Consider the following 288,358-nt stretch of genomic DNA (forward strand, 5'->3'; position numbering starts at 1 on the left):
AGGTTGCTATGCTGTTCTAGCACACGTCGAGAAAGTACAAACTGAAGAAAAGAGGATCAATGATGTTCCCGTCACAAAAGAATTTCCCGATGTATTTCCGAAAGAATTACCGGGATTACCCCCACATCGATCCGTTGAATTTCAAATAGATCTTGTACCAGGAGCTGCACCAATAGCTCGTGCTCCTTACAGACTCGCACCCAGCGAGATGAAAGAACTGCAAATCAAATTACAAGAACTTTTAGAGCGTGGTTTCATTCGACCAAGCACATCACCGTGGGGAGCTCCTGTTTTGTTTGTCAAGAAGAAAGATGGTACATTCAGGTTGTGTATCGACTACCGAGAGTTGAACAAACTTACCATCAAGAACCGCTACCCACTACCGAGAATCGACGACTTATTTGATCAACTACAAGGCTCGTCTGTTTATTCAAAGATTGACTTACGTTGAGGGTATCATCAAATGCGGGTGAAAGAAGATGATATTCCAAAGACTGCTTTCAGAACACGTTACGATCATTACGAGTTTATGGTCATGCCGTTTGGTTTAACTAATGCACCAGCTGTGTTCATAGACCTTATGAACCGAGTGTGTGGACCATACCTTGACAAGTTTGTCATTGTTTTCATTGATGACATACTTATTTACTCAAAGAATGACCAAGAACACGGTGAACATTTGAGAAAGGTGTTAGAAGTATTGAGGAAGGAAGAATTGTACGCTAAGTTTTCAAAGTGTGCATTTTGGTTGGAAGAAGTTCAATTCCTCGGTCACATAGTGAACAAAGAAGGTATTAAGGTGGATCCGGCAAAGATAGAAACTGTTGAAAAGTGGGAAACCCCGAAAACTCCCAAACACATACGCCAGTTTTTAGGACTAGCTGGTTACTACAGAAGGTTCATCCAAGACTTTTCCAGAATATCAAAACCCTTGACTGCATTAATGCATAAAGGGAAGAAATTTGAATGGAAGGATGAACAAGAGAAAGCGTTCCAGTTATTGAAGAAAAAGCTAACTACGGCACCTATATTGTCATTGCCGGAAGGGAATGATGATTTTGTGATTTATTGTGACATATCAAAGCAAGGTCTCGGTTGTGTATTAATGCAACGAACGAAGGTGATTGCTTATGCGTCTAGACAATTGAAGATTCACGAGCAAAATTATACGACGCATGATTTGGAATTAGGCGCGGTTGTTTTTGCATTAAAGACTTGGAGGCACTACTTATATGGGTCAAAAGTATTATATATACCGACCACAAAAGTCTTCAACACATATTTAATCAGAAACAACTGAATATGAGGCAGCGTAGGTGGATTGAATTGTTGAATGATTATGACTTTGAGATTCGTTATCACCCGGGGAAGGCAAATGTGGTAGCCGACGCCTTGAGCAGGAAGGACAGAGAACCCATTCGAGTAAAATCTATGAATATAATGATTCACAATAACCTTACTACTCAAATAAAGGAGGCACAACAAGGAGTTTTAAAAGAGGGAAATTTAAAGGATGAAATACCCAAAGGATCGGAGAAGCATCTTAATATTCGGGAAGACGGAACCCGGTATGGGGCTGAAAGGATTTGGGTACCAAAATTTGGAGATATGAAAGAAATGGTACTTAGAGAAGCTCATAAAACCAGATACTCAATACATCCTGGAACGGGGAAGATGTACAAGGATCTCAAGAAACATTTTTGGTGGCCGGGTATGAAAGCCGATGTTGCTAAATACGTAGGAGAATGTTTGACGTGTTCTAAGGTCAAAGCTGAGCATTAGAAACCATCAGGTCTACTTCAACAACCCGAAATCCCAGAATGGAAATGGGAAAACATTACCATGGATTTCATCACTAAATTGCCAAGGACTGCAAGTGGTTTTGGTACTATTTGGGTAATAGTTGATCGTCTCACCAAATCAGCACACTTCCTGCCAATAAGAGAAGATGACAAGATGGAGAAGTTAGCACGACTGTATTTGAAGGAAGTCGTCTCCAGACATGGAATACCAATCTCTATTATCTCTGATAGGGATGGCAGATTTATTTCAAGATTCTGGCAGACATTACAGCAAGCATTAGGAACTCGTTTAGACATGAGTACTGCCTATCATCCACAAACTGATGGACAGAGTGAAAGGACGATACAAACGCTTGAAGACATGCTACGAGCATGTGTTATTGTTTTCGGAAATAGTTGGGATCGACATCTACCGTTAGCAGAATTTTCCTACAACAACAGCTACCATTCAAGCATTGAGATGGCGCCGTTTGAAGCACTTTATGGTAGAAAGTGCACGTCTCTGATTTGTTGGAGTGAAGTGGGGGATAGACAGATTACGGGTCTGGAGATAATACAAGAAACTACCGAGAAAATTATCCAAATTCAACAAAGATTGAAAACCGCCCAGAGTCGACAAAAGAGCTACGCGGACAGTAAAAGAAAAGATATAGAGTTTGAAATTAGAGAAATGGTCATGCTTAAGGTTTCACCTTGAAAAGGCGTTGTTCGATTTGGTAAACGGGGGAAACTAAATCTAAGGTACATTGGACCATTCATGATTATAGATCGTGTCGGACCAGTAGCTTACCGAATGGAGCTACCTCAACAACTCGCGGCTGTACATAACACTTTCCACGTCTCGAATTTGAAGAAATGTTTTGCTAAAGAATATCTCACTATTCCGTTGGACGAAATCCAAATCAATGAAAAACTTCAATTCATTGAAGAACCCGTCGAAATAATGGATCGTGAGGTTAAGAGACTTAAACAAAACAAGATACCGATTGTTAAGGTTCGATGGAATGCCCGTAGAGGACCCGAGTTCACCTGGGAGTGTGAAGATCAGATGAAGAAGAAATACCCGCATTTATTTCCAGAAGATACGTCAACACCTCCAACTGCTTAAAATTTCGGGACGAAATTTATTAAACGGGTAGGTACTGTAGTGACCCGAAATTTTCCATGTTTATATATATATATTAAATGAAATTGTTATTTACATGATTAAGTGTTTCCAACATGTTAATCAATCAAACTTGTTAAGACTTGATTAATTGAAATAGGTTTCATATAGACAATTGACCACCCAAGTTGACCGGTGATTTACGAACGTTAAAACTTGTAAAAACTATACGATGACATATATATGGTTATATATATAGTTAACATGATTTTATTATAAGTATGTATCTCATTAGGTATTTTAACAATGAGTTATATACATAAAAATGAGACTATTAATTTAAGAAACTCGAAAACGATATATATAACGATTATCGTTATAACAACGTCTTACTAGGTACATATGAATCATATTAAGATATTGATACACTTGGTTAATTATGTTAAATGATAAGTAAATATATTATTAAGTGTATTAACAATGAAATACATATGTAAAAATAAGACTACTAACTTAATGATTTCGAAACGAGACATATATGTAACGATTATCGTTGTAACGACATTTAACTGTATATACATCATACTAAGATATATTATATATCATAATATCATGATAATATAACAATTTAACATCTCATTTGTTATAATAAACAATGGGTTAACAACATTCAACAAGATCGTTAACCTAAAGGTTTCAAAACAACATTTACATGTAACGACTAACGATGACTTAACGACTCAGTTAAAATGTATATACATGTATTGTTTTAATATGTATTCATACACTTTTGAAAGACTTCAATACACTTATCAAAATAATTCTACTTAACAAAAATACTTACAATTACATCCTCGTTCAGTTTCATCAACAATTCTACTCGTATGCACCCTTATTCGTACTCGTACAATACACAGCTTTTAGATGTATGTACTATTGGTATATACACTTCAATGATCAGCTCTTAGTAGCCCATGTGAGTCACCTAACACATGTAGGAGCCATCATTTGGCAACTAGCATGAAATATCTCATAAAATTACAAAAAATATGAGTAATCATTCATGACTTATTTACATGAAAACAAAATTACATATCCTTTATATCTAATCCATACACCAACAACCAAAAACACCTACAAACACTTTCATTCTTCAATTTTCTTCATCTAATTGATCTCTCTCAAGTTCTATCTTCAAGTTCTAAGTGTTCTTCATAAATTCTAAAAGTTCTAGTTTCATAAAATCAAGAATACTTCCAAGATTGCAAGTTTACTTCCAAGTTTTCTAAATACATTCCAAGTAATCATCCAAGATCAAGAAACCTTTGTTACTTACAGTAGGTTATCTTTCTAATACAAGGTAATAATCATATTCAAACTTTAATTCAATTTCTATAACTATAACAATCTTATTTCGAGTGGAAATCTTACTTGAAATTGTTTTCGTGTCATGATTCTGCTTCAAGAACTTTCAAGCCATCCAAGAATCCTTTGAAGCTAGATCTATTTTTATAATTTCCAGTAGGTTTATCCAAGGAACTTGAGGTAGTAATGATGTTCATAACATCATTCTATTCATACATATAAAGCTATCTTATTCGAAGGTTTAAACTTGTAATCACTAGAACATAGTTTAGTTAATTCTAAACTTGTTCGCAAATAAAAGTTAATCCTTCTAACTTGACTTTTAAAATCAACTAAACACATGTTCTATATCTATATGATATGCTAACTTAATGATTTAAAACCTGGAAACACGAAAAACACCGTAAAACCGGATTTACGCCGTCGTAGTAACACCGCGGGCTGTTTTGGGTTAGTTAATTAAAAACTATGATAAACTTTGATTTAAAAGTTGTTATTCTGGGAAAATAATTTTTATTATGAACATGAAACTATATCCAAAAATTATGGTTAAACTCAAAGTGGAAGTACGTTTTCTAAAATGGTCATCTAGACGTCGTTCTTTCGACTGAAATGACTACCTTTACAAAAATGACTTGTAACTTATTTTTCTGACTATAAACCTATACTTTTTATGTTTAGATTCATAAAATAGAGTTCAATATGAAACCATAGCAATTTTATTAACTCAAAACGGATTTAAAATGAAGAAGTTATGGGTAAAACAAGATTGGATAATTTTTCTCATTTTAGCTACGTGAAAATTGGTAACAAATCTATTCCAACCATAACTTAATCAACTTGTATTGTATAATCTTGAGATACCATAGACACCTATACAATATTTCGACCTATCATGTCAACACATCTATATATATTTCGGAACAACCATAGACACTCTATATGTGAATGTTAGAGTTAGCTATACAGGGTTGAGGTTGATTCCAAAATATATATAGTTTGAGTTGTGATCAATACTGAGATACGTATACACTGGGTCGTGGATTGATTCAAGATAATATTTATCGATTTATTTCTGTACATCTAACTGTGGACAACTAGTTGTAGGTTACTAACGAGGACAGCTTACTTAATAAACTTAAAACATCAAAATGTATTAAAAGTTTTGTAAATATATTTTGAACATACTTTGATATATATGTATATATTGTTATAGGTTTGTGAATCAACCAGTGGCCAAGTTTTACTTCCCAACGAAGTAAAAATCTTTGAAAGTGAGTTATAGTCCCACTTTTAAAATCTAATATTTTTGGGATGAGAATACATGCAGGTTTTATAAATGATTTACAAAATAGACACAAGTACGTGAAACTACATTCTATGGTTGAATTATCGAAATCGAATATGCCCCTTTTTATTAAGTCTGGTAATCTAAGAATTAGGGAACAGACACCCTAATTGACGCGAATCCTAAAGATAGATCTATTGGGCCTAACAAACCTCATCCAAAGTACCGGATGCTTTAGTACTTCGAAATTTATATCATATCCGAAGGGTGTCCCGGAATGATGGGGATATTCTTATATATGCATCTTGTTAATGTCGGTTACCAGGTGTTCACCATATGAATGATTTTTATCTCTATGTATGGGATGTGTATTGAAATATGAAATCTTGTGGTCTATTGTTACGATTTGATATATATAGGTTAAACCTATAACTCACCAACATTTTTGTTGACGTTTAAAGCATGTTTATTCTCAGGTGAATACTAAGAGCTTCCGCTGTTGCATACTAAAATAAGGACAAGATTTGGAGTCCATGTTTGTATGATATTGTGTAAAAACTACATTCAAGAAACTGATTTTGATGTAACATATTTGTATTGTAAACAATTGTGTAATGGTCGTGTGTAAACAGGATATTCTAGATTATCATTATTTGATAATCTACGTAAAGCTTTTTAAACCTTTATTTATGAAATAAAGGTTATGGTTTGTTTTAAAAATGAATGCAGTCTTTGAAAAAACGTCTCATATAGAGGTCAAACCTCGCAACGAAATCAATTAATATGGAACGTTTTTAATCAATAAGAACGGGACATTTCAACCTATGCGGGTAAAAGATATGAATATAATTATTCTTACTAACCTTACTACTCAAATAAAGGAGGCGCAACAAGGAGTTTTAAAAGAGGGAAATTTGAAGAATGAAATACCCAAAGGTTCGGAGAAACATCTTAATATTAGGGAAGACGGAACCCGGTATAAGGCTAAAAGAATTTGGGTACCAAAGTTTTGAGATGTGAGAGAAATGGTATTTAAGGAAGCACATAAAACTAGATACTCAATACATCCCGAAGCGGGAAAGATGTACAAAGATCTCAAGAAACACTTTTGGTGGTCGGGTATGAAAGCCGATATTGCTAGATATGTAGGAGAATGTTTAACGTGTTCTAAGGTCAAAGCTAAACATCAGAAACCATCAGGTCTACTTCAACAACCCAAAATCCCAGAATGGAAATGGGAAAACATTACCATGGATTTCATTACTAAATTTCCAAGGACCGCAAGTGGTTATGATACTATTTGGGTAATAGTCGATCGTCTCACCAAATCAGCACACTTTTTGCCAATGAGAGAAGATGATAAAATGGAAAAGTTGGCAAGTTTATATTTGAAGGAATTCATCTCCAGACATGGAATACCAGTCTCTATTATCTCTGATAGGGATGGCAGATTTGTTTCAAGATTCTAGCAGACGTTACAACAAGCGTTGGGGACTCGTCTAGACATGAGTACTGCTTATCACCCACAAACTAATGGGCAAAGTGAAAGGATGATACAGACCCTTGAAGACATGCTACGATCATGTGTTATCGATTTCAGGAACAGTTGGGATCGACATCTACCGTTAGCAGAATTTTCCTACAACAATAGTTATCATTCGAGTATTGAGATGGCACCATTCGAGTCACTTTATGGTAGAAAGTGCAGATCTCCGATTTTTTGGAGTGAAGTTGGGGATAGACAGATTACGGGTCCAGAAATTATCCAAGAAATCACAGAGAAAATCATTCAAATTCAACAACGGTTGAAAATCGCCCAAAGTCGACAAAAGAGCTACGCGGACATTAAGAGAAAAGATATAGAATTTGAGATTGGAGAGATGGTCATGCTTAAGGATTCACCTTGGAAGGGTGTTCTTCGATTTGGTAAATGAGGGAAGCTAAATCCAAGGTACATTGGGCCATTCAAGATTATAGATCGTGTCGGACCGGTAGCTTACCGACTTGACTTACCTCAACAACTCACCGGGGGTACATAATACTTTTCATGTCTCGAATCTGAAGAAATGTTTTACTAAAGAAGATCTCACTAATCCGTTAGACGAAATACAAATCAATGAAAAACTTCAATTCATCGAAGAACCCGTCGAAATAATGGATCGTGTGGTTAAAAGACTTAAGAAAAATAAAATACCAAATGTTAAGGTTCGATGGAATGCTCGTAGAGGACCCGAGTTCACCTGAGAGCATGAAGATTAAATGAAACTGAAATACCCGCACCTATTTTCAGAAGATGCGTCAACACCTCCAACTGCTTATAAATTTCGGGACGAAATTTATTTAACGGGTAGGTACTGTAGTGACCCGAACTTTTCCATATTTACATATATTAAATGAAAACTATATTTACATGATTAAATTTTTCCAACATGTTACGTAATCAAACTTGTTAAGACTTGATTATTTGAAATGAGTTTCATGTAGACAATTGACCACCCGAGTTGACCGGCGATTCACGAACGTTCAAACTTGTAAAAACTATATTATGATATGTATGGATATATATATATATATATATATATATATATATATATATATATATATATATATATATATATATATATATATATATAGTTAACATGATATTATGATAAGTAAGTATCTCACTAGGTATATTAACAATGAGTTATATACAAAAAAATGAGATTACTAAGTTAAGAAACTCGAAACGATATATATAACGATTATCGTTATAACAACGCCTTACTAAATACATATGTATCATATTAAGGTATTGTTACACTATATTTAACATGATAAAATGATAATTATATATATCATTATGTATGTTAACAATGAACTACATATGTAAAACAAGACTACTAACTTAAGAATTTCGAAACGAGGCATATATGTAACGATTATCGTTGTAACGACATTTTAATGTATATATATCATATTAAGATATATTCATACATCATAATATTATGATAATATAATAATTTAACATCTCATTAAATGTAATAAACAATGGGTTAACTACATTAAATGAGATCGTTAACTTAAAGGTTTCAAAACAACACTTACATGTAACGACTAACGATGACTTAACGACTCAGTTAAAATGTATATACATGTAGTATTTTAAGATGTATTCATACACTTTTGAAAGACTTCAAGACACATATCAAAGTATTCTACTTATCAAAAATGCTTACAATTACATTCTCGTTCATTTTCATCAACAATTCTACTCGTATGCACCCGTATTCGTACTCATACAATACCCAGCTTCTAAATGTATTTACTATTAATATATACACTTCAATGATCAACTCTTAGCAGCCCTTGTGAGTCAACTAACCATGTGGGAACCATAATTTAACATCTAGCATGAAATATCTCACAAAATAACAAACAAATGTGACCTTATATTGACTAGCAATATCACATTTTTGGTACTCATCACAAACACATTCATTTTCAATTATTTTTGCATCAAACAACTGTCTCTCAAGTGTTCTTCCATTGTTCTAAGTGTTCTTCATCATTTCCTTCATAATCTACATCAATCTAGCTCATAAATCCTAACCTAGATCAACATACAAAACAGCTACTCAAGAAAACTTCAAGAACACTTTCAAGTTTGCAAGTCTACTTCCAAGCTTTCTAATCCATTCCAAGCAATCATCTAGGATCAAGAAACCTTTGTTATTTACAGTAGGTTATCTCTCTAATTGAAGGTAATACTCATATTCAAACTTTGGTTCAATTTCTATAACTATAACAATCTTATTTCGAGTGGAAATCTTACTTGAACTTGTTTTCGTGTCATGATTATACTTCAAGAACTTTCAAGCCATCCAAGAATCCTTTGAAGCTAGATCAATTTTTATCACTTCCAGTAGGTTTACCTACTATAGTTGAGGTAGTAATGATGTTCATAACATCATTCGATTCATATATATATATACATATATATATATATATATATATATATATATATATATATATATATATATATATATATATATATAACTATCTTATTCGAAGATTTAAACTTGTAATCACTAGAACATAGTTTAGTTAATTCTAAACTTGTTCGTAAAAAAAGTTAATCCCTCTAACTTAACTTTTAAAATCAACTAAACACATGATCTATAGCTATATGATATGCTAACTTAATGATTTAAAACCAGGAAACACGATGAACACTGTAAAACCGGACATACGCCGTCGTAGTAACACCGCGGGCTGTTTTGGGTTAGATAATTAAAAACTACGATAAACTTTGATTTAAAAGTTTCTCTTCTGGGAAAATGATTTTTCTTATGAACATGAAACTTTATCCAAAAATCATGGTTAAACTCAAAGTGGAAGTATGTTTTTCAAAATGGTCATCAAGACGTCGTTCTTTCGACTGAAATGACTACCTCTTACAATATTGACTTGTAACCTGTATTTTGACTATAAACTTATACTTTTTCTGTTTAGTTTCATAAAATTCAGTTCATTATGAAACCATTGCAACTTGAATCACTCAAAACGGATTTAAAACGAAGAAGTTATGGGTAAAACAAGATTGAATAATTTTGCTTGTTGTAGCTACGTGAAATTTGTAACAAATCTATACAAATCATAACTTAACTAACTTATATTGTATTATACATATATTCTAACATATATTATGTAATCTTGGGATACCATAGACACGTATACAATGTTTTGACATATCATATCGACCCATCTATATATATTATTTGGGAACAACCAAAGACACTCAATATGCAGTAATGCTTGAGTTAGCTGTACAGGGTTGAGGTTGATTCCAAAATAATATATATACTTTGAGTTGTGATCTAGCCTGAGTCTTGTATACACTGGGTCGTGGATTGATTCAAGATAATATATATTGATTTATTTCTGTACATCTAACTGTGGACAACTAGTTGTAGATTACTAACATTGGACTGCTAACTTAACAAACTTAAATCGTTAAAACGTAATAAAAAATGTTGTGAATATATTTCGATCATACTTTGATATATATATGTATACATTTATTATAGGTTCGTGAATCAACCCGTGGCCAAGTCTTACTTCTCGACGAAGTAAAAATCTGTGAAAGTGAGTTATAGTCCCACTTTTAAAATCTAATATTTTTGAGATGAGAATACATGCAGTTTTAAAAATGTTTTACGAAATAGACACAAGTAATCGAAACTACATTCTATGGGTGAATGATCGAAGCCGAATATGCCCCTTTTTGCTTGGTAGCCTAAGAATTAGGGAACTGGCCCCTAATTGACGCGAATCCTAAAGATAGATCTATTGGGCCTAACAAACCCCATACATGGTTGCGGATGCTTTAGTACTTCGAGTTTTTTTTTATCATGTTCGAAGGATGTCTCGGAATGATGGGGATATTATTATATGCATCTTGTTAATGTCGGTTACCAGGTGTTCACCATATGAATGATTTTTATGCATGCATGTTGTTTACAAGAAATGGAAATATGAAATCTTGTGGTCTATTATTACGAATTGATAAATATATAGGTTAAACCTATAACTCACCAACATTTTTGTTGACATTTAAAGCATGTTTATTCTCAGGTGATTATTAAGAGCTTCCGCTGTTGCATCCTAATTTATGGACAAGAGTTGGAGTAAGCATGCTTGTATTATATGGTTTAAAAACTGCATTCGAAGATTTAAATTGATGTGTAATATTATTGTAAACCATTGTGTAATAATCGTGCGAAAACGCTATATTTTAGATTATCATTATTTGATAATCGTCGTAATATTTTTAAACTTTTATCGATAAAATAAAGGTTATGGTTTGTTTTAAAATCGAATGCAGTCTTTGAAAAACGTCTCATATAGAGGTCAAAACCTCACAACGAAATCAATTAATATGGAACGTTTATAATCGATATGAACGGGACATTTCATAAGTTAGGAGATACAGGAAGATTTACGGTACCTTGCTACCTGCAAGATGTCCAAATTAGCAATGCGTTAGCAGACTTAGGAGCCAGTGTAAACCTAATGCCGTATTCATTATTCAAAAAGCTAGGTTTAAATGACTTAAGGCCTACCAGAATGACTATCCAACTCGCGGACAGATCAGTAAAGATTCCTCGGGGAATAGCTAAAGATGTCCTAGTTAGAGTGGATAAGTTCGCGTTTCCCGTTGATTTCGTCATTATGGATATTGAGGAAGACACGAATGTCCCACTCATTCTTGGCAGGCCATTCCTGAATACTGCCAAGGCCGTAATTGATGTTCACGAGAAATCATTAAAGTTAAGGGTTGGAGGAGAAGAAATCACATTCAATGTTGATCGCCTCATGAACCATCCTAAGGAAGAAGATGTGAATCTCTCTGATTCTTTTCAAGAACTCTTTAACGAATACCTGGAAGAGACTATGGCTATATGTAGTCAAGATCAAATTTCTAAGGATCTGTTCTTTACACCTCCTGAAGGAAATCTCGACGACCATTCAGCCGTAAACCTTAGTCAACCCATATCTCCCCTCTCTGAAAGTAACTTTCTTGGCAAGACTATTTAAATAGCACCGCTAGGGCAAGGCATTCATTTACCTCTACTAAGGAGAAGACCGAATGAAGAAACAGATTTCATTCCGGTATATCAGGAACCCCAGTCAAGGGAGGACTGTGAGGAGTTTCCCGAACCAACCTTCAAAACTAAAGAAGACGTTTCTGAAGAGGAAGCATTAAGAAGGACGATTTCCAGAAATGAAGAACAGATAGCATCAGTGACCGCTACTGAAGAATCAAAATTCTAGGAGAAGTATGACTCGTTAGACTGAAAAGAAATAGCTAGGATGAAGCAATCTATCGCGGAACCTCCAGAATTGGAATTGAAGAAGTTACCCGATAATCTGGAGTATGCATTCTTAGAAGGAGAATCGCAACTCCCTGTAATCATCTCGAAAGACCTCAGGCCACAAGAAAAGGAAAAATTGATTCAAGTTTTGAAATCACATAAGAAGGCAATTGCTTGAAAGATCTCCGACATCAAAGGGATCAGCCCCAACTATTGCACCCACAAGATCTTCATGGAAGACGATTTCAAACCTTCAGTTCAGAGGCAAAGAAGGGTCAACCCTATGATTCAAGAAGTCGTCAAGAAAGAAGTAATCTATAACACCCCGCCAAATTACCATCTGATGGCGTGTTAATTCCGGTCCCACAGTTAACAGTTACGCCCTCTATATGAGACGTTTAAAGCAATCGCATTTAATTTTATTTAAAAATATTAACTTTCAAAAACATAAGTCAATAATCCCAAAATAGAAACACTGTTGTGATCGTAACCACAAGCCAACAGTATTTAAACAGTATAAAAGTTTTAAATGCGAAAGTAAATAATGTTCTTTAAAATCAAATGCTGACTCCACGGCCAGTCATTCAGCAAACACAGTGGAAGCATACCTCTTAAGGACCTGAGAATAACAACACGCAAAAACAGGTCTATAAATAATGTTGGTGAATCTACAGGTTTAAAATAATGTAACAGTATCTAAAAATAGTTATCAGAAAAATAGTTTGATTTCCTTGACCACGAGATTCTATCGCTTGCATAAACCGAGCACCTGAATACTAGCATTAACCCGAGTATAGAAACTACTACACCCGACCTTACCTCGTAAAATGTTATAAACTTGTTCAAATGTATTTAATGTTCAAAGTAAATGCACCACTGCTTTTATAGTGGGTGAGGTTGTCAACCTAACGGACTCATCCATCTAAATTGTGCTTACACCGATGGTATTAAAAGTATTCAAGCTAGAGGCTTTTTGAACAAACTCATTATGCATATGTGTAGTACTCATGTCAGTATAAAAGTAATTGAAAATATAAATATAACAGCGTGTATTCTCATCCCTGAAAACATGTAAAAAGCCGGACTGTAGACTCACCTTTGAATAAGCTCGGAATGAAAGACAAATGACTTGTACGGTTTAGACCCGAGTAATGTAACCTAAGTATACGTATGTAGGTTGGTCAATATATGTATCTTATATAAGTGTGGTTTCATAGTGTACATTGTCTTATTGCTCAACTCGACGCGTTTCAAAGTAAAAGTCAACTATATCATGCAAGTCAAACAAAGTCAACCGAAGTCAAACCGAAAGTCAAACTTGGTCAATGTGGTCAACTAAAGTCAACATCAGTAGGTTCATGCCAAATATTGGTCAACATGTCAAACTTAAGTCAATCCATACGTTTTAGATCATGAATAATCATTTTCACAATTTCAGTTTATCGTCATGCACAAAGTTTATGAACACGTAGCATACTTAGCATATTATCTCATAGTACAAAATTCAGATAAACATGACAAACTCCAAATAATAATTACACTTAAAATCGATTCCAAAAAGTCCGGCCAGGGACTCATACGATAATTAAAAGTCAGGAATCGGAAGGGATACATTTGGGGTTTGCCAGGTCAGTGCACTGATTTCATTTTGGATATAACCGGAGTTAGGAACATGAAATTGATACAAGACCAGTGGCCATAGTTCAAGGACAAATCAAAGTAACACATATCAAAAATCTTAAAACTTTTGTTAAGCCAATTGGTACAGTTTATTCGTGCAATTCGATCATTCAGTTTTCAGCTCAAATCAGAGTTCACATAAAGTATGGCTCTATTGTGCCCAATGCATAAGGTTTCAGAGATTAACATAAACTAACAATAAGTCATATATCATGTTAAGTTTCATTTTCCAGAAGCATACATGCCCAAACAATACAAAAAATTAACAAAGTACAAAACCGTGTGCAATTTACAGATTCGATTCTCATTTAGTTAGTCACATTCGCATACAATTATCCGAAGATCTAGACACAATTAGCATATGAAAGATGAATTAATTTTTGTCTACTTTTCAAATATGCAAAGCTTTAATCACAGAAGTTAACACATTTTATCATACAAGGTTATTTTCATGCAAGTGTTGTATAAAACTACATTTACACTAATTCTAGCATATCTTGGGCTATACATAAGCAAACGACATGATATCCTAGTCTAACTTGAGTGTTTTTAAATTATATTTCCAATGGTATAAGTCTCACATGCCAATTAGTTTCAATCAATACCAGATTTCTAATCAAGCAAACAAAACACAACGATAATTCAAATCGACATAACTTAATCATACGGAAACGAAATCAAGCGAATCCAAAGCCTAAACTCAATAGTTTTTCGCAAGGAATCTGATTATAACATAATAATTAACATTTGAAAAACTTAATTTTTCTGATCAAACAAATACAAATTCGGTTTTAAACCCTAGCGCATCAAACAATCAAAATAACGATTACAATTAACACGTACGCGTATAGACTTGAGCAATTGACAACATAACTATGAAATTTTATAAAAATCAGATTTTTAAGAATTAGGGTTCATGCAATTATACCTTTGATCGCGAAAAGAATTATATCAACGAGTAGAGGAGATCGGGAATTACAATCTTTGTGTTGAAAGCTTAATCTAAAAATTAATTTTGATGTTATGGTGGTGGATTGAAGGTCGACAGCCAAAGGGAGGGAGGGAGCCAAAAAAAATCGACTGGAATAATAGGGTAGGGATTATGGCAGTGTTTAATCCTCACAAATTAATTTATATTAAACCCTAGTTTTACAAATTAGCACATAAGTCCCTAAAGTTATCAAAAATTAAAATATAAGGGGGTGAGGGGGAGGGGTCGGCCGAATGGGGCCTACATGGGGTTCCCGGGCTCTCGTGTTGCAATCCCGTGTAATCGTGGTCCATTTTAAGTGCCGTTTAGTCGTACCGAAGGCCCGGAACGCTAACCCGATCGTTAAACGCAACCAATTGTCTAATTTATTAAAAACCCAATAAATTAAATATTTTAAAAAGTTAATAATTAATAAAATTAATTATCAAAATAAACCCGAGCATTTCGTTGCTCAAAAAGCTTTTATCAAAATCATATCGTTTTTATCGTATTTCATTATCCGAAATATTTATTGGAATTAATATCAGCCCATATTTTAAAACCCTCCGAAGATCAAGTACGCATTTAATACACGTAAACGCATAAAAGTTAAATAATCGCCGTTAAATAAACTAACGGAAGGTTAACGGAAGTAACGGAAAAATCAGGGTTGTTACATTAGCCACCTGTTATTGAAAATTTCGTCCCGAAATTTTAGTGATCGTCCACTGAAGTGGTTTCCTCAGGAAACAATTGCGGATACTTTAGCCTCATCTGGTCTTCACGCTCCCACGTGAACTCTGGTCCTCTTCTCGTGTTCCACCTAACTTTAACGATAGGAATTCTGCTTTGCTTCAACTACTTGACCTCACGTCCCAAGATTTCAACAGGTTCCTCAATGAAATGAAGTTTGTCATCGATACGTAGTTCCTCTATAGGAATAATCAAATTATCATTGGCTAGGCACTTCTTTAGATTGGATAAATGGAAAACGTCATGAATACCGCTGAGTGCTTGTGGCAGTTCCAATCTGTAAGCTAATGGTCCAACTCTTTTAGTTATCTCAAACGGTCCAACATAGCGAGGACTCAATTTACCTCATTTCCCAAATCGTAAAACACCCTTCCAAGGTGATACCTTAAGCATAACCTTGTCACCAACTTGGAACTCTATGTCCTTCCATCTAACATCAACGTAACTCTTTTGACGACTTTGAGCCGTTCTCAATCGTTCCTGAATCTGTAGAACTTTCTCGGTTGTCTCCTGAAGAATTTCAGGACCTGTCAACTGACTATCACCCAACTCGCTCCAACAAACAGGAGATCTACACTTCCTTCCATACAATGCCTTGAAAGGTGCAGCTTTAATACTCACATGGTAGCTGTTATTGTATGAGAACTCACCTAGTGGTAAATACTTATCCCATCCGTTTCCGAAATCAATGACACACGCTCTCAACATGTCCTCAAAAGTCTGAATAGTTCGTTCGCTCTGGCCATCCATCTGGGGGTGATATGCTGTACTCATATCTAAACGGGTCCCCATTGCTTTCTATAACGATTTCCAAAACCTAGAAGTAAATCTGCTATCGCGGTCGGATATAATGCATATAGGTACTCCATGCCTAGAGACGACTTCCTTAATGTAGATCTGAGCCAACTTCTCCATTTTATCAGTTTCCCTTATCGGTAAGAAGTGTGCGGGCTTAGTGAGACGATCCACGATAACCCAAATGGTATCGTGACCTCCCGCCGTTCTCGGCAGTTACGGAATGAAATCCATGGAAATACCTTCCCACTTCCACTGGGGAATCTCTGGTTGAGTTAATAATCCTGATGGCTTCTGATGCTCAGCCTTGAATTTAGCGCAAGTCAAGCACTTCCTGACATAAGTGGTAATGTCAGCTTTCAAGTTCGGCCACCAATAAAATGCCTTCAAATCTTGGTACATCTTATCTAATCCTGGATGAATTGAGTATCTCGACTTGTGTGCTTCCTCCAACACTAGTTCTCTCAATCCACCAAACTTTGGTACCTAAATTCGGTTAGCAAAGTACCGTGTTCCGTCCTCCTTGATGTCAAACTTCTTATCCATCCCTTTGAGAGATTCAACGTCAACATTCTCCTGTTTCATGGCTTCTTGTTGTGCTTCGCGGATTTGTGTGAGATTCGTACGGATAACTATGTTAAGCACTTTAACCCTAAGAGGTTTCTCTCGCTCCTTTCTGCTCAAGGCATCTGCCACAACATTCGCCTTGCCCGGATGGTATTGAAGTTCGCAGTTATAATCATTAAGTAGTTCCATCCAACGTCATTGTCTCATGTTGAGTTGCTTCTGATCAAATATGTGCTGTAAACTCTTATGGTCAGTGAAGATAGTGAACTTGGTTCCAAACAGGCAGTATCTCCACATTTTAAGTGCAAAGACAACAGCTCCTAACTCAAGGTCATGCGTAGTGTAGTTCTGCTCGTGAATCTTTAACTGACGCGATCCATAAGCAATAACCTTGTTTCGTTGCATAAGCACGCAACCCATTCCTTGACGTGAGGCATCGCAATAAACAACAAAATCTTCACTTCCCTCGGGTAGAGACAATACTGGTGCAGTTGTTAACTTCTCCTTCAACAACTGAAATGCAGTCTCTTGCGGTTCTGACCACTCAAACTTCTTGCCCTTATGAGTCAATGCGGTTAATGGTCGGGTGATCTTAGAGAATCCTTCAATGAATCTCCGGTAGTAACCAGCTAGACCCAAAAATTGCCTAATCTGCGTTGGCGTCTTTGGAGTTTCCCAATTCTTAACCGACTAAATCTTTGATGGATCGACCTGTATTCCATTGACCCCTACAACATGGCCAAGAAATTGTACCTCTGGTAACCAAAAGTCACACTTAGAGAATTTTGCATACAACTGCTCTTCTCTAAGCATAGTCAATATCGAGCGTAGATGCTGTTCGTGCTCTTCTCTGTTCTTGGAGTACACCAATATATCATCAATGAACACAATGACGAATTTATCTAGGTATGGCTTACACACACGGTTCATGAGGTCCATGAACACTACTGGTGCGTTCGTCAAACCAAACGACATCACTGTAAACTCATAATGTCCATAACGTGTTCTAAACGCTGTCTTCGGGACATCAGCTTCTTTGACTCTCAATTGATGATACCCGGATCTCAAATCAATCTTCGAATAACAACTGGATCCCTGCAACTGCTCAAATAAGTCATCAATCCTCAGCAACGGATACCGATTCTTGATTGTTAGCTTGTTCAATTCTCTGTAGTCGATACACAATCTCATCGTCCCATCCTTCTTCTTAACAAACAAGATCGGAGCTCCCCAAGGCGAAGAACTCGGTCGAATAAATCCCTTGTCTAACAACTCTTGCAATTGACTAGACAACTCTTGATGTTCTGGGGGTGCAAGTCTGTACGGTGCGCGAGCCACTGGTGCAGCTCCTGGCACTAAGTCTACCTGAAACTCAATTTCTCGATGCGGTGGGAGACCAGGTAATTCCTCCAAAAAAACTTCAAGAAATTCCTTAACTATAGGAACGTCTTCGGGTCTCCTTTCTTCCGGTACAATTTGGCTTACATGAGCCAAGAACGCGATACATCCTTTTCTCACATACTTTTGGACTTTCAAGCAGTTAATGAGATGTAATTGTGAGCCATTCTTTTCACCATAAATCATCATAGGTTCACCATCAGCAATAGGAATACGAATAACCTTTAGGTCACAGACCACCTCGGCTTTGTTATCAGCTAACCAGTCCATTCCAATCACAAGGTCAAAACTTCCCAGTTTAATAGGTATCACATTAATGCTAAAGGGCTTACCCTCTAACATCAAGATACAATTACGATGATTCTTATCAGATCTCATCAAGTTACCATTCTCTAGTTATATGGAATACACGTTATCTAGGGGAGAAATAGGTTTCTTAACATTGTGACAAATATCCTTAGATATAAAACTTCTATCGGCGCCAGTATCAAACAAAACATAAACAAGTTGATCATCAAGTGAAAACGTACCCGTGACCAGCTTTGGATCATCACGAGCTTCTGCAGAATTGATGTTGAACGCCCTTCCTCGAGTATTTCCATTGTTGTTCTTAGGACAGTTCTTCTTGAAATGACCCGGCTGTCCACAACCATAATAGTTCTTGCCACCATTAGCATTGTTCGCGTTGCTTGCAGTGCTGTTGTTGTTGGTGTTGCCGTTGAGATTAACCTTGCAATCTTTTGACAAATGACCAAACTTCTTACACTTGGTGCAAACCAGCGCTTTGCATTCCCCACGATGGTGCTTTCCGCATCTTCCACACAATGGTAGTTTTCCCTTGTAATTCGTGTTGGATGAAGATCCCTTCTCAAAGTTACGGGGCATCTCTTGCCTCTCACCTCGGTTCTGTGCGAGACTCCCAACAATGTTCTCACTTCGTTTTCTTTTTCCATTAACTTCATTCCCTGTAACAGGCACCGCTTTTCCTTCCGATCAGCTAACTTGCTTCATCCTGTTTATCGCCACGTTGATGACTCCGAGTATTGTCTTTGGTTGATAGGAAAGGACAAAACCAAACACTTCCATCATCAATCCCAACATGTACCTCTCGATTGCTCTTTCTGTTGATGAGACCAAATGTGGGCAAAACAATGATAGCTCATGGAATCGATTAGTGTAACTAGCAATGTTAGTTCCAATGACCCTTAAGTTCAAAAGTTCATTTTCCCACCTTATCCGCTCTCGTCTGGGACAGTATTTCTCAATCATGCAATCAAAACCTGCAGCTAATAGAGCTTCCGTCACACGCTGGTTAACGAGTTCTTCCGCTTGAGCCTCGAGCATTTTCGTAGTAAACATGGTCTCCTTCTACACAAATGATACATCGAGGTAAGATCAATGAAAAATAGAGTTATTAAAAATATACTAGCAACGAGTGTTGAAGACTAGTAAATAATAGTACGAAAAGATTCGCTAGTAGTGAAAAGTAGTGTAAGTAGTAATAGTAGTGATAGTAATGTTAGTAGTAACACTAGTGGTAGTAGTAGTGGTACTAGTGTTATGTAGTGATAGTAACACTAAGTAGTAACATTAATGGCAATAGTAGTAGTATACTATAACATAAGTATTATGATCATACAAAGTTACTAAATATAGAATATTACCGCATGCAATAAAAGATAATAGTTACTAATAGCATAATCCACCATTAATAATAAGTAAAATCCAAGAGTGATAAACCAAATTCCAAAGTAGTAAACCAAACAATAAACATAATGTGCTAATAGCCCGGTTTATAACACCCGGTAAGTCTTATATAAAGAAAGTATGGCGGATGGAAAAGGAAAAGAAGCTCATGGTCAACGACCCTTCACTTCCTCTTCTGTCGGGTACGGAAGGCAGGTCCATCATTCCTCAGCCTATTACGTTCTGCCTCTTACGCAGCAACCCTGGCAGTTAAGGCTACTATCGATCTCACCATCTCAACGAACCTCGCTTCAGCCTCATACGTATAAGTATTTATACCCGTGACTCTCTCCTCCATTCTCTCAGGATCATCGAGGTGCGGATATGTCCTAGAAATATCGCTCAAGGCGTTAACACGATCAACAATATCCCTGTTACGGTTAGTATGAACGAAATCCAATGCATAAAGGTTCACGGGATGGTTAGATATCTGATGCGGAGCAGGTGCTGGTGCTGGGGCTGGAGCATTCACCTCAGCCACACTGGAGTCGCTGTCACTGCTTCCTGAATCCTGTGACATCTAACTCATAGTACAAGAACACAAACAAAATAGATTAGTCAAGTAAATAACGTTAGTCACAAAGTACTCATGTAATGACTAAGTCCTGGTCGTAGTCTAGACTCATCAAGGCATCCTAATGACCAAATCAGACACACTAATGCAAGTCCTATTTTCCCTACAAACCGTTAGTTCTGATACCAACTATAACACCCCACCAAATTACCATCTAACGGTGTGTTAATTTCGGTCCCACAGTTAACAGTTACGCCCTCTATATGAGACGTTTAAAGCAATCGCATTTAATTTTATTTAAAAATATTAACTTTCAAAAACATAAGTCAATAATCCCAAAATAGAAACACTGTTGTGATCGTAACCACTAGCCAACAGTATTCAAACAGTATAAAAGTTTTAAATGCAAAAGTAAATAATGTTCTTTAAAATCAAATGCTGACTCCACGGCCAGTCATGCAGCAAACACAGCGGAAGCATACCTCTTAAGGACCTGAGAATAACAACACGCAAAAACAGGTCAACAAATAATGTTGGTGAATCTACAGGTTTAAAATAATGTAACAGTATCTGAAAAACAGTTATCAGAAAAATAGTTTGATTTCCTTGACCACGAGATTCTATCGCTTGCATAAACCGAACACCTGAATACTAGCATTAACCCGAGTATAGAAACTACTACACCCAACCTTACCTCGTAAAATGTTATACACTTGTTCAAATGTATTTAATGTTCAAAGTAAATGCACCACTGCTTTTATAGTGGGTGAGGTTGTCAACCTAATGGATCCGTCCAACTAAATTGTGCTTACACCGATGGTATTAAAAGTATTCAAGCTAGAGGCTTTTTGAACAAACTCATTATGCATATGTGTAGTACTCATGTCAATATAAAAGTAATTGAAAATGTAAATATAACAGCGTGTATTCTCATCCCTGAAAACATGTAAAAAGCGGGACTGTAGACTCACCTTTGAATAAGCTCGGAATGAAAGACAAATGACTTGTACGGTTTAGACCTGAGTAATGTAACCTAAGTATACGTATGTAGGTTGGTCAATATATGTATCTTATATAAGTGTGGTTTCATAGTGTACGTTGTCTTATTGCTCGACTCGACGCGTTTCAAAGTAAAAGTCAACTATATCATGCAAGTCAAAAAGTCAACCGAAGTCAAACCAAAAGTCAAACTTGGTCAATGTGGTCAACTAAAGTCAACATCATAAGGTTCATGCCAAATATTGGTCAACATGTCAAACCTAAGTCAAACAATACGTTTTAGGTCATGAATAATCATTTTCACAATTTCAGTTTACCGTCATGCACAAAGTTTATGAACACGTAGCATACTTAGCATATTATCTCATAGTAAAAAATTGACATAAACATGACAAACTCCAGATCATAATTACACTTAAAATAGATTCCAAAAAGTCTGGCCAGGGACTCATACGACAAATAAAAGTCAGGAATTAGAAGGGATACATTTGGGGTTTGCCAAGTCAGTTTCTGACCACGCACTGATTTCATTTTGGCTATAATCGGAGTTAGGAACATGCAATTGATACAAGACCAGTGGCCATAGTTCAAGGACAAATCAAAGTAACACATATCAAAAATATAGAAACTTTTGTTTAGCCAATTGGTAAAGTTTATTCGTGCAAATTGATCATTCGGTTTTCAGCTCAAATCAGAGTTCACATACAGTATGGCTCTATTTTTCCCAATGCATAAGGTTTCAGAGATTAACATAAACTAACAATAAGTCATATATCATGTTAAGTTTCATTTTACAGAAGAATACATGCCCAAAAAATACACAAAATTCACAAAGTACAAAACCGTGTGCAATTTGTAGATTTGATTCTCATTTAGTTAGTCACATTCGCATACGATTATCCAAAGATCTAGACACAATTAGAATATGATATCTACATGAATAATGAAGTACTTTTTGTCTACTTTTCAAATATGCAAAGCTTTAATCACAGACGTTAACACATTTTATCATACAAGGTTATTTGCATGCAAGTGCTGTATAAAATTACATTTACACTAATTCTAGCATATCTCGGGCTATACATAAGCAAACGACATGATATCCTAGTCTAAATTGAGTGTTTTTAAATTATATTTCCAGTGGTATAAGTCTCACATGCCAATTTGTTTTCTATCGATACCAGATTTCTGATCAAGCAAACAAAACACAACGATAATTCAAATCGACATAACTTAATCATACGGAAACGAAATCAAGAGAATCCAAAGCCTAAACTCAATAGTTTTTCGCAAGGAATCTGATTATAAAATAATAATTAACATTTGAAAAACTTAATTTTTCTGATCAAACAAATACAAATTCGTTTTTAAACCCTAGCGCATCAAACAATCAAAATAACGATTACAATTAACACGTATGCGTATAGACTTGAGCAATTGATAACATAACTATGAAACTTTATAAAAATCAGATTTTTAAGAATTAGGGTTCATGCAATTATACCTTTGATCGCGAAAAGAATTATATCAACGTGTAGAGGAGATCGGGAATTACAATCTTTGTGTTGAAAGCTTAATCTAAAAATTAATTTTTGATGTGATGGTGGTTGGTTGAAGGTCGACGGCCAAAGGGAGGGAGGGAGCAAAAAAAAAAATCGACTGGAATAATAGGGTAGGGATTATGGCAGTGTTTAATCCTCACAAATTAATTTATATTAAACCCTAGTTTTACAAATTAGCACATAAGTCCCTAAAGTTATCAAAAATTAAAATATAAGGGGGTGAGGGGGAGGGGTCGGCCGAATGGGGCCTACATGGGGTTCCCGGGCTCTCGTGTTGCAATCCCGTATAATCGTGGTCCGTTTTAAGTGCCGTTTAGTCGTACCGAAGGCCCGGAATGCTAACCCGATCGTTAAACGCAACCAATTGTCTAATTTATTAAAAACCCAATAAATTAAATATTTTAAAAAGTTAATAATTAATAAAATTAATTATCAAAATAAACCCGAGCGTTTCGTTGCTCAAAAAGCTTTTATCAAAATCGTATCATTTTTATCGTATTTCATTATCCGAAATATTATTGGAATTAATATCAACCTGAAATGTCCCGTTCTTATTGATTAAAAACGTTCCATATTAATTGATTTCGTTGCGAGGTTTTGACCTCTATATGAGACGTTTTTCAAAGACTGCATTCATTTTAAAACAAACCATAACCTTTATTTCATCAATAAAGGTTTAAAAAGCTTTACGTAGATTATCAAATAATGATAATCTAAAATATCCTGTTTACACACGACCATTACATAATGGTTTACAATACAAATATGTTACAACAAAATAAGTTTCTTGAATGCAGTTTTTACACAATATCATACAAGCATGGACTCCAAATCTCGTCCTTATTTAAGTATGCGATAGCGGAAGCTCTTAATAATCACCTGAGAATAAACATGCTTAAAACGTCAACAAAAATGTTGGTGAGTTATAGGTTTAACCTATATATATCAAATCATAAAAATAGACCACAAGATTTCATATTTCAATACACATCCCATACATAGAGATAAAAATCATTCATATGGTGAACACCTGGTAACCGACATTAACAAGATGCATATATAAGAATATCCCCATCATTCCGGGACACCCTTCGGATATGATATAAATTTCGAAGTACTAAAGCATCCGGTTCTTTGGATGGGGTTTGTTAGGCCCAATAGATCTATCTTTAGAGTTCGCGTCAATTAGGGTGTCTGTTCCCTAATTCTTAGATTACCAGACTTAATAAAAAGGGGCATATTCGATTTCGATAATTCAACCATAGAATGTAGTTTCACGTACTTGTGTCTACTTTGTAAATCATTTATAAAACCTGCATGTATTCTCATCCCAAAAATATTAGATTTTAAAAGTGGGACTATAACTCACTTTCACAGATTTTTACTTCGTCGGAAAGTAAGACTTGACCACCGGTTGATTCACGAACCTATAACAATATATACATATATATCAAAGTATGTTTAAAATATATTTACAACACTTTTAATATATTTTGATGTTTTAAGTTTATTAAGTCAGCTGTCCTCGTTAGTAACCTACAACTAGTTGTCCACAGTTAGATGTACAGAAATAAATCGATAAATATTATCTTGAATCAATCCACGAGCCAGTGTATACGTATCTCAGTATTGATCACAACTCAAACTATATATATTTTGGAATCAACCTCAACCCTGTATAGCTAACTCCAACATTCACATATAGAGTGTCTATGGTTGTTCCGAAATATATATAGATGTGTCGACATGATAGGTCGAAACATTGTATACGTGTCTATGGTATCTCAAGATTACATAATATACAATACAAGTTGATTAAGTTATGGTTGGAATAGATTTGTTACCAATTTTCACGTAGCTAAAATGAGAAAAATTATCCAATCTTGTTTTACCCATAACTTCTTCATTTTAAATCCGTTTTGAGTGAATCAAATTGCTATGGTTTCATATTGAACTCTATTTTATGAATCTAAACAGAAAAGTATAGGTTTATAGTCGGAGAAATAAGTTACAAGTCATTTTTGTAAAGGTAGTCATTTCAGTCGAAAGAACGACGTCTAGATGACCATTTTAGAAAACATACTTCCACTTTGAGTTTAACCATAATTTTTGGATATAGTTTCATGTTCATAATAAAAATCATTTTCTCAGAATAACAACTTTTAAATCAAAGTTTATCATAGTTTTTAATTAACTAACCCAAAACAGCCCGCGGTGTTACTACGACGGCGTAAATCCGGTTTTACGGTGTTTTTCGTGTTTTCAGGTTTTAAATCATTAAGTTAGCATATCATATAGATATAGAACATGTGTTTAGTTGATTTTAAAAGTCAAGTTAGAAGGATTAACTTTTGTTTGCGAACAAGTTTAGAATTAACTAAACTATGTTCTAGTGATTACAAGTTTAAACCTTCGAATAAGATAGCTTTATATGTATGAATCGAATGATGTTATGAACATCATTACTACCTTAAGTTCCTTGGATAAACCTACTGAAAAAGAGAAAAATGGATCTAGCTTCAACAGATCCTTGGATGGCTCGAAGTTCTTGAAGCAGAATCATGACACGAAAACAAGTTCAAGTAAGATCATCACTTGAAATAAGATTGTTATAGTTATAGAAATTGAACCAAAGTTTGAATATGATTATTACCTTGTATTAGAATGATAACCTACTGTAAGAAACAAAGATTTCTTGAGGTTGGATGATCACCTTACAAGATTGGAAGTGAGCTAGCAAACTTGAAAGTATTCTTGATTTTATGAAACTAGAACTTTTGGAATTTATGAAGGACACTTAGAACTTGAAGATAGAACTTGAGAGAGATCAATTAGATGAAGAAAATTGAAGAATGAAAGTGTTTGTAGGTGTTTTTGGTCGTTGGTGTATGGATTAGATATAAAGGATATGTAATTTTGTTTTCATGTAAATAAGTCATGAATGATTACTCATATTTTTGTAATTTTATGAGATATTTCATGCTAGTTGCCAAATGATGGTTTCCACATGTGTTAGGTGACTCACATGGGCTGCTAAGAGCTGATCATTGGAGTGTATATACCAATAGTACATACATCTAAAAGCTGTGTATTGTACGAGTACGAATACGGGTGCATACGAGTAGAATTGTTGATGAAACTGAACGAGGATGTAATTGTAAGCATTTTTGTTAAGTAGAAGTATTTTGATAAGTGTATTGAAGTCTTTCAAAAGTGTATAAATACATATTAAAACACTACATGTATATACATTTTAACTGAGTCGTTAAGTCATCGTTAGTCGTTACATGTAAGTGTTGTTTTGAAACCTTTAGGTTAACGATCTTGTTAAATGTTGTTAACCCAATGTTTATAATATCAAATGAGATTTTAAATTATTATATTATCATGATATTATCATGTATGAATATCTCTTAATATGATATATATACATTAAATGTCTTTACAACGATAATCGTTACATATATGTCTCGTTTAAAAATCATTAAGTTAGTAGTCTTGTTTTTACATATGTAGTTCATTGTTAATATACTTTATGATATGTTTTCTTATCATAGTATCATGTTAACTATATATATATATATCCATATATATGTCATCATATAGTTTTTACAAGTTTTAACGTTCGTGAATTACCGATCAACTTGGGTGGTCAATTGTCTATATGAAACATATTTCAATTAATCAAGTCTTAACAAGTTTGATTGCTTAACATGTTGGAAACATTTAATCATGTAAATATCAATCTCAATTAATATATATAAACATGGAAAAGTTCGGGTCACTACAGTACCTACCCGTTAAATAAATTTCGTCCCGAAATTTTAAGCTGTTGAAGGTGTTGACGAATCTTCTGGAAATAGATGCGGGTATTTCTTCATCTGATCTTCACGCTCCCAGGTGAACTCGGGTCCTCTACGAGCATTCCATCGAACCTTAACAATTGGTATCTTATTTTGATTAAGTCTTTTAACCTCACGATCCATTATTTCGACGGGTTCTTCGATGAATTGAAGTTTTTCGTTGATTTGGATTTCATCTAACGGAATAGTGAGATCTTCTTTAGCAAAACATTTCTTTAAATTCGAGACGTGGAAAGTGTTATGTACAGCCGCGAGTTGTTGAGGTAACTCAAGTCGGTAAGCTACTGGTCCGACACGATCAATAATCTTGAATGGTCCAATATACCTTGGATTTAATTTCCCTCGTTTACCAAATCGAACAACGCCTTTCCAAGGTGCAACTTTAAGCATGACCATCTCTCCAATTTCAAATTCTATATCTTTTCTTTTAATGTCAGCGTAGCTCTTTTGTCGACTTTGGGCAGTTTTCAACCGTTGTTGAATTTGGATGATCTTCTCGGTAGTTTCTTGTATAATCTCCGGACCCGTAATCTGTCTATCCCCCACTTCACTCCAACAAATTGGAGACCTGCACCTTCTACCATAAAGTGCTTCAAACGGCGCCATCTCAATGCTTGAATGGTAGTTGTTGTTGTAGGAAAATTCTGCTAACGGTAGATGTCGATCCCAACTGTTTCCGAAATCAATAACACATGCTCGTAGCATGTCTTCAAGCGTTTGTATCGTCCTTTCGCTCTGCCCATCAGTTTGTGAATGATAGGCAGTACTCATGTCTAGACGAGTTCCTAATGCTTGCTGTAATGTCTGCCAGAATCTTGAAATAAATTTGCCATCCCTATCAGAGATAATAGAGATTGGTATTCCATGTCTGGAGACGACTTCCTTCAAATACAGTCGTGCTAACTTCTCCATCTTGTCATCTTCTCTTATTGGTAGGAAGTGTGCTGATTTGGTGAGACGATCAACTATTACCCAAATAGTATCAAAACCACTTGCAGTCCTTGGCAATTTAGTGATGAAATCCATGGTAATGTTTTCCCATTTCCATTCCGGGATTTCGGGTTGTTGAAGTAGACCTGATGGTTTCTGATGCTCAGCTTTGACCTTAGAACACGTCAAACATTCTCCTACATATTTAGCAACATCGGCTTTCATACCCGGCCACCAAAAATGTTTCTTGAGATCCTTGTACATCTTCCCCGTTCCAGGATGTATTGAGTATCTGGTTTTATGAGCTTCTCTAAGTACCATTTCTCTCATATCTCCAAATTTTGGTACCCAAATCCTTTCAGCCCTATACCGGGTTCCGTCTTCCCGAATATTAAGATGCTTCTCCGATCCTTTGGGTATTTCATCCTTTAAATTTCCCTCTTTTAAAACTCCTTGTTGCGCCTCCTTTATTTGAGTAGTAATGTTATTATGAATCATTATATTCATAGATTTTACTCGAATGGGTTCTCTGTCCTTCCTGCTCAAGGCATCGGCTACCACATTTGCCTTCCCCGGGTGGTAACGAATCTCAAAGTCGTAATCATTCAATAATTCAATCCACCTACGCTGCCTCATATTCAGTTGTTTCTGATTAAATATGTGTTGAAGACTTTTGTGGTCGGTATATATAATACTTTTGACCCCATATAAGTAGTGCCTCCAAGTCTTCAATGAAAAAACAACCGCGCCTAATTCCAAATCATGCGTCGTATAATTTTGTTCGTGAATCTTCAATTGTCTAGACGCATAAGCAATCACCTTCGTTCGTTGCATTAATACACAACCGAGACCTTGCTTTGATGCATCACAATAAATCACAAAATCATCATTTCCTTCAGGCAATGACAATATAGGTGCCGTAGTTAGCTTTTTCTTCAATAACTGAAACGCTTTCTCTTGTTCATCATTCCATTCAAATTTCTTCCCTTTATGCGTTAATGCAGTCAAGGGTTTTGCTATTCTGGAAAAGTCTTGGATGAACCTTCTGTAGTAACCAGCTAGTCCTAAAAACTGGCGTACGTGTTTCGGAGTTTTCGGGGTTTCCCACTTTTCAACAGTTTCTATCTTTGCCGGATCCACCTTAATACCTTCTTTGTTCACTATGTGACCGAGGAATTGAACTTCTTCCAACCAAAATGCACACTTTGAAAACTTAGCGTACAATTCTTCCTTCCTCAATACTTCTAACACCTTTCTCAAATGTTCACCGTGTTCTTGGTCATTCTTTGAGTAAATAAGTATGTCATCAATGAAAACAATGACAAACTTGTCAAGGTATGGTCCACACACTCGGTTCATAAGGTCTATGAACACAGCTGGTGCATTAGTTAAACCAAACGGCATGACCATAAACTCGTAATGACCGTAACGCGTTCTGAAAGCAGTCTTTGGAATATCATCTTCTTTCACCCGCATTTGATGATACCCGGAACGTAAGTCAATCTTTGAATAAACAGACGAGCCTTGTAGTTGATCAAATAAGTCGTCGATTCTCGGTAGTGGGTAGCGGTTCTTGATGGTAAGTTTGTTCAACTCTCGGTAGTCGATACACAACCTGAATGTACCATCTTTCTTCTTGACAAACAAAACAGGAGCTCCCCACGGTGATGTGCTTGGTCGAATGAAACCACGCTCTAAAAGTTCTTGTAATTGGCTTTGCAGTTCTTTCATCTCGCTGGGTGCAAGTCTGTAAGGAGCACGAGCTATTGGTGCAGCTCCTGGTACAAGATCTATTTGAAATTCAACGGATCGATGTGGGGGTAATCCCGGTAATTCTTTCGGAAATACATCGGGAAATTCTTTTGCAATGGGAACATCATTGATGCTCTTTTCTTCAGTTTGTACTTTCTCGACGTGTGCTAGAACAGCATAGCAACCTTTTCTTATTAGTTTTTGTGCCTTCAAATTACTAATAAGATGTAGCTTCGTGTTGCCCTTTTCTCCGTACACCATTAAGGGTTTTCCTTTTTCTCGTATAATACGAATTGCATTTTTGTAACAAACGATCTCCGCTTTCACTTCTTTCAACCAGTCCATACCGATTATCACATCAAAACTCCCTAACTCTACTGGTATCAAATCAATCTTAAATGTTTCGCTAACCAGTTTAATTTCTCTATTCCGACATATATTATCTGCTGAAATTAATTTACCATTTGCTAATTCGAGTAAAAATTTACTATCCAAAGGCGTCAATGGACAACTTAATTTAGCACAAAAATCTCTACTCATATAGCTTCTATCCGCACCCGAATCAAATAAAACATAAGCAGATTTATTGTCAATAAGAAACGTACCCGTAACAAGCTCCGGGTCTTCCTGTGCCTCTACCGCATTAATATTGAAAACTCGTCCACGGCCTTGTCCATTCGTGTTCTCCTGGTTCGGGCAATTTCTAATAATGTGGCCTGGTTTTCCACATTTATAACAAACTACATTGGCATAACTTGCTCCGACACTACTTGCTCCGCCATTACTCGTTCCGACACCATTTGTTCCTTTCGTTCTATTAACCCCTGGTCCGTAGACCTCACACTTCGCCGCGCTATGACCATTTCTTTTACACTTGTTGCAAAATTTGGTGCAGAACCCCGAGTGATTCTTTTCACACCTTTGGCATAGCTGCTTCTGATTGTTGTTATTGTTGCGGTTATTATTGTTGTTGGGATGATTGTTGTAGTTGCTGTTGTTGTTGTTGTTGTTGTTGGGCCGTTTGTTGTAGTTGCGATTGATGTTGCGATTGTTGGGATAATTGTTGCGATTATTGTTGTAATTGCTGTTGTTGTTGTATTGGTGATTCTTATCACCGTTTTCCTCCCACTTTCTTTTGACTTGCTTCACATTGGCCTCTTCAGCAGTCTGTTCTTTAATTCTTTCTTCAATCTGGTTCACTAGTTTGTGAGCCATTCTACATGCCTGTTGTATGGAGGCGGGCTCGTGTGAACTTATATCTTCTTGGATTCTTTCCGGTAATCCTTTCACAAACGCGTCGATCTTCTCTTCCTCATCTTCGAATGCTCCCGGACACAATAGGCGCAATTCTGTGAATCGTCTTTCGTACGTGGTAATATCAAATCCTTGGGTTCGTAACCCTCTAAGTTCTGTCTTGAGCTTATTGACCTCGGTTCTGGGACGGTACTTCTCGTTCATCAAGTGCTTGAATGCTGACCACGGTAGTGCGTACGCATCATCTTGTCCCACTTGCTCTAGATAGGTATTCCACCATGTTAACGCAGAACCTGTGAAGGCATGCGTAGCGTACTTCACTTTGTCCTCTTCAGTACACTTACTTATGGCAAACACCGATTCAACCTTCTCGGTCCACCGTTTCAATCCGATCGGTCCTTCGGTTCCATCAAATTCCAAAGGTTTGCAGGCAGTGAATTCTTTGTAGGTGCATCCTACACGATTTCCTGTACTGCTAGATCCAAGGTTATTGTTGGTATGTAGCGCAGCCTGTACTGCGGCTATGTTTGAAGCTAGAAAAGTACGGAATTCCTCTTCATTCATATTCACGGTGTGTCGAGTAGTCGGTGCCATTTCCTTCGAAATAGTTAAATGGAACAAGTTAATCATACAGAATATTAAGAGTAGTTAATAGTATTTCGTAGCATAATATGAACTCATTTATAAAAGCTTTTTCTTCATATTAGCGTTTTATAAGTTTAAATTCGGGTAGTACCTACCCGTTAAGTTCATACTTAGTAGCTAATATACAATTCAACTACTACAATTCTATATGAAAAACTGATTATAATAATATTTTGCGTTCAAACTTTTATACAATATTTTACAAACTTACAATACCGCTTATTTTACATAAAGCATGAAATATAGCACACAATAACTTTGATACAAGATAGTTGTGAAGACAATTCTAGCTAGTACACAAGTCGTTCAGCAAAGGCAATAAAGACACGTAATTCATACGTCCAGAAACAAGTCATGCATTCTGGTTTTACTAGGACTACTTCCCATCCTTGGTCTTGTGCAACATAACCGTTAAGGCCGTTGATAAGATAGCGTGTTGTAACGTCATCAAAGGGACGAGGGTTACGTAATGTCCAACAGTCCCGTAATAATCTAAAAACCTCATTTCTTACCCCAATTACCGACTCCGTCACTTGTGGAAACGTTTTGTTTAATAGTTGTAGCCCGATGTTCTTGTTCTCACTTTAGTGAGAAGCGAACATTACTAATCCGTAAGCATAACATGCTTCTTTATGTTGCATGTTAGCCGCTTTTTCTAAATCACGAAGTCCAATATTCGGATATATTGAGTCAAAATAATTTCTTAACCCGTTGCGTAAAATAGCATTTGGGTTCCCCGCAATATATGCGTCAAAGTAAACACATCGTAACTTATGGGTTTCCCAATGTGATATCCCCCATCTTTCAAACGAAAGTCTCTTATAAACCAAGACATTCTTGGAACGTTCTTCGAATGTCTTACAAACTGATCTCGCCTTAAATAGTTGTGCCGAAGAATTCTGGCCGACTCTAGACAAGATTTCATCAATCATGTCTCCGGGTAGGTCTCTTAAAATATTGGGTTGTCTATCCATTTTGTGTTTTTAAACTGGAAAATAGACAAGAGTTAGATTCATAAAAAAAATACTTATTAATACAAGCAATTTTTACATATATCATAAAGTATAAGAACACTATATTACATATATTACACCACACGAATACAACTATCTTATTCCGACTCGCTCGTTTCTTCTTCTTCTTCGGTTTTGGTTCGTTTTGCCAAGTTTCTAGGGATATATGATGTTCCCCTAATACGAGCCGTCGTTGTCCACATTGGTTTAGAAAAACCTGGTGGTTTAGAGGTTCCCGGGTCATTGTTACAACTTAAGGACTTCGGGGGTTGACGATACATATAAAGTTCATCGGGGTTGGAATTAGATTTCTCTATTTTTATGCCCTTTCCCTTATTATTTTCTTTTGCCTTTTTAAATTCAGTTGGGGTAATTTCTATAACATCATTGGAATTCTCGTCGGAATCCGATTCATCGGAGAATTGGTAATCCTCCCAATATTTTGCTTCCTTGGCGGAAACACCATTGACCATAATTAACCTTGGTCGGTTGGTTGAGGATTCTCTTTTAATTAACCGTTTTATTATTTCCCCCACCGGTTCCGATTCTTCTTCCGGTTCCGATTCTTCTTCCGGTTCCGATTCTTCTTCCGGTTCCGACTCTTCTTCCGGTTCCTCTTCGGGAACTTGTGAATCAGTCCACGAATCATTCCAATTTACATTTGACTCTTCATTATTATTAGGTGAGTCAATGGGACTTGTTCTAGAGGTAGACATCTATCACATAATATCAAACACGTTAAGAGATTAATATATCACATAATATTCATATGTTAAAAATATATAGTTTCCAACAAAAATGTTAAGCAATCATTTTTAAAGAAAACACGGTCGAAGTCCAGAATCACTAATGCATCCTAACAAACTCGATAAGACACACTAATGCAAATTTTCTGGTTCTCTAAGACCAACGCTCTGATACCAACTGAAATGTCCCGTTCTTATTGATTAAAAACGTTCCATATTAATTGATTTCGTTGCGAGGTTTTGACCTCTATATGAGACGTTTTTCAAAGACTGCATTCATTTTAAAACAAACCATAACCTTTATTTCATCAATAAAGGTTTAAAAAGCTTTACGTAGATTATCAAATAATGATAATCTAAAATATCCTGTTTACACACGACCATTACATAATGGTTTACAATACAAATATGTTACAACAAAATAAGTTTCTTGAATGCAGTTTTTACACAATATCATACAAGCATGGACTCCAAATCTCGTCCTTATTTAAGTATGCGACAGCGGAAGCTCTTAATAATCACCTGAGAATAAACATGCTTAAAACGTCAACAAAAATGTTGGTGAGTTATAGGTTTAACCTGTATATATCAAATCATAATAATAGACCACAAGATTTCATATTTCAATACACATCCCATACATAGAGATAAAAATCATTCATATGGTGAACACCTGGTAACCGACATTAACAAGATGCATATATAAGAATATCCCCATCATTCCGGGACACCCTTCGGATATGATATAAATTTCGAAGTACTAAAGCATCCGGTTCTTTGGATGGGGTTTGTTAGGCCCAATAGATCTATCTTTAGAGTTCGCGTCAATTAGGGTGTCTGTTCCGTAATTCTTAGATTACCAGACTTAATAAAAAGGGGCATATTCGATTTCGATAATTCAACCATAGAATGTAGTTTCACGTACTTGTGTCTACTTTGTAAATCATTTATAAAACCTGCATGTATTCTCATCCCAAAAATATTAGATTTTAAAAGTGGGACTATAACTCACTTTCACAGATTTTTACTTCGTCGGAAAGTAAGACTTGACCACCGGTTGATTCACGAACCTATAACAATATATACATATATATCAAAGTATGTTTAAAATATATTTACAACACTTTTAATATATTTTGATGTTTTAAGTTTATTAAGTCAGCTGTCCTCGTTAGTAACCTACAACTAGTTGTCCACAGTTAGATGTACAGAAATATATCGATAAATATTATCTTGAATCAATCCACAACCCAGTGTATACGTATCTCAGTATTGATCACAACTCAAACTATATATATTTTGGAATCAACCTCAACCCTGTATAGCTAACTCCAACATTCACATATAGAGTGTCTATGGTTGTTCCGAAATATATATAGATGTGTCGACATGATAGGTCGAAACATTGTATACGTGTCTATGGTATCTCAAGATTACATAATATACAATACAAGTTGATTAAGTTATGGTTGGAATAGATTTGTTACCAATTTTCACGTAGCTAAAATGAGAAAAATTATCCAATCTTGTTTTACCCATAACTTCTTCATTTTAAATCCGTTTTGAGTGAATCAAATTGCTATGGTTTAATATTGAACTCTATTTTATGAATCTAAACAGAAAAGTATAGGTTTATAGTCGGAGAAATAAGTTACAAGTCGTTTTTGTAAAGGTAGTCATTTCAGTCGAAAGAACGACGTCTAGATGACCATTTTAGAAAACATACTTCCACTTTGAGTTTAATCATAATTTTTGGATATAGTTTCATGTTCATAATAAAAATCATTTTCTCAGAATAACAACTTTAAAATCAAAGTTTATCATAATTTTTAATTAACTAACCCAAAACAGCCCGCGGTGTTACTACGACGGCGTAAATCCGGTTTTACGGTGTTTTTCGTGTTTCCAGGTTTTAAATCATTAAGTTAGCATATCATATAGATATAGAACATGTGTTTAGTTGATTTAAAAAGTCAAGTTAGAAGGATTAACTTTTGTTTGCGAACAAGTTTAGAATTAACTAAACTATGTTCTAGTGATTACAAGTTTAAACCTTCGAATAAGATAGCTTTATATGTATGAATCGAATGATGTTATGAACATCATTACTACCTTAAGTTCCTTGGATAAACCTACTGGAAAAGAGAAAAATGGATCTAGCTTCAATGGATCCTTGGATGGCTCGAAGTTCTTGAAGCGGAATCATGACACGAAAACAAGTTCAAGTAAGATCATCACTTGAAATAAGATTGTTATAGTTATAGAAATTGAACCAAAGTTTGAATATGATTATTACCTTGTATTAGAATGATAACCTACTGTAAGAAACAAAGATTTCTTGAGGTTGGATGATCACCTTACAAGATTGGAAGTGAGCTAGCAAACTTGAAAGTATTCTTGATTTTATGAAACTAGAACTTTTGGAATTTATGAAGAACACTTAGAACTTGAAGATAGAACTTGAGAGAGATCAATTAGATGAAGAAAATTGAAGAATGAAAGTGTTTGTAGGTGTTTTTGGTCGTTGGTGTATGGATTAGATATAAAGGATATGTAATTTTGTTTTCATGTAAATAAGTCATGAATGATTACTCATATTTTTGTAATTTTATGAGATATTTCATGCTAGTTGCCAAATGATGGTTCCCACATGTGTTAGGTGACTCACATGGGCTGCTAATAGCTGATCATTGGAGTGTATATACCAATAGTACATACATCTAAAAGCTGTGTATTGTACGAGTACGAATACGGGTGCATACTAGTAGAATTGTTGATGAAACTGAACGAGGATGTAATTGTAAGCATTTTTGTTAAGTAGAAGTATTTTGATAAGTGTATTGAAGTCTTTCAAAAGTGTATAAATACATATTAAAACACTACATGTATATACATTTTAACTGAGTCGTTAAGTCATCGTTAGTCGTTACATGTAAGTGTTGTTTTGAAACCTTTAGGTTAACGATCTTGTTAAATGTTGTTAACCCAATGTTTATAATATCAAATGAGATTTTAAATTATTATATTATCATGATATTATCATGTATGAATATCTCTTAATATGATATATATACATTAAATGTCTTTACAACGATAATCGTTACATATATGTCTCGTTTAAAAATCATTAAGTTAGTAGTCTTGTTTTTACATATGTAGTTCATTGTTAATATACTTTATGATATGTTTTCTTATCATAGTATCATGTTAACTATATATATATATATATATATATATCCATATATATGTCATCATATAGTTTTTACAAGTTTTAACGTTCGTGAATCACCGATCAACTTGGGTGGTCAATTGTCTATATGAAACATATTTCAATTAATCAAGTCTTAACAAGTTTGATTGCTTAACATGTTGGAAACATTTAATCATGTAAATATCAATCTCAATTAATATATATAAACATGGAAAAGTTCGGGTCACTACACAACCCATATCAATTATTAAAACCCTCCGAAGATCAAGTACACATTTAATACACGTAAACGCATAAAAGTTAAATAATCGCCGTTAAATAAACTAACGGAAGGTTAACGGAAGTAACGGAAAAATCAGGGTTGTTACATAATCAAACTTCTGGATGCCGGTCTGATCTATCCTATCTCTGATTCGCCATGGGTTAGTCCTGTTCAAGTGGTACCAAAAAAGGGAGGAACAACCGTAATTCAAAATGAGAATAATGAACTTATTCCAACTCGGGAAGTCACCGGTTGGAGGGTTTGCATAGATTATCGTAAACTAAATTATGCAACCCGGAAGGATCATTTTCCATTACCTTTCATCGATCAAATGTTGGAACGTCTATCAGGAAATGAATACTACTATTTCCTTAACGGTTTTTTCGGCTACTTTCAAATCCCCATCGATCCAAAGGACCAAGAGAAAACAACCTTTACCTGTCCTTATGGAACATTTTCTTATCGACGTATGCCCTTTGGGTTATGCAATGCACCAGCTGCATTCCAGCGATGCATGGTAGCAATATTCCACGACATGATTGAACGTTGTATGGAAGTCTTCATGGACGACTTCTCAGTCTATGGTAGTACCTTTGATTCATGCCTATAAAACCTTGACAAGATTCTCACCCGGTGTGAAGAGTCAAATTTAGTTCTGAATTGGGAAAAATGTCACTTCATGGTAAAAGAAGGGATAGTTTTAGGACAAAAGATTTCAAAAGCAGGAATAGAAGTTGATAAGGCTAAGATTGAGACCATTACTAAGCTTCCAGAACCTACCACAGTAAGAGCGGTAAGGAGTTTCCTAGTGAAATGTCCCGTTCTTATTGATTAAAAACGTTCCATATTAATTGATTTCGTTGCGAGGTTTTGACCTCTATATGAGACGTTTTTCAAAGACTGCATTCATTTTTAAAACAAACCATAACCTTTATTTCATAAATAAAGGTTTAAAAAGCTTTACGTAGATTATCAAATAATGATAATCTAAAATATCCTGTTTACACACGACCATTACATAATGGTTTACAATACAAATATGTTACATCGAAATCAGTTTCTTGAATGCAGTTTTTACACAATATCATACAAACATGGACTCCAAATCTTGTCCTTATTTTAGTATGCAACAGCGGAAGCTCTTAATATTCACCTGAGAATAAACATGCTTTAAACGTCAACAAAAATGTTGGTGAGTTATAGGTTTAACCTATATATATCAAATCGTAACAATAGACCACAAGATTTCATATTTCAATACACATCCCATACATAGAGATAAAAATCATTCATATGGTGAACACCTGGTAACCGACAATAACAAGATGCATATATAAGAATATCCCCATCATTCCGGGACACCCTTCGGATATGATATAAATTTCGAAGTACTAAAGCATCCGGTACTTTGGATGGGGTTTGTTAGGCCCAATAGATCTATCTTTAGGATTCGCGTCAATTAGGGTGTCTGTTCCCTAATTCTTAGATTACCAGACTTAATAAAAAGGGGCATATTCGATTTCGATAATTCAACCATAGAATGTAGTTTCACGTACTTGTGTCTATTTTGTAAATCATTTATAAAACCTGCATGTATTCTCATCCCAAAAATATTAGATTTTAAAAGTGGGACTATAACTCACTTTCACAGATTTTTACTTCGTCGGGAAGTAAGACTTGGCCACTGTTGATTCACGAACCTATAACAATATATACATATATATTAAAGTATGTTCAAAATATATTTACAACACTTTTAATATATTTTGATGTTTTAAGTTTATTAAGTCAGCTGTCCTCGTTAGTAACCTATAACTAGTTGTCCACAGTTAGATGTACAAAAAATAAATCGATAAATATTATCTTGAATCAATCCACGACCCAGTGTATACGTATCTCAGTATTGATCACAACTCAAACTATATATATTTTGGAATCAACCTCAACCCTGTATAGCTAACTCCAACATTCACATATAGAGTGTCTATGGTTGTTCCTAAATATATATAGATGTGTCGACATGATAGGTCGAAACATTGTATACGTGTCTATGGTATCTCAAGATTACATAATATACAATACAAGTTGATTAAGTTATGGTTGGAATAGATTTGTTACCAATTTTCACGTAGCTAAAATGAGAAAAATTATCCAATCTTGTTTTACCCATAACTTCTTCATTTTAAATCCGTTTTGAGTGAATCAAATTGCTATGGTTTCATATTGAACTCTATTTTATGAATCTAAACAGAAAAAGTATAGGTTTATAGTCGGAAAAATAAGTTACAAGTCGTTTTTGTAAAGGTAGTCATTTCAGTCGAAAGAACGACGTCTAGATGACCATTTTAGAAAACATACTTCCACTTTGAGTTTAACCATAATTTTTAGATATAGTTTCATGTTCATAATAAAAAATCATTTTCTCAGAATAACAACTTTTAAATCAAAGTTTATCATAGTTTTTAATTAACTAACCCAAAACAGCCCGCGGTGTTACTACGACGGCGTAAATCCGGTTTTACGGTGTTTTTCGTGTTTCCAGGTTTTAAATCATTAAGTTAGCATATCATATAGATATAGAACATGTGTTTAGTTGATTTTAAAAGTCAAGTTAGAAGGATTAACTTTTGTTTGCGAACAAGTTTAGAATTAACTAAACTATGTTCTAGTGATTACAAGTTTAAACCTTCGAATAAGATAGCTTTATATGTATGAATCGAATGATGTTATGAACATCATTACTACCTTAATTTCCTTGGATAAACCTACTGGAAAAGAGAAAAATGGATCTAGCTTCAATGGATCCTTGGATGGCTCGAAGTTCTTGAAGCAGAATCATGACACGAAAACAAGTTCAAGTAAGATCATCACTTGAAATAAGATTGTTATAGTTATAGAAATTGAACCAAAGTTTTAATATGATTATTACCTTGTATTAGAATGATAACCTACTGTAAGAAACAAAGATTTCTTGAGGTTGGATGATCACCTTACAAGATTGGAAGTGAGCTAGCAAACTTGAAAGTATTCTTGATTTTATGAAACTAGAACTTTTGGAATTTATGAAGAACACTTAGAACTTGAAGATAGAACTTGAGAGAGATCAATTAGATGAAGAAAATTGAAGAATGAAAGTGTTTGTAGGTGTTTTTGGTCGTTGGTGTATGGATTAGATATAAAGGATATGTTATTTTGTTTTCATGTAAATAAGTCATGAATGATTACTCATATTTTTGTAATTTTATGAGATATTTCATGCTAGTTGCCAAATGATGGTTCCCACATGTGTTAGGTGACTCACATGGGCTGCTAAGAGCTGATCATTGGAGTGTATATACCAATAGTACATACATCTAAAAGCTGTGTATTGTACGAGTACGAATACGGGTGCATACGAGTAGAATTGTTGATGAAACTGAACGAGGATGTAATTGTAAGCATTTTTGTTAAGTAGAAGTATTTTGATAAGTGTCTTGAAGTCTTTCAAAAGTGTATGAATACATATTAAAACACTACATGTATATACATTTTAACTGAGTCGTTAAGTCATCGTTAGTCGTTACATGTAAATGTTGTTTTGAAACCTTTAGGTTAACGATCTTGTTAAATGTTGTTAACCCAATGTTTATAATATCAAAAGAGATTTTAAATTATTATATTATCATGATATTATGATGTACGAATATCTCTTAATATGATATATATACATTAAATGTCGTTACAACGATAATCGTTACATATATGTCTCGTTTCAAAATCATTAAGTTAGTAGTCTTGTTTTTACATTTGTAGTTCATTGTTAATATACTTAATGATATGTTTACTTATCATAATATCATGTTAACTATATATATAACCATATATATGTCATCATGTAGTTTTTACAAGTTTTAACGTTCGTGAATCACCGGTCAACTTGGGTGGTCAATTGTCTATATGAAACCTATTTCAATTAATCAAGTCTTAACAAGTTTGATTGCTTAACATGTTGGAAACATTTAATCATGTAAATATCAATCTCAATTAATATATATAAACATGGAAAAGTTCAGGTCACTACAGTACCTACCCGTTAAATAAATTTCATCCCGAAATTTTAAGCTGTTGAAGGTGTTGACGAATCTTCTGGAAATAGATGCGGATATTTCTACTTCATCTGATCTTCACGCTCCCAGGTGAACTCGGGTCCTCTACGAGCATTCCATCGAACCTTAACAATTGGTATCTTGTTTTGCTTAAGTCTTTTAACCTCACGATCCATTATTTCGACGGGTTCTTCGATGAATTGAAGTTTTTCGTTGATTTGGATTTCATCTAACAGAATAGTGAGATCTTATTTAGCAAAACATTTCTTTAAATTCGAGACGTGGAAAGTGTTATGTACAGCCGCGAGTTGTTGAGGTAACTCTAGTCGGTAAGCTACTGGTCCGACACGATCAATAATCTTGAATGGTCCAATATACCTTGGATTTAATTTCCCTCGTTTACCAAATCGAACAACGCCTTTCTAAGGTGCAACTTTAAGCATGACCATCTCTCCAATTTCAAATTCTATATCTTTTCTTTTAATGTCAGCGTAGCTCTTTTGTCGACTTTGGGCGGTTTTCAATCGTTGTTGAATTTGGATGATCTTCTCGGTAGTTTCTTGTATAATCTCTGGACCCGTAATATGTCTATCCCCCACTTCACTCCAATAAATCGGAGACCTGCACTTTCTACCATAAAGTGCTTCAAACGGCGCCATCTCAATGCTTGAATGGTAGCTGTTGTTGTAGGAAAATTCTGCTAATGGTAGATGTCGATCCCAACTGTTTCCGAAATCAATAACACATGCTCGTAGCATGTCTTCAAGCGTTTGTATCGTCCTTTCGCTCTGCCCATCAGTTTGTGGATGATAGGCAGTACTCATGTCTAGACGAGTTCCTAATGCTTGCTGTAATGTCTGCCAGAATCTTGAAATAAATCTGCCATCCCTATCAGAGATAATAGAGATTGGTATTCCATGTCTGGAGACGACTTCCTTCAAATACAGTCGTGCTAACTTCTCCATCTTGTCATCTTCTCTTATTGGTAGGAAGTGTGCTGATTTGGTGAGACGATCAACTATTACCCAAATAGTATCAAAACCACTTGCAGTCCTTGGCAATTTAGTGATGAAATCCATTGTAATGTTTTCCCATTTCCATTCCGGGATTTCGGGTTGTTGAAGTAGACCTGATGGTTTTTGATGCTCAGCTTTGACCTTAGAACACGTCAAACATTCTCCTACGTATTTAGCAACATCGGCTTTCATACCCGGCCACCAAAAATGTTTCTTGAGATCCTTGTACATCTTTCCCGTTCCAGGATGTATTGAGTATCTGGTTTTATGAGCTTCTCTAAGTACCATTTCTCTCATATCTCCAAATTTTGGTACCCAAATCCTTTCAGCCCTATACCGGGTTCCGTCTTCCCGAATATTAAGATGCTTCTCCGATCCTTTGGGTATTTCATCCTTTAAATTTCCCTCTTTTAAAACTCCTTGTTGCGCCTCCTTTATTTGAGTAGTAAGGTTATTATGAATCATTATATTCATAGATTTTACTCGAATGGGTTCTCTGTCCTTCCTGCTCAAGGCATCGGCTACCACATTTGCCTTCCCCGGGTGGTAACGAATCTCAAAGTCGTAATCATTCAATAATTCAATCCACCTACGCTGCCTCATATTCAGTTGTTTCTGATTAAATATGTGTTGAAGACTTTTGTGGTCGGTATATATAATACTTTTGACCCCATATAAGTAGTGCCTCCAAGTCTTTAATGCAAAAACAACCGCGCCTAATTCCAAATCATGCGTCGTATAATTTTGTTCGTGAATCTTCAATTGTCTAGACGCATAAGCAATCACCTTCGTTCGTTGCATTAATACACAACCGAGACCTTGCTTTGATGCATCACAATAAATCACAAAATCATCATTCCCTTCAGGCAATGACAATATAGGTGCCGTAGTTAGCTTTTTCTTCAATAACTGAAACGCTTTCTCTTGTTCATCATTCCATTCAAATTTCTTCCCTTTATGCGTTAATGCAGTCAAGGGTTTTGCTATTCTGGAAAAGTCTTGGATGAACCTTCTGTAGTAACCAGCTAGTCCTAAAAACTGGCGTACGTGTTTCGGAGTTTTCGGGGTTTCCCACTTTTCAACAGTTTCTATCTTTGCTGGATCCACCTTAATACCTTCTTTGTTCACTATGTGACCGAGGAATTGAACTTCTTCCAACCAAAATGCACACTTTGAAAACTTAGCGTACAATTCTTCCTTCCTCAATACTTCTAACACCTTTCTCAAATGTTCACCGTGTTCTTGGTCATTCTTTGAGTAAATAAGTATGTCATCAATGAAAACAATGACAAACTTGTCAAGGTATGGTCCACACACTCGGTTCATAAGGTCCATGAACACAGCTGGTGCATTAGTTAAACCAAATGGCATGACCATAAACTCGTAATGACCGTAACGTGTTCTGAAAGCAGTCTTTGGAATATCATCTTCTTTCACCCGCATTTGATGATACCCGGAACGTAAGTCAATCTTTGAATAAACAGACGAGCCTTGTAGTTGATCAAATAAGTGGTCAATTCTCGGTAGTGGGTAGCGGTTCTTGATGGTAAGTTTGTTCAACTCTCGGTAGTCGATACACAACCTGAATGTACCATCTTTCTTCTTGACAAACAAAACAGGAGCTCCCCACGGTGATGTGCTTGGTCGAATGAAACCACGCTCTAAAAGTTCTTGTAATTGGCTTTGCAGTTCTTTCATCTCGCTGGGTGCAAGTCTGTAAGGAGCACGAGCTATTGGTGCAGCACCTGGTACAAGATCTATTTGAAATTCAACGGATCGATGTGGGGGTAATCCCAGTAATTCTTTCGGAAATACATCGGGAAATTCTTTTGCAATGGGAACATCATTGATGCTCTTTTCTTCAGTTTGTACTTTCTCGACGTGTGCTAGAACAGCATAGCAACCTTTTCTTATTAGTTTTTGTGCCTTCAAATTACTAATAAGATGTAGCTTCGTGTTGCCCTTTTCTCCGTACACCATTAAGGGTTTTCCTTTTTCTCGTATAATGCGAATTGCATTTTTGTAACAAACGATCTCCGCTTTCACTTCTTTCAACCAGTCCATACCGATTATCACATCAAAACTCCCTAACTCTACTGGTATCAAATCAATCTTAAATGTTTCGCTAACCAGTTTAATTTCTCGATTCCGACATATATTATCTGCTGAAATTAATTTACCATTTGCTAATTCGAGTAAAAATTTACTATCCAAAGGCGTCAATGGACAACTTAATTTAGCACAAAAATCTCTACTCATATAGCTTCTATCCGCACCCGAATCAAATAAAACGTAAGCAGATTTATTGTCAATAAGAAACGTACCCGTAACAAGCTCCGGGTCTTCCTGTGCCTCTACCGCATTAATATTGAAAACTCTTCCACGGCCTTGTCCATTCGTGTTCTCCTGGTTCGGGCAATTTCTAATAATGTGGCCTGGTTTTCCACATTTATAACAAACTACATTGGCATAACTTGCTCCGACACTACTTGCTCCGCCATTACTCGTTCCGACACCATTTGTTCCTTTCGTTCTATTAACCCCTGGTCCGTAGACCTCACACTTCGCCGCGCTATGACCATTTCTTTTACACTTGTTTCAAAATTTGGTGCAGAACCCCGAGTGATTCTTTTCACACCTTTGGCATAGCTGCTTCTGATTGTTGTTGTTGTTGCGGTTATTATTGTTGTTGGGATGATTGTTGTAGTTGCTGTTGTTGTTGTTGTTGTTGTTGGGCCGTTTGTTGTAGTTGCGATTGATGTTGCGATTGTTGGGATAATTGTTGCGATTATTGTTGTAATTGCTGTTGTTGTTGTATTGGTGATTCTTATCACCGTTTTCCTCCCACTTTCTTTTGACTTGCTTCACATTGGCCTCTTCAGCAGTCTGTTCTTTAATTCTTTCTTCAATCTGGTTCACTAGTTTGTGAGCCATTCTACATGCCTGTTGTATGGAGGCGGGCTCGTGTGAACTTATATCTTCTTGGATTCTTTCCGGTAATCCTTTCACAAACGCGTCGATCTTCTCTTCCTCATCTTCGAATGCTCCCGGACACAATAGGCACAATTCTGTGAATCGTCTTTCGTACGTGGTAATATCAAATCCTTGGGTTCGTAACCCTCTAAGTTCTGTCTTGAGCTTATTGACCTCGGTTATGGGACGGTACTTCTCGTTCATCAAGTGCTTGAATGCTGACCATGGTAGTGCGTACGCATCATCTTGTCCCACTTGCTCTAGATAGGTATTCCACCATGTTAACGCAGAACCTGTGAAGGTATGCGTAGCGTACTTCACTTTGTCCTCTTCAGTACACTTACTTATGGCAAACACCGATTCAACCTTCTCGGTCCACCGTTTCAATCCGATCGGTCCTTCGGTTCCATCAAATTCCAAAGGTTTGCAGGCAGTGAATTCTTTGTAGGTGCATCCTACACGATTTCCTGTACTGCTAGATCCAAGGTTATTGTTGGTATGTAGCGCAGCCTGTACTGCGGCTATGTTTGAAGCTAGAAAAGTACGGAATTCCTCTTCATTCATATTCACGGTGTGTCGAGTAGTCGGTGCCATTTCCTTCAAAATAGTTAAATGGAACAAGTTAATCATACAGAATATTAAGAGTAGTTAATAGTATTTCGTAGCATAATATGAACTCATTTATAAAAGCTTTTTCTTCATATTAGCGTTTTATAAGTTTAAATTCGGGTAGTACCTACCCGTTAAGTTCATACTTAGTAGCTAATATACAATTCAACTACTACAATTCTATATGAAAAACTGATTATAATAATATTTCTCGTTCAAACTTTTATACAATATTTTACAAACTTACAATACCGCTTATTTTACATAAAGCATGAAATATAGCACACAATAACTTTGATACAATATAGTTGTGAAGACAATTCTAGCTAGTACACAAGTCGTTCAGCAAAGGCAATAAAGACACGTAATTCATACGTCCAGAAACAAGTCATGCATTCTGGTTTTACTAGGACTACTTCCCATCCTTGGTCTTGTGCAACATAACCGTTATGGCCGTTGATAAGACAGCGTGTTGTAACGTCATTAAAGGGACGAGGGTTACGTAATGTCCAACAGTCCCGTAATAATCTAAAAACCTCATTTCTTACCCCAATTACCGACTCCGTCACTTGTGGAAACGTTTTGTTTAATAGTTGTAGCCCGATGTTCTTGTTCTCACTTTGGTGAGAAGCGAACATTACTAATCCGTAAGCATAACATGCTTCTTTATGTTGCATGTTAGCCGCTTTTTCTAAATCACGAAGTCCAATATTCGGATATATTGAGTCAAAATAATTTCTTAACCCGTTGCGTAAAATAGCATTTGGGTTCCCCGCAATATATGCGTCAAAGTAAACACATCGTAACTTATGGGTTTCCCAATGTGATATCCCCCATCTTTCAAACGAAAGTCTCTTATAAACCAAGACATTCTTGGAACGTTCTTCGAATGTCTTACAAACTGATCTCGCCTTAAATAGTTGTGCCGAAGAATTCTGGCCGACTCTAGACCAGATTTCATCAATCATGTCTCCGGGTAGGTCTCTTAAAATATTGGGTTGTCTATCCATTTTGTGTTTTTAAACTGTAAAATAGACAAGAGTTAGATTCATAAAAAAAATACTTATTAATACAAGCAATTTTTACATATATCATAAAGCATAAGAACACTATATTACATATATTACACCACACGAATACAACTATCTTATTCTGACTCGCTCGTTTCTTCTTCTTCGGTTTTGGTTCGTTTTGCCAAGTCTCTAGGGATATATGATGTTCCCCTAATACGAGCCGTCGTTGTCCACATTGGTTTAGAAAAACCTGGTGGTTTAGAGGTTCCCGGGTCATTGTTACAACTTAAGGACTTCGGGGGTTGACGATACATATAAAGTTCATCGGGGTTGGAATTAGATTTCTCTATTTTTATGCCCTTTCCCTTATTATTTTCTTTTGCCTTTTTAAATTCAGTTGGGGTAATTTCTATAACATCATCAGAATTCTCGTCGGAATCCGATTCATCGGAGAATTGGTAATCCTCCCAATATTTTGCTTCCTTGGCGGAAACACCATTGACCATAATTAACTTTGGTCGGTTGGTTGAGGATTTTCTTTTACTTAACCGTTTTATTATTTCCCCCACCGGTTCTATTTCTTCATCCGGTTCCGATTCTTCTTCCGGTTCCGATTCTTCTTCCGGTTCCGACTCTTCTTCCGGTTCCTCTTCGGGAACTTGTGAATCAGTCCACAAATCATTCCAATTTACATTTGACTCTTCATTATTATTAGGTGAGTCAATGGGACTTGTTCTAGAGGTAGACATCTATCACATAATATCAAACACGTTAAGAGATTAATATATCACATAATATTCATATGTTAAAAATATATAGTTTCCAACAAAAATGTTAAGCAATCATTTTTAAAGAAAACACGGTCGAAGTCCAGACTCACTAATGCATCCTAACAAACTCGATAAGACACACTAATGCAAATTTTCTGGTTCTCTAAGACCAACGCTCGGATACCAACTGAAATGTCCCGTTCTTATTGATTAAAAACGTTCCATATTAATTGATTTCGTTGCGAGGTTTTGACCTCTATATGAGACGTTTTTCAAAGACTGCATTCATTTTTAAAACAAACCATAACCTTTATTTCATAAATAAAGGTTTAAAAAGCTTTACGTAGATTATCAAATAATGATAATCTAAAATATCCTGTTTACACACGACCATTACATAATGGTTTACAATACAAATATGTTACATCGAAATCAGTTTCTTGAATGCAGTTTTTACACAATATCATACAAACATGGACTCTAAATCTTGTCCTTATTTTAGTATGCAACAGCGGAAGCTCTTAATATTCACCTGAGAATAAACATGCTTTAAACGTCAACAAAAATGTTGGTGAGTTATAGGTTTAACCTATATATATCAAATCGTAACAATAGACCACAAGATTTCATATTTCAATACACATCCCATACATAGAGATAAAAATCATTCATATGGTGAACACCTGGTAACCGACAATAACAAGATGCATATATAAGAATATCCCCATCATTCCGGGACACCCTTCGGATATGATATAAATTTCGAAGTACTAAAGCATCCGGTACTTTGGATGGGGTTTGTTAGGCCCAATAGATCTATCTTTAGGATTCGCGTCAATTAGGGTGTCTGTTCCCTAATTCTTAGATTACCAGACTTAATAAAAAGGGGCATATTCGATTTCGATAATTCAACCATAGAATGTAGTTTCACGTACTTGTGTCTATTTTGTAAATCATTTATAAAACCTGCATGTATTCTCATCCCAAAAATATTAGATTTTAAAAGTGGGACTATAACTCACTTTCACAGATTTTTACTTCGTCGGGAAGTAAGACTTGGCCACTGTTGATTCACGAACCTATAACAATATATACATATATATTAAAGTATGTTCAAAATATATTTACAACACTTTTAATATATTTTGATGTTTTAAGTTTATTAAGTCAGCTGTCCTCGTTAGTAACCTATAACTAGTTGTCCACAGTTAGATGTACAAAAAATAAATCGATAAATATTATCTTGAATCAATCCACGACCCAGTGTATACGTATCTCAGTATTGATCACAACTCAAACTATATATATTTTGGAATCAACCTCAACCCTGTATAGCTAACTCCAACATTCACATATAGAGTGTCTATGGTTGTTCCTAAATATATATAGATGTGTCGACATGATAGGTCGAAACATTGTATACGTGTCTATGGTATCTCAAGATTACATAATATACAATACAAGTTGATTAAGTTATGGTTGGAATAGATTTGTTACCAATTTTCACGTAGCTAAAATGAGAAAAATTATCCAATCTTGTTTTACCCATAACTTCTTCATTTTAAATCCGTTTTGAGTGAATCAAATTGCTATGGTTTCATATTGAACTCTATTTTATGAATCTAAACAGAAAAAGTATAGGTTTATAGTCGGAAAAATAAGTTACAAGTCATTTTTGTAAAGGTAGTCATTTCAGTCGAAAGAACGACGTCTAGATGACCATTTTAGAAAACATACTTCCACTTTGAGTTTAACCATAATTTTTGGATATAGTTTCATGTTCATAATAAAAAATCATTTTCTCAGAATAACAACTTTTAAATCAAAGTTTATCATAGTTTTTAATTAACTAACCCAAAACAGCCCGCGGTGTTACTACGACGGCGTAAATCCGGTTTTACGGTGTTTTTCGTGTTTCCAGGTTTTAAATCATTAAGTTAGCATATCATATAGATATAGAACATGTGTTTAGTTGATTTTAAAAGTCAAGTTAGAAGGATTAACTTTTGTTTGCGAACAAGTTTAGAATTAACTAAACTATGTTCTAGTGATTACAAGTTTAAACCTTCGAATAAGATAGCTTTATATGTATGAATCGAATGATGTTATGAACATCATTACTACCTTAATTTCCTTGGATAAACCTACTGGAAAAGAGAAAAATGGATCTAGCTTCAATGGATCCTTGGATGGCTCGAAGTTCTTGAAGCAGAATCATGACACGAAAACAAGTTCAAGTAAGATCATCACTTGAAATAAGATTGTTATAGTTATAGAAATTGAACCAAATTTTGAATATGATTATTACCTTGTATTAGAATGATAACCTACTGTAAGAAACAAAGATTTCTTGAGGTTGGATGATCACCTTACAAGATTGGAAGTGAGCTAGCAAACTTGAAAGTATTCTTGATTTTATGAAACTAGAACTTTTGGAATTTATGAAGAACACTTAGAACTTGAAGATAGAACTTGAGAGAGATCAATTAGATGAAGAAAATTGAAGAATGAAAGTGTTTGTAGGTGTTTTTGGTCGTTGGTGTATGGATTAGATATAAAGGATATGTTATTTTGTTTTCATGTAAATAAGTCATGAATGATTACTCATATTTTTGTAATTTTATGAGATATTTCATGCTAGTTGCCAAATGATGGTTCCCACATGTGTTAGGTGACTCACATGGGCTGATAAGAGCTGATCATTGGAGTGTATATACCAATAGTACATACATCTAAAAGCTGTGTATTGTACGAGTACGAATACGGGTGCATACGAGTAGAATTGTTGATGAAACTGAACGAGGATGTAATTGTAAGCATTTTTGTTAAGTAGAAGTATTTTGATAAGTGTCTTGAAGTCTTTCAAAAGTGTATGAATACATATTAAAACACTACATGTATATACATTTTAACTGAGTCGTTAAGTCATCGTTAGTCGTTACATGTAAATGTTGTTTTGAAACCTTTAGGTTAACGATCTTGTTAAATGTTGTTAACCCAATGTTTATAATATCAAAAGAGATTTTAAATTATTATATTATCATGATATTATGATGTACGAATATCTCTTAATATGATATATATACATTAAATGTCGTTACAACGATAATCGTTACATATATGTCTCGTTTCAAAATCATTAAGTTAGTAGTCTTGTTTTTACATATGTAGTTCATTGTTAATATACTTAATGATATGTTTACTTATCATAATATCATGTTAACTATATATATAACCATATATATGTCATCATATAGTTTTTACAAGTTTTGACGTTCGTGAATCACCGGTCAACTTGGGTGGTCAATTGTCTATATGAAACCTATTTCAATTAATCAAGTCTTAACAAGTTTGATTGCTTAACATGTTGGAAACATTTAATCATGTAAATATCAATCTCAATTAATATATATAAACATGGAAAAGTTCAGGTCACTACACCTAGGACATGCTGGTTTCTACCGACGCTTCATTAAGGATTTTTCAAAGGTCACACGACCTCTCACTCATCTCCTAGGAAAGGAAGTCCCGTTTGTCTTCGATGAAGAATGTCAAAAAGCGTTCAACTATCTGAAAGAATAGCTAACACATGTGCCCATCATGATAGCTCCTGATTAGAGTCTACCCTTTGAAATCATGTGTGATGCGAGTGATTTCGCAGTTGGATCTGTGCTTGGACAACGGGTAGATAAATACTTTCATCCAATCTATTACGCAAGCAAAACCTTAACCGGAGCTCAAGAGAATTACACTACCACGGAGAAGGAGCTACTAACCGTAGTATTCACCTTCGACAAATTCCGTTCCTATCTCATCCTGTCCAAAACTACAGTCTATACAGATCATTCAGCCCTTAAATATCTATTCACTAAGCAAGACGCGAAACCAAGACTCCTACGATGGATCTTACTCCTTCAAGAATTCGATATTGAGATTAAAGATAAGAAAGGAGTAGAGAACGTCGCAGCTGATCATCTTAATCATTTGGAGAACCCAACGATGGAAAAACTTGCTGAACAAGATATCAGAGATAAATTTCCGGAAGAACAGCTTATGAGTTTAGGAAAAACTCACATAGGATCACAATTTACTGACACTCCTTGGTATGCTGACATGGCCAACTACCTAGTTTCCGGAGTAGTACAAAAGAGAATGAGCACCTCCCGAAGAAGGAAGTTCTTCAGGGATGCCAAGTACTACTACTGGGAAGATCCTTACCTGTTTAGAATTTACCCTGATCAGATAATCAGGAGGTGCGTAGATGAAAAGCAAGCAGCAGGGATTCTTCACCAATGTCACCATGGACCAACTGGAAGTCATCATGGAGCAAATTTAACCGCGAGAAAAGTCTACGAATCAGGATTCTATTGGCCGTCTATATTCCGAGATGCGCAAGAGCTTGTAAAGCGTTGCGACGCATGCCAAACGCAAGGTATTATCTCTATGAAGAATGAGATGCCTCGGACTAATATCCAAGCTTGCGAGATCTTCGATATATGGGGATTAGACTTCATGGGCCCATTCCCAAAGTCTAATGGAAAAGAATATGTCCTCGTAGCAGTAGATTACGTCTCCAGATGGGTCGAAGCCCGAGCATTTCCAACTAATGATGCCAAAGTCATCACCAACTTCCTGAAGAGACTCTTCTGCAGATTTGGAGCTCCCCGTGCTATAATAAGTGATAGAGGCACACACTTCTGTAATACTCAATTTATGAAGGTGATGCAACAATATGGAGTTACCCACAAAATGTCCACTGCCTATCATCCGCAGTCCAACGGACAAGCAGAGGTCACGAACAGAGCACTCAAAAGAATCTTAGAATGAACTCTCAGCCATCATGGAAATAAATGGGCTGAGAAGCTAGATGATGCTCTGTGGGCATTCCAGACTGCTTACAAGAATCCTCTAGGAACCACACTCTACCGCATGATCTATGGAAAAGCCTGTCACCTTCCACTGGAACTTGAATATAAAGCTCTCTGGGTGCTGAAGACCTGCAACCTCGATCCCCCAGTTACCGGAAAACATCGGAAAATGCAAATGAACGAACTCGCCGAATTGAGAGACCAAGCATATGAAACGTCATACATCTACAAGGAATGAACAAAGCTTACACATGACGCAAAATTAATTCCTACAAAGTTCTCACCTGGAGATAAAGTTCTTCTCTTCAATTCTCGGTTCAAGAAGTTCGCAGGAAAATTTAGATCAAGATGGAGTGGCCAATACAAAGTTGTACATGCTTTTTCACACAGAGCCGTGGAATTGGAAGGACCTACTGGTAACTTCAAGGTCAACGGCCATCAATTGAAAGCTTATCTAGAAGACCACGATAAGGAGGAGCACCTCTTCTCCTTTGATCCATTCTGAAGATCTGACAAGGAAAAGTCGAGCTGTAACGACTAGATAAACAAAGCGCTCTTGGGAGGCACCCCTTGCTTATCCTTTTTATTATTATTTATTTTTATTTCAATTATTTTCAGTCTTAAGATATTATCTCTGTAAACTAACAACTAAGCGCCATACTTGCGCTTAGTACTTACAAGTTTGTTGAATGTGTTCAGGCAAAAATGCCAAGTTCAGGAGCTTCAGTTTACATCCCAGTTCACAGGAGGAGGACTCCTAGAGTTTACTCATCTGGAAGCAGTACTGATCAGAACAGGCCATCAACAGGGCAATTAGGCCCAAGGCGATTGATATTGGATAGTGTTGAGGAGGATATTGGCACAGCACCACCAGCTCCTCCCGTTCGATGATCTAGACGTTTAGCCAGGAGACCAGCCGAGCACACTCTAATGACCCATCCTAATCTATCCGGACGAATACATTACATTTGGTTACATTGCGAGGTACTTGACCTCTATATGATACATTTTACAAACATTGCATTCGTTTTTAAAAGACAAACTTTCATTACATCGATAGTTGACGGCATGCATACCATTTCTTAATATATCCAACTATAATTGACTTAGTAATAATCTTGATGAACTCAACGACTCGAATGCAACGTCTTTTGAAATATGTCATGAATGACTCCAAGTAATATCTCTAAAATGAGCAAATGCATAGCGGAATATTTCTTTCATACCTGAGAATAAACATAATTTAAAGTGTCAACCAAAAGGTTAATGAGTTCATTAGTTTAACATAAATAATCATTTCCATCATTTTAATAGACCACAAGATACTCATAATTAGAAAACAATCTGTGCAGGTCTATTCCTGCTGTAAAATCATTCATATGAAGAACACCGGAACCTTTCAAACAACTCACCAAAGGTAGCTAATGCGTAGTACAATGACAAAATCCTCTCACCATGGTAGTTAATATAATATAATTCTTACAACGGGGGCTAATGCGTACGCAATGCAAAATCATCCCTCCGAGGGTAGCTGAAATGGGGGCTAATACGTACGCAATGCAAAATCATCCCTCCGTTACCAACTACAAAGTCGACTATAATACAATACAATACATCGGGGGATAGTGCGTGCGTGCAATGCAAAATCATCCCGCCGATGGTAGTTAAAACGGGAGCTAATGCGTACGCAATACAAAATCATCTCTCCGTTAACTACTAAATCGAACCTCTGAATCCAAATAATTCTATCATAGAATGTAGTTTTGAATATTTGTGTCTATTTCATCAATCATTTATAAAAGCAGTTCATGTATTCTCAGTTCAAAAATATATCTCAAAAGCATTTAGGAAACAGTTATAAAAATAGCGCATGTATTCTCAGTCCCAAAAATATATATTGCAAAAGTATTTAAAAAGGGAGCAAATGAAACTCACGATACTGTATTTTGTAGTAAAAATACATATAACGACTTTGAACAACTGAACAATGCAGGGTTGGCCTCGGATTCACGAACCTATATCATTTGTATATATATTAAAACATATACTTTTTAATTGAATAAATATATATATTATTATTTATGATATAGTTTTTATATATTCCATTACTTTATTAAATATATTCATTTTATAAATAAAATTTTAATTTTGTTATGTTATATGTAATAAATATATTTATATAAACATATATATATTTTTTTTTTGGTAAATCAGTACTTTAGTAATACTAAGATAATATTTGAAATATTAATAGTGATAATACTAATATTAATAAAAATGATGATATTATTTATAATTTTATTAATAAATATATTAATGATAGTGTTCAATAATCAATCTCTTAATAATGATATTAGTAGTAGTTTTTAATAAATTGAATAATTTAATAATAATGATCATGAAAATATTTTTTTTTATAATGATACTTAATTCTTAATAATAATAATAATAATAATTATAAAGATATCCATTTTGTCAATTATGGTAATAATTTTAATTATAACCATACTAATAATCATATTAATAATAATAATAATTATATTATTACTAATACTTTTGTTGATAATACAATAATAATACTAACAATTTGTAAAATGATACTAATAATAATATTTATAATATTAATTTGTATTATGTTCGTAGTAATGATAAGGGGGATGATTCTCACACACTGTTTTTTGATCCTCACACACCAATTTACTTGAACTCCTCCCTAATAATAGGGTAAAAGGGTGTGTGAGGATCAAAAAACAGTGTGTGAGAATCATCCCCCTAATGATAATAATAATAATGATGATCATAATTATAATAATAATACTTATACTAATAATAATGATAATAATAATAATAATACTAATAATAATAATAATAATAATAATAATAATAATAATAATAATAATAATAATAATAATAGAAATCTTATTGATAATGATATTAATATTAATAATAACAATAATCATAATATTCATAACAATTAATAATAATTATAGTAACAATAATAATAATATAAATAATAATTTGATATAGGAAACTACCTTTAGAAAGTTCTATAAAAAAAATGCCGCAAGCAAGGCTCGAACCCAAGACCTCTCGCTAACACACAAACATCCATGACCACTCGAGCATCTTTGTTTTTCTGATGTAAATCCCTGGCTATTTTCATTTAACTATGAAATCTGTATCTTATATCTTCTCCTTCCTCACCATAATTAAAATCGAACAGGGACTAACTCATATCGACAATTTACAGTTTTTAACTAGTATATGGATTCGAATTAGAGGTACTCAGTGTGATTCCTTGATTTATAAAACAAAAAAAAATTAAAAAAATATACAGCAGTTGCTGTTATTGCGTAACACAAAAAAAAAAAATAATGACTTAAATCATGATTTTGAAATTTAGAGGTTTTGAGACTTTGATATCTTCATAAAATATCTTCCAATTGATCATTAGAATACCTTAGCATTATCGATTAAACTTGAAACCTCCTAAAATTTTCGAATTTGATCAATTAAAATTCGGTTGACTTTTTCTTCATATACTTTGACTTCGAAATTCACAATCAATTGGAAGAATCTGAGTACGAAATTTTGCAGATAGTTCAACTATAAGTATCCTAACACATCTGCACTTTTGGATTTTGATAATTGATTCAGTTTTTTTTATTTTGGCCAAAAATAAAAATACAGGGAACCGTCGATAAAAAAAATATAACTCTCCCTCCTTTTCAATTGCAGACAAGGTTTTACAGAGTATAAATGAGTTTACAACTGTCACAGATTCGTTTCAATTTGTTTTGTAGTCTTGATTGGTACGAACGAATTAGGAGAAGGGACAGCAAACGAAGAAAAATAGATAAAGTGATATTGAGATTCAACAGAATTCGTTTTTATCTGTAATAATATATTTAATATCATTAAATAATAAATATAAATATATTATTAATAATAAAAGAATAATAATAAAAATTAATAATAATAATAATAATAATAATAATAATAATAATAATAATAATAATACGAATTAATAATAATTTTATTAATGATATAATTTTTTTTAGTAATAATATTAATAACATTGTTAAGGATATACATAATAAAAGTGGTAATTTTATCATAATAATACTAGTAACATTAATAACAATATTAATAATTACATTAATGATAATAATAATAATATTAGTCATAATAATAATGATATAACAAATTAATTGTGTTAAAGTTCATATCCATATTATTTATAATAAAGCATCTAATACTTAACATTTATCTTAACATTAGTATTAATAATAATAATGAAGATAATAATAATATTACTATAATATATTAACTTTATATGTTATTACTTATATGTTACTTATTCTATATAATAATATATTTGGATAGTTAACATTTATATATTATATATAATTTATAATATAATAATTATTAATGACAATCATATATATGTATTTATATCTATACAAATTCACTTTAAATTATTTATTTATTTTGTATCTTATTATTTTAATTTATTATATGTGCCTATATTTATATTATATACCTATTTATTTACAAATATTTGTTCGTGAATCGTCGGGAATAGTCAAAGGGTTAATTGAATATATGAACACGGTTAAAAATATTTGAGACTTCAACATTACAGACTTTTCTTATCGTGTCGGAAACATATAAAGATTAAGTTTAAATTTGGTCAGAAATTTACGGGTCGTCACACACACAGTTGCCATAGACACATGAGCCACAGACAGTGATACATTACGGAGCCACCTTAAGTGACCCTGATGTTGCATGGGCACTACTCAGAGATCAACAGAGACTCTACAGATCTCTGAGAGCATACCTCCAGTGCGAGGGGATGCCGCGCAATACTCTGGGCCCGTCTTCATTTAGGCTAGCTCGCCGTGTTCAGCCAACATGACAAGCTACGCCCAGGCGTTCCACACCGGCCTCAGTTCAATCAGTTGCCTCAGCTGCCATGCCTGAACATTCTACTCCTATTCCCATCACTGATGTTGCATGCCAGTTCCAGTCACTGAGTTACCTGAGGGTTGTCACCTAGTCACTATTCCCATTTCAGTTGAGCCGCCAACAGCCCATGCATTTGAGATCATTCGGAGCATACCTGATGAGGAGCCTTTCTCGAGCTTATCCTACCTAGAGTTACCGTCAGACTTATGTCTGGATTCACTACTAGGCCCCGAGTTGGATAGAGGGCAACCTCTCGAGTACTTTCCGAGCTTAGAGGATGATGATGAGATCTTTGGATACTTCGCAGAGCCGACCCAGCACATTGACCATGATAGTATCCCATAGACTACTTTATTTTTACTTTATTTTACTTTTAGTTTTATCTTTTTGAAGCATTGTACTGAAAAAGTTATATATATAGTGGAAATGCTACCTTTATCTTTGTGTTCTTCGTGCAGAAATATTATCAAAAGAGACTGGTACCTAGGAGATTGACCGTAGGAAGGCCCAGCACTAGGCAAGTAACACAATCATAGGGAAGTAATCCTTCCTCAAAACTATTTCGATTATAACGCACTAAAATTTCTAAGTGTGGGGTAACCCCCGCAACTAACTTAGAATTTTAGAAGTCAATGTCCTTAATTTATAAAGTATTAAAATATTCTTTCTAGAGAACATTAGAGACAATGTTCTTCTAAGTGTGGGGTAATGGGTAGAAGTTTTAAAGGTCGAATTTTTAAAAGTCGAGTAACCATAAAACGCCAAGTTTTGAAAAATTCTTTTGTCCAAAAGTAATTAAGCAATGGATATTGGGTAATTTTGAAAAAATTTTACCTTGTTTTTGCCCAAAAGATCTAATAAAATTTACTAGAAATCGGTTTTCGGAACATTTATTAGAACGGAACGATTAAGCTGAAACTTATGTTTTGTGTCAAGAGATTTCTTTTAAGAAAATATGTAAAATCTACAGTACTTTGTTATTTCAATTGATAAGCGTGCCGGTGTACGGTTCAAGTTAGAACTTGGTTCAGACATACGTTTCAAGACCAATGGTTAGTGAGCGCCATACGTGGTGTAGGTGCGATACTCCTTTCGAAATCATTCTGAATAGAGAAGACAAAAAGCCATCCGTTTTCGTTTCCACTCCACGCAATTTAAACCGACCAACTCACATAAAGAGTTGATGAATCAGAAATATTTACCCCAAATTCACTCCCAAAATACACCATTTACCATTCACTCCCCTTTCCATTCATCAAAAGATCCAGAGATTAATAAAGAGATAGGTCGATCAAATTTGCTTCAAAAGCACTTGTTAAAAGATTCCGAACCCCTGATTGTTTTTGATAGGTCAAAGACCTATTTTCAGTGGATTATCACGTCCTCTCTGGGCACCTGGAATGAAAGACAAAAGTTATAAAGAAAGGGTATGCCAAAAAAAAAAAAATGATTACGAAAGAGCAAAGTCTCTATAAATAAGGCAAAAAGAAACCCGAGAAGATGCCCTGAAGAAGAATGCTGGAAGTGCAAAAGAAAATTCTAGACAAAGTCTTAGCAAAATCTGCCTCTTTCGAAGAAAACTTTTACGGAATTCTAAGCCATTCTCTATCCAAAAATGGATACTCTGAAGAATCAAAGTCTATCAATTCTCTCAAAAATCAAAAGATCTGGATACCTTTCACCGATCCATAAATTTCCAACCAAACCTTATAACCCATCTTCCTCTTGAAAGAATGCTTAAGAAGAAGATCGGTACCATCCTTACTTAACCGGTGGAGATATCGATGCTTTACCAAGCCTATGATGAGAACTGTTACACGACTGGCTTCTGAGTGACAATACACTTAGAATAGGACATCCTAAACACTTGAGTGATATGAGTGATCCGCTAGTGAGGAGCCTGATCATGTATACTCTACATCTGAGAGTTGGAAATTATGCCTTTTTCACTATAGACGCAATTGAAATCTAGCGACCAAATCATCGAAGCTCGAAACTTTTTCTAATACTTTCGAAAGATGTGCCGACTTCTGATGAAGGCATAATAAAAAGATCTACGGGTGGGGCAAGAGAGAGTCTATTAGGAAATCCTGATATTCTCGCTTTTTGCTTGAGGACAAGCAAAGTCAAGTGTGGGGTATTTGATATCGGGCAAAAAGTCACATTTTTATACCTAAATTAAGCCCTAGAACAATAAAGATTTAAACTTTGTTGGCAAAATTATCGCTTTATCGATTGATTTTGTAGATTAAGTAATTACGAAGGCGATGCAAAAAGAATCAAGTAAAACAGAGCTAAAACGAAGATTCTAGAGCGAAAACGGTGAAAGACAAGAAATTAAGTTACGATCCAGTGAATCAAGGCTGACCAGGCCCAAAAACGGCCTGCCATACGGCTTGCCAAATGGCCTGCCAGTATGGCAAACGGCCTGCCAAACGTTCAGGCAAACGGGCTCGATAAACGGCTTGCCTTGCAAGCGGCTTGCCAAATACGGCCTACCAAACGGCTTGCCAAATAACTTGCCAGCCGTTTGCAGGAAAAAAAGGAGTCTATTTAAAAGGCTCTCTCCATCCATTCCAACACACACTCAATTTGTAATTCATTTCATATTTTCAAGCTTTTAGTTAGTTTTTAGTAGTAGTTAGCTTAGCTTTTATTTTCCGAAGGATATCCCGGCGAGTCCTTGCGATCTCGGGCAGATTTCTTCGGCCTTTTCAGGTTTTTATCAGAAACGTTTGTTTTTTATATTAAACATGTGTTCTTACTTTTTATGTTTAATAATGCGTTCCGATATTGCCATGATAGCTTAATTAATCTGTATGTTGCCATGATAGAAGTTTGGGTTAGCGTAATTATGTTAATTTAGTACGATTACTGTTATAATGCTGAACTAGGAAGTCTGATAGATTTGTATGCTAGCATCTTAAGGATTGACCAACCTAGGTTATGATCAGGACTTGTCTACTTATATGAAATTAGCTACTTCATAGGATTAAGACCTCTGGTTATACTGTATTTGAAGATTCTATGAACTCGGTATGGCCGGAGTTCACGAGAGGCATCTAATGCACTTTTAGGACACGAAACTTAGGACTTGAGACATGAATGACCTAGTATGCATATTGACTGTTCTGAAGAGACCTCTTAGGAGCTGTTAAGATCTAGTTAGTGCCTTTACTGTATGACCCAAGCCTATTGCATGTTCTTTTCTGATTGTTGCCCTAGGTCTTAGTCATATCAACTGTTTAGGTATCCATTAGGTTTCTATCTGCTTTACTATCAGTATATTAACTGTGATGCTGTATAATGTTTGAATTGTTGTGATATCATTAGTATGATGGAATGGTTGTTAGTTTTCATTTAAGGTTTTGCCAACTTAAACCGACGGATTCCTTCCATTTGTGATTGAACACGGCACGTTGTTATTCAGTTACCTAAACTGATAACGAGGGTTAGGATTAGAGCTTAACTCACTAAACAACCTAGTACTTTACTGAGGATAACCTCCGAGGTATTGTTACCTTTCAATTATATGACCAAGTGACATACTTCTCGCTGGTCAAAGAGAATTCCGAGAGTTCAAAGACAAGTAGGTCTGTGTAATTAGCTCATCCAACCAGATCTACATCATGCCAAGCATAGTCTTAACATAAGCATAATTACCTTTCCCTAACCCAATATTGATATCTTGATCAACATTTCCCTGATCTGCATACTCCGGATATCCTTCCACTTTATTTACTTTTCTGCATTTAGGACCTTTAGCAAAAATTAACTACTATCTTTTATCCAGGTAATTTAACTAAAACACAATTATCCACTTGATCTTCAATTCGTTAATCAGCATAAAAATACGACACTAGGTTAATTTACACCTTCTACACCTTAGAAAGTAAAAGTAAATTTAGGCTCCACAAAATATAAATAACAAAGACACTGTGTGCTACCAAATTGGACATCCTACGTCCTAACGACACCACACAAATAAAACCGTCCGTTAGTGGCATATCAATAAACCACAACTCGTGAACACTTACGTCCCTTTGAAGACTTCACAATCACCTATAGCTCTTACCACAAGATCCTAATGAACTATCCTAGTGAAAACACAACTATCCTCTAGATCCCTTTAAGAAGATAGTTTACAAGTAAACTTACAACTTTAAGCTTACAAATGCTCTTGCTTGAATCACTCCAAAAGATTACAATTTAATTATAAGAATGAATTAGTAAGTATGAGAAAATATGAGTGCAAGATGTGAGTCTTCAAATGCTTCAAGGCTTGGCTTTTATAGGAAAGAGAAATCTGCCTGGAAGCTATACGGATCGCTGCACAGTCGATCGTGGTTCGACCGTATACCTCTGACATCTGATTCTTATGGACGTTTTTGTCCTTTGAAAATTGTCATTTTCCCTTGTTGAAAAGCTGCAACTAAAGGCCAATTACTTCTGAAATTATCCTCATTACCCTTTATGTTTTGGACATATGCTTGGAAGTTGACATGTCCATTAAAGAAGAAAGTCTTCAATCTTTGACCATTTGTCATTGATTACCAAAAGAGGTAATTGCAGATTTTTGTCTCTTGACAAACCATTATCTTCTAAAATTTTCATCAACCTTTCTTAATTACTTGTCATTTTTCTTATGGGAGTATCTTGCCCTTTAGAACATTGTTACAACTTAAATGAACTAGTTTGAATCTAGTTTGAACATAATGATTATTGTTACAACTTGATTAGACTTGAACTAATTACATTCTCATACAAATAATGATACATAGAACTAATGGGAGAGCAACTCTTTAATTGGAACTTTAATGACCATTATTAGTATGTTTAAATGACACTATGCATTAGGATAAAGAGATATGACACTTGAGTATGACACTATGCATTAGGATAAAGAGATATGACACTTGAGTGTTTTAGCCTAAATCAAGCTTAAAATGTCATTAAGATGTCATTAGGTGTGATTAGTAAAAATTAACATCTTTTGGTTCAAAACTCTTTTGAGATCAAGGAGGGCAACTATTATAAGCATGTTTAAAAAGGTTTTGTAAATTATAGATGTCGAGAACTATCCAAACTTTATTTGGTCAAAATTGGTAACAGAGAAAACTCCTGTCGGGCTGCGGTCGTCCGTGAAGTCAGCCGTAGATTTACAGTTTTAGAAAAACTTGAAATCGTTGGTACAGGACACACACAGTTGGTTTCACGGTCGTGAAATGTCCCGTTCATATTAATTATAAACGTTTCATATTAATTGATTTCGTTGCGAGGTTTTGACCTCTATATGAGACGTTTTTCAAAGACTGCATTCGTTTTTAAAGCAAACCATAACCTTTATTTTATCGACAAGGTTAAAAAGACACCACCTAGATTATCCAAAAATGATAATCTAAAAATATCACACTTAAATACTACCAATACATATTGGTTTACAATATTAATATGTTACAACAAAATAAATCCCGAATGCAGTTTTAAACAATATTATACAAGCATACTGACACCAAATCTTGTCCATATATAAGCATGCAATAGCGGAAGCTCTTAATAATCACCTGAGAATAAACATGCTTTAAACATCAACAAAAAATGTTGGTGAGTCATAGGTTTAACCTATATATTTATCAAATCGTAATAATAGACCACAAGATTTCATATTTCAATATACATCCCATACATAGAGATAAAAATCATTCATATGGTGAACACCTGGTAACCGACATTAACAAGATACACATAGAATATCCCCATCATTCTGGGACACCCATCGGACATGATAATTTCGAAGTACTAAAGTATTCCAAATTCTAGAATGGGGCTTGTTGGGCCCGATAGATCTACCTTTAGGATTCGCGTCAATTTAGGGGTCTGTTCCAAAATTCTTAGGCTACCAAGCTAAAAAGGGGCATATTCAGCTTCGATCATTCACCCATATAATGCAGTTTCATTTACTTGTGTCTATTTCGTAAAACATTTATAAAATTGCATGTATTCTCATCCCAAAATATTAGATTTTAAAAGTGGGACTATAACTCACTTTCACAGATTTTTTACTTCGTCGGGAAGTAAGACTTGGCCACTGGTCGATTCACGAACCTATAACAAATATATACATATATATCAAAGTATGTTCAAAATATATTTACAACATTTTTAATACGTTTATATTTTAAGTTTATTAAGTCAGCTGTCCTCGTTAGTAACCTACAACTAGTTGTCCACAGTTAGATGTACAGAAATAAATCGATATATATTATCTTGAATCAATCCACGACCCAGTGTATACATGTATCAGGCTAGATCACAACTCAAAGTATATATATTTTTGGAATCAACCTCAACCCTGTATAGCTAACTCAAACATTACTGCATATAGAGTGTCTATGGTTGTTCCAAATAATATATATACATGGGTCGATATGATATGTCAAAACATTTGCATACGTGTCTATGGTATCCCAAGATTAAATAATATATTAGAATATATGTATTATATAATATAAGTTAGCTAGGATATGATTAATATAGATTTGTTACCAATTTTCATGTAGCTAAAACAAACAAAATTATCCAATCTTGTTTTACCCATAACTTCTTCGTTTTAAATCTGTTTTGAGTGATTCAAGTTGCTATGGTTTCATATTGAACTTAAGTTTATGAATATAAACAGAAAAATTATATGTTTATAGTCGGAAATACAGGTTACAAGCCGTTTTGTAAAGGTAGTCATTTTAGTCGAAAGAACGACGTCTAGATGACCATTTTGGAAAACATACTTCCACTTTGAGTTTAACCATGATTTTTGGATATAGTTTCATGTTCATAAGAAAAATCATTTTCCCAGAAGAACAACTTTTAAATCAAAGTCTAACATAGTTTTTAATTAACTAACTCAAAACAGCCCGCGGTGTTACTACGACGGCGTATATCCGGTTTTACGGTGTTTTTCATGTTTCCAGGTTTTAAATCATTAAGTTAGCATATCATATAGATATAGGACATGTGTCTAGTTGATTTTAAAAGTCAAGTTAGAAGGATTAACTTTTGTTTGCGAACAAGTTTAAAATTAACTAAACTATGTTCTAGTGATTACAAGTTTAAACCTTCGAATAAGATAGTTTCATATATATGAATCAAATGATGTTATGAACATCATTACTACCTCAAGTTTTGTGGATAAACCTACTAGAAATGAGAAAAATAGATCTAGCTTCAAAGGATCCTTGGATGGCTTGAAAGTTCTTGAAGTAGAATCATGACACGAAAACAAGTTCAAGTAAGATTTCCACTCGAAATAAGATTGTTAAAGTTATCGAAATTGAATCAAAGTTTAAATATGAGTATTACCTTGTATTAGAAAGATATATTACTGTAAATAAGAAAGATTTTTTGAGGTTGGATGATCACTCAAAGTGGATTTGCAAGATTGGAAGTAAGCTAGCAAACTTGGAAGTGTTGTTGGTGTGTTCTTGAGTAGTTGTTTTGTATCTTGGTTTATATATGGATTTATGAACTAGATTGAGCTAGATTTTTTGAAGATGATGAAGAACACTTATAAAAAAGGAAGAACACTTGAGAGAGAGTAGTTTGATGCATGTAAGTTGCAAAATGAAAGTGTTTATGTACACTAAGATTCACGTGAATATGGATCAATCATATATGCTCCATTAGTTTGTTATTTTGTGAGATATTTCATGCTAGATGTTAAATGATGGTTCCTATATGGTTAGGTGACTCACATGGGCTGCTAAGAGCAGATCATTAGAGTGTATATTGAAATGTCCCGTTCTTATTGATTAAAAACGTTCCCTCTTAATTGATTTCGTTGCGAGGTTTTGACCTCTATATGAGACGTTTTTCAAAGACTGCATTCATTTTTAAAACAAACCATAACCTTTATTTCATAGATAAAGGTTTTAAAAAGCTTTACGTAGATTATCAAATAATGATAATCTAAAATATCCTGTTTACACACGACCATTACATAATGGTTTACAATACAAATATGTTACAACAAAATAAGTTTCTTGAATGCAGTTTTTACACAATATCATACAAGCATGGACTCCAAATCTCGTCCTTATTTAAGTATACGACAGCGGAAGCTCTTAATAATCACCTGAGAATAAACATGCTTAAAACGTCAACAAAAATGTTCGTGAGTTATAGGTTTAACCTATATATATCAAATCATAATAATAGACCACAAGATTTCATATTTCAATACACATCCCATACATAGAGATAAAAATTATTCATATGGTGAACACCTGGTAACCGACATTAACAAGATGCATATATAAGAATATCCCCATCATTCCGGGACACCCTTCGGATATGATATAAATTTCGAAGTACTAAAGCATCCGGTACTTTGGATGGGGTTTGTTAGGCCCAATAGATCTATCTTTAGGATTCGCGTCAATTAGGGTGTCTGTTCCCTAATTCTTAGATTACCAGACTTAATAAAAAGGGGCATATTCGATTTTGATAATTCAACCATAGAATGTAGTTTCACGTACTTGTGTCTATTTTGTAAATCATTTATAAAACCTGCATGTATTCTCATCCCAAAAATATTAGATTTTAAAAGTGGGACTATAACTCACTTTCACAGATTTTTACTTCGTCGGGAAGTAAGACTTGGCCACTGGTTGATTCATGAACCTATAACAATATATACATATATATCAAAGTATGTTCAAAATATATTTACAACACTTTTAATATATTTTGATGTTTAAGTTTATTAAGCCAGCTGTCCTCGTTAGTAACCTACAACTAGTTGTCCACAGTTAGATGTACAGAAATAAATCGATAAATATTATCTTGAATCAATCCACGACCCAGTGTATACGTATCTCAGTATTGATCACAACTCAAACTATATATATTTTGGAATCAACCTCAACCCTGTATAGCTAACTCCAACATTCACATATAGAGTGTCTATGGTTGTTCCGAAATATATATAGATGTGTCGACATGATAGGTCGAAACATTGTATACATGTCTATGGTATCTCAAGATTATATAATATACAATACAAGTTGATTAAGTTATGGTTGGAATAGATTTGTTACCAATTTTCACGTAGCTAAAATGAGAAAAATTATCCAATCTTGTTTTACCCATAACTTCTTCATTTTAAATCCGTTTTGAGTGAATCAAATTGCTATGGTTTCATATTGAACTCTATTTTATGAATCTAAACAGAAAAAGTATTGGTTTATAGTCGGAAAAATAAGTTACAAGTCGTTTTTGTAAAGGTAGTCATTTCAGTCGAAAGATTGAGTTTAACCATAATTTTTGGATATTGTTTCATGTTCATAATAAAAATCATTTTCCCAGAATAACAACTTTTAAATCAAAGTTTATCATAGTTTTTAATTAACTAACCCAAAACAGCCCGCGGTGTTACTACGACGGCGTAAATCCGATTTTACGGTGTTTTTCGTGTTTCCAGGTTTTAAATCATTAAGTTAGAATATCATATAGATATAGAACATGTGTTTAGTTGATTTTAAAAGTCTAGTTAAAAGGATTAACTTTTATTTGCGAACAAGTTTAGAATTAACTAAACTATGTTCTAGTGATTACAAGTTTAAACCTTCGAATAAGATAGCTTTATATGTATGAATCGAATGATGTTATGAACATCATTACTACCTCAAGTTCCTTGGATAAACCTACTGGAAATGAGAAAAATAGATCTAGCTTCAAAGGATCCTTGGATGGCTTGAAAGTTCTTGAAGCAGAATCATGACACGAAAACAATTTCAAGTAAGATTTCCACTCGAAATAAGATTGTTATAGTTATAGAAATTGAATTAAAGTTTGAATATGATTATTACCTTGTATTAGAAAGATAACCTACTGTAATTAACAAAGGTTTCTTGATCTTGTATGATTACTTGGAATGGATTTAGAAAACTTGGAAGTAAACTTGCAATCTTGGAAGTATTCTTGATTTTATGAAACTAGAACTTTTGGAATTTATGAAGAACACTTAGAACTTTAAGATAGAACTTGAGAGAGATCAATTAGATGAAGAAAATTAAAGAATGAAAGTGTTTGTAGGTGTTTTTGGTCGTTGGTGTATGGATTAGATATAAAGGATATGTAATTTTGTTTTCATGTAAATAAGTCATGAATGATTACTCATATTTTTGTAATTTTATGAGATATTTCATGCTAGTTGCCAAATGATGGTTCCCACATGTGTTAGGGGACTCACATGGGCTGGTAAGAGCTAATCATTGGAGTGTATATACCAATAGTACATACATCTAAAAGCTGTGTATTTTACGAGTACGAATACGGGTGCATACGAGTAGAATTGTTGATGAAACTGAACGAGGATGTAATTGTAAGCATTTTTGTTAAGTATAAGTATTTTAATAAGTGTCTTGAAGTCTTTCAAAAGTGTATGAATACATATTAAAACACTACATGTATATACATTTTAACTGAGTCGTTAAGTCATCGTTAGTCGTTACATGTAAATGTTGTTTTGAAACCTTTAGGTTAACGATCTTGTTAAATGTTGTTAACCCATTGTTTATTATAACAAATGAGATGTTAAATTTTTATATTATCATGATATTATGATATATAATATATCTTAGTATGATATATATACAGTTAAATGTCGTTACAACGATAATCGTTACATATATGTCTCGTTTCGAAATCATTAAGTTAGTAGTCTTATTTTTACATATGTATTTCATTGTTAATACACTTAATAATATATTTACTTATCATTTAACATAATTAACCAAGTGTATCAATATCTTAATATGATTCATATGTACCTAGTAAGACGTTGTTATAACGATAATCGTTATATATATCGTTTTCGAGTTTCTTAAATTAATAGTCTCATTTTTATGTATATAACTCATTGTTAAAATACCTAATGAGATACATACTTATAATAAAATCATGTTAACTATACATATAACCATATATATATGTCATCGTATAGTTTTTACAAGTTTTAACGTTCGTGAATCACCGGTCAACTTGGGTGGTCAATTGTCTATATGAAACCTATTTCAATTAATCAAGTCTTAACAAGTTTGATTGCTTAACATGTTGGAAACACTTAACCATGTAAATAACAATTTCATTTAATATATATATAAACATGGAAAAGTTCGGGTCACTACAGTACCTACCCGTTAAATAAATTTCGTCCCGAAATTTTAAGAAGTTGGAGGTGTTGACGTATCTTCTGGAAATAAATGCGGGTATTTCTTCTTCATCTGATCTTCACGCTCCCAGGTGAACTCGGGTCCTCTACAAGCATTCCATCGAACCTTAACAATCGGTATCTTGTTTTGTTTAAATCTCTTAACCTCACGATCCATTATTTCGACGGGTTCTTCAATGAATTGAAGTTTTTCATTGATTTGGATTTCGTCCAATGGAATAGTGAGATCTTCTTTAGCAAAACATTTCTTCAAATTTGAGACGTGGAAAGTGTTATGTACAGCCGCGAGTTGTTGAGGTTGCTCCAGTTGGTAAGCTACTGGTCCGACACGATCTATAATCTTGAATGGTCCAATGTACCTTGGATTTAGTTTCCCCCGTTTACCAAATCGAACAACGCCTTTCCAAGGTGAAACCTTAAGCATGACCATTTCTCCAATTTCAAACTCTATATCTTTTCTTTTACTGTCCGCGTAGCTCTTTTGTCGACTCTGGGCAGTTTTCAATCTTTGTTGAATTTGGATGATTTTCTCGGTAGTTTCTTGTATTATCTCCGGACCCATAATCTGTCTATCCCCCACTTCACTCCAACAAATCGGAGACCTGCACTTTCTACCATAAAGTGCTTCAAACGGTGCCATCTCAATGCTTGAATGGTAGCTGTTGTTGTAGGAAAATTCTGCTAACGGTAGATATCGATCCCAACTGTTTTCGAAATCAATAACACAAGCTCGTAGCATGTCTTCAAGCATTTGTATCGTCCTTTCGCTCTGCCCATCAATTTATGGATGATAGGCAGTACTCATGTCTAGACAAGTTCCCAATGCTTGCTGTAATGTTTTCCAGAATCTTGAAATAAATCTGCCATCCCTATCAGAGATAATAGATATTGGTATTCAATGTCTGGAGACGACTTCCTTCAAATACAGTCGTGCTAACTTCTCCATCTTGTCATCTTCTCTTATTGGCAGGAAGTGTGATGACTTGGTGAGACGATCAACTATTACCCAAATAGTATCATAACCACTTGCAGTCCTTGGCAATTTAGTAATGAAATCCATGGTAATGTTTTCCCATTTCCATTCTGGGATTTTAGGTTGTTGTAGTAGACCTGATGGTTTCTGATGTTCAGCTTTGACCTTAGAACACGTCAAACATTCTCCTACATATTTAGCAATATCGGCTTTCATACCTGGCCACCAAAAATGTTTCTTAAGATCCTTGTACATCTTCCCCATTCCAGGATGTATTGAGTATCTGGTTTTATGAGCTTCTCTAAGTACCATTTCTCTCATATCTCCAAATTTTGGTACCCAAATTCTTTCAGCCCTATACCGGGTTCTGTCTTCCCGAATATTAAGATGCTTCTCCGATCCTTTGGGTATTTCATCCTTTAAATTTCCCTCTTTTAAAACTCCTTGTTGCGCCTCCTTTATTTGAGTAGTAAGGTTAGTGTGAATCATTATATTCATAGATTTTACTCGAATGGGTTCTCTGTCCTTTCTGCTCAAGGCGTCGGCTACCACATTTTCCTTCCCCGGGTGGTAACGAATCTAAAAGTCGTAATCATTCAACAATTCAATCCACCTACGCTGCCTCATATTCAGTTGTTTCTGATTAAATATGTGTTGAAGACTTTTGTGGTCGGTATATATAATACTTTAGACCCCATATAAGTAGTGCCTCCAAGTCTTTAATGCAAAAACAACCGCGCCTAATTTCAAATCATGCGTCATATAATTTTGCTCGTGAATCTTCAATTATCTAGACGCATAAGCAATCACCTTCATTCGTTGCATTAATACACAACCGAGACCTTGCTTTGATGCGTCACAATAAATCACAAAATCATCATTCCCTTCAGGCAATGATAATATAGGTGCCGTAGTTAGCTTTTTCTTCAATAATTGAAATGCCTCCTCTTGTTCATCCTTCCATTCAAATTTCTTTCCTTTATGCGTTAATGTAGTCAAGGGTTTTGCTATTTTGGAGAAATCTTGGATGAATCTTCTGTAGTAACCAGCCAATCCTAAAAATTGACGTATATGCTTCGGAGTTATTGGGGTTTCCCACTTTTCAACGGTTTCGATCTTTGCCAGGTCCACCTGGATACCTTCTTTGTTCACTATGTGACCGAGGAATTGAACTTCTTCCAACCAAAATGCACACTTTGAAAACTTAGCGTACAGTTTTTCTTTCCTCAATACTTCTAACACTTTTCTCAAATGTTCTTCGTGTTCTTGATCATTCTTTGAGTAAATAAGTATGTCATCGATGAAAACAATGACAAACTTGTCAAGATATGGCCCATACACTCGGTTCATAAGGTCCATGAACACAGCTGGTGCGTTAGTCAATCCAAACGGCATAACCATAAACTTGTAATGACCATAACGCGTCCTAAAAGCAGTTTTTGGAATATCATCCTCCTTTACTCGCATTTGATGATATCCAGAACGTAAATCGATCTTCGAATAAACCGACGAGCCTTGTAGTTGATCAAATAAGTCGTCAATTCTCGGCAGTAGATAACGGTTTTTGATGGTAAGTTTGTTCAACTCTCTGTAGTCAATACACAACCTAAATGTACCATCCTTCTTCTTGAAAAACAAAACAGGAGCTCCCCATGGTGATGTGCTTGGTCGAATGAAACCACGTTCTAATAGTTCTTGCAGTTGGCTTTGCAGTTCTTTCATCTCGCTGGGTGCGAGTCTATAAGGAGCACAAGCTATTTGAAACTGAAATGACTACCTTTACAAAAATGACTTGTAACTTATTTTTCTGACTATAAACCTATACTTTTTCTGTTTAGATTCATAAAATAGAGTTCAATATGAAACCATAGCAATTTGATTCACTCAAAACGGATTTAAAATGAAGAAGTTATGGGTAAAACAAGATTGGATAATTTTTCTCATTTTAGCTACGTGAAAATTGGTAACAAATCTATTCCAACCATAACTTAATCAACTTGTATTGTATATTATGTAATCTTGAGATACCATAGACACGTATACAATGTTTCGACCTATCATGTCGACACATCTATATATATTTCGGAACAACCATAGACACTCTATATGTGAATGTTGGAGTTAGCTATACAGGGTTGAGGTTGATTCCAAAATATATATAGTTTGAGTTGAGATCAATACTGAGATACGTATACACTGGGTCGTGGATTGATTCAAGATAATATTTATCGATTTATTTCTGTACATCTAACTGTGGACAAATAGTTGTAGGTTACTAACGAGGACAGCTGACTTAATAAACTTAAAACATCAAAATATATTAAAAGTGTTGTAAATATATTTTGAACATACTTTGATATATATGTATATATTGTTATAGGTTCGTGAATCAACCAGTGGCCAAGTCTTACTTCCCGACGAAGTAAAAATCTGTGAAAGTGAGTTATAGTTCCACTTTTAAAATCTAATATTTTTGGGATAAGAATACATGCAGGTTTTATAAATGATTTACAAAATAGACACAAGTACGTGAAACTACATTCTATGGTTGAATTATCGAAATCGAATATGCCCCTTTTTATTAAGTCTGGTAATCTAAGAATTAGGGAACAGACACCCTAATTGACGCGAATCCTAAAGATAGATCTATTGGGCCTAACAAACCCCATCCAAAGTACCGGATGCTTTAGTACTTCGAAATTTATATCATATCTGAAGGGTGTCCCGGAATGATGGGGATATTCTTATATATGCATCTTGTTAATGTCGGTTACCAGGTGTTCACCATATGAATGATTTTTATCTCTATGTATGGGATGTGTATTGAAATATGAAATCTTGTGGTCTATTATTATGATTTGATTTATATAGGTTAAACCTATAACTCACCAACATTTTTGTTGACATTTTAAGCATGTTTATTCTCAGGTGATTATTAAGAGCTTCCGCTGTTGCATACTTAAATAAGGACGAGATTTGGAGTCCATGCTTGTATGATATTGTGTAAAAACTGCATTCAAGAAACTTATTTTGTTGTAACATATTTGTATTGTAAACCATTATGTAATGGTCGTGTGTAAACATATTTGTTGTAACATATTTGTATAAGAGTATAACAATATATACATATATATCAAAGTATGTTCAAAATATATTTACAACACTTTTAATATATTTTGATGTTTTAAGTTTATTAAGTCAGCTGTCCTCGTTAGTAACCTACAACTAGTTGTCCACAGTTAGATGTACATAAATAAATCGATAAATATTATCTTGAATCAATCCACGACCCAGTGTATACGTATCTCAGTATTGATCACAACTCAAACTATATATATTTTGGAATCAACCTCAACCCTGTATAGCTAACTCCAATATTCACATATAGAGTGTCTATGGTTGTTCCGAAATATATATAGATGTGTCGACATGATAGGTCGAAACATTGTATACGTGTCTATGGTATCTCAAGATTACATAATATACAATACAAGTTGATTAAGTTATGGTTGGAATAGATTTGTTACCAATTTTCACGTAGCTAAAATGAGAAAAATTATCCAATCTTGTTTTACCCATAACTTCTTCATTTTAAATCCGTTTTGAGTGAATCAAATTGCTATGGTTTCATATTGAACTCTATGTTATGAATATAAACAGAAAATGTATAGGTTTATAGACAGAAAAATAAGTTACAAGTTGTTTTTGTAAAGGTAGTCATTTCAGTCGAAAGAACGACGTCTAGATGACCATTTTAGAAAACATACTTCCACTTTGAGTTTAACCATAATTTTTGGATATAGTTTCATGTTCATAATAAAAATCATTTTCTCAGAATAACAACTTTTAAATAAATGTTTATCATAGCTTTTAATTTACTAACCCAAAACAGCCCGCGGTGTTACTACGACGGCGTAAATCCGGTTTTACGGTGTTTTTCGTGTTTCCAGGTTTTAAATCATTAAGTTAGCATATAATATAGATATAGAACATGTGTTTAGCTGATTTTAAAAGTCAAGTTAGAAGGGTTAACTTTTTTTTGCGAACAAGTTCAGAATTAACTAAACTATGTTCTAGTGATTACAAGTTTAAACCTTCGAATAAGATAGCTTTATATGTATGAATCGAATGATGTTATGATCATCATTACTACCTTAAGTTCCTTGGATAAACCTACTGGAAAAGAGAAAAATGGATCTAGCTTCAACGGATCCTTGGATGGCTCGAAGTTCTTGAAGCAGAATCATGACACGAAAACGAGTTCAAGTAAGATCATCACTTAAAATAAGATTGTTATAGTTATAGAAATTGAACCAAAGTTTGAATATGATTATTACCTTGTATTAGAATGATAACCTACTGTTAAAAACAAAGATTTCTTGAGGTTGGATGATCACCTTACAAGATTGGAAGTGAGCTAGCAAACTTGAAAGTATTCTTGATTTTATGAAACTAGAACTTTTGGAATTTATGAAGAACACTTAGAACTAGAAGATAGAACTTGAGAGAGATCAATTAGATGAAGAAAATTGAAGAATGAAAGTGTTTGTAGGTGTTTTTGGTCGTTGGTGTATGGATTAGATATAAAGGATATGTAATTTTGTTTTCATGTAAATAAGTCATGAATGATTACTCATATTTTTGTAATTTTATGAGATATTTCATGCTAGTTGCCAAATGATGGTTCCCAGATGTGTTAGGTGACTCACATGGGCTGCTAAGACCTGATCATTGGAGTGTATATACCAATAGTACATACATCTAAAAGCTGTGTATTGTACGAGTACGAATACGGGTGCGTACGAGTAGAATTGTTGATGAAACTGAATGAGGATGTAATTGTAAGCATTTTTGTTAAGTAGAAGTATTTTGATAAGTGTCTTGAAGTCTTTCAAAAGTGTATGAATACATGTTAAAACACTACATGTATATTCATTTTAACTGAGTCATTAAGTCATCGTTAGTCGTTACATGTAAATGTTGTTTTGAAACCTTTAGGTTAACGATCTTGTTGAATGTTGTTAACCCATTATTTATTATAACAAATGAGATATTAAATTGTTATATTATCATGATATTATGATATATAATATATCTTAGTATGATATATATACAGTTAAATGTCGTTACAACGATAATCGTTACATATATGTCTCGTTTCGAAATCATTAAGTTAGTAGTCTTATTTTTACATATGTATTTCATTGTTAATACACTTAATAATATATTTACTTATCATTTAACATAATTAACCAAGTGTATCAATATCTTAATATGATTCATATTTACCTAGTAAGACGTTGTTATAACGATAATCGTTATATATATCGTTTTCGAGTTTCTTAAATTAATAGTCTCATTTTTATGTATATAACTCATTGTTAAAATACCTAATGAGATACATACTTATAATAAAATCATGTTAACTATATATATAACCATATATATGTCATCGTATAGTTTTTACAAGTTTTAACGTTCGTGAATCACCGGTCAACTTGGGTGGTCAATTGTCTATATGAAACCTATTTCAATTAATCAAGTCTTAACAAGTTTGATTGCTTAACATGTTGGAAACATTTAATCATGTAAATATCATTCTCAATTAATATATATAAACATGGAAAAGTTTGGGTCACTACAGTACCTACCCGTTAAATAAATTTCGTCCCGAAATTTTAAGCTGTTGAAGGTGTTGACGAATCTTCTGGAAATAGATGCGGGTATTTCTTCTTCATCTGATCTTCACGCTCCTAGGTGAACTCAGGTCCTCTACGAGCATTCCATCGAACCTTAACAATTGGTATCTTGTTTTGCTTAAGTCTTTTAACCTCACGATCCATTATTTCGACGGGTTCTTCGATGAATTGAAGTTTTTCGTTGATTTGGATTTCATCTAACGGAATAGTGAGATCTTCTTTAGCAAAACATTTCTTCAAATTCGAGATGTGGAAAGTGTTATGTACAGCCGCGAGTTGTTGAGGTAACTCAAGTCGGTAAGCTACTGGTCCGACACGATCAATAATCTTGACTGGTCCAATATACCTTGGATTTAATTTCCCTCATTTACCAAATCGAACAACGCCTTTCCAAGGTGCAACTTTAAGCATGACCATCTCTCCAATTTCAAATTCTATATCTTTTCTTTTAATGTCAGCATAGCTCTTTTGTCGACTTTGGGCGGTTTTCAACCGTTGTTGAATTTGGATGATCTTCTCGGTAGTTTCTTGTATAATCTCCGGACCCGTAATCTGTCTATCCCCCACTTCACTCCAACAAATCGGAGACCTGCACTTTCTACCATAAAGTGCTTCAAACGGCGCCATCTCAATGCTTGAATGGTAGCTGTTGTTGTAGGAAAATTCTGCTAACGGTAGATGTCAATCCCAACTGTTTCCGAAATCAATAACACATGCTCGTAGCATGTCTTCAAGCATTTGTATCATCCTTTCGCTCTGCCCATCAGTTTGTGGATGATAGGCAGTACTCATGTCTAGACGAGTTCCTAATGCTTGCTGTAATGTCTGCCAGAATCTTGAAATAAATCTGCCATCCCTATCAGAGATAATAGAGATTTGTATTCCATGTCTGGAGACGACTACCTTCAAATACAGTCGTGCTAACTTTTCCATCTTGTCATCTTCTCTTATTGGCAGGAAGTGTGCTGATTTGGTGAGACGATCAACTATTACCCAAATAGTATCAAAACCACTTGCAGTCCTTGGCAATTTAGTGATGAAATCCATGGTAATGTTTTCCCATTTCCATTCTGGGATTTCGGGTTGTTGAAGTAGACCTGATGGTTTCTGATGCTCAGCTTTGACCTTAGAACACGTCAAACATTCTCCTACGTATTTAGCAACATCGGCTTTCATACCCGGCCACCAAAAATGTTTCTTGAGATCCTTGTACATATTCCCCGTTCCAGGATGTATTGAGTATCTGGTTTTATGAGCTTCTCTAAGTACCATTTCTCTCATATCTCCAAATTTTGGTACCCAAATCCTTTCAGCCCTATACCGGGTTCCATCTTCCCGAATATTAAGATGCTTCTCCGATCCTTTGGGTATTTCATCCTTTAAATTTCCCTCTTTTAAAACTCCTTGTTGAGCCTCCTTTATTTGAGTAGTAACGTTATTATGAATCATTATATTCATAGATTTTACTCGAATGGGTTCTCTGTCCTTCCTGCTCAAGGCATCGGCTACCACATTTGCCTTCCCCGGGTGGTAATGAATCTCAAAGTCGTAATCATTCAACAATTCAATCCACCTACGCTGCCTCATATTCAGTTGTTTCTGATTAAATATGTGTTGAAGACTTTTGTGGTCGGTATATATAATACTTTTGACCCCATATAAGTAGTGCCTCCAAGTCTTTAATGCAAAAACAACCGTGCCTAATTCCAAATCATGCGTCGTATAATTTTGCTCGTGAATCTTCAATTGTCTAGACGCATAAGCAATCACCTTCGTTCGTTGCATTAATACACAACCGAGACCTTGCTTTGATGCGTCATAATAAATCACAAAATCATCATTCCCTTCAGGCAATGACAATATAGGTGCCGTAGTTAGCTTTTTCTTCAATAACTGAAACGCTTTCTCTTGTTCATCATTCCATTCAAATTTCTTCCCTTTATGCGTTAATGCAGTCAAGGGTTTTGCTATTCTGCAAAAGTCTTGGATGAACCTTCTGTAGTAACCAGCTAGTCCTAAAAACTGGCGTATGTGTTTCGGAGTTTTCGGGGTTTCCCACTTTTCAACAGTTTCTATCTTTGCCGGATCCACCTTAATACCTTCTTTGTTCACTATGTGACCGAGGAATTGAACTTCTTCCAACCAAAATGCACACTTTGAAAATTTGGCGTACAATTATTCCTTCCTCAATACTTCTAACACCTTTCTCAAATGTTCACCGTGTTCTTGGTCATTCTTTAAGTAAATAAGTATGTCATCAATGAAAACAATGACAAACTTGTCAAGGTATGGTCCACACACTCGGTTCATAAGGTCCATGAACACAGCTGGTGCATTAGTTAAACCAAACGGCATGACCATAAACTTGTAATGACCTTAACGTGTTCTGAAAGCAGTCTTTGGAATATCATCTTCTTTCACCCGCATTTGATGATACCCGGAACGTAAGTCAATCTTTGAATAAACAGACGAGCCTTGTAGTTGATCAAATAAGTCGTCGATTCTCGGTAGTGGGTAGCGGTTCTTGATGGTAAGTTTGTTCAACTATCGGTAGTCGATACACAACCTGAATGTACCATCTTTCTTCTTGACAAACAAAACAGGAGCTCCCCACGGTGATGTGCTTGGTTGAATGAAACCACGCTCTAAAAGTTCTTGTAATTGGCTTTGCAGTTCTTTCATCTCGCTGGGTGCGAGTCTGTAAGGAGCACGAGCTATTGGTGCAGCTCTTGGTACAAGATCTATTTGAAATTCAATGGATCGATGTGGGGGTAATCCCGGTAATTCTTTCAGAAATACATCGGGAAATTCTTTTGCAATGGGAACATCATTGATGCTCTTTTCTTCAGTTTGTACTTTCTCGACGTGTGCTAGAACAGCATAGCAACCTTTTCTTATTAGTTTTTGTGCCTTTAAATTACTAATAAGATGTAGCTTCGTGTTGCCCTTTTCTCCGTACACCATTAGGGGTTCTCCTTCTTCTCGTACAATGCGAATTACATTTTTATAACATACGATCTCTGCTTTCACCTTCTTCAGCCAGTCCATGCCAACTATTACATCAAAACTCCCTAACTCTACTGGTATCAAATCAATCTTAAATATTTCGCTACCCAGTTTAATTTCTCGATTCCGGCATATATTATCTACTGAAATTAATTTACCGTTTGCTAATTCGAGTAAAAATTTACTATCCAACGGCGTCAATGGACAACTTAATTAAGCACAAAAATCTCTACTCATATAGCTTCTATCCGCACCTGAATCAAATAAAACGTAAGCAGATTTATTGTCAATAAGAAACGTACCAGTAACAAGCTCCGGGTCTTCCTGTGCCTCTGCCGCATTAATATTGAAAACTCTTCCGCGGCCTTGTCCATTCGTGTTCTCCTAGTTCGGGCAATTTCTAATAATGTGGCCCGGTTTTCCACATTTATAACAAACTACATTGGCATAACTTGCTCCGACACTACTTGCTCCGCCATTTCTCGTTCCGACACCATTTGTTCCTTTCGTTCTGTTAACCCATGATCCGTAGACCTCACACTTCGTCGCGCTATGACCATTTCTTTTACACTTGTTGCAAAATTTGGTGCAGAACCCCGAGTGATACTTTTCACACCTTTGGCATAGCTGCTTTTGATTGTTGTTGTTGTTGCGGTTGTTATTGTTGTTGGGATGATTGTTGTAGTTGCTGTTGTTGTTGTTGTTGTTGTTGTTGGGCCATTTGTTGTAGTTGCGATTGATGCTGCGATTGTTGGGATAATTGTTGCGATTATTGTTGTAATTGCTGTTGTTGTTGTATTGGTGATTCTTATCACCGTTTTCCTCCCACTTTCTTTTGACTTGCTTCACATTGGCCTCTTTAGTAGTATGTTCTTTAATTCTTTCTTCAATCTGGTTCACTAGTTTGTGAGCCATTCTACATGCCTGTTGTATGGAGGCGGGCTCGTGTGAACTTATATCTTCTTGGATTCTTTCCGTTAATCCTTTCACAAACGCGTCGATCTTCTCTTCCTCATCTTCGAACGCTCCCGGACACAATAGGCACAATTCTGTGAATCGTCTTTCGTACGTGGTAATATCAAATCCTTGGGTTTGTAACCCTCTAAGTTCTGTCTTGAGCTTATTGACCTTGGTTCTGGGACGGTACTTCTCGTCCATAACATCATCCGTGAATTCTAAGATCCCACCACACGCTAATGATCACTAGCGTGCACTACCGCAATAAACGATATCTCATACACTCAACGTCCAGAATTTCCATTTAGGAAATACGAAAAATACCACATTTTCCTTCAAGTTCTCATGGCTGCAACACGTAACAAGCGTCATCCATAACTATATCGCCCTATGCGATCTTCTAAATTCACTACGCCGCGAACCAAGTGATCAAATGAAACTCACCTAATGTATTTTGTAGTAAAAATACATATGACGACATTGAACAAGTATAGGGTTGTCGGATTCACGAACCTATATCAGTTTTATATATATTAAAACATATAATGGTATTCAAACCAGTTTATATATAATAATAATGATAATAATGATGATAATAATAAAAATAATAATAATAATAATAATAATAATAATAATAATAATAATAATAATAATAATAATATAATAATAATAATAATAATAATAATAATAATAATAATAATATACACATAAACGTATGAGTGACATGATTGCAAGGAATCTTTCATAGCTAAATAAATTGCATAAACCTACAATTTCGACTTTTCAAGTCAAAACTTGCGACTTATTTTGACAAACGGATATAGAAGTGTCGTCTTGCAACATGGTAGGGTATATAATTTTAATATTATCTTCACAATTTGTTTGAAAACCTATTTTTTTTTATCGAAAGCTAAGGCTAAAACATTGACATTATCTAATGTTTGATCATGTTAATAGCACCAATGATTTCACATAAATTAATAAATGAAAATCGCCTAAAAGCATAAAATAATTGTACAAACAATACTTCATTAGTATAATAAATATGTAAATACATAAATAAATATCATTCATACGTGGTTACTAATTATTTGTTTTTTTTTAACCTGGTATTCAACTTTTATTTTTAACTAATAATCCTAGGGCGACTACTCGCTTTGCGAGGAATCGAAGTCATTGCAGGCGAACCCATTATTTATTGAGATCGTCAATCATATATCTTTTAATGTGAGTTCCAACATGGTAAAAGATCATGATAATAATTCAATATATTATGCAAAAAAAAAATGGTTCCTTTTGTTATCTTTATTAATCCCTTGTATAGTTCAATTCTTTAATCCAATCATAGACAAAGCTATGTTTGTAAAGCTCACTATCACAATATATGTTTTACTTAATTCGTCTCAATTCAAATGTACTTTGAAAAAAAAATACAATCATTATATTGCTAACTAGTAAGATTTATTTATTTATTTATTTTTATTATTATTTTTTTTTACTTAAAACATTATGTTATTGGCAAAAAGTGAAAAAGAACACTTATCTCGGAAGAAAAAAAATGTGAAAAATTAAACTTGAATTGATTGAAGTGGAAAAATATATATGAATAATAGTGACATATATAAAAATCAAAATATATATTTTACCTTGTACGTATCCACATATTCATATCCAAGAACCACATCTGCAACTTTCCCATATTTATTAGGAAGAAAAATAGAGATAATGGTGGCACCCCAATTGGTGAATTTAACTGAAAAATGGTCATTGTTGAGGACATAAGTCCCTATATCCTCATGTTTCGAAGCTCTCACACCTCCCCATAGCAACACAACACTGATGATGATGATGGTGGTTATGGAATAGTACAAAACAGTTGAAGTTTTGTAAGTCATTTATTTGGGCTAGAAACAGATAAGTTTAGACAAAGCGAGTTGGGTTTGATTATTCACTCGAAATAGAAACCATAACAGTAGCCGTAAAACCTCATGATTTGGTGTTGTAATCAACAAGTAATAAACCACGATGGTTCTTGATGGTGATCGTGGGTGATGGAGATTAAACAGAAAAAGAAAGAAAAACTTGAGCATAAGATGATCATATAGTAGAAAAGAAAGAGAAGAGAGTTTGACAAGTGGGTTTAGTTCTAGTTAAGATGATGAAGAATTAAATCTCAGTTTCTTTGTGAATTCATATATGCAAGTAACAAAACTATACTATATATACTATAATAAAGTAACAATATATTATATAAAATGATAAAATTCAAGGAATATGAAAACGTGTGAATTAAGAAAACAATAGTAAGCCGCCTTAAATTATTAGTTCACTATTTCTTTCAGGGACTAGATGTTGTACTCCGTTGTTAATCCATGGCAGATAAAAGTATTCCGAAAAAATCCCAAATTTTTAGATTAATTATATTTATTTATTTCAGTCATTATGGTATAAAATTCGATCATTAATTACTAAATTAACTCAACTGTCCGCGCTCAATCCTGAGTAAAATGTAAAAAGTGTTAAAATTTAATATTTAACTTCTAAATATATTTTTAATATGCCTATGATTCATATAACACGTTTTCGAATCACCGTTTATTTTAAATCTATATAAGTTTGGTTAAATGACCATTTGAATGATAAACAAGTGTTATTATTGTTTCCTAAATGAATTCAAAACCATCTATTTTTGAATTACATTATATTTACATAAATATATATTAACTAACAATTTCATTATTAATTCAAATCATCAAATCATATGATACTTTATTTAATATCTCTAATTATTATTTATATACATATATATATATATATATATATATATATATGTATATATATATATATATATATATATATATATATATATATACATATTTATTTACAAATAATTGTTCGTGAATCGTCGAAAACATTCGAAGGGTAATTGAATATATGAACATCGTTTCAAAATTTTCTAGACTCAACATTACATACTTTGCTTATCGTATCGAAATCATATAAAGATTAAGTTTAAATTTAGTCGTAAATTCCCGGGTCGTCACAGTAACACCCTAGGCAAATCCCACATCGCCCACAGACATGAGTGATCATGGGATTATAAGGTAATACTCACGCTTAAATGACACAACGCGTTTTGGGATCACAGGCAGAGCAGATGTGCGAGTACGTTGCAGTTAAGCGTGCTCGGGCAAGAGCACTACCAGGATGGTGACCTCCTGGGAAAGTGCTTCTCGTGTGTGATCGCCAAGAAAAAGCCGTGCGCCTGCGGGCAAAGCGGACAATATTGTGGTCATGGTAAGCTGGGGTGTTACAGAATGGTATCAGAGCCACTCATGTGCCGTTGGGGGTGATGGGGCAAACCTCATCGAGGACGATGAGTCCCTGAGGGGGGGTGAATGTAACACCCTAGGCAAATCCCACATCGCCCACAGACATGAGTGATCATGGTATTATAAGGTAATACTCACGCTTAAATGACACAACGCGTTTTGGGATCACAGGCAGAGCAGATGTGCGAGTACGTTTCAGTTAAGCGTGCTCGGGCAAGAGCACTACCAGGATGGGTGACCTCCTGGGAAAGTGCTTCTCGTGTGTGATCGCCAAGAAAAAGCCGTGCGCCTGCGGGCAAAGCGGACAATATTGTGGTCATGTTAAGCTGGGGTGTTACCAAACTTTCTTTACATCGAAAATTGACAGGCATGCATACCATTTCATAATGTCCACTATCCAACTATAAATTGATTTAATAATAATCTTTGATGAACTCAATGACTCGAATGCAACGTTCTTCGAAATATGCTATGAAAGACTCCAAGTAATATCTTTAAAATGAGCAAATGCACAGCGGAAGATTTCTTTAACACCTGAGAATAAACATGCTTTAAAGTGTCAACCAAAAGGTTGGTGAGTTCATTAGTTTATCATAATCATTTATTTCCATCATTTTAATAGACCACAAGAATTTCATTTCCAGTTCTCATAAATATACGTCCCATGCATAGAGACAAAAATAATCATTCATATGGTGAACACCTGGTAACCGACATTAAATAAATACATATAAGAATATCCCCTATCATTCCGGGATCCTCCTTCAGACATGATATAAATTTCGAAGTACTAAAGCATCCGGTACTTTGGATGGGGTTTGTTGGGCCCAATAGATCTATCTTTAGGATTCGCGTCAATTAGGGTGTCTGTTCCCTAATTCTTAGATTACCAGACTTAATAAAAAGGGGCATATTCGATTTCGATAATTCAACCATAGAATGTAGTTTCACGTACTTGTGTCTATTTTGTAAATCATTTATAAAACCTGCATGTATTCTCATCCCAAAAATATTAGATTTTAAAAGTGGGACTATAACTCACTTTCACAGATTTTTACTTCGTTGGGAAGTAAGACTTGGCCATTGGTTGATTCATGAACCTATAACAATATATACATATATATCAAAGTATGTTCAAAATATATTTACAACACTTTTAATATATTTTGATGTTTTAAGTTTATTAAGTCAGCTGTCCTCGTTAGTAACCTACAACTAGTTGTCCACAGTTAGATGTACAGAAATAAATCGATAAATATTATCTTGAATCAATCCACGACCCAGTGTATACGTATCTCAGTATTGATCACAACTCAAACTATATATATTTTGGAATCAACCTCAACCCTGTATAGCTAACTCCAACATTCACATATAGAGTGTCTATGGTTGTTCCGAAATATATATAGATGTGTCGACATGATAGGTCGAAACATTGTATACGTGTCTATGGTATCCCAAGATTACATAATATACAATACAAGTTTATTAAGTTATGGTTGGAATATATTTATTACCAATTTTCACGTAGCTAAAATGAGAAAAATTATCCAATCTTGTTTTACCCATAACTTCTTCATTTTAAATCCGTTTTGAGTGAATCAAATTGCTATGGTTTCATATTGAACTATATTTTATGAATATAAACAGAAAAAGTAATAGGTTTATAGTCGGAAAAATAAGTTACAAGTAGTTTTTGTAAAGGTAGTCATTTCAGTCGAAAGAACGACGTCTAGATGACCATTTTAGAAAACATACTTCCACTTTGAGTTTAACCATAGTTTTTGGATATAGTTTCATGTTCATAATAAAAATTATTTTTTCAGAATAACAACTTTTCAATCAAAGTTTATCATAGTTTTTAATTAACTAACCCAAAACAGCCCGCGGTGTTACTACGACGGCGTAAATCCGGTTTTACGGTGTTTTTCGTGTTTCCAGGTTTTAAATCATTAAGTTAGCATATCATATAGATATAGAACATGTGTTTAGTTGATTTTAAAAGTCAAGTTAGAAGGATTAACTTTTGTTTGCGAACAAGTTTAGAATAAACTAAACTATGTTCTAGTGATTACAAGTTTAAACCTTCGAATAAGATAGCTTTATATGTATGAATCGAATGATGTTATGAACATCATTACTACCTTAAGTTCCTTGGATAAACCTACTGGAAAATAGAAAAATGGATCTAGCTTCAACGGATCCTTGGATGGCTCGAAGTTCTTGAAGCAGAATCATGACACGAAAACAAGTTCAAGTAAGATCATCACTTGAAATAAGATTGTTATAGTTATAGAAATTGAACCAAAGTTTGAATATGATTATTACCTTGTATTAGAATGATAACCTACTGTAAGAAACAAAGATTTCTTGAGGTTGGATGATCACCTTACAAGATTGGAAGTGAGCTAGCAAACTAGAAAGTATTCTTGATTTTATGTAACTAGAACTTGTAGAATTTATGAAGAACACTTAGAACTTGAAGATAGATCTTGAGAGAGATCAATTAGATGAAGAAAATTGAAGAATGAAAGTGTTTTTAGGTGTTTTTGGTCGTTGATGTATGGATTAGATATAAAGGATATGTAATTTTGTTTTCATGTAAATAAGTCATGAATGATTACTCATATTTTTGTAATTTTATGAGATATTTCATGCTAGTTGCCAAATGATGGTTCCCACATGTGTTAGGTGACTCACATGGGCTGCTAAGAGCTGATCATTGGAGTGTATATACCAATAGTACATACATCTAAAAGCTGTGTATTGTACGAGTACGAATACGGGTGCATACGAGTAGAATTGTTGATGAAACTGAACGAGGATGTAATTGTAAGCATTTTTGTTAAGTAGAAGTATTTTGATAAGTGTCTTGAAGTCTTTCAAAAGTGTATAAATACATATTAAAATACTACATGTATATACATTTTAACTGAGTCGTTAAGTCATCGTTAGTCGTTACATGTAAGTGTTGTTTTGAAACCTTTAGGTTAACGATCTTGTTAAATGTTGTTTACCCAATGTTTAAAATATCAAATGAGATTTTAAATTATTATATTATCATGATATTATGATATATAATATATCTTAGTATGATATATATACAGTTAAATGTCGTTACAACGATAATCGTTACATATATGTCTCGTTTCGAAATCATTAAGTTAGTAGTCTTATTTTTACATATGTATTTCAATGTTAATACACTTAATAATATATTTACTTATCATTTAACATAATTAACCAAGTGTATCAATATTTTAATATGATTCATATGTACCTAGTAAAACGTTGTTATAACGATAATCGTTATATATATCGTTTTCGAGTTTCTTAAATTAATAGTCTCATTTTTATGTATATAACTCATTGTTAAAATACCTAATGAGATACATACTTATAATAAAATCATGTTAACTATATATATAACCATATATATGTCATCGTATAGTTTTTACAAGTTTTAACGTTCGTGAATCACCAGTCAACTTGGGTGGTCAATTGTCTATATGAAACCTATTTTAATTAATCAAGTCTTAACAAGTTTGATTGCTTAACATGTTGGAAACATTTAATCATGTAAATATCATTCTCAATTAATATATATAAACATGGAAAAGTTCGGGTCACTGCATAATTTTAGAAAACATGTAGATGACCATTTTAGAAAACATACTTCCACTTTGAGTTTAACCATAATTTTTGGATATAGTTTCATGTTCATAATAAAAATCATTTTCTCAGAATAACAACTTTTAAATCAAAGTTTATCATAGTTTTTAATTAACTAACCCAAAACAGCCCGCGGTGTTACAACGACGGCGTAAATCCGGTTTTACGGTGTTTTTCGTGTTTCCAGGTTTTAAATCATTAAGTTAGCATATCATATAGATATAGAACATGTGTTTAGTTGATTTTAAAAGTCAAGTTAGAAGGATTAACTTTTGTTTGCGAACAAGTTTAGATTTAACTAAACTATGTTCTAGTGATTACAAGTTTAAACCTTCGAATAAGATAGCTTTATATGTATGAATCGAATGATGTTATGAACATCATTACTACCTTAAGTTCCTTGGATAAACCTACTGGAAAAGAGAAAAATGGATCTAGCTTCAACGGATCCTTGGATGGCTCGAAGTTCTTGAAGCAGAATCATGACACGAAAACAAGTTCAAGTAAGATCATCACTTGAAATAAGATTGTTATAGTTATAGAAATTGAACCAAAGTTTGAATATGATTATTACCTTATATTAGAATGATAACCTACTGTAAGAAACAAAGATTTCTTGAGGTTGGATGATCACCTTACAAGATTGGAAGTGAGCTAGCAAACTTGAAAGTATTCTTGATTTTATGAAACTAGAACTTTTGGAATTTATGAAAAACACTTAGAACTTGAAGATAGAACTTGAGAGAGATCAATTAGATGAAGAAAATTGAAGAATGAAAGTGTTTGTAGGTGTTTTTGGTCGTTGGTGTATGGATTAGATATAAAGGATATGTAATTTTGTTTTCATGTAAATAAGTCATGAATGATTACTCATATTTTTGTAATTTTATGAGATATTTCATGCTAGTTACCAAATGATGGTTCCCACATGTGTTAGGTGACTCACATGGGCTGCTAAGAGCTGATCATTGGAGTGTATATTTCAATAGTACATACATCTAAAAGCTGTGTATTGTACGAGTACGAATACGGGTGCATACGAGTAGAATTGTTGATGAAACTGAACGAGGATGTAATTGTAAGCATTTTTGTTAAGTAGAAGTATTTTGATAAGTGTCTTGAAGTCTTTCAAAAGTATATACACTTAATATATGAATATGATTAGAGTACACATATATACTTACACTTGATCAAATCATTCAACCCATAACCGCCACCACATATGATCAACCACCCTTCTACCTTATTTTCTTCTTTTATTTTCTAAACCATCTTCGAAGACCAACGACCTACAAACACCACCCAAACAGTGACCATGGCTGCTGTTTTTGCAGCTCACGAACAGCCTGTAACTTTTATGTTATTTTCTTCCTTTCGTTCGAAACAAAATACTAGATATCAGCGTTATTAATATTGTTTACTACTGCTACTGTACGCCTACCCTTGCTCCAAAAACTATCGATCAACTACTTTTGTATCTGTTTCCTGTACACTTGAACAACAACCCAAGTAACCACTTTTATTATCGTGTTTGTTACTGCTTCTATTACAGCCGACTGTTACTTCTTATTTGATCAAAACCCACTCGTTTTCCTGTTGTAATTGCCGTAAACCATCACCACTTAAACACCTTCACATAAAATCACAAAAATCGCTGTTATTGCTACAGCACTTCTGCTGTATTTCAAGCCGTGAACCACCAAGGATATATCATCTTCATCATCGCTCTCTCTTCCTCTCTCTCTCATATATGTGACTGATTTAACCACTGAAAAACAAATTCAAAACCCACCCAACAGCCCTATTCTCGATACCAGGTTGACTACATTGTAGTTGGAAAGGCGTTGTTCGATTTGGTAAACGAGGGAAATTAAATCCAAGGTATATTGGACCATTTAAGATTATTGATCGTGTCGGACCAGTAGCTTACCGACTTGAGTTACCTCAACAACTCGCGGCTGTACATAACACTTTCCACGTCTCGAATTTGAAGAAATGTTTTGCTAAAGAAGATCTCAGTATACCATTAGATGAAATCCAAATCAACGAAAAACTTCAATTCATCGAAGAACCCGTCGAAATAATGGATCGTGAGGTTAAAAGACTTAAGCAAAACAAGATACCAATTGTTAAGGTTCGATGGAATGCTCGTAGAGGACCCGAGTTCACCTGGGAGCGTGAAGATTAGATGAAGAAGAAATACCCGCATTTATTTCCAGAAGATACGTCAACATCTCCAACTGCTTAAAATTTCGGGACGAAATTTATTTAACGGGTAGGTACTGTAGTGACCCGAACTTTTCCATGTTTATATATATATTAAATGAAATTGATATTTACATGATTAAGTGTTTCCAACATGTTAAGCAATCAAACTTGTTTAGACTTGATTAATTGAAATAGGTTTCATATAGACAATTGACCACCCAAGTTGACCGGTGATTCACGAACGTTAAAACTTGTAAAAACTATATGATGACATATATATGGATATATATATAGTTAACATGATACTATGATAAGTAAACATATCATTAAGTATATTAACAATGAACTACATATGTAAAAACAAGACTACTAACTTAATGATTTTGAAACGAGACATATATGTAACGATTATCGTTGTAACGACATTTAATGTATATATATCATATTAAGAGATATTTATACATCATAATATCATGATAATATAATAATTTAAAATCTCATTTGATATTATAAATATTGGGTTAACAACACTTAACAAGATCGTTAACCTAAAGGTTTCAAAACAACACTTACATGTAACGACTAACGATGACTTAGCGACTCAGTTAAAATGTATATACATGTAGTGTTTTAATATGTATTTATACACTTTTGAAAGACTTCAATACACTTATCAAAATACTTCTACTTAACAAAAATGCTTACAATTACATCCTCGTTCAGTTTCATCAACAATTCTACTCGTATGCACCCGTATTCGTACTCGTACAATACACAGCTTTTAGATGTATGTACTATTGGTATATATGTAGTGACCCGAACTTTTCCATGTTTATATATATATTAATTGAGATTGATATTTATATGATTAAATGTTTCCAACATGTTAAGCAATCAAACTTGTTAAGACTTGATTAATTGAAATATGTTTCATATAGACAATTGACCACCCAAGTTGACCGGCGATTCACGAACGTTAAAACTTGTAAAAATGACATGACGATATATATATGGATATACATATGGTTAACATGAGATTATGATAAGTAAGTATCTCCATAAGTATATTAACAATGAGTTATATACATATAAACAAGACTACTAACTTAAGGATTTCGAAACGAGACATATATGTAACGATTATCGTTGTAACGATATTTAAATGTATATATATCATATTAAGATATATTAATATATCATAATATCATGATAATATAATAATTTAACATCTCATTAGATATAATAAACAATGGGTTAACAACATTAATTGAGATCGTTAACTTCAAGGTTTCAAAACAACACTTACATGTAACGACTAACGATGACTTAACGACTCAGTTAAAATGTATATACATGTAGTGTATTTAGATGTATTAAAATACTTTTGGAAGACTTCAAAACATATATCAAAACACTCATACTTAACGAAAATGGTTACAGTTACTTTCCCATTCTTTTCTTTAATCAAGAATTCTAGTCGTATTCTTACCCGTATTATACACAGCTTTAAAACGTACTTACTATGGGTATATACCAATAGGAACTATCATGAGATTCCAATATTGATTATGTCATGTATGACTAATCAATACTAACTTCTACCATGAGCTAGTCAACTAACTAGAACTCCTTTTAACCCCACTCACCACTCACCAATTACCACTCATCATTCACTCCATTTCACTTCCAATTCTCTTTCTAATTCTCTCTCAACACACACACACACTATTATGAACGTATTTTTCCAGTAGTTAATCATCATCTTCATCAAAAATCACTTCAAGAATCAAGCTATAATCATCATAGGAAGAACACTTCAAGAACACTTCAAAAATCCCTTCAAGTTTACTAATTTACTTCCAAGCTTTCTAATCCATTCCAAGTAATCATCTAAGATCAAGAAACCTTTGTTATATACAGTAGGTTATCTTTCTTATTCAAAGTAATATTCATATTCAAACTTTGATTCAATTTCTATAACTATAAACTATCTTAATTCGAGTAAAAAATCTTACTTGAACTTGTTTTTGTGTCATGATCCTACTTCAAGAACTTTCAAGCCATCCAAGATCCTTTGAAGCTAGATCATTTCTTGCCACTTCCAGTAGATTTATCTACTAAACTTGAGGTAGTAATGATGTTCATAACATCATTCGATTCATATATATAAAACTATCTTATTCGAAGGTTTAAACTCATAATCACTAGAACATAGTTTAGTTAATTCTAAACTTGTTCGCAAACAAAAGTTAATCCTTCTAACTTGACTTTTAAAATTAACTAAACACATGTTATATATCTATATGATATGCTAACTTAATGATTTAAAACCTGAAAACACGAAAAACACCGTAAAACCGGATTTACGTCGTCGTAGTAACACCGCGGGCTGTTTTGGGTTAGTTAATTAAAAACTATGATAAACTTTGATTTAAAAGTTGTTATTGTGAGAAAATGATTTTTATTATGAACATGAAACTATATCCAAAAATTATGGTTAAACTCAAAGTGGAAGTATGTTTTCTAAAATGGTCATCTAGACGTCGTTCTTTCGACTGAAATGACTACCTTTACAAAAAAGACTTGTAACTTATTTTTCTGACTATAAACCTTTACTTTTTCTGTTTAGATTCATAAAATAGAGTTCAATATGAAACCATAGAAATTTGATTCACTCAAAACGGATTTAAAATGAAGAAGTTATGGGTAAAACAAGATTGGATAATTTTTCTCATTTTAGCTACGTGAAAATTGGTAACAAATCTATTCCAACCATAACTTAATCAACTTGTATTAGATATTATGTAATCTTGAGATACCATAGACACGTATACAATATTTCGACCTATCATGTCGACACATCTATATATATTTCGGAACAACCATAGACACTCTATATGTGAATGTTGGAGTTAGCTATACAGGGTTAAGGTTGATTCCAAAATATATATAGTTTGAGTTGTGATCAATACTGAGATACGTATACACTAGGTCGTGGATTGATTCAAGATAATATTTATCAATTTATTTCTGTACATCTAACTGTGGACAACTAGTTGTAGGTTACTAACGAGGACAGCTGACTTAATAAACTTAAAACATCAAAATATATTAAAAGTGTTGTAAATATATTTTGAACATACTTTAATATATATGTATATATTGTTATAGGTTCGTGAATCAACAGTGGCCAAGTCTTACTTCTCGAAAAAGTAAAAATATGTGAAAGTGAGTTATAGTCCCACTTTTAAAATCTAATATTTTTGGGATAAGAATACATGCAGGTTTTATAAATGATTTACAAAATAGACACAATTACGTGAAACTACATTCTATGGTTGTATTATCGAAATCGAATATGCCCCTTTTTATTAAGTCTGGTAATCTAGGAATTAGGGAACAGACACCCTAATTGACGCGAATCCTAAAGATAGATCTATTGGGCCTAACAAACCCCATCCAAAGTACCAGATGCTTTAGTACTTCGAAATTTATATCATATCCGAAGGGTGTCCCGGAATGATGGGGATATTCTTATATATGCATCTTGTTAATGTCGGTTACCAGGTGTTCACCATATGAATGATTTTTATCTCTATGTATGGGATGTGTATTGAAATATGAAATCTTGTGGTCTATTGTTACGATTTGATATATATAGGTTAAACCTATAACTCACCAACATTTTTGTTGACGTTTAAAGCATGTTTATTCTCAGGTGAATATTAAGAGCTTCCGCTGTTGCATACTAAAATAAGGACAAGATTTGGAGTCCATGTTTGTATGATATTGTGTAAAAACTGCATTCAAGAAACTGATTTCGATGTAACATATTTGTATTGTAAACCATTATGTAATGGTCGTGTGTAAACAGGATATTTTAGATTATCATTATTTGATAATCTACGTAAAGCTTTTTAAACCTTTATTTATGAAATAAAGGTTATGGTTTGTTTTAAAAATGAATGGAGTCTTTGAAAAACGTCTCATATAGAGGTCAAAACCTCGCAACGAAATCAATTAATATGGAACGTTTTTAATCAATAAGAACGGGACATTTCAGTTGGTATCCGAGCGTTGGTCTTAGAGAACCAGAATTTTGCATTAGTGTGTCTTATCGAGTTTGTTAGGATGCATTAGTGAGTCTGGACTTCGACCGTGTTTACTTGAAAAATGATTGCTTAACAAATTTTGTTGGAAACTATGTATTTTTAACATGTGAATATTATGTGATATATTAATCTCTTAACGCGTTTGATATTATGTGATAGATGTCTACCTCTAGAATAAGTCCCATTGACTCACCTAATAATAATGAAGAGTCAAATGTAGATTGGAATGATTCGTGGACTGATTCACAAGTTCCCGAAGAGGAACCGGAAGAAGAGTCGGAACCAGAAGAAGAATCGGAACCGGAAGAAGAATCGGAATCGGATGAAGAAATAGAACCGGTCGGGGAAATAATAAAACGGTTAAGTAAAAGAAAATCCTCAACCAACCGACCAAGGTTAATTATGGTCAATGGTGTTTCCGCTAAGGAAGCAAAATATTGGGAGGATTACCAATTCTCCGATGAATCGGATTCTGACGAGAATTCCGATGATGTTATAGAAATTACCCCAACTGAATTTAAAAAGGCAAAAGAAAATAATAAGGGAAAGGGCATAACAATAGAGAAATCTAATTCCAACCCCGATGAACTTTATATGTATCGTCAACCCCCGAAGTCCTTAAGTTGTAACAATGACCCGGGAACCTCTAAACTACCAGGTTTTTCTAAACCAATGTGGAAAACGACGGCTCGTATTAGGGGAACATCATATATCCCTAGAAACTTGGCAAAACGAACCAAAACCGAAGAAGAAGAAACAAGCGAGTCGGAATAAGATAGTTGTATTCGTGTGGTGTAATATATGTAATATAGTGTGCTTATGCTTTATGATATATGTAAAAATTGCTTGTATTAATAAGTATTTTTTTTATGAATCTAACTCTTGTCTATTTTACAGTATAAAAACACAAAATGGATAGACAACCCAATATTTTAAGAGACCTACCCGGAGACATGATTGATGAAATCTTGTCTAGAGTCGGTCAGAATTCTTCGGCACAACTATTTAAGGCGAGATCAGTTTTTAAGACATTCGAAGAACGTTCCAAGAATGCCTTGGTTTATAAAAGGCTTTCGTTCGAAAGATGGGGGATATCACATTGGGAAATCCATAAGTTACGATGTGTTTACTTTGATGCATATATTGCGGGGAACCCAAATGCTATTTTACGCAATGGGTTAAGAAATTATTTTGACTCAATATATCCGAATATTGGACTTCGTGATTTAGAAAAAGCAGCTAACATGCAACATAAAGAAGCATGTTATGCTTATGGATTAGTAATGTTCGCTTCTCACCAAAGTGAAAACAAGAACATCGGTCTACAACTATTAAACAAAATGTTCCCACAAGTGACAGAGTTGGTAATTGGGGTAAGAAATGAGGGTTTTAGATTGTTACGGGACTGTTGGACATTACGTAACCCTCGTCCCTTTGACAACGTTACAACACGTTGTCTTATCAACGGCCATAACGGTTATGTTCCACAAGACCAAGGATGGGAAGTAGTCCTAGTAAAACCAGAATGCATGACTTGTTTCTGGACGTATGAATTACGTGTCTTTATTGCCTTTGCTGAACGACTTGTGTACTAGCTAGAATTATCTTCACAACTATCTTGTATCAAAGTTATTGTGTGCTATATTTCACGCTTTATGTAAAATAAGCGGTATTGTAAGTTTGTAAAATATTGTATAAAAGTTTGAACGCGAAATATTATTATAATCAGTTTTTCATATAGAATTGTAGTAGTTGAATTGTATATTAGCTACTAAGTATGAACTTAACGGGTAGGAACTACCCGAATTTAAACTTATAAAACGCTAATATGAAGAAAAAGCTTTTATAAATGAGTTCATATTATGCTACGAAATACTATTAACTACTCTTAATATTCTGTATGATTAACTTGTTCCATTTGACTATTTTGAAGGATATGGCACCGACTACTCGACACACCGTGAATATGAATGAAGAGGAATTCCGTACTTTTCTAGCTTCAAACATAGCCGCAGTACAGGCTGCACTACATACCAACAATAACCTTGGATCTATCAGTACAGGAAATCGTGTAGGATGCACCTACAAAGAATTCACTGCCTGCAAACCTTTGGAATTTGATGGAACTGAAGGACCGATCAGATTGAAACGGTGGACCGAGAAGGTCGAATCGGTGTTTGCCATAAGTAAGTGTACTGAAGAGGACAAAGTAAAGTACGCTACGCATACCTTCACAGGTTCTGCATTAACATGGTGGAATACCTATCTAGAGCAAGTGGGACAAGACGATGCGTACGCACTACCGTGGTCAGCATTCAAGCACTTGATGAACGAGAAGTACCGTCCCAGAACCGAGGTCAATAAGCTCAAGACAGAACTTAGAGGGTTACGAACCCAAGGATTTGATATTACCACGTACGAAAGATGATTCACAGAATTGTGCCTATTGTGTCCGGGAGCATTCGAAGATGAGGAAGAGAAGATCGACGCGTTTGTGAAAGGATTACCGGAAAGAATCCAAGAAGATATAAGTTCACACGAGCCCACCTCCATACAACAGGCATGTAGAATGGCTCACAAACTAGTGAACCAGATTGAAGAAAGAATTAAAGAACAGACTGCTGAAGAGGCCAATGTGAAGCAAGTCAAAAGAAAGTGGGAGAAAAACGGTGATAAGAATCACCAATACAACAACAACAGCAATTACAACAATAATCGCAACAATTATCCCAACAATCGCAACATCAATCTCAACTACAACAAACGGCCCAACAACAACAACAACAACAACAACAACAACAACAACAACAACAACAGCAACTACAACAATCATCCCAACAACAATAATAACCGCAACAACAACAACAATCAGAAGCAGCTATGCCAAAGGTGTGAAAAGTATCACTCGGGGTTCTGCACCAAATTTTGCAACAAGTGTAAAAGAAATGGTCATAGCGCGGTGAAGTGTGAGGTCTACGGACCAGGGGTTAATAGAACAAAAGGAACAAATGGTGTTGGAACGAGTAATGGCGGAGCAAGTAGTGTCGGAGCAAGTTATACCAATGTAGTTTGTTATAAATGTGGAAAACCGGGCCACATTATTAGAAATTGCCCGAACCAGGAGAACACGAATGGACAAGGCCGCGGAAGAGTTTTCAATATTAATGCGGCAGAGGCATAGGAAGACCCGGAGCTTGTTACGGGTACGTTTCTTATTGATAATAAATCTGCTTACATTTTATTTGATTCGGGTGCGGATAGAAGCTATATGAGTAGAGATTTTTTTGCTAAATTAAGTTGTCCATTGACGCCTTTGGATATTAAATTTTTACTCGAATTAGCAAATGGTAAATTAATTTCAGCAGATAATATATGTCGGAATCGAGAAATTAAACTGGTTAACGAAACATTTAAGATTGAATTGATACCAGTAGAGTTAGGGAGTTTGGATGTGATAATCGGTATGGACTGGTTGAAATAAGTGAAAGCAGAGATCGTTTGTTACAAAAATGCAATTCGCATTATACGAGAAAAAGGAAAACCCTTAATGGTGTACGGAGAAATGGGCAACACGAAGCTACATCTTATTAGTAATTTGAAGGCACAAAAACTAATAAGAAAAGGTTGCTATGCTGTTCTAGCACACGTCGAGAAAGTATAAACTGAAGAAAAGAGCATCAATGATGTTCCCGTCGCAAAAGAATTTCCCGATGTATTTCCGAAAGAATTACCGGGATTACCCCCACATCGATCCGTTGAATTTCAAATAGATCTTGTACCAGGAGCTGCACCAATAGCTCGTGCTCCTTACAGACTCGCACCCAGCGAGATGAAAGAACTGCAAAGCCAATTACAAGAACTTTTAGAGCATGGTTTCATTCGACCAAGCACATCACCGTGGGGAGCTCCTGTTTTCTTTGTCAAGAAGAAAGATGGTACATTCAGGTTGTGTATCGACTACCGAGAGTTGAACAAACTTACCATCAAGAACCGCTACCCACTACCGAGAATCGATGACTTATTTGATCAACTACAAGGCTCGTCTGTTTATTCAAAGATTGACTTATGTTCCGGGTATCATCAAATGCGGGTGAAAGAAGATGATATTCCAAAGACTGCTTTCAGAACACGTTACAGTCATTACGAGTTTATGGTCATGCCATTTGGTTTAACTAATGCACCAGCTGTGTTCATGGACCTTATGAACCGAGTGTGTGGACCATACCTTCAAAAGTTTGTCATTGTTTTCATTGATGACATACTTATTTACTCAAAGAATGACCAAGAACACGGTGAACATTTGATAAAGGTGTTAGAAGTATTGAGGAAGGAAGAATTGTACGCTAAATTTTCAAAGTGTGCATTTTGGTTGGAAGAAGTTCAATTCCTCGGTCACATAGTGAACAAAAAAGGTATTAAGGTGGATCCGGCAAAGATAGAAACTGTTGAAAAGTGGGAAACCCCGAAAACTCCTAAACACATATGCCAGTTTTTAGGACTAGCTGGTTACTACAGAAGGTTTATCCAAGACTTTTCCAGAATAGCAAAACCCATGACTGCATTAACGCATAAAGGGAAGAAATTTGAATGGAAGGATGAACAAGAGAAAGCGTTTCAGTTATTGAAGAAAAAGCTAACTACGGCACCTATATTGTCATTTCCTGAAGGGAATGATGATTTTGTGATTTATTGTGACGCATCAAAGCAAGGTCTCGGTTGTGTATTAATGCAACGAACGAAGGTGATTGCTTATGCGTCTAGACAATTGAAGATTCACGAGTAAAATTATACGACGCATGATTTGGAATTAGGCGCGGTTGTTTTTGCATTAAAGACTTGGAGGCACTACTTATATGGGGTTAAAAGTATTATATATACCGACCACAAAAGTTTTCAACACATATTTAATCAGAAACAACTGAATATGAGGCAGCGTAGGTGGATTGAATTGTTGAATGATTACGACTTTGAGATTCGTTACCACCCGGGGAAGGCAAATGTGGTAGCCGATGCCTTGAGCAGGAAGGACAGAGAACCCATTTGAGTAAAATCTATGAATATAATGATTCATAATTACCTTACTACTCAAATAAAGGAGGCGCAACAAGGAGTTTTAAAAGAAGGAAATTTAAAGGATGAAATACCCAAAGGATTGGAGCAGCATCTTATAATATTCGGGAAGACGGAATCCGGTATAGGGCTGAAAGGATTTGGGTACCAAAATTTGGAAATATGAGAGAAATGGTACTTAGAGAAGCTCATAAAACCAGATACTCAATACATCCTGGAACGGGGAAGATGTACAAGGATCTCAAGAAATATTTTTGGTGGCCGGGTATGAAAGCCGATGTTGCTAAATACGTAGGAGAATGTTTGATGTGTTCTAAGGTCAAAGCTGAGCATCAGAAACCATCAGGTCTACTTCAACAACCCGAAATCCCAGAATGGAAATGGGAAAACATTACCATGGATTTCGTCACTAAATTGCCAAGGACTGCAAGTGGTTTTGATACTATTTGGGTAATAGTTGATCGTCTCACCAAATCAGCACACTTCCTGCCAATAAGAGAAGATGACAAGATGGAGAAGTTAGCACGACCGTATTTGAAGGAAGTCGTCTCCAGACATGGAATATCAATCTCTATTATCTCTGATAGGGATGGCAGATTTATTTCAAGATTCTGGCAGACATTACAGCAAGCATTAGGAACTCGTCTAGACATGAGTACTGCCTATCATCCACAAACTGATGGGCAGAGCGAAAGGACGATACAAACGCTTGAAGATATGCTACGAGCATGTGTTATTGATTTCGAAAACAGTTGGGATCGACATCTACCATTAGCAGAATTTTCCTACAACAACAGCTACCATTCAAGCATTGAGATGGCGCCGTTTGAAGCACTTTATGGTAGAAAGTGCAGGTCTCCGATTTGTTGGAGTGAAGTGGGGGATAGACAGATTACGGGTCCGGAGATTATACAAGAAACTACCTAGAAGATCATCCAAATTCAACAACGGTTGAAAACCGCCCAAAGTCGACAAAAGAGCTACGCTGACATTAAAAGAAAAGATATAGAATTTGAAATTGGAGAGATGGTCATGCTTAAAGTTGCACCTTGGAAAGGCGTTGTTCGATTTGGTAAACGAGGGAAATTAAATCCAAGGTATATTGGACCATTCAAGATTATTGATCGTGTCGGACCAGTAGCTTACCGACTTGAGTTACCTCAACAACTCGCGGCTGTACATAACACTTTCCACGTCTCGAATTTGAAGAAATGTTTTGCTAAAGAAGATCTCACTATTCCGTTAGATGAAATCCAAATCAACGAAAAACTCCAATTCATCGAAGAACCCGTCGAAATAATGGATCGTGAGGTTAAAAGACTTAAGCAAAACAAGATACCAATTGTTAAGGTTCGATGGAATGCTCGTAGAGGACCCGAGTTCACCTGGGAGTGTGAAGATCAGATGAAGAAGAAATACCCGCATCTATTTCCAGAAGATTCGTCAACACCTTCAACAGCTTAAAATTTCAGGACGAAATTTATTTAACGGGTAGGTACTGTAGTGACCTGAACTTTTCCATGTTTATATATATTAATTGAGATTGATATTTACATGATTAAATGTTTCCAACATGTTAATCAATCAAACTTGTTAAGACTTGATTAATTGAAATATGTTTCATATAGACAATTGACCACCCAAGTTGACCGGCGATTCACGAACGTTAAAACTTGTAAAAACGACATGACGATATATATATGGATATACATATGGTTAACATGAGATTATGATAAGTAAGTATCTCCATAAGTATATTAACAATGAGTTATATACATATAAACAAGACTACTAACTTAAGGATTTTGAAACGAGACATATATGTAACGATTATCGTTGTAACGACATTTAAATGTATATATATCATATTAAGATATATTAATATATCATAATATCATGATAATATAATAATTTAACATCTCATTAAATATAATAAACAATGGGTTAACAACATTAATTGAGATCGTTAACTTAAAGGTTTCAAAACAACACTTAGATGTAACGACTAACGATGACTTAACGACTTAGTTAAAATGTATATACATGTAGTGTATTTAGATGTATTAAAATACTTTTGGAAGACTTCAAGACATATATCAAGACACTCATACTTAACGAAAATGGTTACAGTTGCTTTCCCATTCTTTTCTTTCATCAAGAATTCTAGTCGTATTCTTACCCGTATTATACACAGCTTCAAAACGTACTTACTATGGGTATATACCAATAGGAACTAGCATGGGATTCCACTCTTGATTATGTCATGTATGACTAGTCAATATTAACTTCTACCATGAGCTAGTCAACTAACTAGAACTCCTTTTAACCCCACTCACCACTCACCAATTACCACTCATCATTCACTCCATTTCACTTCCAATTCTCTTTCTAATTCTCTCTCAACACACACACACACACTATTATGAACGTATTTTTCCAGTAGTTAATCATCATCTTCATCAAAAATAACTTCAAGAATCAAGCTATAATCATCATAGGAAGAACACTTCAAGAACACTTCAAAAATCCCTTCAAGTTTACTAATTTACTTCCAAGCTTTCTAATCCATTCCAAGTAATCATCTAAGATCAAGAAACCTTTGTTATATACAGTAGGTTATCTTTCTTATTCAAGGTAATATTCATATTCAAACTTTGATTCAATTTCTATAACTATAAACTATCTTAATTCGAGTAAAAAATCTTACTTGAACTTGTTTTTGTGTCATGATCCTACTTCAAGAACTTTTAAGCCATCCAAGATCCTTTGAAGCTAGATCATTTCTTTTCACTTTCAGTAGGTTTACCTACTAAACTTGAGGTAGTAATGATGTTCATAACATCATTCGATTCATATATATAAAACTATCTTATTCGAAGGTTTAAACTCATAATCACTAGAACATAGTTTAGTTAATTCTAAACTTGTTCGCAAACAAAAGTTAATCCTTCTAACTTGACTTTTAAAATTAACTAAACACATGTTCTATATCTATATGATATGCTAACTTAATGATTTAAAACCTGGAAACACAAAAAACACCGTAAAACCGGATTTACGCCGTCGTAGTAACACCGCGGGCTGTTTTGGGTTAGTTAATTAAAAACTATGATAAACTTTGATTTAAAAGTTGTTATTCAGAGAAAAATTATTTTTATTATGAACATGAAACTATATCCAAAAATTATGGTTAAACTCAAAGTGGAAGTATGTTTTCTAAAATGGTCATCTAGACGTCGTTCTTTCGACTGAAATGACTACCTTTACAAAAATGACTTGTAACTTATTTTTCTGACTATAAACCTATACTTTTTCTGTTTATATTCATAAAATAGATTTCAATATGAAACCATAGCAATTTGATTCACTCAAAACGGATTTAAAATGAAGAAGTTATGGGTAAAACAAGATTGGATAATTTTTCTCATTTTAGCTACGTGAAAATTGGTAACAAATCTATTCCAACCATAACTTAATCAACTTGTATTGTATATTATGTAATCTTGAGATACCATAGACACGTATACAATGTTTCGACCTATCATGTCGACACATCTATATATATTTCAGAACAACCATAGACACTCTATATGTGAATGTTGGAGTTAGCTATACAGGGTTGAGGTTGATTCCAAAATATATATAGTTTGAGTTGTGATCAATACTGAGATACGTATACACTGGGTCGTGGATTGATTCAAGATAATATTTATCGATTTATTTCTATACATCTAACTGTGGACAACTAGTTGTAGGTTACTAACGAGGACAGCTAACTTAATAAACTTAAAACATCAAAATATATTAAAAGTGTTGTAAATATATTTTGAACATACTTTAATATATATGTATATATTGTTATAGGTTCGTGAATCAACAGTGGCCAAGTCTTACTTCTCGACGAAGTAAAAATCTGAGAAAGTGAGTTATAGTCCCACTTTTAAAATCTAATATTTTTGGGATGAGAATACATGCAGGTTTTATAAATGATTTACAAAATAGACACAAGTACGTGAAACTACATTCTATGGTTGAATTATCGAAATCGAATATGCCCCTTTTTATTAAGTCTGGTAATCTAGATAGATCTATTGACGCGAATCCTAAAGATAGATCTATTGGGCCTAACAAACCCCATCCAAAGTACCGGATGCTTTAGTACTTCGAAATTTATATCATATCCGAAGGGTGTCCCGGAATGATGGGGATATTCTTATATATGCATCTTGTTAATGTCAGTTACCAGGTGTTCACCATATGAATGATTTTTATCTCTATGTATGGGATGTGTATTGAAATATGAAATCTTGTGGTCTATTGTTACGATTTGATATATATAGGTTAAACCTATAACTCACCAACATTTTTGTTGACGTTTAAAGCATGTTTATTCTCAGGTGAATATTAAGAGCTTCCGCTGTTGCATACTAAAATAAGGACAAGATTTGGAGTCCATGTTTGTATGATATTGTGTAAAAACTGCATTCAAGAAACTGATTTCGATGTAACATATTTGTATTGTAAACCATTATGTAATGGTCGTGTGTAAACATGATATTTTAGATTATCATTATTTGATAATCTACGTAAAGCTTTTTAAACCTTTATTTATGAAATAAAGGTTATGGTTTGTTTTAAAAATGAATGCAGTTTTTAAAAAACGTCTCATATAGAGGTCAAAACCTCGCAACGAAATCAATTAATATGGAACGTTTTTAATCAATAAGAACGGGACATTTCAATATACACTCCAATGATCAGCTCTTGACAGCCCATGTGAGTCACCTAATACATGTGGGAACCATCATTTGGCAACTAGCATGAAATATCTCATAAAATTACAAAAATATGAGTAATCATTCATGACTTATTTACATGAAAACAAAATTACATATCCTTTATATCTAATCCATACACCAATGACCAAAAACACCTACAAACACTTTCATTCTTCAATTTCAGTGGCCAAGTCTTACTTCCCGACGAAGTAAAAATCTGTGAAAGTGAGTTATAGTCCCACTTTTAAAATCTAATATTTTTGGGATGAGAATACATGCAGGTTTTATAAATGATTTTCAAAATAGACACAAGTACGTGAAACTACATTCTATGGTTGAATTATCGAAATCGAATATGCCCCTTTTTATTAAGTCTGGTAATCTAAGAATTAGGGAACAGACACCCTAATTGACGCGAATCCTAAAGATAGATCTATTGGGCCCAACAAGCCCCATCCAAAGTACCGGATGCTTTAGTACTTCGAAATTTATATCATATCCGAAGGGTGTCCCGGAATGATGGGGATATTCTTATATATGCATCTTGTTAATGTCGGTTACCAGGTGTTCACCATATGAATGATTTTTATCTCTATGTATGGGATGTGTATTGAAATATGAAATCTTGTGGTCTATTATTATGATTTGATATATATAGGTTAAACCTATAACTCACCAACATTTTTGTTGACGTTTTAAGCATGTTTATTCTCAGGTGATTATTAAGAGCTTCCGCTGTCGCATACTTAAATAAGGACGAGATTTGGAGTCCATGCTTGTATGATATTGTGTAAAAACTGCATTCAAGAAAATTATTTTGTTGTAACATATTTGTATTGTAAACCATTATGTAATGGTCGTGTGTAAACATGATATTTTAGATTATCATTATTTGATAATCTATGTAAAGCTTTTTAAACCTTTATTGATGAAATAAAGGTTATGGTTTGTTTTAAAATGAATGCAGTCTTTGAAAAATGTCTCATATAGAGGTCAAAACCTCGCAACGAAATCAATTAATATGGAACGTTTTTAATCAATAAGAACGGGACATTTCAGTTGGTATCCGAGCGTTGGTCTTAGAGAACCAGAATTTTGCATTAGTGTGTCTTATTGAGTTTGTTAGGATGCATTAGTGAGTCTGGACTTCGATCATGTTTACTTGAAAAATGATTGCTTAACAAATTTTGTTGGAAACTATATATTTTTAACATGTGAATATTATGTGATATATTAATCTCTTAACGCGTTTGATATTATGTGATAGATGTCTACCTCTAGAACAAGTCCCATTGACTCACCTAATAATAATGAAGAGTCAAATGTAAATTGGAATGATTCGTGGACTGATTCACAAGTTCCCGAAGAGGAACCGGAAGAAGAGTCAGAACCGGAAGAAGAATCGGAACCGGAAGAAGAATCGGAATCGGATGAAGAAATAGAACCGGTGGGGGAAATAATAAAACGGTTAAGTAAAAGAAAATCCTCAACCAATCGACCAAGGTTAATTATGGTCAATGGTGTTTCCGCCAAGGAACCAAAATATTGGGAGGATTACCAATTCTCCGATGAATCGGATTCCGACGAGAATTCCGATGATGTTATAGAAATTACCCCAACTGAATTTAAAAAGGCAAAAGAAAATAATAAGGGAAAGGGCATAAAAATAGAGAAATCTAATTCCAACCCCGATGAACTTTATATGTATCGTCAACCCCCGAAGTCCTTAAGTTGTAACAATGACCCGGGAACCTCTAAACCACCAGTTTTTCTAAACCGTTGTGGAAAACGACAGCTCGTATTAGGGGAACATCATATATCCCTAGAAACTTGGCAAAACAAACCAACATCGAAGAAGAAGAAACGAGCGAGTCGGAATAAGATAGTTGTATTCGTGTGGTGTAATATATATAATATAGTGTGAATAAGTATTTTTTTTATGAATCTAACTCTTGTCTATTTTACAGTATAAAAACACAAAATGAATAGACAACTCAATATTTTAATAGACCTACCCGGAGACATGATTGATGAAATCTTGTCTAGAGTCGGTCAGAATTCTTCGGCACAACTATTTACGGCGAAATCAGTTTGTAAGACATTCGAAGAATGTTCCAAGAATGTCTTGGTTTATAAGAGACTTTCGTTTGAAAGATGGGGGATATCACATTGGGAAACCCATAAGTTACGATTTGGTTTATTGCGGGGAACCCAAATGCTATTTTACGCAACGGGTTAAGAAATTATTTTGACTCAATGTATCCGAATATAGGACTTCATGATTTAGAAAAAGCGGCTAACATGCAACATAAAGAAGCATGCTATGCTTACGGGATAGTAATGTTCGCTTCTCACCAAAGTGAGAAAAAGAACATCGGGCTACAACTATTAAACAAAATGTTCCCACAAGTGACGGAGTCGGTAATTGGGGTAAGAAATGAGGTTTTTAGGTTATCATGAGACTGTTGGTCATTACGTAACCCTCGTCCCTTTGACGACGTTACAACACGCTGTCTTATCAACGGCCATAACGGTTATGTTCCACAAGACCAAGGATGGGAAGTAGTCCTAGTAAAACCAGAATGCATGACTTGTTTCTGGACGTATGAATTACGTGTCTTTATTGCCTTTGCTGAACGACTTGTGTACTAGCTAGAATTATCTTCACAACTATCTTGTATCAAAGTTATTGTGTGCTATATTTCATGCTTTATGTAAAATAAGCGGTATTGTAAGTTTGTAAAATATTGTATAAAAGTTTGAACGCAAAATATTATTATAATCAGTTTTTCATATAGAATTGTAGTAGTTGAATTGTATATTAGCTACTAAGTATGAACTTAACGGGTAGGTACTACCCGAATTTAAACTTATAAAACGCTAATATGAAGAAAAAGCTTTTATAAATGAGTTCATATTATGCTACGAAATACTATTAACTACTCTTAATATTCTGTATGATTAACTTGTTCCATTTGACTATTTTGAAGGAAATGGCACCGACTACTCGACACACCGTGAATATGAATGAAGAGGAATTCCGTACTTTTCTAGCTTCAAACATAGCCGCAGTACAGGCTACGCTACATACCAACAATAACCTTGGATCTAGCAGTACAGGAAATCATGTAGGATGCACCTACAAAGAATTCACTGCCTGCAAACCTTTGGAATTTGATGGAACCGAAGGACCGATCGGATTAAAACGGTGGACCGAGAAGGTCGAATCGGTGTTTGCCATAAGTAAGTGTACTGAAGAGGACAAAGTGAAGTACGCTACGCATACCTTCACAGGTTCTGCGTTAACATGGTGGAATACCTATCTAGAGCAAGTGGGACAAGATGATGCGTACGCACTACCGTGGTCAGCATTCAAGCACTTGATGAACGAGAAGTACCATCCCAGAACCGAGGTCAATAAGCTCAAGACAGAACTTAGAGGGTTACGAACCTAAGGATTTGATATTACCACGTACGAAAGATGATTAACAGAATTGTGCCTATTGTGTCCGGGAGCGTTCGAAGATGAGGAAGAGAAGATCGACGCGTTTGTGAAAGGATTATCGGAAAGAATCCAAGAAGATATAAGTTCACACGAGCCCGCCTCCATACAACAGGCATGTAGAATGGCTCACAAACTAGTGAACCAGATTGAGGAAAGAATTAAAGAACAGACGGCTGAAGAGGCCAATGTGAAGCAAGTCAAAAGAAAGTGGGAGGAAAACGGTGATAAGAATCACCAATACAACAACAACAGCAATTACAATAATAATCGCAACAATTATCCCAACAATTGCAACTACAACAAACGGCCCAACAACAACAACAACAACAACAACAACAACAACAACAACAGCAGCAACTACAACAATCATCCCAGCAACAATAACAACCGCAACAACAACAACAATCAGAAGCAGCTATGCCAAAGGTGTGAAAAGTATCACTCGGGGTTCTGCACCAAATTTTGCAACAAGTGTAAAAGAAATGGTCATAGCGTGCTGAAGTGTGAGGTCTACGGACCAGGGGTTGATAGAACGAAAGGAACAAATGGTGTCGGAACGAGTAATGGCGGAGCAAGTAGTGTCGGAGCAAGCTATGCCAATGTAGTTTGTTATAAATGTGGAAAACCGGGCCACATTATTAGAAATTGCCAGAAACCAGGAGAACACGAATGGACAAGGCCACGGAAGAGTTTTCAATATTAATGCGGCAGAGGCACAGGAAGACCCGGAGCTTATTACGGGTACGTTTCTTATTGATAATAAATCTGCTTACGTTTTATTTGATTCGGGTGCGGATAGAAGTTATATGAGTAGAGATTTTTGTGCTAAATTAAGTTGTACATTGACGCCGTTGGATAGTAAATTTTTACTCGAATTAGCAAACGGTAAATTAATTTCAGCAGATAATATATGTCGGAATCGAGAAATTAAACTGGTTAGCGAAACATTTAAGATTGATTTGATACCAGTAGATTTAGGGAGTTTTGATGTGATAATCGGTATGGACTGGTTGAAAGAAGTGAAAGCAGAGATCGTTTGTTACAAAAATGCAATTCGCATTATACGAGAAAAAGGAAAACCCTTAATGGTGTACGGAGAAAAGGGCAACACGAAGCTACATCTTATTAGTAATTTGAAGGTACAAAAACTAATAAGAAAAGGTTGCTATGCTGTTCTAGCACACGTTGAGAAAGTACAAACTGAAGAAAAGAGCATCAATGATGTTCCCATTGCAAAAGAATTTCCCGATGTATTTCTGAAAGAATTACCGGGATTACCCCCACATCGATCCGTTGAATTTCAAATAGTTCTTGTACCAGGAGCTGCACCAATAGCTCGTGCTCCTTACAGACTCACACCCAGCGAGATGAAAGAACTGCAAAGCCAATTACAAGAACTTTTAGAGCGTGGTTTCATTCGACCAAGCACATCACCGTGGGGAGCTCCTGTTTTGTTTGTCAAGAAGAAAGATGGTACATTCAGGTTGTGTATCGACTACCGAGAGTTGAACAAACTTACCATCAAGAACCGCTACCCACTACCGAGAATCGACGACTTATTTGATCAACTACAAGGCTCGTCTGTTTATTCAAAGATTGACTTACGTTCCAGGTATCATCAAATGCGGGTGAAAGAAGATGATATTCCAAAGACTGCTTTCAGAACACGTTACGGTCATTATGAGTTTATGGTCATGCTGTTTGGTTTAACTAATGCACCAGCTGTGTTCATGGATCTTATGAACCAAGTGTGTGGACCATACCTTGACAAGTTTGTCATTGTTTTCATTGATGACATACTTATTTACTCAAAGAATGACCAAGAACACGGTGAACATTTGAGAAAGGTGTTAGAAGTATTGAGGAAGGAAGAATTGTACGCTTAGTTTTCAAAGTGTGCATTTGGGTTGGAAGAAGTTCAATTCCTCGGTCACATAGTGAACAAAGAAGGTATTAAGGTGGATCCGGCAAAGATAGAAACTGTTGAAAAGTGGGAAACCCCGAAAACTCTGAAACACATACGCCAGTTTTTAGAACTAGCTGGTTACTACAGAAGGTTCATCCAAGACTTTTCCAAAATAGCAAAACCCTTGACTGCATTAACGCATAAAGGGAAGAAATTTGAATGGAATGATGAACAAGAGAAAGCTGTTTCAGTTATTGAAGAAAAAGCTAACTACGGCACTTATATTGTCATTGCCTGAAGGGAATGATGATTTTGTGATTTATTGTGATGCATCAAAGCAAGGTCTCGGTTGTGTATTAATGCAACGAACGAAGGTGATTGCTTATGCGTCTACACAATTGAAGATTCACGAACAAAATTATACGACGCATGATTTGGAATTAGGCGCGGTTGTTTTTGCATTAAAGACTTGGAGGCACTACTTATATGGGGTCAAAAGTATTATATATACCGACCACAAAAGTCTTCAACACATATTTAATCAGAAACAACTGAATATGAGGCAGCGTAGGTGGATTGAATTGTTGAATGATTACGACTTTGAGATTCGTTACCACCCGAGGAAGGCAAATGTGGTAGCCGACGCCTTGAGCAGAAAGGACAGAGAACCCATTCGAGTAAAATCTATGAATATAATGATTCACACTTACCTTACTACTCAAATAAAGGAGGCGCAACAAGGAGTTTTAAAAGAGGGAAATTTAAAGGATGAAATACCCAAAGGATCGGAGAAGCATCTTAATATTCGGGAAGACGGAACCCGGTATAGGGCTGAAAGGATTTGGGTACCAAAATTTGGAGATATGAGAGAAATGGTACTTAGAGAAGCTCATAAAACCAGATACTCAATACATCCTGGAATGGGGAAGATGTACAAGGATCTCAAGAAACATTTTTGGTGGCCGGGTATGAAAGCCGATGTTGCTAAATACGTAGGAGAATGTTTGACGTGTTCTAAGGTCAAAGCTGAGCATCAGAAACCATCAGGTCTACTTCAACAACCCGAAATCCCAGAATGGAAATGGGAAAACATTACCATGTATTTCATCACTAAATTGCCAAGGACTGCAAGTGGTTTTGATACTATTTGGGTAATAGTTGATCGTTTCACCAAATCAGCACACTTCCTGCCAATAATAACTATTCAAAACAACCCTAGGCAAATCCCACATCGCCCACATACATGAGTGATCATGGGATTATAAGGTAATACCCACGCTTAAATGACACAACGCGTTTTATGATCATAGGCTGAGTAAAAGTGCGAGTACGTTATAGTTAAGCGTGCTCGAGCGAGAGCACTACCAGGATGGGTAACCTCCTGGGAAAGTGCTTATCGTGTGTGGTCGCCAAGAAAAAGCCGTGCGCCTGCGGGCAAAGCGGACAATATTGTGGTCATGTTAAGCTGGGGTGTTACAGAATGGTATCAGAGCCACTCATGTGCCATTGGGAGTGGTGGGGCAACCCTCATCGAGGACGATGAGTCCCTGAGGGGGGGTGAATGTAACACCCTAGGCAAATCCCACATCGCCCACATACATGAGTGATCATGGGATTATAAGGTAATACCCACGCTTAAATGACACAACGCGTTTTGGGATCACAGGCTGAGTAAAAGTGCGAGTACGTTATAGTTAAGCGTGCTCGGGCGAGAGCACTACCAGGATGGGTAACCTCCTGGGAAAGTGCTTATCGTGTGTGGTCGCCAAGAAAAAGCCGTGCGCCTGCGGGCAAAGCGGACAATATTGTGGTCATGTTAAGCTGGGGTGTTACATATATACCAATAGTAAATACATTTAGAAGCTGTGTATTTTACCAGTACAAATACGAGTGCATACGAGTAGAATTGTTGATGAAAATGAATGACGATGTAATTGTAAGCATTTTTGTTAAGTAGAAGTACTTTGATAAGTGTCTTGAAGTCTTTCAAAAGTGTATGAATACATAATAAAACATTACATGTATATACATTTTAACTGAGTCATTAAGTCATCGTTAGTCGTTACATGTAAGTGTTGTTTTGAAACCTTTAGGTTAACGATCTTGTTAAATGTTGTTAATCCATTGTTTATTATATATAAAGAGATGTTAAATTATTACATTATCATGATATTATTATATATTAATATATCTTGGTATGATATATATTTAGTTAAATGTCGTTACAACGATAATCGTTACATATATATCTCATTTCGAAATCCTGAAGTTAGTAGTTTTGTTTTTACATATGTAGTTCATTGTTAATACACTTAATGATATATTTACTTATCATTTATCATGTTTAACAAAGTGTATCAATATCTTAATATGATTCATATGTATTTGGTAAGACGTTGTTATAACGATAATCGTTATATATCATTTTCGAGTTTCTTAATTCAATAGTCTCATTTTTATGTATATAACTCATTGTTAAAATACCTAATGAGATACTTAATTATCATAATATATATATATATATATATATATATATATATATATATATATATATATATATATATATATATATATATATATATATATCCATATATATGTTATCATATAGTTTTTACAAGTTTTAACGTTCGTGAATCACCGGTCAACTTGGGTGGTCATAACAAGTTTGATTGCTTAACATGTTCGAAACACTTAATCATGTAAATAACAATTTCATTTAATATATATATAAACATGGAAAAGTTCGGGTCACTACAGTACCTACCCGTTAAATAAATTTCGTCCCGAAATTTTAAGCAATAGGAGGTGTTGACGTATCTTATGGAAATAAGTGCGAGTATTTCTTCTTCATCTGATCTTCTCGTTCCCAGGTGAACTCGGGTCCTTTACAAGCATTCCATCGAACCTTAACAATTGGTATCTTGTTTTGCTTAAGTCTTTTAACCTCACGATCCATTATTTCTACGGGTTCTTCGATGAATTGAAGTTTTTCGTTGATTTGGATTTCGTCTAACGGAATAGTGAGATCTTCTTTAGCAAAACATTTCTTCAAATTCGAGACGTGGAAAGTGTTATGTACAGCCACGAGTTATTGAGGTAACTCAAGTCGATAAGCTACTGGTCCGACACGATCAATAATCTTGAATGGTCCAATATACCTTGGATTTAATTTCCCTCGTTTACCAAATCGAACAACACATTTCCAAGGTGCAACTTTAAGCATGAACATCTCTCCAATTTCAAATTCTATATCTTTTCTTTTAATGTCAGCGTAGCTCTTTTGTCGACTTTGGGCGGTTTTCAACCGTTGTTGAATTTGGATGATCTTCTCGGTAGTTTCTTGTATTATCTCCGGACCCGTAATCTGTCTATCCCCCACTTCATTCCAAAAAATCAGAGACCTACACTTTCTACCATAAAGTGCTTCAAATGGCGCCATCTCAATGCTTGAATGGTAGCTGTTGTTGTAGGAAAATTCTGCTAACGGAAGGTGTCGATCCCAACTTTTCCGAAATCAATAACACATGCTCGTAGCATGTCTTCAAGTGTTTGTATCATCCTTTTGCTCTGCCCATCAGTTTGTGGATGATAGGCAGTACTCATGTCTAGACGAGTTCCTAATGCTTGCTGTAATGTCTGCCAGAATCTTGAAATAAATCTGCCATCCCTATCTGAGATAATAGAGATTGATATTCCATGTCTGGAGACGACTTCCTTCAAATACAGTCGTGCTAACTTCTCCATCTTGTCATCTTCGCTTATTGGCAGGAAGTGTGCTGATTTGGTGAGACGATCAACTATTACCCAAATAGTATCAAAACCACTTGCGGTCCTTGGCAATTTAGTGATGAAATCCATGGTAATGTTTTCCCATTTCCATTCCGGTATTTCAGGTTGTTGAAGTAGACCTGATGTTTTCTGATGCTCAGCTTTGACCTTAGAACACGTCAAACATTCTCCTACGTATTTAGCAACATCGGCTTTCATACCCAGTCACCAAAAATGTTTCTTGAGATCCTTGTACATCTTCCCCGTTCTAGAATGTATTGAGTATCTGGTTTTATGAGCTTCTCTAAGTACCATTTCTCTCATATCTCTAAATTTTGGTACCCAAATTCTTTCAGCCCTATACCGGGTTCCGTCTTCCAGAATATTAAGATGCTTCTCCGATCCTTTGGCTATTTCATCCTTTAAATTTCCCTCTTTTAAAACTCCTTGTTGTGCCTCCTTTATTTGAGTAGTAAGGTTAGTGTGAATCATTATATTCATAGCTTTTACCCGAATGGGTTCTCTGTCCTTTCTGCTCAAGGTGTCGGCTACCACATTTGCCTTCCCCGGGTGATAACGGATCTCAAAGTCATAATCATTCAACAATTCAATCCACCTGCGCTACCTCATGTTCAGTTGTTTCCGATTAAATATGTGTTGAAGACTTTTGTAGTCGGTATATATAATACTTTTAACCCCATATAAGTAGTGCCTCTAAGTCTTTAATGCAAAAACAACCGCGCCTAATTCCAAATCATGCGTCGTATAATTCTGCTGTGAATCTTCAATTGTCTAGACGCATAAGCAATTACCTTCGTTCGTTGCATTAATACACAAACGAGACCTTGCTTTGAGGCGTCTCAATATATTACAAAATCATCATTCCCTTCAGGCAATGACAATATAGGTGCTGTAGTTAACTTTTTCTTTAACAATTGAAACGCTTTCTTTTGTTCATCCTTCCATTCAAATTTCCTCCCTTTATGCGTTAATGCAGTCAAGGGTTTTGCTATTCTGGAAAAATCTTGGATGAACCTTCTGTAGTAACCAGCTAGTCCTAAGAATTGGCGTATATGCTTCAGAGTTTTCGGGGTTTTCCATTTTTCAACGGTTTCAATCTTTGCTGGATCCACCTGAATACCTTCTTTGTTCACTATGTGACCGAGGAATTGAACTTCTTCTAACCAAAATGCAAACTTTGAAAACTTAGCGTACAGTTTTTCTTTCCTTAACAACTCTAGCACTTTTATCAAATGTTCTTCGTGCTCTTGGTCATTCTTTGAGTAAATAAGTATGTCATCGATGAAAACAATGACGAACTTGTTAAGGTATGGTCCACACACTCGGTTCATGAGATCCATGAACACAGCTGGTGCGTTAGTCAATCCAAACGGAATAACCATAAACTCGTAATGACCGTAACGCGTCCTAAAAGCAGTCTTCGGAATGTCATCCTCCTTCACCCGCATTTGATGATACCCAGAACGTAAATCAATCTTTGAATAAATCGACGAGCCTTGTAGTTGATCAAATAAGTCGTCGATTCTCGGTAGTGGGTAGCGGTTCTTGATGGTAAGTTTGTTCAACTCTAGGTAGTCGATACACAACCTAAATGTACCATCCTTCTTCTTGACAAACAAAACATGAGCTCCCCACGGTGATGTGCTTGGTCGAATGAAACCACGCTCTAAAAGTTCCTGTAACTGACTTTGTAATTCTTTCATTTCACTGGGTGCGAGTCTGTATTGAGCACGAGCTATTGGTGCAGCTCCTGGTACAAGGTCTACTTGAAATTCAACGGATCGATGTGGGGGTAATCCCGGTAATTCTTTCGGAAATACATCGGGAAATTCTTTTGCGACGGGAACATCACTGATGTTCTTTTCTTCAGGTTTAACTTCCTTGATGTGTGCTAGAATGACGTAACAACCTTTTCTTATTAGTTTTTGCGCCTTCAAACTACTTGATAAGGCTAAAAAGGAACATATATTTTATAGCATTATTCCCCAAGAAAGACAAGATTTTAGTTGGTATTGTTCGATTTACAAGCAATATTCGTTTAAATATTAAAAAGTGAAGACAAAAGGCAGATTCGACAAATTAAAGACGGAAAGGTCCAAAAAGCTAAAAAGTACAAGATTCAATCAAAAAGGTTCAAATTATTGATGAGGAACGTCTCAAAATGACAAGAGTACAAGTTACAAGACGCAAAGTACGCGATTTAAAATAATACGCGAGGATGTTCGAAAATCCGGAACCGGGACCTGAGCCTAGAAGAAACGCCCGACGCAACGGACCAAAAATATCTACTCAACTATGCATATAAATATAATATAATATATAAATAATTATTAAAATTATTTATATATTTATATTATTTATATATTATGTCGGCAAGCAATCAGACAAAAGATCATGAGCTGGAATCTCTTGCCATGCGACTCGCATGGCTGGAAGGGGAAACTCATGCGAGTCGCATGATCCCCTTTTCCAGGCCACATTCTATTTAAAGCGACTTCTGGCATCCGTTTTCTTTACACCTAATATCTATCTCTCTCTCAATATATACGTAATATATATATATATAATTTATATTTTAATTTTAATTTTAATTATAATTCTAATAATAAGGTTATGTTAGCAAATGTTGTAAGGGTGTAAGTCGAAATTCTGTCCGTGTAACGCTACGCTATTTTTAATCATTGTAAGTTATGTTCAACCTTTTTATATTAATGTCTCGTAGCTAAGTTATTATTATGCTTATTTAAAACGAAGTAATCATGATGTTGGGCTAATTACTAAAATTGGGTAATTGGGCTTTGTACCATAATTGGGGTTTGGACAAAAGAACGACACTTGTGGAAATTAGACTATGGGCTATTAATGGGCTTTATATTTGTTTAACTAAATGAAAGTTTGTTAATGTTAATATAAAGATTTACAATTGGGCGTCTCTATAAATTACCATATAAACTCGATCGGACACGATGGGCGGGGTATTTATATGTACGAATAATCGTTCATTTAACCGGACACGGGAATGGATTAATAGCCACTAGAATAATTAAAACAGGAGTGAAATTACATTCAAGGGTAATTGGTGTAATTGTTAACAAAGTAGTAAAACCTTGGTTTACACGCAGTCGATAACCTGGTGTATTCATTAAACAAAGTATTAAAACCTTGTTACAATTCGAATCCCCAATTAGTTGGAATATTTAACTTCGGGTATAAGAATAATTTGATGAGGACACTCGCACTTTATATTTATGACTGATGGACTGTTATGGACAGAAACCAGACGGACATATTAAATAATCCAGGACAAAGGACAATTAACCCATGGGCATAAAACTAAAATCAACACGTCAAACATCATGATTACGGAAGTTTAAATAAGCATAATTCTTTTATTTCATATTTAATTTCCTTTATTTTATATTTAATTGCACTTCTAATTATCGCACTTTTATTGTTATCGCACTTTTAATTATCGTACTTTTTAATTATCGCAATTTTATTTTATCGCACTTTTATTATTCGAAATTTCATTATCGTTATTTACTTTACGCTTTAATTTAAGTCTTGTATTTATTTTATATTTTACATTAGGTTTTAACTGCGACTAAAAGTCTTAAAATCGACAAACCGGTCATTAAACGGTAAAAACCCCCCTTTATAATAATAATATTACTTATATATATATTTGTATTTTTTTTTATAAGTAAACTAATATAGCGTTGAGCTTTGTTTAAAGATTTCCCTGTGGAACGAACCGGACTTACTAAAAACTACACTACTGTACGATTAGGTACACTGCCTATAAGTGTTGTAGCAAGGTTTAAGTATATCCATTCTATAAATAAATAAATATCTTGTGTAAAATTGTATCGTATTTAATAGTATTTTCCTAGTAAAATATAAACTATTTTATATACTACCCCGCTGCACATCAAGTATTTTTGGCGCCGCTGCCGGGGAACTCGCCGAAGCGAAACGCCATATTTTTAATTTTTAAGTTATAATTAGTTTTTGTAAAATTTATATTTTTGTTTAAAAATTAAAAATATATATAAAAAAAAAAAAACATATTTTAAAGTGTATTTTAAGTTTTTCTTTATTATTTACAAAATATTAAAGTATTTGTATTTTATTTTAGTATTTTATTAAGTTTTTATTTAAATTATATATTTATATCTTATATTATATATAAAACAGAAATTAAAAATAAATATTAAATAATTACGTGACCTTTCATTTGAACCAGTCCAATTGAACCAGTTCAGGGTGTCCATGCGACTCGCATGACCCACCCCCTTATTCCATGTGACTCGCATGAGGGGTCTGACAAGGCCACAACCGAACCCTAATTCCGCATTTATTACGGATATTATTTAATTATTATTAATTAAACCCTAATCTTATTATTATTATTATAATTAAGTTTTTAGTTTATTTTATTTATATTACTTTTAAACTAGTTTTATTTATTATAAACTTAATACTTTTATTATAAGATATAAAAATAATATTTTTATAAAAATTATACTTTTTACAACTTTTTGTATATTTTTAATATTTTGTCCCTTTTTAATCGTTGTAGCGTAATATTTATATTTTTCGCTCATATTTAATTTTAAACTTAGTTTTTGCTATAGTTATTTTTACTCCTAGATTTTTAGGCTTTGCCGTAGAACTCTCTTAAGTGCTTATTCCTTAGATTAAGTATTAGGTGCTTTAGAATTTTGCGACGCCTTTTTAAGTTTTAGTTTTTTTTTTTAAGTTATTTCTATTTGGGATTTAGTTTTTCCTGTAAGCTTTAATATTTTTAGACCTTTTACTATGTACCAATTATCATTCCAATTAGTAATTTCAATTTGCGATTATAATTTTAAGTTAGTTGTAGTAATAAGGTTAGGTTAGTCAAGTATTTTTAAGTTTTTATAAGTTTCTTTTATTTTTCCGTCACCTTTTATTTTTCAACCATTTTTTTTATTTTTCGACCTTTTTCGACGCGCAATCTTTTTCTCTCTTATTTCTCGCCATTCTAGTTTTTAGGACTTAGAATTTTTTTCTACTTCTTATCTAAATTTCTTAAAATAACGAAAATTTATTTTAAGTGGTTAAATTAATAGACATCAAAATTTTCTGGTTCGTAGTAATAGTTGGATTTGTACGTGGACCGGGTTATTGGAGCCAAACAGTCCTCAATTATATTGAGACCAAACGAATCCTGCCCCTCTGCTGCATCTTTTGGCTATTCGAAACGTGGACAAAATCAGAAAAGTCTATTGATTGGATAACTTATTATAAGTTTTCTTTCCTTTTTAAAAAAAAACTAATAGGATATTCAGTGAATGCACCGAGCAAGACGTTCATCACCTTTTGTACGTTCACCACCTGTAACTCGATCAAGACATCGTTTAACAAATATAACCGCCGTTGATTTTTCTTTAGAATCGTCATCCAGTCAACCAAGTACTTCAGTTCAAATTTCCGATAATCCATTTTTTGAACCCAACCTCACAATTGAGAATCCAGAGAATATTCAGGAACGGTTCGTAGATCCTGAACCATTAAACTTTCCTCCGGAACCACCAATCATTCAAACAGAGATTGTTGAGGAACGAAAAATTAAATCAGAATCATCTAGTGATACCGATTCAACAAATTCAATTATGGAGAATCTGGAACCTTTAAGTATGGAAGACCGAATGAGAGCTAAACGCACTGGCCAAGGTCACGCAATTACTCATCCAGACATTAATGCGCCAGATTATGAAATCAAAGGACAAATTCTACACATGGTGACTAATCAATGCCAATTTAGTGGTGCGCCGAAGGAAGATCCAAATGAACATCTACGTACCTTTAATAGAATCTGCACACTATTTAAAATCCGAGAAGTGGAGGATGAACAGATATATCTCATGTTATTTCCCTGGACTTTAAAGGGAGAAGCCAAAGATTGGTTGGAATCGTTACCTGAAGGGGCGATTGATACATGGGATGTTTTAGTTGACAAATTTCTTAAACAATTCTTTCCTGCATCTAAAGCCGTAAGACTTCAAGCAGAAATTGTTACGTTCACACAGAAGCCAAATGAAACTCTATATGAGGCGTGGACAAGATATGGAAAGTTATTAAGAGAATGTCCGCAACATGGTTTAGACACCTGTCAAATAGTACAAATATTCTACCAAGGATGCGACATCACTACAAGAAAAGACATAGATATAGCAGCGGGTGGTTCTATTATGAAGAAAACCGAAACTGATGCTTACAAAATTATTGATAACACTGCTTCCCACTCACATGAGTGGCACCAAGAAAAAGATATCATTAGATCATCTAAAGCAGCTAGAGCCGATTCTAGCCATGACTTAGATTCCATTTCCGCAAAGATAGATGCTGTGGAGAGACGAATGGAAAAGATGACTAAAGATATTCACTCAATACGAATTAGTTGTGAGCAGTGTGGAGGACCACATTTGACAAAAGATTGTCTCAGTATTGAATTAACAATGGAACAAAGAGAGAATATTTCATACATAAACCAAAGGCCTGGAAATAATTATCAGAATAATTATCAACCGCCAAGACCGATTTACAATCAAAACCAGAATTATAACCGAAATATTCCATACAATAACCAACAAGGTCCTAGCAATCAACAAGTATCCAATAATACTTACAATCAGCAAAAACCTAATTTTCAAAACAAACCACCACAACAAACCGATGATAAAAAGCCGAATTTAGAAGATATGATGACGAAGCTAGTTGAAACTCAAACGCAGTTTTTCACATCTCAGAAACAAACCAATGAACAAAATGCTCAAGCATTTAGAAATCAACAAGCTTCTATTCAAAATCTGGAACAAGAAGTGAGTAACCTAGCAAGGTTAATAGGTGAAAGAAAACCGGGAAGTCTACCTAGTGATACAAATGCTAACCCCCGAAATGAAACAGCTAAAGCTATTACCACAAGAAGTGGTACAACACTTAAACCACCGGAAATACCTGTAACTTCTGATGAAACTATTCCTACTCTACAAGAACCACAACTTGATCAAGATAAGGAAAAAGAACCGGTAGTTGAAAAGATTAATGAAGATAACACAGCTAAGGATAAACCTTATGTTAAACCATATCAACCACCACTTCCTTATCCGAGTAAAATGAAGAAAGAAAAACTTGAAGCCGAGCAATCCAAATTCTTGGATATGTTTAAACAGATAAATGTAAATCTTCCTTTCATTGATGTGATTTCAGGAATGCCTAGATATGCTAAATTCTTGAAAGATCTAATCTCAAATAGAAAGAAAATGGAAGAACTCTCGGCTGTTACTATGAATGCTAATTGTTCAGCAGTGCTGTTGAATAAGATACCAGAAAAACTATCTGATCCAGGAAGTTTCACAATTCCATGTTTTCTGGGTAGTCTTAGTTCAATAGAAGTATTGGCAGACTTAGGTGCTAGTATAAATCTAATGCCGTATTCACTATACGCTAAACTAGACCTTGGAGAACTGAAACCAACCAGAATAAGTATACAACTAGCCGATAGATCAATAAAATATCCTAGAGGGATAATGGAGAACATGCTAGTTAAAGTTGGTACTTTAGTATTTCCAGTAGATTTTGTTGTTTTGGACATGGAAGAAGATTCTCAAGTTCCTCTCATATTAGGAAGACCATTCTTAAACACGGCTAAAGCAATGATAGACGTGTTCGGTAAGAAACTGACCCTAAGTATAGAGGATGAGAGTGTTACCTTTTCAGTTGATAGAGCAATGCAACAACCACAATCTGCAGATGATACATGTTATTATATTCAAACTATAGATGCACATGCAGAATTATTAGAAGAATTTCCAGAATTACAAGGAACAGGAGAATGTTCTTTAGGAGAAGGTAATGAACCAATTGATGAAGCTGAAATGTTAGCTACACTTATAGCTAATGGATATGAACCAACAACAGAAGAAATTCAAATGCTAAAAGAAGAAGACAGATATCGATATAAATCATCGATAGAAGAACCTCCGAAATTAGAGTTAAAGCCACTTCCAAACCATTTGGAATACGCTTATTTACATGGTGAATCTGAATTACCTGTAATAATATCGTCTTCTCTTACTATAAATGAGAAATCACAACTCATTTCTGTGTTGAAAGCTCATAAACCAGCCATTGCATGGAAGATTCATGATATTAAAGGAATAAGTCCTTCGTATTGCACACATAAAATCCTTATGGAAGAAGGTCATAAAACGTATGTGCAACGCCAACGAAGACTAAATCCTAATATGCAAGATGTAGTTAAGAAAGAGATTATTAAACTGCTAGATGCAGGTTTAATTTATCCAATCTCTGATAGTCCATGGGTAAGCCCAGTTCAATGCGTACCTAAGAAGGGTGGCATGACTGTCATTACAAATGAGAAAAATGAACTTATTCCTACTAGGACTGTGACAGGATGGCGTGTATGTATTGATTATAGAAAATTAAATGACGCCACCAGAAAAGATCACTTTCCCTTACCTTTCATAGATCAAATGTTGGAAAGATTAGCCGGAAATAGTTACTATTGTTTTCTAGATGGATTTTCCGGATATTTTCAAATTCCAATAGCACCCGAAGATCAAGAGAAAACCACATTCACGTGCCCTTATGGTACTTTTGCTTACAAACGCATGCCATTTGGACTTTGTAACGCCCCTGCAACCTTTCAAAGGTGTATGATGGCGATTTTTCATGACATGATAGAAGAATGCATGGAAGTATTCATGGATGACTTTTCAGTCTTCGGTGATACATTTAAATCATGTATAGTTAATCTGGAACGAATGCTAATTAGATGCGAAAAATCAAATCTAGTACTTAATTGGGAGAAATGCCATTTCATGGTTAAAGAAGGCATCGTTCTTGGACATAAAATTTCAAAATAAGGAATTGAAGTGGATAGAGCCAAAGTAGATGTAATTGCTAAACTTCCACATCCCACCAATGTTAGAGGAGTTAGGAGTTTTCTAGGGCATGCCGGTTTTTACCGACGTTTCATAAAAGATTTTTCTAAAATTGCCACTCCTATGAATAAACTCCAAGAAAAGGATGCGCCATTCATCTTTTCAGATGAGTGTATCAAATCTTTTAATATTCTTAAAGAGAAACTCACTAATGCACCGATCATGATAACACCAAATTGGAATCTACCATTTGAACTAATGTGCGATGCAAGTGATTTTGCAATGGGAGCCATTTTAGGACAAAGGATTGAAAAACGATTTCAACCTATATATTATGCTAGTAAGACATTACAAGGAGCACAAACGAACTATACAACTACTGAAAAAGAACTCCTTGCTATTGTCTTTGCTTTTGACAAATTTCGATCATATCTCGTTCTAGCAAAAACGGTGGTCTATACCGACCATTCTGCTCTTAGATACCTATTTTCAAAACAAGATGCTAAACCAAGATTAATCCGTTGGATCTTACTCTTACAAGAGTTTGATATTGAAATCCGAGATAAAAAGGGAGCAGAAAATCTCGCCGCTGATCATCTTTTTCGTCTTGAAAATCCCGAATTAGAAGTTCTAAATGAATCGGCCATACAAGACAACTTTCCTGATGAATATCTATTGAAGATAGATTATAAAGAAATCCCATGGTTTGCAGACTATGCAAACTACTTAGTTTGTGGATTCCTTGAAAAAGGATTATCGTACCAAAGACGAAAGAAATTCTTCAGTGATATAAAACACTATTTCTGGGAAGATCCACATCTGTTTAAAAGTTGTCCCGATGGAATAATACGCCGATGTGTATTTGGAGATGAAGCTAGTAAAATTTTAAACCATTGTCACACAGGACCAACAGGAGGGCATTATGGGCCTCAACTAACAGCAAGAAAAGTTTATGAAGCTGGATTCTATTGGCCTACAATTTACAAAGACGCACACCTTCTTTGCAAATCCTGTGATGCATGTCAAAGGGCCGGAAAAATAAGTCAACGTGATGAAATGCCACAAAATGTCATCCAAGTATGTGAAGTATTTGACATTTGGGGTATTGACTTTATGGGTCCATTTCCAAAATCTCATAATAATCTATATATACTCGTAGCCATTGATTATGTATCTAAATGGGCGGAAGCACAAGCTCTCCCAACTAACGATGCACGAGTTGTAGTCAACTTTTTAAAACGTCTTTTTGCAAGGTTTGGAACACCGAAAGCTTTAATAAGTGATCGGGGTACTCATTTCTGTAATAATCAACTTGAGAAAGTTCTTAAAAGATATGGAGTAACTCATAAAATCTCCACCGCATATCATCCACAAACAAGTGGACAAGTTGAAAATACCAACCGAGCTTTAAAACGTATTCTAGAGAAAACCGTAGGATCAAATCCGAAGGAATGGTCCATTAAATTGGAGGATGCACTCTGGGCTTTTAGAACAGCCTACAAAACTCCAATTGGAACCACACCTTTTAGACTTGTTTATGGAAAAGCATGTCATCTTCCAGTAGAAATTGAACACAAAGCATTTTGGGCTTTGAAGACATGTAATCTTGATTTACATGAAGCCGGACGTCTACGATTAAGTCAACTAAACGAATTAGAAGAATTAAGACATGAAGCATACGAAAATTCGTTAATCTATAAAGAAAGAACGAAGAAATGGCATGATAAAAGAATCAGAAGTTCAAAAGAATTTAAAGAAGGAGACAGAGTTCTTCTTTTCAATTCACGATTCAAGCTATTTCCTGGAAAATTGAAATCAAGATGGTCTGGACCATTCATAGTCAAAAGAGTTTTCCCATACGGAACGATAGAATTAATAAATTCAAATGGGATTGAATTTAAAGTTAATGGTCACAGAGTTAAACATTACATACATGGTCCGATGGAAGTCGACAACGAAGTTAATCACAATTTCGACACCACAGCTAACTAAGTGTGGGGAGAATCAAGTCTTTAAAGGATAATATGTATTTCTGTTAGAGTTAGATTGTCTGTTTTCGTGTAGTTCTCGAAAATGGAACACGTATGGTCTTTCCCTAGCAGACCCTAAAGAACTAGTCTTCTCCCCCCATTCTGAATTTTAATTTTTTTTAGGTTTTTACGTAATGAAGACTGCCTGTGAACTAAACCATGGTCTAATGCTACACGCTTTGATCACTAAAAGAAATAATGACATACTACCGAGTGAATTAGTATCAGTAATCAGAGAAAGAATGGACGGAGTTAGAAAAGAATCCAGATGCGAAGATAATAAGTTACAATTTGGTAAAGGAAAATCAAAATCCACAGCGAAAAGAAGAGCACGACACCTAGAACGATGTCACAAATGCGGAAAATGGTCACATGGAGGTAAATGTTCAAATAATCAAACCTATTCAAATACCGAATTTGTTACTTTATGCAGAGACGGACCGTTCATATGTTTAGAAGAAAAGACACTGAATGCTCGAGGTTACGCCTATGTAGCCATGGAAAATCAATTAAACCGACTATCTTATGAATATAATAGATCATATAACTAAGAAATCTATTTCACAGGTATGTCTGTACAGTTTTTATTTTAATTTTTATTTTTAACCTTTTGAAAATAAACGCTAATTTGTTCGCTAAAAAGTATTAAATTGGTATTGAATAAAATTAGGTTTGGCGACCGAAATTATTGATATCATTCAAAAATTTATTACATCACTGCGAAATTTAACGTTTATTCTTAAGGTATAAATATCTTTAATCAATCAACCCAAAATGTTTTAAAAATTCGTCATAAGTTAAATTAGGTCTTGGAACCGAAATTACTTTACCGAAAAGAGGGGCGCATATTTTTGATAATATTTGATTGATTAAAGTGGGATAAAAAGACAAAAAGATTTTTAATTTTATTTTTACCATATTTTTAAAATTAATATTTAAATCTTAAAATTAATATTGTAAATTTTGTAAAAAAAAAAAATATATTTAAAATTGTAAATATTTGAAAAATTAATATAAGTTTGGTATGAATTTATAATATGAATTTTTAAATTAAGTTTGGTGTGAATTTTTAATTTTTAAATTTGAATTTTATATTTAAGTTGTGTGAATTTTAAAAACAAAAATTTACTTTATCTCATTAAGTTAAGAATATGATTTTTAAAATTCGTCGTAAGTTGAAGACTAGGTCTTTGAACCGAAATTGCTTTACCCAAGGGAGGGACGAGAACTTTTATTATCATTATTTTTAATCTTATTAATTTAAAGTATGCCAAAAACATTAAAAAACCCAAAAATCTTAGCTTTTAAAACAATCGCTACAAAAAGACAAATTTAAAAATTTTGTCGAGGGACGGACTAGGGCATCGTCCCGAAACGACCTCGTCTTAAAAAGAAACAAAATTTTTAAAATTTTATTAAATTTTATGTTTTAAAAGTATAAGGTTTTTATAATTAAAAAAAAAAAAAAAATACCTGGAAAATACCCCCATGCGACTCGCATGGGGGAAAGGCTTAAATCATGCGACTCGCATGGGAGCCAAAAACTGGTCAGGTTCAAAAAACTCAGTCGGCCTGTTTCTTTCTCACAATACACACACATACACGAACTTACTCCAAAACCCTCTCAAAAATTCATCATTTTTCACCAAATTTCTTGCAAAACTTCACAACAATTATGCCTAGATTCAGTAGTCTCAACCCCTTCAGGAGAAAGGTAAAGATTTCACCCCTAATCTCTTTAAATTCGAATTTTTGTGTTCTTGAGCTAGAAATTTTATATTTTGATTTTGTTAATTTTAGGTGTAATTAGAGCTAAATTGTTGTTATATTATGCATGTATAACCTAGATAGAAGCTATTTAACATGAATTGAAGCTAAAAACTTCAAATTTTTAAGAATCTAGGGTTTGTGTTCTTGAGCAATTTGGGGCTTTTTGATATAAACAGGTTATGACCGATTTTTGTCATGAATTGTTGCTAAATTAAGTAGTGTAACATGTTTAGGTAGTTAATTGATCCAAACTTTGAGCCTAAACATGTTTTTGAGAATTAAAGTGGACTTTTTAAGTCTAAAAATTCATGAACTTGGATAATTTGATATAAAGGCCATTTGAAACTTGTTTCATTGCTAGTAGTGATTATTTTGGCATGTTATTTGAGATAAATGCTTATGAACTTGATGTACATTTTTCGTATATGCTTATTTGACAAAGTGTAGACTTGACAAAAATATGAAAATGAGCACTAGTTTGATTTGAATGCCATGTAACAAGTGTTTAATTGCTATAATGATTATTGTTGACATGTTTAAGAGTTTAAATGTGATAAAACATTGTACACATTTTCGTATGTAAAAGTGTAGAATTGTTATTGTTAAGAAAATGTGTATAAAATGTGTTATGAATTGAACATGTCATCATAATTGTTTCAAGTTATTATTTTGCTAACACTAATGCATATTTGGATGCACAAATTTTGTGTTTAATGTGTTTTGCAGAGAAATACAGATACGGACGGTGCATCATCGTCCAGACAACCAGAGCCCGAACCGGAAATGTTTCATGAACAAGAACAACATATGCAACAAGAAGAAGAAGAACATGAGGAGCAACATATTCCTTATCACGATCAAGATCAATTATTCATGAATCAGTTTCGTCAATTCGCTCCACATCAAATGATTCTGAGCTTAGACATTAATGAAGATCAGTTACATCCAAATCTGAGATTTGATCGATGTTGGATAGAGTATCCAGATTATCAAAAGAACATGCACATTTTCTACTTTAAGGTTGTTGAAATGCCAAGGGCAATTGACTGGGTACCTTTGGAAACAGTTGACCTTGCCGAACCGATTCGGGAATTATTGGTGCAAAGGTATGGTAATTCTCAGTTTAACGATTGGATGCGCCTATTTTCCATTCGTAGAACCATATATAGGGAATGGTGTATAGAATTACTTAGTACTATTAAGTTAAACAGTGATGTTAGGAGGATAGATGATAGAAGCTTTATTAGATTTCTGTTAGGTGGACGCATGTACAGAATGTCTATGATAGATTTAGCCAGGGCCTTACAGATTTACACCCCTGCTGAACTTTTGAGCCCCGACTGTAATAGCCTGATTGCCCAAGGAGAAAGGATAGATAGAGAATTTGATATTAACGCCGTCTGGAGGCGTATGTCCCACTTTAATGAATTTCACGCCAGTGGAAATCATACATACTTAGATATAGATAGAGCTGAACTCCGGGTGATTCATAGATTCTTAGCAAACACAATTACACAAAGGGGTAAGAATAAAGAGAAATTGACCGTAAACGATTTGTTCTACCTCAAGTGTATTAGAGACCCGAGGAGTTTCGTTAACATTCCCTATTGTGTTGGTTATTATCTTGCTAATGTAGTTTCGGGGATGAAATCGGGGAGTATTATAGGTGGTGGTATTTTCATTACTCTCATTGGAGAGTATTTAGGTGTGGATAAGCACCAAGGGGGTCCAATGAACGAAATAGAGGACGAAGGTGAAACTATAAGTTCAAACCTTTATCACGGTGCAAGGGTATTATTGATGAGACGTGGTCGGGTATATCGATACGAGGGACCTCAGCGACAGGTAGAGAGAGGTTCGGATGATGAAATGGAAGAGGCGAACAACATTATAGGAGTTGTTCGGGAGACTGCTCTTGATTTAGGCGTTCGTATGGAGGATGAATACATGACGAACTATGATAGGCATATGCAGTACGAGGCATGGCAACGTCGGAATGACTACGAGCATTCCCGGCAACGAGAGCATGGCCGATGGGATTATCATCAGCGCCAAATTATAAGCCAGTTGCAGCCTGGCTAGATGTATTATCCGACCCGACCCGCATACTATCCCGCACATCAGGCAGAAATGAGACCACCCTATGATTCATATGATTATGACGCAGCATACCAGTTCACCTATAATCAGCCATGGAACCCGGACGCAAACATGAATTGGGATCCATATCCTAATTTTCCTCCTAACCCACCTCCTGATCAGTAGAGATAAGTTGGTAATTTATATTTTTATTATTTTAAACACTTAACATTTTAATTACATTTATGTAATGTTTGATATTTCTATTATTATTATGTACTAATATTTTTCTTATAATTTGAAAGTGGGATGCCAAAGTTCCATTTCAAATTACATGTATGATTATATTTGTATTGTATGTATTTTATGTTATGCACAAAACAGGATAAAACAACGCGTTTTCAAAGACTGGCATTAAGTTCAGCAAAAACAAGTAATTTTGACGACAAGATGCAAAATATATGTGAAATAACAACAAGACGGAATGAACAAATGATGTGCACCATTTATCATTCAGCAAACAAACGCCAATATATTTGGAAACTTTGGTAAAAATTTAATCATTTTCACCCAAATCACCCTCAATAATTTAAATTGTTACTGATTTCTTGCAAATGAGGGCATTGCAAGATCTTAAGTGTGGGAAGGGGTTAAATTCTTTCGGATTTTAAAATTTTTTACTTTATACACTTGGTTACCATTAAAAATACTAGTAAAGCAGTAGTTGTATTAGAATCTAGTGCTCTCTGATAAAAAAAAACAGCCCTAGTCTTATATACTGACTACCCAATTCTAGTAAAAATTTTCAATTAAATGAATTCAAATCATGTTTATACATATTTATGAACGATAAAACTAGGTTTTAACACCGAAATTATTGTTACCTCGGAAAGGACATAAATTGAGAAACAAACTAAAATGTTAAAATTCATTTAAAATGGAATAGAGGACGATAAAAAGGAAAATAAAAGCCAAGTGTGGGAAAATTTACCAAGTTATTTTAAACATATGTCACATATATCTGTAACCAATAACTGAAAATACTTTTGCTTTGAACTAAACTAAACTGTTTTACCCAATAAAAGAAAAGAAGAGATGGATCTACACGATGAATCAATTCCATCATTAAAAGGAAGTAAAGTCTTCCTAAAAAGAAACGCGCTTCTTGATTTAGGACAAGAAGTTGTCGACCAGACCAGCTGTAGGTTGACGAAAAATCTAGAAAAGTCATCACTAAAATCAGCTGGAAATCCACGGACCTCAGCATCAAACAGGGTCGCCAAGTGGTCAGATTTATCCTAACCATGAGAAGGATTTATCTCGTACAATGGGGAGGCACCGTGCAAATTAGCTGGATAAGACTAATGAATCAGATCCCCAGAAAGGATAATCTCCTTAAAGATTAAAAATCAGCTTTTAAGCCTGATATTACTCAATCCTTGAGATTGACCTTAAAGATTGAGAATTCAAATTCATGGAATTCAATGATATCTAAACTCGAGCTTGAACGAGAAAATATTTTGATCAAAAATACAAACCGATTTGTTTTCTGAAAACCCATTTTCAATGCGTTCATTACCATTGAACGTAAAATCCTAGGAATTCACCTGGAATTCATTAGGTCACCTGAACCAAATCGGGTGTCAACCGTAAGAACGGTGGTTGCATAGCATGGTCGAAGACAGGACCTTGTGCCAGACCGAAAAATTATAAGGGTGAGCTTTACTATTGCTCCTACCAAGGATAGTAATTGCGTCCGACACGTTATAGACCATAATCAAAAGCGTGTCACGGGACATTGCCTTAAACAGTTGCTTGTTCAACGCTTTCCTTTACAACCGGACGGTAGTTTGCCGAAAGGTAATATACGGAACAAGTAAACTGGACGTGTTGCTTTCCTAATACAAGGTTAGCAAGTGGGTGACACAAAACCGCAAGTTTGAGCTAAAATTTTCAAATCTGAAACCCACCAAACCCACAAAAATATTTTGCAAACACCGGTAAAGGGTTATCCCGGAAAACTTATCTAGGGTAAAAACTAGATTTAATTTTCAAAAGATCAAATGTTTTAATAAAGATCCAATTTCCTTAATGGATCTAAATTTTTATAGTCATGTGGGACTGTAAACCACATCGTTACTACCATTGTTCATACCGCCGTATTGAAGTCACTGATGTACAAAGTGTGAAGAATAAAGAAGTGATTCAAGTGTTTCAAGACTGTATTGCTTGAGGACAAGCAACGCTCAAGTGTGGGGATATTGATAAGGATAAAAAGGAACATATATTTTATAGCATTATTCCCCAAGAAAGACAAGATTTTAGTTGGTATTGTTCGATTTACAAGCAATATTCGTTTAAATATTAAAAAGTGAAGACAAAAGGCAGATTCGACAAATTAAAGACGGAAAGGTCCAAAAAGCTAAAAAGTACAAGATTCAATCAAAAAGGTTCAAATTATTGATGAGGAACGTCTCAAAATGACAAGAGTACAAGTTACAAGACGCAAAGTACGCGATTTAAAATAATACGCGAGGACGTTCGAAAATCCGGAACCGGGACCTGAGCCTAGAAGAAACGCCCGACGCAACGGACCAAAAATATCTACTCAACTATGCATATAAATATAATATAATATATAAATAATTATTAAAATTATTTATATATTTATATTATTTATTTATTATGTCGGCAAGCAATCAGACAAAAGATCATGAGCTGGAATCTCTTACCATGCGACTCGCATGGCTGGAAGGGGAAACTCATGCGAGTCGCATGATCCCCTTTTCCAGGCCACATTCTATTTAAAGCGACTTCTGGCATCCGTTTTCTTTACACCTAATATCTATCTCTCTCTCAATATATACGTAATATATATATATAATTTATATTTTAATTTTAATTTTAATTATAATTATAATAATAAGGTTATGTTAGCAAATGTTGTAAGGGTGTAAGTCGAAATTCTGTCCGTGTAACGCTACGCTATTTTTAATCATTGTAAGTTATGTTCAACCTTTTTATATTAATGTCTCGTAGCTAAGTTATTATTATGCTTATTTAAAACGAAGTAATCATGATGTTGGGCTAATTACTAAAATTGGGTAATTGGGCTTTGTACCATAATTGGGGTTTGGACAAAAGAACGACACTTGTGGAAATTAGACTATGGGCTATTAATGGGCTTTATATTTGTTTAACTAAATGAAAGTTTGTTAATGTTAATATAAAGATTTACAATTGGGCGTCCCTATAAATTACCATATAAACTCGATCGGACACGATGGGCGGGGTATTTATATGTACGAATAATCGTTCATTTAACCAGACACGGGAATGGATTAATAGCCACTAGAATAATTAAAACAGGAGTGAAATTACATTCAAGGGTAATTGGTGTAATTGTTAACAAAGTAGTAAAACCTTGGTTTACACGCAGTCGATAACCTGGTGTATTCATTAAACAAAGTATTAAAACCTTGTTACAATTCGAATCCCCAATTAGTTGGAATATTTAACTTCGGGTATAAGAATAATTTGATGAGGACACTCGCACTTTATATTTATGACTGATGGACTGTTATGGACAGAAACCAGACGGACATATTAAATAATCCAGGACAAAGGACAATTAACCCATGGGCATAAAACTAAAATCAACACGTCAAACATCATGATTACGGAAGTTTAAATAAGCATAATTCTTTTATTTCATATTTAATTTCCTTTATTTTATATTTAATTGCACTTCTAATTATCGCACTTTTATTGTTATCGCACTTTTAATTATCGTACTTTTTAATTATCGCAATTTTATTTTATCGCACTTTTATTATTCGAAATTTCATTATCGTTATTTACTTTACGCTTTAATTTAAGTCTTGTATTTATTTTATATTTTACATTAGGTTTTAACTGCGACTAAAAGTCTTAAAATCGACAAACCGGTCATTAAACGGTAAAAACCCCCCTTTATAATAATAATATTACTTATATATATATTTGTATTTTTTTTTATAAGTAAACTAAAATAGCGTTGAGCTTTGTTTAAAGATTTCCCTGTGGAACGAACCGGACTTACTAAAAACTACACTACTGTACGATTAGGTACACTGCCTATAAGTGTTGTAGCAAGGTTTAAGTATATCCATTCTATAAATAAATAAATATCTTGTGTAAAATTGTATCGTATTTAATAGTATTTTCCTAGTAAAATATAAACTATTTTATATACTACCCCGCTGCACATCACTACTAATAAGATTTAATTTCGCGTTTTTCTTTTCTTCGTACACCATTAAAGGTTTTCCTTTTTCACTCATAATGCGAATCGCAGTTTTGTAACAAACGACCTCTGCTCTCACCTTTTTCAACCAGTTCATGCCAATTATTACATCAAAACTCCTAACTCGTATTAAATCAATTTTAAATGTTTCATCCTCCAGTTTAATTTCTCTATCCCGACATATATTATCTGCTGAAATTAATTTACCGTTTGCTAATTCAAGTAAAAATTTACTATCCAAAGGCGTCAATGGGCAACTTAATTTAGCATAAAAAACTCTACTCATATAGCTTCTATCCGCACCCGAATCAAATAAAACGTAAGCAGATTTATTGTCAATAAGAAACGTACCCGTAACAAGCTCCGGGTCTTCCTGCGCTTCTGCTATATTAATATTGAAAACTCTTCCGCGGCCCTGCCCATTAGTATTCCCCTGATTCGGGCAATTACTTCTAATGTGGCCATGTTTTCCACATCCATAACAAACAAAGGCGGCATTACTTGTTTCGACACTATTTATCCATTTAGTTCTGTTAAACTTTGGTCCGTAGACCTCACACTTTTTCACACCATGGCCAGTTCTTTTACACTTGGTGCAAAATGTCGTGCATAACTCATTCTGGTGGTACTCTCCACACCTTTGGCATTTTTGGTTTTTGTTGTCGTTGTTGTTATTGAGGTTGTTGTTGGGATTGTTATTATTGTTGGAACGGTTATTGTAGTAGTTGTTGTTGTTGGGATGTTTGTTGTAGTTATTGTTAGGATTGCGGTTATTGTTGCGATTGTTGGTGCGGTTGTTGGGATAGTTGTTGCGATTGTGGTTTTAATTGTTATTGTTGTTGTACTGGTGATTCTTGTCACCGTTTTCCTCCCACTTCTTCTTGAGTTGTTTCGTGTTGGCTTCTTCGGCCGCCTGCTCTTTAATTCTCCCCTCAATCTGATTTATGAGTTTATGAGCCATTCGACTTGCCTTCTGTATGGAAGTGGGCTCGTGTGAACTCACATCTTCTTGAATCCCTACTGGTAACCCTTTACAAATGCGTCGATCTTCTCTTCTTCATCTTCGAACTCTCCCAGACACAATAGGCACAACTCTGTGAATCGTCGTTCATATGTAGTAATGTCGAACCCGTGTGTTCGTAACTCTCTAAGCTCTACCTTGAGCTTATTGACTTCGTTTCTAGGACATTACTGCTCTTTCATCAATTGCTTGAATGCCGACCAAGGTAGTGCGTAAGCAGCATTTTGTCATACATGTTCAAGATAGGTGTTCCACCACGTTAACGCAGTACCTGTGAAAGTATGCGTAGCGTACTTAACTTTGTCCTCTTCAGTACACTTATTTATGGCGAACACCGATTCGACCTTCTCGGTCCACCGTTTCAATCCAATTGGTCCTTCGGTTCCATCAAATTCCAAAGTTTGCAGGCAGTGAATTCTTTGTAGGAGCATCCTACACGATTTCTTGTGAAATTAGTTCCACTGCTAGATCCAGAGTTATTGTTATTTTGCATCGCAGCCTGTACTGCGGCTATGTTTGCTGCAAGGAAAACACGGAAGTCTTCCTCGCTCATGTTCAAATTCTGACGAGTCGTCGGTGCCATTTCCTTCAAAAATAGACCAAAAGAATTAAGTTAATCATATAGAATTTTAAGAGTAGTCAATAGTATTTCGTATCATAGTATGAACTCATTTATAAAAGCTTTTTCTTCATATTAGCGTTTTATAGTTTTAATTCGGGTAATACCTACCCGTTAAGTTCATACTTAGTAGCTAATATACAATTCAACTACTACAATTCTATATGAAAAAACTGATTATAATAAAATTTTGCATTCAAATTTTATACAATATTTTAGAAACTTACAATACCGCTATTATACATTTAGGATGAAATATAGCACATAATAACTTTGCTACTCGGCAGCTATAAAGGCAATTCTAGTTAATACGCAAGTTGTTCAGCAAAAGAAATAAAGACATGTAATTCATAAGTCCAGAAACAAGTCATGCATTCTGGTTTTCCTAAGACGACTTCCCATCCTTGGTCTAGTGGAAAGTAACCATTATGACCATTAGCTAGGCAGCATGTTGTAATGTCGTTAAAAGGACGAGGGTTTCGTAATGTCCAACAGCCCTGTAATAATCTAAAAACCTTGTTTCTCACCCCAACTACTGAATTCGTCACTTGTGGGAAGGTTTTATTTAAAAGTTGTAATCCGATGTTCTTTTTCTCACTTTGGTAAGAAGAGAACATCACTAACCCGTAAGCATAACATGCTTCTTTATGTTACATGTTAGAAGCTCTTACTAACTCACGAAATCCTATGTTGGGATATGTTGAGTCATAATAGGTTCTTAACCCGTAGCGTAAAATTGCATTTGGGTTTCCCGCATTTAACGCTTTAAAGAAAGCATGACGTTACTTACGGTCTCCCCAATGTGATATACCCCACCTATCAAAGGAAAGCCTTTTATAAACTAAGGCATTTCTGGAAAGTCTTTCAAATGTTTGACAAGTTAATTTTGCCATAACTAAATGTGCTGATGAATTCCGACCGACTCTAGACAGGATTTCCTCAATCATATCCTCTGGTAGGTCTTCTAAAATATTCGGTTGTCTACCCTTAACGTCCATTTTGTTTTTATACTGTAAAATAGACAAGGATTAGATTCGTAAAAGATAATTAACAAACAATACAAGCAATTTTTAGATAGAACATAAAAGTACAAGCACACTACAATACATATAATACATAACAAGATTACAACTCCCTAATATGAATCCCTGGTTTCTTCTTCTTCGAACTTGGTTCGTTTTCCTAATTTTCTAGGGATAAATAGTGTTCCTCTAATACGAGCCGTCGTTTTTCACAATGGTTTAGAAAAACCTGGTGGTTTAGAGGTTCTCGGGTTATTGTTACATTTTAGAAAATACGGATGTTGCTGTAACAACCCAACCCGTTAACCAACCAATAACGCAGAAAAAGAAAAAAAAATATTTTGCTGGAATAGCATATGGCGCGGCGCGCCATATAGGCCGCGCGGCGCGCCAAACCTGACTTTCCGGAAAGTCTTTAAATGCGAAAATGTTTGACCACTTCCCGACGTATTTAGACAAAACGCTTTTAACCATACATTAATATATGTAGAACTAACACGTTCCATTAATAAAATTAGTCTTATGAAGACCGGTGAAAGGACCCGTTCATATACATTATAAACGATTCACAATAGTTGATTACATCGCGAGATATTTGACCTCTATATGATACATTTTACAAACATTGCACTCGTTTTTAAAAGACAAACTTTCTTTACAACAAAAATTGATGGTATGCACACCATTTCATAATACATCCAACTATAATTGACTTAATAATAATCTTGATGAACTTAATGACTTAAATGCAACGTCTTTCAAAATATGCCATGAATGACTCCAAGTAATATCCTTAAAATGAGTTAATGCACAGCGGAAGATTTCTTTAATACCTGAGAATTAAACATGCTTTAAAGTGTGAACCAAAAGGTTGGTGAGTTCATAGGTTTATCATAACAATCATTTCAATATATTAATAGACCACAAGATTTCCGTTTATAAATATATGTACACTCGCAAGTGTATAAGAGTATTCTATAAATTGTAGGCACCCGGTAACAAGCCTTAACGTTCATGTTTTACCCTCTAAAGTACACCAGATCAGGTGTGTTTAAAATAACCTTGAAGTACTAAAGCATCCCATAGTCAGGATGGGGTTTGTCAGACCCAATAGATCTATCTTTAGGATTCGCGCCTACCGTACATAGACAAGTAGTTTAATGTTACCAAGCTAAGGGTATATTTCTGGTTTAAACCCACGTAGAATTAGTTTTAGTACTTGTGCCTATTTCGTAAAACATTTATAAAAACAGCGCATGTATTCTCAGTCCCAAAAATATATATAAAAGGGAGCAAATGAAACTCACCATACTGTATTTCGTAGTAAAAATACATATAACGTCATTTAACAAGTGCAAGGTTGGCCTCGGATTCACGAACCTATATTAATTATATATATTTATATGTTGGTCAATATTTGTCTAACAATTTTTGGTCAAGTCATAGTGTACCACAATCCTAATGCTCGAGACTAATATGCAAAAGTCAACAAAAGTTAACTTGACCCAAAATGACTTCTAAAATTTATACGTGTTTATTATATAACTTAACTATAGTCGTTTTATATATTTAAATATATTTATTAGATTTTATAATAATAAAAGTCATTTATTAATAAAAATTTATATTAACGTTTATATATGATAAAATATACTTTTATATATCTTAAGTAGTAAAATTTATAAAGTTCACTTAATATCTTAAAACTATAGTGGTAAGTATTATTAATGTAATTATATTACGCGTGGTGAAAAATATCTTTATATCCCCTATTTATTTGATAAAATAATATTGATCATAATAATAATAAGTAAAAGTTGTATTATTTTGTAATAATAATTATTATTATTCTATAAAAAAATAACAATATTTATATTTACTAAAATTGTTATTATGATAAAATGATAATACTAACATAATAGTAATAATGATATTTTATAATAACAATGATATTTCTATTAAAATAATAACGACGATAGTAATAATAATCATTTTAACAATAATACTAAAATTCAGTTGACTATAACTTCAAATCCGTTCATCGAAACCATTCGATATCTAAATGAAAAGTTCTTAATTTTTCGCTAGCTTTCCAATGACATGCATATCATATACCCTATCTCAGTAGCATATGTATCTAATTCAGGATTCAACAAACCTATCTAAGGACAATATCGAATGTACAAGCATGCATAATCCTATATACTCGAGCACTAGTCAGGGATACACTATTGATATATAAAAGTTAAGTTATGAGTGCTCACGTATCAATATTGAGATTCAATATTGCAGGAAAGTACGTAGACGCAACGGAGATGATAAACACTAGATTGACCTCACGAGCATACCCATGAACCATACCCATCACTTCCATAGCTATAACCCATAATTTCCTTAGCTTCGACTCATTCAAAAAACTATTTGGAAATCACTCGGACATCACTCCGTCGTAATATTTTATGTATACTAATAATATCTTGAAATAATACAGAGCAAATATATATATATATATATATATATATATATATATATATATATATATATATATATATATATATATATATATATATATATATATATATATATATATATATATATATATATATATATATATATATATATATATATATATATATATATATATATATGTAAATCGATTGAGAGAGTTTAGAGAAATATATTTTCAAGTTTCTATGAAATAATGAAACCTATTGAATTCTATTTATAATAGATTTTGAATTATTAAAGTGAATTATTAAAGTATGAATTATTAAAGTGAATTATTAAAGTATGAATTATTAAAGTGAATTATTAAAGTATGAATTATTAAAGTGAATTATTAAAGTATGAATTATTAAAGTGAATTATTAAAGTATGAATTATTAAAGTGAATTATTAAAGTGAATTATTAAAGTATGAATTATTAAAGTGAATTATTAAAGTATGAATTATTAAAGTGAATTATTAAAGTTAAAGTAAAGTAAAGGTAAAGTTAAAGTATAGTAAAAGTATAAAAACTATGTATGTATAATACGCGTATAAATATATATAATATTAATTTAAATCGTTATATATATTTAATGAAATAAAATATAAATATCGTTATATTTATTATACTGGTTAAGTAATGAGTTGTCAAAAGTGATTCTAGATATTTATAAAAGTTTAATAATAAAGTTTTTTTTTTAAACTGAAAACATTTTTGTACGTTTGAAAATAGATTAATAGAATATTATGGAAACCAATTCTCCACTAGCTTTTGTCTAACTTTCGTAAATGACACTTTTTATTTTTATTTATAAATAGCTTTACAAATTATTCCGAATATCGTTAAGAGGAATAGATTTCTCAAATCATAGTGGACCTCTCAACAGAGACTTGTAATCATAATTCAATGTTTCTGATAATTCAATCATTTAATATTTTTTTTTTATTTTGTCGATAATCATATTGAAACAAATACGTTCATATAAAGCATTATACTTTTAAATACTTTGTTGACATTTTCAATTTATAACATATACACATATACATACATATTCATATATGTTCATTTAATGGTTCGTGAATCATTGGAATTTGGTCGAGGTTTAAATGAATGTATAAACATATTTTAAAATCCTTGAGATTTAACTTAACAAACATTGCTTATCGTGTCAGAATAATATAAAGATAAAGTTTAAATTTAGTCGGAAATTTCCGGGTCGTCACAGTACCTACCCGTTAAAGAAATTTCGTCCCCGAAATTTGATAGAGGTCGTTATGGCTAACAATGAAAATGTTATTATGACGATTATGAAGTTTTATCATGTCTAAGAAGTATGGATAAAATAATTCGATTACTCAAAGCGTATGAGGGAAGTTATCGTAAATGAAGGAAATAAGATTATAGTGATTCGTCATATCTTTTGACGTCATCACAATTGATCTCCGAATTTAAAGAAAATCTTTGTAATCTATGTTGGATTTGATGCTTCGGTGATTAAGGAGATTATGATTCTCTTCGAATTAATACGATAATCTATCTTGATTTCTCTGTCGGGTATTTCACTATAAATCCACCTCCTTCGTTTCCTTACAACTCACACCTTCTATTCTTTCTCCCTCAACTCATATTTTAAAGTATTTGTCAATATGCTTCATCCAGTACTGATTCTCGATATACTCCTCACTTTCATATCTGTCGTTCTTCTTTTTCATCTGCCTCCGGAAGAATCTATTTACTTCTACTATACTCTCTGTTTTATAGTGTTTTTAGTTCTTCCGTGTCTTTATATTGCTATATGCATCGATATATACGGTTTATAATTTTTGGGTGGTTGTTGGGTTTTATATCTTCCCTTATATTTCAAAGCCCCTGCTTTTGTCTTCTATAATCATTGACATCCACAGTTAATGCTCCCTTCTATTTGCTGCGATTTATACTCCAATTTCTATTTTGGAGTTTTGTCCTTTCTGTAACGACCCGCACTTTTCCGATCGTTCTATACTTATGAGATTAATATTTACATAAATTAAACCTTACCAACATGATAAGCAATCCAAATTGTTGAGACTTATGTTTTTGAAAAGAGTTTTACACAACGTTTGACCGTCTAGTTTGACCGATGATATCACGAACTATACAATATATGATAATACATACATATTTAACATGATCTAAGGATGTTTTAATATCTCATTTTGTATTAATAACAAAAAGTCATAAGTATATTTTGAAACTACTAACTTAAGTTTTCAAAACAATAACCTACGTAACGTTATTTGACATAAATACTGATGATTTATAATGTTTATACATATATCGTATAAGTAATGTATTTAATCATTTTTAAAGGGCTTTTATACATAAAACAATATAATTATATTTACAAAAGATAGTTATATTTGAATTCTCGTTCCGTTTCCTCAATAATCCTATACGTATATCTAGGGTACTATACACAGCTTCTAGAAGTATTTACTATTGGTATATACCAATAGAAATCTTCAATTATTGGAATAATATGTCATTCATGACATAATAAATTTTAACTTATCTTAGATATTTTCACTAAAAACCAAATTTTCAAGCCTATAAATAAGCACCATTTCTAACTCATTTTTACACATTCATTTTCCAAATTTTACTTCCAATTTTCACACACACTTGCAAGAACTCTCTCAACTTTTATTTTACTACTTCTTTCCAGCAACTTTACATTTTAAACTTGAGGTAAAAACTCTACTTCAACTCTTTTTCAATTCATATATTTATAGCTATATATATAAGAGTTTATAAACTAGAACATAGTTTGAATGATTTCAAACTTGTTCGCAAACTAAATAGATCCTTCTAACTTAACTTTTAAAATACTTCAAGACCTATAATATAACTTAAAAATATGCTAATTTAACAAGGTATAACTTGGTTTTTCAAAGAACACCTTAAAAACTGTTTTTATGACGTCAGAGTGCAACCGGGGGCTGTTTTGGGTTGGATAATTAAAAACCATCTTAAACTTTGAATTGGAGGTTTATTTTCTGGAAAAATGATTTTTACTATGAATATGATAACACATAAAAATTTCATGATTTAACTCAAAGTATAAGTATTTTTAGAAAAATAATCATTTAAGGTTGTTTACATGATGGAAAATGATTAACTTCATAAGTTTCACTAAAGTTTGACCTATGACCTGTGATTTCGAATACAAACTAAGGTATTTACAGTTCATAGTCTTAAAGAGGGACTCGATCCAAGGAAGTGGCAAGTTGAATCAACGAAAACGGAGTTGTAACGAAGAAACTATGACCAAAACGAGATCGGATATCTAAGACTAGTTTAGCTACGAAAATAATTGGAGAAAATTAAATAAATCACATCTTTTTAAAATAACATGATATTTTATATATATGTACTCATAATTTAATTTTATATGGTTCAGGATCACCCGTAAACAATACGAGAAGATTAATCATAAGATCCCATGATTGTACGCAACACGTCATTTGACAACACCGGTACTTTATGTACGCAACACGTCATTTGACAACACCGGTACCATGGGTCAAGATTAATCTCGACCAATACATATACGATGGGGTTTTATTTATTTCGTTGGGGGTTTTATTTATTTCATTGCGGGTATATTAAACATCTAAAAATGAACCATTAAAATTGAATTACTAACAACGAACTGCTAACTACGGACTAAGGAATTATTAAAAGTATTAAAAGTATAACAAGTATATATATGTGACGTTTGTTTAAAAAGAAAAGGTATTGATATATTATATATGGATAGGTTCGTGATATCAACCGGAGACCAAGTCAAATTATATATATCTTCAAGACGAAAGTGAGTATATAGTCCCACTTTTAAACTCTAAATATTTCGGGATGAGAATACATGTATTTTATGTTTTACGTTATGGACACAAGTAACTGAAAATATATTCTACGTTGAGTTGTACCACTGGCATACTTCCCTGTAGCTTGGTAACTAATATTTACAGCGGTATTGTAAACGCGAATCCTGTTGATAGATCTATCGGGCCTGACAACCCCAACCGGACTGGACGACCAGTATTCAACGGTTGCACAGTACTTCGTTTTGTGACTACACTTGGTACGGTGTAGTAAGATTTCATATTAAAGGGAATATGCGACGTGATTAAATGTTAAGTATGGTTACCAAGTGCTCAACCACTTAGAATATTTTTATGAAAATGTTTATATATGAAATCTTGTGTTCTATATATATATATATATATATTGCCGCCGGCACTAAACCTATATCTCACCAACTTTATGTTGACGTTTGAAACATGTTTATTCTCAGGTGATAATTAGAAGTTTCCGCTGCATTATGTTGAATTTGAGCAGGATCTTGCGTACGCATATTTGTGTCAAAAATAAGACTGCATATCCAAGAACTTGTGTTGTAAAATATGCTAGAAATCGTGTTGTTATCATCATTTGTAAAGTTTGTAAGTCGAAGATTATCGCTAAACGATAATCATCTTTATTTTGTCCAAAGCTTGTATCAAAAATAAGAATTATGGTTTGTAATGTATAATATATGCAGTTTTTCTTTTAAAAATGTCGCATATAGAGGTCAATACCTCGCAATGAAATCATACGTTATCTAACACGTTCTTACGGTTAAGGACGGGTTATGACATGTGGTATCAGAGCGGTGGTCTTAGCGAACCAGGTTTGCATTAGTGTGTCTAACCGATAAGTCGTTAGGATACATTTGTAAGTCTGGACTTTGACCGGGTCTGATTTAAAAACCATTGCTTATCATTGTTGGTTAAAATTTATATGTAAATATTATGTAGTACTAATGGGTTAGTTGTTGTATGATAGATGTCGGGCTCAAAACTTGTTATCACATTCAGCGACTCCGAACCAGAATCTTCAGATGGTGTTCCAGTCATTAACCTATCCGATGACGAAAATAATATCTTTGGGGAAGACTCACAAATTCCGGATGAACCGACTATAGAGAACCCGGAAAGTGAACCCGAGGAGGAAAGTGAACCCGAGGAGGAAAGTGAACCCGAGGAAGAAATACAGGAAATTACAAAAGACGAGTTCGAACTAGGAAAGAAACGAAAGGCTAATGAATTAGAAAATTCAAATCTCGAGTTTAGTAAGGATGATGTGGCACCAACTCCACTAGACACTACCACCCCTATTCCCGCTATTCCTATTCGTTCTATCCCGGCATCCAGTTCTTCAGCCCCACAGCCAAAATATAGGCAGACAGCTAGGATAAGCGTTAGGCCATTCATTGGAACTAAACGTCCTAGAAAATAGACCAAACGATGCGCTGCCGTATTAAACCATGGGATCATATAATGTTTTGTATAATATTATTAGTGTGGTTTGCTTAATGTTCGATGTAAGATAAGTATATGTAAAATAGTGAAGTGTGAAATGCAATAATTTTCCATGGTTAAGTATTATTTAGATTGTAGTAATTGGTTCGGTACTAAGCTATTAAGTATGGACATTAACGGGTAGGTACTACCCTAGATATAATTATAAAACGCTAATAAGAAGAAAAGGCTTTTATAATAATACCTGGTTCATATTATTAATAAGCTATAATGTACTGTAAATATACACTACATCTATAATATTCCATGTGAATAATTATTTTCTTTTCATTCTTATAGAAGAATATGGCGCGATTGAACCGAATGACGGAACAAGAAATCCAGGAACTCATCAATCAGCGAGTGAACGACAGAATGTTATGGGTCGAGGCTGCAAGAGGTGCTGCAGTTAACCCAAATCCTCGTGTGGGGTGCACTTACAAAACTTTTCAAGCTTGCAAGCCCTCATCATTCAGTGGAACAGAAGGACCGATCGGTTTAACCCGGTGGATAGAAAAGATGGAAACTGTGTTCAAAATCAGTGGTTGTGTTGAAAAGGACATGACCAAATACGCATCGTGCACTTTACAAGATAGTGCACTCACGTGGTGGAAAAATTATGTGAAGGCTGTAGGAGGAGATGTAGCTTATGATACTCCGTGGGAAGAATTCAAAACAATGTTAATCAATGAATATTGTCCAAGGAACGAGGTTAGGAAGTTGGAAGATGAGTTACGAAGTCTGAAGGTTATTGGTACTGAAATCACCAACTACAATCAGCGATTCATGGAATTAGTTTTGCTATGTCCTGAATTGGTTCCAACCGAAGAACGGAAGATTGAAATGTACAAAGATGGTTTGCCCAAAAAGGTCAAGGCAAACGTTACAGCATCGAAACCTAAGACAATTCATGAAGCTATAACCATGGCAAACGAGCTAATGGATCAGGTCATCATGGATAAGAAAGCATCCAATACTGATGTGAAGGTATCAGGTAACAAAAGAAAGTGGAATGGAAATTATGATCGAGGTAACCAACAACAATCTTTTAAGAAACAAGAAACCATACAAGGTGCAGGTGGTGGTTCAAGCTTTGGTTACAAAGGACAAAATCCTTTATGCAACCGATGCCACAAACATCACTCTGGCTACTGTAATGTGGTATGCAATAAATGTAATCGAAAGGGTCATCTTACTGAAGATTGTAGGGCTCTCGTTACAAATACAAATGGTACCAAGACTCCTGCCACCAATGCAAATAGAACTGCTTTGGCTACCATTACTTGTTATGGGTGTGGAAAACAAGGTCACTATAAGAGCCAGTGTCCGAATCCAGAGAAGAATAATGGATCTGCACGTGGAAGAGCATTTGTTATTAATGCTAGAGAGGCGTGTGAAGACCCGGAGCTTGTTACGGGTACGTTTACCATTAATAACTTATCCGCATCTATTATATTTGATACTGGTGCTGATAGAAGTTACGTGTGTAGAGACTTTCACGCTAAATTGAATTGTTCATCATTACCTCTCGATGCTAAGTACATGATTGAGTTAGCTAATGGTAAACTAATTAAAGCCGATAAAATTTGCCGTGATTGTAAAATAAATTTAGCCGGAGAAACGTTTAAAATTGACTTGATACCCGTAGAATTAGGAAGTTTTGATGTAATAGTCGGCATGGACTGGATGTCCAAAATAGGAGCTGAAGTTGTGTGCGCCAAGAAGGCAATTCGCATTCCTCGTAAGGATAAAACGCCAGTAATGATTTATGGAGAGAAGGGTAACTCAAAGCTAAAACTCATTAGTTATTTGAAAGCTCAAAAGTGCTTGAAGAAAGGGTGCTATGCTATCTTAGCACATGTTAATAAAGTCGAAACAAAGGAAAAAGTGAAGAGCATCAATGACGTGCCTGTGGCAAGAGATTTTCCTGAAGTCTTTCCGGAAAAGTTGCCGGGATTACCTCCATTTAGATCTGTAGAATTTCAAATAGATTTAGTACCAGGAGCTGCACCAGTGGCTCGTGCTCCATATAGACTTGCACCGTCCGAGTTAAAAGAACTTCAGAGTCAGTTAAAAGAATTACTGGATCATGGATTCATACGACCAAGTACTTCACCGTGGGGAGCTCCGATTCTATTTGTTAAAAAGAAAGATGGATCTTTTAGGATGTGTATAGATTATCGTGAATTAAATAAGTTAACTATCAAGAATCGGTATCCACTACCGAGAATTGACGACTTATTTGATCAACTCCAAGGATCATGTGTGTACTCAAAAATTGACTTAAGGTCGGGCTATCATCAATTACGTGTCAAAGAAGAGGACATTCCGAAAACTGCTTTTCGGACACGTTATGGTCATTATGAATTTTTGGTCATGCCGTTTGGATTGACGAATGCGCCAGCTGCATTCATGGACCTCATGAATCGAGTTTGTAGTCCGTATTTAGATAAGTTTGTTATCGTTTTCATTGATGACATTCTTATCTATTCCAAGAGTGAGCAAGAGCATGAGCAGCATTTAAGGTTGATATTAGAGTTGTTGAGAAAAGAACAGCTATACGCTAAATTTTCTAAGTGTGCTTTCTGGTTGAAAGAAGTGCAATTTCTTGGCCACGTTGTTAGTAGCAAAGGAATTCAGGTTGATCCAGCAAAAATTGAAGCCATTGAAAAATGGGAGACTCCTAAAACACCAACGCAGATACGCCAATTTTTGGGTTTAGCCGGTTATTATAGAAGGTTTATTCAAGATTTTTCCCGAATAGCTAAGCCGTTGACAGCATTAACGCAAAAAGGGAAGAAATACGAATGGACCTCGGAGCAGGAGAATGCATTTCAATTACTGAAGAAGAAGTTAACTACGGCGCCTATTTTATCGTTACCTGAAGGGAACGATGATTTTGAAATATATTGTGACGCTTCGCGACAAGGTTTTGGTTGTGTTCTTATGCAACGAAAGAAAGTTATTGCATACGCATCTCGACAATTGAAGATTCACGAGCGGAATTATACGACGCATGATCTAGAACTGGGAGCAGTCGTGTTTGCATTAAAGATATGGAGACACTACTTATATGGGGTTAGATGCACTGTGTTTACTGATCATAAAAGTCTTCAACATATTTTTGATCAGAAACAGCTGAACATGAGGCAACGTAGGTGGGTCGAGTTAATAAACGACTATGATTGTGAAATTCGTTATCATCCCGGGAAAGCGAATGTGGTGGCTGACGCACTAAGTAGAAAGGAACGAGAACCAATTCGAGTACGAGCGATGAACATAAAAATTCGCATGAATCTCAACTCACAAATCAAAGAAGTTCAACGAGAAGCGCTTACTAAAGAAAATATAGGAAATGAAATAATGAAGAAGTATGAGAAGCAACTCGTTATACGGGAAGATGGAATTCGATATTTTGCAAACCGTATTTGGGTACCGAAGTTGGGTGGATTAAGGAAGTTGATATTGAACGAGGCACATAAGACAAGATACTCGATACATCCTGGAGTTGGAAAGATGTATCAAGATCTTAAGACACATTATTGGTGGCCTAACTTAAAGACAGACGTTGCAACATATGTTGGGGAGTGTTTAACTTGTTCCAAGGTCAAGGCAGAACACCAGAAACCATCAGGGTTACTTCAACAACCAGAAATCCCAGAATGGAAATGGGATGGTATTACCATGGATTTCATCACGAAGTTACCAAAGACTGCCTGGGGATACGACACCATTTGGGTGATTGTTGATCGTCTTACCAAATCTGCCCATTTCTTGCCTATAAAGGAAACAGATAGAATGGAGAAACTATTACGACTGTATATAAAGGAAATTGTTTCAAGGCATGGAATACCTATTTCCATTATATCCGATCGTGATAGTAGATTTACCTCAAAGTTCTGGCAATCACTGCAGGAGGCACTAGGAACTCGTTTAGATATGAGTACCGCATATCATCCGCAAACCGACGGGCAGAGTGAAAGAACGATTCAGACTCTTGAAGACATGCTCAGGGCATGTGTGATCGATTTTGGAAACGGATGGGATAAGTATCTACCGTTAGCAGAATTTTCGTATAATAATAGTTATCATGCAAGCATTAAAGCTGCACCATTCGAAGCATTGTATGGAAGGAAGTGTAGATCTCCTATCTGTTGGAATGAAGTAGGAGATCGACAATTAACTGGTCCCGAGATCATACACGAAACGACTGAGAAGATAGTACAAATCAAGGAGAGATTGAAAACAGCCCGAAGTCGCCAAAAGAGCTACGCCGATGTCCGAAGGAAACCATTAGAGTTTCAGATTGGGGACATGGTTATGCTAAAGGTGTCACCTTGGAAAGGTGTAATACGTTTCGGTAAAAGAGGTAAACTGAACCCAAGATATGTAGGCCCGTTCAAGATCATCGAACGCATTGGACCGGTAGCTTATCGACTCGAGTTACCGCAACAACTCGCCGGAGTACACAATACCTTTCACGTCTCAAACCTTAAGAAGTGTCTTGCAAAGGAAGACCTCACCATTCCTCTTGAAGAAATCCATGTCGATGAGAAACTACAATTCATCGAAGAACCAATCGAAATCATGGATCGTGAAGTTAAACAGCTCAAGCAGAGCAACATACCAATCGTTAAGGTTCGTTGGAATGCTCGAAGAGGTCCTGAGTTTACTTGGGAACGAGAGGATCAGATGAAACAAAAGTATCCACACTTGTTTCTCGATGACGCAAAATAGGTACAATTTTAAAATTTCGGGACGAAATTTATTTAACGGGTAGGTACTGTAACGACCCGCACTTTTCCGATCGTTCTATACTTATGAGATTAATATTTACATAAATTAAACCTTACCAACATGATAAGCAATCCAAATTGTTGAGACTTATGTTTTTGAAAAGAGTTTTACACAACGTTTGACCGTCTAGTTTGACCGATGATATCACGAACTATACAATATATGATAATACATACATATTTAACATGATCTAAGGATGTTTTAATATCTCATTTTGTATTAATAACAAAAAGTCATAAGTATATTTTGAAACTACTAACTTAAGTTTTCAAAACAATAACCTACGTAACGTTATTTGACATAAATACTGATGATTTATAATGTTTATACATATATCGTATAAGTAATGTATTTAATCATTTTTAAAGGGCTTTTATACATAAAACAATATAATTATATTTACAAAAGATAGTTATATTTGAATTCTCGTTCCGTTTCCTCAATAATCCTATACGTATATCTAGGGTACTATACACAGCTTCTAGAAGTATTTACTATTGGTATATACCAATAGAAATCTTCAATTATTGGAATAATATGTCATTCATGACATAATAAATTTTAACTTATCTTAGATATTTTCACTAAAAACCAAATTTTCAAGCCTATAAATAAGCACCATTTCTAACTCATTTTTACACATTCATTTTCCAAATTTTACTTCCAATTTTCACACACACTTGCAAGAACTCTCTCAACTTTTATTTTACTACTTCTTTCCAGCAACTTTACATTTTAAACTTGAGGTAAAAACTCTACTTCAACTCTTTTTCAATTCATATATTTATAGCTATATATATAAGAGTTTATAAACTAGAACATAGTTTGAATGATTTCAAACTTGTTCGCAAACTAAATAGATCCTTCTAACTTAACTTTTAAAATACTTCAAGACCTGTAATATAACTTAAAAATATGCTAATTTAACAAGGTATAACTTGGTTTTTCAAAGAACACCTTAAAAACTGTTTTTATGACGTCGGAGTGCAACCGGGGGCTGTTTTGGGTTGGATAATTAAAAACCATCTTAAACTTTGAATTGGAGGTTTATTTTCTGGAAAAATGATTTTTACTATGAATATGATAACACATAAAAATTTCATGATTTAACTCAAAGTATAAGTATTTTTAGAAAAATAATCATTTAAGGTTGTTTACATGATGGAAAATGATTAACTTCATAAGTTTCACTAAAGTTTGACCTATGACCTGTGATTTCGAATACAAACTAAGGTATTTACAGTTCATAGTCTTAAAGAGGGACTCGATCCAAGGAAGTGGCAAGTTGAATCAACGAAAACGGAGTTGTAACGAAGAAACTATGACCAAAACGAGATCGGATATCTAAGACTAGTTTAGCTACGAAAATAATTGGAGAAAATTAAATAAATCACATCTTTTTAAAATAACATGATATTTTATATATATGTACTCATAATTTAATTTTATATGGTTCAGGATCACCCGTAAACAATACGAGAAGATTAATCATAAGATCCCATGATTGTACGCAACACGTCATTTGACAACACCGGTACTTTATGTACGCAACACGTCATTTGACAACACCGGTACCATGGGTCAAGATTAATCTCGACCAATACATATACGATGGGGTTTTATTTATTTCGTTGGGGGTTTTATTTATTTCATTGCGGGTATATTAAACATCTAAAAATGAACCATTAAAATTGAATTACTAACAACGAACTGCTAACTACGGACTAAGGAATTATTAAAAGTATTAAAAGTATAACAAGTATATATATGTGACGTTTGTTTAAAAAGAAAAGGTATTGATATATTATATATGGATAGGTTCGTGATATCAACCGGAGACCAAGTCAAATTATATATATCTTCAAGACGAAAGTGAGTATATAGTCCCACTTTTAAACTCTAAATATTTCGGGATGAGAATACATGTATTTTATGTTTTACGTTATGGACACAAGTAACTGAAAATATATTCTACGTTGAGTTGTACCACTGGCATACTTCCCTGTAGCTTGGTAACTAATATTTACAGCGGTATTGTAAACGCGAATCCTGTTGATAGATCTATCGGGCCTGACAACCCCAACCGGACTGGACGACCAGTATTCAACGGTTGCACAGTACTTCGTTTTGTGACTACACTTGGTACGGTGTAGTAAGATTTCATATTAAAGGGAATATGCGACGTGATTAAATGTTAAGTATGGTTACCAAGTGCTCAACCACTTAGAATATTTTTATGAAAATGTTTATATATGAAATCTTGTGTTCTATATATATATATATATATTGCTGCCGGCACTAAACCTATATCTCACCAACTTTATGTTGACGTTTGAAACATGTTTATTCTCAGGTGATAATTAGAAGTTTCCGCTGCATTATGTTGAATTTGAGCAGGATCTTGCGTACGCATATTTGTGTCAAAAATAAGACTGCATATCCAAGAACTTGTGTTGTAAAATATGCTAGAAATCGTGTTGTTATCATCATTTGTAAAGTTTGTAAGTCGAAGATTATCGCTAAACGATAATCATCTTTATTTTGTCCAAAGCTTGTATCAAAAATAAGAATTATGGTTTGTAATGTATAATATATGCAGTTTTTCTTTTAAAAATGTCGCATATAGAGGTCAATACCTCGCAATGAAATCATACGTTATCTAACACGTTCTTACGGTTAAGGACGGGTTATGACATTTCGTTTCTTCTTCTTGCGATTAAGCAACGTTTGTAATGGTCCAGTATTCGCAGATATGAATTTCAGAATGAACATAGTTAATGTTCTAAGAAGGAAATGGTAATGGCACGATCTTGATTTGTTAATTTACCAGAATACCCTGAAAAGACCGAATCATCAAGAAAATATATTCTTGATATTTTTAGAGATTAAATAGAATACAAGAGTCGTGTAACATGGAACATGATGACGGCATGGTCTGTGAATTGTCATGTCCCATTAGTAACTCAGCATGACTTACTGTAATATAATCACGTTGATCAAGTGTCATTATATTATACTAACTCATGCTTCAGTTCCCAACACTACTTCAAAACATTCATAATTTAAACTCAAAAGTTTATAGAATATAGAAACTAATAGTTTCTTATATGATGTAACACTGATAGCGCAAAGAGATAAATGACTTCAGATAAGATTAGTTGTGAAAATATCTTCAGAAATATCGCGGATATTTTTAATGAAAGATATGATAATATCTTAGAATTTATAATATTGATGGATGATGATGAAGATTTGTCTGTAAAGGTTTAGAATAAAGATTAAGGTATTCGTTAATGACTTTAGCAGGCACTGAATCATTTGGATTCTTTGAAGGCAGATTTAGTCTTTGTGATTTGTCCACAGCCTCCTTCATAGTCTGTTCAATCCGTTTTCCAGTTCCAAACCTTCTCTTTTTCTCAGCTTTTCCACCTTACTATTCTTTGTCATCAAACTTTTTACTGTTAAGATCGTTTACAGTTTTTGATGCTTCATCAGTATTTCGAGAACTAGTTCGCAGTTTAAGGTGTTTTTCAGAAACATCACATTCAAAGTATATAAGTCCAGAAGATAGACACATATAATTGTTGGCGTAGACATGCTGCGAGATTTCAAAATACTGATTGCTAATTTCTGATGATTCATATGGCAATTCTCGTTACAAGATGCAGATGAGTAAATGATGGGATTTTGATCAATATAAAGAGTTTTCGGAAAGTCAAAGATCAATGAAGTTGTTAATAAGTTTACTGCTAATGTGGCGAGATATGAAAGGTTCCCCGGTAATAATGATGAAGGTGTAATCATTATAATAAGGCTTATTCGAATGAACAATTGAAGTTGGTTTGCTGGAGCTGTGACAAAATCGTCTATTTTTAGAAGGGATTGAAAAGTTATTTTAGCTAGTAAATGCCAAAAGGTCTGACATGGATACATGTTAAATTATGACTTTGGTTTCAAGAGTTTTTCAGGTACGTAACTGTGGATAACATGTGGTTGGATCATCATCTCGATTGTTCATTATTTGAAGTGTCTTCAGGTATTTCGAACGGTTTGAACACAGATTATAATCGTTAATATACATACGATGTTCTAACACAGTTTTGAAGTTAAAGTATAGCTTTGAAAGATGTAAGAATCTAAGAGTGATGATATCGTTTATAACTTGAATTGAATTCGGCGATTTCAAAATCAGAATATGTAATTAGATTTTTGAATGAGTATGGTTGTTTTGATTTCTATAAAAGAATGTATATTGTTGTGAAAGTAGGGAGTATAATGGATGATTTGCTTAATCAGATTCGAAGAATGTAACATATTAATTGTGAATTTATATATCTCTCGGGTATTAACTACCCGTTAAAAAAAATGTCACAATTAATATTTTGTACAAAAGAATTTTATTACAGTCTTTATGGAAATATATGTGTATATTTCTTCAGATGTAATATAGATTTAATGAGTTAATATTAAATTAAACTCACTTGATTTATGGTTAAGGCTAGGATAGATAATTTCTAAACTTTAGAAATTACATAATCGTCGTAGAATGTTTTCCCAATGAAGTTATGAATCAATACTTCATCGTTGTGGTATTCCTTAGTATCTACAGGGTGTATGACGTCGATGCTCATGGGACAGATTGTGAAGTTGAGGTTTGCGATGCGGTTGTTATTGGTGGTGGTAATGGTACTGTTGGTGTTGCTGATGGTGGTACTGTTTATGCTGCTGGTGCTGCTGCTGGTGTTTGTAACCTTTGCACCATATTCTCCAAAGCCACTACCCGAGCGCGAAGCTCGTTGACTTCTTCTATTACACCGGGGTGATTGTCAGTTCGGACAAGCGGATAAATAAAATCTAGAATTTGGTGTAGTATGTAATCGTGACGAGATACTCTAGAAATAAGAGAGAAAATGGTGTTTCGGATAGGTTTGCCGGTAAGTGCTTCAGGTTCTTCGCCAAGAGGGCAATGTGGTGGATGGAAGGGATCACCTTCTTCTTATCTCCAATGATTAAGGAGGCTACGAACCCATCCCCAATTCATCCAGAATAGATGATGACTAATTGGTTGATCCATTCCGGTCACACTGCTTTCGGAACTTGAGTGGGATTCCATTTTGGAATCCGAGGGACTTGAACTAATGACGAATTCCATTTCGTACGATTGAATAAAGAATTTTTGGATATGAAATGATTTTCCGGCTATCGTGTGGTATTCTAATTATATAGAGCAAAAGGTTTCGTAGATTACGGAGGAATTTACGGAATATGTCAGGCAAAGTTTACAGTAACAGATACGCTAAGATATGAATTAGCAGATACGCTAAGATATAAATTTTGTCTATACACTATTCATGCAATCAATGCAATAAGATGTGTCTAGACTAAGAATGATAAGCAAGTAATTTCCGACAAGAATGATGAGCAAAACTTTTGAAATGCAGACACGGTCGAAGTCCAGACTCACTAATGCATCCTAACGACTATCAGTTAGACACACTAATGCAGACCTGGTTCGCTAAGACCACCACTCTGATACCAACTGAAAGGACCCGTTCATATACATTATAAACGATTCACAATAGTTGATTACATCGCGAGGTATTTGACCTCTATATGATACATTTTACAAACATTGCATTCGTTTTTAAAAGACAAACTTTCTTTACAACAAAAATTGATGGTATGCACACCATTTCATAATACATCCAACTATAATTGACTTAATAATAATCTTGATGAACTTAATGACTTGAATGCAACGTCTTTCAAAATATGCCATGAATGACTCCAAGTAATATCCTTAAAATGAGTTAATGCACAGCGGAAGATTTCTTTAATACCTGAGAATTAAACATGCTTTAAAGTGTCAACCAAAAGGTTGGTGAGTTCATAGGTTTATCATAACAATCATTTCAATATATTAATAGACCACAAGATTTCCGTTTATAAATATATGTACACTCGCAAGTGTATAAGAGTATTCTATAAATTGTAGGCACCCGGTAACTGAAATGTCCCGTTCTTATTGATTAAAAACGTTCCATATTAATTGATTTCGTTGCGAGGTTTTGACCTCTATATGAGACGTTTTTCAAAGACTGCATTCATTTTTAAACAAACCATAACCTTTATTTCATCAATAAAGGTTTAAAAAGCTTTACGTAGATTATCAAATAATGATAATCTAAAATATCCTGTTTACACACGACCATTAAATAATGGTTTACAATACAAATATGTTACAACAAAATAAGTTTCTTGAATGCAGTTTTTACACCATATCATACAAGCATGGACTCCAAATCTTGTCCTTATTTAAGTATGCGACAGCGGAAGCTCTTAATAATCACCTGAGAATAAACATGCTTAAAACGTCAACAAAAATGTTGGTGAGTTATAGGTTTAACCTATATATATCAAATCGTAACAATAGACCACAAGATTTCATATTTCAATACACATCCCATACATAGAGATAAAAATCATTCATATGGTGAACACCTGGTAACCGACAATAACAAGATGCATATATAAGAATATCCCCATCATTCCGGGACACCCTTCGGATATGATATAAATTTCGCAGTACTAAAGCATCCGGTACTTTGGATGGGGCTTGTTGGGCCCGATAGATCTATCTTTAGAGTTCGCGTCAATTAGGGTTTCTGTTCCCTAATTCTTAGATTACCAGACTATATAAAAAGGGGCATATTCGATTTCGATAATTCAACCATAGAATGTAGTTTCACGTACTTGTGTCTATTTTGTAAATCATTTATAAAACCTGCATGTATTCTCATCCCAAAAATATTAGATTTTAAAAGTGGGACTATAACTCACTTTCACAGATTTTTACTTCGTCGGGAAGTAAGACTTGGCCACTGGTTGATTCACGAACCTATAACAATATATACATATATATCAAAGTATGTTCAAAATATATTTACAACACTTTTAATATATTTTGATGTTTTAAGTTTATTAAGTCAGCTGTCCTCGTTAGTAACCTACAACTAGTTGTCCACAGTTAGATGTACAGAAATAAATCGATAAATATTATCTTGAATCAATCCACGACCCAGTGTATACGTATCTCAGTATTGATCACAACTCAAACTATATATATTTTGGAATCAACCTCAACCCTGTATAGCTAACTCCAACATTCACATATAGAGTGTCTATGGTTGTTCCGAAATATATATAGATGTGTCGACATGATAGGTCGAAACATTGTATACGTGTCTATGGTATCTCAAGATTACATAATATATAATACAAGTTGATTAAGTTATGGTTGGAATAGATTTGTTACCAATTTTCACGTAGCTAAAATGAGAAAAATTATCCAATCTTGTTTTACCCATAACTTCTTCATTTTAAATCCGTTTTGAGTGAATCAAATTGCTATGGTTTCATATTGAACTATATTTTATGAATCTAAACAAAAAAAGTATAGGTTTCTAGTCGGAAAAATAAGTTACAAGTCGTTTTTGTAAAGGTAGTCATTTCAGTCGAAAGAACGACGTCTAGATGACCATTTTAGAAAACATACTTCCACTTTGAGTTTAACCATAATTTTTGGATATAGTTTCATGTTCATAATAAAAATCATTTTCTCAGAATAACAACTTTTAAATCAAAGTTTATCATAGTTTTTAATTAACTAACCCAAAACAGCCCGCGGTGTTACTACGACGGCGTAAATCCGGTTTTACGGTGTTTTTCGTGTTTCCAGGTTTTAAATCATTAAGTTAGCATATCATATAGATATAGAACATGTATTTAGTTGATTTTAAAAGTCAAGTTAGAAGGATTAACTTTTGTTTGCGAACAAGTTTAGAATTAACTAAACTATGTTCTAGTGATTACAAGTTTAAACCTTCGAATAAGATAGCTTTATATGTATGAATCGAATGATGTTATGAACATCATTACTACCTTAAGTTCCTTGGATGAACCTACTGGAAAAGAGAAAAATGGATCTAGCTTCAATGGATCCTTGGATGGCTCAAAGTTCTTGAAGCAAAATCATGACACGAAAACAAGTTCAAGTAAGATCATCACTTGAAATAAGATTGTTATAGTTATAGAAATTGAACCAAAGTTTGAATATGATTATTACCTTGTATTAGAATGATAACCTACTGTAAGAAACAAAGATTTCTTGAGGTTGGATGATCACCTTACAAGATTGGAAGTGAGCTAGCAAACTTGAAAGTATTCTTGATTTTATGAAACTAGAACTTTTGGAATTTATGAAGAACACTTAGAACTTGAAGATAGAACTTGAGAGAGTTCAATTAGATGAAGAAAATTGAAGAATGAAAGTGTTTGTAGGTGTTTTTGGTCGTTGGTGTATGGATTAGATATAAAGGATATGTAATTTTGTTTTCATGTAAATAAGTCATGAATGATTACTCATATTTTTGTAATCTTATGAGATATTTCATGCTAGTTGCCAAATTATGGTTCCCACATGTGTTAGGTGACTCACATGGGCTGCTAAGAGCTGATCATTGGAGTGTATATACCAATAGTACATACATCTAAAAGCTGTGTATTGTACGAGTACGAATACGGGTGCATACGAGTAGAATTGTTGATGAAACTGAACGAGAATGTAATTGTAAGAATTTTTGTTAAGTAGAAGTATTTTGATAAGTGTATTGAAGTCTTTCAAAAGTGTATAAATACATATTAAAACACTACATGTATATACATTTTAACTGAGTCGTTAAGTCATCGTTAGTCGTTACATGTAAGTGTTGTTTTGAAACCTTTAGGTTAACGATCTTGTTAAATGTTGTTAACCCAATGTTTATAATAACAAAAGAGATTTTAAATTATTATATTATCATGATATTATGATGTACGAATATCTCTTAATATGATATATATACATTAAATGTCGTTACAACGATAAACGTTACATATATGTCTCGTTTCAAAATCATTAAGTTAGTAGTCTTGTTTTTACATATGTAGTTCATTGTTAATATAATTAATGATATGTTTACTTATCATAATATCATGTTAACTATATATATAACCATATATATGTCATCATATAGTTTTTTTACAAGTTTTAACGTTCGTGAATCACCGGTCAACTTGGGTGGTCAATTGTCTATATGAAACCTATTTCAATTAATCAAGTCTTAACAAGTTTGATTGCTTAACATGTTGGAAACATTTAATCATGTAAACATCAATCTCAATTAATATATATAAACATGGAAAAGTTCGGGTCACTACAGTAACAAGCCTTAACGTTCATGTTTTACCCTCTAAAGTACACCAGATCAGGTGTGTTTAAAATAACCTTGAAGTACTAAAGCATCCCATAGTCAGGATGGGGTTTGTCAGACCCAATAGATCTATCTTTAGGATTCGCGCCTACCGTACATAGACAAGTAGTTTAATGTTACCAAGCTAAGGGTATATTTCTGGTTTAAACCCACGTAGAATTAGTTTTAGTACTTGTGCCTATTTCGTAAAACATTTATAAAAATAGCGCATGTATTCTCAGTCCCAAAAATATATATAAAAGGGAGCAAATGAAACTCACCATACTGTATTTCGTAGTAAAAATACATATAACGTCATTTAACAAGTGCAAGGTTGGCCTCGGATTCACGAACCTATATTAATTATATATATTTATATGTTGGTCAATATTTGTCTAACAATTTTTGGTTAAGTCATAGTGTACCACAATCCTAATGCTCGAGACTAATATGCAAAAGTCAACAAAAGTCAACTTGACCCAAAATGACTTCTAAAATTTATACGTGTTTATTATATAACTTAACTATAGTCGTTTTATATATTTAAATATATTTATTAGATTTTATAATAATAAAAGTCATTTATTAATAAAAATTTATATTAACGTTTATATATGATAAAATATACTTTTATATATCTTAAGTAGTAAAATTTATAAAGTTCACTTAATATCTTAAAACTATAGTGGTAATTATTATTAATGTAATTATATTACGCGTGGTGAAAAATATCTTTATATCCCCTATTTATTGATAAAATAATATTGATCATAATAATAATAAGTAAAAGTTGTATTATTTTGTAATAATAATTATTATTATTCTATAAAAAAATAACAATATTTATATTTACTAAAATTGTTATTATGATAAAATGATAATACTAACATAATAGTAATAATGATATTTTATAATAACAATGATATTTCTATTAAAATAATAACGATGATAGTAATAATAATCATTTTAACAATAATACTAAAATTCAGTTGACTATAACTTCAAATCCGTTCATCGAAACCATTCGATATCTAAATGAAAAGTTCTTAATTTTTCGCTAGCTTTCCAATGACATGCATATCATATACCCTATCTCAGTAGCATATGTATCTAATTCAGGATTCAACAAACCTATCTAAGGACAATATCGAATGTACAAGCATGCATAATCCTATATACTCGAGCACTAGTCAGGGATACACTATTGATATATAAAAGTTAAGTTATGAGTGCTCACGTATCAATATTGAGATTCAATATTGCAGGAAAGTACGTAGACGCAACGGAGATGATAAACACTAGATTGACCTCACGAGCATACCCATGAACCATACCCATCACTTCCATAGCTATAACCCATAATTTCCTTAGCTTCGACTCATTCAAAAAACTATTTTGAAATCACTCGGACATCACTCCGTCGTAATATTTTATGTATACTAATAATATCTTGAAATAATACAGAGCAAATATATATATATATATATATATATATATATATATATATATATATATATATATATATATATATATATATATATATATATATATATATATATATATATATATATATATATATATATATAAATCGATTGAGAGAGTTTAGAGAAATATATTTTCAAGTTTCTATGAAATAATGAAACCTATTGAATTCTATTTATAATAGATTTTGAATTATTAAAGTGAATTATTAAAGTATGAATTATTAAAGTATGAATTATTAAAGTGAATTATTAAAGTATGAATTATTAAAGTGAATTATTAAAGTATGAATTATTAAAGTGAATTATTAAAGTATGAATTATTAAAGTGAATTATTAAAGTATGAATTATTAAAGTGAATTATTAAAGTATGAATTATTAAAGTGAATTATTAAAGTATGAATTATTAAAGTGAATTATTAAAGTTAAAGTAAAGTAAAGGTAAAGTTAAAGTATAGTAAAAGTATAAAAACTATGTATGTATAATACGCGTATAAATATATATAATATTAATTTAAATCGTTATATATATTTAATGAAATAAAATATAAATATCGTTATATTTATTATACTGGTTAAGTAATGAGTTGTCAAAAGTGATTCTAGATATTTATAAAAGTTTAATAATAAAGTTTTTTTTAAACTGAAAACGTTTTTGTACGTTTGAAAATAGATTAATAGAATATTATGGAAACCAATTCTCCACTAGCTTTTGTCTAACTTTCGTAAATGACACTTTTTATTTTTATTTATAAATAGCTTTACAAATTATTCCGAATATCGTTAAGAGGAATAGATTTCTCAAATCATAGTGGACCTCTCAACAGAGACTTGTAATCATAATTCAATGTTTCTGATAATTCAATCATTTAATATATTTTTTTTATTTCGTCGATAATCATATTGAAACAAATACGTTCATATAAAGCATTATACTTTTAAATACTTTGTTGACATTTTCAATTTATAACATATACACATATACATACATATTCATATATGTTCATTTAATGGTTCGTGAATCATTGGAATTTGGTCGAGGTTTAAATGAATGTATAAACATAGTTTAAAATCCTTGAGATTTAACTTAACAAACATTGCTTATCGTGTCAGAATAATATAAAGATAAAGTTTAAATTTAGTCGGAAATTTCCGGGTCGTCACAACCGGGCCCACATCGGCCGTTTTACGACTTTCGTACGAAAATACAAGTTTTCAACCACATGATTTGTAATACAAAATAAAGCCGAGCATGGCGATTGGGGATACGCTACCCAATCCTAGTAAATCTAAAAGCAAGCTATAACAACCCTCACTTTTCGACTTCCGATTTTACTAAAATACCTAGAGTTGTTATATACGAATAAATTTAACGTTGACCGAATAAACGTACGCTTAAAATAAATAATATAATTATAAATATTATAAATAAGATTATGATATATAATATAACATAATTACATCAATGAATATATATATATAATATTTATATTACTTTTGTTATTTAGTTAATAGAATATATAATTAACTAAATAATACATGATATTATAACATTTATAAAACTAATAAAAACTATAAATTAATAATCATAAATTTTAATTTTTATAAAAACTAAATATAATAATAATTTTTATATAAAATTCGTATTTAATAATTAAACAAATATAGAAATAAAATGTTAAATGTTCTTAGAAATATATTAAACAATTTCTTTTTTTAGAATTTTATACAAAAAAAAAAAAAAAATCAAAACTATATCTACTTTTAATAAATAAATACAAAAATACAAACTACTTTTTCTTATTTTAACTTTTAAGATTTTACTTTTAATAAAAATACAAACTACTTTTTCTTATTTTAACTTTTAAGATTTACTTTTAATAAAAATACAAAATAATTTTTCTTATTTTAACTTTTAAGATTTACTTATTTTATTTTAATTTTTTTTTACCTAACATTTTCAACTATAAATACCACATACATTTCTCATTTCAAACTTACACCTTAATCTCTCATTTCTCTCTTAAAGAACTACTTCTAGTTGATATCTCGGTCACTTACTTGCTTTACTTTCCTTTCTTGCGTGGAATACTTCAACTGCTATTTAAGGTGAGTTTCATTTGCTCCCTTTTTATATATATTTTTGGGCTGAGAATACATGCGCTGTTTTATAAATGTTTTACGAAATAGGCACAAGTACTAAAACTAAATCTACGTGGGTTTAAACCAGAAATATACCCTTAGCTTGGTAACATTAAACTACTTGTCTATGTACGGTAGGCGCGAATCCTAAAGATAGATCTATTGGGTCTGACAAACCCCATCCTGACTATGGGATGCTTTAGTACTTCGAGGTTATTTTAAACACACCTGATCTGGTGTACTTCAGAGGGTAAAACATGAACGTTAAGGCTTGTTACCGGGTGCCTACAACTTATAGAATGCTTTTATACACTTGCTAGTGTACGGATATTTATGAAACTGAAATCTTGTGGCCTATTATTATAACGGAAATGATTTATTTTGATAAACTAATGAACTCACCAACCTTTTTGGTTGACACTTTAAGCATGTTTTGTCTCAGGTGACGAATAAGATGATTGCCATGATTGCTACCTGATGAATTGAATGCTGCTACATGGAGTCTTCATTTCATTACATTTACTTTGCATTAAGACTATTATTATTATTTCAGTTTAAATTTGATGTAAAACTTTTAATGCTTCCGCTATTTTATTAATAAATGTTTTATTCAAAACGTCTCATATAGAGTCGTTCTCGTTTATACAACTGTGATTTGATATAATTAGTCACAAATACCCTAGGCCCTAATTTGGGGGTGTGACAGATTGGTATCAGAGCAGGTTGTTGTAGAGAACCAGGATTGCATTTTATGTGTGCCTTATACAATTAGGTACCTTAGCAATGTAGGACTACAACTTTCCTTGACCATAGTGCCTTTAATTGTTGCCTTTAATTGATAAATGCTACACTATACCTTAGAAACTATACTTAAATCTTAAGATTATAACATACACGATAATGTGAAACTACTCGAACGTCAACGCTACTTAAGGCCTAGGGTGATCCTTGGTACCACTATGGGACGCTTGTGGATTTCGAATGCCAAACTTAGATTTTGGTCGAGAATTCCTGGGCCAACCGGTAACAATTGATCATTCAAGTGACTCGGCGGTGGCATAGATGTTTGGGTATGGTGCACAATATCAAACCTGACTATAGTGATCATACAACACTTAGTCACTTACGCACTTAATAAGTGGTGAACTTATTAAGAACAACTCACCTAGTCATCTATCCTGGTTTTGTGTATTACATATGTATTACATGAAATATTATCCAAGATTTTTGAAACTCCTATAATTCATACTCAAACGTATATAACTCCCTGTTATATCACGAACCTATATGCCTTATGCCTTTATGCATCGGTTTGCGAACCGGGAAATGTCATTGGGTTATCACAGTATACGAATTGAAAGTCTTTAATCGAAAGATTATTAGATTACATACTTATCATTTTATAATCTCGACACGTCATACTGCCATTATTAGAGTATAGACAAATCATATCTTAGCATATCTATTCCCAATAGACCTTGTCTAACACTTTTCCTAAATTTCCTCCGTAAATTACGGAAATCTTTCTGCTATATATACGTATTCAAGGAGATGAATATATCATTCAATATTCAACACCCATTTCATATCAAACCCTATTCCAAACACATAATATGGATTTCTCACCTAATTCCTCAAGTTCTTCTAGCTCCAAAGATAGCGTGACAGGAGCACACCCACCGATCAATTACCGTGATTTCTTTAGAAAATGGGGATGGGTTCGCGAAATACTCACCCTATGGAGAAATGAAGAAGGTACTCCTTATCACGAGCCAAACTTACCACCAAACGTCGGAGTACTCGATCCTCTTACTGGCGAACCTGTTCGCAATACCGTTTTCACTCTTTTCGCAAGGATTTTCCGCCTCGAAGGTCGACTCGATGTAACCAACGACAATATTCGTCCTCTACTCTCGAATTCTAACCAGAAAGGGGTTATTAGAAGAAGTTAGAAGACTTGGAACTAAATATCAAGAATTGACAAACCTTACAGAGGAATGGGTAGAACAAATCCATAGACTCGAGCGTAAAGTAGAAACCCTGGAGGAAATAGTGCGCGATTTGGTAGCTAGGCTCACACTTACTAACCAAGTACCACAAGCAGCACCAACAGCAGCACCAGCACCAGCACCAGCACCACCAGTACTATCAGCATCACCACCAACAGCATCAGCTTCACCAACAACAACATCAGCATCCCACGTCTCAACATCATAATCGGTACCTCAAACATCGACATCATACGCCCATAGATACTAAGGAATATTAGTAATAATGAGTTAAGATGTATTGACTCATTCTTCTTGAAGAATTATATATGTATACTTTATATATATATGGTTTGGAACAATAATAAATCTTTTCGTACTAAACTATTACGTGTGAATCTTAACTAGTATGTACTACTTTGTTAATTCATATCACTAATACGCTATGATGTACATCCTTCGTTAATGACTTAACAATCATTAATCACTGCTTCAGTACAATAAACTCCATTTCATAATAAACTAAGTGTATTATTCAAATGCATGTGTGATTTTACACTCCTATTTTTCGATGTACTCGAAAATTTCTCGAAAACATCATTTGTGCCTTATGAATTTCACAAGAAATCTACGAGCATCAACATCATTTACTGAGGTATATTAATAACAATGAACGATGAAGTATTAATTCATAACTTCATTAAAGAAATATTCCGCGACGATTATGTAATCTCTAAAGTTTTGGAGATTATTTATTCTCGTTTCAACCGTAAATCAAATGAGTTTAATATTATATTAACTTATTAAATCCATAATTACATCTGAAGAAAATATATATGTATGTATATTTTCATAAAGATTGTATTTAAAAATTCTTTTGTACAAACTGTTAATTGTGAAAATATTTTAACGGGTAGGTAATACCCAAGAAATATCTAACATTCACATTAATATATTACACTGTACATTCTTCAAAATCCTTGAAAACATATCAGATTGATAATCAATGATTCAGATCAGTTAACCTTGAGAATGCTGATGAAGCAGCAAAAGCTGTAGATGGCCTTAATGACCAGAAGCTTGATAATAAAGAATTGTGTGTTGGAAAAGCTCAAAAGAATATCTGGTATTGAAAGACGGATTGAGCAAAACATGAAGGAGACCAAGGACAAATCCCAAGGACTAAACCTATAACCAAAGAATCTAGACGATTCGATTTCTGAAGGAAATCACAGAAGATCTTTTTACGCATTCTAAATCCTTACAGAAGAATTTCTTCATTATCCATCGATTTTAGAAATTCTAAAATATCATCATATCTTTCGTTATAAATATCCTCGATATTTCTAAAGATATCTTCATAACGATTCTTGTCCGCAATTAATTATCTCTTTGCAATATCTTTATTACATCATAAAGGAAAACTGTTTAAGTTTCTATATTCCGTAAAATTTAAATTCAAATTTTGAATGATTTGAAGTAGTGTTGAGAATTGAAGCATGAGTTAGTATAATATAATGACGTCAGGCCAACATGATTATATTACAGTAAGTCATGCTAAATTTTTAATGGAAGATGATGATTCATAGACTTTATAATCATCATTTGCCATGTTACACGACTCTTACATTCTACTTAATCTCTGAACATATCAAGCAAATATATTCTTGATAGTTCTATCCTCAGTAATTCTGGTAATTTACCAAATCAAATCGTGATATTACGCTTAGAACAGTAGGTCCATTCGAAACTTCATACCTACAAATTCTGGACCATTACTCGCTTTACTTAGAGTCGAGAGGAGAATAAAAAGGCAAAGAGCTCCGACATATAAGGGAAAATATGTAGCCCGATAACGATACCGAAATTACAAACCGTGTATATCAATACGTATTGCAACGTAAAGACATGGGAGAATTAAAAACACTATAACCCCAAGGTAATAGTAGAAGAAAACAAATTCCTCTAGTGGTAAATGAAAAAGAAGAATGACTGAAATGATAGTCAGAAAAATATCCAGGATAAGAACTGGATGGAGCATTCTCACAATCTTTGGAAGTATGAATTGAGGAAGAAAGTATAGAAGTGGTGAAGATAATGAAACGGAAGAAGCTAATTTATAGCAAAATTCCAAACACAGCAATTGAAGCAATTCACCTCATTTAATCAAAGAAAATTTCAAATTCCTTAATTACCGGAGAATCAAATCTTATGGATTACGAAGATTTCCTTTAATCCCTTGAATTCCAAAAATCAATCATGACTACGTCAAAAGTTAAGGCGAACATTTAATTTCTCATTCACTCTTTTACAATAGCTTCGTTTATATGCTTCCTATAATCAAATCGTTTTATCCATATTATTCAGTAGTGATAAAACTTTATTTTTTCAACTTATATTCATCATTACAATATTCTTGTTGTAAACAATGATGATCTCTATCAAACTTCATGACTATAATTTTCATGAACTACTCTCTGTTTTGTCTACCCTAATATTGTGACATAAACACTCAAAGTTTTAAATAAGCTCAATACTATTCATAACACATTTCATGTGTTCAGTTTACTAAAATGCTCGTATAACACCATCATCCCTTTTGAGGATAACCTAGTCAAATGACACTCTTATTAATCCTTTAGATAACCTCCGCATTAATGATAAAATGCACTTTATAGAAGAACCTGTAAGAAATTAGGGTTCGTATTATTTAAATGCATGAAACAGAACAATATTCTATCCGTTGGAATTCACGAAAGGCCCCGAACCTACCTGGGAACGTGAAGACCAGATAAAACGTAAATATCCTCGTTTAGGTACGAACAACGCTGATTGATGGCAAAAACTAAATTTCGGGACGAAATTTCTTTTAACGGGTAGGTACTATAACAACCCTCACTTTTCGACTTCCGATTTTACTAAAATACCTAGAGTTGTTATATACGAATAAATTTAACGTTGACCGAATAAACGTACGCTTAAAATAAATAATATAATTATAAATATTATAAATAAGATTATGATATATAATATAACATAATTACATCAATGAATATATATATATAATATTTATATTACTTTTGTTATTTAGTTAATAGCATATATAATTAACTAAATAATACATGATATTATAACATTTATAAAACTAATAAAAACTATAAATTAATAATCATAAATTTTAATTTTTATAAAAACTAAATATAATAATAATTTTTATATAAAATTCGTATTTAATAATTAAACAAATATAGAAATAAAATGTTAAATGTTCTTAGAAATATATTAAACAATTTCTTTTTTTAGAATTTTATACAAAAAAAAAAAAAAAATCAAAACTATATCTACTTTTAATAAATAAATACAAAAATACAAACTACTTTTTCTTATTTTAACTTTTAAGATTTTACTTTTAATAAAAATACAAACTACTTTTTCTTATTTTAACTTTTAAGATTTACTTTTAATAAAAATACAAAATAATTTTTCTTATTTTAACTTTTAAGATTTACTTATTTTATTTTAATTTTTTTTTACCTAACATTTTCAACTATAAATACCACATACATTTCTCATTTCAAACTTACACCTTAATCTCTCATTTCTCTCTTAAAGAACTACTTCTAGTTGATATCTCGGTCACTTACTTGCTTTACTTTCCTTTCTTGCGTGGAATACTTCAACTGCTATTTAAGGTGAGTTTCATTTGCTCCCTTTTTATATATATTTTTGGGCTGAGAATACATGCGCTGTTTTATAAATGTTTTACGAAATAGGCACAAGTACTAAAACTAATTCTACGTGGGTTTAAACCAGAAATATACCCTTAGCTTGGTAACATTAAACTACTTGTCTATGTACGGTAGGCGCGAATCCTAAAGATAGATCTATTGGGTCTGACAAACCCCATCCTGACTATGGGATGCTTTAGTACTTCGAGGTTATTTTAAACACACCTGATCTGGTGTACTTCAGAGGGTAAAACATGAACGTTAAGGCTTGTTACCGGGTGCCTACAACTTATAGAATGCTTTTATACACTTGCTAGTGTACGGATATTTATGAAACTGAAATCTTGTGGCCTATTATTATAACGGAAATGATTTATTTTGATAAACTAATGAACTCACCAACCTTTTTGGTTGACACTTTAAGCATGTTTTGTCTCAGGTGACGAATAAGATGATTGCCATGATTGCTACCTGATGAATTGAATGCTGCTACATGGAGTCTTCATTTCATTACATTTACTTTGCATTAAGACTATTATTATTATTTCAGTTTAAATTTGATGTAAAACTTTTAATGCTTCCGCTATTTTATTAATAAATGTTTTATTCAAAACGTCTCATATAGAGTCGTTCTCGTTTATACAACTGTGATTTGATATAATTAGTCACAAATACCCTAGGCCCTAATTTGGGGGTGTGACACAAGCCTTCTACGCAAACTATGCAAGTCCTCTAATCCTCGTGCTTACCCGAGCCACCATCCGCATGCAATCTATAAAAAGAGTCAACAACGAGAGGGTAAGCTAACGCTTAGTGAATGATAATATACTACATACATATATATGTATAAAATGGACACACCACACAAATATCAAATACCGCATACCGAGGCATCCATATAAGGCACTACACTAAGCATACCGTACGATCTCTAAGCAACGAGCTAAAGATACAACAACAATATAAGTTCACCAACGACGATGTGAACAACGCCAAATAGCTACACCCGGAGGGTTAGCTACAACACAACAATACATTAATATATAACAATATAAACGAACAAGGTTAACACCTTAACCCAATACCGAGAACCAAATACCACAATGAAGATTGGCCGAACTACACGAGCCTTAGTAATCCGAAACCACACGAGATTACTATCTTCACAACATCGAGGTTGGCCGAACTACACGAGCCTTAGTAATCCGAAACCACACGAGATTACTACCTCAATAAGATGACCGAACTACACGAGTCACCATGAATCCGAACTACACGAGATTCATTTTGATAAGATGACCGAACTACACGAGTCACCATGAATCCGAACTACACGAGATTCATTTTGATAAGATGACCGAACTACACGAGTCACCATGAATCCGAACTACACGAGATTCATTTTGATAAGATGACCGAACTACACGCGTTATCGTGAATCCGAACTACACGCGATTCACTTCTCCAACTCAAAACCCTTCACCATTGGGGTTATATCATCCACATCACAATCACGTGTGATAGTGTACACACAAAACGTGTACCTCGCCAAATATGGTCAACCAAAACGCACAACCGTGCCAATTGGATCTAAACGCAAGTCTATCAAATCCACCTATATGTGAAGTGAGCTCTATAACCGAGAACCACTTCAACCGACCCGCACCCATCCTACACATACATATGCACATAGGATATTATCACTCACCTTGAAGTCTTGAAGAAAGCTTCCAAGTAAACCGCAACTCGCCAATGGAAAATACCTATTCCATTATCATAATTACAACAATACACTTAGAGTGGATTCACAAATCAACCCAATTCGACACTTAGTGCAAATTTGACCCAAATGCACTTCCAAGCACAAACCGTGCCCAAAACTAACCAATAATCACTAACACAAGTGAGAATGGTCCTAATACGCCAATTAAACCCAAACTCAAGTGTTAAACACGTGTCATACCCATTTTGACACTTAAACCCTAATTTTGACCCATAAGGTCAAAATCTCACCATTTACAAGTTTTGACACCAAAACACATTTAACTTGGTTTTATACTTCAACTTAATCCATTTCAAGTTTATAAACCTCATTAAATCGCCAAATGGGTCATAATCACCACCAAACCCTAATTCGACCCAAAGTCACAATTAGTCAACCAAATAACATTAAATGGGTTTCAATACTTCCTTAATCACTAACTTAAGTGATTAAACTCAATTTCAAGTCCTAAACATGGCCAATTAGTTCACCAACCCAAAATCCACCAACAATTAACAATAAACCCAATTACTAGCATCACTAAACCCATTTCATCATCTAAAAGGGTTTTACAACAAACTAACTCAAAACCCTAACTTGAATAACAAATCCAATAAATGAAATTCGGAGTTTGAGCTTACCAATACTATCACCGCGTAGCCAAGAACGAGAGGAACAACTTTAGAACTCGAGCTTTTGATCAATTCGGCCTCCTTCTTCTCCAAAACCCCAAATCTCTCTCTAGAATCTCTCTCTCTCTCTCTCTCTCTAGATAGTTGGGAGTGATGAATGGATGTGAAAATGATCCAAAACTGATCCAAACCAGCTAATATGGCTCACAAATCCGGCCCCAAGTGAAATTACCCAAATACCCTTCATTTAAACCAATTAAAACAAAGGATTCTGTCAGCGCCAAATGGCGCGGCGCGCCCCAAACCCGCGCGGCGCGCGATACTACTGAAACAGTTTCTTTTGCATTTTAATTTATATACAATAAAACCCACACCCTTGAACACCATAATACACAAGTATACAAGATAAATATTCGGGTCTTACAACTCTCCCCCACTTAAACTCGATCACGTCCTCGTGATCCTCGTCACTTAACCAAACGGACCACACTCCACGGTCCTCAAACATACGTCCCAATCCGACTTTCCTAAGCAACTCTTCCTAATGAATCACCTCTAACAACCAAAATCGTCACACGCGATTTAACAAATCACATTCCGAGCACTAAAACCATGCTCAATCCCTCACATCGGGAAACTCAACCAATCTCGAACCGAGATATCACCCTCTAGCGTAACATTACCAAGTACAATGCTAAAAGCAACCAAGTTTAAATCCTAAAGTCAATAATCCGAAACGATGAAGACCGAATCAAACGAACCCTTACGGATTACACCAATCACTAAACATCCTTTGTAGTGCGCCATACGACCAATACGCAACCACCGTAACATCATAATCCAACGGCTAGAACCGATAGCGCCCAAAATGACTATGGAAACGCAACACCCAAGTTGTACGAAATCAACCATCGTCACACCCGTAACAAACATGTGAGCGAAACACGGCTATCGCCTCACTAATCCCACAACATGGTCCTCACAACCCCCACCATCGACGTATAAAACGACTGATAGTTCCCGCAACATGGTCCTTACGACCCTACCATTGGTGTATCAAACAACCAATAGATCACACGACACAAAGGCTGGCCGAAAACACACGCGCCCTAGTGAATCCGAACTACACGCAACTCACTACCTTCACCACAACAACAATCGGGAATGGCCGAACTACACGCGCCATAGTGAATCCGAACTACATGAGAGTCACTATCCCGGAGGAATGACCGAACTACACGAGTCATTTGTGAATCCAAACTACACGAGACTCACTCCTCAATACAATGACCGAAACCACACAAGTCATTTGTGAATCCGAACTACACGAGATTCACTTCCACAACATCGAGGTTGGCCGAACTACACGAGCCTTAGTAATCCGAAACCACACGAGATTACTACCTCAATAAGATGACCGAACTACACGAGTCACCATGAATCCGAACTACACGAGATTCATTTTTGATAAGATGACCGAACTACACGCGTCATCGTGAATCCGAAAACACACGCGATCCACAATCTCAACACTGGAATGGTACTCGCATTTCCCACCGGTACTCGCATTTCCCGATAGTGTTACACCATACCGACATAACACTACTCCCTTGATGAAGTAAGCGGACCCCGAAGGTCATGCTCCACAAATCACAACACCGGATGAAGTCAGCGGACCCGAAGATCATGCTTCACCGATATAACACCACGCTCATGATGAAGTCAGCGGACCCCGAAGGTCATGCTCCACCAATCACAACACCGGATGAAGTCAGCGGACCCGAAGATCATGCTTCACCGATATAACACCACGCTCATGATGAAGTCAGCGGACCCCGAAGGTCATGTTCCACCAATCACATATTCCCATTATGAAGTCAGCGGACCCTAAAGATCATGCTTCATCAAACAACCATACCATAATCGAGCAAGAACCACCTGTACCAAACATAGGTACCAAACAATAATTCTCCACAAGAGAACCCGACACACACCTCCCTTAACCGGAGGATTTCACCTTGCTCGCCAAACACGTCCATTATCCCTCAACGAGATTTACCATATTACCACCTTGGTGATAATTCAAATCCAAAATCATAAGTTCAATTTATCCGAAATTGTACTCTACCATAAATCGACCCAACCAGGTCTCGACAACATTTTCCGGATCTACCAATAGCATCATCCGAAATCTCACACTAAAACTTCCTCGTGCGGGAGTGTAACTCCCCCACTTAGAACCACGTTCCACATCCACAACTCGTACAACCGTACAATGCTACCACAGGTAGACTTTACCAACAATTTGGGCTCACACGACCCATTACCACATCTTACTCCAACCTTGAGCACACGAAGGATTTTAACCAACCCTTAAACACTTTGTACGAAAAGTGTACCACAACACAATCGGAGTCGAACACCACACTAGTAGGTATAAAAGAGGCACCTAATGTCGCATCACGTAGAATCCTTTACCAACATACATCGAGATCCAAAACACTCGATTTCTCGGGTTTCATCCCACCCGTCGAACCTCATGGTTCATCAACTTCAACACGAGAGCGAACATGCTCTAACATCCGAACACCAAAACTCATTTCCATGGCTTGGTAGAGACATTTTCCAAATACTAAGGAATGCTTGGTTACGCCAAATCTTACGCCCTTCGCCCGTCAATCAAACATCAACATAGGGTACTTCCATTAGGAACGTCACCCATAGCATAACATGCACAACAAAGGCACGCAACTCAAACTCAAACGGCATTTAATAAATAATCAAAAGACATATTTATCAAAATTAAACGTACCTTAACGTCTCCTGGCCGCACCCGTCCCCGCTATCTTGGGACATTCCGACTTACGATGTCCTTCTTTTTGGCAATTGAAGCACACCATACCATCACCCTTTGGTACCGAACATTCCCAAGACTTGTGACCCCTCACGCCACAATTGTAACATCTAACCGCACTAGAATCCGACATACCCATTCGCGTACCACCCGTGCTCACACTCGGACCCTTAGCCCTCTTACTCGGAGCACCATAAGAAACGACCCTTCGCTCACTTGAAGGTTCACCCTTTTTCGATCGTGAATACGACTCGAAACCTCTAGCCAAGTCGAATAATTCCGAAAACGATTTCGCTTGACCCCGGCTAATTTTACTTTTCAAGTCATCATTCAAGGTCCGATAGAAATCCCCCATCAACAAACGATCATTCCCCAAATACTCCGGACAAAAACGAGCCTTCGCCATAAAGGTCGTCTTGAGAGTACTCAAATCCATAGATCCTTGTCGCAAATTTCGCAACTCATTACACAATTCCCACAAATCGGCCGAAGTTCGGAACTCCTCGAAGAATTCCTCCTTAAAGTCGTCCCACGATAAAGCCATAAACGTCTTGCCACCGACAAGATCAATCTTACCATCCAACCAATCCCTTGCCCTACCCCGCAACAAACTCGTAGCGAGTCTCGTCTTTCTCTCAGGAGGGCAATCAATAGTACGGAAACACCCTTCGACGTCCGAAATCCAAGTTGTGCTTATCAAAGGATCCGGTTTCCCGTCATACATCGGGGGTTTAGTCCTCATGAAGCTCTTAAGATAACGCTCCATTTCACTACTACCCCGAAATTCGGAATACTTCCTATCCATTCTTTCTTCCAACGCACCCATTTGCTCCGCAATGGCGGCCGCAATTCTAGTATTAAACTCCTCGTCATTCGTCTCGATCTTGTTTCGCGTCGCCATTCTAAAGAATGCAAAACGATTAGTCCATGAACGTATAAAACCATACGCACCACACCGCCCCATCTTGCTAAACACTCGTCGTACATCACTTGTTAGACACGATTTGCACCCGTAATAAGGTTTGCAAGTCCTTATTACGCACACACGTCGTCTCAACTCGTTAGTACAATGACCGCCTCGCTCGATGATATAACCAACACAACCAAAATTCTACGCGGTACAAACACACGCGAGAATTATTATCACAACACAACAACTTATTAATAATATCCGCATTACTAATATAAACGTTAGTCAACCTATAGCCAAGGCACTAACCAAACCCATTCCGACCCGTAATCCTACAAGTCCCGCAACAATTAAGCACACACACAAGTCTAAGTCTAGGCACCTATCTCAAGTCACCTAAATCCCTTAGACCATGCTCTGATACCACTTGTAACAACCCAACCCGTTAACCAACCAATAACGCAGAAAAAGAAAAAATTTTTTTTTTGCTGGAATAGCATATGGCGCGGCGCGCCATATAGGCCGCGCGGCGCGCCAAACCTGACTGTCCGGAAAGTCTTTAAATGCGAAAATGTTTGACCACTTCCCAACGTATTTAGACAAAACGCTTTTAACCATACATTAATATATGTAGAACTAACACGTTCCATTAATAAAATTAGTCTTACGAAGACCGGGCCCACATCGGCCGTTTTACGACTTTCGTACGAAAATACAAGTTTTCAACCACATGATTTGTAATACAAAATAAAGCCGAGCATGGCGATTGGGGATACGCTACCCAATCCTAATAAATCCAAAAGCAAGCCTTCTACGCAAACTATGCAAGTCCTCGCGCTTACCCGAGCCACCATCCGCATGCAATCTATAAAAAGAGTCAACAACGAGAGGGTAAGCTAATGCTTAGTGAATGATAATATACTACATACATATATATGTATAAAATGGACACACCACACAAATATCAAATACCGCATACCGAGGCATCCATATAAGGCACTACACTAAGCATACCGTACGATCTCTAAGCAACGAGCTAAAGATACAACAATAATATAAGTTCACCAACGACGATGTGAACAACGCCAAATAGCTACACCCGGAGGGTTAGCTACAACACAACAATACATTAATATATAACAATATAAACGAACAAGGTTAACACCTTAACCCAATACCGAGAACCAAATACCACAATGAAGATTGGCCGAACTACACAAGCCTTAGTAATCCGAAACCACACGAGATTACTACCTCAATAAGATGACCGAACTACACGAGTCACCATGAATTCGAACTACACGAGATTCATTTTGATAAGATGACCGAACTACACGAGTCACCATGAATCCGAACTACACGAGATTCATTTTGATAAGATGACCGAACTACACGAGTCACCATGAATCCGAACTACACGAGATTCATTTTGATAAGATGACCGAACTACACGCGTCATCGTGAATCCGAAATACACGCGATTCACTTCTCCAACTCAAAACCCTTCGCCATTGGGGTTATATCATCCACATCACAATCACGTGTGATAGTGTACACACAAAACGTGTACCTCGCCAAATATGGTCAACCAAAACGCACAACCGTGCCAATTGGATCTAAATGCAAGTCTATCAAATCCACCTATATGTGAAGTGAGCTCTATAACCGAGAACCACTTCACCCGACCCGCACCCATCCTACACATACATATGCACATAGGATATTATCACTCACCTTGAAGTCTTGAAGAAAGCTTCCAAGTAAACCGCAACTCGCTAATGGAAAATACCTATTCCATTATCATAATTACAACAATACACTTAGAGTGAATTCACAAATCAACCAAATTCGACACTTAGTGCAAATTTGACCCAAATGCACTTCCAAGCACAAACCGTGCCCAAAACTAACCAATAATCACTAACACAAGTGAGAATGGTCCTAATACGCCAATTAAACCCGAACTCAAGTGTTAAACACGTGTCATACCCATTTTGACACTTAAAGCCTAATTTTGACCCATAAGGTCAAAATCTCACCATTTACAAGTTTTGACACCAAAACACATTTAACTTAGTTTTATACTTCAACTTAATCCATTTCAAGTTTATAAACCTCATTAAATTTCCAAATGGGTCATAATCACCACCAAACCCTAATTTGACCCAAAGTCACAATTAGTCAACCAAATAACCTTAAATGGGTTTCAATTCTTCCTTAATCACTCACTTAAGTGATTAAACTCAATTTCAAGTCCTAAACATGGCCAATTAGTTCACCAACCCAAAATCCACCAACAATTAACAATAAACCCAATTACTAGCATCACTAAACCCATTTCATCATCTAAAAGGGTTTTACAACAAACTAACTCAAAACCCTAACTTGAATAACAAATCCAATAAATGAAATTCGGAGTTTGAGCTTACCAATACTATCACCGCATAGCCAAGAACGAGAGGAACAACTTTAGAACTCGAGCTTTTGATCAATTCGGCCTCCTTCTTCTCCAAAACCCCAAATCTCTCTCTAGAGTCTCTCTCTCTCTCTCTCTCTCTCTAGATAGTTGGGAGTGATGAATGGATGTGAAAATGATCCAAAACTGATCCAAACCAGCTAATATGGCTCACAAATCCGGCCCCAAGTGAAATTACCCAAATACCCTTCATTTAAACCAATTAAAACAAAGGATTCTGTCAGCGCCAAATGGCGCGGCGCGCCCCAAACTCGCGCGGCGTGCGATACTACTGAAACAGTTTCTTTTGCATTTTAATTTATATACAATAAAACCCACACCCTTGAACACCATAATACACAAGTATACAAGATAAATATTCGGGTCTTACAGTTGCCGATACATATAAAGTTCATCGGGGTTGGAATCAGGTTTCTCTATTTTTATACCTTTTCCCTTATTATTTTCTTTTGCTTTATTAAATTGAGCTGAGGTAATTTCTATAACATCATCGGAATCCTCATCGGGATCCGATTCATCGGAAAATTGGTAATCTTCCCAATATTTTGCTTCCTCGGCGAAAACACCATTGACCATTTTTAACTTTGGTCCGTTGGTTGAGGATTTTCTTTTATTTAATAGATTTACTGTAGGTATCAATATTTCTTCCTCCGGAACCTCTTCTACTTCCGGTTCCTCCTCTTCCGGTTCCTCCTCTTCCGGTTCCTCTTCGGGAATTTGTGAATCTTCCCAAAGTATATTCGACTCTTCATTATTATTAGGTGAGTCGATGGGATTTGTACTAGAGGTAGACATCTATCACACAATATCAAACACGTTAAGAGATTAATATATCACATAAGATTTACATGTTAATAATATATAGTTTCCAACAAAAAATGTTAAGCAATCGTTTTTGAAGAAAAACACGGTCGAAGTCCAGACTCACTAATGCATCCTAACAAACTCGGTAAGACACACTAATGCAAAAATTCTTGTTCTCTAAGACCAACGCTCGGATACCAACTGAAATGTCTCGTTCATATTAATTATAAACGTTCCATATTAATTGATTTCATTGCGAGGTTTTGACCTCTATATGAGACATTTTTCAAAGACTGAATTCGTTTTTAAAATAAACCATAACCTTTATTTTATCGACAAGGTTAAAAAGACACCACCTAGATTATCCAGAAATGATAATCTAAAAATATCACACTTACACACTACCAATACATATTGGTTTACAATATTAATATGTTACAACAAAATAAATCCCGAATGCAGTTTTAAACAATATTATACAAGCATGCTGACACCAAATCTTGTCCATATATTAGCATGAAACATCGGAAGCTCTTACTAATCACCTGAGAATAAACATGCTTTAAACGTCAACAAAAAATGTTGGTGAGTCATAGGTTTAACCTATATATTTATCAAATCGTAATAATAGACCACAAGATTTCATATTTCAATATACATCCCATACATAGAGATAAAAATCATTCATATGGTGAACACCTGGTAACCGACATTAACAAGATGCATATAGAATATCCCCATCATTCTGGGACACCCATCAGACATGATAATTTTGAAGTACTAAAGTATTCCAAATTCCAGAATGGGGCTTGTTGGGCCCAATAGATCTATCTTTAGGATTCACGTCAATTTGGGGGTCTGTTCCCAAATTCTTAGGCTACCAAGCTAAAAAGGGGCATATTCAGCTTCGATCATTCACCCATATAATGTAGTTTCATTTACTTGTGTCTATTTCGTAAAACATTTATAAAATTTCATGTATTCTCATCCCAAAATATTAGATTTTAAAAGTGGGACTATAACTCACTTTCACAGATTTTTTACTTCGTCGGAAAGTAAGACTTGGCCACTGGTCGATTCACGAACCTATAACAAATATATACATATATATCAAAGTATGTTCAAAATATATTTACAACATTTTTAATACGTTTATGTTTTAAGTTTATTAAGTCAGCTGTCCTCGTTAGTAACCTACAACTAGTTGTCCACAGTTAGATGTACAGAAATAAATCGATATATATTATCTTGAATCAATCCACGACCCAGTGTATACACATCTCAGGCTAGATCACAACTCAAAGTATATAAATTTTTGGAATCAGCCTCAACCCTGTATAGCTAACTCAAACATTACTGCATATAGAGTGTCTATGGTTGATCCAAATAATATATATACATGGCTCGATATGATATGTCAAAACATTTGCATACGTGTCTATGGTATCCCAAGATTACATAATATATTAGAATATATGTATTATACAATATAAGTTAGCTAGGATATGATTAATATAGATTTGTTACCAATTTTCACGTAGCTAAAACAAGCAAAATTATCCAATCTTGTTTTACCCATAACTTCTTCGTTTTAAATCCGTTTTGAATGATTCAAGTTGCTATGGTTTCATATTGAACTTAAGTTTATGAATCTAAATAGAAAAAGTATAAGTTTATCGTCGGAAATACAGGTTACAAGTCATTTTTGTAAAGGTAGTCATTTCAGTCGAAAGAATGACGTCTAGATGACCATTTTGGAAAACATACTTTCACTTTGAGTTTAACCATGATTTTTGGATATAGTTTTATGTCCACAAGAAAAATCATTTTCCCAGAAGAACAAATTTTAAATCAAAGCCTAACATAGTATTTAATTAACTAACCCAAAACAGCCCGCGGTGTTACTACGACGGCGTATATCCGGTTTTACGGTATTTTTCGTGTTTTTAGGTTTTAAATCATTAAGTTAGCATATCATATAGATATAGAACATGTGTCTAGTTGATTTTAAAAGTCAAGTTAGAAAGATTAACTTTTTTTTGCGAACAAGTTTAGAATTAACTAAACTATGTTCTAGTGATTACAAGTTTAAACCTTCGAATAAGATAGTTTCATATATATGAATTGAATGATGTTATGAACATCATTACTACCTCAGGTTTTGTGGATAAACCTACTGGAAATGAGAAAAATAGATCTAGCTTCAAAGGATCCTTGGATGGCTTGAAAGTTCTTGAAGTAGAATCATGACACGAAAATAAGTTCAAGTAAGATTTCCACTCGAAATAAGATTGTTAAAGTTATAGAAATTGAATCAAAGTTTGAATATGAGTGTTACCTTGTATTAGAAAGATGTCTTACTATAAATAAGAAAGATTTCTTGAGGTTGGATGATCACTCAAAGTGGATTTGCAAGATTGGAAGTAAGCTAGCAAACTTGGAAGTGTTGTTGGTGTGTTCTTGAGTAGTTGTTTTGTATCTTAGTTTATATATGGATTTATGAACTAGATTAAGCTAGATTTTGTTGAAGATGATGAAGAACACTTAGAACAAAGGAAGAACACTTGAGAGAGAGTGGTTTGATGCAGGTAAGTTACAAAATAAAAGTGTTTGTGTACACTAAGATTCACATGAATATGGATCAATCATATAAGCTCCATTAGTTTGTTATTTTGTGAGATATTTCATGCTAGATGTTAAATGATGGTTCCCACATGGTTAGGTGACTCACATGGGCTGTTAATAGCTGATCATTGGAGTGTATATACCAATAGTAAATACATTTAGAAGCTGTGTATTGTACAAGTACAAATACGAGTGCATACGAGTAGAATTGTTGATGAAAATGAATGAGGATGTAATTGTAAGCATTTTTGTTAAGTAGAAGTACTTTGATAAGTGTCTTGAAGTCTTTCAAAAGTGTATGAATACATATTAAAACACTACATGTATATACATTTTAACTGAGTCATTAAGTCATCGTTAGTCGTTACATGTAAGTGTTGTTTTGAAACCTTTAGGTTAACGATCTTGTTAAATGTTGTTAACCCATTGTTTATTATATCTAAAGAGATGTTAAATTATTACATTATCATAATATTATGATATATTAATATATCTTGGTATGATATATATACAGTTAAATGTCGTTACAACGATAATAGTTACATATATTTCTCGTTTCGAAATCCTTAAGTTAGTAGTTTTGTTTTTACATATGCAGTTCATTGTTAATAAACTTAATGATATATTTACTTATCATTTATCATGTTTAACAAAGTGTATTAATATCTTAATATGATTCATATGTATTTAGTAAGACGTTGTTATAACGATAATCGTTATATATATCGTTTTCGAGTTTCTTAATTCAATAGTCTCATTTTTATGTATATAACTCATTGTTAAAATACCTAATGAGATAATTACTTATCATAATATCATGTTAACTATATATATATATATATATATATATATATATATATATATATATATATATATATATATATATATATATATATATATATATATATATCCATATATATGTCATCTTATAGGTTTTACAAGTTTTAATGTTCGTGAATCACCGGTCAACTTGGGTGGTCAATTGTCTAAATGAAACCTATTTCAATTAATCAAGTCATAACAAGTTTGATTGCTTAACATGTTGGAAACACTTAATCATGTAAATAACAATTTCATTTAATATATACAAACATGGAAAAGTTCAGGTCACTACAGGTCGAGCGTAGTTCAGCCGTGTAGCTAGCTTTTTACTAAGATAATTACTTATGTATTGGTCTTTTGCTAGAGATAGTTTAGGCTCATGAACTCATGTCGACCTACATATGATTAACTACTTAGTTCTTGTGTGTAATCATCAAAACAAAGTGATTAACCTTTGAATATTATGATTTGAATCTTAACCAACATTCTCCCTTTTTTTGATGATGACAAACATATGAGTAAGTGTTAACTATGTAAGTCGACATAAATGTTAACATCACTTACCATACACTTTCTCCCCCTTTTGTCAAAGCAAAAAGGTTAGTCCCACATGGAACTAAGCGCGCCCTAGAGTAATGTTCCCCCTTAAATTGTATGCACCTATCAATTATTCCTGCTTATAAATAAAATGGCTCCCCCTCGTTTGACAACCCGAAAATTTCTGACCAAATTTAAACTTAATTTTAATATGAACTCGACACGATAAGCAAAGTCTGTAAGGTTGAGTCTCAAAAAGTTTGAACTGATTCATATATTCAATTGACCTTCGACTGCTCTCGACGATTCACGAACAATTAATTGTAAATAGATATGTGTGTGTATATATATAAATAATAATTCAAATTATAATTTGAAGTATTATATATTGTTGTTATTAAAAATTAATAAAATAAAAATAAGATATTATAATAATTATTATTTAGAATATATCTCTATATATAAGTAAAGTATATTAAAAATAAATATTAAATGATTGTAATACTCGTTTGATGTTTCGATGGATATTAAGCAAGTTAAATTCAAACTTATGTATTTTTAAAATAAACAGTGATACGAAAATGAGTTCTATAAATTTTAGGCTTATTAATAATGTATTTAGGAACTATTTGTTAAGTTTTAACACTTTTTATATTTCACACATAAATGAGTGGGACAGTTGATGTAATTTTTATTTAATAAATTAATGATCGAATTTTATACCATAATGACCAAAATAAATAAATATAGTTAATTTAAAAATATGGGATTTTTCTGAACATTTTTATCCGCCACTGATTTATCAAACGGAGCACGAAATCGAGTCTGTGAAAGAAATTAAAACAATAGTGCCCGGCGGCTATACTATGCAAAATTGATTACAGTTTTCAATTCCTTTATCTTTTCCACTTGAATGTAAATATATGTATTTTATATATATATATATATATATATATATATATATATATATATATATATATATATATATATATATATATATATATATATACATCACGCAAGTACACTAGAATTCTCAACCATCATCAACACACCTTGTGTTCCTGTCCATGACCGTCGACCACCACCTCGCTGGACCTCCACCGGTCACCCTCTCCCACCTACTGTAGTGACCCGAACTTTTCCATGTATATATATATATATATATATATATATATATATATATATATAATGAAATTGGTATATTTACATGATTAAATGTTTTCAACATGTTAAGTAATCAAACTTGTTAAGACTTGATTATTTGAAATGAGTTTCATGTAGACAATTGACCACCCAAGTTGATCGGCGATTCACGAACGTTAAAACTTGTAAAAACTATATGTTGATATATATATGGACATATATATATAGTTAACATGTTATTATAATAGGTAAGTATCTTACTAGGTATATTAACAATGAGTTATATACATAAAATGAGACTATTGAATTAAGAAACTCGAAACGATATATATAACGATTATCGTTATGACAACGTCTTACTAACTACATATGTATCATATTAAGATATTGTTACACTATATTTAACATGATAAAATGATAATTATTTATATCATTAAGTAGGTTAACAATGAACTACATATGTAAAACAAGACTACTAACTTAAGGATTACAAAACGAGACATATATATATATAACGATTATCGTTGTAATGACACTTTAATGTATATATATCATATTAAGATATATTCATACATCATAATATCATGATAATGTAATAATTTAACATCCCATTAGATATAATAAATAATGGGTTAACAATATTAAATGAGATCGTTAACTTAAAGGTTTCAAAACAACACTTACATGTAACGACTAACGATGACTTAACGACTCAGTTAAAATGTATATACAGGTAGTATTTTAAGATGTGTTCATACACTTTTGAAAGACTTCAAGACACATATCAAAGTACTTCTATTTAACAAAAATGCTTGCAATTGCATTCTCATTCATTTTCATCAACAATTTTACTCGTATGCACCCGTATTCATACTCGTACAATACCCAGCTCCTAGACGTATATACTATTGGTATATACACATAATAATTCAGCTCTTAGCAGCCCTTGTAAGTCACCCACACATGTGGGAACTATCATTTGGAAACTAGCATGAATGATTACACAAAATTACAAACTAATGGAGCGTTTATGAACACCCCTAGTTCACGTGAATGGGCACACACACAAACACATTTTGATCAAAACTTTCATGCATCAAACAACTCTCTCTCTCAAGTGTTCTTCCATTGTTCTAAGTATTCTTCATCATCTTCATCAAAATCTAGCTCAATCTAGCTCATGAATCCTAACCTAGATCAACATACAAAACAACAACTCAAGAACACACCAAGAACACTTTCAAGTTTACTAGCTTACTTCCAATCTTGCAAATCCATTTCAAGTGATCATCCAATCTCAAGAAATCTTTCTTATTTACAGTAATATATCTTTCTAATTCAAGGTAATACTCATACTCAAACTTTGATTCAATTTCTATAACTATAACAATCTTATTTCAAGTGGAAATCTTACTTGAACTTGTTTTTCGTGTCATGATTCTACTTCAAGAACTTTCAAGCCATCCAAGAATCCTTTGAAGCTAGATCAAATTTTGTCACTTCCAGTAGGTTTACCTATTAAACTTGAGGTAGTAATGATGTTCATAAAATCATTCGATTCATACAAAGAAAACTATCGTATTCGAAGATTTAAACTTGTAATCCCTAGAACATAGTTTAGTTAATTCTAAACTTGTTTACAAATAAAGTTAATCCTTCTAAATTGACTTTTAAAATCAACTAAACACATGTTCTATATCTTTATGATATGCTAACTTAATGATTTAAAACCTGGAAACACGAAAAATACAGTAAAACCGGACATACGCCGTTGTAGTAACACCGCGGGCTGTTTTGGGTTTGATAATTAAAAACTATGATAAATTTTGATTTAAAAGTTGTTCTTCTGAAAAAATGATTTTTCTTATGAACATGAAACTATATCCAAAAATCATGGTTAAACTCAAAGTGGAAGTATGTTTTTTCTAAATGGTCATCAAGATGTCGTTCTTTCGACAGAAATGACTACCTCTTTAAAAAATGACTTGTAACCTGTATTTCTGACTATAAACTTATAGTTTTTCTGTTTAGTTTCATAAATTTTAGTTCATTATGAAACCATAGCAACTTGAATCACTCAAAACGGATTTAAAACGAAGAAATTATGGGTAAAACAAGATTGGATAATTTTGCTTGTTGTAGCTACGTGAAATTTGTAACAAATCTATAAAAATCATAACTTAACAAAGTTATATTGTATTATACATGTATTATGTAATCTTGGGATACCATAGACACGAATACAATGTTTTGATATATCATATCGACCCATCTATATATATTATTTGGAACAACCATAGACACTCTATATGCAGTAATGCTGGAGTTAGCTATACAGGGTTGAGGTTGATTCCAAATTAATATATATACTTTAAGTTGTGATCGAGTCTGAGACTTGTAGACACTGGGTCGTCGATTAATTCAAGATAATATATATTGCTTTATTTCTGTACATCTAACTGTGGACAACTAGTTGTAGGTTACTAACGAGGACTGCTGACTTAACAAACTCAAATCATTAAAACGTAATAAAAATGTAGTAAATATATTTTGATCATACTTTGATATATATATACATATTTTTTATATGTTCGTGAATTAACCCGTTGAAGTGACCCGTCCTAATTCATTCGGACAAAGTCCATATCGATTATAAACGATTCACATCAGTTGATTACATCGCGAGGTACTTGACCTCTATATGATACATTTTTCAAACATTGCATTCGTTTTTGAAAAGACAATCTTTCATTACATCGAAAGTTGACAACAATCATACCATTTCGTAATATATCTTACTACAATTGACTTAATAATAATCTTGATGAACTCAACGACTCGAATGCAACGTCTTTTGAAATATGTCATGAATGACTCCAAGTAATATCTCTAAGATGAGCAAATGCACAGCGGAAGATTTCTTTCGTACCTGAGAATAAACATGCTTTAAAGTGTCAACCAAAAGGTTGGTGAGTTCATTAGTTTAACATAAATAATCATTTCATAATTTTAATAGACCACAAGATTTCATATTTCCATTTCTCAAAAACATACGTCCCATGCATAGAGACAAAAATATCATTCATATGGATTGAACACCTGGTAGCCGACATTCACAATATGCGTATAAGAATATCCCCATCATTCCGGGATCCTCCTTCGGACATGATATAAATTTTGAAGTACTAAAGCATCCGGTACTTTAGATGGGGCTTGTTGGTGAGTTCATTACTTTAATAATGATAGTAATTATACTTATGATAATAATAATGATAAGTTTAATAAAAGTGAAAATTTTAAATATAATGATAATTTTAATCATAATGATAACTTTAAATAATTAAATAAAAATTTAGTTTTTAATAAAAAATGATACTTCTAATTATAATAATAACTCATTTAATCGATACTTAATTATAATTATATTCATCGCTATATTTATATATTATCTTATTCATATACGTGCATATAATTAATCTTTTCGATTGTAATTACCTTAACTATAATCATAACCATAATCGTTTTTCTTAATATTTCTAAGTATAGATTATATCTATTTTTTTATCAAAAACATAATATTAATTATTAGTAATAATAAATAATAATAATAATTAATAATAATGATACTAACAATAATAATAAAGATAAAAGTAATAATACTACCTCAAGAGAATAGGCTTTTAAAAATAAAAACACAGCTGCCCAGGCTCGAACCCGTGACCTCTCGCTTAACACCAACAAACGACTAAACCATTGCACTACCCTATACTTTCTTGTATTATCTTTCGCGTTCAAAATATATAACCTGAACGAAAAATATTATGACTTCATCTTTATCATAAAATCATAACACCCATTATCATCTTTATAACTCTAACCATGATCATCATAATCATCCTTATTATTATTCCATAGTTATCATCTTATTTATCTAACTTCATCATCATTCAATCACAACTAGTATCATCATCATACAATTATCATTATCCTATATCATTACCTACATTATCAAAGCATATTAATTCGATCAGCAGAAAACTTCTTCAATTTCAACACCAATGATTCTTGTCTTGGTGTTGTTGCCGAAAGAAACCAAAAAAAGAAAGAAAGAACTCATTGGGCTTGCAAGTTGTGACCCAATATCCTAACTCCTCCCTGGCCCAACTGAAAGGAAACCTCAGCCCATCAGTGAAAGTTCACTAAGCACAAACCAAACGGCCCAAGGAAATTTTAATCTGCTGGTTGCTGTTGTATTTAACGAAAAGAAACAGGAAAGGAACAATCCACTTGCAAACTAGTCGTTCGGCCCTACTTGCAAACCATAACCGAAGTAAAAAAAAATAATTGTTTGCATACAAGGGTATATGAGTTGGCACGAATTAGAAGGGATAAATGGTCCACCATTTTCTTTAACTAGCAAGTGGGAGCATAATCAAATAACTAAAAAAAATATCGATGGTGATGTTTTTATATTGAACCAAATCAGATAACTAATAGCTGTACACTCTCTACATCCATATTCCACTATCATAATTAACTTTATCATCATTAGAGCATCAATCATGAGTGGGTTTGTTTGAGTTTAAGATAAAGAAGGCAAGAGAACAGGAACCTAACGAGTAGCTGTAGCAGTGACTCGTAATACAGGAGTAAGATAACACGATGGAATTTGGGTTGGCTTTTGTCGAATGATAGAAACAGAAAGAGGACAGATGTGACACGTGACTGTAGAGGCGATCTATGATGGTTTAATGAAGGTCCTAATGGTAGTTTTAAATAGGAACTCAAATGTATGTTGCAGCGTATTTAAATGTGGTGTTTGCGTGTGATTGCAGTTGTAAAATAGAAAAGCAGGAGTGGGTTTATTGAAGTAGGTTGGAGTTGTTCAAACCTAAGTAGTAGGTTTTATAAGTGGATCAAAAACACAAAGAAAGAAATCGAGTATCTTGGTGGTATTCGTGAAGGGACAGAAACATATTAAAAGAGAGAGAAGATATGAGAGATGTGGAGATGATGATTGCTTGGTTGTCGTTAGAGAATAACAGGAGGTGATCGATGGTTGTGCTTTTGGATTGTGTTCGAGCAGTGATCATTGGTTGGTCATGGGATTCGGTTTAGGTTCATGGTTTGTGTGGGTGATCACCAAAACAAAGGTGGTTGTTCTAATGGTGAAGGTGTCCGATTGAGTGAAGGTTGTGATGGATCGAAGGTGATGGGTTTCACTTCGAACGGGAATCGTAGTTGGAAAGGTGGTGAATTGTGATGGAGGAAAGAAGACAAGCATGAAAGAAAGAAAACAATATTAGTGGGAATCTTTAGTACACAGAGCAAAGATAATTGATTACATAGTTTCAAGAATTTGATCTTGGTTGTATTCTAGTGAAGAAAGTGGTCGACATATTCACAATCAGAAGCAGAGAGAAGGAAAAAATAAAAATAAAAGTAGATTAGACATCCAACTGATTTTGTTTCTATGTTTGTGACCTGAACTCGACGTTTAACATTATGAGAGATAGGAATCAAAATTCGATAGAGTTTGATTGTGATGTTTAACAAAATCATGATATATATATATATATATATATATATATATATATATATATATATATATATATATATATCTGTTATCATCATTTATCATTAAAAATAAACACATAAATAATAATATTTTTGATTAATAACAATAATAATAATTAATAATGATGTTAATAATGATAATAATATCAAAATAATAATAATAACAATGATAAAAGCAATAAAAATAATGTTATTAATAATTTTAATAATAATAATAATAATAATGATGATGTTATTATTAATAATAATAATAATAATAATATTTATAGATCTCATTTTCGAATCACCGTTTATTTTAAAATTGAATACGTTTGTTAAAATAACCATTTGAATGATATACGAGTGTTATTATTGTTTCCTACATGAATTTAAAACAATTAATTTTCGAATTACATTATATTTACATAAATATATATTAACTAAAAATTTAATTATTAATTCAAAACATCAAATCATATAATACTTTATTTAATACCTCTAATTATTATTTATGCACTTATATATATACATATTTATTTTCAAATAATTGTTCGTGAATCGTCGGGAATGGTCGAAGTCAAATGGTAATTGAATATATGAACATAGTTCCAAAATTTTCGAGACTCAACATTACAGACTTTGCTTATCGTGTCGAAATAATATAAAATAAAGTTTAATTTTGTTTGGAAATTCCCGGATCATCACACCCGTGGCCAAGTCTTACTTCCCGACGAAGTAAAAATCTGTGAAAGTGAGTTATAGTCCCACTTTTAAAATCTAATATTTTTGGGATGAGAATACATGCAGCTTTATAAATGTTTTACAAAATAGACACAAGTACGTGAAACTACTTTCTATGGTTGAATGATCGAAGCCGAATATGCCCTTTTTTCTTAGTAACCAAAGAATTAGTAAACCAGTCTACTAATTGACGCGAATCCTAAAGATAGATTTACTGGGCCCAACAAACCCCATCCATTGTAGCGGATGCTTTAGTACTTCGACTTTTTATATCATGTCCTATAGATGTCCCGGAATGATGGGGATATTCTTATATGCATCTTGTTAATGTCGGTTACCAGGTGTTCACCATATGAATGATTTTTATCTCTATGTATGGGATGATGTTTACGAAAAATGGAAATATGAAATCTTGTGGTCTATTATTACGATTGATAAATATATAGGTTAAACCTATAACTCATCAACATTTTTGTTGACGTTTTAAGCATGTTTATTCTCAGGTAATTGTTAAGAGCTTCCGCTATTGCATACTAAATTAAGGACAAGATTTGGAGTCCATGCTTGTATAATATTGTTTGAAAACTGCATTCGAAGACATATATTGTTGTGTAATATTATTGTAAACCATTATGTAATGGTCGTGTGAGAACGCTATATTTTGATTATCATTATTTGATAATCGTCGTAATATTTTTAAACCTTTATCGATAAAATAAAGGTTGTGGTTGTTTTAAAAATCGAATGCAGTCTTTGAAAAATGTCTCATATAGTGGTCAAAACCTCACAACGAAATCAATTAATATGGAACATTTATAATCAATATGAACTGGACATTTCTGTTGTTATCCGAGCGTTGGTCTTAGAGAAACAGAAAATTGCATTAGTGTGTCTTACCGAGTTAGTTAGGATGCATTAGTGAGTCTGAACTTCGACCGTGTTTTCTTTAAAAACGTTGCTTAACATTTTTTTTTGTTAGAAACTATATATTATTAACATGTATATATTATGTGATATATTAATCTCTTAACGTGTTTCATTTTGTGTGATAGATGTCTACCTCTAGTACAAATCCCATCGACTCACCTAATAATAATGAAGAGTCGAATATATTTTGGGAAGATTCACAAATTCCCGAGGAAGAACCGGAAGAGGAGGAACCGGAAGAGGAGGAACCGGAAGAGGAGGAACCGGAAGAAGAGGAACCGGACGAAGAAGAGGTTTCGGAGGATGAAATATTAATACCTACAGTAAAACGATTAAATAAAAGAAAATCCTTAACCAATGGACCAAAGTTAAAAATGGTCAATGGTGTTTCCGCCAAGGAAGCAAAATATTGGGAAAATTACCAATTTTATGATGAATCGGATCCCGACAAGGATTTTGATGATGTTATAGAAATTACCCCAACTCAATTTAATAAGGCAAAAGAGAATAATAAGGGAAAGGGCATCAAAATAGAGAAATCTGATTCCGACCCCGATGAACTTTATGTGTATCGTAAATGCCTGTATTTCTTAGATTTTAACAATAATCCGGGAACATCTAGGCCACCAGGTTTTTCTAAACCATTTGTGAAAATGACGGATCGTATTAGAGGATCACCATGTATCCCTAGGAAATTAGCCAAACGAACTAAGTCCGAAGAAGAAGAAACGAGTAAGTCGGAATAAAGAGTTGTAATCATGCTGTGTAATATATGTATTGTTGTGTGCTTGTACTTTTAAGATATATGTAAAAATTGCTTGTATTATTTGTTAATTATCTTTTACGAATCTAATTCTTGTTTATTTTACAGTATAAAAACAAAAATGGACGTTAAGGATAGACAACCAAAAATTGTAGAAGACCTACTAGGGGATATGATTGATGAAATCTTGTCTAGAGTCGGGAAGAATTCATCAGTACAATTATTTACGAAAAAATTAGTTTATCGAACGTTTGAAAGACATTCCAGGCATGCCTTAGTTTATAAAAGGCTTTCCTTTAAAAGATGGGGCATATCACATTGGGGAGACTTTAAGTTACGCCAAGTTTTCTTTAAGGCATTTAGTACGGGAAACCTAGATGCAATTTTACGCTACGGGTTACGAACCTATTTTGACTCAATATATCCCAACATAGGACTCCGTTCTTTAGAAAGAGCTTCTAACATGCAACATAAAGAAGCATGTTATGCTTACGGGTTAATAATGTTCGCTTCTCATCAAATTGAGAAAAAGAACATTGGGTTGCAACTTTTAAATAAAACCTTCCCACAAGTGACGGACTCGGTAGTTGAGGTGAGAAACAAGGTTTTTAGATTGTTACGGGGCTGTTAGGCATTACGTAACCCTCATCCTTTTGACGACATTACAACATGCTGCCTAGCCAACTGTCACAACGGTTATTTTCCACAAGATCAAGGATGGGAACTAATACCAGTAAAACCCGAATGCATGACTTGTTTCTGGACTTATGAATTACATGTCTTTATTTCTTTTGCTGAACGACTTGCGTATTAACTAGAATTGCTTTTATAGCTGCCGTGTAGCAAAGTTATTATGTGCTATATTTCATCCTATATGTATAATAGTGGTATTATATGTTTGTAAAATATTGTATAAAAGTTTGAACGCGAAATATTATTGTAATAAGTTTTTCATATAAAAGCGTAGTAGTTGAATTGTATAGTAGCTACTAAGTATGAACTTAACGGGTAGGTACTACCCGAATTAAAACTATAAAATGCTAATATGAAGAAAAAGCTTTTATAAATAAGTTCATAGTATGCTACGAAATACTATTGACTACTCTTAAATTCTATATGATTAACTCAATTCTTTTGGCTATTTCTGAAGGAAATGGCACCGACGACTCGTCAGAACTTGAACATGAGTGAGGAAGACTTCCGTGTTTTCCTTGCTGCAAACATAGCCGCAGTACAAGCCGCAATGCAAAATAACAACAATAACTCTGGTTCTAGCAGTTGAACTAATTCCACAAGAAATCGTGTAGGATGCCCCTACAAAGAATTCACTGCCTGCAAACCTTTGGAATTTGATGGAACCGAGGGTCCAATCGGATTGAAACGGTGGACTGAGAAGGTTGAATCGGTGTTTTCCATAAGTAAATGTACTGAAAAAGACAAAGTAAAGTACGCTACGCATACCTTCACAGGTACTGCGTTAACATGGTGGAATACCTATCTCGAGCAGGTAGGACAAGATGCTGCTTACGCACTACCGTGGTCAGCATTCAAGCAATTGATGAACGAGCAGTATCGTCCCAGAAACGAGGTAAATAAGCTCAAGGTAGAGCTTAGAGGATTACGAACGCAAGGTTTTGATATCACCACGTACGAACAAAGATTCACAGAGTTGTGCCTATTGTGTCCCAGAATGTTCGAAGACGAAGAAGAGAAGATCGACGCATTTGTAAAAGGGTTACCGAAAAGGATTCAAGAAGATGTGAGTTCACACGAGCCCGCCTCCATACAAAAGGCAAGTCGAATGGCTCACAAACTAGTGAATCAGATCGAAGCAAGGATTAAAGAGCAGGTGGCCGAAGAGGCTAACATGAAACAAGTCAAGAGAAAGTGGGAAGAAATCAGTGACAAGAGTCACCAATACAACAACAACAATCACAACCACAATCGCAATAACTATCCTAACAACCGCAATATCAATCGTAACAACAATTTCATCAAACGTCCTAACAATAACTACAATAACCGTCCCAACAACAATAACAACAACAACAATGACAACAATAACAATCTCAACAACAATCTCAATAACAACAATGGCAACAAAAATCAAAAACAGCCATGCCAAAGGTGTGAAGAGCATCACCAGGGGTTCTGCACGACATTTTGCACCAGGTGTAAAAGAAATGGTCATAGTGCGAGATCTACGGACCAATGCATAACAGAACTAAAAGAACAAATAATGTCAGAACAAATAACACCGCCATAGTTTGTTTTGGATGTGGAAAACCGGGCCACTCTAGTAGAAATTGCTCGAATCAGGGGCATACTAATCGGCAGGGCCGCGGAAGAGTTTTCAATATTAATACGGCAGAAGCGCAGGAAGACCCGGAGTTTGTTACGGGTACGTTTCTTATTGACAACAAATCTGCTTATGTTTTATTTGATTTGGGTGCGGATAGAAGCTATATGAGTAGAGATTTTTGTTCTAAACTAAGTTGCCCACCGACGCCCTTGGATAATAAATTTTTACTCGAATTAGCAAACGGTAAATTAATTACAGCAGATAATATATGTCGGAATCGAGAAATTAACCTGGTTAGCGAAACATTTAAGTTTGACTTGATACCAGTAGAGTTAGGGAGTTTTGATGTGATAATCGGTATGGACTGGTTAAAAGAAGTGAAAGTAGAGATCGTTTGTTACAAAAATGCAATTCGTATTATACGAGAAAAAGGAAAACCCTTAATGGTGTACGGAGAAAATAGCAACGCGAAGTTAAATCTTATTAGTAACCTGAAGGCACAAAAACTAATAAGAAAAAGTTGCTATTCTGTGCTAGCACACGTCGAGAAAGTCAATCTCGAAGAAAAGAACATCAATGATGTTCCCGTCGCAAAAAGAATTTCCTGATGTATTTCCGAAAGAATCACCGGGACTACCTCCACACCGGTCCGTTGAATTTCAAATAGTCCCTGTACCGGGAGCTGCACCAATAGCTCGTGCTCCAAACAAACTCGTACCCAGCAAAATGAAGGAACTTCAGAGCCAATTACAAGAACTTTTAGAGCGTGGTTTCATTCGACCAAGCACATCATCGTGGGGAGCTCCTGTTTTGTTTGTTAAAAAGAAAGATGGTACATTTAGATTATGTATTGACTATATAGAGTTGAACAAACTTACCATCAAGAATCGTTACCCACTACCGAGAATCGACGATTTATTTGATCAGCTGCAAGGTTCGTCAGTATACTCGAAGATTGATTTACGTTCTGGATATCATCAAATGCGGTGAAGTAGGATGATATTCTAAAAACTACTTTTAGAATGCATTACGGTCATTACGAGTTTATGGTTATGCCGTTTGGGTTGACCAACGCACCAGCTGTGTTCATGGACCTTATGAACCGAATGTGTGGACCATACCTTGACAAGTTTGTCATTGTTTTCATCGATGACATACTTATTTACTCAAAGAATGATCAAGAACACGAAGAACATTTGAGAAAAGTGCTAGATTTGTCGAGGAAAGAAAAACTGTACGCTAAGTTTTCAAAGTGTGCATTTTGGTTGGGAGAAGTTAAATTCCTCGGACACATAGTGTATAAAGAAGGTATTCATGTGGATCCAGCAAAGATTGAAACCGTTGAAAAGTGGGAAACCCCAAAAACTCCGAAGCATATACGCCAATTTTTAGGACTGGCTGGTTACTACAAAAGGTTCATCCAAGATTTTTCCAAAATAGCAAAACCTTTGACGGCATTAACACATAAAGGGAAGAAATTTGAATGGAAGGATGAGCAGGAGAAAGCGTTTAAATTGTTGAAGAAAAAGTTAACAACGGCACCTATATTGTCATTGCCTGAAGGGAATGATGATTTTGTGATATATTGTGACGCCTCAAAGCAAGGCATCGGCTGATTATTAATGAAACGAACGAAGGTAATTGCTTATGCGTCCAGACAATTGAAGATTCACGAGAAACATTATACGACTCACGATTTGGAATTGGGCGCTGTTGTTTTTGCATTAAAGACTTGGAGGCACTACTTATATGGGGTCAAAAGAATTATATATACCGACCACAAAAGTCTCCAACATATATTTAATCAGAAACAACTGAACATGAGACAGCGTAGGTGGATTGAACTGTTGAATGATTACGACTTTGATATTCGTTACCACCTGGGAAGGCAAATGTGGTAGCCGATTCCTTGAGCAGAAAGGATAGAGAACCTATATGAGTAAAAGCTATGAATATAATTATTCATACTAACCTTACTACTCAAATAAAGGAGGCGCAACATGGAGTTTTAAAAGAGGGAAGTTTGAAGAATGAAATACCCAAAGGATCAGAGAAACATCTTAATATTCGGGAAGACGGAACCCGGTATAGGGCTGAAAGAATTTGGGTACCAAAGTTTGGAGATGTGAGAGAAATGGTACTTAAGGAAGCACATAAAACCAGATACTCAATACATCCCGGAGCGGGAAAGATGTACAAAGATCTCAAGAAGCACTTTTGGTGGCCGGGTATGAAAGCCGATATTGCTAGATATGTGGGAGAATGTTTGACGTGTTCTAAGGTCAAAGCGGAACATCAAAAACCATCAGGTCTACTTCAACAACCTGAAATCCCGGAATGGAAATGGGAAAACATTACCATGGATTTTATTACCAAATTGCCAAAGACTGCAAGTGGTTATGATACTATTTGGGTAATAGTCGATCGTCTCACCAAGTCAGCACACTTTCTGTCAATGAGAGAAGATGTTAAAATGGAGAAGTTGGCGAGATTAAACTTGAAGGAAGTTGTCTCTAGACATAGAATACCAATCTCTATTATATCTGATAGAGATGGCAGATTTGTTTCAAGGTTTTGGCAGACATTACAACAAGCATTGGGAACTCGTCTAGACATGAGTACTGCCTATCATCCACAAACCGATGGGTAGAGCGAAAGGACAATACAGACTCTTGAAGACATGCTACGAGCATGTATTATTGATTTTGGAAACGGTTGGGATCGACATCTACCATTAGCAGAATTTTCCTACAACAACAGTTACCACTCGAGTATCAAAATGGCACCGTTCGAAGCACTTTATGATAGAAAGTGCAGATCTCCAATTTGTTAGAATGAATTGGGAGATAGACAGATTACGGGTAAGGAGATAATCCAAGAAACTACAGAGAAAATCATCCAAGTTCAACAACGGTTGAAAACCGCTCAGAGTCGACAAAAGAGCTACGCGGACCTTAAAAGGAAAGATATAGAATTTGAAATTGGAGAGATGTTCATGCTTAAGGTTAAGCCTTGGAAAGGTGTTGTTCGATTTGGTAAACGGGGGAAATTAAATCCAAGATGCATTGGACCATTCAAGATTTTAGATCGTGTCGGACCAGTAGCCTACCGACTTGAATTACCTCAACAACTCGCCAATGTACATAATACCTTTCATGTCTCGAATCTGAAGAAGTGCTTAGCTAAAGAAGATCTCACTATTCCTTTAGACGAAATTAAAATCAATGAAAAACTACAATTCATTGAAGAACCCATCGAGATAATGGATCGTGAGGTTAAAAGGCTCAATTAAAATAAGATACCAATCATCAAGGTTCGATGGAATGCTCGTAGGGGACCCGAGTTCACCTGAGAGCGTGAAGATCAAATGAAGCTGAAATTGTAGCGACCCTGGATTTTCCAATGTTTATTTATTAATAATTATTATTATTAATACTTGTGATTAAACGAATGTATGTTATTACATTTACATGTTTCCATGATTAAACGTACTTGACTTTAAATGCCCGAAACGTCTTTGTGACATACGTACTTACTAGTTTATGTTCTACCTTTAAAGTTTTAAATATTGTAAGTTCATGGTTGTAAAAATCATACTTGTGAATCATGTTTGTAAACTTAAAAGTTTACTTTCTTAAAGATCAAGACTTAGGCTTGAATCTTTAAAGTATGAAACCCATGAACTTATTTACTTGTTTACTTAGTTTATTTCTTCATATTATGCACTTTAATTTCATGTTTGTTGGTTGTTATTGGTCAAGTGTTACTAGTTAACTTTGATCTCATTAATCTTGAACTAAAAGTTAACTTTGAAAGTTCAAGAACATGTAAGTAAGCTTTCTTTAACTATAACTTTGTACACTTATGTTAGATCTAGACTTTTGGGTCTAGGATCTTCAAGATCTAACTAAGAACTATGTTCTACAACTTAAGATCTTGATTTCATAAGTTCACTTTCAAGTTTGTAACTTATTATTAGTTTTAAAGTTCATGTATGTGTTAGATCTAAGACCTTGATGTAACTTTGGTTCATCAAACTTCATACAACTCTTAAGTGAGTTGTGCTACATGTCTTAGACTTACACTTGTGTCATAATAGTCAAAACTTGGTTAATATTACTTTTATATTTCATGTATGTGTTAAATCTAAGACTTTGATGTAACTTTGGTTCATCAAAACACTTGCAACACTTAAATGAGTTGTGCTACATGTCTTGGACTTGAACTTGGGTTATGATGGTAAAAAATTGGTAATGATGATGTAAACACATCAACGAGTTATACACTTGAAGCTATATGCATCAAGGATGAGAACCATGATAAGCATCGAGCACCAAGAACCACCGAAACCTACAGACCCTACTGTTTTACTGTTTATGTGTCTGACCCGTACGACCTGGGCTACTGTAAAGATGATTTTCAGATATCTCTGTTTGATTAGATAACTTTTCATATAGGACTCGTCTTAATCCGAGTTACAGTTTAGGATTTATGGCCCTCCGATCGTCACTATGTCCTTTTAACGTTGTGCTGAAAATTCTGACCTACTCGCACTTAGACCGTCGCCACGGTCAAACGAAGATGAATTTGCTTCTGGGATTTTTACATAACTAAAGGACTCATATACGGAGCCACGGACACTGGCCTCACCTTATTTCAGTAGGTATAGAGGCCATGGTGACTGACCGAACTCAGCCTTTGTTTTAAACTACTTTCATGAACGAAACTTACTTTACACCTTTTGTTTGATGATGAATGATGATGACCCTTAAGACCTTATTTACATACTTTTAAACCTATTCAGATGATTTACTAACTTAGTACTATTTGACTTAGGTTGAGGACTTTCCGGACCTACACACTTGCTTATTTCCCGAGTCATACTTTACCGCTACTTTATCATTGTGAGTTATAGCATCCTTTTTTACTTTAACTATTTTGGGAACTGAGAATACATGCATATTTTACGTTTTACATACTAGGCATGAGTACTTAAACTTTATATATGTGTGGGTTATACAACGGTATAAACATTCCCTTTAGCTCGGTAACGTTTAGTCATTGGTTTTTGAACCGGTGAACGTGAATCTTAGATATGGATCCATAGGGTTTGACATCCCCACTCTTGCTAGTAGCGCTAGCATTTAATGGGTGTTTAATACTTCATAAACATACGTACTTCCCAAATGTACTTTCAGGGGGTATAAACGTTAAGTTAATTACCAAGTGCCCACGGTTAACATATACTTTATCATACTGTTTTGAAAAGCTCTTTGTAGCACTGAAATCTCGTGGCCTACCTTACATACTGTTATACTTAAATTATAGCTCACCAACCTTTGTGTTGACATTTTTAAGCATGTTTTTCTCAGGTGCTTAAGGTTAGCTGCTTCCGCTGTGTACTAGTTTTGCTGTAGACACCCGCTGCTCTAGAGTTATCACCGCATGAAATGTTTATCTTGCATTCATAACTTTAATACTTTTGAACTATGATTTGTAATGACCTAAGGGTCACGTACTGTTATCTTTGCTTCCGTTCATAGAAGCATACTTTGTTTGTAAAACATTTGGCGTTGGTTATGACGTCAGCTTTTACCTTGAATGCAAACTTGTTTTGAAAACGCATATAGTGTTTGACCTTGTAATGATCCTGTTGTTGATGGTCTGTACATGATGATTTAGTACGGGGCATCACATTTAGTATCAGAACATTGGTTATAGGGAATTAGGTTGCATTAGTGAGTCTAAGACCGACCCGAGTAGGATTCAGTAATAGGACTAATATACAACTTGCTAGTTTACTTGTTTTCGCTGAACTTACTGCATGCTGCTGCTTACTTTTACTGCTATATGTCGTATGCTACTACATGATTTCACTACTGCATGATATTACCTGCTTTCGATTGCATGCTAATTCTGTACGATTCACTGTTATTGCCATGTTATTTACCGTTATACATGATTTAAACTGTTGGCCTAATACGTGCATGCTTTAAGACTTACTGACATGGAAAATTTATTTTTCCTTGTACAGATGTCGGATATTCCACCTGCTATCATTTTGGGCAGTTCAGACTCGTCAGCCACCCCACCTACTGCTGATGCCGACACACCGATCTCGCTACCCACGAGTGACCCCAGCGCTTCATCTTCCGGGACTAGCAGCCAGGCACCTGCCCCAGTGGTTACTTCTAGCGGAGCCCAGGACCCTTCGGAGATTCCAGCTCCATCTACCCCCGGACCCTCAGGATCACAGCCCCACTCCGGTGAGATTGTGATTCCCACGGAGTTCGGGGAAGGTCCGTTCCGTAACCGGTATCGCCATTGGTGCTGACGCGCCCCTGATGGACGTATCATTCCGATCGGACCCGCCCGTTACCGACAGATGATAGCTGCCCAAGGAGGGCCGCCCGTGCAGTCACGACCACATAATTCGGATGACCCATCATCCGCTGATTCTTCATCCGATGACTCATCCACAGACGACTCGAGTGACGATGACTCCGACGAGGAGGACCCTGATGCACCTGTACAGCCACCCTCCACCCCGCCGAAGAAGCGGTATCGCTTCGACGGTGTGACGACCCGGAAATTTCTGACCAAATTTAAACTTTAATCTTTATATTATTCTGACACGATAAGCAAAGTTTGTTAAGTTAAATCTCAAGAATTTTAAACTGTGTTCATACATTCATTAAAACCTCGACCAAATTCCGACGATTCATGAACCGTTATATATAAATAGATATGTATATGTATATATATATTATAACTTGAGAATATTAATAAAGTATTAAACGTATAATACTTTACACGAACGTATTTGTTTCAATATGATTTTCGACGAAATTAAAAAAATATATATTAAATGATTGAATTATCAGAAACATTGAATTATGATTACAAGTCTCTGTTGAGAGGTCCACTATGATTTGAGAAAATCTATTCCTCTTAACGATATTCAGAATAATTTGTAAAGCTATTTAAAAATAAAAACAAAAAGTGTCATTTACGAAAGTTAGACAAAAGTTAGTGGAGAATTGGTTTCCATAACATTCTATTAATCTATTTTCAAACGTACAAAGACGTTTTCAGTTTAAAAAGAACTTTATTATTAAAACGTATATAACTTTTATAAATATCTAGAATCACTTTTGACAACTCATTACTTAACCAGTATAATAAATATAACGATATTTATATTTTATTTCATTAAATATATATAACGATTTAAATTAATATTATATATATTTATACGCGTATTATACATACATAGTTTTTATATTTTTACTATACTTTAACTTTACCTTTACTTTACTTTTACTTTACTTTACTTTTACTTTACTTTAACTTTAATAATTCATACTTTAATAATTCACTTTAATAATTCATACATTAATAATTCATTTTAATAATTCAAAAATCTATTATAAATAGAATTCAATAGGTTTCATTATTTCATAGAAACTTGAAAATATATTTCTCTAAACTCTCTCAATCGATATATATATATATATATATATATATATATATATATATATATATATATATATATATATATATATATATATATATATTCTCTGTATTATTTCAAGATATTATTAGTATACATAAAATATTACGACGGAGTGTTGTCCGAGTGATTTCAAAATAGTTTTTTTGAATGAGTCGAATGTAATGACCCGCACTTTTTCGATCATTCTATATTTATAAGATTAATATTTACATAAATTAAACCTTACCAACATGACAAGCAATCCAAATTGTTGAGACTTATGTCTTCGAAAAGAGTTTTACACAACGTTTGACCGTCCAATTTGACCGATGATATCACGAACTATATAACATACGATAATTATACGTTTATGTATATATATGTATTTATATATATTTAACATGATCTAAGGATGTTTAACATCTCATTGGGTACTAATAACAATGAGTTATAAGTATATTTTGAAACTACTAACTTAAGTTTTCAAAACGATAACTATACGTAACGTTCTTCGACATAAATACTTATAACCTATAATACTTATACATGCATCGTATAGATATGTATTTTATCACTTTTAAAGGGCTTACATACATAAAACAATATAAGTATATTTACAAAAGATAGCTATATTTGAATCCTCGTTCCGTTTTCTCAAAGATTTCTACACGTATATCTAGGGTATATGTACCCGTATCATACGCAGCTTCTAGATGTATTTACTATTGGTATATACCAATAAAAATCTGCTCCTTAGCAGCCTTAAATGATTAAGAAACATGTGGAACCAACCATTTGTCAAGTAGCATGAATTATTTAGCAAGAAAACAAAGTTAGGTATCTTTTTTTTCCTTTATAACCTAAAAACGTTTTTATGCATGCACACCATTTCTTCACCCCATTTTCTCATACTTACACTCCCATTTCTCTCTCAAAATACTCTTAACTTCATACTTGATCATCTCCAAGCATTTTCCCCATCATTTAGCTTCAAAAACATCACTTAATCACCATAAGAAAACCCTTACAAAAACACTTCAAGAATCCTTCCAAGAACACAAACTTACTTCCAATCTTTCATCCAATTCCATCACCCTTTTAGTTCTAGGTTCTTACTCCTCTTTTACAGCAACCTTGTCCAAGGAACTTGAGGTAGTAACTATGTTCATAACCTTATTCGATTCATATATATATAGCTATCTTATTTTGTGGTATAAAATTTTAACAACAAGAACATAGTTTGAAAGTTTTCAAACTTGTTTGCAAACTAAATAGATCCTTCTAACTTAACTTTTAAAATACTTCAAGACCTGTAATATAACTTAATTACATGCTAATTTAACAAGGTATAACTTGGTTTTTCAAAGAACACCTTAAAAACTGTTTTTACGACGTCGGAGTGCAACCGGGGACTGTTTTGGGTTGGATAATTAAAAACCATCTTAAACTTTGAATTGGAAGTTTATCTTCTGGAAAATTGATTTTTAATATGAATATGATAACACATAAAAATTTCATGATTTAATTCAAAGTATAAGTATTTTTAGAAAAATAATCATTTAAGGTTGTTTACATAAAGGAAAATGTTTAACTTCATAAGTTTCACTAAAGTTTCACCTATGCCGTGTGATTTTGAATACAAACCAAGGTATTTTCAGTTCATAGTCTTAAAGAGGAACTCGATCCAAGGAGATGGCAAGTTGAATCAACGAAAACGGATTTGTAACGAAGAAACTATGACCGAAACAAAATTGGTTATCCAAGACTTGTTTAACTTCGGGATTAATTGGGAAAAATTAAATAAAATCACATCTTTCTAAGATAACATGATATTTTATATATATGTACTTATAATTCAATTTTATATGGTTCAGGATCACCCATAAACAATACGAGAAGATTAATCATAAGATCCCATGTTTGTACGCAACACGTCATTTGACAACACCGGTACCGTGGGTCAAGATTAATCTCGACCAATACATATACGATGGGGTTTTATTTATTTCGTTGGGGGTTTTATTTATTTCATTGCGGGTATATTAAACATCTACAAATGAACCATTAAAATTGAATTACTAACAACGAAATGCTAACTACGGACTAAGGAATTATTCAAAGTATTAAAAGTATAACAAGTATATATATGAGACGTTTGTTTAAAAAGAAAAGGTATTGATATATTATATATGGATAGGTTCGTGATATCAACCGGAAGACCAAGTCAAAAATATATATATCTTCAAGACGAAAGTGAGTATATAGTCCCACTTTTAAACTCTAAATATTTCGGGATGAGAATACATGTATTTTATGTTTTACGTTATGGACACAAGTAACTGAAAAATATATTCTACGTTGAGTTGTACCACTGGCATACTTCCCTGTAGCTTGGTAACTAATATTTACAGCGGTATTGTAAACGCGAATCCTGTTGATAGATCTATCGGGCCTGACAACCCCAACCGGACTGGACGACCAGTATTCAACGGTTGCACAGTACTTCGTTTTGTGACTACACTTGGTACGGTGTAGTAAGATTTCATAATAAAGGGAATATGCGACGTGATTAAATGTTAAGTATGGTTACCAAGTGCTCAACCACTTAGAATATTTTTATTAAAATGTTTATATATGAAATCTTGTGGTCTATATTTATATCGCTGCCGGCATTAAACCTATATCTCACCAACTTTATGTTGACGTTTTAAACATGTTTATTCTCAGGTGATAATTAGAAGTTTCCGCTGCATTATGTTGAATTTGAGCAGGATCTTGCGTACGCATATTTGTGTCAAAAATAAAACTGCATACCCGAGAATTTGTGTTGTAAAATATGCTAGAAATCGTATTGTTATCATCACATGTAAAGTTTGTAAGTCTAAGATTATCGCTAAACGATAATCATCTTTATTTTGTCTAAAGCTTGTATCAAAATAAGAATTATGGTTTGTAATGTAAAATATATGCAGTTGTTCTTTTAAAAATGTCGCATATAGAGGTCAATACCTCGCAATGAAATCATACGTTATCTAACACGTTCTTATGGTTAAGGACGGGTTATGACATGTGGTATCAGAGCGGTGGTCTTAGCGAACCAGGTTTGCATTAGTGTGTCTAACTGATAAGTCGTTAGGATACATTAGTAAGTCTGGACTTTGACCGGGTCTGATTTAAAAACCATTGCTTATCATTGTTGGTTAAAATTTATATGTAAATATTATGTAGTACTAATGGGTTAGTTGTTGTAGATGTCGGGCTCAAAACTAATTATCACATTCAGCGACTCCGAATCAGAATCTTCAGATGGTGTTCCAGTCATTAACCTATCCGATGAAGAAAATAATATCTTTGGGGAAGACTCACAAATTCCGGATGAACTGACTATAGAGAACCCGGAAAGTGAACCCGAGGAGGAAAGTGAACCCGAGGAGGAAAGTGAACCCGAGGAAGAAATACAGGAAATTACAAAAGAAGAGTTCGAACTAGGAAAGAAACGAAAGGCTAATGAATTAGAAAATTCAAATCCTGAGTTTAATAAGGATGATGTGGCACCAACTCCACTAGACACTACCACCCCTATTCCCGCTATTCCTATTCATTCTATCCCGGCATCCAGTTCCTCAGTCCCACAGCCAAAATATAGGCAGACAGCCAGGATAAGCGTTAAGCGATTCTCTGAACCTAAACGTCTTAGAAAATAGACCAAACGATGCGCTGCCTTATTAAACCATGGGATCATATAATGTTTTGTATAATATTATTAGTGTGGTTTGCTTAATGTTTGATGTAAGATAAGCATATGTAAAATAGTGAAGTGTGAAATGCAATAATTTTCCATGGTTAAGTATTATTTAGATGGTAGTAATTGATTCTGTACTAAGCTATTAAGTATGGACATTAACGGGTAGGTACTACCCTAGATATAATTATAAAACGCTAATAAGAAGAAAAGGCTTTTATAATAATACCTGGTTCATATAATTAATAAGCTATAATGTACTGTAAATATACACTACATCTATAATATTCCATGTGAATAATTATTTTCTTTTCATTCTTATAGAAGAATATGGCGTGATTGAACCGAATGACGGAACAAGAAATCCAGGAACTCATCAATCAGCGAGTGAACGACAGAATGTTATGGGTCGAGGCTGCAAGAGGTGCTGCAGTTAACCCAAATCCTCGTGTGGGGTGCACTTACAAAACTTTTCAAGCTTGCAAGCCCTCATCATTCAGTGGAACAGAAGGACCGATCGGTTTAACCCGGTGGATAGAAAAGATGGAGACTGTGTTTAAAATCAGTGGTTGTGTTGAGAAAGACATGACCAAGTATGCATCGTGCACTTTACAAGATAGTGCACTCACGTGGTGGAAAAATTATGTGAAGGCTGTAGGAGGAGATGTAGCTTATGATACTCCTTGGGAAGAATTCAAAACAATGTTAATCAACGAGTATTGTCCAAGGAACGAGGTTAGGAAGTTGGAAGATGAATTACGAAGCCTGAAGGTTGTTGGTACTGAAATCACCAACTACAATCAGCGATTCATGGAATTAGTTTTGCTATGTCCTGAATTGGTCCCAACCGAAGAACGGAAGATTGAAATGTACAAAGATGATTTGCCCAAAAAGGTCAAGGCAAATGTTACAGCATCGAAACCTAAGACAATTCATGAAGCTATAACCATGGCAAACGAGCTAATGGATCAGGTCATCATGGATAAGAAAGTATCCAATACTGATGTGAAGGTATCAGGTAACAAAAGAAAGTGGAATGGAAATTATGATCGAGGTAACCAACAACAATCTTTTAAGAAACAAGAAAACACGCAAGGTACGGGTAGTGGTTTAAGCTTTGGTTATAAAGGACAAAATCCTTTATGTAACCGATGCCACAAACATCACTCTGGCTACTGTAATGTGGTATGCAACAAATGTAATCGAAAGGGTCATCTTGCTGAAGATTGTAGGGCCCTCGTTACAAATACAAATGGTACCAAGACTCCTGCCACCAATGCAAATAGAACTGCTTTGGCTACCATTACTTGTTATGGGTGTGGAAAACAAGGTCACTATAAGAGCCAGTGTCCGAATCCAGAGAAGAATAATGGATCTGCACGTGGAAGAGCATTTGTTATTAATGCTAGAGAGGCGTGTGAAGACCCGGAGCTTGTTACGGGTACGTTTACCATTAATAACTTATCTGCATCTATTATATTTGATACTGGTGCCGATAGAAGTTACGTGAGTAGAGGTTTTTACGCTAAATTGAATTGTTCATCATTACCTCTAGATGCTAAGTACATGATTGAGTTAGCTGATGGTAAACTAATTAAAGCCGATAAAATTTGCCGTGATTGTAAAATAAATTTAGCCGGAGAAACATTTAAAATTGACTTAATACCCGTAGAATTAGGAAGTTTTGATGTAATAGTCGGCATGGACTGGATGTCCAAAGTAGGAGCTGAAGTTGTGTGTGCCAAGAAGGCAATTCGCATTCCTCGTAAGGATAAAACGCCAGTAATGATTTATGGAGAGAAGGGTAACTCAAAGCTAAAACTCATTAGTTATTTGAAAGCTCAAAAGTGCTTGAAGAAAGGGTGCTATGCTATCTTAGCACATGTTAATAAAGTCGAAAAGAAAGAAAAAGAGAAGTGCATCAATGAAGTGCCTGTGGCAAGAGATTTTCCTGAAGTATTTCCGGAAGAGTTGCCGGGATTACCTCCATTTAGATCTGTAGAATTTCAAATAGAGTTAGTACCAGGAGCTGCACCAGTGGCTCGTGCTCCATATAGACTTGCACCGTCCGAATTAAAAGAACTTCAAAGTCAGTTAAAAGAATTACTAGACCGTGGATTCATACGACCAAGTACTTCACCGTGGGGAGCTCCAATTTTATTCGTCAAGAAGAAAGACGGATCTTTCCGAATGTGTATAGATTATCGTGAATTAAATAAGTTAACTATCAAGAATCGGTATCCACTACCGAGAATTGATGACTTATTTGATCAACTCCAAGGATCATGTGTGTACTCGAAAATTGACCTAAGATCGGGTTATCATCAATTACGTGTCAAAGAAGAAGATATACCGAAAACTGCTTTTCGGACACGCTACGGTCATTACGAATTTTTGGTCATGCCGTTTGGATTGACGAATGCGCCAGCTGTATTCATGGACCTCATGAATCGAGTTTGTAGTCCATATTTAGATAAGTTTGTTATCGTTTTCATTGATGATATTCTTATCTATTCCAAGAGTGAGCAAGAGCATGAACAGCATTTAAGGTTGATATTAGAGTTATTGAGAAAAGAACAGCTATATGCTAAATTTTCTAAATGTGCTTTCTGGTTGAAAGAAGTGCAATTTCTTGGCCACGTTGTTAGTAGCAAAGGAATTTAGGTTGATCCAGCAAAAATTGAAGCCATTGAAAAATGGGAGACTCCTAAGACACCAATGCAGATACGCCAATTTTTGGGTTTAGCCGGTTATTATAGAAGGTTTATTCAAGATTTTTCCCGAATAGCTAAGCCGTTGACAGCGTTAACGCAAAAAGGGAAGAAATATGAATGGACTTCTGAGCAGGAGAGTGCATTTCAATTACTGAAAAAGAAGTTGACTACGGCGTCTATTTTATCGTTACCAGAAGGGAACGATGATTTTGAAATATATTGTGACGCTTCGCGATAAGGTTTTGGTTGCGTTCTTATGCAACGGAAGAAAGTTATTGCATACACATCCCGACAATTAAAGATTCACGAGCGGAATTATACGACGCATGATCTAGAACTGGGAGCAGTCGTGTTTGCATTGAAGATATGGAGACACTACTTGTATGGGGTTAAATGTACTGTGTTTACTGATCATAAAAGCCTTCAACATATTTTCGATCAAAAACAGCTGAACATGAGGCAACGTAGGTGGGTCGAGTTAATAAACGACTATGATTGTGAAATTCGTTATCATCCCGGGAAAGCGAATGTGGTGGCTGACGCTTTAAGCAGAAAGGAACAAGAACCAATTCGAGTACGAGCGATGAACATAAAAATTCGCATGAATCTCAACTCACAAATCAAAGAAGTTCAACGAGAAGCACTTACTAAAGAAAATATAGGAAATGAAATAATGAAGAAGTATGAGAAGCAACTCGTTATGCGGGAAGATGGAATTCGATATTTTGCAAATCGTATTTGGGTACCGAAGTTGGGTGGATTAAGGAAGTTGATATTGAACGAGGCACATAAGACAAGATATTCGATACATCCTGGAGTTGGAAAGATGTACCAAGATCTTAAGACGCATTATTGGTGGCCTAATTTGAAGACAGACGTTGCAACATATGTTGGGGAATGTTTAACTTGTTCCAAAGTCAAAGCAGAACACCAGAAGCCGTCAGGGTTACTTCAACAACCAGAAATTCCAGAATGGAAATGGGACGGTATTACCATGGATTTCATCACGAAGTTACCAAAGACTGCCTGGGGATACGACACCATTTGGGTAATTGTTGATCGTCTTACCAAATCTGCACATTTCTTGCCTATAAAGGAAACAGATAGAATGGAGAAATTATTACGATTATATATAAAGGAAATAGTTTCAAGGCATGGAATACCTATTTCCATTATATCTGATCGTGATAGTAGATTTACCTCAAAGTTCTGGCAATCACTACAGGAGGCACTAGGAACTCGTTTGGATATGAGTACCGCATATCATCCGCAAACAGACGGGCAGAGTGAAAGAACAATTCAGACTCTTGAAGACATGCTCAGGGCATGTGTAATCGATTTTGGAAACGGATGGGATAAGTATCTACCATTAGCAGAATTCTCGTATAATAATAGTTATCATGCGAGCATTAAAGCTGCGCCATTCGAAGCATTGTACGGAAGGAAGTGTAGATCTCCTATTTGTTGGAATGAAGTAGGAGATCGACAATTAACTGGTCCCGAGATCATACACGAAACGACTGAGAAGATAGTACAAATCAAGGAGAGATTGAAAACAGCCCGTAGTCGCCAAAAGAGCTACGCCGATGTTCGAAGGAAACCATTAGAGTTTCAGATCGGTGACATGGTTATGTTAAAGGTGTCACCTTGGAAAGGTGTAATACGTTTTGGAAAAAGGGGTAAACTAAACCCAAGGTATGTAGGCCCGTTCAAGATCATCGAACGCATTGGACCGGTAGCTTATCGACTCGAGTTACCGCAACAACTAGCCGGAGTACATAATACCTTTCACGTCTCGAACCTTAAGAAGTGTCTTGCAAAGGAAGACCTCACCATTCCTCTTGAAGAAATCCATGTCGACGAGAAACTACAATTCATCGAAGAACCAATCGAAATCATGGATCGTGAAGTTAAACGGCTCAAGCAGAGCAACATACCGATCGTTAAGGTTCGTTGGAATGCTCGAAGGGGTCCCGAGTTTACTTGGGAACGAGAGGATCAAATGAAACAAAAGTATCCACACTTGTTTCCCGATGACGCAAAATAGGTACAATTTTAAAATTTCGGGACGAAATTTATTTAACGGGTAGGTACTGTAATGACCCGCACTTTTTCGATCATTCTATATTTATAAGATTAATATTTACATAAATTAAACCTTACCAACATGACAAGCAATCCAAATTGTTGAGACTTATGTCTTCGAAAAGAGTTTTACACAACGTTTGACCGTCCAATTTGACCGATGATATCACGAACTATATAACATACGATAATTATACGTTTATGTATATATATGTATTTATATATATTTAACATGATCTAAGGATGTTTAACATCTCATTGGGTACTAATAACAATGAGTTATAAGTATATTTTGAAACTACTAACTTAAGTTTTCAAAACGATAACTATACGTAACGTTCTTCGACATAAATACTTATAACCTATAATACTTATACATGCATCGTATAGATATGTATTTTATCACTTTTAAAGGGCTTACATACATAAAACAATATAAGTATATTTACAAAAGATAGCTATATTTGAATCCTCGTTCCGTTTTCTCAAAGATTTCTACACGTATATCTAGGGTATATGTACCCGTATCATACGCAGCTTCTAGATGTATTTACTATTGGTATATACCAATAAAAATCTGCTCCTTAGCAGCCTTAAATGATTAAGAAACATGTGGAACCAACCATTTGTCAAGTAGCATGAATTATTTAGCAAGAAAACAAAGTTAGGTATCTTTTTTTTCCTTTATAACCTAAAAACGTTTTTATGCATGCACACCATTTCTTCACCCCATTTTCTCATACTTACACTCCCATTTCTCTCTCAAAATACTCTTAACTTCATACTTGATCATCTCCAAGCATTTTCCCCATCATTTAGCTTCAAAAACATCACTTAATCACCATAAGAAAACCCTTACAAAAACACTTCAAGAATCCTTCCAAGAACACAAACTTACTTCCAATCTTTCATCCAATTCCATCACCCTTTTAGTTCTAGGTTCTTACTCCTCTTTTACAGCAACCTTGTCCAAGGAACTTGAGGTAGTAACTATGTTCATAACCTTATTCGATTCATATATATATAGCTATCTTATTTTGTGGTATAAAATTTTAACAACAAGAACATAGTTTGAAAGTTTTCAAACTTGTTTGCAAACTAAATAGATCCTTCTAACTTAACTTTTAAAATACTTCAAGACCTGTAATATAACTTAATTACATGCTAATTTAACAAGGTATAACTTGGTTTTTCAAAGAACACCTTAAAAACTGTTTTTACGACGTCGGAGTGCAACCGGGGACTGTTTTGGGTTGGATAATTAAAAACCATCTTAAACTTTGAATTGGAAGTTTATCTTCTGGAAAATTGATTTTTAATATGAATATGATAACACATAAAAATTTCATGATTTAATTCAAAGTATAAGTATTTTTAGAAAAATAATCATTTAAGGTTGTTTACATAAAGGAAAATGTTTAACTTCATAAGTTTCACTAAAGTTTCACCTATGCCGTGTGATTTTGAATACAAACCAAGGTATTTTCAGTTCATAGTCTTAAAGAGGAACTCGATCCAAGGAGATGGCAAGTTGAATCAACGAAAACGGATTTGTAACGAAGAAACTATGACCGAAACAAAATTGGTTATCCAAGACTTGTTTAACTTCGGGATTAATTGGGAAAAATTAAATAAAATCACATCTTTCTAAGATAACATGATATTTTATATATATGTACTTATAATTCAATTTTATATGGTTCAGGATCACCCATAAACAATACGAGAAGATTAATCATAAGATCCCATGTTTGTACGCAACACGTCATTTGACAACACCGGTACCGTGGGTCAAGATTAATCTCGACCAATACATATACGATGGGGTTTTATTTATTTCGTTGGGGGTTTTATTTATTTCATTGCGGGTATATTAAACATCTACAAATGAACCATTAAAATTGAATTACTAACAACGAAATGCTAACTACGGACTAAGGAATTATTCAAAGTATTAAAAGTATAACAAGTATATATATGAGACGTTTGTTTAAAAAGAAAAGGTATTGATATATTATATATGGATAGGTTCGTGATATCAACCGGAAGACCAAGTCAAAAATATATATATCTTCAAGACGAAAGTGAGTATATAGTCCCACTTTTAAACTCTAAATATTTCGGGATGAGAATACATGTATTTTATGTTTTACGTTATGGACACAAGTAACTGAAAAATATATTCTACGTTGAGTTGTACCACTGGCATACTTCCCTGTAGCTTGGTAACTAATATTTACAGCGGTATTGTAAACGCGAATCCTGTTGATAGATCTATCGGGCCTGACAACCCCAACCGGACTGGACGACCAGTATTCAACGGTTGCACAGTACTTCGTTTTGTGACTACACTTGGTACGGTGTAGTAAGATTTCATAATAAAGGGAATATGCGACGTGATTAAATGTTAAGTATGGTTACCAAGTGCTCAACCACTTAGAATATTTTTATTAAAATGTTTATATATGAAATCTTGTGGTCTATATTTATATCGCTGCCGGCATTAAACCTATATCTCACCAACTTTATGTTGACGTTTTAAACATGTTTATTCTCAGGTGATAATTAGAAGTTTCCGCTGCATTATGTTGAATTTGAGCAGGATCTTGCGTACGCATATTTGTGTCAAAAATAAAACTGCATACCCGAGAATTTGTGTTGTAAAATATGCTAGAAATCGTATTGTTATCATCACATGTAAAGTTTGTAAGTCTAAGATTATCGCTAAACGATAATCATCTTTATTTTGTCTAAAGCTTGTATCAAAATAAGAATTATGGTTTGTAATGTAAAATATATGCAGTTGTTCTTTTAAAAATGTCGCATATAGAGGTCAATACCTCGCAATGAAATCATACGTTATCTAACACGTTCTTATGGTTAAGGACGGGTTATGACATCGAAGCTAAGGAAATTATGGGTTATAGCTATGGAGGTGATGGGTATGGTTCATGGGTATGCTCGTGAGGTCAATCTAGTGTTTATCATCTCCGTTGCGTCTACGTACTTTCCTGCAATATTGAATCTCAATATTGATACGTTCGTGAATCCGAGGCCAACCTTGCACTTGTTAAATGACGTTATATGTATTTTTACTACGAAATACAGTATTGTGAGTTTCATTTGCTCCCTTTTATATATATTTTTGGGACTGAGAATACATGCGCTGTTTTTATAAATGTTTTACGAAATAGGCACAAGTACTAAAACTAATTCTACGTGGGTTTAAACCAGAAATATACCCTTAGCTTGGTAACATTAAACTACTTGTCTATGTACGGTAGGCGCGAATCCTAAAGATAGATCTATTGGGCCTGACAAACCCCATCCTGACTATGGGATGCTTTAGTACTTCGAGGTTATTTTAAACACACCTGATCTGGTGTACTTCAGAGGGTAAAACATGAACGTTAAGGCTTGTTACCGGGTGCCTACAACTTATAGAATACTTTTATACACTTGCGAGTGTACATATATTTATAAACGGAAATCTTGTGGTCTATTAATATATTGAAATGATTGTTATGATAAACCTATGAACTCACCAAACTTTTGGTTGACACTTTAAAGCATGTTTATTCTCAGGTGTTAAAGAAATCTTCCGCTGTGCATTAGCTCATTTTACGGATATTACTTGGAGTCATTCATGGCATATTTTTAAAGACATTGCATTCGAGTCATTAAGTTCATCAAGATTATTACTAAGCCAATTATAGTTGGATGTATTATGAAATGGTGTGCATGCCGTCAACTTTCATTGTAAAGAAAGTTTGTCTTTTAAAAACGAATGCAATGTTTGTAAAATGTATCATATAGAGGTCAAATACCTCGTGATGTAATCAACTATTGTGAATCGTTTATAATGTATATGAACGGGTCCTTTTAGTTGGTATCAGAGCGGTGGTCTTAGCGAACCAAGTCTGCATTAGTGTGTGTAACTTATAGCCGTTAGGATGCATTAGTGAGTCTGGACTTCGACCGTGTCACATTGTCAAAAGTTTTGCACATCATTTTTGCCGGAAATTACCTGTTTATCATTCTTAGTCTAGACACATCTTATTGCATTGATTGCATGAATAGTGTATATACAAAATTCATATCTTAGCGTATCTGCTAATTCATATCTTAGCGTATCTGTTACTGTAAACTTTGTCTGACATATTCCGTAAATTCCTCCGTAATCTACGAAACCTTTTGCTCTATATAATTAGAATACTACCCGATAGCCGGAAAATCATTTCATATCGAAAAATTCTTTATTCAATCGTACGAAAAGGAATTCGGCATTAGTTCAAGTCCCTCGGATTCCGAAATGAAATTCCACTCAAGTTCCGAAAGCAGTGTGACTGGAATGGATCAACCAATTAGTCATCATCTATTCTGGATGAATTGGGGATGGGTTTGTAGCCTCCTTAATCATTGAAGACAAGAAGAAGGTGATCCCTTCCATCCACCACATTTCCCTCTTGGCGAAGAACCTGAAACACTTACCGGCGAACCTATCCGAAACACCATTTTCTCTCATATTTCTAGAGTATCTCGTCACGATTACATACTACACCAAATTCTAGATTTTATTTATCCGCTCGTCCGAAACGGCAATCACCCCGGTGTAATAGAAGAAGTCAACGAGCTTCGCGCTCGGGTAGTGGCTTTGGAGAATATGGTGCAAAGGTTACAAACACCAGTAGCAGCATCAGTAGCATAAACAGTACCACCATCAGCAACACCAATAGTACCATCACCACCACCAACAACAACATCCACATCCCACACCGCAACATCACAATATGTATCTCAAACATCAACGTCATACGCCCTATAAATATCCAGGAATATCAACAACAACAAACGATGAAGTATTAATTCATGAACTTCATTGAAGAGATATCTCTGCAGCAGTTATGTAATCTCCAAAATCTTAGAGATTATTTAATTCTGACCGTAAATCAGATGAGTGAACAGAGATGGTAGAGTAGAAACTTTGATCGAAAATGGTGTACGATTTACAAGCTAGAATTGTTTTACCAACAGCATCACCAGGATCGTAGCATCATCAACACAGTCAGTGCCTTCAGTATCGTCAGAATCAACAGCACCTGTAACATCACAAACTCTGTCAGTTCAAGAATCATTGTGGACATCATTACGAATCAACAACAAATATATTGTATCAACGAGTTATGAAGTATTAACTCATTTCCTATCGAAAGATTTATATGTATATTTTATATGTATAAATTTTTAAACCATAATAAATCTTCCCGTACTAAGCTATTATGTGTGAATCTTAACTACTCAGTTAATTCATATTACAAATATGCAATGATGTACGTCCTTCGTCCGCAACTTAACCATCGTTAATTACAATCTCTGTCTCAATTCAATAAAAATCCAATTCATAATAAATCATGTGTATTATTCGAATATATGTTTGATTTTACACTTTCATCATCGATGTACTCGAAACTTTTCAAATAACATCATTCGTACCTTGCGAAGTTCACAAGAATTTCACGAAAACCAACAAATAACAAAGTAATGATTCATAATTTCAATATTATTGAAGAAATACTTATGCAATTTATAAAGTATTAGGGATTACTCAATTCTAGTTCCAACCATAAAACAAATGAGTTTAATTTAATATTAACTCATTAAATCTATATTACATCTAAAGAAAATATACACATATATTTTCATAAAGACGGTAATAAACTTCTTTTGTACAAAATATTAATTGTGAAAATTTTTTTAACGGGTAGGTAATACCCGAGAGATATATAAATTCACAATTAATATATTACATTTTTTAAAACTAATTCAGCAATCATCAACTATACTCCCTACTTTCACAACAATATCCATTCTTTCATATAAATCAAAACAATCATACTCATTCAAATTCAATTACATATTCTGATTTTGAAATCGCATAATTCAATTCGAAATATAACCAGTATCATCACTCTTAGATTCCTATATCTTTCAAAGCTATACTTTGACTTCAAAACTGTGTTAGAACATCATATGTATTAACGATTACAATATGTGCTCAAACCCTTTGAAATTCCTGAAGACACTTCAACTAAGGAACAATCGAGATGATGATCCAACCACATGTTACCCACAGTTATACACCAGAAAAACTCTCAAAACCCAAGTCATAGTTCGACACGTATCCGTGTTAGACCCTTTGGCATTTACTAGCTAAAATAACTTTTCAATTCCGTTTCAAAATAGACAGTTTTGTCACAGCTCCAGCAAGTCAACTTCGACTTCTCAATCAAAACAATCTTATTATAACCTCGATAGATACGTTGCCCTTTCGCCAACATTACCGGGGAATCGTTTATATTCACCACATTAGCAATAAACTTACCAACAGCTTCACTGATCTTTGACTTTCCAAAAAAAAAATCATTATAATTATCGAAACCCTATCATATACTCATTCGTACCTTATAAAAAGAATTTCCATACCAATTATGAGAATCAGCAATCAGTATTTTGAAACCTCGCAGCATGTCTACATCAACAATTACATATACACACAACGTCTGTAGTGACCCGAACTTTTCCATGTTTATATATATTAATTGAGATTGATATTTACATGATTAAATGTTTCCAACATGTTAAGTAATCAAACTTTTTAAGACTTGATTAATTGAAATATGTTTCATATAGACAATTGACCACCCAAGTTGATCGGTGATTCACGAACGTTAAAACTTGTAAAAACTATATGATGACATATATATGGATATATATATATAGTTAACATGATACTATGATAATAAAACATATCATAAAGTATATTAACAATGAACTACATATGTAAAAACAAGACTACTAACTTAATGATTTTTAAACGAGACATATATGTAACGATTATCGTTGTAAAGACATTTAATGTATATATATCATATTAAGAGATATTCATACATGATAATATCATGATAATATAATAATTTAAAATCTCATTTGATATTATAAACATTGGGTTAACAACATTTAACAAGATCGTTAACCTAAAGGTTTCAAAACAACACTTACATGTAACGACTAACGATGACTTAACGACTCAGTTAAAATGTATATACATGTAGTGTTTTAATATGTATTTATACACTTTTGAAAGACTTCAATACACTTATAAAAATACTTCTACTTAACAAAAATGCTTACAATTACATCCTCGTTCAGTTTCATCAACAATTCTACTCGTATGCACCCGTATTCGTACTCGTACAATACACAGCTTTTAGATGTATGTACTATTGGTATATACACTCCAATGATCAGCTCTTAGCAGCCCATGTGAGTCACCTAACACATGTGGGAACAATCATTTGGCAACTAGCATGAAATATCTCATAAAATTACAAAAATATGAGTAATCATTCATGACTTATTTACATGAAAACAAAATTACATATCCTTTATATCTAATCCATACACCAACGACCAAAAACACCTACAAACACTTTCATTCTTCAATTTTCTTCATCTAATTGATCTCTCTCAAGTTCTATCTTCAAGTTCTAAGTGTTCTTCATAAATTCCAAAAGTTCTAGTTTCATAAAATCAAGAATACTTTCAAGTTTGCTAGCTCACTTCCAATCTTGTAAGGTGATCATCCAACCTCAAGAAATCTTTGTTTCTTACAGTAGGTTATCATTCTAATACAAGGTAATAATCATATGCAAACTTTGGTTCAATTTCTATAACTATAACAATCTTATTTCAAGTGATGATCTTACTTGAACTTGTTTTCGTGTCATGATTCTGCTTCAAGAACTTCGAGCCATCCAAGGATCCATTGAAGATAGATCCATTTTTCTCTTTTCCAGTAGGTTTATCCAAGGAAATTAAGGTAGTAATGATGTTCATAACATCATTCGATTCATACATATAAAGCTATCTTATTCGAAGGTTTAAACTTGTAATCACTAGAACATAGTTTAGTTAATTCTAAACTTGTTCGCAAACAAAAGTTAATCCTTCTAACTTGACTTTTAAAATCAACTAAACACATGTTCTATATCTATATGATATGCTAACTTAATGATTTAAAACCTGGAAACACGAAAAACACCGTAAAACCGGATTTACGCCGTCGTAGTAACACCGCGGGCTGTTTTGGGTTAGTTAATTAAAAACTATGATAAACTTTGATTTAAAAGTTGTTATTCTGAGAAAATGATTTTTATTATGAACATGAAACTATATCCAAAAATTATGGTTAAACTCAAAGTGGAAGTATGTTTTCTAAAATGGTCATCTAGACGTCGTTCTTTCGACTGAAATGACTACCTTTACAAAAACGACTTGTAACTTATTTTTCCGACTATAAACCTATACTTTTTCTGTTTAGATTCATAAAATAGAGTTCAATATGAAACCATAGCAATTTGATTCACTCAAAACGGATTTAAAATGAAGAAGTTATGGGTAAAACAAGATTGGATAATTTTTCTCATTTTAGCTACGTGAAAATTGGTAACAAATCTATTCCAACCATAACTTAATCAACTTGTATTGTATATTATGTAATCTTGAGATACCATAGACACGTATACAATGTTTCGACCTATCATGTCGACACATCTATATATATTTCGGAACAACCATAGACACTCTATATGTGAATGTTGGAGTTAGCTATACAGGGTTGAGGTTGATTCCAAAATATATATAGTTTGAGTTGTGATCAATACTGAGATACGTATACACTGGGTCGTGGATTGATTCAAGATAATATTTATCGATTTATTTCTGTACATCTAACTGTGGACAACTAGTTATAGGTTACTAACGAGGACAGCTGACTTAATAAACTTAAAACATCAAAATATATTAAAAGTGTTGTAAATATATTTTGAACATACTTTAATATATATGTATATATTGTTATAGGTTCGTGAATCAACAGTGGCCAAGTCTTACTTCCCGACGAAGTAAAAATCTGTGAAAGTGAGTTATAGTCCCACTTTTAAAATCTAATATTTTTGGGATGAGAATACATGCAGGTTTTATAAATGATTTACAAAATAGACACAAGTACGTGAAACTACATTCTATGGTTGAATTATCGATATCGAATATGCCCCTTTTTATTAAGTCTGGTAATCTAAGAATTAGGGAACAGACACCCTAATTGACGCGAATCCTAAAGATAGATCTATTGGGCCTAACAAACCCCATCCAAAGTACCGGATGCTTTAGTACTTCGAAATTTATATCATATCCGAAGGGTGTCCCGGAATGATGGGGATATTCTTATATATGCATCTTGTTAATGTCGGTTACCAGGTGTTCACCATATGAATGATTTTTATCTCTATGTATGGGATGTGTATTGAAATATGAAATCTTGTGGTCTATTGTTACGATTTGATATATATAGGTTAAACCTATAACTCACCAACATTTTTGTTGACGTTTAAAGCATGTTTATTCTCAGGTGAATATTAAGAGCTTCCGCTGTTGCATACTAAAATAAGGACAAGATTTGGAGTCCATGTTTGTATGATATTGTGTAAAAACTGCATTCAAGAAACTGATTTCGATGTAACATATTTGTATTGTAAACCATTATGTAATGGTCGTGTGTAAACAGGATATTTTAGATTATCATTATTTGATAATCTACGTAAAGCTTTTTAAACCTTTATTTATGAAATAAAGGTTATGGTTTGTTTTAAAAATGAATGCAGTCTTTGAAAAACGTCTCATATAGAGGTCAAAACCTCGCAACGAAATCAATTAATATGGAACGTTTTTAATCAATAAGAACGGGACATTTCAGTTGGTATCAGAGCGTTGGTCTTAGAGAACCAGAAAATTTGCATTAGTGTGTCTTATCGAGTTTGTTAGGATGCATTAGTGAGTCTGGACTTCGACCGTGTTTTCTTTAAAAATGATTGCTTAACATTTTTGTTGGAAACTATATATTTTTAACATATGAATATTATGTGATATATTAATCTCTTAACGTGTTTGATATTATGTGATAGATGTCTACCTCTAGAACAAGTCCCATTGACTCACCTAATAATAATGAAGAGTCAAATGTAAATTGGAATGATTTGTGGACTGATTCACAAGTTCCCGAAGAGGAACCGGAAGAAGAGTCGGAACCGGAAGAAGAATCGGAACCGGAAGAAGAATCGGAACCGGATGAAGAAATAGAACCGGTGGGGGAAATAATAAAACGGTTAAGTAAAAGAAAATCCTCAACCAACCGACCAAAGTTAATTATGGTCAATGGTGTTTCCGCCAAGGAAGCAAAATATTGGGAGGATTACCAATTCTCCGATGAATCGGATTCCGAAGAGAATTCCGATGATGTTATAGAAATTACCCCAACTGAATTTAAAAAGGCAAAAGAAAATAATAAGGGAAAGGGCATAAAAATAGAGAAATCTAATTCCAACCCCGATGAACTTTATATGTATCGTCAACCCCCGAAGTCCTTAAGTTGTAACAATGACCCGGGAACCTCTAAACCACCAGGTTTTTCTAAACCAATGTGGAAAACGACGGCTCGTATTAGGGGAACGTCATATATCCCTAGAAACTTGGCAAAACGAACCAAAACCGAATAAGAAGAAACGAGCGAGTCGGAATAAGATAGTTGTATTCGTGTGGTGTAATATATGTAATATAGTGTTCTTATGCTTTATGATATATGTAAAAATTGCTTGTATTAATAAGTATTTTTTTTATGAATCTAACTCTTGTCTATTTTACAGTTTAAAAATACAAAATGGATAGACAACCCAATATTTTAAGAGACCTACCCGGAGACATGATTGATGAAATCTTGTCTAGAGTCGGCCAGAATTCTTCGGCACAACTATTTAAGGCGAGATCAGTTTGTAAGACATTCGAAGAATGTTCCAAGAATGTCTTGGTTTATAAGAGACTTTCGTTTGAAAGATGGGGGATATCACATTGGGAAACCCATAAGTTACGATGTGTTTACTTTGACGCATATATTGCGGGGAACCCAAATGCTATTTTACGCAACGGGTTAAGAAATTATTTTGACTCAATATATCCGAATATTGGACTTCGTGATTTAGAAAAAGCGGCTAACATGCAACATAAAGAAGCATGTTATGCTTACGGATTAGTAATGTTCGATTCTCACCAAAGTGAGAACAAGAACATCGGGCTACAACTATTAAACAAAACGTTTCCACAAGTGACGGAGTCGGTAATTGGGGTAAGAAATGAGGTTTTTAGATTATTACGGGACTGTTGGACATTACGTAACCCTCGTCCCTTTGATGACGTTACAACACGCTGTCTTATCAACGGCCATAACGGTTATGTTGCACAAGACCAAGGATGGGAAGTAGTCCTAGTAAAACCAGAATGCATGACTTGTTTCTGGACGTATGAATTACGTGTCTTTATTGCCTTTGCTGAACGACTTGTGTACTAGCTAGAATTGTCTTCACAACTATCTTGTATCAAAGTTATTGGGCGCTATATTTCATGCTTTATGTAAAATAAGCGGTATTGTAAGTTTGTAAAATATTGTATAAAAGTTTGAACGCGAAATATTATTATAATCAGTTTTTCATATAGAATTGTAGTAGTTGAATTGTATATTAGCTACTAAGTATGAACTTAACGGGTAGGTACTACCCGAATTTAAACTTATAAAATGCTAATATGAAGAAAAAGCTTTTATAAATGAGTTCATATTATGCTACAAAATACTATTAACTACTCTTAATATTCTGTATGATTAACTTGTTCCATTTAACTATTTTGAAGGAAATGGCACCGACTACTCGACACACCGTGAATATGAATGAAGAGGAATTTCGTACTTTTCTAGCTTCAAACATAGCCGCAGTACAGGCTGCGCTACATACCAACAATAACCTTGGATCTAGCAGTACAGGAAATCGTGTAGGATGCACCTACAAAGAATTCACTGCCTGCAAACCTTTGGAATTTGATGGAACCGAAGGACCGATCGGATTGAAACGGTGGACCGAGAAGGTTGAATCGGTGTTTGCCATAAGTAAGTGTACTGAAGAGGACAAAGTGAAGTACGCTACGCATACCTTCACAGGTTCTGCGTTAACATGGTGGAATACCTATCTAGAGCAAGTGGGACAAGATGATGCGTACGCACTACCGTGGTCAGCATTCAAACACTTGATGAACGAGAAGTACCGTCCCAGAACCGAGGTCAATAAGCTCAAGACAGAACTTAGAGGGTTACGGACCCAAGGATTTGATATTACCACGTACGAAAGACGATTCACAGAATTGTGCCTATTGTGTCCGGGAGCATTCGAAGATGAGGAAGAGAAGATCGACGCGTTTGTGAAAGGATTACCGGAAAGAATCCAAGAAGATATAAGTTCACACGAGCCCGCCTCCATACAACAGGCATGTAGAATGGCTCACAAACTAGTGAACCAGATTGAAGAAAGAATTAAAGAACAGACTGCTGAAGAGGCCAATGTGAAGCAAGTCAAAAGAAAGTGGGAGGAAAACGGTGATAAGAATCACCAATACAACAACAACAGCAATTACAACAATAATCGCAACAATTATCCCAACAATCGCAACATCAATCGCAACTACAACAAACGGCCCAACAACAACAACAACAACAACAACAGCAACTACAACAATCATCCCAACAACAATAATAACCGCAACAACAACAACAATCAGAAGCAGCTATGCCAAAGGTGTGAAAAGAATCACTCGGGGTTCTGCACCAAATTTTGCAACAAGTGTAAAAGAAATGGTCATAGCGCGGCGAAGTGTGAGGTCTACGGACCAGGGGTTAATAGAACGAAAGGAACAAATGGTGTCGGAACGAGTAATGGCGGAGCAAGTAGTGTCGGAGCAAGTTATGCCAATGTAGTTTGTTATAAATGTGGAAAACCAGGCCACATTATTAGAAATTGCCCGAACCAGGAGAACACGAATGGACAAGGCCGTGGAAGAGTTTTCAATATTAATGCGGTAGAGGCACAGGAAGACCCGGAGCTTGTTACGGGTACGTTTCTTATTGACAATAAATCTGCTTACGTTTTATTTGATTCGGGTGCGGATAGAAGCTATATGAGTAGAGATTTTTGTGCTAAATTAAGTTGTCCATTGACGCCTTTGGATAGTAAATTTTTACTCGAATTAGCAAATGGTAAATTAATTTCAGCAGATAATATATGTCGGAATCGAGAAATTAAACTGGTTAGCGAAACATTTAAGATTGAATTGATACCAGTAGAGTTAGGGAGTTTTGATGTGATAATCGGTATGGACTGGTTGAAAGAAGTGAAAGCAGAGATCGTTTGTTACAAAAATGCAATTCGCATTATACGAGAAAAAGGAAAACCCTTAATGGTGTACGGAGAAAAGGGCAACACGAAGCTACATCTTATTAGTAATTTGAAGGCACAAAAACTAATAAGAAAAGGTTGCTATGCTGTTCTAGCACACGTCGAGAAAGTACAAAATGAAGAAAAGAGCATCAATGATGTTCCCATTGCAAAAGAATTTCCCGATGTATTTCCGAAAGAATTACCGGGATTACCCCCACATCGATCCGTTGAATTTCAAATAGATCTTGTACCAGGAGCTGCACCAATAGCTCGTGCTCCTTACAGACTCGCACCCAGCGAGATGAAAGAACTGCAAAGCCAATTACAAGAACTTTTAGAGTGTGGTTTCATTCGACCAAGCACATCACCGTGGGGAGCTCCTGTTTTGTTTGTCAAGAAGAAAGATGGTACATTCAGGTTGTGTATCGACTACCGAGAGTTGAACAAACTTACCATCAAGAACCGCTACCCACTACCGAGAATCGACGACTTATTTGATCAACTACAAGGCTCGTCTATTTATTCAAAGATTGACTTACGTTCCGGGTATCATCAAATGCGGGTGAAAGAAGATGATATTCCAAAGACTGCTTTCAGAACACGTTACGGTCATTACGAGTTTATGGTCATGCCGTTTGGTTTAACTAATGCACCAGCTGTGTTCATGGACCTTATGAACCGAGTGTGTGGACCATACCTTGACAAGTTTGTCATTGTTTTCATTGATGACATACTTATTTACTCAAAGAATGACCAAGAACACGGTGAACATTTGAGAAAGGTGTTAGAAGTATTGAGGAAGGAAGAATTGTACGCTAAGTTTTCAAAGTGTGCATTTTGGTTGGAAGAAGTTCAATTCCTCGGTCACATAGTGAACAAAGAAGGTATTAAGGTGGATCCGGCAAAGATAGAAACTGTTGAAAAGTGGGAAACCCCGAAAACTCCGAAACACATACGCCATTTCTTAGGACTAGCTGGTTACTACAGAAGGTTCATCCAAGACTTTTCCAGAATAGCAAAACCCTTGACTGCATTAACGCATAAAGGGAAGAAATTTGAATGGAATGATGAACAAGAGAAAGCGTTTCAGTTATTGAAGAAAAAGCTAACTACGGCACCTATATTGTCATTGCCTGAAGGGAATGATGATTTTGTGATTTATTGTGATGCATCAAAGCAAGGTCTCGGTTGTGTATTAATGCAACGAACGAAGGTGATTGCTTATGCGTCTAGACAATTGAAGATTCACGAACAAAATTATACGACGCATGATTTGGAATTAGGCGCGGTTGTTTTTGCATTAAAGACTTGGAGGCACTACTTATATGGGGTCAAAAGTATTATATATACCGACCACAAAAGTCTTCAACACATATTTAATCAGAAACAACTGAATATGAGGCAGCGTAGGTGGATTGAATTATTGAATGATTACGACTTTGAGATTCGTTACCACCCGGGGAAGGCAAATGTGGTAGCCGATGCCTTGAGCAGGAAGGACAGAGAACCCATTCGAGTAAAATCTATGAATATAATGATTCATAATAACATTACTACTCAAATAAAGGAGGCGCAACAAGGAGTTTTAAAAGAGGGAAATTTAAAGGATGAAATACCCAAAGGATCGGAGAAGCATCTTAATATTCGGGAAGACGGAACCCGGTATAGGGCTGAAAGGATTTGGGTACCAAAATTTGGAGATATGAGAGAAATGGTACTTAGAGAAGCTCATAAAACCAGATACTCAATACATCCTGGAACGGGGAAGATGTACAAGGATCTCAAGAAACATTTTTGGTGGCCGGGTATGAAAGCCGATGTTGCTAAATACGTAGGAGAATGTTTGACGTGTTCTAAGGTCAAAGCTGAGCATCAGAAACCATCAGGTCTACTTCAACAACCCGAAATCCCGGAATGGAAATGGGAAAACATTACCATGGATTTCATCACTAAATTGCCAAGGACTGCAAGTGGTTTTGATACTATTTGGGTAATAGTTGATCGTCTCACCAAATCAGCACACTTCCTGCCAATAAGAGAAGATGACAAGATGGAGAAGTTAGCACGACTGTATTTGAAGGAAGTCGTCTCCAGACATGGGATACCAATCTCTATTATCTCTGATAGGGATGGCAGATTTATTTCAAGATTCTGGCAGACATTACAGCAAGCATTAGGAACTCGTCTAGACATGAGTACTGCCTATCATCCACAAACTGATGGGCAGAGCGAAAGGACGATACAAACGCTTGAAGACATGCTACGAGCATGTGTTATTGATTTCGGAAACAGTTGGGATCGACATCTACCGTTAGCAGAATTTTCCTACAACAACAGCTACCATTCAAGCATTGAGATGGCGCCGTTTGAAGCACTTTATGGTAGAAAGTGCAGGTCTCCGATTTGTTGGAGTGAAGTGGGGGATAGACAGATTACGGGTCCGGAGATTATACAAGAAACTACCGAGAAGATCATCCAAATTCAACAACGGTTGAAAACCGCCCAAAGTCGACAAAAGAGCTACGCTGACATTAAAAGAAAAGATATAGAATTTGAAATTGGAGAGATGGTCATGCTTAAAGTTGCACCTTGGAAAGGCGTTGTTCGATTTGGTAAACGAGGGAAATTAAATCCAAGGTATATTGGACCATTCAAGATTATTGATCGTATCGGACCAGTAGCTTACCGACTAGAGTTACCTCAACAACTCGCGGCTGTACATAACACTTTCCACGTCTCGAATTTAAAGAAATGTTTTGCTAAAGAAGATCTCACTATTCCATTAGATGAAATCCAAATCAACGAAAAACTTCAATTCATCGAAGAACCCGTCGAAATAATGGATCGTGAGGTTAAAAGACTTAAGCAAAACAAGATACCAATTGTTAAGGTTCGATGGAATGCTCGTAGAGGACCCGAGTTCACCTGGGAGCGTGAAGATCAGATGAAGAAGAAATACCCGCATCTATTTCCAGAAGATTCGTCAACACCTTCAACAGCTTAAAATTTCGGGACGAAATTTATTTAACGGGTAGGTACTGTAGTGACCCGAACTTTTCCATGTTTATATATATTAATTGAGATTGATATTTACATGATTAAATGTTTCCAACATGTTAAGCAATCAAACTTTTTAAGACTTGATTAATTGAAATATGTTTCATATAGACAATTGACCACCCAAGTTGATCGGTGATTCACGAACGTTAAAACTTGTAAAAACTATATGATGACATATATATGGATATATATATATATATATAGTTAACATGATACTATGATAATAAAACATATCATAAAGTATATTAACAATGAACTACATATGTAAAAACAAGACTACTAACTTAATGATTTTTAAACGAGACATATATGTAACGATTATCGTTGTAAAGACATTTAATGTATATATATCATATTAAGAGATATTCATACATGATAATATCATGATAATATAATAATTTAAAATCTCATTTGATATTATAAACATTGGGTTAACAACATTTAACAAGATCGTTAACCTAAAGGTTTCAAAACAACACTTACATGTAACGACTAACGATGACTTAACGACTCAGTTAAAATGTATATACATGTAGTGTTTTAATATGTATTTATACACTTTTGAAAGACTTCAATACACTTATCAAAATACTTCTACTTAACAAAAATGCTTACAATTACATCCTCGTTCAGTTTCATCAACAATTCTACTCGTATGCACCCGTATTCGTACTCGTACAATACACAGCTTTTAGATGTATGTACTATTGGTATATACACTCCAATGATCAGCTCTTAGCAGCCCATGTGAGTCACCTAACACATGTGGGAACCATCATTTGGCAACTAGCATGAAATATCTCATAAAATTACAAAAATATGAGTAATCATTCATGACTTATTTACATGAAAACAAAATTACATATCCTTTATATCTAATCCATACACCAACGACCAAAAACACCTACAAACACTTTCATTCTTCAATTTTCTTCATCTAATTGATCTCTCTCAAGTTCTATCTTCAAGTTCTAAGTGTTCTTCATAAATTCCAAAAGTTCTAGTTTCATAAAATCAAGAATACTTTCAAGTTTGCTAGCTCACTTCCAATCTTGTAAGGTGATCATCCAACCTCAAGAAATCTTTGTTTCTTACAGTAGGTTATCATTCTAATACAAGGTAATAATCATATGCAAACTTTGGTTCAATTTCTATAACTATAACAATCTTATTTCAAGTGATGATCTTACTTGAACTTGTTTTCGTGTCATGATTCTGCTTCAAGAACTTCGAGCCATCCAAGGATCCATTGAAGATAGATCCATTTTTCTCTTTTCCAGTAGGTTTATCCAAGGAAATTAAGGTAGTAATGATGTTCATAACATCATTCGATTCATACATATAAAGCTATCTTATTCGAAGGTTTAAACTTGTAATCACTAGAACATAGTTTAGTTAATTCTAAACTTGTTCGCAAACAAAAGTTAATCCTTCTAACTTGACTTTTAAAATCAACTAAACACATGTTCTATATCTATATGATATGCTAACTTAATGATTTAAAACCTGGAAACACGAAAAACACCGTAAAACCGGATTTACGCCGTCGTAGTAACACCGCGGGCTGTTTTGGGTTAGTTAATTAAAAACTATGATAAACTTTGATTTAAAAGTTGTTATTCTGAGAAAATGATTTTTATTATGAACATGAAACTATATCCAAAAATTATGGTTAAACTCAAAGTGGAAGTATGTTTTCTAAAATGGTCATCTAGACGTCGTTCTTTCGACTGAAATGACTACCTTTACAAAAACGACTTGTAACTTATTTTTCCGACTATAAACCTATACTTTTTCTGTTTAGATTCATAAAATAGAGTTCAATATGAAACCATAGCAATTTGATTCACTCAAAACGGATTTAAAATGAAGAAGTTATGGGTAAAACAAGATTGGATAATTTTTCTCATTTTAGCTACGTGAAAATTGGTAACAAATCTATTCCAACCATAACTTAATCAACTTGTATTGTATATTATGTAATCTTGAGATACCATAGACACGTATACAATGTTTCGACCTATCATGTCGACACATCTATATATATTTCGGAACAACCATAGACACTCTATATGTGAATGTTGGAGTTAGCTATACAGGGTTGAGGTTGATTCCAAAATATATATAGTTTGAGTTGTGATCAATACTGAGATACGTATACACTGGGTCGTGGATTGATTCAAGATAATATTTATCGATTTATTTCTGTACATCTAACTGTGGACAACTAGTTATAGGTTACTAACGAGGACAGCTGACTTAATAAACTTAAAACATCAAAATATATTAAAAGTGTTGTAAATATATTTTGAACATACTTTAATATATATGTATATATTGTTATAGGTTCGTGAATCAACAGTGGCCAAGTCTTACTTCCCGACGAAGTAAAAATCTGTGAAAGTGAGTTATAGTCCCACTTTTAAAATCTAATATTTTTGGGATGAGAATACATGCAGGTTTTATAAATGATTTACAAAATAGACACAAGTACGTGAAACTACATTCTATGGTTGAATTATCGATATCGAATATGCCCCTTTTTATTAAGTCTGGTAATCTAAGAATTAGGGAACAGACACCCTAATTGACGCGAATCCTAAAGATAGATCTATTGGGCCTAACAAACCCCATCCAAAGTACCGGATGCTTTAGTACTTCGAAATTTATATCATATCCGAAGGGTGTCCCGGAATGATGGGGATATTCTTATATATGCATCTTGTTAATGTCGGTTACCAGGTGTTCACCATATGAATGATTTTTATCTCTATGTATGGGATGTGTATTGAAATATGAAATCTTGTGGTCTATTGTTACGATTTGATATATATAGGTTAAACCTATAACTCACCAACATTTTTGTTGACGTTTAAAGCATGTTTATTCTCAGGTGAATATTAAGAGCTTCCGCTGTTGCATACTAAAATAAGGACAAGATTTGGAGTCCATGTTTGTATGATATTGTGTAAAAACTGCATTCAAGAAACTGATTTCGATGTAACATATTTGTATTGTAAACCATTATGTAATGGTCGTGTGTAAACAGGATATTTTAGATTATCATTATTTGATAATCTACGTAAAGCTTTTTAAACCTTTATTTATGAAATAAAGGTTATGGTTTGTTTTAAAAATGAATGCAGTCTTTGAAAAACGTCTCATATAGAGGTCAAAACCTCGCAACGAAATCAATTAATATGGAACGTTTTTAATCAATAAGAACGGGACATTTCAACGTCTACCTCCAAGACTTACATTCTTTGAATGAGAAATTTCTGAAAAACACCCTAAACTGCGAACCAGTTCTCAAAATTTTGAAAAAATGCTGATGAAGCATCAAAAACTGTAAACGACATTAACAGTAAAAAGTTGGATGATAAAGGATAGTATATTGGCAAAGCTCAGAAAAAGAGAAGCTTTGGAACTGGAAAACGGATTGAGCAAAGTATGAAGGAGGCTGTGGACAAATCACAAAGGCTGAACCTTCCTTCAAAGAATCCAAATGATTTAGTATTTGCTGAAGTCATTAACGAATACATTGCTCCTGACTCTAAACCCCTGCGGACAATATCCTTCATCATCCTCTGATATTAGACATTCTAAGATATCATCGTATCTTTCATTATAAATATCATCCATACTTCTGAAGATATTTTTATAATTATTCTTATCTGAAATCATTTACCTCTTCGCGCTATCTGTATTATATCATAAAAGAAAATATTTTAGTTTCTAAATTCTGAAACATTCGAGTTTAAAATAGGAATATTCTTGAATAAGTGTTGGGAGCTGAAGCATGAGTTAGTATATAATGACAATTGATCAACGTGATTATATTACAGTAATTCATGCTGAGTAAATCATGCTGAGTTTCTAAATGGAACATGATGATTCATAGATCATAACGTCATCATGTGCTATGTTACACGACTCTTGTATTCTCTTTGATCTCTAAATATCAAGAAAATATTTCTTTATGATTCGGCCTTTTCAGAGGTATTCTGGTAATTTGATAAGTCAAGATCGTGCCATTACAATTTCCTTCCTAGAACATTAACAATGTTCATTCCAAAATTTATATCTGCGAATTCTGGACCATTACAAGCGGTGCTTAATCGCAAGAAGAAGAAACGAAAGGACAAAGCTCCGAACTAGAAATGGGAGTATAAATCATAGCAAATAGAAGAGAGTATTAACTGTGGATGACAATGACTATAGCAAGGACTTTGAAATATAAGGGAAGATATAAAACCCAACAACAACCTAGAAATTACAAACCGTATATATCAATGCATATAGCAATATAAAGACACGGGAGAACTAAAAATACTATAAAACCAAGAGTATAATAGAAGTAAATAGATTCTTCCGGAGGCAGATGAAAAAGAAGAGTGACAGATATGAAAGTGAGGAGTATATCAAGAATCAGCACTGGATAAAGCATATTGACAAATACTTTAAAATATGAGTTGAGAAGGTGTGAGTTGTAAGAAAACAAATGAGGTGGATTTATAGTGAAATATCCGACAGAGAAATCAAAATGGATTATCGCATTAATTCGAAGAGGATCATAATTTCCTTAATCGCCAAATAATCAAATCCAATATAGATTACAAAGATTTTCTTTTCGGAGATCAATCGTGATGACGTCAAAAGATACGACGAATCACTATTATCTTATTTCATTCATTTACGATAACTTCACTCACACGCTTCGAGTAATCGAATTATTTTATCCATTCTTCTTGAACATGATAAAACTCTATAATCGTTATAATAACATTCTCATTGTTAGTCATAACGACCTCTATCAAATTTCGGGGACGAAATTTCTTTAACGGGTAGGTACTGTGACGACCCGGAAATTTCTGACCAAATTTAAACTTTAATCTTTATATTATTCCGACACGATAAGCAAAGTTTGTTAAGTTAAATCTCAAGAATTTTAATCTGTGTTCATACATTCATTAAAACCTCGACCAAATTTCGACGATTCACGAACCGTTATATATAAATAGATATGTATATGTATATATATATATATTATAACTTGAGAATATTAATAAAGTATTAAACGTATAATACTTTACACGAACATATTTGTTTCAATATGATTTTCGACGAAATTAAAAAAAATATATTAAATGATTGAATTATCAGAAACATTGAATTATGATTACAAGTCTCTGTTGAGAGGTCCACTATGATTTGAGAAAATCTATTCCTCTTAACGATATTCAGAATAATTTGTAAAGCTATTTATAAATAAAAACAAAAAGTGTCATTTACGAAAGTTAAACAAAAGTTAGTGGAGAATTGGTTTCCATAATATTCTATTTATCTATTTTCAAACGTACAAAGACGTTTTCAGTTTAAAAAGAACTTTATTATTAAAACGTATATAAATTTTATAAATATCTAGAATCACTTTTGACAACTCATTACTTAACCAGTATAATAAATATAACGATATTTATATTTTATTTCATTAAATATATATAACGATTTAAATTAATATTATATATATTTATACGCGTATTATACATACATTGTTTTTATATTTTTACTATACTTTAACTTTACCTTTACTTTACTTTTACTTTACTTTAACTTTAATAATTCACTTTAATAATTCATACTTTAATAATTCACTTTAATAATTCCTATTTTAATAATTCACTTTAATAATTCATACTTTAATAATTCACTTTAATAATTTAAAAATCTATTACAAATAGAATTCAATAGGTTTCATTATTTCATGGAAACTTGAAAATATATTTCTCTACACTCTCTCAATCGATTTATATATATATATATATATATATATATATATATATATATATATATATATATATATATATATATAAATCGATTGAGAGAGTGTAGAGAAATATATTTTCAAGTTTCTATGAAATAATGAAACCTATTGAATTCTATTTATAATAGATTTTTAAATTATTAAAGTGAATTATTAAAGTATGAATTATATATATATATATATATATATATATATATATATATATATATATATATATATATATATATATATATATATATATATATATATATATATATATATATATATATTTGCTCTGTATTATTTCAAGATATTATTAGTATACATAAAATATTACGACGGAGTGCTGTCCGAGTGATTTCAAAATAGTTTTTTGAATGAGTCGAAGCTAAGGAAATTATGGGTTATAGCTATGGAGGTGATGGGTATGGTTCATGGGTATGCTCGTGAGGTCAATCTAGTGTTTATCATCTCCGTTGCGTCTACGTACTTTTCTGCAATATTGAATCTCAATATTGATACGTTCGTGAATCTGAGGCCAACCTTGCACTTGTTAAATGACGTTATATGTATTTTTACTACGAAATACAGTATTGTGAGTTTCATTTGCTTCCTTTTATATATATTTTTGGGACTGAGAATACATGCGCTGTTTTTATAAATGTTTTACGAAATAGGCACAAGTACTAAAACTAATTCTACGTGGGTTTAAACCAGAAATATACCCTTAGCTTGGTAACATTAAACTACTTGTCTATGTATGGTAGGCGCGAATCCTAAAGATAGATCTATTGGGCCTGACAAACCCCATCCTGACTATGGGATGCTTTAGTACTTCGAGGTTATTTTAAACACACCTGATCTGGTGTACTTCAGAGGGTAAAACATGAACGTTAAGGCTTGTTACCGGGTACCTACAACTTATAGAATACTTTTATACACTTGCGAGTGTACATATATTTATAAACGGAAATCTTGTGGTCTATTAATATATTGAAATGATTGTTATGATAAACCTATGAACTCACCAACCTTTTGGTTGACATTTTAAAGCATGTTTATTCTCAGGTGTTAAAGAAATCTTCCGCTGTGCATTAGCTCATTTTAAGGATATTACTTGGAGTCATTCACGGCATATTTTGAAAGACGTTGCATTCGAGTCATTGAGTTCATCAAGATTATTATTAAGCCAATTATAGTTGGATGTATTATGAAATGGTGTGCATGCCGTCAAATTTCGTTGTAAAGAAACTTTGTCTTTTAAAAACGAATGCAATGTTTGTAAAATGTATCATATAGAGGTCAAATACCTCGCGATGTAATCAACTATTGTGAATCGTTTATAATGTATATGAACGGGTCCTTTCAGACGGTACTATTATTCCGGGGATCAATGGAGGACGAGCATTCACTGATGCATTTGGACGGCGTCATAGGGTTACCGCCCGTAAGCGGCTTGTACCGTACCCTGCGGATCCCTTCATCCGTAAGCCTTACCGCCTTGCAGCCTCTGTGACGACCCGGAAACTCCCGACCAAATTTAAACTTAATCTTTATATGAATTCGACACGATAAGCAAAGTTTGTAATGTTGAGTTTAGAAAATTTTGGAAACAATGTTCATATATTCATTTAACCATTGACCACCCTCGACGATTCACGAACAACTATTTGTAAATAGATACGTATATATTTAAAAATATAAATATATATATTAATTCAAAATATAATTTGAAATATTATATTCTTTAGTTATTAGAATTAATTTTGTAAAATAAAATAATAGAAGATATAATAAAACTTATTATTAAAATAAATATATATATATATATATATATATATATATATATATATATATATATATATATATATATATATATATATATATATATATATATATATATGTATGTATGTATGTATATATATATATATATATATATATATATATATATATATATATATATATATATATATATATATATATATATGTAAAGTATATAGAATATACAAATATTGTAAAGTATATAGAATATACATATATTGTTTCAAATTTATTTAGTAAACGGTAATAACACACGTTCATTATGTCGATTGATATTAAATAAGTTGCGAACTTGTGAGAGTAATAAAAAAATATTAGACGATCCTACTCGATCATGTTTCGCACATTTTATGACTAAAATAACTACATGAACATAATTTAAAACTTCGAGGTTTCTTTTCAAATTACTTCTATCCGCCACTGATTAACAACGGAGCGCGATATAATACCCTGTAAAATAGTGTCGGGAGAATAAAACTAATTTATATGGCTGATTAGGATTCCTTATGCGTTTAAATTATTAAATAATAGTATATTATTAAATTTGATCTCTTCGTTTCTTTTCTTTCTTATATGACACCACTTACCTACTTTCTGTTTTTGATCAACTCATCACCAGTGCATATTGTTGGCCAACTTGTAGAATATGATATATATAATTATATGCAAGGGTCCTTTGATCATAACACTTACTCACATAATCTTGTTACTACTACTACTTAATATTTCTGTTTTAAATCATGAACTCAATCCAAAACCCACATAATCATATCCATCACCTTCATTGATCATTCTTGTTTCACTACCACATGTGTACAACTTGTAATCCAAAACCGAACACCATAAATGTACCACCACTGGATCACTCCATCAAATCATTTTAAAATCTTCTGTTTCGTTTACATAACCACCATCATTCTTCTGTCTTACTACTGAAATCTCTTGAGGATGTGTTCCCGTTTCTGCCCAACACCGAACCCACCATCGTGAAAGTATATTTTTGTTTTTTGTTTTGTTTCTTGTATTCTATTTCAAACACCACCATGAAACCCACCTGCACGAAACAAGACTGCTGCTATACTTTTCATGTATCTGTTTCCACGATCACCCGACACCATAATTGTCCATCACCACGACACCCTAAATAAAACCATAACCTCCTTCCACTTTAAACCTTTCTATATTCTCTTTTTATTCATGGACCTTAACAAACCTTATTATTGTTGTATCCTTCTTTCTTCTTCGCTGGACATAAAATCACCATAATATGATATCTTTTCTTCGGCTGCTGATCAAGTTGAGAACATCTAACCCGTTTCATTTTTTTCTTTTGGCCGTCTTCCACAATTCTCCAAGACCACCTCATTCACTCTCTCTTCTCTCTCTCTCTAAATATCTTTCTTTCTTTTTGATTTCTGTTTTGTGTGCATCACCATTAAATCCACCAACAAACCGTCAACCTATCATCAGTTTCCTTCAATATTACCTGCTATTGCTTCTGCTACTATTTCGTTTTTTTTATATGCTATGCTTCTTCAATTTATTCACTGCAATTGTAGTTCAATCTTGCTGTTAGAAATTAAATAAGTAATTAAGGATGTTGGGATATAGAAGAAGAAAGCGTGCCCTTCAATATTAAGTTAAAGCCACTTTTGAATTATTCATCATGTGGATGTGAAAGTGGCAGACAAAGAAACAAAGATAGTGTGTCTTAAACCCTACAACTCTTGATCGATGTAATCAGAGTAATTGATTGAGCCGTAATCAAGGGGGTTAAAGAATTAGTTTGTTGGACCATGAATTTGTTTTAAAACGTTGGGCTTATGGTTATTTTGCTTTTGGCCGAAAATTACTTCCGTGAGTCGTAGTGGGATAGAAAGAAAAGATATTAGTACAATTAAGAATGATGGTGATCGTAAATTATGGTGATGATAATAATTTGAGAGGGTAATAGGTTAAGTGAATGATCTAACAGTGTATAACAAGAAAGAACGAACGGTTCAGTGGTTTGTTAGGCGTTTGATTAAGCAATAGGTTTTGAGTTCGAGCCTAGTCTCCTGCCACCTTATATTTTTTATTTAAATAAACAATAGCAACCTGCTCATTCTGTTGGGCCAGAATAATGGATTTGGGTCAAGGTTAGACATGGGCAAAAATAATGGTGTTGGGCCGAGGTTAAACATGGACCAGATTCGGGTTAATTAATTAAGCGTGTTAAATATTTCGCGAAAGTGACTAGTGGAGTTACGGTTTGGTAGCATGATCGTTGAACGAGAGGTCACGGGTTCAAGTCCCGTCGTGGACAGATTACTTTCTTTTTTTTTTTGCCTATTTTTAGGTAGTTTACTTATTACTCATTTTTATTATTATTACTGTTATTATTAATTATTATTGCTATTAGGTTATTAGGTTATTATAAATATTAAAGATATAATTATTAGTATCATTATTGTTAAAAATTATCATTTTCATTTTTGTTATTAGTATTACCATTATTAATAAAAATTAATATTATTATTATTAGTAAAGCAATATTATCAAAAATATTATTATTCTAACAAATAAATATTTTATACATTAAAAAAAATACATATTACATAGCTATATTAATATTACATATAACAAATTATTGATTTTTAATATAATACCAATTACAAATATATATAGGTTAATATAACTAGGTGTATAAATATTAATAAGTTTACAAAATAAATATATATAACATATAGCTGAAAATATAATATATAAATTTGTTTGGTTCTGATTATATGTGTTAATATATATATAAATGATATAGGTTCGTGAATCCGAGGCCAACTCTACATTGTTCAGTTCCATCGTATGAATATTTTTACTACAAAATATTGTAGAGTGAGTTTTCATTTGTTCCCTTTTTACTCTTTACATTTTTGGGGCTGAGAATACATGCAAATGCTTTATTCACTGTTTTACAATAATTATATGCGTGAGTTTCATTTGCTTCCTTTTTAAATGCTTTTGCAATATATATTTTTGGGACTGAGAATAAATGCGCTGCTTTTATAAATGTTTGACGAAATAGATACAAGTACTTAAAACTACATTCTATGGTTGGATTATTAAACCGAATATGCCCCTTTTAGTCTGGTAATCTAAGAATTTGGGAACAGACACCCTAATTGACGCGAACTCTAAAGATAGATCTATCGGGTCCAACAAGCCCCATCCAAAGTACCGGATGCTTTAGTACTTCGAAATTTATATCATGTCCGATGGAGGATCCCGGAATGATGGGGATATTCTTATAAACATATTGTGAATGTGTAAGAATCCGAAACTAATCCCCCCGGACGACGTCTTCAACAGTTGGTCCCATTGCGATGATCGACTCCAAGTAAGGTCCTTAGTATGAGCTAATGCACAGCGAAAGACTTAATTCGTACCTGAGAATAAACATGCTTTAAAAAGTCAACATAAAGTTGGTGAGATATAGGTTTGATGCTAGCAGCGTTATAACTATGGACCACAAGATTTCATATGTAAACATTTTAATAAAAATATTCTAAGTGGTTGAGCACTTGGTAACCATACTTAACATTTAATCACGTCGCATATTCCCTTTATTATGAAATCTTACTACACCGTACCAAGTGTAGTCATGAAACGAAGTACTGTGCAACCGTTGAATACTGGTCGTCCAGTCCGGTTGGGGTTGTCAGGCCCGATAGATCTATCAACAGGATTCGCGTTTACAATACCGCTGTAAATAATAGTTACCAAGCTACAGGGAAGTATGCCAGTGGTACAACTCAACGTAGAATATATTTTTCAGTTACTTGTGTCCATAACGTAAATCATTTATAAAAACAGCGCATGTATTCTCAGCCCAAAAATATATAGAGTTTAAAAGGGGACTATATACTCACCAAATTGTATTTTGTAGTAAAAATACATATAACATCATTTTAACATGTGCAAGGTTGGCCTTCGATTCACGAACCTATAATAAGTATATATATATTAACACATTGTACTCGAACAAACTTATACGTTATTACTAGTGATGTGATTGTTATCTTAATTATGTGTTTCATTAATAACCTAATTAATATAAAATATTACTATAGTTATGTTAGATGTAGAAATTATAGTTTTATATAGCTAACAGTTATTGTTAAAATAATATTGATAAATAAATATATGTTTTTGTTTTATAATAATAATAATAAAAATGATAATTCTTATAAAAATAATTCTTTTAATGATGATAACTTTAATAAAATGATACTTTTTAATAAAAAAAGTTAATTTTCATAATAACGATTACTAATAATAATAATTAAAAAAATAATGATTTTTACTAATAATAATGATACTAATTTTAATAAACATGATAAAAATAATGATACTTTTAAATTATAATAATAATAATAATGATAATAATAATAGTAATAATAATAATGATAATAATATTAAAAGTAATAATAAAAATAATGTTATTTCTAACAATAATAATAATGATACTTTTAAAATTTTAATAAAAAGTTAAGTTTAATAATAATGATAATTATAATATTGTTCTTAATGATAGTACTACTAATATTAATGATAAGAGTAATAATATTAACTACCTTACTAAGGAAAGACTCCAAAAAAAATATCTGTCCATGCCCAGTCTCGAACCCAGAACCTCTCGCTCATGCACAATCACTTCTTACCAATACTCTATCAGTTTCAATTTTGATTTATTTGATATATTAGTATTTATAACCCGTCACACATATCACGAGCCCAATCAGAAAACTAGGTAACCCTCGGCCCAAACATATAACTTCGGCCCAGTCCTCCTTCTTTTAATAAATAAAAATAAATAGCGTGGTTGCCTGGGTTTGAACCCAGGACCTTCTGTTTAAACACCATACGCTTAACCACTGAAGCACCCATGAATTCTTATTACATTATACGTATTTATATGTATATAGAAGCAGTTATCATATTCCCCAACATTCGATCTTCATTGTGATTAAATTGATCCAGCAACATTTTCTTAAACCCGATATACCTAAGCCCAATATCATGTTAATTTGATTTGGACGTGATTAGTGGGGTAGTTGCAGTAGGGCACGTTTTACTCTTGTAATTATTCCATTATCCTATTAACGTGAATCAATAATCCCAATCAAATAGGGTTTCGGCCCCTTTTTCTTTTCTAAAGTAATAACACACTAGTGGCACTTTATGTCAAGTGGGTTTATATTTTCCTTCTCCTGCTTCCTTTTAACCAACCGAAACATAAAGAGATTACACCTTAATATGTCCATCATCTTCGTCTTTTCCATCTCCTTTCCATTATCGTTTTCTTTTTTTTTTATTCTAATAGGATGCCAAGAAATAAATAGAAACCGAAAAAAAAACAGTAGCAGTAGGATTGGCAACTGGATAATCGATCAAGAAGAAAAGAGATAAAGTGGTGGTTGTAGGTTGTTTTGGATGGTGATCAAAACAGAAACAGAAAGATATGCGAAGCAGCAATTATTTTGGTGTCTTGGGTCATTTGAAGAAGAAGAAGAGAAAAAGTGACGAGAGAGAGTGTGTCGGTTTGTGGTGGGATACAAACCGAGAGTAGATGAGTAACCACGAAGTAAGTGACAATATAAACTCGATGATTTGTTGGTGTTGAACGTTTAATGAAACAGATAGTAGCATGGTTGTTTGCTTCGGTTTCACGTTCATGAGAAAGAGATAGGATAAAGAGATGGAGAAGAAAATGGTGGCCGGTTCTAAAGTGCTTGAAGAGTGGTGATTCTTGGTCTCGGTACATCAACAATAAATGGGTTTTGAAGTTTGAACAATAATAACACTCAAGTGGGTTTGGGGTTTTGTGATTCGAAAAGAAACAGAAACATGAAGGTGGAGGTGGTGATTGCAGGTTCTAGTGGTATTTGAACAACAAAAGAAAAATATACAAAGGTGGTGGTTGAGATGGAGTTCTAAATCGAGACAGAAATGGAAGAAGAAAACAGTTGTAGCAGTCGACATAATCGTGGCAACAAAACAACGAAAGAGGTGATGGTTTTTCGATAGGATGGGTTTGTAACATACAAGTTTTGATCGAATAATAATCAGGAAAGGGGTGAGGTTTTGTTGATGATTGATTAAGAATTCGATGGCGTGTAACAATGGGGTTGATCGTGGGTGATGATCGAGAGTGGGTTTGTGGTTACGGTGTTTGCAGGGTGTTGGATGTGATGAGCAAGAGAGGTGTTCATGGTGTTTTAACAAGAAGTGAGAGATGAAAGGAGAGATGGTTGTTAATATCTCCTAATATTTCTGTTTTATAATCTAATCATAGCAGTGGGTTTTTATCGAATACAAGTGAATGAAGTTATGTTATATCACGGATTAATTAACGTTTGTTTTGTAGTGATTATAGTCAACAAACAAATCAATCCATAACAGTGTATGAATCACAAAAATATAAAGAGGATAAAGATGGGTAACTAGATTTTGGATATATCTGTAAGGAATTTGCTCACGTTCAGATTCTAAAAAAAAAACTCAAGTTCAAACACAGTTTAACAAAGACATAAAAGAGATTACGTATTTATTTATTTTATTTATAATAATCAAGACAGATAACAATAATAATACAGATATTGCAATACGAGAAAAAAAAAATTAATGCTAATCCTATAAATGATACTAATAATAATATTAATAAGAATATAACAAATAGTTATTAATGTAATTCATATATATATATATATATATATATATATATATATATATATATATATATATATATATATATATATATATATATATATATATATATATATATATATATATTACATATTTATTTACACACATATGTTCGTGATCCATCGGCATAGTCAAGGGTAAATGATATAGATTTCAAAACTTTCGAGACTCAACATTACAATTTTGCTTATCGTGTCGGAATCATATAGAGATTAGAGTTTAAATTTGATCGGAAATTTCCGGGTCGTTACAGAATGTCAGTTAACAGGTGTTCAATTCATATGAATGATATTTTTGTCTCTATGCATGGGACGTATGTTTATGAGAAATGGAAATATGAAATCTTGTGGTCTATTAAAAATTATGAAATGATTATTTATGATTAAACTAATGAACTCACCAACCTTTTGGTTGACACTTGAAAGCATGTTTATTCTCAGGTATGAAAGAAATCTTCCGCTGTGCATTTGCTCTCTTTAAAGATATTACTTGGAGTCATTCATGGCATATTTCTAAAGACGTTGCATTCTAGTCGTTGAGTTCATCAAGATTATTATTAAGTCAATTATAGTAAGATATATTATGAAATGGTATGCATGCTGTTAACCTTAGATGTAATGAAAGATTGTCTTTTCAAAAACGAATGCAATGTTTGTAAAATGTATTATATAGAGGTCAAGTACCTCGCGATGTAATCCACTGTTATGAATCGTTTATAATCGATATGGACTTTCTCCGGATGGATTAGGACGGGTCGTTTCAGTTGGTATCAGAGCGGTGGTCTTAGAGAACCAGGTCTTGCATTAGTGTGTCTAACTCATAGTTGTTTAGATGCATTAGTGGGTCTGGACTTCGACCGTGTCTGCATGTCAAAAGTTTTGCTTATCATTTCTTGTCGAAAATTTTCCTGCTTATTATTCTTAGAGAATCACTTGCTTATCATTCTTAGTCTAGACACGTTTTACTGCATTGACTGCATGAATAGTGTATAGACAAAATTCATATTTTAGCGTATCTGCTACTTCATATCTTAGCGTATCTGTTACCGTAACTTTGCCTGACAGCTTCCGTAGATTCCTTCGTAACTTATGGGATTTTAGTATTATATATGCATATGTAAATTATGTATTGCAGGGTACTAATCTACATCCTATAATCTATTTCTTATCGAAAATCCTTCATCTGATCGTATGAGATGAATCCTGCAACCAGTTCGAGTTCCTCAGATTCCGATAGCTATTCTGATAGCTATTCCGACATGGATGTTCACCTAAGCTCTGGAAGCAGCGTCACCAGAATGAATAAACCAATCAGCCATCCCCAAATCATTTGATGGGTTCGTAGTCGACTTAATCAATGGAGAAGCGAAGAAGGCGATCCCTTCCACCAATCGAATTTACCTCTTGGCAAAGAACCTGAAGCACTTACCCGTGAACCAGTTCGAAACACCATCTTCACTTTCATTTTCAGAGTATCTCGACAAGATTATATTCTATCCACAATTCTAAACCTTACTCATTCGCTCGTTCCTACCGACAATCATCCCGTAGTAATAATCAACGAGCTTCGCACCCGAGTTATAGCCTTGAAAGAAAATATGGTGCAAAACGTACCAGCTTCAGCAACATCACCGGCATCAACAGTATCACCAATATCAATACCAGTACCATCAACAATCTATGCCTCGACATCTCATTCTGTACCTCGAGTATAATCATCGTTCTACATATCGTTTTACATCGATTATCTTCGCTCCTCATGACGATTAAGTAATCTCTAAATGTTTTAGAGATTATGTAATCTAGTTCTAACGATAAATCAAATGAGATTAATATCATTTTGCATCATTAAATCTATAGTTACATCTGAAGAAAATATATATGTATATATATATTTTCATGAAGATTGTAATTAAAAAGTTTTTTTTTTTTTTTTTTTTGTACAAACTGTTAATGTTGAAAATATTTTAACGGGTAGGTATTACCCTAGAAATATTTAGATTTTGCATTAATAAGTTACACTGTACATTCTTCGAATCTGATTCAATAGTCATTTACTATCCTACTTGCAACCACAGCTATACGAATCTGTTCATCACAGAATAATCATTTTCATTCAATTTCATATTTGAATTTTGACCTATCAGAATCCGACAAGTGGCATAATGAAGAAAACATTGGACAAAATAAAATTTGTTAGAAACAAACAAATTAACTATGAGAAATTTTGTTAAGAATCCACGCTAACAAAAATCCTAACTAACTGTTCCTAGCTAACTGTGGACTAATCAACTGAGGACTACCAACAGTGGACAATTAAAATGAATTAAAATATTGATTATAACATATGAAACTAAACAATTATTCAAGTTGCCACTTGATTTTCATCATAAACCTCATTTGTATATTGACGATTACAATATGTGTTCAAACCTTTCATAATTCTTGAAAACACCTCAATCGAGAGGATGAACCAACCGCACTTCATCTACGGAAGAAAAGATTGATGCATATAGTTATGCACCTGAAAACACTCGAAACCTGAGTAAGCGTTTAACACGTATCTGTGCTAGCTCCTTTGGCATTGTTATTACCGAAAATAACTTTACAATCCCTTTCCCAAATTAGTCAATTTTGTCACAGCTCCAGCAAGTCAACTTCGACTTTTCGTTCGAAACAACCATATAATAACCTTGATATATATGCGTTCTTTTTTTGTTGTTACCAGGGAACCTTTTATATTCCACCATATTACCAGCATATGTACCAGCAACCTCGTTGCTCCTTGGCTTAAATCTCTCCGAAAAATTTCTATACTTATTTATTGAAACCATATCATGTATTCATCGACATCTTGTAACGATAGTTGCCATACCAAATACCAGGAAGCATTAATCATTAATTCTCAAATTTTGTAGCATTCCTACGTCAATAATTATATATCTATATATAACATATATCTTCTGGACTGATAAATTTCAATTCGAAATCTCTGAATTCCTGAAAAGCACTCTAGCTTACGAATCAGATCTCTGAGTTCTGAAAAAGATGAAGCAGCGAAAACTGAAGACTGTTTAAACAGTCAAAAGTTCGATAATAATGAGCGACATACTGAAAATGCTCAAAAGTTTTGATACTGAAAAACGAATTGAGCAAACCATGAAGGAGGTTGTGGACAAATCACAAAGACTAAACATGCCTTCAAAGAATTCAAATGATTCAGTATCTGTTGAAGTCATTAACGAATACCTTACTTCTGACTCTAAATCCTTACGGACAACTCTTCTTCATCATCCATCGATATTAGAAATTCTAAGATATCATCGTATCTTTCATTATAAATATCCTCCATATTTCTAAAGATATTTTCATAACTATTCTTATCTGAAATCATTGACCTCTTCGCGCTATCAGTGTTACATCATAAAGAAATTGTTAGTTTCTATATTCTGTAACATTCGAGTTTAAACTATGAATGTTTTTTTTGAAGTAGTGTTGGGAACTGAAGCATGAGTTAATATAATATAATGACACTTGATCAACGTGATTATATTACAGTAAGTCATGTTGAGTTTCTAATGGAACGTGATGATTCACAGATCATACCGTCATCATGTGCCATGTTACACGGCTCTTACATTCTACCTAATCCCAACATATTAAGATCATATCTTCTTGATAAATCTAATTTTCCAGGATATTCTGGTAATTTGACAAATCAAATCGTGCTATTACGTTCCTTCTTGTTTAGAACATTAAGTTCATTCGAAAATCTATACTTACGAATTCTGGACCATTATTCGCTTGACTTAAAGTCGGGAGGAGAAAAAAAGAAGAAGAGGAAACTCCAAAATATAAAGGTAAAAAAAAGGGAGTGGATTTATAGTGAGATATCAGACAAATCAATCGAGATAGATCATCGCATTTAATCAAAGAGGATCCTAATTTCCTTAAATTACGAAGAATCAAATCTTATTACGAAGATTTTCTTTTAAATCCCTTGAATTCAGGAAATCAACCGTGACTACGTCACCGATTAAGACGAACCTGCATCTAATCATTTCACTCTTTTGTGATAGCTTCACTCGTACGCTTCACATAAACAAATCGTTTTATCTATATTAATCAATAATGATAAAACTTTAATTATCAACTCATATTCGTCATAAAAACATTTTTATGGTTAGCCATGACGACCTCACTCAAATTTCGGGACGAAATTTCTTTAACGGGTAGGTACTGTGACGACTCGGAAACTCCCGACCAAATTTAAACTTAATCTTTATATGAATTCGACACGATAAGCAAAGTTTGTAATGTTGAGTTTAGAAAATTTTGGAAACAATGTTCATATATTCATTTAACCATTGACCACCCTCGATGATTCACGAACAACTATTTGTAAATAGATACGTATATATTTAAAAATATAAATATATATATTAATTCGAAATATAATTTGAAATATTATATTCTTTAGTTATTAGAATTAATTTTGTAAAATAAAATAATAGAAGATATAATAAAACTTATTATTAAAATAAATTTATATATATATATAAATATAAATATATATATATATATATATATATATATATATATATATATATATATATATATATATATATATATATATATATATATATATATATATATATAAAGTATATAGAATATACAAATATTGTAAAGTATATAGAATATACATATATTGTTTCAAATTTATTTAGTAAACGGTAATAACACACGTTCATTATCTCGATTGATATTAAATAAGTTGCGAACTTGTGAGAGTAATAAAAAAAATATTAGACGATCCTACTCGATCATGTTTTGCACATTTTATGACTAAAATAACTACATGAACATAATTTAAAACTTCAAGGTTTCTTTTCAAATTACTTCTATCCGCCACTGATTAACAACGGAGCGCGATATAATACCCTGTAAAATAGTGTCGGGAGAATAAAACCAATTTATATGGCTACTTAGGATTCCTTACGCGTTTAAATTATTAAATAATAGTATATTATTAAATTTGATCTCTTCGTTTCTTTTCTTTCTTATATGACACCACTTACCTACTTTCCGTTTTTGATCAACTCATCACCAGTGCATATTGTTGGCCAACTTGTAGAATATGATATATATAATTATATGCAAGGGTCCTTTGATCACAACACTTACTCACATAATCTTGTTACTACTACTACTTAATATTTCTGTTTTAAATCATGAACTCAATCCAAAACCCACATAATCATATCCATCACCTTCATTGATCATTCTTGTTTCACTACCACATGTGTACAACTTGTAATCCAAAACCGAACACCATAAATGTACCACCACTGGATCACTCCATCAAATCATTTTAAAATCTTCTATTTCGTTTACATAACCACCATCATTCTTCTGTCTTACTACTAAAATCTCTTGAGGATGTGTTCCCGTTTCTGCCCAACACCGAACCCACCATCGTGAAAGTATATTTTTTTTTTGTTTCTTGTATTCTATTTCAAACACCACCATGAAGCCCACCTGCACGAAACAAGACTGCTGCTATACTTTTCATGTATCTGTTTCCACGATCACCCGACACCATAATTGTCCATCACCACGACACCCTAAATAAAACCATAACCTCCTTCCACTTTAAACCTTTCTATATTCTCTTTTTATTCATGGACCTTAACAAACCTTATTATTGTTGTATCCTTCTTTCTTCTTTGCTGGACATAAAATCACCATAATATGATATCTTTTCTTCGGTTGCTGATCAAGTTGAGAACATCTAACCCGTTTCATTTTTTTTCTTTTGGCCGTCTTCCACAATTCTCCAAGACCACCTCATTCACTCTCTCTTCTCTCTCTCTCTCTAAATATCTTTCTTTCTTGTTGATTTCTGTTTTGTGTGCATCACCATTAAATCCACCAACAAACCGTTAACCTATCATCAGTTTCCTTCAAGATTACCTGTTATTGCTTCTGCTACTATTTTGTTTTTTTTATATGCTATGCTGCTTCAATTTATTCACTGTAATTGTAGTTCAATCTTGCTGTTAGAAATTAAATAAGTAATTAAGGATGTTGGGATATAGAAGAAGAAAGCGTGCCCTTCAATATTAAGTTAAAGCCACTTTTGAATTATTCATCATGTGGGCAGACAAAGAAACAAAGATAGTGTGTCTTAAACCCTACAACTCTTGATCGATGTAATCAGAGTAATTGATTGAGCCGTAATCAAGGGAGTTAAAGAATAAGTTTGTTGGACCATGAATTTGTTTTAAAACGTTGGGCTTATGGTTATTTTGCTTTTGGCCGAAAATTACTTCCGTGAGTCGTAGTGGGATAGAAAGAAAAGATATTAGCACAATTAAGAATGATGGTGATCGTAAATTATGGTGATGATAATAATTTGAGAGGGTAATATGTTAAGTGAATGATCTAACAGTGTATAACAAGAAAGAACGAACGGTTCAGGGGTTTGTTAGGCGTTTGATTAAGCAATAGGTCCTGAGTTCGAGCCTAGTCTCCTGCCACCTTATATTTTTTATTTAAATAAACAATAGCAACCTGCTCATTCTGTTGGGCCAGAATAATGGATTTGGGTCAAGGTTAGACATGGGCAAAAATAATGGTGTTGGGCCGAGGTTAAACATGGACCAGATTCGGGTTAATTAATTAAGCGTGTTAAATATTTCACGAAAGTAACTAGTGGAGTTACGGTTTGGTAGCATGATCATTGAACGAGAGGTCACGGGTTCAAGTCCCGTCGTGGACAGATTACTTTTTTTTTTTTTTTGCCTATTTTGAGGTAGTTTACTTATTACTCATTTTTATTATTATTACTGTTATTATTAATTATTATTGCTATTAGGTTATTAGGTTATTATAAATATTAAAAATATAATTATTAGTATCATTATTATTAAAAATTATCATTTTCATTTTTGTTATTAGTATTACCATTATTAATAAAAATTAATATTATTATTATTATTAGTAAAGCAATATTATCAAAAATATTATTATTCTAACAAATAAATATTTTATACATTAAAAAAAAATACATATTACATAGCTATATTAATATTACATATAACAAATTATTGATTTTTAATATAATACCAATTACAAATATATATAGGTTAATATAACTAGGTGTATAAATATTAATAAGTTTACAAAATAAATATATATAACATATAGCTGAAAATATAATATATAAATTTGTTTGGTTCCGATTATATGTGTTAATATATATATAAATGATATAGGTTCGTGAATCCGAGGCCAACTCTACATTGTTCAGTTCCATCGTATGAATATTTTTACTACAAAATATTGTAGAGTGAGTTTTCATTTGTTCCCTTTTTACTCTTTACATTTTTGGGGCTGAGAATACATGCAAATGCTTTATTCACTGTTTTACAATAATTATATGCGTGAGTTTTATTTGCTCCCTTTTTAAATGCTTTTGCAATATATATTTTTGGGACTGAGAATAAATGCGCTGCTTTTATAAATGTTTGACGAAATAGATACAAGTACTTAAAACTACATTCTATGGTTGGATTATTAAACCGAATATGCCCCTTTTAGTCTGGTAATCTAAGAATTTAGGAACAGACACCCTAATTGACGTGAACTCTAAAGATAGATCTATCGGGTCTAACAAGCCCCATCCAAAGTACCGGATGCTTTAGTACTTCGAAATTTATATCATGTCCGATGGAGGATCCGGAATGATGGGGATATTCTTATAAACATATTGTGAATGTCGGTTACCAGGTGTTCAATCCATATGAATGATATTTTTGTCTCTATGCATGGGACGTATGTTTATGAGAAATGGAAATATGAAATCTTGTGGTCTATTAAAAATTATGAAATGATTATTTATGATTAAACTAATGAACTCACCAACCTTTTGGTTGACACTTGAAAGCATGTTTATTCTCAGGTATGAAAGAAATCTTCCGCTGTGCATTTGCTCTCTTTAAAGATATTACTTGGAGTCATTCATGGCATATTTCAAAAGACGTTGCATTCTAGTCGTTGAGTTCATCAAGATTATTATTAAGTCAATTATAGTAAGATATATTATGAAATGGTATGCATGCTGTTAACCTTAGATGTAATGAAAGATTGTCTTTTCAAAAACGAATGCAATGTTTGTAAAATGTATTATATAGAGGTCAAATACCTCGCGATGTAATCCACTGTTATGAATCATTTATAATCGATATGGACTTTGTCCGGATGGATTAGGACGGGTCGTTTCAGCCTCTACATCTGGAGATGGACCCTTTGCACCACCGGCACCACCTGCACCACCTGCACCACCAGCACCACCCGCCCCACCAGCTCCCACTGTTGAGGAATTGACAAGGGAGGTGGAAACCCTCCGTGCTCGAGTAGCTGAGCTAGAGGACCAGATGTCCCTTGTTATGGACATTGTAACGACCCTGGAATTTCCAACGTTTATTTATTAATAATTATTATTATTAATACGTGTGATTAAACGAATGTATGTCATTACATTTACATGTTGCCATGATTGCCCGAACTTGACTTTTAAGTGCCCGAAACGTCTTTGTGACACACGAAACTTGCACGAATAATATTTTCAAGTATTATTTACATTCATGATTAGTTTTATTAATCATTTTAATTAACTAAGGTTGTTGGTTAATTACTTGGGCTTTAAATGGATTAATTTGTTAATTAAGTGAACTTGGGCTTTAGTAGTGAAATGGACTTATGACTTTGGGCTTCCAAGCCCACCCTACATTATTAGTGGACTTAGTTAGCCCACTCTTCCACTTGTAAGTATTACTTGAAACAATAACTAGTTAGTTTTAACAATTAGAATCTAGTTAGTTGTTCTTCCCATGCATGCACCCATTTTAACCACCTTTAAGGACAACTACATGCTTATAACCATCAAACACTTGCTCCCCTCCCTTCCTTTCTACTGCAGCCATGACTTTCAAGGGGGATAGAAGGGATTCAAATCTTTTTTTTTTTACTTACTACTTGCTCACTTGTTACTCTCATTCAAACACACACAAAATCCTCTCAACTTTTCCTCTCTTTTTCTCTCTAGATTGTAAGCATTATGAACTTCTTTTCTTCCTTTTCTTTTCTTACAAAACTGAATTTATACACCTTAAATCATCATCATCTTTGTTGTTTGATTACATGTTAGTTATAGTTGTTTACTTACTTGTTGTTGTTACATACTTGTTACAAGAATCAACTTTCTAGTTAGATTCTTCTTTTATCTTGTAATTACAAGAACACTCAAGAACATAGCTTACTAGTTATGATTCTACATTTACTTTCTTAAAAGATTGCAAGTTCATGTGTTGATTAAACTCATACTTGAAGTTCATGAAGTAAACTTTAAAGTTTACTTTCTAAAGATCAAACTTTGGTTTGAATCTTTAAAGTATGAACAACCATGAATAATTTACTTGTTTATTTAGTTACTTGCACTTTAATTTGATGTTTGTTGGTTATTATTGGTCAAGTGTTACTAGTTAACTTTGATCTCATTAATCTTGAACTAAAAGTTAACTTTGAAAGTTCAAGAACACATAAATAAGTTTCCTTTAAAAATAACTTTGTATACTTATGCTTGATCTAGACTTTTGAGTCTTGGATCTTCAAGATCTAACTAAGAACTATGTTCTACATTTTAAGATCTTGATTAGTTAGTTTATTTTCAAGTTTAGAGTTCAATATTTCTATTATAGTTCATGTAAGTGTCAAACCTAAGACTTTGATGTAACTTTGGTTCATCAAACTACATGCAACTCTTAAGTGAGTTGTGCTTCATGTCTTAGACTTGCACTAGGGTTATGATGGTCAAATCTTGGTCAAGATGATGCAAACACATCAATGAGTTGTACACTTGAAGCTATACGCATCAAGGATGAGAATCGTGATAAGCATCAAGCACCAAGACCACCGGAACTCACTTAAACTTACTGTTTCTGTCCAAAACCTACTGACCTGCTGTTTCTGTAACAGACCAGCAGACCTGGGATGTTCTAACCATGATTTTTAGATATATCTTTTCGAGTAGATAACTTTTCATATAGGACTCGTCTTAATCCGAGTTACGGTTTAGGATTTATGGCCCTCCGAGCGTCACTATGTCCTTTAACGTTGTGCAGAAATTTCTGACCTACTCGAACTTAGACCGTCGCCACAGTCAAACGAAGACGAGTTTGCTTCTGTAAATTTTACCACACTTAAGGGACTCATAGATGGAGCCATGGCCACTGGTCTCACCTTAATTCAGTAAGGGTAGAGGCCATGGTGACTGACTGAAGTCAGCCTTTGTTTTAAACTACTTTCATAAACGAAACTTACTTTACGCCTTTTGTTTGATGATGAATGATGATGACCCTTAAGACCTTATTTACATACTTTTAAACCTTTTCAGACGATTTACTGACTTAGTACTATTTGACTTAGGTTGAGGACCTTCGGACCAATTACTTGCACACCTTTTCCGAACCGACTTTACGACTACATTATCATTGTGAGTTATAGCATTCCCTTTTTACTTTAACTTATTTTGGGAACTGAGAATACATGCGGATTTTATGTTTTACATACTAGGCACGAGTACTTAAACTTATATATGTGTGGGTTATACAACGGCATAAACATTCCCTTTAGCTCAGTAACGTTTAATCATTGGTTTTTGAACCGTGAACGCGAATCTTAGATATGGATCCATAGGGTTTGACATCCCCACTCGGGCTAGTAGCGCTAGAATTTAACGAGTGTTTAATACTTCGTAAACATACGCACTTTCCAAGTGTACTTTCAGAGGGTATAAACGTTAAGTTAGTTACCAAGTGCCCACGGTTAACATATACTTTATCATACTGTTTTGAAACGCTCGTTGTAGCACTGAAATCTCGTGGCCTACCTTACATACTGTTATACTTAAACTATAGCTCACCAACCTTTGTGTTGACGTTTTCAAGCATGTTTTTCTCAGGTGCTTGAGGTTAGCTTCCGCTGTGTACTATTCGTGCTGTAGACACCCGCTGCTTAGAGTTGCTATCGCATGAACTACTTTATTTTTGCATTCAAACATTAGTACTTTTGAACTATGACTTGTAACGACCGTTGTGGTCACATACACTTATTATTTGCTTCTACTTAGTGAAGCATGCTTTTGAATTGTAAAACATTCGATGTTGGTTTAGACATCACGTTATTTATGAATGCAAACTCTTTTTGAAATCGCATATAGTACTTAACCTTGTAATGATCCTGTTGTTGATGATTCGTACACGATGGTTTTGTACGGGGCATCACATTTGGTATCAGAGCATTGGTTGTAGGGAATTAGGTTACATTAGTGAGTCTAAGACCGACCCGAGTAGGATTCACTAATAGGACTAATCTACAACTTGCTAGTTTACTTGTTTCCGCTGAACTTACTGCATGCAGCTGCTTACTGTTACTGCTATATGTCGTATGCTATTACATGATTTCACTACTTCATGATGTAGTGACCCGAACTTTTCCATGTTTATATATATTAATTGAGATTGATATTTACATGATTAAATGTTTCCAACATGTTAAGCAATCAAACTTGTTAAGACTTGATTAATTGAAATATGTTTCATATAGACAATTGACAACCCAAGTTGACCGGCGATTCACAAACGTTAAAACTTGTAAAAACGACATGACGATATATATATATGGATATACATATGGTTAACATGAGATTATGATAAGTAAGTATCTCCATAAGTATATTAACAATGAGTTATATACATATAAACAAGACTACTAACTTAAGGATTTCGAAACGAGACATATATGTAACGATTATCGTTGTAACGACATTTAAATGTATATATATCATATTAAGATATATTAATATATCATAATATCATGATAATATAATAATTTAACATCTCATTAGATATAATAAACAATGGGTTAACAACATTAATTGAGATCGTTAACTTAAAGGTTTCAAAACAACACTTACATGTAACGACTAACGATGACTTAACGACTCAGTTAAAATGTATATACATGTAGTGTATTTAGATGTATTAAAACACTTTTGGAAGACTTCAATACATATATCAAAACACTCATACTTAACGAAAATGGTTACAGTTACTTTCCCATTCTTTTCTTTCATCAAGATTTCTATTCGTATTCTTACCCGTATTATACACAGCTTCAAAACATACTTACTATGGGTATATACCAATAGGAACTAGCATGGGATTCCACTCATGATTATGTCATGTATGACTAATCAATTTTAACTTCTACCATGAGCTAGTCAACTAACTAGAACTCCTTTTAACCTCACTCACCACTCACCAATTACCACTCATCATTCACTCCATTTCACTTCCAATTCTCTTTCTAATTCTCTCTCAACACACACACACACTATTATGAACGTATTTTTCCAGTAGTTAATCATCATCTTCATCAAAAATCACTTCAAGAATCAAGCTATAATCATCATAGGAAGAACACTTCAAGAACACTTCAAAAATCCCTTCAAGTTTACTAATTTACTTCCAAGCTTTCTAATCCATTCCAAGTAATCATCTAAGATCAAGAAACCTTTGTTATATACAGTAGGTTATCTTTATTATTCAAGGTAATATTCATATTCAAACTTTGATTCAATTTCTATAACTATAAACTATCTTAATTCGAGTAAAAATCTTACTTGAACTTCTTTTTGTGTCATGATCCTACTTCAAGAACTTTCAAGCCATCCAAGATCCTTTGAAGCTAGATCATTTCTTGTCACTTCCAGTAGGTTTACCTACTAAACTTGAGGTAGTAATGATGTTCATAACATCATTCGATTCATATATATAAAACTATCTTATTCGAAGGTTTAAACTTGTAATCACTAGAACATAGTTTAGTTAATTCTAAACTTGTTCGCAAACAAAAGTTAATCCTTCTAACTTGACTTTTAAAATTAACTAAACACATGTTCTATATCTATATGATATGCTAACTTAATGATTTAAAACCTGGAAACACGAAAAACACCGTAAAACCGGATTTACGCCGTCGTAGTAACACCGCGGGCTGTTTTGGGTTAGTTAATTAAAAACTATGATAAACTTTGATTTAAAAGTTGTTATTCTGAGAAAATGATTTTTATTATGAACATAAAACTATATCCAAAAATTATGGTTAAACTCAAAGTGGAAGTATGTTTTCTAAAATGGTCATCTAGACGTCGTTCTTTCGACTGAAATGACTACCTTTACAAAAACGACTTGTAACTTATTTTTCCGACTATAAACCTATACTTTTTCTGTTTAGATTCATAAAATAGAGTTCAATATGAAACCATAGCAATTTGATTCACTCAAAACGGATTTAAAATGAAGAAGTTATGGGTAAAACAAGATTGGATAATTTTTCTCATTTTAGCTACGTGAAAATTGGTAACAAATCTATTCCAACCATAACTTAATCAACTTGTATTGTATATTATGTAATCTTGAGATACCATAGACACGTATACAATGTTTCGACCTATCATGTCGACACATCTATATATATTTCGGAACAACCATAGACACTCTATATGTGAATGTTGGAGTTAGCTATACAGGGTTGAGGTTGATTCTAAAATATATATAGTTTGAGTTGTGATCAATACTGAGATACGTATACACTGGGTCGTGGATTGATTCAAGATAATATTTATCGATTTATTTCTGTACATCTAACTGTGGACAACTAGTTGTAGGTTACTAACGAGGACAGCTGACTTAATAAACTTAAAACATCAAAATATATTAAAAGTGTTGTGAATATATTTTGAACATACTTTGATATACATGTATATATTGTTATAGGTTCGTGAATCAACCAGTGGCCAAGCCTTACTTCCCGACGAAGTAAAAATCTGTGAAAGTGAGTTATAGTCCCACTTTTAAAATCTAATATTTTTGGGATGAGAATACATGCAGGTTTTATAAATGATTTACAAAATAGACACAAGTACGTGAAACTACATTCTATGGTTGAATTATCAAAATCGAATATGCCCCTTTTTATTAAGTCTGGTAATCTAAGAATTAGGGAACAGACACCCTAATTGACGCGAATCCTAAATATAGATCTATTGGGCCTAACAAACCCCATCCAAAGTACCGGATGCTTTAGTACTTCGAAATTTATATCATATCCGAAGGGTGTCCCAGAATGATGGGGATATTCTTATATATGCATCTTGTTAATGTCGATTACCAGGTGTTCACCATATGAATTATTTTTATCTCTATGTATGGGATGTGTATTAAAATTTGAAATCTTGTGGTCTATTGTTACGATTTGATATATATAGGTTAAACCTATAACTCACCAACATTTTTGTTGACATTTTAAGCATGTTTATTCTCAGGTAATTATTAAAAGCTTACGCTGTCGCATACTTAAATAAGGACGAGATTTGGAGTCCATGCTTGTATGATATTGTGTAAAAACTGCATTCAAGAAACTTATTTTGTTGTAACATATTTGTATTGTAAACCATTATGTAATGGTCGTGTGTAAACAGAATATTTTAGATTATCATTATTTGATAATCTACGTAAAGCTTTTTAAACCTTTATTGATGAAATAAAGGTTATGGTTTGTTTTAAAAATGAATGCAGTCTTTGAAAAACGTCTCCTATAGAGGTCAAAACCTCGCAACGAAATCAATTAATATGGAACGTTTTTAATCAATAAGAACGGGACATTTCAGTTGGTATCCGAGCGTTGGTCTTAGAGAACCAGAATTTTGCATTAGTGTGTCTTATCTAGTTTGTTAGGATGCATTAGTGAGTCTGGACTTCGACCGTGTTTACTTGAAAAATGATTGCTTAACAAATTTTGTTGGAAACTATATATTTTTAACATGTGAATATTATGTGATATATTAATCTCTTAACGCGTTTGATATTATGTGATAGATGTCTACCTCTAGAACAAGTCCCATTGACTCACCTAATAATAATGAAGAGTCAAATGTAAATTAGAATGATTCGTGGACTGATTCACAAGTTCCCGAAGAGGAACCGGAAGAAGAATCGGAACCGGAAGAAGAATCGGAACCGAATGAAGAAATAGAACCGGTGGGGGAAATAATAAAATGGTTAAGTAAAATAAAATCCTCAACCAACCGACCAAGGTTAATTATGGTCAATGGTGTTTCCGCCAAGGAAGCAAAATATTGGGAGGATTACCAATTCTCCAATGAATCGGATTCCGACGAGAATTCCGATGATGTTATAGAAATTACCCCAACTGAATTTAAAAAGGCAAAATAAAATAATAAGGGAAAGGGCATAAAAATAGAGAAATCTAATTCCAACCCCGATGAACTTTATATGTATCGTCAACCCCCGAAATCCTTAAGTTGTAACAATGACCCGGGAACCTCTAAACCACCAGGTTTTTCTAAACCAATGTGGATAACGACGGCTCGTATTAGGGGAACATCATATATCCTTAGAAACTTGGCAAAACGAACCAAAACCGAAGAAGAAGAAACAAGCGAGTCGGAATAAGATAGTTGTATTCGTGTGGTGTAATATAAGTAATATAGTGTGCTTATGCTTTATGATATATGTAAAAATTGCTTGTATTAATAAGTATTTTTTTTTATGAATCTAACTCTTGTCTATTTTACAGTATAAAAACACAAAATGGATAGACAACCCAATATTTTAAGAGACCTACCCGGAGACATGATTGATGAAATCTTGTCTAGAGTCGGTCAGAATTCTTCGGCACAACTATTTAAGGCGAGATCAGTTTGTAAGACATTCGAAGAACGTTCCAAGAATGCCTTGGTTTATAAAAGGCTTTCGTTCGAAAGATGGGGGATATCACATTGGGAAATTCATAAGTTACGATGTGTTTACTTTGACGCATATATTGCGGGGAACCCAAATGCTATTTTACGCAATGGGTTAAGAAATTATTTTGACTCAATATATCTGAATATTGGACTTCGTGATTTAGAAAAAGCAGCTAACATGCAACATAAAGAAGCATGTTATGCTTACAGATTAGTAATGTTCGCTTCTCACCAAAGTGAGAACAAGAACATCGGGCTACAACTATTAAACAAAACGTTCCCACAAGTGACAGAGTCAGAGTCCGTAATTGGTGTAAGAAATGTGGTTTTTAGATTGTTACGGGACTGTTGGACATTACGTAACCCTCGTCCCTTTGACGACGTTACAACACGCTGTCTTATCAACGGCCATAACGGTTATGTTCCACAAGACCAAGGATGGGAAGTAATCCTAGTAAAACCAGAATGCATGACTTGTTTCTGGACGTATGAATTACGTGTCTTTATTGCCTTTGCTGAACGACTTGTGTACTAGCTAGAATTATCTTCACAACCATCTTGTATCAAATTTATTGTGTGCTATATTTCATGCTATATGTAAAATAAGCGGTATTGTAAGTTTGTAAAATATTGTGTAAAAGTTTGAACGCGAAATATTATTATAATCAGTTTTTCATATAGAATTGTAGTAGTTGAATTGTATATTAGCTACTAAGTATGAACTTAACGGGTAGGTACTACCCGAATTTAAACTTATAAAACGTTAATATGAAGAAAAAGCTTTTATAAATGAGTTCATATTATGCTACGAAATACTATTAACTACTCTTAATATTCTGTATGATTAACTTGTTCCATTTGACTATTTTGAAGGAAATGGCACCGACTACTCGACACACTGTGAATATGAATGAAGAGGAATTCCGTACTTTTCTAGCTTCAAACATAGTCGCAGTACAGGCTGCGCTACATACCAATAATAACCTTGGATCTAGCAGTACAGGAAATCGTGTAGGATGCACCTACAAAGAATTCACTGCCTGCAAACCTTTGGAATTTGATGGAACCGAAGGACCGATCGGATTGAAACGGTGGACCGAGAAGGTCGAATCGGTGTTTTCCATAAGTAAGTGTACTGAAGAGGACAAAGTGAAGTACGCTACGCATACCTTCACAGGTTCTGCGTTAACATGGTGGAATACCTATCTAGAGCAAGTGGGACAAGACGATGCGTACGCACTACCGTGGTCAGTATTCAAGCACTTGATGAACGAGAAGTACCGTCCCAGAACCGAGGTCAATAAGCTCAAGACAGAACTTAGAGGGTTACGAACCCAAGGATTTGATATTACCACGTACGAAAGACGATTCACAGAATTGTGCCTATTGTGTCCGGGAGCATTCGAAGATGAGGAAGAGAAGATCGACGCGTTTGTGAAAGGATTACCGGAAAGAATCCAAGAAGATATAAGTTCACACGAGCCCGCCTCCATATAACAGGCATGTAGAATGGCTCACAAACTAGTGAACCAGATTGAAGAAAGAATTAAAGAACAGACTGCTGAAGAGGCCAATGTGAAGCAAGTCAAAAGAAAGTGGGAGGAAAACGGTGATAAGAATCACCAATACAACAACAACAGCAATTACAACAATAATCGCAACAATTATCCCAACAATCGCAACATCAATCGCAACTACAACAAATGGCCCAACAACAACAACAACAACAGCAGCAACTACAACAATCATCCCAACAACAATAATAACCGCAACAAAAAAAAACAATCAGAAGCAGCTATGCCAAAGGTGTGAAAAGTATCACTCGGGGTTCTGCACCAAATTTTGCAACAAGTGTAAAAGAAATGGTCATAGCGCGGCGAAGTGTGAGGTCTACGGACCAGGGGTTAATAGAACGAAAGGAATAAATGGTGTCGGAATGAGTAATGGCGGATCAAGTAGTGTCGGAGCAAGTTATACCAATGTAGTTTGTTATAAATGTGGAAAACCGGGCCACATTATTAGAAATTGCCCGAACCAGGAGAACACGAATGGACAAGGCCGCGAAAGAGTTTTCAATATTAATGCGGCAGAGGCACAGGAAGACCCGGAGCTTGTTACGGGTACGTTTCTTATTGACAAGAAATCTGCTTACGTTTTATTTGATTCGGGTACGGATAGAAGCTATATGAGTAGAGATTTTTGTGCTAAATTAAGTTGTCCATTGACGCCTTTGGATAGTAAATTTTTACTCGAATTAGCAAATGGTAAATTAATTTCAGCAGATAATATATGTCGGAATCGAGAAATTAAACTGGTTAGCGAAACATTTAAGATTGACTTGATACCAGTAGAGTTAGGGAGTTTTGATGTGATAATCGGTATGGACTGGTTGAAAGAAGTGAAAGCAGAGATCGTTTGTTACAAAAATGCAATTCGCATTATACGAGAAAAAGGAAAACCCTTAATGGTGTACGGAGAAAAGGGCAACACGAAGCTACATCTTATTAGTAATTTGAAGGCACAAAAACTAATAAGAAAAGGTTGCTATGCTGTTCTAGCACACGTCGAGAAAGTACAAACTGAAGAAAAGAGCATCAATGATGTTCCTATTGCAAAAGAATTTCCCGATGTATTTCCGAAAGAATTACCGGGATTACCCCCGCATCGATCCGTTGAATTTCAAATAGATCTTGTACCAGGAGCTGCACCAATAGCTCGTGCTCCTTACAGACTCGCACCCAGCGAGATGAAAGAACTGCAAAGCCAATTACAAGAACTTTTACAGCGTGGTTTCATTCGACCAAGCACATCACCGTGGGGAGCTCCTGTTTTGTATGTCAAGAAGAAAGATGGTACATTCAGGTTGTGTATCGACTACCGAGAGTTGAACAAACTTATCATCAAGAACCGCTACCCACTACCGAGAATCGACGACTTATTTGATCAACTACAAGGCTCGTCTGTTTATTCAAAGATTGACTTACGTTCCGGGTATCATCAAATGCGGGTGAAAGAAGATGATATTCCAAAGACTGCTTTCAGAACACGTTACGGTCATTACGAGTTTATGGTCATGCCATTTGGTTTAACTAATGCACCAGCTGTGTTCATGGACCTTATGAACCGAGTGTGTGGACCATACCTTGACAAGTTTGTCATTGTTTTCATTGATGACATACTTATTTACTCAAAGAATGACCAAGAAACACGGTGAACATTTGAGAAAGGTGTTAAAAGTATTGAGGAAGGAAGAATTGTACGCTAAGTTTTCAAAGTGTGCATTTTGGTTGGAAGAAGTTCAATTCCTCGGTCACATAGTGAACAAAGAAGGTATTAAGGTGGATCCGGCAAAGATAGAAACTGTTGAAAAGTGGGAAACCCCGAAAACTCCAAAACACATACGCCAGTTTTTAGGACTAGCTGGTTACTACAGAAGGTTCATCCAAGACTTTTCCAGAATAGCAAAACCCTTGACTGCATTAACGCATAAAGGGAAGAAATTTGAATGGAAGGATGAACAAGAGAAAACGTTTCAGTTATTGAAGAAAAAGCTAACTACGGCACCTATATTGTCATTGCCTGAAGGGAATGATGATTTTGTGATTTATTGTGACGCATTAAAGCAAGGTCTCGGTTGTGTATTAATGCAACGAACGAAGGTGATTGCTTATGCGTCTAGACAATTGAAGATTCACGAACAAAATTATACGACGCATGATTTGGAATTAGGCGCGGTTGTTTTTGCATTAAAGACTTGGAGGCACTACTTATATGGGGTCAAAAATATTATATATACCGACCACAAAAGTCTTCAACACATATTTAATCATAAACAACTGAATATGAGGCAGCGTAGGTGGATTGAATTGTTGAATGATTACGACTTTGAGATTCATTACCACCCGGGGAAGGCAAATGTGGTAGCCGATGCCTTGAGCAGGAAGGACAGAGAACCCATTCGAGTAAAATCTATGAATATAATGATTCATAATAACCTTACTACTCAAATAAAGGAGGCGCAACAAGGAGTTTTAAAAGAAGGAAATTTAAAGGATGAAATACCCAAAGGATCGGAGCAGCATCTTAATATTCGGGAAGATGGAATCCGGTATAGGGCTGAAAGGATTTGGGTACCAAAATTTGGAGAGATGAGAGAAATGGTACTTAGAGAAGCTCATAAAACCAGATACTCAATACATCCTGGAACGGGGAAGATGTACAAGGATCTCAAGAAACATTTTTGGTGGCCGGGTATGAAAGTCGACGTTGCTAAATACGTAGGAGAATGTTTGACGTGTTCTAAGGTCAAAGCTGAGCATCAGAAACCATCAGGTCTACTTCAACAACCCGAATTCCCAGAATGGAAATGGGAAAACATTACCATGGATTTCATCACTAAATTGCGAAGGACTGCAAGTGGTTTTGATACTATTTGGGTAATAGTTGATCGTCTCACCAAATCAGCACACTTCCTGCCAATAAGAGAAGATGACTAGATGGAGAAGTTAGCACGACTGTATTTGAAGGAAGTCGTCTCCAGACATGGAATACCAATCTCTATTATCTCTGATAGGGATGGCAGATTTATTTCAAGATTCTGGCAGACATTACAGCAAGCATTAGGAACTCGTCTAGACATGAGTACTGCCTATCATCCACAAACTGATTGGCAGAGCGAAAGGACGATACAAACGCTTGAAGACATGCTACGAGCATGTGTTATTGATTTCGGAAACAGTTGGGATCGACATCTACCATTAGCAGAATTTTCCTACAACAACAGCTACCATTCAAGCATTGAGATGACGCCGTTTGAAGCACTTTATGGTAGAAAGTGCAGGTCTCCGATTTGTTGGAGTGAAGTGGGGGATAGACAGATTACGGGTCCGGAGATTATACAAGAAACTACCGAGAAGATCATCCAAATTCAACAACGGTTGAAAACCGCCCAAAGTCGACAAAAGAGCTACGCTGACATTAAAAGAAAAGATATAGAATTTGAAATTGGAGAGATGGTCATGCTTAAAGTTGCACCTTGGAAAGGCGTTGTTCGATTTGGTAAACGAGGGAAATTAAATCCAAGGTATATTGGACCATTCAAGATTATTGATCGTGTCGGACCAGTAGCTTACCGACTTGAGTTACCTCAACAACTCGCGGCTGTACATAACACTTTCCACGTCTCGAATTTGAAGAAATGTTTTGCTATAGAAGATCTCACTATTCCGTTAGATGAAATCCAAATCAACGAAAAATTTCAATTCATTGAAGAACCCGTCAAAATAATGGATCGTGAGGTTAAAAGACTTAAGCAAAACAAGATACCAATTGTTAAGGTTCGATGGAATGCTCGTAGAGGACCCGAGTTCACCTGGGAGCGTGAAGATCAGATGAAGAAGAAATACCCGCATCTATTTCCAGAAGATTCGTCAACACCTTCAACAGTTTAAAATTTCGGGACGAAATTTATTTAACGGGTAGGTACTGTAGTGACCCGAACTTTTCCATGTTTATATATATTAATTGAGATTGATATTTACATGATTAAATGTTTCCAACATGTTAAGCAATCAAACTTGTTAAGACTTGATTAATTGAAATATGTTTCATATAGACAATTGACCACCCAAGTTGACCGGCGATTCACGAACGTTAAAACTTGTAAAAACGACATGACGATATATATATATATATATATATATATATATATATATATATATATATATATATATATATATATATATATATATATATATATATATATATATATATATATATACATATGGTTAACATGAGATTATGATAAGTAAGTATCTCCATAAGTATATTAACAATGAGTTATATACATATAAACAAGACTACTAACTTAAGGATTTCGAAACGAGACATATATGTAACGATTATCGTTGTAACGACATTTAAATTTATATATATCATATTAAGATATATTAATATATCATAATATCATGATAATATAATAATTTAACATCTCATTAGATATAATAAACAATGGGTTAACAACATTAATTGAGATCGTTAACTTAAAGGTTTCAAAACAACACTTACATGTAACGACTAACGATGACTTAACGACTCAGTTAAAATGTATATACATGTAGTGTATTTAGATGTATTAAAATACTTTTGGAAGACTTCAAGACATATATCAAAACACTCATACTTAACGAAAATGGTTACAGTTACTTTCCCATTCTTTTCTTTCATCAAGAATTCTAGTCGTATTCTTACCCGTATTATTCACAGCTTCAAAACGTACTTACTATGGGTATATACCAATAGGAACTAGCATGGGATTCCACTCTTGATTATGTCATGTATGACTAATCAATTTTAACTTCTACCATGAGCTAGTCAACTAACTAGAACTCCTTTTAACCCCACTCACCACTCACCAATTACCACTCATCATTCACTCCATTTCACTTCCAATTCTCTTTCTAATTCTCTCTCAATACACACACACTATTATGAACGTATTTTTCCAGTAGTTAATCATCATCTTCATCAAAAATCACTTCAAGAATCAAGCTATAATCATCATAGGAAGAACACTTCAAGAACACTTCAAAAATCCCTTCAAGTTTACTAATTTACTTCCAAGCTTTCTAATCCATTCCAAGTAATCATCTAAGATCAAGAAACCTTTGTTATATACAGTAGGTTATCTTTCTTATTCAAGGTAATATTCATATTCAAACTTTGATTCAATTTCTATAACTATAAACTATCTTAATTCGAGTAAAAATCTTACTTGAACTTGTTTTTGTGTCATGATCCTACTTCAAGAACTTTCAAGCCATCCAAGATCCTTTGAAGCTAGATCATTTCTTGTCACTTCCAGTAGGTTTACCTACTAAACTTGAGGTAGTAATGATGTTCATAACATCATTCGATTCATATATATAAAACTATCTTATTCGAAGGTTTAAAATTGTAATCACTAGAACATAGTTTAGTTAATTCTAAACTTGTTCGCAAACAAAAGTTAATCCTTCTAACTTGACTTTTAAAATTAACTAAACACATGTTCTATATCTATATGATATGCTAACTTAATGATTTAAAACCTGGAAACACGAAAAACACCGTAAAACCGGATTTACGCCGTCGTAGTAACACCGCGGGCTGTTTTGGGTTAGTTAATTAAAAACTATGATAAACTTTGATTTAAAAGTTTTTATTCTGAGAAAATGATTTTTATTATGAACATGAAACTATATCCAAAAATTATGGTTAAACTCAAAGTGGAAGTATGTTTTCTAAAATGGTCATCTAGACGTCGTTCTTTCGACTGAAATGACTACCTTTACAAAAACGACTTGTAACTTATTTTTACGACTATAAACCTATACTTTTTCTGTTTAGATTCATAAAATAGAGTTCAATATGAAACCATAGCAATTTGATTCACTCAAAACGGATTTAAAATGAAGAAGTTATGGGTAAAACAAGATTGGATAATTTTTCTCATTTTAGCTACGTGAAAATTGGTAACAAATCTATTCCAACCATAACTTAATAAACTTGTATTGTATATTATGTAATCTTGAGATACCATAGACACGTATACAATGTTTCGACCTATCATGTCGACACATCTATATATATTTCGGAACAACCATAGACACTCTATATGTAAATGTTGGAGTTGGCAATACAGGGTTGAGGTTGATTCCAAAATATATATAGTTTGAGTTGTGATCAATACTGAGATACGTATACACTGGGTCGTGGATTGATTCAAGATAATATTTATCGATTTATTTCTGTACATCTAACTGTGGACAACTAGTTGTAGGTTACTAACGAGGACAGCTGACTTAATAAACTTAAAACATCAAAATATATTAAAAGTGTTGTAAATATATTTTGAACATACTTTGATATACATGTATATATTGTTATAGGTTCGTGAATCAACCAGTGGCCAAGTCTTACTTCCCGACGAAGTAAAAATCTGTGAAAGTGAGTTATAGTCCCACTTTTAAAATCTAATATTTTTGGGATGAGAATACATGCAGGTTTTATAAATGATTTACAAAATAGACATAAGTACGTGAAACTACATTCTATGGTAATCTAAGAATTAGGGAACAGACACCCTAATTGACGCGAATCCTAAAGATAGATCTATTGGGCCTAACAAACCCCATCCAAAGTACCGGATGCTTTAGTACTTCGAAATTTATATCATATCCGAAGGGTGTCCCGGAATGATGGGGATATTCTTATATATGCATCTTGTTAATGTCGGTTACCAGGTGTTCACCATATGAATGATTTTTATCTCTATGTATGGGATGTGTATTAAAATATGAAATCTTGTGGTCTATTGTTATGATTTGATATATATAGGTTAAACCTATAACTCACCAACATTTTTGTTGACATTTTAAGCATGTTTATTCTCAGGTGATTATTAAAAGCTTCCGCTGTCGCATACTTAAATAAGGACGAGATTTGGAGTCCATGCTTGTATGATATTGTGTAAAAACTGCATTCAAGAAACTTATTTTGTTGTAACATATTTGTATTGTAAACCATTATGTAATGGTCGTGTGTAAACAGGATATTTTAGATTATCATTATTTGATAATCTACGTAAAGCTTTTTAAACCTTTATTGATGAAATAAAGGTTATGGTTTGTTTTAAAAATGAATGCAGTCTTTGAAAAACGTCTCATATAGAGGTCAAAACCTCGCAACGAAATCAATTAATATGGAACGTTTTTAATCAATAAGAACGGGACATCTCACATGATATTACTTGCTTTCGATTGCATGCTACTTCTGAAGGATTCATTATTATTGCCATGCTACTTATTGTTATACATGATTTAAACTGTTGGCCTAATATGTGCTTGCTTTATGACTTACTGACATGGAAAATTTATTTTCCTTGTTCAGATGTCGGATGTACCACCTGCTAGCATTTTGGGCAGTTCAGACTCAGACCCCGTCGCCCCACCTGCTGCTACTGCCGATACACCGTTCCCGCTACCCATTAGTGATCCCGGCGCTTCTACTTCCGGAGCCAGTAGTAGTACACCTGCCCCAGTGGCTGCTTCCGATGGACACGTAGGCGCTACGGAGATTCCAGCTCCGTCTGCTCCCGGACCCTCGGGGTCACAGCCCCGCATCGGTGGGATTGAGATTCCCGCGGAGTTCGGGGAAGGGCCATTTCGTAACCATATGCGCACGCCTTGCCAACGCACTCCCGACGGATGTTTAGTGCCGATTCCGCCAGGCAGACACAGACAGATGTTGGCCGCCTTCGGACTGCCAGTTGAGCCACCCGTGTTGCCACCACATGATTCAGACGACGGGTCTTCCACTGATGCTCCATCAGACGACACCTCTTCGGATGACTCCAGTGACGACGAGGACCCTGCTGATATACCTATACAAGCACCCTCCACCCCGCCGAAGAAGCGGTACCGTCCTGATGGCACCGTTATTCCAGGGGTGAATGGAGGTCGTGCTTTCATTGACGCTTTTGGTCGGCATCGGAGGGTTACTTCCTGCAAGCGGCTTGTGCCGTACCCTGCCGACCCACTCATACGTAAGGCACCTCGTTACGTGCTGACTATTTCTGGAGCCGGGACATCTGAACCTCGTTTCGGGAGGGCTGCACCACCTGCACCACCGGCACCATCTGCACCACCGGCACTACCTGCACCACCGGTACCACCTGCACCACCGGCACCATCTGCACCACCGGCACCACCTGCACCACCGGCACCGCCTGCCCCACCAGCTCCCACTGTCGTGGAATTGACAAGGGAGGTGGGAATCCTCCGAGCTCGGGTTACTGAGCTCAAGGAGCAGTTGGCTCAGGTTTTAGACATCCTACACCCACCTTCACCGTAGGACTTTTGTATTAGATTTCATGATGTAATCTAGTTGTAGATTCTTGTATTATTTATGTATTGTACGGACTTATTCAGATGTATGGAACTTATTATTATTAATGGAACCTTGCTTTATTTAATTCTTGCACGATGTTCTATTTACATTACTGTACAATGATTCTGTGGTATTTGTACCTAGATGCGTTATTTAATAACATGTGATGTTTTAATTCCATGTTGGTTACTATATACTGTATTATTACTACTTGTATACTGAATTTTGACTTGAGTCAAAATTTTTGTTTAGAACATCATGGCTAACGGTCGATCCACACCTACTACTGCTCAAATTGAAGAGATGATCCAAGAACGTGTAGCCGCAGCCCTAGCAGAAAGAAATCTCCAAGCTCCACCGCCACCACCACCGGTTATCCCACCCGTTCGAAATGGGTGTACTTACAAGGAATTCCAGAGCTGCAAACCGCATAACTTCAGTGGAACCGAGGGACCGGTTGGTCTTACCAGATGGTTCGAGAAACTTGAATCAGTATTCCGAGTTAGCAACTGTTCGGAGGATAATAAAACCAAATTTACTTCGTGCACGCTATCTGACGTCGCGCTAACATGGTGGAACACGTTAGCTCAAGCGAAAGGCATTGACGAGGCGTATGCTATGCCATGGGAGGAATTCAAAGCTGCCATGATTGATGAGTATTGTCCGAGAACCAAAATCCAGAAGATGGAAATCGAATTTATGCAGTTAAAGGCCGTTGGGAATGACCTTGATGGTTACAACAGGAGATTTTTGGAACTAGCTCTTATGTGTCCGACCATGGTCACCCCGGAATTCAAGCGTATGGAGAGATACTTCTGGGGACTCCCTAAGTCCATCAAAGGAAACGTCACATCGTCCAAACCACCGAATGTTCCCGAAGCAATGTGCATGGCGCATACCCTCATGAATCAGATTCTTATTGATGAGCCGGAGAAGGCTAAGTTTGAGACTGGTAGTAGCGAAAAGAGGAAATGGGACAACAACCACAACAACCACAACAACCACAACAACCACAACAACAACAACAACAACAACAACAACAACAACAACAACAACAACAACAACAATAGGGGGAGAAACTACGATCAGACCCCCGCCAAGAGGCAAAACAACAACGGTGGAAACCCTAACAACAACACCAACTCTAACCCGAACTACAAGGGAATCTTACCACAATGCAAGAGGTGTTACAAACACCACACTGGGTATTGCAATATTGTCTGCGAGAAGTGTCAACGGGCAGGGAATATCGGAAAAGACTGCAAGGTCACCACTTTGAATGGGAAGCCGAACACCAATGGACCAAAGAAGTGCTACGAATGTGGACAGACGGGCCATTTCAGAAATGCGTGCCCAAACAAGCGAAAAGACGGAGGACCACCCCGTGGTAGAGCTTTTAATGTTAATGCAAGGGATGCACGCGATAACCCCGACTTGGTGACAGGTATATTCAAAATTAACAATCTTTTAGCTTCTGTCTTGTTTGATACTGGTGCGGATAGAAGTTATGTATGTAGACATTTTTGCGATAAGATTAATTGGTCATTAGTCCCGTTAAAAGAGAGTATGCTTGTCGAGGTCGCCAATGGAAAACTTGAGAAAGTTGACCATATTAGTCGTGGAGCTATTATCAACATAGCTGGTGCAGATTTCGAAATTGATTTGATACATATCAAACTGGGAAGTTTTGACGTGATCATCGGCATGGATTGGTTGAGCAAGATAAGGGCGATATTTTCTGTGGAGATAAATCACTTCGCATACCACAAGGAGATGGCGAACCACTGGTTATCTATGGAGAGAGATGTACCTCGAAGTTGAACCTCATTAGTTGCGTGAAAGCACAAAAGATTATGAAGAAGGGACGTCTTGCTGTCCTAGCGCATGTGAAAGCGGTAGAAACTGAGGTGAAGAGCGTGAACGACGTTCGAATTGTGAACGAATTTTCCGATGTCTTCCCAGAGGAATTTCCTGGATTGCCGCCGCAGAGAGCAGTAGAGTTTCAGATTGATTTAGTGCCAGGAGCTGCACCTGTAGCTCGCGCACCCTATAGACTCGCACCTTCCGAGATGCAAGAATTACAGAACCAACTACAAGAACTACTTGATCGAGGTTTTATCCAACCAAGCTTCTCACCTTGGGGCGCACCTGTGTTGTTTGTGAAGAAGAAGGATGGATCCTTCCGTATGTGTATTGACTACTGTGAACTCAACAAATTGACTATCAAGAATCGGTATCCCCTGCCCCGAATTGACGATCTTTTTGATCAACTACAAGGATCGAGCGTTTACTCAAAGATCGATTTACGATCCGGTTATCACCAGTTGAGGGTGAAAGAGAGTGACGTGATGAAAACTGCATTCAGGACCCGTTATGGTCATTATGAGTTTCTCGTGATGCCATTCGGTTTGACAAATGCACCTGCCGTGTTCATGGACCTCATGAATCGTGTCTGCAAGCCGTACTTGGATAAGTTTGTTATCGTCTTCATAGATGATATCCTCATCTACTCTAAGAGCGAAGAAGAACATGAGCAACACCTCCGATTAGTACTTGAACTCTTGAGACAAGAGCAACTTTATGCCAAATTCTCCAAGTGTGAATTTTGGTTAAAGGAAGTTCAGTTTCTGGGTCATGTTGTGAGCGACCAGGGTATCAAAGTTGATCCCGCCAAGTTTGAAGCCATCAGTAAGTGGGAGACCCCCACTACTCCGACTCATATTCGCCAATTCCTAGGTCTCGCCGGTTACTACCGAAGATTCATCGAAGGATTTTCTCTGATTGCACGTCCTTTGACCGCGCTGACTCACAAGGGCAAGAAGTTCATCTGGGAACCCTCACACGAATCATCATTCCAAACATTGAAGAAGAAGTTGACCACCGCACCTATCCTATCACTTCCTGAAGGCAGTGACGAATTTGTTGTTTATTGTGATGCATCGAAGAGTGGTTTTGGTTGTGTACTGATGCAACGATCAAAGGTTATTGCCTATGCCTCCCGCCAATTGAAGATTCACGAGCGGAACTACACTACTCACGATCTTGAACTTGGAGCCGTTGTCTTTGAGCTCAAATTGTGGAGACATTATTTGTATGGAATAAAGAGCACTATCTTCACCGATCACAAGAGTCTCCAGCACATCTTCGATCAGAAGCAACTGAATATGAGGCAGCATCGATGGATCGAGACGCTCAACGACTACGATTGTGAACTCTGTTATCACCCTGGCAAGGCCAATGTTGTAGCTGACGCTTTAAGCCGAAAGGAGAGGATGACACCTCTTCGTGTTAGGGCTCTGAACATCACCAACCATTCAAACCTCAACAGCCAGATCAGAGTAGCCCAAGATGAGGCTCTCAAGGAGGAGAATATATCTCACGAACATTTGAACATACTTGTCTCTCGATTCGAGGTTAGGGAGTCTGGACTCCGATGCTATGCCGAAAGAATTTGGGTACCTTATTATGGAGATCTACGAAACCTGATACTTGATGAAGCACACAAATCGAGATATTCGATTCACCCCGGTGCGGGCAAGATGTACCATGACCTTAAAGAACAGTATTGGTGGCCAAATCTTAAGAAGGACGTTGCGACTTATGTTGGTAAGTGTTTGACGTGCTCAAAGGTTAAAGCCGAGCATCAGAAACCTTCTGGTTTACTCCAACAGCCAGAGATCCCACAATGGAAGTGGGAAAGGATCACAATGTAGTGACCCGAACTTTTCCATGTTTATATATATTAATTGAGATTGATATTTACCTGATTAAATGTTTCCAACATGTTAAGCAATCAAACTTGTTAATACTTGATTAATTGAAATATGTTTCATATAGACAATTGACCACCCAAGTTGACCGGCGATTCACGAACGTTAAAACTTGTAAAAATGACATGACGATATATATATGGATATACATATGGTTAACATGAGATTATGATAAGTAAGTATCTCCATAAGTATATTAACAATGAGTTATATACATATAAACAAGACTACTAACTTAAGGATTTCGAAACGAGACATATATGTAACGATTATAGTTGTAACGACTTTTAAATGTATATATATCATATTAAGATATATTAATATATCATAATATCATGATAATATAATAATTTAACATCTCATTAGATATAATAAACAATGGGTTAACAACATTAATTGAGATCGTTAACTTAAAGGTTTCAAAACAACACTTACATGTAACGACTAACGATGACTTAACGACTCAGTTAAAATGTATATACATGTAGTGTATTTAGATGTATTAAAATACTTTTGGAAGACTTCAAGATATATATCAAAACACTCATACTTAACGAAAATGGCTACAGTTACTTTCCCATTCTTTTCTTTCATCAAGAATTCTAGTCGTATTCTTACCCGTATTATTCACAGCTTCAAAACGTACTTACTATGGGTATATACCAATAGGAACTAGCATGGGATTCCACTCTTGATTATATCATGTATGACTAATCAATTTTAACTTCTACCATGAGCTAGTCAACTAACTAGAACTCCTTTTAACCCCACTCACCACTCACCAATTACCACTCATCATTCACTCCATTTCACTTCCAATTCTCTTTCTAATTCTCTCTCAACACACAGACACACACACTATTATGAATGTATTTTTCCAGTAGTTAATCATCATCTTCATCAAAAATCACTTCAAGAATCAAGCTATAATCATCATAGGAAGAACACTTCAAGAACACTTCAAAAATCCCTTCAAGTTTACTAATTTACTTTCAAGCTTTCTAATCCATTCCAAGTAATCATCTAAGATCAAGAAACCTTTATTATATACAGTAGGTTATCTTTCTTATTCAAGGTAATATTCATATTCAAACTTTGATTCAATTTCTATAACTATAAACTATCTTAATTCGAGTAAAAATCTTACTTGAACTTGTTTTTGTGTCATGATCCTACTTCAAGAACTTTCAAGCCATCCAAGATCCTTTGAAGCTAGATCATTTCTTGTCACTTCCAGTAGGTTTACCTACTAAACTTGAGATAGTAATGATGTTCATAACATCATTCGATTCATATATATAAAACAATCTTATTCGAAGGTTTAAACTCGTAATCACTAGAACATAGTTTAGTTAATTCTAAACTTGTTCGCAAACAAAAGTTAATCCTTCTAACTTGACTTTTAAAATTAACTAAACACATGTTCTATATCTATATGATATGCTAACTTAATGATTTAAAACCTGGAAACACGAAAAACACCGTAAAACCGGATTTACGCCGTCGTAGTAACACAGCGGGCTGTTTTGGGTTAGTTAATTAAAAATTATGATAAACTTTGATTTAAAAGTTGTTATTCTAAGAAAATGATTTTTATTATGAACATGAAACTATGTCCAAAAATTATGGTTAAACTCAAAGTGGAATTATGTTTTCTAAAATGGTCATCTAGACGTCGTTCTTTCGACTGAAATGACTACCTTTACAAAAATGACTTGTAACTTATTTTTCTGACTATAAACCTATACTTTTTCTGTTAGATTCATAAAATAGAGTTCAATATTAAACCATAGCAATTTGATTCACTCAAAACGGATTTAAAATGAAGAAGTTATGGGTAAAACAAGATGGATAATTTTTCTCATTTTAGCTACATGAAAATTGGTAACAAATCTATTCCAACCATAACTTAATCAACTTGTATTGTATATTATGTAATATTGAGATACCATAGACACGTATACAATGTTTCGACCTATCATGTCGACACATCTATATATATTTCGGAACAACCATAGACACTCTATATGTGAATGTTGGAGTTAGCTATACAGGGTTGAGGTTGATTCCAAAATATATATAGTTTGAGTTGTGATCAATACTGAGATACATATAAACTGGGTCGTGGATTGATTCAAGATAATATTTATCGATTTATTTCTGTACATCTAACTGTGGACAACTAGTTGTAGGTTACTAACGAGGACAGCTGACTTAATAAACTTAAAACATCAAAATATATTAAAAGTGTTGTAAATATATTTTGAACATACTTTAATATATATGTATATATTGTTATAGGTTCGTGAATCAACAGTGGCCAAGTCTTACTTCTCGACGAAGTAAAAAAAAATCTGTGAAAGTGAGTTATAGTCCCACTTTTAAAATCTAATATTTTTGGGATGAGAATACATGCAGGTTTTATAAATGATTTACAAAATAGACACAAGTACGTGAAACTACATTCTATGGTTGAATTATCGAAATCGAATATGCCCCTTTTTATTAACTCTGGTAATCTAAGAATTAGGGAACAGACACCCTAGTTGACGCGAATCCTAAAGATAGATCTATTGGGTTTAACAAACCCCATCCAAAGTACCGGATGCTTTAGTACTTCGAAATTTATATCATATCCGAAGGGTGTCCCGGAATGATGGGGATATTCTTATATATGCATCTTGTTAATGTCGGTTACCAGGTGTTCACCATATGAATGATTTTTATCTCTATGTATGGGATGTGTATTGAAATATGAAATCTTGTGGTCTATTGTTACGATTTGATATATATAGGTTAAACCTATAACTCACCAACATTTTTGTTGACTTTTAAAGCATGTTTATTCTCAGGTGAATATTAAGAGCTTCCGCTGTTGCATACTAAAATAAGGACAAGATTTGGAGTCCATGTTTGTATGATATTGTGTAAAAACTGCATTCAAGAAACTGATTTCGATGTAACATATTTGTATTGTAAACCATTATGTAATGGTCGTGTGTAAACAGGATATTTTAGATTATCATTATTTGATAATCTACGTAAAGCTTTTTAAACCTTTATTTATGAAATAAAGGTTATGGTTTGTTTTAAAAATGAATGCAGTCTTTGAAAAACGTCTCATATAGAGGTCAAAACCTCGCAACGAAATCAATTAATATGGAACGTTTTTAATCAATAAGAACGGGACATTTCAGTTGGTATCCGAGCGTTGGTCTTAGAGAACCAGAATTTTGCATTAGTGTGTCTTATCGAGTTTGTTAGGATGCATTAGTGAGTCTGGACTTCGATCGTGTTTACTTGAAAAATGATTGCTTAACAAATTTTGTTGGAAACTATATATTTTTAACATGTGAATATTATGTGATATATTAATCTCTTAACGCGTTTGATATTATGTGATAGATGTCTACCTCTAGAACAAGTCCCATTGACTCACCTAATAATAATGAAGAGTCAAATGTAAATTGGAATGATTCGTGGACTGATTCACAAGTTCCCGAAGAGGAACCGGAAGAAGAGTCGGAACCAGAAGAAGAATCGGAACCGGAAGAAGAATCGGAACCGGATGAAGAAATAGAACCGGTGGGGGAAATAATAAAACGATTAAGTAAAAGAAAATCCTCAACCAACCGACCAAGGTTAATTATGGTCAATGGTGTTTCCGCTAAGGAAGCAAAATATTGGGAGGATTACCAATTCTCCGATGAATCGGATTCTGACAAGAATTCCGATGATGTTATAGAAATTACCCCAACTGAATTTAAAAAGGCAAAAGAAAATAATAAGGGAAAGGGCATAAAAATAGAGAAATCTAATTCCAACCCCGATGAACTTTATATGTATCGTCAACCCCCGAAGTCCTTAAGTTGTAACAATGACCCGGGAACCTCTAAACCACCAGGTTTTTCTAAACCAATGTGGAAAACGACGGCTCGTATTAGGGGAACATCATATATCCCTAGAAACTTGGCAAAACGAACCAAAACCGAAGAAGAAGAAACAAGCGAGTCGGAATAAGATAGTTGTATTCGTGTGGTGTAATATATGTAATATAGTGTGCTTATGCTTTATGATATATGTAAAAATTTCTTGTATTAATAAGTATTTTTTTTATGAATCTAACTCTTGTCTATTTTACAGTATAAAAACACAAAATGGATAGACAACCCAATATTTTAAGAGACCTACCCGGAGACATGATTGATGAAATCTTGTCTAGAGTCGGTCAGAATTCTTCGGCACAACTATTTAAGGCGAGATCAGTTTGTAAGACATTCGAAGAACGTTCTAAGAATGCCTTGGTTTATAAAAGGCTTTCGTTCAAAAGATGGGGGATATCACATTGGGAAATCCATAAGTTACGATGTGTTTACTTTGACGCATATATTGCGGGGAACCCAAATGCTATTTTACGCAATGGGTTATGAAATTATTTTGACTCAATATATCCGAATATTGGACTTCGTGATTTAGAAAAAGCGGCTAACATGCAACATAAAGAAGCATGTTATGCTTACGGATTAGTAATGTTCGCTTCTCACCAAAATGAGAATAAGAACATCGGCCTACAACTATTAAACAAAACGTTCCCACAAGTGACGGAGTCGGTAATTGGGGTAAGAAATGAGGTTTTTAGATTGTTACGGAACTGTTGGACATTACGTAACCCTCGTCCCTTTGACGACGTTACAACACGCTGTCTTATCAACGGCCATAACGGTTATGTTCCACAAGACCAAGGATGTGAAGTAATCTTAGTAAAACCAGAATGCATGACTTGTTTCTGGACGTATGAATTACGTGTCTTTATTGCCTTTGCTGAACGACTTGTGTACTAGCTAGAATTATCTTCACAACCATCTTGTATCAAATTTATTGTGTGCTATATTTCATGCTATATGTAAAATAAGCGGTATTGTAAGTTTGTAAAATATTGTGTAAAAGTTTGAACGCAAAATATTATTATAATCAGTTTTTCATATAGAATTGTGGTAGTTGAATTCTATATTAGCTACTAAGTATGAACTTAACGGGTAGGTACTACCCGAATTTAAACTTATAAAACGCTAATATGAAGAAAAAGCTTTTATAAATGAGTTCATATTATGCTACGAAATACTATTAACTACTCTTAATATTCTATATGATTAACTTGTTCCATTTGACTATTTTGAAGGAAATGGCACCGACTACTCGACACACCGTGAATATGAATGAAGAGGAATTCCGTACTTTTCTAGCTTCAAACATAGCCGCAGTACAGGCTGCGCTACATACCAACAATAACCTTGGATCTAACAGTACAGGAAATCGTGTAGGATGCACCTACAAAGAATTCACTGCCTGCAAACCTTTGGAATTTGATGGAACCGAAGGACCGATCGGATTGAAACAGTGGACCGAGAAGGTCGAATCGGTGTTTGCCATAAGTAAGTGTACTGAAGAGGACAAAGTAAAGTACGCTACGCATACCTTCACAGGTTCTGCGTTAACATGGTGGAATACCTATCTAGAGCAAGTGGGACAAGATGATGCGTACGCACTACCGTGGTCAGCATTCAAGCACTTGATGAACGAGAAGTACCGTCCCAGAACCGAGGTCAATAAGCTCAAGACAGAACTTAGAGGGTTACGAACCCAAGGATTTGATATTACCACATACGAAAGACGATTCACAGAATTATGCCTATTGTGTCCGGGAGCGTTCGAAGATGAGGAAGAGAAGATCGACGCGTTTGTGAAAGGATTACCGAAAAGAATCCAAGAAGATATAAGTTCACACGAGCCCGCCTCCATACAACAGACATGTAGAATGGCTCACAAACTAGTGAACCAGATTGAAGAAAGAATTAAAGAACAGACTGCTGAAGAGGCCAATGTGAAGCAAGTCAAAAGAAAGTGGGAGGAAAACGGTGATAAGAATCACCAATACAACAACAACAGGAATTACAACAATAATCGCAACAATTATCCCAACAATCGTAACATCAATTGCAACTACAACAAATGGCCCAACAACAACAACAACAACAACAACAACAACAACAGCAACTACAACAATCATCCCAACAACAATAATAACCGCAACAACAACAACAACAACAATCAGAAGCAGCTATGCCAAAGGTGTGAAAAGTATCACTCGGGGTTCTGCACCAAATTTTGAAACAAGTGTAAAAGAAATGGTCATAGCGCGGTGAAGTGTGAGGTCTACGGACCAGTGGTTAATAGAACGAAAGGAACAAATGGTGTCGGAACGAGTAATGGCGGAGCAAGTAGTGTCGGAGCAAGTTATGCCAATGTAGTTTGTTATAAATGTGGAAAACCGGGCCACATTATTAGAAATTGCCCGAACCAGGAGAACACGAATGGACAAGGCCGCGGAAGAGTTTTCAATATTAATGCGGCAGAGGCACAGGAAGACCCGGAGCTTGTTACGGGTACGTTTCTTATTGACAATAAATCTGCTTACGTTTTATTTGATTCGGGTGCGGATAGAAGCTATATGAGTAGAGATTTTTGTGCTAAATTAAGTTGTCCATTGACGCCTTTGGATAGTAAATTTTTACTCGAATTAGCAAATGGTAAATTAATTTCAGCAGATAATATATGTCGGAATCAAGAAATTAAACTGGTTAGCGAAACATTTAAGATTGACTTGATACCAGTAGAGTTAGGGAGTTTTTATGTGATAATCGGTATGGACTGGTTGAAAGAAGTGAAAGCAGAGATCGTTTGTTACAAAAATGCAATTCGCATTATACGAGAAAAAGGAAAACCCTTAATGTTGTACGGGGAAAAGGGCAACATGAAGCTACATCTTATTAGTAATTTGAAGGCACAAAAAATAATAAGAAAAGGTTGCTATGCTATTCTAGCACACGTCGAGAAAGTAAAAACTGAAGAAAAGAGCATCAATGATGTTCCCGTCGCAAAAGAATTTCCCGATGTATTTCCGAAAGAATTACCGGGATTACCCCCACATCGATCCGTTGAATTTCAAATAGATCTTGTACCAGGAGCTGCACCAATAGCTCGTGCTCCTTACAGACTCGCACCCAGCGAGATGAAAGAACTACAAAGCCAATTACAAGAACTTTTAGAGGATGGTTTCATTCGACCAAGCACATCACCGTGGGGAGCTCCTGTTTTTTTTGTCAAGAAGAAAGATGGTACATTCAGATTGTGTATCGACTACCGAGAGTTGAACAAACTTACCATCAAGAACCGCTACCCACTACCGAGAATCGACGACTTATTTGATCAACTACAAGGCTCGTCTGTTTATTCAAAGATTGACTTACGTTCCGGGTATCATCAAATGCGGGTGAAAGAAGATGATATTCCAAAGACTGCTTTCAGAACACGTTACGGTCATTACGAGTTTATGGTCATGCCATTTGCTTTAACTAATGCACCAGCTGTGTTCATGGACCTTATGAACCGAGTGTGTGGACCATACCTTGACAAGTTTGTCATTATTTTCATTGATGACATACTTATTTACTCAAAGAATGACCAAGAACACGGTGAACATTTGAGAAAGGTGTTAGAAGTATTAAGGAAGGAAGAATTGTACGCTAAATTTTCAAAGTGTGCATTTTGGTTGGAAGAAGTTCAATTCCTCGGTCACATAGTGAACAAAAAAGGTATTAAGGTGGATCCGGCAAAGATAGAAACTGTTGAAAAGTGGGAAACCCCGAAAACTCCGAAACACATACGCCAGTTTTTAGGACTAGCTGGTTACTACAGAAGGTTCATCCAAGACTTTTCTAGAATAGCAAAACCCTTGACTGCATTAACGCATAAAGGGAAGAAATTTGAATGGAAGGATGAACAAGAGAAGGCGTTTCAGTTATTGAAGAAAAAGCTAACTACGGCACCTATATTGTCATTGCCTGAAGGGAATGATGATTTTGTGATTTATTGTGACGCATCAAAGCAAGGTCTCGGTTGTGTATTAATGCAACGAACGAAGGTGATTGCTTATGCGTCTAGACAATTGAAGATTCACGAGCAAAATTATACGACGCATGATTTGGAATTAGGCGCGGTTGTTTTTGCATTAAAGACTTGGACGCACTACTTATATGGGGTCAAAAGTATTATATATACCGACCACAAAAGTCTTCAACACATATTTAATCAGAAACAACTGAATATGAGGCAGCGTAGGTGGATTGAATTGTTGAATGATTACGACTTTGAGATTCGTTACCACCCGGGGAAGGCAAATGTGGTAGCCGATGCCTTGAGCAGGAAGGACAGAGAACCCATTCGAGTAAAATCTATGAATATAATGATTCATAATAACCTTACTACTCAAATAAAGGAGGCGCAACAAGGAGTTTTAAAAGAAGGAAATTTAAAGGATGAAATACCCAAAGGATCGGAGCAGAATCTTAATATTCGGGAAGACGGAACCCGGTATAGGGCTGAAAGGATTTGGGTACCAAAATTTGGAGATATGAGAGAAATGGTATTTAGAGAAGCTCATAAAACCAGATACTCAATACATCCTGGAACAGGGAAGATGTACAAGGATCTCAAGAAACATTTTTGGTGGCCGGGTATGAAAGCCGATGTTGCTAAATACGTAGGAGAATGTTTGACGTGTTCTAAGGTCAAAGCTGAGCATCAGAAACCATCAGGTCTACTTCAACAACCCGAAATCCCAGAATGGAAATGGGAAAACATTACCATGGATTTCATCACTAAATTGCCAAGGACTGCAAGTGGTTTTGATACTATTTGGGTAATAGTTGATCGTCTCACCAAATCAGCACACTTTCTGCCAATAAGAGAAGATGACAAGATGGAGAAGTTAGCGCGACTGTATTTGAAGGAAGTCGTCTCCAGACATGGAATACCAATCTCTATTATCTCTGATAGGGATGGCAGATTTATTTCAAGATTCTGGCAGACATTACAGCAAGCATTAGGAACTCGTCTAGACATGAGTACTGCCTATCATCCACAAACTGATGGGCAGAGCGAAAGGACGATACAAACACTTGAAGACATGCTACGAGCATGTGTTATTGATTTCGGAAAAAGTTGGGATCGACATCTACCGTTAGCAGAATTTTCCTACAACAACAGCTACCATTCAAGCATTGAGATGACGCCGTTTGAAGCACTTTATGGTAGAAAGTGCAGGTCTCCGATTTGTTGGAGTGAAGTGGGGGTAGACAGATTACGGGTTCGGAGATTATACAAGAAACTACCGAGAAGATCATCCAAATTCAACAACGGTTGAAAACCACCCAAAGTCGACAAAAGAGCTACGCTGACATTAAAAGAAAAGATATAGAATTTGAAATTGGAGAGATGGTCATGCTTAAAGTTGCACCTTGGAAAGGCGTTGTTTGATTTGGTAAACGAGGGAAATTAAATCCAAGGTATATTGGACCATTCAAGATTATTGATCGTGTCGGACCAGTAGCTTACCGACTTGAGTTACCTCAACAACTCGCGGCTGTACATAACACTTTCCACGTCTCGAATTTGAAGAAAGGTTTTGCTAAATAAGATCTCACTATTCCGTTAGATGAAATCCAAATCAACGAAAAACTCCAATTCATCGAAGAACCCGTCGAAATAATGGATCGTGAGGTTAAAAGACTTAAGCAAAACAAGATACCAATTATTAAGGTTCGATGGAATGCTCGTAGAGGACCCGATTTCACCTGGGAGCGTGAAGATCAAATGAAGAAGAAATACCCGCATCTGTTTCCAGAAGATTCGTCAACACCTTCAACAGCTTAAAAATTTCGGGACGAAATTTATTTAACGGGTAGGTACTGTAGTGACCCGAACTTTTCCATGTTTATATATATTAATTGAGATTGATATTTACCTGATTAAATGTTTCCAACATGTTAAGCAATCAAACTTGTTAATACTTGATTAATTGAAATATGTTTCATATAGACAATTGACCACCCAAGTTGACCGTCGATTCACGAACGTTAAAACTTGTAAAAACGACATGACAATATATATATATATGGATATACATATGGTTAACATGAGATTATGATAAGTAAGTATCTCCATAAGTATATTAACAATGAGTTATATACATATAAACAAGACTACTAACTTAAGGATTTCGAAACGAGACATATATGTAACGATTATCGTAGTAACGACATTTAAATGTATATATATCATATTAAGATATATTAATATATCATAATATCATTATAATATAATAATTTAACATCTCATTAGATATAATAAACAATGGGTTAACAACATTAATTGAGATAGTTAACTTAAAGGTTTCAAAACCACACTTACATGTAACGACTAACGATGACTTAACGACTCAGTTAAAATGTATATACATGTAGTGTATTTAGATGTATTAAAATACTTTTGGAAGACTTCAAGACATATATCAAAACACTCATACTTAACGAAAATGGTTACAGTTACTTTCCCATTCTTTTCTTTCATCAAGAATTCTAGTCGTATTCTTACCCGTATTATTCACAGCTTCAAAACGTACTTACTATGGGTATATACCAATAGGAACTAGCATGGGATTCCACTATTGATTATGTCATGTATGAATAATCAATTTTAACTTCTACCATGAGCTAGTCAACTAACTAGAACTCCTTTTAACCCCACTCACCACTCACCAATTACCACTCATCATTCACTCCATTTCACTTCCAATTCTCTTTCTAATTCTCTCTCAACACACACACACTATTATGAACGTATTTTTCCAGTAGTTAATCATCATCTTCATCAAAAATCACTTCAAGAATCAAGCTATAATCATCATAGGAAGAACACTTCAAGAACACTTCAAAAATCCCTTCAAGTTTACTAATTTACTTCCAAGCTTTCTAATCCATTCCAAGTAATCATCTAAGATCAAGAAACCTTTGTTATAAACAGTAGGTTATCTTTCTTATTCAAGGTAATATTCATATTCAAACTTTGATTCAATTTCTATAACTATAAACTATCTTAATTCGAGTAAAAATCTTACTTGAACTTGTTTTTGTGTCATGATCCTACTTCAAGAACTTTCAAGCCATCCAAGATCCTTTGAAGCTAGATCATTTCTTGTCACTTCCAGTAGGTTTACCTACTAAACTTGAGGTAGTAATGATATTCATAACATCATTCGATTCATATATATAAAACTATCTTATTCGAAGGTTTAAACTCGTAATCACTAGAACATAGTTTAGTTAATTCTAAATTTGTTATCAAACAAAAGTTAATCATTCTAACTTGACTTTTAAAATTAACTAAACACATGTTCTATATCTATATGATATGCTAACTTAATGATTTAAAACCTGGAAACACAAAAAACACCGTAAAACCGGATTTACGCCGTCGTAGTAACACCGCGGGCTGTTTTGGGTTAGTTAATTAAAAATTATGATAAACTTTGATTTAAAAGTTGTTATTCTGAGAAAATGATTTTTATTATGAACATGAAACTATATCCAAAAATTATGGTTAAACTCAAAGTGGAAGTATGTTTTCTAAAATGGTCATCTAGACGTCGTTCTTTCGACTGAAATGACTACCTTTACAAAAACCACTTGTAACTTATTTTTCCGACTATAAACCTATAAATTTTCTGTTTAGATTCATAAAATACAGTTCAATATGAAACCATAGCAATTTGATTCACTCAAAACGGATTTAAAATGAAGAAGTTATGGGTAAAACAAGATTGGATAATTTTTCTCATTTTAGCTACGTGAAAATTGGTAACAAATCTATTCCAACCATAACTTAATCAACTTGTATTGTATATTATGTAATATTGAGATACCATAGACACGTATATAATGTTTCGACCTATCATGTCGACATATCTATATATATTTCGGAACAACCATAGACACTCTATATGTGAATGTTGGAGTTAGCTATACAGGGTTGAGGTTGATTCCAAAATATATATAGTTTGAGTTGTGATCAATACTGAGATACGTATACACTGGGTCGTGGATTGATTCAAGATAATATTTATCGATTTATTTCTGTACATCTAACTGTGGACAACTAGTTGTAGGTTACTAACGAGGACAGCTGACTTAATAAACTTAAAACATCAAAATATATTAAAAGTGATGTAAATATATTTTGAACATACTTTAATATATATGTATATATTGTTATAGGTTCGTGAATCAACAGTGGCCAAGTCTTACTTCTCGACGAAGTAAAAAAAACTGTGAAAGTGAGTTATAGTCCAACTTTTAAAATCTAATATTTTTGGGATGAGAATACATGCAGGTTTTTTAAATGATTTACAAAATAGACACAAGTACGTGAAACTACATTCTATGGTTGAATTATCGAAATCAAATATGCCCCTTTTTATTAAGTCTGGTAATCTAAGAATTAGGGAACAGACACCCTAATTGATGCGAATCCTAAAGATAGATCTATTGGGCCTAACAAACCTCATCCAAAGTACCGGATGCTTTAGTACTTCAAAATTTATATCATATCCGAAGGGTGTCCCGGAATGATGGGGATATTCTTATATATGCATCTTGTTAATGTCGGTTACCAGGTGTTCACCATATGAATGATTTTTATCTCTATGTATGGGATGTGTATTGAAATATGAAATCTTGTGGTCTATTGTTACGATTTGATATATATAGGTTAAACCTATAACTCACCAACATTTTTGTTGATGTTTAAAGCATGTTTATTCTCAGGTGAATATTAAGAGCTTCCGCTGTTGCATACTAAAATAAGGACAAGATTTGGAGTCCATGTTTGTATGATATTGTGTAAAAACTGCATTCAAGAAACTGATTTCGATGTAACATATTTGTATTGTAAACCATTATGTAATGGTCGTGTGTAAACAGGATATTTTAGATTATCATTATTTGATAATCTACGTAAAGCTTTTTAAACCTTTATTTATGAAATAAAGGTTATGGTTTGTTTTAAAAATGAATGCAGTCTTTGAAAAACGTCTCATATAGAGGTCAAAACCTCGCAACGAAATCAATTAATATGGAACTTTTTTAATTAATAAGAACGGGACATTTCACACAATGGATTTCATTACTAAGATGCCAAAGACGGTGGGCGGATACGATACTATTTGGGTTATTGTTGACCGCCTTACCAAATCTGCACACTTCCTAGCGATGAAGGAAACTGATACAATGGAGAGACTTGCTCAACTTTACATCAAGGAGGTTGTATCTCATCATGGTGTACCTTTATCGATCATCTCCGATCGCGATCCCCGTTTTGCTTCTAGATTTTGGCGTTCTTTGCAAGAAGCCATGGGAACTCGTCTGGACATGAGTACTGGTTATCATCCTCAGACTGACGGGCAAAGTGAACGAACGATTCAGACCTTGGAAGACATGTTGCGTGCATGTGTCATCGATTTTGGAAAGGCTTGGGAAAGGCATTTGCCATTAGCCGAATTCTCGTACAACAACAGTTATCACTCAAGCATTAATGCTGCACCTTTTGAAGCATTGTATGGCCGTAAGTGCCGATCTCCTATTTGTTGGGCCAAAGTAGGCGAAAAGAAAATCACCGAACCCGAGGTAGTCCGCGAAACGACGGAGAAGATTGCTCAGATTCAAGCTAGACTTAAGACTGCCCGCGATCGTCAGAAGAGTTATGCCGATCTTAAACGTAAGGACTTTGAATTCAACATTGGTGACCGTGTAATGTTGAAGGTTGCACCTTGGAAGGGTGTGATTCGCTTTGGAAAACGTGGGAAGTTAAACCCACGATATTGGAAGGGTGTGATTCGCTTTGGAAAACGTGGGAAGTTAAACCCACGATACATTGGTCCTTTTGAAATCTTGGAACGTGTTGGACCCATTGCTTACCGTTTGGATCTACCAGCACAATTGAGCTTAGTTCATCCTACCTTCCACGTGTCAAACTTGAAGAAGTGTCTTGCTACACCTGAACTTATCATACCACTGGAAGAACTTACAATTGACGACAAACTCCACTTTGTGGAAGAACCAGTTGAGATTATGGATCGTGAGATCAAAACTTTGAAAAGCAACAAGATTTCGATCGTCCGAGTGCGATGGAATGCTAAACGAGGACCTGAGTTTACTTGGGAGCGAGAGGATCAAATGATGCGGAAGTATCCTCACCTTTTTCCGACTCCTCCATCTACCTCAGCTTAAATTTCGGGACGAAATTTTCTTTAACAGGTGGGTAATGTAACGTGTAGTGACCCGAACTTTTCCATGTTTATATATATTAATTGAGATTGATATTTACATGATTAAATGTTTCCAACATGTTAAGCAATCAAACTTGTTAAGACTTGATTAATTGAAATATGTTTCATATAGACAATTGACCACCCAAGTTGACCGGTGATTCACGAACGTTAAAACTTGTAAAAACTATATGATGACATATATATGGATATGTATATAGTTAACATGATACTATGATAAGTAAACATATCATTAAGTATATTAACAATGAACTACATATGTAAAAACAAGACTACTAACTTAATGATTTTTAAACGAGACATATTTGTAACGATTATCGTTGTAAAGACATTTAATGTATATATATCATATTAAGAGATATTCATACATGATAATATCATGATAATATAATAATTTAAAATCTCATTTGATATTATAAACATTGGGTTAACAACATTTAACAAGATCGTTAACCTAAAGGTTTCAAAACAACACTTACATGTAACGACTAACGATGACTTAACGACTCAGTTAAAATGTCTATACATGTAGTGTTTTAATATGTATTTATACACTTTTGAAAGACTTCAATACACTTATCAAAATACTTCTACTTAACAAAAATGCTTACAATTATATCCTCGTTCAGTTTCATCAACAATTCTACTCGTATGCACCCGTATTCGTAATCGTACAATACACAGCTTTTAGATGTATGTACTATTGGTATATACACTCCAATGATCAGCTCTTAGCAGCCCATGTGAGTCACCTAATACATGTGGGAACCATCATTTGGCAACTAGCATGAATTATCTCATAAAATTACAAAAATATGAGTAATCATTCATGACTTATTTACATGAAAACAAAATTACATATCCTTTATATCTAATCCATACACCAACGACCAAAAACACCTACAAACACTTTCATTCTTCAATTTTCTTCATCTAATTGATCTCTCTCAAGTTCTATCTTCAAGTTCTAAGTGTTCTTCATATATTCTACAAGTTCTAGTTACATAAAATCAAGAATACTTTCAAGTTTGCTAGCTCACTTCCAATCTTGTAAGGTGATCATCCAACCTCAAGAAATCTTTGTTTCTTACAGTAGGTTATCATTCTAATACAAGGTAATAATCATATTCAAACTTTGGTTCAATTTCTATAACTATAACAATCTTATTTCAAGTGATGATCTTACTTGAACTTGTTTTCGTGTCATGATTCTGCTTCAAGAACTTCGAGCCATCCAAGGATCCTTTGAAGCTAGATCCATTTTTCTCTTTTCTAGTAGGTTTATCCAAGGAACTTAAGGTAGTAATGATGTTCATAACATCATTCGATTCATACATATAAAGCTATCTTATTCGAAGGTTTAAACTTGTAATCACTAGAACATAGTTTAGTTAATTCTAAACTTGTTCACAAACAAAAGTTAATCCTTCTAACTTGACTTTTAAAATCAATTAAACACATGTTCTATATCTATATGATATGCTAAATTAATGATTTAAAACCTGGAGACACGAAAAACACCGTAAAACCGAATTTACACCGTCGTAGTAACACCGCGGGCTGTTTTGGGTTAGTTAATTAAAAACTATGATAAACTTTGATTTAAAAGTTGTTATTCTGAGAAAATGATTTTTATTATGAACATGAAACTATATCCAAAAATTATGGTTAAACTCAAAGTGGAAGTATGTTTTCTAAAATGGTCATCTAGACGTCGTTCTTTCGACTGAAATGACTACCTTTACAAAAACGACTTGTAACTTATTTTTCCGACTATAAACCTATACTTTTTCTGTTTAGATTCATAAAATAGAGTTCAATATGAAACCATAGCAATTTGATTCACTCAAAACGGACTTAAAATGAAGAAGTTATGGGTAAAACAAGATTGGATAATTTTTCTCATTTTAGCTACGTGAAAATTGGTAACAAATCTATTCCAATCATAACTTAATCAACTTGTATTGTATATTATGTAATCTTGAGATACCATAGACACGTATACAATGTTTCGACTTATCATGTCGACACATCTATATATATTTCGGAACAACCATAGACACTCTACATGTGAATGTTGGAGTTAGCTATACAGGGTTGACGTTGATTCCAAAATATATATAGTTTGAGTTGTGATCAATACTGAGATACGTATAAACTGGGTCGTGGATTGATTCAAGATAATATTTATCGATTTATTTATGTACATCTAACTGTCGACAACTAGTTGTAGGTTACTAACGAGGACAGCTGACTTAATAAACTTAAAACATCAAAATATATTAAAAGTGTTGTAAATATATTTTGAACATACTTTGATATATATGTATATATTGTTATAGGTTCGTGAATCAACCAGTGGCCAAGTCTTACTTCCCGACGAAGTAAAAATCTGTGAAAGTGAGTTATAGTCCCACTTTTAAAATATAATATTTTTGGGATGAGAATACATGCAGGTTTTATAAATGATTTACAAAATAGACACAAGTACGTGAAACTACATTCTATGGTTGAATTATCGAAATCGAATATGCCCCTTTTTATTAAGTATGGTAATCTAAGATTAGGGAACAGACACCCTAATTGATGCGAATCCTAAAGATAGATCTATTGGGCCTAACAAACTCCATCCAAAGTACCGGATGCTTTAGTACTTCGAAATTTATATCATATCCGAAGGGTGTCCCGAAATGATGGGGATATTCTTATATATGCATCTTGTTAATGTCGGTTACCAGGTGTTCACCATATGAATGATTTTTATCTCTATGTATGGGATGTGTATTGAAATATGAATTCTTGTGGTCTATTATTATGATTTGATATATATAGGTTAAACCTATAACTCACCAACATTTTTGTTGACATTTTAAGCATGTTTATTCTCAGGTGATTATTAAGAGCTTCCGCTGTTGCATACTTAAATAAGGACGAGATTTGGAGTCCATGCTTGTATGATATTGTGTAAAAACTGCATTCAAGAAACTTATTTTGTTGTAACATATTTGTATTGTAAACCATTATGTAACGGTCGTGTGTAAACAGGATATTTTAGATTATCATTATTTGATAATCTACGTAAAGCTTTTTAAACCTTTATTGATGAAATAAAGGTTATGGTTTGTTTTAAAATGAATGCAGTCTTTGAAAAGCGTCTCATATAGAGGTCAAAACCTCGCAACGAAATCAATTAATATGGAACGTTTTTAATCAATAAGAACGGGACATTTCAGTTGGTATCCGAGCGTTGGTCTTAGAGAACCAGAATTTTGCATTAGTGTGTCTTATCGAGTTTGTTAGGATGCATTAGTGAGTCTGGACTTCGACCGTGTTTACTTGAAAAATGATTGCTTAACAAATTTTGTTGGAAACTATATATTTTTAACATGTGAATATTATGTGATATATTAATCTCTTAACTCGTTTGATATTATGTGATAGATGTCTACCTCTAGAACAAGTCCCATTGACTCACCTAATAATAATGAAGAGTCAAATGTAAATTGGAATGATTCGTGGACTGATTCACAAGTTCCCGAAGAGGAACCGGAAGAAGAGTCGGAACCGGAAGAAGAATCGGAACCGGAAGAAGAATCGGAACCGGATGAAGAAATAGAACCGGTGGGGGAAATAATAAAACGGTTAACTAAAAGAAAATCCTCAACCAACCGACCAAGGTTAATTATGGTCAATGGTGTTTCCGCCAAGGAATCAAAATATTGGGAGGATTACCAATTCTCCGATGAATCGGATTCTGACGATAATTCCGATGATGTTATAGAAATTACCCCAACTGAATTTAAAATGGCAAAAGAAAATAATAAGGGAAAGGGCATAAAAATAGAGAAATCTAATTCCAACCCCAATGAACTTTATATGTATCGTCAACCCCCGAAGTCCTTAAGTTGTAACAATGACCCGGGAACCTCTAAACCACTAGGTTTTTCTAAACCAATGTGGAAAACGACGGCTCGTATTAGGGGAATATCATATATCCCTAGAAACTTGGCAAAACAAACCAAAACCGAAGAAGAAGAAACAAGCGAGTCGGAATAAGATAGTTGTATTCGTGTGGTGTAATATATGTAATATAGTGTGCTTATGCTTTATGATATATGTAAAAATTGCTTGTATTAATAAGTATTTTTTTTTATGAATCTAACTCTTGTCTATTTTACATTATAAAAACACAAAATGGATAGACAACCCAATAGTTTATGAGACCTACCCGGAGACATGATTGATGAAATCTTGTCTAGAGTCGGTCAGAATTCTTCGACACAACTATTTAAGGCGAGATCAGTTTGTAAGATATTCGAAGAACGTTCCAAGAATGCCTTGGTTTATAAAAGGCTTTCGTTCGAAAGATGGGGGATATCACTTTGGGAAATCCATAAGTTACGATGTGTTTACTTTGACGCATATATTGCGGGGAACCCAAATGCTATTTTACGCAATGGGTTAAGAAATTATTTTGACTCAATATATCCGAATATTGGACTTCGTGATTTAGAAAAAGCGGCTAACATGCAACATAAAGAAACATGTTATGCTTACGGATTAGTAATGTTCGCTTCTCACCAAAGTGAGAACAAGAACATCGGGCTACAACTATTAAACAAAACGTTTCCACAAGTGACGGAGTCGGTAATTGGGGTAAGAAATGAGGTTTTTAGATTGTTACGGGACTGTTGGACAATACGTAACCCTCGTCCCTTTGACGACGTTACAACACGATGTCTAATCAATGGCCATAACGGTTATGTTCCACAAGACCAAGGATGGGAAGTAATCCTAGTAAAACCAGAATGCATGACTTGTTTCTGGACGTATGAATTACGTGTCTTTATTGCCTTTGCTGAACGACTTATGTACTAGCTAGAATTATCTTCACAACCATCTTGTATCAAATATATTGTGTGCTATATTTCATGCTATATGTAAAATAAGCGGTATTGTAAGTTTGTAAAATATTGTGTAAAAGTTTGAACGCGAAATATTATTATAATCAGTTTTTCATATAGAATTGTAGTAGTTGAATTGTATATTAGCTACTAAGTATGAACTTAATGGGTGGGTACTACCCGAATTTAAACTTATAAAACGCTAATATGAAGAAAAAGCTTTTATAAATGAGTTCATATTATGCTACGAAATACTATTAACTACTCTTAATATTCTGTATGATTAACTTGTTCCATTTGACTATTTTGAAGGAAATGGCACCGACTACTCGACACACCGTGAATATGAATGAAGAGGAATTCCGTACTTTTCTAGCTTCAAACATAGCCGAAGTACAGGCTGCGCTACATACCAACAATAACCTTGGATCTAGCAGTACAGGAAATTGTGTAGGATGCACCTACAAAGAATTCACTGCCTGCAAACCTTTGGAATTTGATGGAACCGAAGGACCGATCGGATTGAAACGGTGGACCGAGAAGGTCGAATCGGTGTTTGCCATAAGTAAGTGTACTGAAGAGGACAAAGTGAATTACGCTACGCATACCTTCACAGGTTCTGCGTTAACATGGTGGAATACCTATCTAGAGCAAGTGGGACAAGATGATGCGTACGCACTACCGTGGACAGCATTCAAGCACTTGATGAATGAGAAATACCGTCCCAGAACCGAGGTCAATAAGCTCAAGACAGAACTTAGAGGGTTACGAACCCAAGGATTTGATATTACCACGTACGAAAGACGATTCACAGAATTGTGCCTATTGTGTCCGGGAGCATTCGAAGATGAGGAAGAGAAGATTGACACGTTTGTGAAAGGATTATCGGAAAGAATCCAAGAAGATATAAGTTCACACGAGCCCGCCTCCATACAATAGGCATGTAGAATGGCTCACAAACTAGTGAACCAGATTGAAGAAAGAATTAAAGAACAGACTGCTGAAGAGGCCAATGTGAAGCAAGTCAAAAGAAAGTGGGAGGAAAACAGTGATAAGAATCACCAATACAACAACAACAATAATTACAACTATAATCGCAACAATTATCCCAACAATCGCAACATCAATCTCAACTACAACAAACGGCCCAACAACAACAACAACAACAACAACAACAACAACAACAACAACAACAACAGCAGCAGCAACTACAACAATCATCCCAACAACAATAATAACCGCAACAACAACAACAATCAGAAGCAGCTATGCCAAAGGTGTGAAAAGTATCACTCGGGGTTCTGCACTAAGTTTTGCAACAAGTGTAAAAGAAATGGTCATAGCGCGGCGAAGTGTGAGGTCTACGGACCAGGGGTTAATAGAACGAAAGGAACAAATGGTGTCGGAACGAGTAATGGCGGAGCAAGTAGTGTCGGAGCAAGTTATGCCAATGTTGTTTGTTATAAATGTGGAAAACCGGGCCACATTATTAGAAATTGCCCGAACCAGGAGAACACGAATGGACAAGGCCGCGGAAGAGTTTTCAATATTAATGCGGCAGAGGCACAGGAAGACCCAGAGCTTGTTACGGGTACGTTTCTTATTGACAATAAATCTGCTTACGTTTTATTTGATTCGGGTGCGGATAGAAGCTATATGAGTAGAGATTTTTGTGCTAAATTAAGTTGTCCATTGACGCCTTTGGATAGTAAATTTTTACTTTAATTAGCAAATGGTAAATTAATTTCAGCAGATAATATATGTCGGAATCGAGAAATTAAACTGGTTAGCGAAACATTTAAGATTGATTTGATACCAGTAGAGTTTGGGAGTTTTGATGTGATAATCGGTATGGACTGGTTGAAAGAAGTGAAAGCAGAGATCGTTTGTTACAAAAATGCAATTCGCATTATACGAGAAAAAGGAAAACCCTTAATGGTGTAAGGAGAAAAGGGCAACACGAAGCTACATCTTATTAGTAATTTGAAGGCACAAAAACTAATAAGAAAAGGTTGCTATGCTGTTCTAGCACACGTCGAGAAAGTACAAACTGAAGAAAAGAGCATCAATGATGTTCCCATTGCAAAAGAATTTCCCGATGTATTTCCGAAAGAATTACCGGGATTACCCCCACATCGATCCGTTGAATTTAAAATAGATCTTGTACCAGGAGCTACACCAATAGCTCGTGCTCCTTACAGAATCGCACCCAGTGAGATGAAAGAACTGCAAAGCCAATTACAAGAACTTTTAGAGCGTGGTTTCATTCGACCAAGCACATCACCGTGGGGAGCTCCTGTTTTGTTTGTCAAGAAGAAAGATGGTACATTCAGGTTGTGTATCGACTACCGAGAGTTGAACAAACTTACCATCAAGAACCGCTACCCACTACCGAGAATCGACGACTTATTTGATCAACTACAAGGCTCGTCTGTTTATTCAAAGATTGACTTACGTTCCGGGTATCATCAAATGCGGGTGAAAGAAAATGATATTCCAAAGACTGCTTTCAGAACACGTTACGGTCATTACGAGTTTATGGTCATGCCGTTTGGTTTAACTAATGCACCAGCTGTGTTCATGGACCTTATGAACCGAGTGTGTGGACCATACCTTGACAAGTTTGTCATTGTTTTCATTGATGATATACTTATTTACTCAAAGAATGACCAAGAACACGGTGAACATTTGAGAAAGGTGTTAGAAGTATTGAGGAAGGAAGAATTGTACGCTAAGTTTTCAAAGTGTGCATTTTGGTTGGAAGAAGTTCATTTCCTCGGTCACATAGTGAACAAAGAAGGTATTAAAGTGGACCCGGCAAAGATCGAAACCGTTGAAAAGTGGGAAACCCCAAAAACTTCGAAGCATATACGTCAATTTTTAGGACTAGCTGGTTACTACAGAAGGTTCATCCAAGACTTTTCCAGAATAGCAAAACCCTTGACTGCATTAACGCATAAGGGAAGAAATTTGAATGGAATGATGAACAAGAGAAAGCGTTTCAGTTATTGATGAAAAAGCTAACTACGGCACCTATATTGTCATTGCCTGAAGGGAATGATGATTTTGTGATTTATTGTGACGCATCAAAGCAAGGTCTCGGTTGTGTATTAATGCAACGAACGAGGGTGATTGCATATGCGTCTAGACAATTGAAGATTCACGAACAAAATTATACGACGCATGATTTGGAATTAGGCGCGGTTTTTTTTGCATTAAAGACTTGGAGGCACTACTTATATGGGGTCAAAAG

The sequence above is a fragment of the Rutidosis leptorrhynchoides genome, chromosome 5, assembly GCF_046630445.1.
Source record: "Rutidosis leptorrhynchoides isolate AG116_Rl617_1_P2 chromosome 5, CSIRO_AGI_Rlap_v1, whole genome shotgun sequence".
Classification (NCBI taxonomy): domain Eukaryota; kingdom Viridiplantae; phylum Streptophyta; class Magnoliopsida; order Asterales; family Asteraceae; genus Rutidosis; species Rutidosis leptorrhynchoides.